General features: G+C 40.3%; 3 protein-coding genes and 1 long non-coding RNA gene across 7 annotated transcripts; 1 reads left to right on the top strand and 3 right to left on the bottom strand.

Moving 5' to 3' along the window:
• The first annotated feature begins 19,713 nt into the window (after positions 1–19,713).
• LOC102967493 lies at positions 19,714–32,482 on the top strand. The gene is made up of 4 exons (XR_006208609.1): positions 19,714–19,806; positions 23,542–23,662; positions 30,169–30,295; positions 30,903–32,482. It is a non-coding gene; the product is annotated as an uncharacterized LOC102967493 (long non-coding RNA).
• Positions 32,483–63,761: 31,279 nt separating this feature from the next.
• TMEM174 (transmembrane protein 174) lies at positions 63,762–64,683 on the bottom strand. Its single transcript, XM_007079852.3, has 2 exons — positions 64,058–64,683; positions 63,762–63,867 (listed from the first exon to the last, which is right to left on the bottom strand). Exons 1-2 carry the CDS (start codon positions 64,681–64,683, stop codon positions 63,762–63,764), a joined length of 732 nt encoding a protein of 243 aa, XP_007079914.2.
• A 31,519-nt stretch (positions 64,684–96,202) lies between these two features.
• TMEM171 (transmembrane protein 171) lies at positions 96,203–105,910 on the bottom strand. 3 transcript variants are annotated; one of them, XM_007079993.3, is made up of 4 exons: positions 105,833–105,910; positions 102,181–102,898; positions 98,223–98,364; positions 96,203–96,486 (listed from the first exon to the last, which is right to left on the bottom strand). In XM_007079993.3, the coding sequence occupies exons 2-4, from the start codon at positions 102,818–102,820 to the stop codon at positions 96,288–96,290; spliced, it is 981 nt and encodes a 326-aa protein (XP_007080055.2). In that variant the 5' UTR covers positions 102,821–102,898; positions 105,833–105,910; the 3' UTR covers positions 96,203–96,287. The 3 variants fall into 3 exon arrangements, with proteins under 3 accessions (XP_007080055.2, XP_015392036.2, XP_015392035.2); XM_015536550.2 differs by having other exon boundaries at positions 96,203–96,483; XM_015536549.2 differs by lacking the exon at positions 105,833–105,910 and adding an exon at positions 104,994–105,135.
• Positions 105,911–134,100: 28,190 nt separating this feature from the next.
• On the bottom strand, positions 134,101–254,316 carry FCHO2 (FCH and mu domain containing endocytic adaptor 2). 2 transcript variants are annotated; one of them, XM_042988199.1, is made up of 26 exons: positions 254,154–254,316; positions 237,689–237,780; positions 220,389–220,463; positions 216,879–217,020; positions 216,635–216,787; positions 206,604–206,708; positions 202,789–202,887; positions 201,639–201,735; positions 188,582–188,626; positions 186,836–186,908; positions 183,480–183,504; positions 172,751–172,808; positions 172,296–172,471; positions 170,799–170,810; positions 170,304–170,328; positions 168,589–168,631; positions 165,366–165,460; positions 160,528–160,631; positions 156,051–156,180; positions 151,789–151,900; positions 147,918–148,073; positions 147,453–147,585; positions 139,753–139,952; positions 138,989–139,053; positions 135,032–135,196; positions 134,101–134,710 (listed from the first exon to the last, which is right to left on the bottom strand). In XM_042988199.1, exons 1-26 carry the CDS (start codon positions 254,184–254,186, stop codon positions 134,688–134,690), a joined length of 2,436 nt encoding a protein of 811 aa, XP_042844133.1. In that variant the 5' UTR covers positions 254,187–254,316; the 3' UTR covers positions 134,101–134,687. The 2 variants fall into 2 exon arrangements, with proteins under 2 accessions (XP_042844133.1, XP_042844123.1); XM_042988189.1 differs by lacking the exon at positions 254,154–254,316 and adding an exon at positions 245,222–245,310.
• Positions 254,317–288,358: the final 34,042 nt, after the last annotated feature.

Genomic DNA, 288,358 nt, shown 5'->3' with positions numbered 1-288,358 from the left:
ATGCCTGGCACCTTGATGAGGACAGTAGAGGGTGGGCCCTGCTGGGCCCCTAATTAGACTTCTTCTGTGGCAGCTGATAGTTCCAAAAGGCCTCCAGGAGGAAACGGCTGGCTCTCTTCAAGGTTCAGCTGAGAACTTGCATTGCATCACTGTGCTACATTCTGTTGGTCCAAGTGTCATAGGACGGTCCAGACACAAAAGGAGGGGAAGTGAGAAGATTATCAAAGAATGTGCAGCCATTTTTAATCCAACCCATCGGTTAAAACTGGTTGTCTCTTTGCCTTTAAAAGCTGGGATTGGGGCGCCTGGGTGGTTCAGTCTGTTAAGCGTCTGTCTGACTTCGGCTCAGGTCATGATCTCGTGGTTCGTGGGTTCGAGCTCCGCATCAGACTCTGTGCTGACAGCGTGGAGCCTGGAGCCTGTTTGGGATTCTGTGTCTGCCTCTCTCTCTCTGCCCCTCCTCTGCTCATGCTCTCTCTCTCTCTTTCTCTCTTTTTCTCTCTCTTAAAAGTAAACTTACAAAAGTTACAAAAGCTGGGAATATACTGTCCTAAATTTTAATTGAAGCTAGATACCGTAAGTTATATAAGCATAAGACAGTATCAGCAGTAATGTCTGACTGATTCAGATGGACAAAAACATCAAAACGTGAGGTCCTTGGAATTATAATTCCCCACCATGGCTTACCAGCCCCTGCCTATCTCCCCACAACTTGTGCTACCTGTCTCTCACTGTGGCCCAACCAACATACCTTCTTTTAGTTCCTTGATCTCTCCAAGCTTTGTCCCACAATGGGGCCTTTGTGCATGCCTTCTTTTCTTGACCAGCCCATCTAGGTAGTCTCCTCATACAATCCTATGATCTCAAGTCATTCTCTAAGACTTCCCTGTGTATGCCCCTCTTAGTGTTTATCACACCTGCTCCTTCCCACCCACTCCCCCCCCCAGGAAATAATTCCACACAGGTAAGAGATTTGCCATTCAGCTCCTGGCTGTATCCCCAGAACCTGGCACAGGGCCTCGCCAGAGCAGGCAGTCAATAAATATTTCTTGAATAAATGATCCTCTGTCTCAAGCATCCCTATAAGGTTCTGCCATCACCTGTCAGGAGCAGAGGAGGAGACTGCCGTGTTGGAATGATGTCACTCATGGTTTAGCAGTGACCATGCTGAGGGTGCTGAGCCCTGATCATTGGCCCACAGAGGTTGGAAGTGAAAAAGACTAATGGGAAACGCTATCGGAAATGTCAAACTGGAAGTTGGGCACTTATAAGCCATAACACATGGCAAAGCTCCTCATATATCCATTTCCTATGTCCTGCCTACCTCCCGTCATGATCCCTGTGTTGTCCCCTGGACTTTTGAAGCCTGGGTGATTTGGTGTGATGCTGAAGGGGTGGGAACTGTTTTGTAGCCTGGACTTGACGTTTGGAATATGGAGTTACCTTCACCTGAATCAGTTGGGCTGTGAGAGGAACCTACCTAAAGAGCTTAATAAAATGAACAAGCAATCTCACAGGCATTCAAAACTAGCAAAACCAATGTCATCCGGCACTGGGGTCTGACCCAGGAAATAAAATACTGGGGGTCCTCCCTCCTCTCATGCCTTGTCTGCTGTCCCCCTTCTCTGCACAGGGCAACTTCTGTTTCCTGTGGTTGACCGCCTCATGACTTCAACTGGCATATGGACTGACTCCAACTCTGACTCCATATGACCTTTGGTCCATCACCATCCATCAACAGGCTGACTCAGTCTCTGCCTCGCAATGCAAATGCTCTTGGGAGGAGATTGGCTCAGCTGGTTTATAAATTGACTCCCCATTGGGTCAGGTGTCTGTCCTGGGTCCAATCATCTGAGGCCAGACCTCTGAGAAAAAGAGGCAGCTGGGGCTAGGAGTGCAGGCAAGGGGTGCGGGGGTGGGGGAGAGGCAATGGACCAAATAAAACAAAGTTTTCTTGAATGTAACTCTTGTACCGCCTCACCTCCAGTTGTACAGTTAAAAACAGCCTCAATGATGTGAGAAGAAAGTAAAAATAGCATTACCATCATTTGAGAACAGTTCCCAAATATCACCCAGATTTAATAAATCCAATGAGGTCTTAGCTTAAAATAGTAACTGAAATTTATGATTCAACTGCCTCTAATGCAAGCAAGTCCCATTTTAACCTTCTAAAACGTCTTTAAGACTATTTATCCTAAAATATCTTTAAACTCCCTGAATCACTCAAATGGAAACAGGCCAAGTAACATTTCATTTGCCTTAAATATTACATTAACTCTAAGTGATTTTTATGTTTGAATTTTAAAATGAAATATATTGCATTTTTACATGTATTTGTTCAGTATGCGTATAGATAGATCATGCGGTTTTGTAGAGTTAACTAAAACCCTAACGATTGAGTCTGGCAATGAGTTTGTATGAATCTGTTTCTTAAAAACCACCTTCAAAAAGAATGAAGTTATACATTGAGTTAAACCAGAAAGATGTCACAGTCACAGAATCCAGCGGAGATACAAAGCTGAAGGGTGTCCTAGTTTCTGCCTCCTTAATGATACATCCACAGGAAAAATAAAGAAAGTTATTAAGAAGGAGGACTTTGGTCTGGAAGACGACATGGGAAAATGTCAGCGTACTTTACCTGACTCGAAATGAAACCTCCAGAGTCTATAGTGGGGTGCCTGTCTCAGCTCTCGCACACTTCCTGGGGCATGAACTGTGACAGAATGCCCTGAACGGCAAATGGCAGCACACTCTCGCCACTAATCAACTCCTGGGAAACTCACCATCAATCACCATTCCACAGCCTTGACGTGGGTCTGATGAGTAAACCAATACTCAGGAAAGGAGGCAGTAACCAAAACAGGATAGCGCGGCTGGTGGAAACACACTTTGGAGTTACACAGGAAGTGTAAATCTCAGTTTTGCCGCTTGCTGGTTGTGTTTCTGGAAAACACCTTGTACATAGGAGGTATTCACCAAGTGGTAGTCATTACTACTATGAAAAGGCAAACACAGAGGTAGTTCCACCAGGGTCCCAGTGTTGTTTATATTAAAACCCTTTGGGGGCGCCTGGGTGGCTCAGTCGGTTGGGCGGCCGACTTCGGCTCAGGCCATGATCTTGCGGTCCGTGAGTTCTAGCCCCGCATCGGGCTCTGTGCTGACAGCTCAGAGCCTGGAGCCTGCTTCATATTCTGTGTCTCCCTCTCTCTGCCCCTCCCCTGTTCATGCTCTGTCTCTCCCTGTCTCAAAAATAAATAAACGTTAAAAAAAAAATTTTAAAAAATAAAAACTAAAAAAAAACCCTTTGGATAATGGTTTCTGTCAGGTTGTCAGGTGGCTGAATGCCTGTGCCAAACTTCTTTCATCCCAACCCATGTCTTACAAGCACAGAACCACCACCCCAACCCCCCCCCCCCGCCGCCTCTGAGTCGTCTTCACTGCCACCCCGTGATCCCCTTTATCCAAATACTTTCCCACCCGCCCATCCACCATCTTGTAAGACTCAGCCCAAGCCACATAACCAATGGTCTGCTGGTACCCAGCTCTCCAAAAAGAACCCCAATTAAAGAGTTCTGCTGATTTCCATGGTGTACTCTCATCTGGGCTGATTTCAAGCTACTGAAGATTTAACAACTGGCTAATACAATTCTTGAATATTCTCTTTAACTGTGAACTGTGCATAATGACCTCCTTTCAAAGAAGAAAGGGTGGAAAGAGAGGAGAAAGAGTAACTCTACAGTGGGGAAATCTGACAAACGCTGTCTCAGCGAGGTGGTCAAGGTGAACACCAACAATGGTAACCCATTTTGATTGTATATACCTTTGATGTGATGTGGTGAAAATGGCACTTTAACTCCGTGGCCTTCTTCCAAAAAAATGTAAAACCCCACATTAATCATGAGAAGAATATCATATGAATCTCAGCTGAGGGACATTCTGCAAAATAGCTGATCGGAACTCTTCAAAATTGTCAAGGTCATCAAAACCAAGTAAACTGTCACAATCGAGAGATGCCTAAAGAGAAATGACAAAAGGTAATGTGGTATCCTGGATGGGCACCTGGAATAGAAAAAGGACGTTAAGTAAAGACTAAGGAAATCTGAATATAGACTTTAGTTGTTAATAACCTATCAATATTGGCTCATTCATTTTAACAAACGTATCCTGTTATGTGAGGCCTCAGGGACAGGGACAACCGGGTGCAAAGTAGATGGGAACTCTGCGTTATCTTTGCCTTTTTTTAAAAATCTAAAAGTTTTCTAAAATAAAAAGTTGATTTTAAAAATATTCCTAAATATCTTAACAGTTGGGTCTCAGAGCTTAGAACTGCACTAGATCCCCTGACTTCAACTGAGCCTTGCATCTAGCCAGGCCGTGAGACCCTGGAGAGCAGAGCACAAACTTTACTCAGCTGTGTGGCCCTAGGGCTCCTTACAGTCGAGGGCACAGAGTAAGTGCCCTAACTGTTGAGTCCTTTCTCTAAACTGAAAGGCACCTGGGAGTATCTAACCAAGAACGTTCAACTTCAGTCTCCTTTTTCCTCTTCCATCTGGTTTCTTCTGACCAAGTATTTGGTGTGTAGTAACATAGGAGCTAATAACATGGTTTCTAACTACCATGTCCTGTGAAAGCCCAGCTCTCTGGCTTCCTAGCTGTGTGGTCTTGAGCCAGTTATGTAATCTGTGAGCCTCAGTCTCTTTGTGCCTACAACCGGAGCGGTAATATCTTCATCGTAGGTTTTTACGATGACCGAATGGATCCATGTACAGTGCTTAGAATAGTATTGGCTGCTCTTATTCCATTGCCGCTCTCCACTCCCTTACCTGAGCTGAAAAGGTTTTGCCCCAAGTGAATAACCTGCTTTGGGCTCTTGCCTCAGCTTCGTTCGACTTTGCTCGAGCTAACTCTTGTGTTGCTAACACTGGTATCCTGACTTGTCCCCCTGTTCAATCAATATATAGGTTCTGGGCATTCTCTTTTAGGCATCTTTGAACCTGCAGACTGCCAACTTCCCTTCTATTTTAATTTTTTTAATTTTTTTTAACATTTATTTATTTTTGAGAGACAGAGAGAGGCAGAGCATGAGCGGGAGGGGGAGAGAGAGAGAGATACAGAATCCGAAACAAGCTCCAGGCTCTGAGCTCTTTGTTAGCACAGAGCCCGACACGGGGCTCGAACTCACAAACTGCAAGACCATGACCTGAGCTGAAGTCGGAAGCTCAATCGACTGAGCCACCCAGGCACCCCAACTTCTCTTCTATTTTAGTTTGAAATCACTATGAGGGATTAATTGACGAGAATTGTCACACAAACCTGTCTCCGTTTACTCACGAACTCTAGTATTTAGATTCTAAAGGAAGTGTGACTTTCTCTTGCTGTCTCTCTTTTTAACCACCTTGGAGGACTGGCGGAATGAAGAACCTCACAGAAGACAGTAATCCCAAAGAAACAACTTTAAGAACTGCGATGAACCAGAAATTCAATATATTTAGGGCTCCCTTGTGAAAACACAAAAACAAAAATAAAAATGCCTCCCACTGCTTCAACATCTCTATTCCTCCGATGCCCCCCACCATTCTCTTTAAAAACAAATGGAAAAAGCCAAGTGTTGATGACAGTCGCTGGGGGGTTCGAATATGTCCCAGTAAAGGAGAGGAATGCTCTTTCACAAAAGATGAGCTGCGTCTTGACTGACAAGTCCTTGAAAACAAAAACCACAAGTCAGCTCTGGTGTGTGTGTGTGTGTGTGTGTATGTGTGTGTACACACAGATAGGTGGGAGGAGGGCTCCCCAAGAGTCTGGATTTGATTTGCAGGACTATAAATTATCTTAAATGTTTTAAGAAAAATTTGAGGATTTGGTGGATATTTGAGAATTAAAAGTTTTATTTGAGAGACATTTAAGTATTAAGAGTTGTTTTTTTGTGAAACATTTAGGGCAGACTCTGTCCCTACCTACTTTCGTGAGTCTTCTTTGTTTCTAGGAAAGTTTGAAGTTCTTTAAAGGAGAAATTTGCTCCTGAGATTCAGGAGTGGTGAGGAGTACGGTCTTAACCGTAAAGAAAAGAAAAAGACAAATGAAAAATCTCAAATGCTGCTTGAAATTCTTGCTCTAGATGACCACTATCTTCCACTCTGAAATTTGAAGATTTTGTATGTTGTATACATATTTTTTTAAATTTTTTTTTTAACGTTTATTTATTTTTGAGACAGAGAGAGACAGAGCATGAACGGGGGAGGGGCAGAGAGAGAGGGAGACACAGAATCGGAAGCAGGCTCCAGGCTCTGAGCCATCAGCCCAGAGCCCCGACGCGGGGATCGAACTACGGACCGTGAGATTGTGACCTGAGCTGAAGTTGGACGCTTAACCGACTGAGCCACCCAGGCGCCCCTGTTGTATACATATTTTAAAACATCTGGGGCGCCTGGGTGGCGCAGTCGGTTAAGCGTCCGACTTCAGCCAGGTCACGATCTCACGGTCCGTGAGTTCGAGCCCCGCGTCAGGCTCTGGGCTGATGGCTCAGAGCCTGGAGCCTGTTTCTGATTCTGTGTCTCCCTCTCTCTCTGTCCCTCCCCCGTTCATGCTCTGTCTCTCTCTGTCCCAAAAATAAATAAACGTTGAAAAAAAAAAATTTTTTTAAAAAAAACATCATACTAACTTTTGGACTATGTGGGACAGTGTTTCTTTTCAAAATTGTTTTAATTTAATAAATGTGATTGGTGGGGCGCCTGGGTGGCTCAGTCGGTTAAGCGTCCGACTTCGGCTCAGGTCATGATCTCACGGTCCATGAGTTCGAGCCCCACGTCGGGCTCCGTGCTGACAGCTCAGAGCCTGGAGCCTGTTTCCGATTCTGTGTCTCCCTCTCTCTCTGCCCCTCCCCTGTTCATGCTCTGTGTCTCTCTGTCTCAAAAATAAATAAACGTTAAAAAAAAATTAAAAAAAATAAATGTGATTGGTATCTCATTTTAGTCTTAACTTCTTTGCTTACAAAGGGGCTATACATCTTTGTGTGTGTGTGTTTCCTGTCCTACAAATTGTTTGTTCCTGTTGTTTTTCATATATGTATTTTGGAGTTTTATGGAGTTTTTTCTTAGCAACTCCCCCTTTTTTATTATGGAATATTTCAGACATAAGGAAAATTACATATATTTAGAGCTCCTTTATAAACTTCCCAGATGCTACTTCCCACCCCCTCTGCCAGAGATAATCACTTACACTTGCTGTATATCTTTCCTTTCCACATTTTAATATTTTTGGTCTTTCGTTATCTCACACACACACGCACACACACACACACACACAAAGTGTTGATATTGTAAGTTTTTATATTTTATCTGAGTGATAATATACTAAACTTAGCATTCTGAAAATGGCTCCTTTTAAGCTCAATGTTGTATTGCTAGGTTTATCCATTTTGATTAACTATGAGATCCAGTTCGTTCATTTAAATGGCCAAATTTAATTCCAAATTTTGGTATGACTATAGCAAACTGTGTTTTCCATCTGAGGAACTCTTTATATGATTATATATATTAACCCTATTGCTGGTTGGGGTGGGTAGGTGTGTGTGCCCCCCACAAATGTGTTTCTCCATGTCTGCTTATTTAAATATTTTTATTCACACAGAGGTATAAAGTGTTTATGGAGTTAAATCTGTTGATTTGTTTTGTCTCTAATTTCTTCTGTTGCTTCAAAGCATACAATGTGTTCACTCTTTCAAAGACCTAAGAAGTATTCATATTTTCTTGAACTTTTTCTGTGATTTTTTTTCTTTTTTCAGTTAATTTTTTGGTTACACTTCAAACTAGGGGGAGAGGTTTGGTACATAAAATACATGTACATAAATTCCCCTCTAATATAGTAATCTCTTGTCCCCACAAGGCTTATTAAATGTTACAGATCTTTGGTTATAACTTTTTTATATCACATATTACATTTTTATGTATGATAAGATTTATTTGGAGGCATTCTATTCGGCTTAACTGATACCTGTGTTTAGTGTTACTTCAGTATCTGGATCTTTTTTTATTATTGTTTTAAAATATATTTTCAGAGCTGACAGCCCCCATTGCTTCTGTTCCTCAAGATATTTTTGATATTCCTACCCAGTTATATTTCTTATCAATTTTATTAAAATTTCATAGGGTTTCCAGGAAAATTGTGTTGGATTTTTTTTCTCTCCAGGATTGGGTTAAAACTAACCATTAATTTTGGGGGATTGACATTTCCTCTGTTTTACTCTTGACTCCAAGGCAGTTTCCAGTTAATTCCTTTGTCTTTTCTTTTTAGACAGTCTACCAAAACTGACACTTTGACTGATGAAATATTTATTCGTCCTATTTTTAATCATCTTGTATTATCCAAAATTTCCAAAATGATATTAATGTTATTGAGGACAACTTTGTTCTGAATTTTCATGTGAACATGTCAGATGCATCTTTGCATAAATTGGAATACCGGCCTAAGAATGTATCCTTCTCTTCTGTTGTCCTTCAATACTTTTATGTGAACCTGTCTTAAAAATCATCATGTTTTCTCTTAGTGACTCTTATTAACATACATTTATATAACTATATTCAATATATTTCTCTAAATTGTAACGTCCTTGAATTTTTGAATAAATACATTTTATGCATTATTTTTGTATTCAACATATAATGCTCAATTCTTTCCCCCAGATTTTTGCATTTTCAAAATATCTATAGTTTTTGGTTTGTGTATATGTATTGGGTTTGGTATCAGAATTGTGTTTGCTTCATCAAATAATCTGGGTAGCTTTGCATGCATGTGATAGTGTGGCTTCTGCCAGAGTGACCTATCTTATTGGTGAGTTTGGGGTAGAGCAGGACCCTGCCTCCTGCCCTCCTCTTGGGAGCCAGCCTGCCCACAGAGAACATGCCTTCTGATCTATAAGTCTTGAACACACATTTTATGGGGCAAGTTCCATGTGGGGAGCATTTGGTAATCCAGTGCTGCCTGTGGCAAAGGATGTGGATCATTCTAACTCCAAGGTTTAGTTCTGAAAGATCTAAGCCATCTCCTTCAATACAGCATTTATTAGCAATAGTGCTGTCATTTTTGTTTCCATGTGTTTAGTTTCCTTGCCTATCTCTCAGTTCTGACTTTTGGTGTGAAAGGAGTATTATAGATTGGGCCTGTTCAAACCCCAATAGCCCATCATACATTTAAAAGAATTTCTTCTCTTTTTTTATTTAGAGAGAGAGAGAGAGAGAGAGAGAGAGAGAGAACACAAGTGTGCATGCAGGCAGGGGAGGGGCAAAGAGAGAGAGGGAGTCTCAGGCAGGCCCTACACCCAGTGTGGAACTCGAAGAAAGGATTGATCTCATGACTGTGAGATCATGACCTGAGCCAAAGTTAAGAGTTGGAAACTTACCCAACTGAGCCACCCAGGCACCCCTAAAAGAAATTCTAAAATGAGAATAAAATGGTTGGAGGAAAAATAATATCAAAAGATAATGGATAGTGATGGTTGCACACTTCTGTGAATATACTAAAACCATTGAAATATATATTTTAAATGTGTGAATTTTACAGTATGCGAATTATATCTCAATGCAGATGGTTTTTAAAAATGGTTTTTAAAAATATAATGGCTGATAATGTTTCACAAGTAATAGAAGTCACTAATTATTTCAGAAATTACAGTATAAATCAACATGAAGACATCCCCAGGCAAATCATAATGAAAGAGAAAAACCGTTAAGACATAGAAAAGATCTTAAAAGCTACCAGAAAAAGAACAATGGATAATCTAAAAAAAAAAAAAAAAAAAAAAGTATGGCAATTAATGTACTTCTCAACACAAGCCAGAAGACAGTAGAATAATACCTGCAAAGCGCCGACAACTAGAATTCTATACCCAGCTAAACTGTTGGGTCAAAAGTCAAGGTGAACAAACAACTTCTTATCCCCTCTTATCTTTCTCATTCACTGCAGCACTCTGAATTCAGTAAACCCTTTGACCTAGCAGGACCTCCGTTGTATTCATTCTGGCACCTTTTCCCCTACCTCTCATACTCTCATATTCTCCTCTCTTTCCACCTTACCCACCTGAAATTCCTCCATGTCATCATCTCTTTCTCCTTAGTCCTACTCAGGTGGCAAAACCATGATCCTAGTTAAATCCAACTTTTCACCTACTCTGAGCCTACAGAAGGGAGACACAACCAATCTGACTGGCCTGTTTTAAATTCAGGACCACCAACCCCAAATGAACCCTTGATGCTCCCTGGAAGATACTATATTTCTTAATTCATGTATCTCATATTATCATTTTGACTATTGTATATCTTTCCCTTTGTTCTCAAATTCCCAACACCTCTTCCCACACCCTCACTCACTGAAAACTTTGCTTTCCACTTCACTGAGAAAATTGAAGCAATCAGAGGAGAATTTCCAAACTCCCAACACTACTTTTGGCCTTCTCACAACCTATGAGTCCACGTATTCTTTCTTCTTATCTGTTACTATTCATGACCCAGCCCTGCTTCCATCCATAGTCAATATCTCAACTTCAGAACTAGGTATTATTTCTTCTTGCTTACCTAAGGCTAGTAAAAGACATCTCTCCAGCAACTCTCTCTCTCTCTCTCCCTCTCTCTCACTACTGGATCATTTCCATTATCACATAAACATGTGGTTATTTCTTCCATCTTGAAAGAAACTTTCTTTTCACCTCACTTCCCCCACCAGCTCCCGTTAGTTACTCTGCTCGTCTTTATGGCAAAATTCTTTGAAAGCGTTGTCTACATTCACTTCAGTTCCTTTCCATCCATTCTCTTCGTTGCCCACCCCCCATGATTATTTCCATTCAACTCTCTCTCTCTCTTTCTCTCTTTTTAAATATAATTTATTGTCAAATTGGCTAACATACAGTGTGTAAAATGTGCTCTTGGTTTTGTGGGGTAGATTCCCATGGTTCATCGCAACACCCAGTGCTCATCCCAACAAATGCCCTCCTCAATGCCCACCACCCATTTTCTCCTCCCCCCTACCTCCCCCAGCCACCCTCAGTCTGTTCTCTGTATTTAAGAGTCACTTATGGTTTGTAACTATTTTTTTCCCTTTCTTTTTGTAACTATTTTTTTCCCTTTCCCTTCCCCCATGGCCTTCTGTTAAGTTTCTCAAGATCCACATATGAGTGAAAACATGTGATATCTGTCTTTCTCTGACTGACTTATTTCACTCAGCATAATACCTTCCAGGTCCATCCACATTGCTGCAAATGGCATGATTTCATTCTTTCTCACTGCCAGGTAGTATTGCATTGTATGTATAAACCACATCTTCTTTATCCATTCATCAGTTGATGGACATTTAGGCTCTTTCCATAATTTGGCTATTGTTGAAAGCACTGCTATGAACATTGGGGTACACATGCCTCTATGAATCAGCACTCCTGTATCCCTTGGATAAATTCCTAGTAGTGCTATTGCTGGTTTGTAGGGTAGTTCTATTTTTAATTTTTTGAGGAACCTCCACACTGTTTTCCAGAGCGGCTGCACCAGTTTGCATTCCCACCAACAGTGCAAGAGGATTCCCTTTTCTCCACATCCTCGCCAGCATCTGTAGTCTCCTGATTTGTTCATTTTAGCACTCTGACCAGTGTGAAGTGGTATCTTAGTGTGGTTTTAATTTCTATTTCTCTGATGATGAGTGACGTTGAGCATCTTTTCATGTGTCTGTTGGCCATCTGGATGTCTTCTTTGGAAATGTGTCTATTCATGTCTTCTCATTTCTTCACTGGATTATTTGTTTTTTGGGTGTTGAGTTTGGTAAGTTCTCTATCGATTTTGTATACTAACCCTTTATCTGGTATGTCATTTGCAAATATCTTTTCCCACTCCATCGGTTGCCTTTTAGTTTTGTTGATAGTTTCCTTTGCAGTGCAGAAGCTTTTTATTTTGATGAGGTCTCAATAGTTCATTTTTGCTTTTAACTCCCTTGCCTTTGGAGATGTGTCGAGCAAGAAATTGCTGCAGCTGAGGTCAAAGAGATTGTTGCCTGCTTTCTTCTATAGGGCTTTGATGGTTTCCTGTCTCACATTTAGGTCTTTCATCCATTTTGAGTTTATTTTTGTGTAAGGTGTAAGAACATGGTCTAGTTTCATTCTTCTGCATGTTGCTGTCCAGTTCTCCCAACACCATTTGCTAAAGAGACTGTCTTTTTTCCATTGGATACTCTTTCCTCTGTCCATTCTCTCTGAAATACAGATTTTCATCAGGTTTTCATCCACACCACTCCACTGAAACTGTCCTCTTCAAATCCTCTCAGTTACTAATTTCAGCATACTTGTCCTCGATCTCTCCACAGTATTTAAACATAGTCGGTCACTCCCTCTTGTTTGATACCCTTTCTTTACTTGGCTTCCAGAATGCCTCACTCTCTTGGTTACCTCCTACATAACTATTCATTCCTCAGTCTCCTTAGCTGGTTCTTCCTATTTTCCCTAACTTCTCCATATTGGAGCGCCACCATTGCTCAGCTTTGCATCCCCTTCTCTTTCTCTGTCTATACTTATTCCTTCATTGTTCTCACTTAGTCACGTGGCTTTACATGCTGTCAATATTGAACAATTGACAAACTTCTATTATCAGACTATACGTACCCCGTGTGTCCCAGACTCCCAAATCGAACTGCCTAATAGACATCTCCACTTGGCTATTCAATAGAAACCTCAAATTTAACATGACCCAAACTGAAATTCTGACCTTCTCCCACTGACCTATTCTGTCCTGGTCTTCTTCATCTCAATTGTAGGCAATATCATCTTTTGGTAGCGCAACCCTAAAATTTTACAGTCTGAAACTCTTTTCTCCCGTGTTCCACATCTAATCCATCAGGAAGCTCCTGTGACTGTATCTCAAAATGTATCTAAAATCTGACCATTTATCACTACCTGCACTGCCACTACCCTGCTCTGAGTTTCTGTCTCCCACTTCGATGCCTATAATAGCCTCCTGCCTGTTCTCCCTGCATTATCCTTATCCTTTTGCAGCCCAGACATTCTTTAAAAAGTAAGTCAGGCCATGTATTTCCACCACTGAAACCTCCCCAGGCCCACAAGCAGAAGGCTTACACCATTCACACACTCTCCCCCACACCTCGCCTCCACTTCGTCTCTGACCTCATCTTTGAGCCCCTTCCTCCTCCATCACTCTACTCCAGCCACGGCGGCCCACCCACTGGTCTTCAAATAGCCAGCCTCCCACCTTGGAGCCTTTGCTGTCTCTGTTTCCTCTACCTATAATGCTCTTCTCCAGATATCTGCATGGGTAATGTCCTCATTTCACAGTTGTGCCCAAATGTCACTTCTTAAACATGTCTTCTCTATTAAAAATTGCGAGCAACCCCCCCCACCAATACACCCCAAATCTGCTTTTTTAATGAGCTTTTTGAGCTAAAATTCACATGCCATATGATTCACTCATTTAAAGTACATCATTCAGTGGTTTTCCTCAGACTTGTACAACCATCATCAGAATCAGTTTTAGAACATTTTCATCACCCCAGAAGAAACACTGTACCCATTACCTGCATAGCCTATATCCCCCAATTTCCCTCCTCCTCCAGCCCTTGGCTATTTTTTGTGTCTAGGGATTTGCCTATTCTGGACATTTCATAGAAATGGAGTCATATAATATGTGGTCCTTTGTGACTGGCTTTTTTTTCACTTAACATTAAATTTTCAAGATTCACCCATGCTGTAGCATGTATTAGTACTGCATTTCTTTTTATGGCTGAATAATATACCATTGTGTGGATACACTACATTTCGTTTATCCACTCTTAAGCTGATGGAAGTTTGGGTTGTTTCTGATTTGGGGCTATTATGAATAATGTTGCTATGAACATTTGTGTATAAGTTTTTGTGTGAACATGTTTTCATTTGGAAGGGGTATATACCTAAGAGTTGAGTTGCTGGGTCATATGGTAGGTCCATGTTTAACCTTTTGAGTAACTGCCAGACTATTTTCCAAAGTGGCTATACCACTTTATGTTCCCACCTACAATGTATGAAAGCTCCAATTCTTCCGTATCTCCTCCAACACTTGTTTTTGTCTTTTTGGTACTGGCTTTATTTTGACAACAGCACTTACACTTTCCAACATACTATCTCATTTATTTCTTTCTTACAGTTTTTAAACTGTCTCTCCATTACAATGTGACCTCCATGAAGGCAGGGATTTTTGCCATTTTTCATCTGTTTTGTTTACCGTTGAGAGTGCCTGAGTGCCTATGTAGGAAGCACTCAATAAATCTATAAGAGTTTATTTTTTGTAAGTAACCTCTACACTCAACATGGGACTCAAACTCATAACCCCAAGTGCTCTACCAATTGAGCCAGCCAGGCACTCCTACTACTCAATAAATATTTGTGGATTGGAATGGAATGCATTTAGTATAACAGAGTGAAAGGGGGAAGTATAAGTGAGTCTCGGCAGAATCAAAAATTTAAATAAAATTTTAACAATGAAGTAGATTGATATTATAAAAACCATGCATGGGGCGCCTGGGTGGCTCAGTCGGTTGAGCGTGCGACTTCGGCTCAGGTCATGATCTCACGGTCTGTGAGTTTGAGCTCGGCGTCGGGCTCTGTACTGACAGTTCAGAGCCTGGAGCCTATTTCAGATTCTGTGTCTCCTTCTCTCTCTGCCCCTCCCCCACTCATGCTCTGTCTGTCTCTCTTTCTCTCTGTCAAAAATAGGTAAACATAAAAAAAACTTTAAAAAAAACCATGCAGGGGCGCCTGGGTGGCTCAGTCAGTTGAGCGGCTGACCTCGGCTCAGGTCACGATCTCACAGTCGGTGAGTTCGAGCCCGCATCGGGCTCTGTGCTGACAGTTCGGAGCCTGGAGCCTGTTTCGGATTCTGTGTCTCCCTCTCTCTGACCCTCCCCTGTTCATGCTGTCTCTCTCTGTCTCAAAAATAAACGTTAAAAAAAAATTAAAAAAAAAACCATGCCTACCTTAGACAATATAAACTAAAAAAAAAAATAAAGACAAAGCTAGCTACAGATTAAGCAGCCACTGGACACATAGGGCCAAAGATTTCATGGCAGTGTAATCAAAAAGTCCTAACTGAATTTTGCATCCTACAGGGCCCATAGCTCATTAACTATGAAAGAAGCAGAAAAACAAATCAAGGGTCATTTTATCCTTCAGGAAGCCAGCAGACCAAATAGGTGCCAACTTGGCACCAAGTTTTGTTATAACTTGGGCAGACTCGTGTGCAGGCTTCTGCACAGGCGCAGTGGGTCTTAGCAAAGCTAGAGTGGGAAGGAAAAGTAAACAGGAAGGAGAGGCAAGGGTGGGGAACTATTTGCCTAGAGGCTCAGTGCAATGCAGAATTCTTGTGAACTTTAGGTAGCAGCTTACGTATGCCATGGGGTCCAATCCATTGTGGAGCGTGGAGATTGAGTCAGGCAGTCAGCTCTCCCAGTAACCAGTTCATTCCAGGGCCCCAGCCACTGGAGAGAATACAAAGAACATGATCCTGTTCCTAGGGTTCCTGGCAGGAACCAGGCAGGGGTCCAGAGCAACCAAATGGATGGGAAGCAGGGTTCCAGTCCAGGGGTTGGGGGAGAGGGGTGTAGATGAGGGGGGGGGAGGGGAGGGGGCGGGTAAAGGTCAGGATGGCCAAGAAGTATAGTTGTGGAAATTGACCAATATAGTGTGGTATATGGAATATATTGGAGGTGGGAAGGAGATGACAGGGGCCACAGCTTTACATATCTGGCACTTGTTTTGTTTTTTAGTATCTTAGTCCCCCCCACCCCACCCCCGCGCCGCTTAAGGGGAAAAGTCTATCTAGTTCCGATAGGACTTTTACAGTCCCCATCTAAGTTTTGCATTCCCCACTGCTTCCTAGCAGGGCCCCTCAGAATACCCAATAAGCCTTTGTAATTTATAATTGAGTCCTGAATAAAGAGACTTTCCACAGTGCAGAATTTACATCCACACAGCCCTCCCAACACTCGCTTTCTTCCTTTGGGCAGCCCCAGATCGCCCCCAGGGCAGGATCGTGAGATTCACGGGACATCTGAACTCTGCCCACAACACTGTTTAACCCCACGGCTACCCTTCTGACTGCGCTGACCTTTGGAATGGGGGGAGGCTAGAAAACCACCCTTCCTTTACTCCTCGTTATCCCACCCTGTCACCTCCGTTTTCTACAAAACACATGTACGTTTAGGAGGGGGGAAAAAAAAGTCTTTCATCTGGGATGTGTTTTCTTTACCAGAACAAGTGTATGGGGGAGGGGAGAAGGGGGTACCAATGTGCCCAGCAGCCGGAGCACCTACAAAAACAATCCTCACATGGTGAGGCACGGAGGGAAAATCTTACTAAGGAAAGTATCTTGGAAACTCCGGGATGGCTGGGCCGCTCACCGTGGGCAGTCCCGGGCGGCGAAGGAGGGCGGAGGGATGAAGGGAAAAGAGATGGAGAGGGGGAAGGGCAGGGGGAGGGGGCGGGGGCGGTCCCGAGCAATTCAATGGCGCTTTGATTTAACAACTCCAAGCCCTTTGAAAACATTTTGCCAAGAAAAGCTTGCCATCAACACGTATAATCTCTTATCAGAGGCCCCTGAAAGCCCGGGCCCCGGGGTTAATTCCCCCATCGCAATGAGTTTGAATCAGCTCTAAACCCGCAGTGACATGAAAGCGCCCGAGCTTCGGGCCGCACAGAACCCACTGCGATCCGCCGACCGGGGAGGATTACGGGGCCCGTTCCGCGGCGAGCTCGCCGGCGGGACGGGCAGGCTCAAAAGAAAAAGAATAATTAGGGATAATTGCTTGTGTCCAAACACAAGCATTAAGGCCCCCTGTTCCCCTTTGGGACTTTGTGAGCCAGAATGAAAGAGACACCCCCTGTTTTGACAGCTGGACCGGCGGCCTGGATCCGTGACCGAGCGAGGAAGCGCTCCCGGCTGCTGGGAACGCGGCCGAGCCGGGCCGCGGGTGGGCAGGCGGCCGGCCGGGCGGAGTCCACGCGCGGGGCCCAGCTATCGCGCTCAGACCTCCCCGTGCTGGGGGGGAGGGGGAAGTGGGTTGTCCCCCCTCCCCCCTCCCTTCTCCCCCCCCCCCCAACCCCCCCGCCTCCAGCCTCCGAGCCCCCGCGGCCTCGGAAGCCTGCTGCACCCCGGGGGCCTGCGGCGGGGTTGGGGTAGCCGAGGCCCGCGCCCAGCGCCCCGCGGCGGGCTGGACACGAACTTGGCGCCCCAGCCGCCTGAGGCATCGATGCAGCAGCACCCCGATCGTTTCTCTACTAAAGTTTGCACACCGAGCCCCACGTGGTCTCTTGGGAGCCACCACCGCTCACAAACGGGAATATCTGATCCCTCCCCGCTCGGCGTGTGGCGCCAGGAGCAACATTTGGAGACCCACGAGTCCCAGGGTGGTCCCTGCTCCAACCGGCTGCGCCCTTAAAGCTGATGCCCGCTTAGGAGGCCTCCCTTTGTGGCTTGGAAGTAACAGAACGAAACGCAACGAGGGAAAAGGGATGAATGGACACCGGCTGCATCATCAGGGCCCACAGTCCTGAGACTACCCTGGTGTTAGGGTTTAGGGCCAAGGCTTTCCGGAGAGGAGACTGCAGAGGCCTCGGCCAACATCATCCAGGTGCTGAACTTTCTGGAAGCTTGGCCAGTGTGCCCTGCGAAGTCCAGTAAACCACAGTATTCGGGAAGGCCACGTCAGGCCTGGAGGAACCATCCTTGAGGGAGTGGGTGGGAATGGGGGGCAAAAGGTGGCTCTTGCCAGCAGGATGCCAGCTCCTAAGGCGGCGAGGGGAGGGGAGGGAAGGAGGTGGAGAAGGGAGAGAACCTGACAGAAACATGGTCTTCTAGACCACCCGGAACACCTGGACCACCCAGGCCGAGGCTTGGAACTGCGTGGCCAACTGGCTAGAAAGTCCGGGAGGAGGGAGTGGATCTTCCAGAAAGCCTATCTTAGAAAGTACCACGAACTGGGGTCTCTCAGGACAGCCGGCAGCCCTGTGGCCGGCGGAGTCCACACCCACGCCGCCCCCACTTGCTCGGCCTGTGCTCTCGCTTCCAAAAAACGGATCATATGCGGGGCTGGAGGAAGAGTGGGGAAGCTGCGCGGCGGACACGCGGGCATGAGTGATTAATTAAAGGGAAACCACATCCGACAAGAAAAGAGTTTTCTGAAAGGAGCCGAGTCTGAGAGGAGCTCCCGATCCTGCAGCTGTGAGCCAGACGGATCCACCAGCTGCCAGGCTCTCCCCACGCAGCAGAGGACACGCGCTGGGGCCGCTGGTCTAGAGAAGAGGACCTGGCTTGTGAAAACTGTGTGCTTAAAAAAAAAAAAAAAAAAAAAAAAGCTCAAGGTTAAATGTTTTCGGGTTAGGCCTGGGACTGGGGGAAGTGGCTGGGGTGATCTCTAGGCTTTCCCCTGGCTGCGGTCCTCCACAGGGGCGTTAGGTATAGCACCTGCCCAGCAGGGATCAGCTAAGCTCACTTGTGGTTCTCAGTTTATACAGCAGAAACCCAGGTTAGTAAGCCAAGCACAGCCAGCTTTGAGTCTAGACATGATTGTGATAGAGACAAAGATTTAAGATCAGGAAGTTTCAGATCCAAGCAAAACGCACACTTGCCCACATTTTTCTCTTTCCTTCCACCCCTATGGTTTTGGAAAAATCCTATGAGAGCAACATTGCCAACAAATAAAGAAAGAATGCTACTTGCTTGATATCATTTTTTATTAAAATACCCTCAGCCTGTTTAGGATTAAGTACAAAATGCAGTTTATAATTGTAGGTAGTTTTTAAAATTCTTGTAATTGTAGGCTTCTGATAATTTCCTTGGCCAGAATATAGTTGGGAAGATTCTAACCAGGAATGATTTGTGTTTCTTTGCCGTATAAGAACAACCTATCCCACCTCCCCTCACAGTGAGTCAGGAAATTTAAAAGCCTAGATTTCAAAGTACGGAGCTGTTTTCCTTGCATAGAAATGGGCAAAGTCATCTGAATTTGCAGACTGCTGCGACATTTTTTTTGTTCAGGCTAGGCCTCAGGTTTAGAGGCAATCAATGCTTTATTTATTTTTTCTAGAAGTGGGTGTGTATAATATTCTGATGACAAGCAAGGGAGACCTTCCTGCTCCTTCGTGGTGATTCCGAAATCCTCCCTCTTCTCTCTCCAGCTGCTTATTGAGGCAGCCCTAAAGAGGAGGCTTTGGTTTAGGGTACTGTTTTGTTTTTGAGATTTAATACTGCCTATATTTCATCTCACCACACTGGTTTCAATAACATATAAAAGATATGATATTTAATAATCAAATTCATTCCCTTGACCTAAAGATGAGATTATTATACGAAGAAAATAAAAATGATGCTTAGGAGAATGAGAAGTTCCATCGAATCTACACATCCCTCGGAATCGTAACACTTTGGCTTAAGCTGCTGTGTGGGCCTGTTCCCTAGGTGGGCTCAACAGACGCGAGACAATCCGAGAAAGGAGGTGTGAAAATGACGTCATAAGTCTGAATTTCTGCCCCGCGTGAGTCAGCTTGGCGTTTCGGACTTACTCCTTGGCTACGCCTTCCGGGCGCTCCCCTGTAACCCGCGAGCGCGGTGCCCGGGGCGGGCGGTTCCGGCCCCGCGGGCGGCGGCGAGGCGGGTGGGCCGCGCAGGGAGTGCGGCCTGGGCTTGGAAGGCGGGGGAGGGGAACTTTAACCGGCACAGTTCGGAATCCGGAATTGCTAGCGCCCCTCTCTGGGTTTTAGGAGGGTCGGGCCGCGAAGGACCCCGGAGCTTAACCTTCGTGAGTTTTCCGATAAATTCACTTTGCGGTTTTCGGCGTTGTCTGTTTTGCTGCACAGGTCCCTGCTAGGGCGGCCACCAAACCGCTCCGGCCTGCGTGGAAGCCAGCTAGCTCTACGAGGCGCGGGGTCCGCGTGGACGCGCCCCTTGGGCAGGGACGACACTCCGCGTAATCACGAATAGCCTGCAGTTTAGGACTTTGTTTTTAGGAAGATTTCCTCGAAGGTCTGCGTGGCGAGACCCGGGCGTGAGCGCCTCCAACCCGGAGCCAGGGGCTTCGACCGGCTCCCCCCGCTTCTCGCCCCGCGGCCCGGGAGCGCTGCTCGGACCAGGGCCCGGAGGGCTGTGAGGACTGCGCGGCAGGCCGCGCCCCGCAGTCCCAGTCTCCCGGCGCGGGTCGGGACCCGCTGCAGTTGCTCTTGTGCCCCACGAGTCTTGGCAACAAGGGCGCAATGTCAAGATCGCACTTACAGCCCAGCCCTCGAGCCGGGGCCTGCTCCCGCCTCCCGCTGGGGAGGCGCCGGGCGCTGCGGACTCAGGGCCCCCGCCGAGGGCGCGCTTCTCCGGATTCGCGCCGCACGGTTAGCCTGGGGGTTGGGAGAGAGGGTAGTAAACAAGATCTTTCCCCGGACGGGAAGCCCCCCCTGCGCGCCGAACCAGGCCGGGTAAACAGGGCACGCAAACGCTCTAGGGAACAGGCAGCCCAGGGACTTTGCTGGCAGCCGCCTACGCCGGCCAAATGGAGTGAGTTCCAGGTTTAAACCAGATCTCAAGCTTGGCTGTTTAGCTGATGGACTCAGCTTCCACTTTTACGAAGCAAATCAAAATTCGGGTGGAAAAGGCTAAAGGAGTCTCCCTCTTTCTCCAAAGAGGGGGCTGTACACCCCCCAGACTTCACACTGCCTGCACTATCAATGAAACGTTTATTTTGTGGAATATGTTAGAATAAATCACAACAAAAGCTGTAATTGAAAAAAAAATCGAGATATTTTTGTCACTGTCCATATACACATTATGTGCTTGCGGGTTGTATCAGTCTGTGAACAGATAGATACATAGATATAGATATAGATATATAGATATAGATAGATATAGATATAGATATAGATATAGATATAGATATAGATATAGATATAGATATAGATATAGATATAGATATATTTGCTGGAGTGTATGCTGTGGACTTAAGTTTGCATTCTAAAACTCAGAGAAAATAGTCATAGATCCCATCATATATGCCCTGTTTGAGCATGCTGGCCTTCCCAAAGGCCCATTAAAATGCTATTTTCTTTTATTTAGAACCTCCAAAACAGGAGCAAAGTGTGCTTTTAGAATGAATCTACTCTACATGTAAAAAAAAAAAAAATGACGTGTGTAAATTGTATTTACAATGGAGTGTTTACAATTCACTTCTTTCTCTAATGTGACCTGACTTTGGGGCTTGGAGGTCTCTCTTTGTGCAGGGGCCTTTAGGCAGAGTCGTTCTTGGCTCTTAGAGTAGTACCTGATACTGTAAAATGCTAAATCTGGACAGATTTACACAAAACAGAAGCTGTAATCTCACCCTTAAAATTCCAGCTGAACAGCTTTAGGGATTTTTCTATGTTGCAGACCCCATGAATGTTTTTCCAGGTTGAGTGGTTGAGCCTTAGACTATGATGGTTCAACCAAAAATCGTGACGTTAGACACAGAAACGAGATGTGTCATCAGGTTGTTGGTGTTTTGTTTTGGTTTGGTTTTTATAGTATCCACATTGTGGCACAAAGGTATTTTATTTTGAAAGATACAGCTACTATCACTTTGATGAAACAGTGCATAGATACATGATGGAAACTCAGAAATGAATTTTGCATGTAAGAAAGGTGGGTTGTTTTATGTCTGGTCCTTGACTTGAAATTGTCTTTATGGGGTTTTCTTTTCCCTAAACAATATTTTTATGAAGACAAGAAATAAAGAAGGTATTCAAGACCATTTTTCCAGACAGCATCTGAATGAAACTTATTTCTTCCCGTTGAGATAGGCATGGATTTTCCTCTAACTTGAAAATACATGACTGCTATTTACTGTGGTAGAAAAACCACTCAGAAAACTGCTTTCCTCTACTGCTAGTGAAAAGTATGTTGCATTCCCCACCGCCCCCCCTCATCCCCAATGAAACCCAGAATTCTTTAACTGTATTGCCAGGTATATCACCATTAATACATAGCCTGTAAGTGCCTTTTGGGGATATGGGAAACTCCTCGGGTAGGTCCTGGCTGCACAGAGTTATTCTTTAAGCAGCACAAATATGCTTCAGGACATAAAGTGTGAGAAAAGACTCAAGTCAGATACGTATGTACATTATCACAGTTAGGGCAGAGAATACACTAAAAATAATGCTCCCTGTTGCTAAATCCATTCATAGCTGGTAAGATAATTAAGGACCTTCCGTTCTATGTAAACGGAGTCACATTTATGTATAAAACTTGGTGCAACAATGGCACGTACCTCCAAAGCACCCAAGAAGCCTGAAATAGTTACGGTATGCCCTATATCTCCCTTCCCCTACAGGTCTTGCTTATGGAGAATAGTGGAAAGTACAATGTACTGAGTTAAACAAATATTTAATTTGCTCCACATCCAAAGCAAATCAGGTTTCAGGCCAACATATGGGCTCCAGCTTAGAGCTGGAGACATAGCCTCAGGTTGGGTCTGGGGGTGAGTGATGTCTATGGTCATTGTCGGAGGTTCTGGCTGCTCTGAAAAGACTCTGGGTCACCACCTTCCCAAGGAGTGTGGAGAGACTGCGTTCTGCTTCATTCTAGAACCCATCACAGGTTAGAGCTCTCTGAGGTAGGCCCAAGATGGTTGATCTAGATTTAGCATTTAACTTCTTATTTGTCTGGCTGAGTTCCTTTAGGGCAGGCATGGCAATTTACTGATTTGGGGTTCCCCACATTTAGCACCACGTCTGGAACACGGTAATCACTTGATACAGATCTGATCAATCACTTACATTGTAAATGAAGAAGATCCCCTAAGTTAGGGTCTTTGGGTCTTTAGGTGACTGCAGAGCATCTAGAGATGTGCCGTGCTAAAGTAGCCACTAGCCATATGTGCCCAGTGGTGTTCGGAATGTGGCTAGACCAATTGGTTGGAACTGTAAGTATGAAATACATACCGGATCCTGAAGACTTAGTGTGAAGAAAAGAATGTAAGATATCTCATTAACAATTTTTATGTTCATTATATAATAATACCATAAATAATACCCCAATATATTGGGATAATTAAAATAGACTTGCGGTAGGCTACTTTTAAGATGACCCCCAAGGAGCGCCTGGGTGGCTCAGTCGGTTGAGTGTCCAACTTCGGCTCAGGTCATGATCTCGCGGTCCGTGAGTTCGAGCCCCGCGTCAGGCTCTGTGCTGACAGCTCAGAGCCTGGAGCCTGTTTCAGATTCTGTGTCTCCCTCTCTCTCTGATCCTCCCCCGTACATGCTTTGTCTCTCTCTGTCTCAAAAATAAATAAATGTTAAAAAAAAAAAAGATGACCCCCAATAACCCATAAGTGTAATTCCTTCCCCTAGAATGTAGGCTGGACTTAATGGGTCAATTCTAACAGAAAAAAAGGCAAGAGTGATAGAATGTAACTTCCAAGATGAGGTTACAAATCTACAAAATGCAAAATGCAGCTTTTATCTTGGGTGCTCCTTCCTCCCTACGTTAGCTTGTGCCCTCTCTACTTCTATCTCAGAGCACAGTCACCAGTAAAGAACAGACTCTCATGCAGAAGATGCCAAATGAAGACAAGAGTCCCTGGAGGATGAGAAGTCGCGTGGAGGAGAGGTGAGGCACGTCAGCCAACAACCAGCCATGTGAGTGATATTTCTTGGAAGCAGACCCTCCTGCCCCAGTCAATGTAGCCCAGCTGATAGCCTGACTACAAACTGAGGAGGAACCCTGAGCCAGAACTCTCCAGCTAAACCACTCGTGCAGAGCAACTGTAAAATAATAAATGTTTGTTTCAAGCTAGGTTTGGGGGGTAATTTGTTACACAGCAATAAATAACCAATGCACAATTATGAAAATTAATTTCCCTTTTTAATTTTTACAATGTGGCTACTAGAGAATTCTAAATGGCACGTGTGGCTCACATTGCATTTCTGTTGGACAACACTGGTCTCTGTGACTCACATGGGACACAGGTGCTCCAGATTTAATTTAGGATTCTAGGGAGCTGGGCTCTAATTTACGATATAGAAAACCATGAAATAATTAGGTGTAAATCCTTTTTTTTGTTTTGCTTTTTGAGAGAGAGAGAGAGTTGGTGGTGGGGGTTGGGATGGGGCAAAGGGAGAGAGAGAGAGAGAGAGAGAGAGAAAATCTTAAGCAGGCTCCTCCCTGAGTGTGGAGCTTGGTCTCACGACCCTGAGATCATGACCTGAGCCAAAATCAAGAGTCAGACACTTAACCGATTTAGGTATAAATCTTACAAAATATGTTAAAATCTATAATCCGTTGGCTACACCAATTTGTGATCTTTCCTTATTAAACAACTATGGATTGAGAGTTAAGAGTTAATCTATGCTTGATTTAGCCTCTACATAGTTAGAAACTGTACCCAGAGAGACTGCTTTAATGTCCCTTCCAGCTCTAACATTTTAGGATTCAACAACTGCTCATTTCAGCATTCTCTTGTTACAAGGAGCAATGGTGATGCTGGTGATAGGAGGTTCAGTATTTCTTATGGTATTGAACCAACATTAACAGCTCCACTTTTCCAAAATAGGAAAGAATGTGGCCAGTGGATCAAGGTGAGGAGTAGACAGTCTGAGACAAAGGGGCGCTCGCCAGCACCCCTCTGGTTGCTCCCACAGGCCTCTGCACCCCTCCACAGCCTTTCCTGGAGTACTTGAACCTCTATTCTTCACCACTCCTAACTTCTATAACACCAGAAAAATTGTGTTTTCATTTAGGAGTTTTGTAGCTAAACTGAGAGTTGGGAAGAAATGAACTTAGCTTTCTATTTATTTGTATTTGCAGAACCACAGAGAAGCAAGGTGATAATTAGAAAAACATTTTAGAAAACCCTATTTTCTACTGGATTTTATTTTCCCAGTACAGTGACAAGTTCTCCTAAGTTTTCAATGGCTAAACATATCAGTTTCCATCTTTTGACCAGAAGGCCACTCATTTGAGTCTCTTTTTGCTCTGGCTATTTATAGATAATCACAGAATAAGAGCATGTTACAAAATGAACATCATCTTCTGTGCTTCTCTTCTACATTTAACTAAGAAAGGCTTTTCATAGGTCTTCTTTGCATTTTATTCTGACACCGTGATTGCAGATGTAATTAATACATAGCACTTCAAAGAGAGATGATTTTCTATAGCAACATTTTGACCAAAAGTAGATGGTCTTTTAAAAGGCTATCATTGATAGTTTATATCACTTAAAAGTGACCTTTGATGGGGGCACCTCGGTGGCATAGCTGGTTAAACGACCAACTCTTGATCTTGACTCAGGGCATGATCTCATAGTTTGTGAGTTTGAGCCCCACATCAGTCTTGTTCTGGTGGCGTGGGGCCTGCTTGGGATTCTGTCTCTCTACTGTTTGTGCTCTATCTCTCAAAATACATAAACTTAAAAAAAAAAAAAAAAAGCGACCGTTGATAAATGTTGCTGAAAATATTCCAGGTTTGGATTTATTGGGTGATTAAGTGACGGTCAGCGACTACTACACAGGCCATCATTCCATAAATATCCGTGATAGTGGCTGCTCTGAAGTTTTGTATAATAAAGTCAAACAGGCTGCTAGTATATAAATTAGCAATACTTTGGCAGATGGCATTTATTGTTTTGTTATATTTATTTCTAGCAGGTCTTTAATTTCCAAATTTTTGTAACGATTGTAGTGGATTTTAGACTTTCCTTTAGAGGTGAGTTTTGATCCTATGAAGGACAAATTGTATTCAGACAATTACAAATCAGAGCTCTATCTTAAGTGACAATTTCAATTCTAGATTATGATTTTCAATTTTCTAAATCTACATAACTTTTTCCTAAAATTATTATTAGTGTTTGTCTAAGTATACAAAATAAGAAAATCAGCCATTTCAGATGACACCAAAGCTTTACCAAGTTTTCAAAATAATAGGATTAAAATCGTGTGTGTGCTATTCTGTTTTCCATAGACGCTAACTCAGACATTGTGTCACAGAACTAAGCAAGTTGGCTTTCCAAACATACTGAACAGATGCTTTTGATAACTTTCTGAAATCAGTAATGAACATCACAGCGTGTTAGACTATGCTTATTTAAGTGAAGGTCTTAGAAGTGATGGTTCTTAGTTTTGTGTTTTTATTCTCATTTTAAAACCAATCTTCTGTGCTTTGGCATTTCATATTAAGCAACATTCACCCAAATCTTGGAGAGCTTTCCCCACCCCCCACATTTGCAGGCACAGTGTAAAAAAAAATTTTTTTTAACATCAAATTTGCCATTGTTTTATTTATTTATTTTATTTTATTATTTTTTAATTGTATTTTTTTATTTTTTTAAATTTACACCCAAATTAGTTAGCATATAGTGCAACAATGATTTCAGGAGTAGATTCCTTAGTGCCCCTTACCCATTTAGCCCATCTCCCCTCCCACAACCCCTCCCGTAACCCCCAGTTTGTTCTCCATATTTATGGGTCTCTTCTGTTTTGTCCGCTTCCCTGTTTTTTTATTATTTTTGTGTTCCTTCCCTTATGTTCATCTGTTTTGTCTCTTAAAGTCCTCATATGAGTGAAGTCATATGATTTTTGTCTCTCTGACTAATTTCACTTAGCATCATACCCTCCAGTTCCAAACATGTAGTTGCAAATGCCAAGATTTCATTCTTTTTGATTGCTGAGTAATAGTCCATTGTATATATATACCACATCTTCTTTATCCATGCATCCATCGATGGACATTTGGGCTCTTTCCATACTTAGACTATTGTTGCTAGTGCTGCTATAAACATGGGGGTGCATGTGTCCCTTCGAAACAGCATACCTATAAAAAAAAAAAAAAAGAAACAGCATACCTATATCCCGTGGATAAATACCTAGTAGTGCAATTGCTGGGTTTTAGGGTAGTTTTATTTTTAGTGTTTTGAGGAATCTCCATACTGCTTTCCAGAGTGGCTGCACCAGCTTGCATTCCCCCCTGCAAAAAAAAAAAAAAAAAATTTTTTTTTTTTTTTTTTTTTTTTTTTTTTTTTAAGTAAAGAAGGCCATTACTTTACCAGTGAGATTCTATTACTTTCTTCAGGGAATGATGATTTATATTATAAAGGTTTAGAACCTGGAATTTTATATCTTTGGCTCTTGGAAACCAATCAAACCATTCTCAGGCCTTTGCCTCCTCTTTAATCCTCCTCCTTCTCCCCCGCTTCCTTCTCCTCATCCACCTCCTAGACCATCTCCCATCCTTCCCCAGCCACATACGATCTCATTATTCTTCATGCTCTGTAGCTCTCCCTCCAAGGCAGACCCTCTATCTTTGGTGCTTCTGCAACATCAGCAGACCTGTTCCAGTTGCTGAGCTTTAGATTAATCCAGCCTCTGGTGAATAATCCTGTGGCTTTCTCCTTGCCCCCTCCTCCTTCTCCCACCCATGCCATGCTCAGCTGCTTGATAGGATGCTCTCTCTTCCTCTCTTCTTTGCTGATGCCAAAGAGGACTCACAAGGGGCTTGCCAGAGAGACCCAGCTTCGGCCAAGGAAAGCGCTTACAGCGCAAGGAGAGGAAGAGGAAGCTCTTCTTAGGACTTATATTAATGTTAGAAAGAAGGAAAAGAGTTGACACGCAGTTTTCAATGTGTGCGGGATGCTTCCAGTTGTCTTTCCTAAGCCCTGCCTGCTACTGCCCCAATGTCCCCAAGGCACTCCCACGTAATTTGCTGTTACCAGCCATGCAAATATTTTTCTAATTCCCAATTCAAACTCAGCTTCACAAACAGGTGCCTTTTAGTCCAATCAGGATAAAATACACATGCGGCTATTATTCTCTTGCTTTGAAAAGGTGACAAAGGGCATAAGGGGCTATTAGGCCAGGCTGTCACTGGGTAATTTGCCACGAGCCTCTGTGTGGATCCAGACCCTCCCTTTGTTTGGGATCCAGCACGTGATTCCTGCAGATGACTGACAAGGGCAGACTTGTAACAACGTTATTTCAGGAGGATAATAACCAGCCCTCATAAATTCCCTTTTTAATAGTTAATTGCAGGTTGTAGGCTATTAACAATGACTTTATTTTACATCACAAAAGAAAATAGTTTCTTGTTACTGCTAGTCTCTAAAACCACTTTGAGACATTATAGTACCCTTGGAGAAAACCTAGCCTTTCATGAAATGAATCATAAATAGTTGAGTTAAGAAAACCACTGTGAAATAGGAAAAGAGAAGAAGGGAGGAGAAAAAAGAAATATCTGTCTGAGATACAGAAGAGATGTTCTAGAAGGAGCTGCTTCCATGCAAATAAAATTTTAACCCAACTTTCTTTCTTTTTTTTTTTAATTATTTTTTTATTTTCTATTAACCCAACTTTCATAGCCACCCTTCTAAGTCTTACTTCCCTGGGTGATAAGTGAAATTAAGCACAGAAATATCTAACAGCTTTAAGCCTTAACTATGTAGAGAAAATGAAAACGAGTCAGGAAGGAGCTCATTCTGAGCTTTGTATAAGGAGCCCTGGGTTTCGTTTCATTTCTTGTTCTGTTGGGGGTACATCACTTTGTTACTGATTCCTGGCAGTAAAAGAGAGACATTACAATTTTCATTAAAACTCTCATACTCTCTTAGGATTTTTACATCTTGACTTCAAGTTATGCCACAAGAGATCTTCACCATTGTGAGCTCTTTTAAGTTTCAGACCATGCAGCAATACCTATGCTGTAAATGGCCATCAAGAAATAGAAAATAATCTTATAGACATTTAATTAGAGGAGACAGTTTATAGGAGCATGTATGTCTATTTCTCTTTTCCTTTAAAAATACGTTGGCTTTAATAGGAAAAATGCATAAGCCCAGAAATATCTTTTTGAAAAGCAATTCTTGTAAAACACACATAGAGTTAAAACCATGCAAGTCAGGTACATATGTGACTAATCATATTTTTGATATATCTCTCTGCCTAATCATTAACTTTAAATGCCATATAAGAATTTGTAATCCACAGTAAATTATTTCATAGAAATAATTTAAGAGGGCTGCTAATGTGAAACATTCTAGTTTCCACCAGCAGTTTGCTGCCAAACGTTGTAGAAAAAAAAAAAAAGAATCCCAGATATAAGTTGACATAAATTATATTGAATATAAATCTCTGATGATCAAGTGGTGGTTAGAGATTATTGCATTTAGAAGATAGGGAAAAAACATATTAAACACCATGAAGTCTTTCCAGGGTCCATTTTGCTTATTAGGAAACTGGATCTTTAAAAATCCCCTCAAAGCCTTTTAACTTTTTTGTTTAATACCCTAGACTCCATGTTGTACATTTCAAAATATATTGTAACAGTTAAGTTTATTGAGCAGAGAAAATAGAGGGGAAATTATATTTTAATTACCAGGGAGACTGCCTAAGCTCTATTTTTAAAATGTGAGTTAGAAAATTTAGCTTTCAAAGTAAAACCTTTAACTTTTTTCAAATGTTCTTCTCATAGTATCCGTTTTGCAGAAAAAAAAAATCAGAATAACTGAAAGTGATAATTATCCAAATAGTAGTTATGAGAGGTTTCCCCCCGCCTTTCAGATTCCTAGGTTTTTTGCAAAGCTGGAAACATTTGAGTGGAAATAATGTTCAGATTATAAAAAGCAGCAGCACATGAGTGAAATCAGGCAGAATTGGCCTGACAGGGGGTCAGAAACCAGAAACAGTGACACGTAGCCACTCAAATGGCAACATTAGTCAGGTAGAAATCCATAATTAGCTGAAGTTTTTTTGAGTTTAAAGGATTACTATAAAGTACAGAAGGAAAATAGTAAGTCTGGTTTTGAGAAAATTAATTCTCTTTCCAAATCTTCATCCTTTCCTTCAAGATGTGACTCCAAAGAAAGACAATTACGTCAAAGAAGGTTAGAGGCCTAATTCTGAACACTGCCTTTTAAGCACATTCTAGAAACCTATTAGACATCATGTAAACTGTAGACAGCGGCGTTTCTACGACCCCAATACTAAACATCTGTACACCAGCTTCTTGGGAGCAGAAATGGAGACATATGCATTTAACATATTCCAAGAATATAGTCACAAGGGAAAATCTACCTTTCACCATATATGGCCATTGTGCAACTCTATCCAAGAACTCAATGCAGATATTTATGTAATATCTCTACTCCTTCTCCCCGCAGGTTGGCAGAGATTTAAGGAAATTCTTTGGGGAGGCCCCTGCAAAGTCCGTCTTCTAAAATATGAATGGTGTTGATGGAAAAAGCTGAAAAGCTTTTTTTGAGCATGAATCGGACTACCACCATGTGGGTATGTCAGAGAGTTTTTTATCAATCTTTCTAAAAATACCTATGGATATAAAATGTGTAGTTATTACGCATACATTAAAAACCTTTGGTTTGTGCTGGAGTTGTTTGTTTTCGGTAACCTGTGATCTTGATCCGTTCCTTTGGGGAGTAGCTCAGTATGCACTCAGATTCTAGTAATGGAAAAGAGGAGCCATGGGATAAAGTGAATAGTGGGTGATATTTTATAAGTCAGTTTAAGTGACTTTGGGAAATTGTCCAACGTGGCTAGATTAACACCTTGCTGATTATTAAGGGGGAGAAATACAACAAAAGGACAGAGTTATTGCAGTAATAGTATTCCAAAGGAGACAGACTATTAAAAAAGAGACCATTTTTTCATGAGTATAATTTGCACAATTAAATCAATATAAAATTATCATGCTTGAGTGCAATGTAGTTAATGAACATATAGCAGGCATGATAATGCAGTCACATAAGAAACTGTGATGTTTTATTATAGAACTTTAATGGTATAGAACCTTAATGGAAGGGTGTGTCAGAAGGCTGGATTCTAATTCTACTCTGCTCTTCCTACCTTTCTGACCATGGCTAAATTCCTCGTCGGAAAGAAATGGAGGTGATAATATCCATCCTACCTCGCAGTTATTATGAAGATCAAATAAGAGAACAAATACAAAATTGCCTTGAAAACTGTCAAACGCTACAGAAGCACGAGATACTATGATTACCATGTTCTCAGCCATCTGCAATAATAGGATGTCATTTTCATGTCAGTGCTAATGTAGGACTCCCACTGGGAAAAGAAAAATCAAAAGAATGCTATTGCCTCCACTCACAGTCTCTGGAAGGAGCCCTCTGAGCTTGGAGGAAGGGCCATGCTCCCTCTGTAAGCATCACCCACTGCTCTGGACAGACACTGTGTGTCCAAGGTGTTCTCCAGGAGGAGGGGTGGCACGCTCATGCTTACAGAGAGGGCATGGCTCTACAAATCGTCCTCCACCTGCCGGTCTCTCATATATGTTAATAATCAAAATCTTCTCAACTTTGCAAACTGCCCGGATCGGAATATACTTTCGGATGATAGAGAAGTTTCAAATCGCCAATGCTGCCTGGCCTCTTCTCTCTGAATACAACGGTAGTGTATTTACTGCGTTTCTACTCTGCTCACCCTCCCTGCAAAATATATTATATTTAAAATGTTTTCAGTGACTTGTTACCCAGTAGTGACGTTAACCACAGGGTGCAGGGAGCAGGAGCAGGGAAAGGCCTTAAAAATGTTAATTATCTGGAGCATAGAGCTTAACATTCTGGACTCCAAGATGGTATTTAAGCCTATTTAGATTTTCTCCAAATTCTTTAAGGCTAATGCAACTTCTCAATGTATCTAGTAATCTCTAATTACTTGTGGAAATGGTAGATGTGAGAAGACCAGATTAAATCCATGGATAATCCCAAAATCTCATTTTAGCCAACAGCGTGGCTCTTTTCCCACCAAACCCAGTACCAGAAGGACCATTAAGAAGAGCTGAGTGGACTTTCAAGCTCCCTGCCCATCCCTCTGATGGAGATGTTAATGAATCAACCAAACTGCCAGAAAAGACGACAGCAGGAAGGAAAGTGAAAACTCAGGAGCCTGGGCCACTGCCAAGCTAGAAACGCAGACGCTGAGGAAATGGAAGGTACTGGAGGACTAACGTAAAGGAGCAACCCACAGGCCCACTCCTTGGGAGCACTACAGTTTCCAGAAGGTGGAGGGCCGTCTTATTTGGCAGTGCTGCCCCACCCAGATCACGTACTGTCTCCAGTGTGACCAGCTGGGTGTTCACCTGAGCTGAGCAAGAGTGAGCTGGAACCAGGAGCCTGGCTTTCTGGCTCACAGTACCAAGGTGCAGGCAATGGACTCGTCCAAGCACTCTCCTTACTTGAGCACGATTTGCTAACAGGATGAGGAAAGGGAGAAGAAAGACAAAGACTTTGTTTTTTAGGACAACTTTGTAAATCCCACTGGCCTACATTTTATTGGTTTCCTCCTCATGCTGCTTTCTATTTGATCTTTATCTATTTTGTTGGTTTATTAACATCATAACAGCAAGGTCTCACAATCCTTTTGAACCCCGGTGTAGTTTTAATGAACATAAAAACTGTCCATGGTCTCTAAGGGTTATTTGAAATTCCAAAATAAATAGCATCGGTGAAACAAATGTGCAAGTCATTTTAGAATAAAGTTTCCGAACAGATGAAATATTTTACGCAGCAATTTAATGTCCATCAGGTTAAAAAGAAAAAAACACCACAAAAATGCAGTTTGGTTTTTTGATAGCCCCGTTCCCTGACCCCACCGCCGCCTTTTTTCCTGGGCCCTTTCTGTTTATGTTGGGCTCTCTAGTCTAGAACTTTTGGGGAGTTTTGGTCCAGATGGGTCAGGAGTTAAATGTGGAAGCAGAAAGTAGAGAAATGGAGCCGATTTGATAAGGGGAAGAGAACCTGTTTACTGTAACGTCTTGGGGTGGAATGATCGAAGTATACGGAAGTCTGTACTAGGAGATAAAATAGTTGGAATGGCCTCGGTTGGAGAAAACAGAAAAAAGAACGGTGTCCAGCCAATTAGATGTAAAAAGGTGGCTCCCGGATTTAAAGTATCTGAACCACAGAGATCAGGATTAGCATAACTGATTTATGTCTGTGTCCCTGAGGCTCACAACACGTCCAGGCCTCGGTATCTGCAAAATGAGAGTTATGCTCAGTCGCCAGAGGCTGGAGGGCGGGTTTGGATCTTGGGAAAGAGGGGACGCAGGGAGCAGCTCGCATCTTTTCTTCCCAGCGCGGCTTTCCTCCCGGAGGCTGCAGTGATTGTCCCTGGCTCTTAGGGACGGCGGGGCCCCTCGGACCCCCGGCTCCCTCGCGTCCCTCGGACAGGCACCCGCAGCGGCGGGAGGGTGCGGCGCTTCCAGGGCTCCCGTCCCCGAGTCGCTGCGGACGTCAGAGCCGGGTGTCGAGGCGGCTGGCGGCGGGTGTCTCGGGCCGAGCTCCTTCAGTCGGGGCGGTTCCTACGCCCTCCGCCCGTCGGTGTCCCAGCCACCCGCACCGCCCGGGCTCCGCGCCCCACGCCCCGCTCCCCGTGCTCCCCCAACCCCTGCCCCCCAACCTCGCACCCTTCGCACGGCCGGCTCCTCCGCTGGCCTCTATCTTTAGTCCTTCTTTCCTGCCCCCCTGCGGCCATCAGGGGGAAAGCAGAACGACCTCTGGGCCCTGGCTGCCAGGGCCGCCGGCGCTGCCACCTCCACGGTGGGCACCTGGGTCGCGCGCGGGTGCGCTGCGCTTGGGCGGGCGGGAAAGGCTGCGCCCCGAGAGGGGGGACAGGGGTGATTCCTGCGGACCGAGACCCCCTGGGATCTTCGAGAGGGTTCAGGCCGTCCCTACCCGCCCATCTAAGCGCAGTGAGGACCCGCGGGGGGGACACCCTTTCCCAGAGCCAGGACTGGCCGCCTCATTGACAAAAACTTGATGATCTGTTGGCGGGCAGTGGATGTGCAGTGTGGAGGAAGGAGATGGGGTGTGCGGGAGGGGATCGCAGCCGGGGGTTCAAGGCAACAAGAGTAACTTCCGTAGCACCACCTGTGCTTAGGGGACTTATAGGTGTTTACTTCGCTGGAAGTTTCCCTTTCACTGTCAGCTAGCCCAGAGGGAGTTCTCAATGTTGTCCACATCCTCGAAGTACGTGGGTGCGTGGCCTTTCTCTTAGCCAACCCAGCCAGCGAGCTTTTGGCTGCCAGAAAATGTGTTTCCTATCCAACATCTCTCGCACAAGGACAAAAAATAATGCGTCTAAAAATGGTGAATTTCCTGTCTAGGCTTCCCTTGCCCAACCTGGTTCCCCGCTTACGAATAAGACTGGAGTAACAAAGATGAGTTGGAAACCCGTTTTCCTTTGTACATCCCAGATTTCTGCTGGTTCAGTGTCCTGTGTCAGGTGAAATTATTCATGAGGCTCTGAGCAGAGCTGGTAAGTCTCACTCCTTCCTCCTAGAAATTCCAAGTGGATTTAAATCACTCCCTGGTTGCTGCAGAGAGTCTATGTTTTATTGGAGTTCTCTAGTGAGCTTTGAAGTATGTGCTTACCAAATCTGTTTCTCAGCTCCCAGCTCCTGAATTAATTCTCTCCCCCCCCCCCGCCCTTCTCTTTGCTGCCACTCCGGCCACCCCCCTCAAGTGTGAACAGTGGAAGTTTTCTCTGGACAACAGCTTGGAATCAGACCTCAGGGGTTTATCAGTCAGCCTCCAGTCCTGGACACCCATTTGCTCCATGCTTGACTGAGAGATTTCAAATGTCTAATGGAACATGCAGGGAATGGGGGCCCTCGGACCTTATTCTGTGCACGGATTTATCCCTTTCTCGCAGGATCACTTAACTAGCGTCACCATTTAGTATCTTGAGCCTGGTTGCCTTGTCAGGAAAGTGGCCATTAGTATACTCATACTTTACTCATACTTTAGAGAACACAGGAAAATCCTCGCGCTGAAAACATCTTGGAGCTTTGTGAGGATTGCCACTTGCCAGAGGTTAGTGTTAATTGATGTCAGGCAGGTCTGTTGCAAAGACTGTAGACTTCTATTTATTTTTTTGTTTGTTTAAGGGCTAGAGAGGGTAAAGAGAAAACGGGCAGCTAAGGCCCTTTGGGGAGTCAGGAGGCATTTTGCATTATCTGCCATGCTACTTAAAGAAGCACTGTCGGGGCGCCTGGGTGGCGCAGTCGGTTAAGCGTCCGACTTCAGCCAGGTCACGATCTCGCGGTCGGTGAGTTCGAGCCCCGCGTCAGGCTCTGGGCTGATGGCTCGGAGCCTGGAGCCTGTTTCCGATTCTGTGTCTCCCTCTCTCTCTGCCCCTCCCCCGTTCATGCTCTGTCTCTCTCTGTCCCAAAAATAAATAAAAAACGTTGAAAAAAAAAATTAAAAAAAAAAAAAATAAAGAAGCACTGTCATCCAGCCTTCTGGGTGATCTGGATGGGACGTGGCTAAGTTGTCCGTTTCAATGCCTGCTCTTATTGTCCCCATGACTACCATGCCACTAAAATCACCATTTCGCTCACTCACACAATGTGTTCAAGAGGTAATTAAAGACTTCCCAGGAGATTCACAAGCAGCCACTTCTGGAGTTGAGATTGGTCACATTCCTATGAGTCACCTCACCAGGGGCCTCAGCTGCACAAGGACTCCTTGATTCTCCAGCTGGGCCTTTCCAGGAAAGGACAAGGACTCTGTTACCCTCTTCTTATTTCGAGTTTTACTAAAACAACATCATCGACAACAACCAAAAGTAAAACAAACAAGAAATCAAAATATACAAAAGCATGGACATCTGGCGTGTTTACAAAGCACAGATTTCTTACCCTAAAATAATTAAAGCCTGTCAGACTTGGCTGATGGTGCCTCTGGCTGGACTCATGGCTTCAGATTCCCTGTCGCCCACATCACTGCTGATTCATCAGAGGAAGGAGCTCCTGCCACTCTGCTCCCCAGTCTTCTCCTTCAGGGGGCCTTCAGCTTGGCTGGACTCCCACTGTTGAGCATGTCTCGGTCCAGAGTCGACGCGCCTCCCCACGCCTGTTGGCAGTCCCAGGATTTTCCTGAGCGGCAAGCAGGGAAGCTCAGAGCCCTCACCTGTCACTCTCCACTCTCAGGCAGCCAGCCCAGGCTGCAGGCCCAGCCCCACCCATCCAGAAGCCTGCCTACTTGGTATTCACCCCTCCCCTCCCCACCACTCCCCAGCCGGGCCTGCACTGCCGAAAACCACCTGTTTTGTGTTTTGAAAGCCTGGAAGCACCCCCCTCCCCTCCGTCCTCCACCCTCACAGACCTCCCACTGAGTTCCAGTTTCCTGTCTAAACTCCAGACTTAAGTTCTCGACTCATTTGAAGAACATAAGAGCTTGTTGCACACTCAGGCCTTTCCTTCCTGGAGCAGGAATAAAAAACCCATGGGAGGAGTTGCCAATGGTCCCCCTCCCAGGGGAAGGGCGGTCTTGTAAAGTTTTAAACCTGGCAGTCCCTACGGGCAGTCCTTAGACTTGTCAGGAGTCAGAGGTCCTCAGACTTGTCAAGGTCATCTCTGCAGGGCACTGTGTCACCGATCAGTCCCCTCAAATGTGCTAGTAACAACTTTACAAGTGAAGACTATGCCTCTGCTGTGGCATGTACTAGGAAATCACAACCATCGAGAAGATTCACATGCAGGCACAAAGGAAAACTGTTGAATTTCCTGACTGGCAATTTCTGAATGTTCTGGACATGCCAATGGGTTCAAACAAGTTTTTAGCCTTCCGCTAGCAGTTGCTACCAGGTGAGTGGGAGCAGGTGTCAAAGACTGGAGGAAGACTTTTAGAAGATAAAAAGCTTAAAGGTGACAAAGCTGTCCCCATGGAGTAGGCAGAACAGTGGCCATCCAAAAATGTCCACTTCCTCATCCACACACCCTGTGAATGTGTTGCCTTGCGTAGCAGAAGAGACTTGGCAGATGTGATCCTTGATGGGGAGATTATCCTGGATTATCTGGCTGGGCCCAGGGAGATCACAAGTGTCTTTATAAGTGAAAGGGGGAGGCAGGAGAGTCAGTCAGAGAAAGATGCTGAATTGCTGGGTTTTTGTTTTTTGTTTTGAGAGAGAGGGAGAGAGAGACAGAGAGAGCAGGGAAGAGGAGCAGAGGGAGAGGAAGAGGGAGGATCTCAAGCAGAGCTCAATGTGGGGCTCAACGCCGGGCTTGATCCCACACCCTGGGATCATGACCTGAGCCAAAATCAAGGATCGGACACTCAACTGACTGAGCCACCCAGGAGCCCCAAGAACTGCTGGCTTTGAAGAAGGAGAAAGAGGCCAAGAGCCAGAGAATGCTGGAAGCCTCTAGAAGATGGAAAAGGAAAGGGAATAGATCCTCCTCCAGAGCCTCCAGAAGAAATGCAACCTGCCTACGTGTTGATGTTAGTCCAGTGAACCCCATTTCAGACTTCTGACTTCCAGAACTAGAAGATAATAAATTTGCGTCATTCTAAGTCACTAAGTTTGTGGTAATTTGTTACAATGACAAGAGGAACTCAGTACTCTCCATCCAGTAACTTAATTGTTTACGTGACTTGTGCATAGAATACTTTTTTGGGGGGATTTGATGGGAACACTGGTACAACACAAAGAATAAAACAGCATCCGCGTTCCTTTTTTTTTCAATAGCTGTCATTTGTCATTAACTTACCACCAACGCTAAACCAGGTCCAGTGCTTGGTCACTGATGTACTCGCAAGAACATTTTGTGCCGGGTATTGTTACGCACTTTGTAAAACTGAGGCTCAGCATAGTCAAAAAATAACTTCCCCAAGGCCACACGTCAGTGCTGACAGGAGGAGAGAAAGAATACATGTTCTACGTTAGCTAATTCCAAAACCCTTGCTATTTCCTCCAACCCCTTTTTTGCCGCTTCTCAAGGAGGAACTTACAAGCCAGGGTGTTCTTCATCCCCATCCTGTTCCATCTATGGGAATACTCACTCTCATACAGTAGGACAACTGCCTTTTTCTGCCATTGTAGATGGCATTGCTGTTTGGAAAGCTCCTTTCATTTGCAAATAAGGTTCAGGTTGAGCCTCCAGCTAGGGGCATAGTGGGACACTCCTTGTGTGCAAACTCAATTTGGGTCTATCGGTTTACAAGATAACGTGTCCATTTCAAAGTCCAAGAGTGGGGAGATTCAGTGCTCCTCTCTCTTGACGTGACCTCCGCCATGTTGCCAGCTATGTAAGCCCCACACACACTTGCAAAGGGTCAGGAAGCCACCAGGGAATGACCTGGCTGATGTACACTTTGCCTGGATTCAGTGACTCTCAATCCTGGCTGCAGTCAAATCCCGTCAGAAGCTAGAGAAATCTGTCAGGGCCAGGCCCCATCCCAGGGAGTTAAACCACATGGTATCTGGTGGGACCTGGGCATCAAGGTACAGTTCAAAGTCTCCCAGATAATTCTAATGCACAGTAGAACCACTGTAGGATCCCTATCCCATCAGATTATATAATTTTTTTAAAATTTAACTTGTTTTATTTTTTTATTTTTTTAAAATTTACATCCAAATTAGTTAGCATATAGTGCAACAATGATTTCAGGAGTAGACTCCTTAGTGCCCCTGACCCATTTAGCCCATCCCCCCTCCCACAACCCCTCCAGTAACCCTCAGTTTGTTCTCCGTATTTATGGGTCTCTTCTGTTTTGTCCCCCTCCCTGTTTTTACATTATTTTTGTTTCCCTTCCCTTATGTTCATCTGTTTTGCCTCTTAAAGTCCGCGTATGAGTGAAGTCATATGGTTTTTGTCTTTCTCTGACTAATTCCACTTAGCATAATACCCTCCAGTTCCATCCATGTAATTGCAAATGGCAAGATTTCATTCTTTTTGATGGCTGAGTAATACTCCATTGTATATATATACCACCTCTTCTTTATCCATTAATCCATCGATGGACATTTGGGCTCTTTCCATACCTTGGCTATTGTGGATAGTGCTGCTATGAACATGGGGGTGCATGTATCCCTTCGAAACAGCATACCTATATCCCGTGGATAAATACCTAGTAGTGCAATTGCTGGGTTTTAGGGTAGTTCTATTTTTAGTGTTTTGAGGAACCTCCATACTATTTTCCAGAGTGGCTGCACCAGCTTGCATTCCCAAGATTATATACTTTTTTTTTTAAGTTGTATTTATTTTGAGAGAGAGAGAGAACATGCATGTGTGTAAGCAGGGGAGAGGCAGAGAGAGGGAGAGCGAAAAAGAGAGAGAGAGAAAGAGAGAGAGAATCCGAAGCAGGCTCCTCGCTGTCAGTGCAGAGTAGGACACAGGGCTCGATCCCATGAACCATGAGATTATGACCTGCGCTGAAATCAAGAGTCTATGCTTAACCAACTGAGCTACCCAGGTTTCCCCAAAATTATATCCTTTACCTGATCTATGGAGACACCTGCTGTCACTGTGAGGACTTGTCTAGACGAGTCAGCTCTGCCAAGTCAATAACTGTGGGGCTGTCAGAGCAAGTGTTCCTGTCAGGAGAGCGGGCAGAACCTTATTCACAGGACACTGCATGGCTGGGAAAGCGCATTGGGTCTCTTCCCGGGCAGATGCTTTCTATGGTGACTAGCCATCTCAGTTTGCCCAGGACCTTGGGGGACAGGGTGTTCCCAGACATGAGACTTTAATGGCTAAAAACAGGAACGTTTCGGCCATTTTGACAGGGAACTCGAGGTCTGAAGCCCACAGGATCAGACTGTCATGGTTGGGTGGTCCATTCTGGCATCAGAAGAGGGGTGTGTGTGTCTCTGCGTGTGACAGAGCGTGTGCATGAGCGTGAGTGTGTGTGAAAGCTTGTGTGAATGTCACTTGAGTGTGTGTAAGAACATTGCACGTTTGTGTACAGGAACGCGTGCAAGTGTACGAGAGGATGTGTGTGTGTGGATAGGAGTGTGTGACTGAGTGTGTGTGTGTGGGGGGGGGGCAGTGTTCAAGTGACAGTGTTAGGCATTCTGGGGACGGGAGGCCTCACCAATCCAGAATCACCCACGGCAGTCGCTTCTGAAACATCTGAGCCTGGGCCAAGCCAGCTGGCCCTGGGTCCTGCCAGAGAGCAGCCCAGAAAAAAAAAGTTTGCCCTGAGTGGTTCAGTGAGCTCAGGGGTAGAAATTGTACATTTATTTTGCTCTATGACAGTATAATTAGCTTTTCCTCTTGTGAGGAATGAAAGGGCAGTGCTTTCTGACAGCTGTGGGAGCTGCCTTCCTGCCTGGATAAGTCTAGTATCCCCCAATATTGTTACACCTGTTTAAACAAGGAACAAAATAGGTATTTATTTGAAGTTCAAGAGGCCATATGAGCCATGGCCTAAATATAGGCCTGGATATAATTATAAAGATACTTAATTCTTTGTTCTGAGGGATTTTTTGCAGCCCGCTGTTCCCTCAGAGGCTCTGGCCATTTCCTTAAACACATGTACTTCTCAGAATGAGTAAAGGCAGGGGTGACAAAGCCTCGTGGAGTGTAGGGTACAAGCCTGGGGGGCAAGGGAGAGCAATGACTCCCAGACCTTGTTGATCATCAGAACCGTTAGGGAGGAAACTTGATAAAGATGTAGATCTCTGGAGATTCTTCCCTTTGGGTTTGGAACAGAGGGCAGGAACATGTATTTTTAAAGCTCCCCAGGTGATTCTGATGATTACCCAAGTTTGGGAACCTCTGACTTAAGTCATTGGGGTGGGGGACTCCTTCCTATGAGTACTTTCTGGGAGTAGGTCAGAAATGCTAATAATTGCCATTTCCTGACCACCCGTCACATGCAGGCACTCATCATTATTCCCATTTTGCAGATGAGGTGACTGAGTCCTTTCCTTCCTTTCTGTGCTGTATGCCAGAGCACCTCCGGGCAGGAGTTCATCACGAGTTTTAGGTCATAGGCCCTTTGTGACTTTGATGAAAGTATAAACCTCACACCATAAAACAAAACTGCACATGCACAGAAGATTTTGCCCAATTTTGGAGCGTTCATGGAGCCCCCTGAAGCCTATCCAAGGACCTGTGGTTAAGAATGTCCATCCTGGGGGCACCTGGGTGGCTCAGTCAGGTAAGCGTCCAACTCTTGATGTCGGCTCAGGTCATGACCTCATGGTCATGAGATCAAGCCCTGGTTGGGCTCTGTGCTGACAGCTCAGAGCCTGCTTGGGATTCTCTCTCTCTCTCTCTCTCTCTCTCTCTCTCTCGCTCTCTCTCTCTCTCTCTTTTTGACCCTCCTCTGCCTGCTCTCTCTCTCACAATAAATAAGTAAACATTTTTTTAAAAAGAGAATATCCACCCTAAAGGACATTCCCTATGGGGAGTCCACAAACAGGCATGATGAGCTGGGTCCTCAAAAGCCTGAGTAAAGGCTTACAGGCCACTGTGGGATTTATAGGACTTCAGGGCACAAGAAAGCTGGGGATACAAGAAGTGAGGATGGAAACAGGTCCCACTTCCAGTTTAGTTGGAAAGACATGACTGCATAGGAAGAAAGATATGAGTTCAAGGTAGTTTATGGCAGGCCCAAAGAAAGGTCCAGGCCGTGCTGCAGTTCAGTGAGGTGAGGCTGTGGACTGTGGGAGCGCCAAGGGTGGGGAGGCGAGGGCTGAGCCTTGGAGGAGCCTGGCCTGAGCTCAGCAGGGAGGAGAGAATTCTAGGCAGGGGGAGCTTAGTGATGCTTTGGGTGGGGGAGGAGGGGAGAAAGACACACCCAAGGCAGAGACCAGGAAAACCAGGCCTTTAAAAAAAAAAAAAGAGGGGCGCCTGGGTGGCTCAGTCTGTTAAGCGTCCGACTTCAGCTCAGGTCACGATCTCACAGTCTGTGAGTTCGAGCCCGCGTCAGGCTCTGGGCTGATGGCTCAGAGCCTGGAGCCTGCTTCCAATTCTGTGTCTCCCTCTCTCTCTGCCCCTCCCCCGTTCATGCTCTGTCTCCCTCTGTCTCAAAAATAAATTAAAAAGGTTAAAAAAAAAAAAAGATTCTGCTTTCTAAAAGATGAATTTCCCTCCCCACCCCTAAACAGGAAGGAAGAAAGAAAAGGATAAGAGAAAGAAGTGCTTAACAGAGCGATAGCCCTTGTAATCATTTTAAAATATGTTACACTGAACAATTAAACCCTTTTAACACAAAACGTAATGCTAGATTATTATGCTTTACAGTTACAGAAAAAATATAATTACAGAATAATTACATACTTTACTTAAACTATGTTAACTTACAGTTCCCCACAGATAATGTGGCCCAGGAACAGGACCTCAGATAAACTTGCATGGGAACCTCTGTCCGTTTATCTCTGAGACTCTGTGCATAGCACCATTTGCAGATTATGTCAGAAGTCTAAATTTGAGGCTCTTTGTAAAGGTGAAGTTTGAGCCAAAGGCATTCCTGCCCAGTGACAGACCCTTTCACAGTGTGCTTGAAAATCTGCAGGGAAAAGTGAGGCAAATAAGTATGTCTGGATCCCATTGGAGCAGCCCCGCTGAGTTTCCTCCTTTGTCCTGTAGGGGGCGCCGCCGCAGTTTTAAGGGAAGTAAGGTGGAGTCCCAGTAGGGCAGAGGGCAGAGGACTCTGGGTGTGGGAGAAACTGGAGGCTGGGAGACTAGCCAAGAAACAGGTGCAGAGAGGCAGCTGCAAGGAGAAGAGCCTGGACAAGGGCCAGGGAAGGGCAGATTCCAAGAAGGCAGGATCATCTTCCCCAGCGGCCTGGAGGACAAAGAGGAGGCAGAGAGGAGCTCTGGTTTTGCCTGCGAGTGACTGGGCAGTGGTGGCTCCACAGACAGAACCAGGATTCACAGGGTCTGCAGTGTGAAGTTCTGGCAGGAGGCAGGGAGGCTCACCCCATAGATGATCTCACGTGTGCTTCCTCCCAGTAGGAATGTCCTGATAGTTCCTTAAAAGACAAATTCTGCAAGCGGGGTTCCCTGCTGGCCTGACACTGTGCTCCCTGAGGGGTGTGCAGATTCTGGGGAGCACTGCTTTCCGGCTTGGGAGGTCCCTCTGTTTGCTCTGCCCAGAACCTGACACCATAACGTGAGATTCGGGTTCTTTAAATAGACAAGGGATTTCAGCAACTCCAGGGCAAGATGCCTTGCAGGTATCTGCAGAACGTTTTAATGACAAGTGAACATAGGAAAATTAATAATAAAAAACAAAGTCAAGAGTGAATCTGTAAGGTTAGGTGGAGGCAGAAATAGGGGAACGTGCAGGTTGAGATGGACATTTACTCTTGGGTAGTATCAGGAATTAACAGTGAACTAAAGCTTACAAGAAAGTAGAAGGAAGTGTGGAATCAGATAGCTATTTCCCACAGTGGTTCAGTTCTGTACAAAGAACCATGGGTTTCAGAAATGCACGTTGCCACTGTCTGGGATAGTGAAATGATTTCTTAGACAAATAAAGTAGCTTCCTGCTTCTGAATGCAATGTCTTTGCATAACAACGAGCTTACTAAACACACCCAGAAATCGTTACAAGATTCTTTAACTTATTAAAAAAAAAAAATGATTGAAAACATGTTGGGAATCTGATTTCCCATGTTTAGACAAAGCCACACATGACTACTTTTAAAGAACAATTGCAACATAAAGATACATTTAGCTGTATTCTAATTTAAAAGCACCCGTTGCAGGCACATGTGACCAGTTATAACCAACAAAATGTGAAATGTCTTCTCTCACCAGATACTGAATCTGCTGGTGCCATGATCTCGGACTTCCTGGCCTCCAGACTGGGGGAAACAAATGTTTGTTGTTTATAAGCCACCAAGTCTAAGGTAATTTCGGTATAGCAGCCAAAAGGGAGTAAGACAATGGATGTTTGCATTGTTTCTACTTCTTCCCTGTTGTTTACAATGCTGTGGTTGACATCCCTTTACACATAATGTCTTTGTGCTCATGCCTCCGAGTTTCTTCCAAGAATATAGCAAGAAGTGGAGTTAGTGAGTCATAGTGAATATCCATTTTCAGTGTTGCTGGATATTTGCCAAATGAATCTGGAAGAGGGTGGACCGGTTTGTGATGAGAGCAGCTATTTTTAGAGCTTACATTTTTTAAAATTCTATTTTTTTAATTAAAAAAAAATGAAGTTTATTTCTTTATTTTGAGAGAGAGAGAGAGGGAGCACACATGAATGGGGAAGAGCCAGAGAGAGAGGGAGAGAGAGAAGCCCAGGCAGGCTCCGTGCTGTCAGTGAGGGGCCCTACACGGGGTTCCATCTCACAAACCATGAGATCGTGAGCTGAGCAGAAATCAGCTGAGCAGAAATCAAGAGTCGAACGTTTACCTGACTGAGCCACCCAGGCGCCTGGAGAGCTCGCGTTGTATGCTCGTATCTTTGCCCTGTGTCCTCAAACAGTGTCATGCATTCACCTTTAGAAATTTTCTAAACTAACCACTGTCATCCTAGATAATTGCGTTTTACAACATTTTCAAGGGTTTTTTTTTTGTATTTTTTTTTGTTGTTTTTTAAGACATATTCTTTCAGCGCCTGGGTAGCTCAGTTGGTTTAAGCCTCCGACTCTTGATTTTCACTCAGGTCGTGATCTCATGGTTGTGACACTGAGCCCCGCGTCAGGCTCTGTGCTGACAGTGTGGAACCTGATGAAGATTCTCTCTTTCCCTCCCTCTTACCTTCCCTGGCGAGCACACGTGCACGCCCTCTCTCAAAAAAACTAAATAAACAAAATAAAAAAGACATATTCATTGCAAAAAATTAAGACGATTTGTAAAGGTATAAAGGACAAGGTAATGATCACCTGAAATCCAAGCCCCCAAAGAGGACCACTATTAACATTTTGGTGAATATGCTTCCAAATATTTCTGGTTCAAATGGATATGTGCACAACATTACAGAAATGAAATCAGGCGGGATGTTGATTGCCTGCCTTTTCACTCAACGGTCTGTTATGAACATCTTGAGACAGTTTTCCAAATCTGTAAAACTCCTTGATCTCCTCTGGCTTGGAGTTGCTTTGGGGTTAGCAGATGAGAGAAAGGGAAGAGAGGAGAGAGAGCTAAACATGGCCAAGGGCTGGGTACGTGCTGTGTCTGATTTCCCCGTCCCTACCATCCCGGGCAGTGACAGGCCTGTCACCCATTCCACGGATGGGGAAATTAAGGTCATAGCAACGGAAGCAGTGGAGTTGGAATTCACTAAGGTCTCCCCCTTAGTCAACTGCATTTACTCCACCCACCTACCCCTCTCCATCTCCCACGGGGCTCCGCAGTTCTCCAGAGGTGCAAAAGGTGAAAGGCACTTGAAGACCCAGAAGATGGGAGGCCGTCATCTCACCACAACCTTGGTGAAGCCAACAGGGGTGAGAATATTCGAAACTTGCCTCAATGCGGTAAGCATCTGTTTTCCCCTTTCCCACCTCAGGTGGAGGGGCAGCAGGCCTTCGGAGGGGCATTAATCTGGAAACATCTCAGAAGGGAGGGTGAAGAGCCATGCCTTGACTAGATGGAAGCAGCCAGATCTGGAGAAAGGGTTCTAACTTCTCCCAGGCTTGCAAGGGGTGGGAGGGTCGAGGAACATGGGGAGGCAGAGATTGGGTGGCTAGTGGATGCCAGGTCTGTGGTAAGGGAGGAGGAGAGCTCTGAGGTCTTCTCTGAGTTGCCGGGAGGGCCCAGAAGACAGATGGTGAGGGACTGGGATCAGCTGTAGCTTCATGTAGCCAGAGGAGCAGTGGTAAAGAGGGATACCACCAGGGCCCAAGGACACAGCCTCCCTTCCTACCCCTACCATTGGGTAGTGCCATATAAGCCCACGTTTCTTGTAGGCTCCCAGGATAGGGGAAGGGAGCACCCTAATTTTTTTGGCTGCTAAATTTCATTTTGGAGAAATAAGGGAATGTGACATTCCTTGAATTCGATACTGTGGCCTGAAATGCAAGGCTAATGATATGGCTCTGTGACCTGTCCAGTCACCCAGGACCTCACACTTAGAAGAACCCCCCGCACTTCAATGCCCTGCCGTCACCATCTTGAAACTCTTAATACGTTTTGGACGAGGAGCCCCAGTTTCATTTTGCACTCACGTGCCGATTGTATAGCTGGTCCTGTGAAAATGCATGGCTGCTGCATCCCCACATGGCAGATGCTTCAAAATTCTTGCATCTTTAGGAGCACTCCTCACCGAGGGCTGGGGAACTTACTGAGAATGCTCACCACCAGGCAAACCCACCGTACGTCCACATGCATCATGACCCCCTCATGCCTATTCATGCTGTTGTGTTTCTATAATGCTCATTCACCAAAGGAGTTGGTTACATTCGTCTCTCCGGTGAAAGTAGGGCTAAATATAAACTTAATATGTATTATTATGACGCTATATATGAAAGCCATGGTGGTGCATAGAAGGGGTAGCCAAGATGAGAGCAAAGCTGCTGGGGGTGCGGGGTTGGGGGGGTGCATTTTGTCAGCGGGTTCCAGTGGAGCAGGCTCGAAAGTCACATGTGTGTGTCAAGAATCCCAGCCTGGTCCCAGGAATGAGCGCTTGCCTAGTGCTGACAGTTTGGAGTATTTGTCCCTGCACAGCCCCCTCTTGTTTTTCGGCCTGAAATTTGCACAGATCTTCAGAAGCTGTACATCAATCTGGACTCTTTGTATATATTTGGAGCTGAATAATGTGCTTTTGAAGCCATCAGATCCTGACGTTTATGATGTCTTCCAGTTGGTCCCCAGGTTCTTGGGACTTAAATGGCTGCTTTATGGAGTGAGGACACTTTTTTTCCAAGGTTCTGAAATTTGCACAGCTCTAGCCTGAGGTTTCCAGAAGGACCTGGCCAGTACCTGGGTGTTTGTGGATTCTGGGCGGAAATGTCCCCCAGAGATGAGGGGTATGACCAGGGGCTAGGAGACTGGGGTGCAGCGCCCCTCTGACATAGACTCCTCCGTGCCCTTACTCACTCTCTCTCATTGCAGTCCGCTTTCTCTGTAATTAGCACAGGACAGCTGCCTCCATTTCCTTACAGGTAGCTTTAATCACCCACCACGGGGGTATCAGGCACAGACCAAAGTGCTAAGGGGAAGGAGATGTTGTCAGGGGCTTCATGCCAGGTTTTATTACGGGCTTGCGGTGTTCTGGGCATTGCTCTAAGCCTCTCTCATGGGTGATTCTATTTAACTCTCAAAACTACTCAGTGAACCAGGCACTCTTATTATCTCCTTTTAGCAGCCAAGAAAAATGAGACATTGAGCGGCCAAAGAAACTAAGGCAAGCTAGCAAGTGTTAGAGCTGGAACTCAAAGCCTGGCTGAGCCTGCCAGTGGGATCCCATGCATGCTCACCCAGCAGACTGGTAGAGAGAGGAGACTAATTACAACAAGGGCCCCAGAGCAAAGGTGCAAGCTGACACCCCTGAGAAATGTGGGGTGTTTGAGCATGAGAGAGGCCAGGAGGCAGCATTTTCATGGGGGAGATGGTGCTACCAAGCAGTGGAGAAGCAGGGCACCCTTCGCTTACCAGACAGTGACCGGCTACGGGGGGGGGGGCCTGAGGACCCAGGACACACTGGGTCACAGAAGAGGACAGATGGGACACATGTGTGAGGCATCCAAGAGCACCCTGGAACCTGGATACAGAAACTTGATGTGGCTGCCGAATTTCCATGAGCAGAAGCTGGAGGTGGGGGCCAATGTCCTGTGAATATCATTCAAACCCTGTTCTGAGCTGGTGTGGCCCAGGAATGAGGGTCACAGGCATACAGGCAGAGGTGGCCAGGCTGGCAGTGTCAGCTAAGCATCACTGCCACCCATGGTCTGGGTGATCAAAGGAGGCTTCTTGGAGGAGGTGAACCCTGAGCTAATCCTTCAAGGGTGGGTGGGAATTAAAAACACGTGCGGAGAAGAGGAGACGGTGAAAAGTGGAGAGATCTAAACTTCAAAAGATATTTTAAAATAGGGAAAGTCACAAAATAGCATGGATACTGTGATTCCTTTTTTTGTTAAAAACGTGAGGGAATATATACATATATGCATATAGACACTCGTAAATATTCAACAAATGATATATGGAAGAGTATTTATTAAAATAATAACTATGCTACCATTATTGGGTGGTTTTTACTTCTTTTTGTTCACCTGTATTTTCAAATTGTTCTACGATAAGCATGTAGTACTCATGTAACATATAGAATATAGGCTGCCTTAAGTCCTATCAGTATGCAAATGCCTCATGAAGGAAGCTCCACCTGACTGTAAGTTGCAATGCACTTACGGGCATGTACTCTGTAGGTTTGATTCTATCTCCACAACTTACTAGCTAGTGAAATGGAATAATGATAGTACCTACCTCCTAGGCTCTTCTTCTTCTTTTTTTTTTTTTTTAATATAATGTATTGTCAAGTTGGCTAACATACAGTGTATACAGAGTGCTCTTGGTTTTGGGTGTAGATGCCCGTGATTCATCGCGGCAATACCCGGTGCTCATCCCAACAAGTGCCCTCCTCAATGCCCAGCACCTATCTTCCCCCCTCCCCCGCACCCCCTGTCCTAGGCTCTGTTTGAACTCAGTAAATGTTATCATTGGCTTTTCTCTCTCTCTCCTGAATACCACTTTGAACCATGCATGTGAAGGTGGTATAGACTGGAGGTGTAAGCCTAAGATTCTGCATTTCTAACAACCTCTAGGATGTCACATTGCTGACTCATGGACCACACTTCAAGGCATGAAGGTAAGGATGTGTTAATGTCTTTCTACAATGTCCAGGAACAAAATGCCCTTACGTGTGTTCAGATACTACCTGTCATATGGATTCTCTTTTCTCTTGGGCAGTGTTATGCTTTCTGTCCATCAGTAAACATAAACAACTACCTCTGTGTGTAAGACTCTGTGCTCAGTTCTGAGAAATCATGGTATCTGTTATAGGACAGGGCCGCTACCCTTAAAGAGCTTATATTTAACACCTAAACATCAAAATGTAGGCAGCCATGAAAAGAAGCTATCCTGGGTGCTAAGTGAGGGCTACAAACAACGAATGAGAGCAAGGTTCCAAAGTCTATTTTAAATTCTGTAAAGAACTAAAGTCCAAATACTTACTTTGAAACGTTGAGGATTAACACATGTTCCAGATGCAGGATTGCGTGAATACGTCTTAAGAGTTAATGTGAGTCGTGTCTCTCTATATAAATATGTGCTCCCATAGGATATGTGAGGTTGTGGTGTATTATTTGCATAGTTGCAAATCCTCCCCATTCCTTGTTGAATGGAAGAACCAGGGGTTGAGATATGGAAGTCATCTGGAACATAAATGCATAGGCTTGCGGCCACACCACACTATTGTATCCATTGTTTAAGGAACATGTTTGTCTCATTTGGCTGCATTTTGTGGGGCTTTCAGTTCCTGCTGTATTCCATTTGAAGATTATTACTTACTATGGAAACAGTGATGTCAAGTTGAATGTGGGTGGGGCTCAGGCCGTGAATAAACACAAAATAGTTCATTGCACAGGGTGCAAGTTATTCTTAGGTTTAGGAATAGCCAGTTTGTGCATGCACCCCTCCCAAGCCCCGTGTCGGCATGCAGCAGCCTGGCAGGCCGTGGGGTGGCGCGCTTGGGAGAAAGTGTCCATTTTAAATGGCACAAGTGTCTTGGAGTAAATATGTCGGCTCTGCTGAAACAGGACACAGTCCACCTACAGGAGCAATGGGAAAGAAGAGAGGTGACTTAATGGGGCACATCGAGGTACGTGATCCAATGTGGGAAGCGTTTCTTGAGTAATGATTGCCCTAGGAAGCAAGAACTCTATTTTTGACATAAGGAAGTTCTATCAGGGGGGACACTTTGGAGTGGGAACTCCTGGAAAATGGGGCTCTCTGGGAGTACTTGGAGTTAAGCAGGACCGAGGTTGGCAGAAACTGCTGTGGAAATCCATGGGGCCAGAGAGCCATCAGCCTAGCTCATGGAGACGAGAGGTGCAAATAAGACTGCTGGAAAATATCAGCTGCTTTTATCAGGTGCTAGTTATGTTCCAGACATCATATCCTTTGGTTCTCTCCATAAACCATATGTATGAATATGGTTGCTTCCATCTCATAGATGTGGAAACTGAGAGAGAGAGGGCAAGCACTTGTCACGGGTCAGAACAGAAGGATGGAATGAGATGAGTCCATTCTGACTCCGGAACGTACTTTTTTAAAACACCATTCCAGATCCTTAAAGAAAAAGACCAAACCAGGGGCGCCTGGGTGGCTCAGGCAGTTGAGCGTCCGACCTCGGCTCGGGTCATGATCTCACAGTTTGTGAGTTCGAGCCCCGCATCGGGCTCTGCGCTGACAGCTCAGAGCCTGGAGCCTGCTTCACATTCTGTGCCTCCCTCTCCCTCTGCCCCTCCCCTGCTCATGCTGACCCTTTCTGTCTTTCAATAATAAATAAATGTTAAAAAAAGGAAAAAGACCACACCACAACCTTAGAGTTTACTGTCTTCTGCTGGAAGTGTTTTGTTATCAGTGGATCCATGAAACACACACCACGGCCTGGTGACAGAGCACCTTCAGATCAGGGGTAGGGTAGGGTAGCTGGAGGGTGACTGGCTCCTTCTGCTGACTTTCCGTGGTGAAGGCAATGAAATCTTAGACCCTAAGCCTGGGCAGGAATACCATTGCCTTCATTTACAAAGCTCCTACCGGGGCTCTGGGCACATGATAAGCACTGAGCTGGGCCTCACGGCCACACTAAGAGGCATAGACTATTCCACTCAACAGATAAAGGGGGCAGAGGTATGGCAATTTTCTCAGACATTCCCAAAGTTACTCGGCCAGTAAGGGGCCAAATCCTGTGACTCCAGGAGTCGGCCCTTGGCTGCTGTGCTCCACTGCATGTGGTCCAGAGACCTGGTGACTGCAGGTGAGTGCAAGGGCCCCCTGAGGTCCTGGACTCCCTGCTGGCTCACCAGGACAGTGTAGCAGGCCCCTTCGACTCACTGCCTTTGACAAGGCTGATGGGAGGCCCTCAGCCAGATGTATAGCTATTTAGCACTCCCTTCTGCTGGTCATTGTCTCCCTCTCAGCACCCAGAACTTTCTTCTCCTAGCATGGTTTGCCCCTGCATTATTCACCTATGCCCATGTTCTACTAAGGACCACTGACTGTTTCCCATGTGCGAAACATGGGGCCTTTTGGTGGCGGGGAGGGGTCAGCGGGGCCACCTGATTTGAGGCCCCAGCTCGAGGGAGAAGTTTGGCGAGGATGAGGCTTCATCACAAGCGCTGATCTCACTTGCAAAGTCCATCTTCTAAATCTTTCTGTAGGAATCATAAACTCGAAGGAGAAAACAAGAAGGGAAAAAAATTCCCAGCAGACAACGTAAGTGAAAAGCTTCTTTGTAGAGGCTGTCACACCCCTGCCCAGGGCTGTGATGTGAGTCTGTGCAAACTGTCCCCAGTATAGCTGCAGGGGACACCATTCGCATCAAAGTCTACGTGAGTCAGACCATTGGTTCTTAAACGTGGTTGCACATTGGAGTCACCTGGGAGGCTTTAAACGTTATTGGCCTCTTGGTCCCTCCTCTAGTGTCTGATTTAGTTGGTCTGAGATGCAGCCTGGGCTTTGGAATTTTTCAAACTGTTCAGGTGGCTCTAATATGCAGCCACGTTTGAGAACCACTGATTTAGACTATGCTGTGAATGGTGTCCACCGGGGGGTGTGCGGTATACAATTGGCTAGCCCTTCAAATCGGCCCTGCCCACACACATATGCCATCTTCAATGACCTTAACTTGCTAGTAGGGGAGATCACAGACGAAATACATACTTTTCTGCCTTTTGAGTCCCAGTTTCCCTTGGGTTGTGATTGAGGCTGAGGAGAGCATAAGTACTGACCTCTGAGTCTTTGAAGGCTCTTATACTTCTTGCATCCTTCTGAGGGATGAGGGAGAGGCAGGGGTCTAATCCTGCTGAAAACAGGGAGTTTGTCAAGCCCAGTTTTGCAGGCTGCACGACTCTGGTGCTCTGCCCAGGGTAAGCATGCTGTTTTGATCGCCTGGCTGAGTGATTTAGGCCCTCGGAAGAATCTGGCTTATTTCCCCCGGTGCCTAGGTTATAAATCAGCCACCGTTAGCAGCTGCATTTTATTCTCTGGGGCCACAAGGAAACTAGTCATTTTTACTGAATTAGCAACTTAATTGCACTAAATATAGCTCTAATGCCCCAAAGAAGTTATGGCAGCTCCCAAAGGTGTCTGGCTTCCTACACTCTCCCCTCTCCCTCCCCACCACAAACTCAGGGAGCAAGTTAAACTCTGAAGAACTCAAGTCCTTAAATCCTAGCTTCTGGAATGAACGCACTTTGTTTTGATTATGTCAATACCATTAAATCCTGCCATGTGAATTTAATGTCCCTGTTTCCATAACAACTAATGCCCTTCAAATGTGAGGATGGGTTACACTGAAAATCCCACAAAAACTGAGAGAAATGAGACAAATATGTGACACAGCAAGTCCTTGGTGTTGCGGTTCAAAGCTTGCCTGTTGTACAACTTAGATGCTCTGTAACTCATTGATGCTTCCCTGCTGATGAGTGCATCTGTCGTTCTGAAATTATAAGTCAAGCTTCTTTGGCCGAAACCTTGCTTCTGGCATGTGTATTTATACTTGGCATTTCAAAGTTAATATTTTGGGTTCAGCAGAGGGATTCAAAACAAACATTTTCTGAAACGTTCCAAATTCTTGAGCAGATAGTTGAATCTAAACCGAAGCGAGTGAGCGAGAGAGAGAGAGAACCAAGTATGGAAGAGGCTGCAGTTGCTTGCCCAGTATCCATTCTACAGTTTCCCCCCTTGTAATAGAACAACAGTAACAGCAAACAGCTGTGTTTCCCAGAATTCCTTTACAGCTTGGTAAAGCCACAGGACCACATTCCGGTCAATGAGGTGAAGGCTTTAAGAGAATCAAATCAGGTGTGAGGTATGCCCTTTTTTCTTTTCTTTTAATTTTTTTTTTTTTATGTTTTGTTTTATATCTGAGAGAGAGAGAGAGAGAGAGACAGAGCGCAAGCAGGGGAGGGGCAGAGAGAGAGGGAGAGACAGAATCTGAAGCAGGCTCCAGGCTGTGAGCCGTCAGCACAGAGCCCAACGCGGAGCTCGGACTCACTAGCAGTGAGATCATGACCTGAGCTGAAGTCAGACACGCAACTGACTCAGTCCCCCAGGCGCCGCCCCCCCCTCCTTTCTTGTCTTTTTCTACTTCCTTTTACCTTCTAGGATGTAGACATAATGCCATGCTTCAGCAGCCATCTTGGACTATGGGATGACTGAAGAGGAAAGCTGGGTGGTGACTAAAGATGACAGAAAGATAGGAGTCTGGGACACTGATGATAGGGATCTGCCCTATACTACCTACCTTTGGGCTTTTCACATGGAGGAGAGAAATAAACTTACCTTGTTTAAAGTAATGTCATTTGGGGGATTTAGTTATATGAAAACACATCTAATTCTAAAGTGATAGATTATGGCAGGAAAAAATTAATAGAAAAGTCATTTCTCCAGCTATGTTAGCACATTTTGGTCTGTGTTTGTCCACCTCCTCGAATGAACAGCATTGTCTGAGAACACGTGCCTAAGTATTTCTCACGCTCAGCGAGGTTAAGCAACTTGCCTAAAGTAGCTAGTAAGTGGCAGAGCTAGCGTTCTAGTTCAACCTAGGCTTTTACTCCTCCCTGTTTTCCCCATCAGGGTAGCATGACTTACTAATTACAAGTCTGCGGACTTTGTTGTTTTAATCAATAGTATCATCGTGTTTAATACTCAGCAGGCTGTGCAATGGTCAGGTCTGGGCTGAATCCACCCCAAACCCAAGGAGCCTGGAAGAATTTTGGTAACCATGAAGATGCTGTCTCCTCTGGAATCTTCCAGCCTTCATGAGTAAGGCTTTTGTATATCTCTTTTTTACCCAGTCCCCATCTATAATGCTCCCAGTAAATGGTAATAGACTTTGTACAACTGGAGGGAAGAGACTGCTTTGAGGTTCCACAAAAAGTTACCTTTGCTTAGAAGAGTTTAGTAACAGGTGGTTCCTTGACCAACTTTGTTGACCTTCTACAACGGTATTTCAAATCAAGCCACTTATATATCGACCGTGTAGCATGAGGGAGCACTCAATAACGGACATGGCTAATCTTGGAAATGAGATTTGTCAACCCATCAAAATTAAGGACAGGGGAGAAGGAAGCCTCTTTGTTTATTTGGGCCATTCTGGTTCAATGAGTGTGGGTGGCAATGAAATTTACTCATGAGAATTTTAAGTCCTGCCCCAGAAACACCAATTAAGTGACAAGCTGTCTGCTTCTCTCTTCATACTGAGAATAGTCTTAACTTATCTTAACATGGGACCCACAGCAGAGCTGTGAGGGCAGCACCAGTTCCTGGAGGGTGGCGGCTCCCTCCCTGGACCACAAGAGCTCTGAGGGCATGTACACCCAGTGCCTGGCTCACTGCATGCCAATACGATGAGCCTCCAAATGTTTGTTGCTTAAAGGGTTGAATGAATTTCTGAGAGCCTACAATGCTAACCGTGACTAATGTTACCTTAATACAATGGTTGTCATGCGGATGAAACCCAATCTTAAAAATAGATGAGAAATAGTTATAAAATCCATGTAAAGCTGGGTCCTTTGTGGCTAATCTTAGCACATTGTCACACTGAAAGGAACCAATTAGGTTTCCCTACATGTAACTGTAAAGTCAAAATAATAGTGGCTTAAACAAGTTTAAAACTTTATTACTCTTTCATTTTAAAGAAGTCTAGACTAGACAATCAGGCAGCATCATAATAGTCACTAAAGACCCAACTTTTTTTTCTATCTTTCTCCTCTTTTTTTTTTTTTTTAACATTTATTTATTATCAAGAGACAGAGAGAGACAGCATGAGCAGGAGAGGGGCAGTGGGAGGGGGAGACACAGAACCCAAAGCAGGCTCCAGGCTCTGAGCTGTCAGCACAGAGCCCAACGCAGGGCTCGAACTCACAAACCGTGAGATCGTTGGCCTGAGCCAAAGTCGGACGCTCAACCATCTGAGCCACCCAGGCGCCCCTCTCCTCCATCTTTATAATAAGTGGCTTCTTTTCTCAGGGTCACCTCATGGTCCAAGCTGGCTGCTACATCTTCTGTGATCACATGTAAGTTGTAGTCTTTCAGAATGAGTAAAAAGCAGGAAGTCAGAAAAGGAATTCCCCTAGCTGTGTATTTTCCACATAGTCTTTCTGGAAGTCCTATCCCAAAACTTCTGCTTACATCCAGTTAGCCAGAACTTAATCATATGCTCATACTTAGCTGCAAAAGAGGCTGGGAAATGTAGTGTTTTAGGAAGACACATTAACAGTCCTTCTTTTCTACCCCTGTAGTTTAGGCCAGCTGTTCTCAACACTTAGGCTCTTGAAAACCTTTTATACCCTTAAAGTATACAGAGGAACCCAAAGAATTTTTGATTATGTGATATATATTAGTATTTACCATATTAGAAATTAAAATAAAATTAAATATTGTTTATTCATTATAAAATTAGTATATTTTATATCAAATATATTAATATATTAGTATATTGTATATCAAATCATCACATTGTACACTTTAAAATCTTATCATTTTACTTGTGAATTATACCTCAATAAAGCTAGAAAAAAATTAAAAGCGCTCCAGGATCTTCAAAAAACTTAAAACATAAAGATAAAAATTATAGGGGCACCTGCCTGGCTCAGTTAGAAGAGTGTGTGACTCAATCTTGGGACCATGAGTTCAAGCCCCACGTTGGGTGTAGAGATTACTTAAATAAATAAATAAACAAATAAATAAACTTCTTAAAAAATTAAAAATAAATTAAAAATTAGTTTAATTTTTAATTTAATTTTAAAATTAAAATAAATAAAAATTATAATTATATACCCTTTATGTGTTAACTAACATATTTTTTCCAAAGTGGAAAAGAAAGGTGAGAAGAATGGTATTTCTTTTCAATTTTGCAAATTTTTATAAAAGTATCCAACTGAACAGAGGACAGCCAGATTCTTGTATCTATTTCTGCATTGAATCTGTTGCAATGTGCTGTTTGGGTTGAATTATATGAAGAGAATGTGGTTTCACACAGATGTGTAAGTTGGAAATATAGAAATATTTCTAAAGCTTTTCAGATAATTGTAGATATTATTCTTTGACATGACACTAAAACTCACATGGCAGTTTCTTAAAGGCTAATTGCAATATGGAATCTGAAATCATATCCATGATTATTTTGTGGTCTATTCCATGAAAAGCCATTGGTCTATCTAGCATGTTGAATGTATTTTTTACACGCACATGATTTTGTAATATCATGTAGTGCTCATGTGGAAAATATTCATTCACTGAGTTATGCCGACCTTTCGAATGTTAACATTTCATTATATAATAGTGTTTAAAATCACACTTTTAAATCTTCTTTATGTTTATTTTTTGAGAGAGAGAGAGAGAGAGAGAGAGAGAGAACAGCCAGGGAGGGGCAGAGGGAGAGAGAGGGAGAGAGAGAGAATCCCAAGCAGGCTCCACCCTGTCAGTGCAGAGCCCAACATGGGGCTTGAACTCAGGAACTGTGAGATCATGACCTGAGCTGAAACCAAGAGTTGGACGCTTAACAGACTGAGCCACCCAGGTGCCCTTAAAATGACATTTTTAAATACCACTTTGATCTCAAAAATAAAGTCCAGTTTTAGGGAAGTTGTCAAACTCGTGATGACAAATAAAATTTTCAGAAATACTAATTTTCGCTTGAAAGGTTCAATATTATCATTAGCACTAAATGCTGTCAGTTATTTCCCTTGAAGTGACAAACTGACTTTGTTCAGTTTTGAAAGAATATCTGCCAGGTACACAAGTCTAAGTAGCCATGGTGCCTCCTGCCACGGGCCTTTGAGAACCACAGAGTAAGCTGGGAGGTCAGCCAGGGTGTCACTTAAGCACAGGGACCAGAAAGGTGACCCCTGAAGGTGAGCCCCCAGTGACCTCTGAGGGGCCAAATGAGGCAGAGACACGCTCTAGTCTAAACCTGTTCTCTTTGGAGCTTTATAGACAGAGATTTTTGTTTTCCCTTTGCAGTCTCTTTGCCTTCTGAAAAATTCCAAGCATGTTTTCGTGGCTCCTGTTCAGACTGTTGAGGGATCAGGGAGTCCTTCCTGGCTGACGGGGCGATCAGACCAGCCCCAGAGGCCCAGAAGGAAAAGCCTCAGCTGGAATGCAGGAGGGACCAGGAGGGAAAGGGCCCGTGGCTGCTGCAGGCGCTGATGTCCTTGCACGGACCCATCCAGAGTGGGAAAGAGTAGGAAGGGGGGCACAGTTAATCCTACAGCTCCTTCTGATGAGGAAATCGGGTAGCTAGAGTTACTCTCAGTTTCATCCCCAAAGGTCCCAAGGTACGTGAATTGCTGCTGTGGTGAGCAGTTTTTCAAGGTGTGGAGGCAGAGGCTGGGTTGAGAAAATTATCAAAGAAAGAACCTGTGGAATCTGACTCATGGCTCTCTGTGTGCTGTTGTTCCATTGACATTGGTCACTGTTTACCTAACATTGAACATTAGCCAGCAGAGGACTTTAGCAACAACATATATGTGTGAAAAATCTTTCCCACACAGGGTGAATGACGGACAATGGAACACTCTGTTCTCTCTCCCGAGACCTTATGTGTATACGTCCATGTAAAAGTGTTATTCATATCACAGTATAAACATACCACGTTTGCATCTATGTGCCTTGTGTGTATGTCTGTTGCATATATAAGCAGCAGTGGCAATGAAAATTATTTACTCTAGGACTCAAGAAGATGCTGTTAACAGTACAAGTACATGGGGAAAGATCATTTCCTTCTCTTCTTCCTCTTTCTAAAAATAATTTTGTGAACAGATAGTAAATGAGCATGGTAAAAAAAAAAAAATCCATCAGGGGCACCTGGGTGGCTTTGTCAATTGAGCGTCCAACTTTGGCTCAGGTCATGATCTCTCGGCTCGTGGGTTCTGTGCTGACAGCTCAGAGTCTGGAACCTGCTTCAGATTCTGTGTCTCCCTCTCTCTCTCTACCCCTCCCCTGCTCGTGCTCTGTCTCTCTCTCTCTCTCTCAAAATAAATAAACATTTTTAAAAAATCCATTGATTAGCATGGACTAAAGTGAAAAATGACCTTCCCATCCTCTGCACCAGAAACGATTATTACCAGTCCTTATGTATTCATTAAGACATATTAAATCTATTTTAAAAAGTGTACACATACACACATTCCATCTTTTAAAAATTTATTTTTTTAAACTAATAGATTGGAAGATTCAAAGAGGAAAATCTCTGACTTCTTACACAAGCTTCACTTTCAGCCCGTTGTGTGTAGACATATTTGTGTCTATGATTTACACACGTGTAGGTTTTGTGCTGGAGGACAAATTCTTTGTTCCAGAAGAAAACTTCTGGAACCCAGAAAACTGATTTCCTTCCCAGTTCATCTGGTTATTAATCTTCTTAAAAGCTCAAGGCAAATAAAATTCCCCTATCTGAGACCTTTGTGGTATCCCAAAGGCAGGTGAGAATCATTCCCATGGAGTTGTCTTCACTTTCTGATTTGTCATCAGTTCTTAAGAGCAATCCAGTAATGGTTTATTTAGTACGGCTCGCTGTTGATTTTATAACCAACTGCTGACTGCCTGGGACATAAAACTCTTGATGATTTACTAGTAGTAAATGGGCAAGAAATCCATAAATCACATTCTATAAGAGGGTATAGGTGAACACACACACACACACACACACACACACACACACACACTTATCCACCTTCAAAGGAAGAGTTGTAGGCATGTCCAGAAAATATATTCATCTTTAACTTGAGGAGAATTGGGAACTCATTGGTGAGAGGTCCACAATCAATGACCTCTGCGAGTTAAATTGTACCAGGTAATATTTTAATGTTCAGCAAGAGGTTTTGCCAATTATTTCTTAAAGAGAGACTCTGGTTTCCACTTCTGAAATGTTCCAAGGAGTTTTTATGATTTCTGAAGGGAAGAACTTTTTTTTCCTAAAAAATTTTGCCTAGCAAGTCAAAACTGCTAAAGGTTGCCAGAATTTTCAGATACTCTTGAAAATATTCAGCAACTCATAATTATCAACTAAACATTCACTTAAAGATCGCTTTGTGTTTTCGTGTATGTATTTTTTCTAGGCCTATGTTTAGAAAAAATCTCTAATAATGTGCAAAAATTAGAAGAAATAAGTTTCTTTTTCCAGGGAAGTCTTAGAGTTTCAGGGAAGTGACAAAGGAGGAGATATAAAGTGAAAAATCTTGAAAAACATTTTTGGTTGGGAAGTGAGATTTAATAAATATGAATCTGCTACTATGAACAATTTTCTGGTTGTCTGCCTCCCAAAATACAGTATAAGGTAACTAGAAACTTAGGATGCATTTAGCAAAAAGCTAATCTCATTTGGTTTTTGAATGAAGCAAAATGAAGAGGTAAAAATAAAATAGAGAAAATTGGGGGTAAGTTGAACAGTGATTTAGATATTTGATGACCTTAAGGAAGTGTACATTTTTTAGGTGTAATCATGGCATGACTCTTTTTTTGAGTCTTTACCTTTTAAAGGTACACAATGAAATATTTTTAAGATGACGTGATTTACTTTTTAAAAATCCAGTTGGGGATGCCTGGGTGGCTCAGTCAGTTAAGCATCGGACTCTTGATTTTGGCTCAGGTCATGGTCCCAGGATCATGGGATCGAGCCCCGCACTGAACATGGAGCCGATTTAAGATTTTCTTTCTCTCTCTCTCCCTCTCCCTCTACCCCTCCACACCTCACACTCTTCCTCTGTCAATCAATCAATCAATCAATCAATAAAATATCCAGTTGGGTTATACAACTGCCAAATCATTATATTGTACACCTGAAACTAACATAATGTTAGATGTCAGTTATACCTCAATTAAAAAAAAATCTTTACAAAATAAAATAAAAAGATGAAAAACCCTGAAAAAAAATAATAAAAATCCAGGTGGGGGATCGTGAGGGGGGGGTGTCAATGAAACAAGCTCGGCCATGAGTTTTGAGGTTGGGTAATGGATGACCCCGCAGGGTTTCATGTACTATTCTCTCTACCCTTGTAGTTGTTTGACATTTTTCACAATGTAGAAAACAGCAGAACAGCTAAGTTGAAGTGGTCATGTATTAGCCATTTGGAAAGCTCTTCATTTATTTATTTCATATTTGTTACTCAACAGGAGCCGGGTGTTGGTTGTGCAGAGGGCTCTGCATGAGGCCTTTGGTGAATGCCAAGTGGTGTGAGTTGCATTCTGCAGACAGCACCCTGGTTATCTCGATGGGCAGGGACACTACTGAGAACTAGGTGGGAAGCTTTCTTTGTTGATAAAAGGAGTCTACCTGACAACGGTTACTACCAGGAGCTTCTGTTTGGGGGAGAAACACCAGCCGCCTGGGGTGCAGGGTTTCAGCCAGCCCTGCTCCAGGGATCCAACAGTAAACAAGGCCCATGAGGCGCTCCAGAGGTCAGAAGCTGAAAACAGACACCCACAGCCAGCTCTTCACAAACAAGAGTCTTTACTTTTATGATGTACCCCGCCCTCTGTCAAAAAAAAAAAAAAAAAAAAAGTGGGGAGAGCATTATTTAAATGGCTGGTTTTGTAGCAAAGAGCTTGAAACTCAGATCGGTGCCCGGCACAGTGGAGCCAAAGGGAAAGGATTGATTGATCGCAGGCTCTGGGAAGCCCTCCACCTCTGCAGGACCCCTCCCTCTGGAGTTCTATAGAAGGGAGGAAACACACACCCAGATTGCACAAGAGATCCAGTCCTTGGTTGGCCCAAATGGATCAAGAAGAAGTCCCAGGAGCTCTGTGAAAGCTTCTTCCCCTTGGTGGCTGGGCCTCACTTCACAGGCCTAGATAATCCCTCTCCTGCCCTGTCAAGATCCTGAGGTGTTATCAGTCTCTCCAGCCAAAAGGCCCAGCCCAAGTCGGCTCCCAGGAGAAGTTTCCACACAACATTACATTCTTCAGAAACCTGTCTCCTTTGATTAACAAGACCTTTTAGCTTTCTTTTGAATTCTATATAGATGGCCAGAATGCACCCATACACGGTGTCCCGCTAAAGGCTGAGGGTGGAGAAGTGTCTCCTGGTGTTGTGGTAACCTAGATCTGAGCTTTGCCAGCAAAGTCATTGTTACACCCTATGTGACACTGGGTTTACCTTAACCAGTAAGTGTTCAGAATCATATCACAGCTCCCTCCTCATTAAGAGCATTCAATGGCTTTCCAATTGCTCTGCCGACACAGACTAAAATGGCTGACAAGGCTGACAAGGCCCTAAAGGTTCTGGCCTGGGCACTGAAACTTTGAGCACGTTCCCAAAGCCAGGGCCACTTTGCACACTGATAATCTCAGGGTGGATAGCATAGCAGGGGCCGGACAGACTCTGATTCACTAGCCCCACATCACAGTCCTCCATTCATCCCTCATAAGATACTGACAGAAAGAATGATAAAAGGCAAATACCCGGATGACAAACTAAAAATTCTTCCAGTCAAAGAGACCGAGCAAAGACTCAGTGTTGGAATCCAAAAGCCATTCACTGGGCTTTCTATAATGCTGGCACCTGCAACCCCCGAGTGAAGACAGAGACCATGGTGTCATGAAGCAAGAGAGCAGGTGGATGTAATTCTCGGGTAGCAGAAGGCCCCTCTATTTGGTGCCCTGCAGTAGTAGAGGAATACTGTTTACACAGCCTGTAAGGTGCCCCCTTAATACTGCCTCCCGCTTAAGGGAGATTGCCAGGCATCTCCCTCCTTCTCTTTGACTGGGTATCAGCTACTGTTCCCTCAGCTACCAGGACAGTCCTCAGAGGTCAAGAGACATCAGTCACAAAGCTTTCCTGTGTGAACAGTGCTCCCTGGGGTTCTGCAAGGCAGGGGCCTTGACTTCACTTCCTCAAGCAAGCCCTCATGATCCTCCTGACCGGTCCAGAGCTATGAGACCCCTCCTGGATGTCAGAGAGTAGTTGATCAGATCTGTCTCCCCTCCTAGGCTGGAAGCTCTGCTCTTCTGTTGGTGGGCTTTCTCACTGTTCTATCCCCACTTGGCCCATGTCCTACCAGGGAGTACAAGTTGAATGAACAAGTTCTCATTTTCCCACCCCCTGACTATTCCAGGCCTGCCACCCACCTCGAGCTCCTGACACTCTGATGCACAGTCTTTGGAGGCATCGATGACCTCTGTGTTGGCACTTTTTCTCTTTCTTGGAACAGGGATGGTGCTGAGTAATTTTGTTGCCTGGAGCTAAAAACTCCCCAAGGCCACTTCCCTGCGTGTGGGACTCGTGGCATCACTGAGATAAATCGGCTTTCCTGCCTGGCCTGCTTCTACACATGGACACCCTTTCCAAACATCTTTTTGTGATTTGACCTTCCCTTGATGCTCATTATAACTGAAATCCAGGAATATAGAGTTGTGGGATGGGGGAGGATGAGCAGAGCAAGGGGTGAGGGAAGCAGGCACGCAGGGCTCCAAGTGTCATTGCCAATAGGCATGCCACAGGTGATGCTCAGCTGTGTCCCTGTCCCCAGACTTCCTCCCCAGAACCAGTGGCTCTCAGTCAGGAATCCAATATTTCATGACTATTTCTGTAAACAGAATCACATTTTTCCATTACTTTCTATCATCACACATCAAAACGAATTCTCATATAAAAAGGTTTTGTTCCTAAGATATAATACAAATCACAATAATAATAAACTAAGCATATTTTAATCATATCCTTGGAAAATGAGATGTTTTTGATAAAAATTAGTAAAAATCATGAACATGGTACCAAAATGTGAATATGAACATGGTACCAAAACTTTAAGGAATTGTTGAATCCTGTCTTCCTCTGGGATGAGCTTCCCTTATCTCGAGTGACAGGAAAATATTTTCTTTTAACACTCAATGGTCGTAACTGTCTCTTCTAAAGTCTTCGATCCGTGGTGGTGGTTTATTACACAGTTCAGATTCAAGGAGATTAAGGCCACCAACTTCTTTTATATAGAAGATGAGCTTCTGTTGACCATAAAGATTGTTTCCATGATCCATGATTTTCCGGGTATGGACACGAGGCTCTATTTTGCCTAACTGAGCAGAACTCATCAACAGGTGCTTATAGAAGCACCCATGTTCTGTTGGTCCCTGGGCCCAGGTGGCTTGTGTCCAGCAGAGATCCTAGCCTGGGTGGACACATCAAGCTTTAGCCTTGCCAGTAGTCCTTGTGACCCAGTGATAACTTAAGGATTTATTGACATCATTATCCTATTATTATTTATTTTGTATGGTTATTATTTTATTTTGTAGCCAGCTACCTAATACTTTTTGAACAGGAGACGTTATTTTACTTTATTCAGCTGTTAAAATGTTTTGCAGCCGTTAAGATACCCAGAGCCCTCAGGGGACACCGGATGGCAACCGAGTTGTTTGGGGATCTGCAAACCCCCTTTGAGGGGCTCAGAACCGGCACTGGGAAATCTCCAGGTGAGCCTATTTTCTCTTGCCCACCTGCTGCCCACCCCCCACTCTCACTTCCATGGAAACTTCCAGAGTCCCAGCAGCCATGATGTTTCCCTTGGCTGCTGGAGCTAAAATTGAGACACCAGTGCCTTCCTGGCAAGGGGTGGGTTGTGGACAAAGAAAAAAAATTTCTGCCCATCAACCATATGCGGGGATGTCCAGCTGTACCAGAAGGAAATATCCCCCCACCCCGGGCCTAATTTTTACCAATCTGAGACATGTTGGTTCCCATTTCCCCTCCCACCACACCCCCTTGAACAGTCTCCATCAGGCTGCCTAGGCTGTCCTACTGTCTAGACTCTGAAAGTCACGGCATCCGACACCTCATTCGTCAGCAACAATGACTTAAATGCTGTTCCCTCAGCCTCATGGTCTAGCGAGGAAGGGAGTATATTTCCTCATAGGGAGGAGGAGAGAAGCAGGTGGAGTCCTCTTCTCCCAGCTCTGTCTCTTCCAGCTGGTCAGCATCAGGGCCGGACCTGGCAGTGGGAGCAGAAAACACAGACCCGTTACAGCCCACGATGCGTGTCTCAGAGCCGACGCCACCACCCTGGGAAGAGGCCACACAGACCTTCACTTTCTCCCAACACCTTCCTTCTAGACCGGACAAAGCCACGGGCTGTGACTGTGACACCCGCAAGGGGAGCGTCCCCCCTCCACACCACGTACCTGTCGTTTCCACCAGCCACGATTGAAGAGTAGTCTTGCCCTCCAATAAATGTGGCGTTGTCTGGAGGGTAGATGGTGTAGTACTGAGGAGGACTTGGCGTGGCCGTCACCACCCCTCCAGGTGGTATGAGACCACAGGGGTTCACCACTGGCTGCAGGTAGGCGGCGTTGATCCCAAGGGGCTCTTGAGAGCCATAGGGAGGAGGGATATATTGCACCACAGTGGCCCCATGGAAGGTGATGGGCTGGTTGATACCAGTGAAAACAAATGATTGTCCTCCCGCCGTCTGCTCCAAATCCAGAGCCCTTTCCTCACTTTCTTTGCACACCTGGCAGGAGAGCATTTTGAACTTGCACACAGCAATCAGGATGAATGTCACTCCAACCGATAGCAGGATGGGCCCAAGGAGCTGGGTCCATTCAAAGTGAGAGACACCTTGGTATTTGATCCAGCCCATGATGGTGAACGTGATCCCCACTAGTCCCAGGAAGATGCCTGAGAAGAGCAAGGTGGCCCCTGCCTTGTCATCATCGGACACCTGGATGTCAGCGGTACTGGGTGTGTAAGGAGTGACCGAAAACACGTTGAGAGGGAAGTCGTCCAAGCGGCTGCCGCCCTGCTCCATCGTCCGCATGCAATCACCCCGCTTCCCAGAGCGGAAAGGGATTATGAGAGCTCCTCAGAGCACAGCAAAGCAATCACAGGCTCCGATTAGTTATGGAAGAACTTTGGGCCTCTGTGGTTAACAGAGTATAACAGGCAGAGGCCTGAACTTTGTTTGGAAGAGTAAAGGTCTGAGAAATGAAGCTTGAAGTTTTCTTATACATTGTCCACGATTGGCGGCCTCTGTTTTACAATTCAATGACAAGCCCTTTCTCATTCACATTCATTCATTCATGAATTCAAAAAGTGTTTGAGCCTGTCCTTTTGTGCCATGAGGTGCTTTTCTAGATGCTAAAGGAACCGCTCCCAGGCCCTGTTTGCATCCTGCCAAAACCAGGATTCTAGAAATGGCAGAGGGACCTCTGGGGCCTCTGGCAGAGCAGGGGCCCTTGATGTACCCATCGCATGCTCAGACACCTAACCCGCTTTTCCTGCTGGGTCAACTCACTGGAAGGGAACAGACACACATTTCTTGACTGTGTCATCCTTCCCACATCAGGGGGCTCGACCTGTGATGACCCTTAACCACCCACAGCCCTCACCGAGCTCTTAGGCGCAGCTGTCTTCTGGTCAGCCCATATGCCTTTTGCTTTCGGCCTTGGGGAACAGTTCCAACCAGGGGTGAGGAAGGACCCCCCTAGGAAACCTTCCTATGTACCACATCAGTGGCAAAAGTTGAATGAGCGTCAGGTATGACCTGGCATCTAGGGGACACCTACTGCAGACCCTCCCTCTGTGGTGGCAGCACGGTCCCTGGTCTCCAAGGTGACGTCAACACCGGCTCTTTTTTTAAAGGGAACATTTTTTTTTTTATTAATTTTTTTTGAGGGGAGGGGTAGAAGGAGAGAGAGAATCTCAAGCAGGCTCCATGTTCGGTGGCTTTTTAAGCCTGCTGTGTTTGCAACCAAACTCAAGCTAATTCAGAGAAGAAAGCTTGACCTTTAATGACATTATCAGTCATTCATGATTGCAGAACTCGAAAGCGGCCCCATAAATTTGTTCCTCCACAGAATAGTAACTGTAATCCCCTTCCTTTCCTGGACAGGCCTTACCCAAACAGATGTGTCTCTTCAGTGGTTAAATATTATATTAGCTCCCTTTCCCATTAATAAGCAGAGGTCTGGGAAAAGAGTTGCCCTCTTGCCCTAGACAAGGCTTCCAAACTTTCCTAATGATACAAATCACCAGGGCCACTTTCTTTAAAGGCAAAATCTAAGTTCCTAACTCAGACCAACAGAATCAAAACTTCCAAGGAAGTGTGAATGCCCCGAGTGGCTTTTATCATCAGAATCTTTGTTAACCTACTCCAAGTTAATCCCAAGTGCTGCTGGAAGACCAGTGGACTTTGTTTCCCACCAAAAATGCCTCCCCTCTGCTACAGGACAAGGCCTGTAATCTCTAACTTCATTTCCAGCTGGGAAAGCAAGCAGGTGACCCCCCTCGGATATCGTCCCAGATGTGTCCTTAAGCAGCCAGATGGGCTGGTGGTGCATTTGAAGCGGTCTGCCGCTTTTCCCACTGAGCTAGATCAAAGACCCAGAGAAGCCAGCTTTTCTCTCTAATCATAAAAATTCTGATCAGCTAGCCTGACATTCTTTTCATGCTCTTAATCCCTGAGTTAACAGTTGAAACAGTCCTTGGCATTTAGAAAAAGCTAGGCTTTCAAAATTCTTCTTCTAAACCACTCAGTTTATATTTTTCATTTGTCTGTAGCTATGTCCACTTGCAGCTAAGAGAGTAACTGGAAACACTGAAGGAGCAGGGCGGAGGGATCGCCTTTATGAAAATATCCCATGACAGCAAAACTGGAATGACTTTCACAGCAGACAGTCCAGGAAATTCTCTTGTTACACTTTCAAGGTCACCTTGATTTAGCTTCTCCCTCCAAAAGCTCAAACTCTGTGTATATGGTAAATAACAATTAAAAAACAAAACAAAACAAACCCCTAACAAACTGAATTCAACAGCATATTAAAATGATTATGTGCTATGACAACCAAGTGGGATTTATTCTTGGAATGCAAGGATAGTTCAACATTCAAAAGCGAATCAGTGTAATACATGAACAGAATGAAGGGGGAGGCAGGGAACCCAGTGCTTATATCCGAAAAAAAGTGTTAGGGTTCATTGAACATATTATGGACCAGGCATGATTCTGGATATTTAATATGCATGGTATCATTTCATCTTTTTAACAACCAGGTTATAGTCAATCAAGAAAATGATGCTGAGCTCCAGGGCCTGGGGTCACTTGTATATTTGACCACTGCAGCTTCATGGCAGCGGGGCCCTGGACACCCACGACCACAAAATAACATCTGACTCTGCTTTTCCCTCTAAAGTCATTTTGACTTTAGTCATTTCTTAGTTTAGATCCTACTTAATTAATGATGTGCTCAATTTAATTCTTATGTATACATGATTTGCATATGTAGATAACGTCTAGAATTACGTACGGTGTTACGTTTACATTTGAGTAGATTGCCTGTTATTTCAGCCATTAATGTATTTCAGCATGGAAAGAGACATTTAAAACAATAAGATTATTTTAGGAGGAGAAAAGAAAAGAAAAGAACCCTATGCTGGTAATTAAGCTCCAAACCATCCTTAGGTACTCTGCTTTAGCGAAGACTCTACCAAGGAGATTTTTCCTTTGCCAGGTGGCTCCATGTTAGGATCTGCCCATAGGGCGCACTGGAGGGAGACTGCAAGAGAAAGAAATTACTATTTCCCGTTTTGCTTGCTGTTACTGTCAGTAGATTTCATCATTCTGGCTGTGACAGTTCCAATTTCTAGGCGTCCCCCTGCAACACACCCAGACCAGCCTCACGGTGCCCCTTCAAAGATACCAGCAATGTATTGTGTATTTGCAAGGTGCCAAGAGAGTACATCTTAAAAGTTCTCATCACAGGAAAAATTATGTAACTATCCATGGTGATGGATAGTAACTATGTGGTATACGTGAAACTAATACAATGCATGTTGATTTAAAAAAGAATGACCAGCACCAGCCAGACGGTGCTTCCTCCCCAGAGGTTTTTGATTGTTGGTTTCGTTTACTAGATCACTGGTTTATTATGAAAGGATATAACACAGGAACAGGCAGATGGTATGGGGAAAGGGCGGAGCTTCCATGCTCTCTCCCTCCAAATCTCCATGTGCTCACAATCCTGGATATGTGAACCTCTCCAGAGGTTCTTGGCCCAAGATCCTCAGATGCCAGCACTAGCTAAGCGCCATTTTCTACTCAGAAAGCTGGGTCCCGATTCCATGGGGTCTCTTCTCCAAGCTTCTACGTTGTAATATAATTCCAGCCTCTTCCCTTTGCCCCCCAACCTGCTACTACCTGAGTTACCTCAGTGCTCACTTTTTGCTTTTTCAGTCCCCCAATATCTGTTTAATTTCCTATATTAAATCTTTCTATTAAAATAGCTCGTAAAGTTTCTGTTCCCCTAACTGGATCCTGACTGATACATAATATTAACAGTGGGGTTAGGAAACAGACCTACAAAAATGGGATTATGGGGTTGGTTTGGTCATTTCTTGGCCTCAAAGATAGTGCTGAGCTCCTTGTCAATGAAGAATGGGATGTTAGTAACCTATGGCATGCAGTAATATCAAAACTAATCAAAGCATCACTTGTAGTAGGCTGTGAGGAAGTTCCTGGTGAAGGAAGTGATGTAAGGACCAAGTGGCTGCTACATTTAACCAAGTGGTAGCAACAATGGACTATGAGGTCTGTGGGAGTAGGGTGGCTGCATTGGAGTGCCCTAGAATAGTTAAAAAGAACATTAACGAGCTCAAGGCTTTAAACTCTCAGCTCAAGTAATGGTCAGGAAACCAAAGAGCTTCTACGGTGGCCCTAAAAGAATGTCTTTTTTTTTTTCTAGTACCTGCAGGGCTGACCTCCCTAAAAATCAAACACACAACTCAAATATGCAGGTTACATAATTACGACAAAAGTTTAATTTGAAGCCTCATCAAGTATGTCATATGAAAGTTTGGGGGCTTGTGAAGGATTGGGCTCCTGAGATTTAGAAGGAGAACACCCATGGAAACTCAGATGAAGTTGATAAGCTTGAGCCCCCAAGTCATTCTGAGCCATCCTTGTTAGCAGAAGCAACTGTGTCCTCTTACTCTTTTTGGAGACACTATGGTAACCTCAACTGAAATAGCAAACGATGCCTCGTTTCCTCAAAATTCCTGCTAACCACCCCTTGTTGCCTCTGAACATAATGGATCGGTTTTCAGCACACTCTAGGGAAGTGGTACAAGGTTCTGACACAGGAGAAAAGATCTTACAGTCTCTGTGATCGAGGAAGTCTCTCCCTTCAATTTTAAAATTTGATTTTCATTGCAGTGACATTATGTGCAATGAAAACATCCAACTTCCACCTTGCAGCTGCTCAAGAATATGTAGCATTGAAACTTGACAAACACTTGGTGACTAAGCCAACTTTGTGAGCCTTTTGTCATTAAGGTGAGCAATTCATTCATTCATTTTGTACAAAATTCGACCCTTTTTAGGATATTTCTTATTCAATGACTAAAAATAAGAATAATTCATAAAGCAGTGGTTCTCAAAGCATGATCTCCAGATCACCAGCATCTAGCAGCTTGTTAGAAATGTGAATTCTTGAGGGTGCCTGGGTGGCTCAGTTGGTTAGGCAACTGACTCTTGATCTCAGCTCAGGTCTTTTTTTTTTTTTTTTTAATTTTTTTTTTCAACGTTTTTTATTTATTTTTGGGACAGAGAGAGACAGAGCATGAACGGGGGAGGGGCAGAGAGAGAGGGAGACACAGAATCGGAAACAGGCTCCAGGCTCCGAGCCATCAGCCCAGAGCCTGACGCGGGGCTCGAACTCACGGACCGCGAGATCGTGACCTGGCTGAAGTCGGACGCTTAACCGACTGTGCCACCCAGGCGCCCCAGCTCAGGTCTTTTTTTAAAATTTTTATTTTAGTTATTATTTTTTTTTTTTGACAGAGAGAGAGAAAGAGAGATGGAGAGAATGCACAGGCAGTGGAGAGGAGCAGAGGGAGAGGGAGAGAATCTTGAGCGGGCTCCATGCTTAGTGCAGAGCCTGACTTGGGGCTCTGTCCCACAAGCATGAGATCATGACCTGAGCCGAAATCAGGAGTCGGATGCTTAACCGATTGAGTCACCCAGGTGCCCCCCCACCCAGGATCCCATCTTATGGAAAATTTCTGTGTCAGTTATTATCCGAGTACCTGGGACATGTCCTCACAGACAACATTATAAACCCAAGCTGTCCCCCTATGGGTTACCCTCACTCTTCCCCTTGCTCTCCACTTGCAGCAGCTGTGGGATTAAACGAACCAGAGGCAAAATGACTTTCCTTAAGACGCAGTTACAATTAAAAAAACAAAAAAAAAGTAAAAAGGGGTACCTGGGTGGCTCAGTCGGTTGAGTGTCCAACTTCCGCTCAGGTCATGATCTTGCAGTTCGTGAGTTCAAGTCCCACATCAGGCTCCGTGCTGACAGCTCGGAGCCTGGAGCCTGCTTCGGATTCTATGTCTCCCTCTCTCTCTCTCTACCCCCACCCCGCACATGCTTTGTCTCTCTCTGTCTCAAAAAGAAATAAACATTAAAAAAAAATTTTTTTTGAAGATGCAGTTACAATGACAAAGGAAAGCTAATCAACTAAAACTACATACTTCCAAGAAACAACTCAGGTTAGTGAATCTGCCATTTAGCAAATTAGTTGTTTGGGAGATCAACCCAGATCCATGACTCTATGTAGAATAAAGACTCGGTACATCATCGACATCTATACTTGCGTCAAAACACTAAAAGTTGATCTCAGTCTTTCACTAATGTTCAAATATGGCTTTTTAGCACATTAAAATGTATCTTTTGCGGCCCCTGAGTGGCTCAGTTGGTTAAGCTTCCAACTCTTGATCTCAGCTCAGGTCTTGATCTCAGGGTTGTGAGTGCCAGCCCCAAACTGGGCTTCATGCTGGGTATGAAGCCTACTTCAAAAAAAAGAAGTATCTTTTGATAAAAGCACTCTTTTTGGTTTGGCTCTTTCGACCTAAACTTTTTTCAGCCACATCTATAGAGCAGACCCACCTTCTTCTGAGGCAGTCATGACACTGACCTTGCAGGAAATTTCAGGTAGTGTTTTATTTGCTCGTTTGGTTGTGGTTTATGATTTTATAGAAATGGAATCACGTTAATCTTTGGCTCTTTTTTTTACCTAGCAGCTCATACCGTCTTTCGCAAATCCATACAATTTATTTTTAATATTCTGATGAAAAGGACTGCTTGATACAGTTACAGCTGAGCATTTCTCCAACAAGATATATCAAGATATGAAATTGCAATCAAGGATTAAGCTCATTTTTTGCCACAGTAATAAAATCCATAACCTGAATAAGAATCCAGGGTAAAAAAACATTTAAACTTTGGTATAGGCACTGTTGTGGCAAGAGTGTGGGAAAACAGACAACTTTAAATTGTGAGAACCTAACTCGGCACAACGTCTTTTTTTTGGAACAGAGTGATTTGGCAATATCTATTACAATTGAAAATGCACATACAGTTGAATTCAAGAAGATGCAAGTATTTGCTTCTAGGAATGTAACCTCCATATATATTTTACATGAAAGAGTGTCTTAGCAGAATGGACAATGAATGTCTGCACTGTCAGTGCACAGCCTGCTTGGGATTCTCTCTCTCCCCTCTCTCTCTGCCCCTCCCCGCCTGTCCCCCTCCCCACAAAAGAGCAAGCAGGTCTATAAGAACAGGTATGAGATGATCTTTAAGATGTGTTGTATACTGTTGTATAGTATATTTACTATGCTACCATTTGCAAGGGGAAAGTGGTATATGCTTGTCACTGAATGTATGTGCTTAAAATATCACTGAAAGGATACACAATAAATTGGGAAAGAGAAGTGGCTGGGTGTTCCAGTTATCTATGTATAACAAACAGTGCTCTATATAACAAGCCACCCCCAAACTTTGTGGCTTGAAACACAATTCCGTAGGCTGACTTGAGTTTTGCTGGGCAGTCTGCTAGGAATGCAGCCATCTGTCAGCCCAAGACTTACAGACTGAGCTCAACATCCAAGATGGTTCACTCACACGGCTGGGAGTTCTGCTGGCTGTTGTTAGAAGCTCAGCAAGGTTGTTCACCAGAGCTCCTACCTGTGGTCTTTCCATGTGATTTTTTCCCAGCACGGTGCCTGGCTCTCAAGAGGGAGTGTCCTAAGAGTGAGCATTCCATGGGTCCCAGGTGGAAGCTGCAAGGATCTTATGACCTAGCTTGGAAGTCTCAGAATATCACTTCCGTTTCATTCTGTTGCTCAAGCAGACCACTAAGCCAAGCCAGATTCAAAAGGAATGAAATTAGATTCTTCCTCTCTGTGGGAAGAGTGTCAAGGACACAGTGCATGTGGACTAGGAGATAATATTGCCATCCTCTGGAAATACAATCTTCCATAGAGAGATACTGACTTTTTTACCGTTTAGTCTGTGATACTTCTTGAACTTCTGTCCACATGGACATCCAAGTGTGTTTCAAGATTTTAGATCAACCGCATTTGTAGTTGTTTATGGTCGGTTAGTAACCTCATCCTTCTTTACAGACACGTTCTCTGGGGGACTCATGGGGGTTACACTGTCACAGCCCTCAGTAACATCAAGTTCTGAATTGTCCTGAGTTTCTTGCACATTTTCACTGCTTGTCAGGCTTACCCATCAAACTTCCTGTTTTTAACCACCAACCCACAGTCTTAGTTAAAAATTGTAATTTTGAAATGATTACAGTTCAAAGAGATCAATGAAAAGTGACACTGAAACCACAAAAACAGAGTTATCAGAGAACTCTTGTGGGAAGTGAAACTAAGCATGGTCATGCATTTGTTACCAAAACATTTGATTTCAGCACATTGTGGTGGGAAGGAAACTGCTTTGTGGAAGCCTCTGTGTGTGTGTGTGTGTGTGTGTGTGTGTGTGTGTGTGTGTGTGCCCGCGCGCGTGAGATATCAAATGCCTGGAACCTCACCCTCGAGAGAGAGGACTCTGCACTTAAGTAAATGTCAGGTGTCTATAAATCAGTTGGAGGTGGATATTTGAAGGAAATCTCAATATTAAGAATTATCTACTAGCCAGCTTGTTTCATTTACTTGAATTATGTCTGTGACCGCAGTTTATATTCCTCTTTTACAATAAAAAAAAAAAAAACATGGTGGTTGAATCATAGCTATATAGTAGTCATGCAGAAAATCAAAATTGTCCCTGTGTATTTTACTTTAAGAATCACCAAATATTTGGGCGGGGGGGGCGGTGAGGATCGGTGTCGTATGGACTCTGAGCATTCATCCCAGCCTCTTGCTTGAGTTTCCTAATACCCATGTGAGGGGCACTGCCTCAGTTTTACAGGTGATTAATCTCAGCCACAGGAAAGGGTGTTATCTGACCAACCAGCAGGGCAGGAGGGCAATCTGTTTTCCTAAACTGTTTTTAAACCGCTCTTCCATGAAGGGCACGCGCCTGCTGACGAGCGATCCCTCTGTGTTCCTGAGTCAGGCTGCGTCTGCTGAGGGTCACTGGGACAGGCGGTTCTTAGGATGTTCTCTCCGACAACCTTTACATTTCTTTTTTCGACTGAACTGAATGTTACCTTGGTGGTGCTAGAATGTAAGTCACAGCCACTGACATTTCCAGCAGGCAATAATAAGGGGCGGAGCTCGAGGCCTGAGGATCTTCTGAATGGGGTAGGTCTGCATCAGGCAGTAGCTCCCTTCCAAATTTGGAAATTTAGGTACTTGTGTTAACAGCCATAAGAAGTTCTGGGCTCTTAAGGGAGCCGTGTAATTAGATTACACTCACCTGGATAATCCCTTTTTGCATCAACTGTGTCATATAACATAATGTAGTCACAGGAATGATATCCCATTCACAGGTTCAGGGAGATAAAGGGTATGGAATCTCTTGTGGGAGCAGGTAGGGCATTTTTAGAATCCTGCCTACCACATTCTGATTCTGCTGCTGGGAGTCAAGACAGCATTTAAGAACAAGTGATCAGATGAGAATGACTCTCCTGGGGATATGTTTTCCCAGGCTTCGTTGGCATTAATTGCTAAGTAGGTTTAGGTAACATTTGCAGTGGGTCTTATGGTCCTTAACATGTACAATTTACCCTCATGCCATGGTTCTCACAGTGTGGGCGCAGGACCAGCCTCATCAGCATCATCTGGAACCTTGTCAGAAATGCAAATTGGGGGGGCGCCTGGGTGGCTCAGTTGGTTAAGCGGCCGACTTCGGCTCAGGTCATGATCTCGCGGTCTGTGAGTTCGAGCCCCGCGTCGGGCTCTGTGCTGACAGCTCAGAGCCTGGAGCCTGTTTCAATTCTGTGTCTCCCTCTCTCTGACCCTCCCTGGTTCATGCTCTGTCTCTCTCTGTGTCAAAAATAAATAAACGTTAAAAAAAAAAAAAAGAAATGCAAATTGGGGGTCGCGTCCCAAACCTACTCAATTAGACGCTCTGGGTTTGTGGTCCTGAGATGTGTGTCATTAACAGGTGATTCTGATGCTACTCAATTGAGAACCATTTTTCTAAAGTAAGTCCCCAGTTTCTTTCTTTCCTTCCTTCCTTCCTCCCTTCCTGCCTGCCTTCCTTCCTTCCTTCTTCCTTCCTTCTTCTTTCCTCCTTCCTTTCTTCCTTCCTTCCTTCTTCCTTCTTCCTTCCTTCCTTCTTTCCTCCTTCCTTCCTTCATCCTTCCTTTGTTCCTTCATTCCTTCCCTCTCATTTCTCTGCATGTGTATGTGTGCATGTGCATAAATCAGGCCATCTCTAAAGTGACTTCTGTTTTCAACAATCTATGATTCTGTGAATATTATTAAAATGATTACAGTGTATAAACCAAAAGGCACATGTGTGCATCATCTGTGTGTGTGTGTGTGTGTGTGTGTGTGTGTGAGCTTACATACGCACAGTGGCTGAGAGCAGTCAAATCCTGGCTTCACTAATTACTAGCTGTGTAGCTGGGGCGGCTGCTTAGATTCTCTGAGGCTCAGTTTCCTCATTTATAAAAGAGGCTGTTAATAGTACCTACTTCGGAAGGGCACAAGGATCGAGTGAGAGGACATGGAATGAATCCGTAGCCTAGTAGCTCAGTGACTGTCAGCTGTAGTTATTTTATCTTGCTACATTTAAGTGTCCCCCTTGGGTTCTTGAGGAGCTGCGTCCCTAGTAGGGCTGGAGTACCAGGCCCAAGTCAGGAGGCCCTGAAACCACTGCCCGGATACTAAGGATTAGCTGAAGGTCAAGATGAAACTTCTCTGATTCTCAGGGTCAGTTTAAGTCATCCCACTACAAAGGGAGTCATTTAGGTAGAGTGTGTACGTAATCCTGTGGCTGCCTCAGTGTCCTCCCCTGGGAAGCTTGAGGAGATCACAACATAGAATCAGCTGAAATGTGGAGAAAAGAAGCTGCAAACAGTGGGCCTTTGTTATCTGTGTGTGTCTGTTTATGTTTGTTTATTTTTGTTTTTTAACTTTCTTGTTGCTTTTCTTTGTTTTGCATCTTGAAAGGAGCAGAAATAATTAAGGCCTGGAAGAGGGTCAGGATGTGCCTCTGTGAGGAAGCGTGTCAGGTGGGACACCCCTCATCCCCCCCCCCACCCGACTTCACGGGACCCTCATCCCACCCCGACTTCACGGGCCTCACCAGTCAGGCTTCGAGGGATCTCCCCAGAGCTCGCTAAGAGGCCTGAATAAAGATGAAGACCTCGTTGAGCCAGACACAGGGAGAGAGAAGAGGCCCCTCAGCAGGGTCTGCTTCCTCCAAGGGGAGCTCCACACTCCTCAACCTTCTGGGTCATCCTCCGTGCGCTGATGTGGGAGGGAACGCAGAGGCCACCCAGTGTGAATTGCTGCTGTCTGAAATGGAAGCCATTCTCCCACGCGTAGGCAGGCAGTGACATGAGGGGCTGAGCCCCACAGCTGCTCCCCACCCGCAGCCTGTTCCCAGGCACCACATGGCTCCTTTAAGCTTCTATGCCACCAAGAGAGTGGCCCAGCCTGGGAGACACTGCTCTGCTAACAACCGCTAATAACCACAGGAACTCTCCCGGTGGGATGCGGATGCTGGCCTGGTCCTCTTCAGCCCCAGGAAGAGGAGTTAGAGCTTGCCGATATGTGTGCTACTCCCGGTGGGTCTCTGGCTGAGGTCTTAAGCGGCTGCCATATGTCCACCAGTCTTATGCAGGAGGTGAGCTCCCCCAGTGAGAGCTCTTAGGACTGCAGACCGGCCAGGTTCCTGGAAGGCCTCACCGTTCACAGTTAGAGGCCCAAAGGTGCACTCATAACCGTTCTTGCCATCCAACACTTCTCGTATTCCCCGTTAATGTGTCTGCATATTAATCCACTTGGTCCCCTTCATGCAGACCAACGTTGACCAGTGTGGGGAGTGATTACAGATACTGCCTTCTCCCCTCTGTTGCTCCAGAAAGCCCGTCAATAATTTGATTCCAGTTAGCTGGAACCCTGGGTAACAGAACATTCTGCAACGCTAAACAATGTTTATAAAATGTTTATAAAAAAAATTTGGAAACCAACACCCAGCATCCTGAGGATATATTTTTTTAACTGGTGCTGAGTAAAAAAGTGTTAGAAAAAAAAAATGAAGTCCGTAGCACAATATCACATATGAAAATAAAAGATCCATACACAAAACAATACTCCTAAAACTACAATGATATTTTTCACATTGATGTGGTTGCCTGTTTGGAGTAAAGAGATTAGCGCTAGGAATGGAGAAAGCAGGGAGAAGGGAGGAGAGGGGGTGGAGCGGGGAGGAGGGGAGTGGGGGAGGAGGGTGCAAGGGAGGGAAGAGGAAAAGGGAGGGGGAAAGGGGGGAGAGAGGAGGAAGGGGCGGGGGAGGGGAGGGGAAAAACTTGTAATGATGATAGCCAACTATGTCTCAAGGAGTATAAGTAACTCTATCCTCTAGAATGAAGTTACAAAACAAAAGGAAAGAGAAGAAGCAAGCCCTCGACTTGTCATTTCACTTTACAGATGGAGAAAAACAAGGCTCAGAAGCATGAATTCTTTGGCTCTGAGGTTTCACGGCCATCGGGGCAGAAACCAGGTATTTTGACTCCCCCTTCACTGCTCTTTCTACTATGTCACACTGCTGCACAAGTATTTACAATACCTTGATTCTTGCCCTTCTAATGAGTAATTAATTCGGTTATAGTTTTAACAAGAGAGGTTGATCATCACCGGTCCAACTCATACCTTCTCCTCCTGGAAGCTACCCCACGCTGCGCCAAGACAGTAGCCCTGCTGGCCACCAGACCACCTAGCCCTCCTCCTCTTGAGGTGGGCATCTGATGCAAGGGCAGCCTTTCCACAGATAGGGGGAAGGCTGGCCAACCATCCTGGTTTGTGTTGGACTGGGGGGTTCCCAGAAGGCAGGACTTTCAGTGCTAATTCCAGAAAAGTCCTGAGCCAACTAGGACAGGTTGTTCACTCAGGCAGGAAGGGACTTATGACCTGTGAGCTCGGGTTCCAAACCACAGAATAGGCAATCAGGTTCTCAGAAACGGGCAAACTAAAAGACTGGGCCTGTCACCTGAAATAGAAGGGCCATGATATGGAAAAAGGGCAAGGAGAGTTGAAGAGCTGCCGTGTTGATCACATGGAAACAAAACTTACGAGCAGAAACTGTGAACAAGTAGAGGACACTGACTGTATTTTAGGAAAACTGACTTTCAGTAGCTTCTTCCTTAAAAACCACCGTGGCCAATTGCAGATCCTTGTGGAGACTCTTTCCAGATGCTTCTGTTTGCTGCTGCTGCTGCTTCTGCTTTCATTGCCAAGGAAAGGGCTACAGCAGACTCTTCCGTATTAAAGCAAGTTCTCTCCAAATCATGCTGCTTATCTTCTGAATTGAAACGAAATGAGCAAAATCCAGCACACTTAGCAATTTCAAGTTGGGAAACCCCAGAGTGACTCTTCCTGACTCCCACCTCACATTTTTGGAGCTCAGGAAGCTCCTTAATCAACCAAAGCTGAGGTAGCAGACTGTTTTTCCCAAAGATAGCCGTGACAACATTTCCCATCTCTCATCCTCTTCTTAACACCGTCTTATTTGACACCCTGTGGCTACTGTGAATGTTGGCTGCTGATGGCTCACAGCTGATCCCAGTCCAGAGACTTGCCCTTGGCCCATGGGAGCCTTGTCTCCCAGAGGAATATGCCGACCCCCCCCCCCCCCCAAGGGAACACCCAGCCCAAGCCAAGCTGACACAGGGGTACAAAAGGCCAGCCTCACTGCGTCACAGAGGACCAATCCAGTGGCACGATTCTTGCTTCACTACTTGGTGGGATCAGGCTGTCTCTTGTCTCCAGCTGAGGCCACATCCTTGCTGAGCGTCCCCCCCACCTTGCACCCCTTTTTTCTTTCCTCGCTCCTTTCCCCGTGTAAGTACTTCCTTAACTAAGAATCCCCCACTCAAGGGTATTTCTGGAGATCCCAACCCAGGACACGCTTCCGGGGAAAGTAACAATTGTGCACTTTCGACTGAAATCTATGTGTGATTTTTTTGTGATTGCTATTAGCTTCATTTAACAGCATTTATTGGCGACCCATGATACACAGAAAGTGTGGAATAAGGCCTGGCTTTTACAGTCAAGGAATTTATATTGTAGTAGGGAGGACTTACAAGTAACCACAAACTCTACTCGAAGATAGAATTCAATATGAACGACAACAAAGTTAAAAACCTAATTCTGGAATGTACAGAAAGGGGTGCTTGATTTTGACTTGGAGAATCAGGAAAGAAATATACACGGGGAGGTGGCATTTCAACGGAGACTCCAAACGCGGTAGCATTTTGGTAGCCAGAAGACACAAGGAAGGACATTCCAAAGGTGGGAACAGTGTGTAAAAGGCACATATTCCCGGGATGCATGCTGTATTCTCTACACACCGGAGAAGCAGTCTGTCTGCTACAGTAAATTTGCTTATCTCTGTTCTGTCCAATAAGTGTTGAGCCGATTTTTTTTTTTTTTTTTTTTTTTTTTTTTTAGGTTTAACTCTCAGAGGGCAATATTATTTCTCTTATTTGTGTGTTTCTGGAAGGAAGCCCTATTACAGCCCCAAATATTGATAACCGAACCATGAGGTGTTACTTTCGGCAGCCACCAGAGGGACCTCCTAATGGTAAAAATGGCTCTACAGGAATGACAAGAGCCTTCTGCTGGCCTCATTACCCTTCAGTTAGCATCAGCCATAGACAGGAGAAGCCCAGTCTGATGTCTACTCTAAAGCGCCTCCCTCCAGGCAATCACTACCTCTGAGCCCCAAACCGAATCTATTTGGACATCTGCCTTTGAGCCTGTCGGCCATACCCCACGGGAGCAAGACCCTGCTACAGCCTGCATCCAAGTACCATTTTGTCCCAGAGCCTTTCTTATTCATTTTCACATATGCACAAGTTGGGGCTTTGCGCAAAGGAAGTCAAGCTGTAAAATAAACTTTTATCTTCCTGCTCTGCCAGTCTCTTCCCAACGAGAATGGATCCCAGTCAAGTTAGAAACTTTTCAAGCAGGTGTTCAGGACCAAAATACATGAGTTGGCTCCAATGGCTACAGGCCTGTGACTTTTTCACAGCCCTGCAAGGAGACCACAGCAAGAAACTGAAAAGACCCTAAAGGAGGGTATTATCTAGGAAAGTCGGCGATTCACCCAGAGGCACACTCCCAGTCTGCTTTGCCACAGAAGGGTCGGTGTGCGTGGACGACCTAACTGTCCATCTCTCCGGGAGATTTCATGTGATCTTCCTTGGTATCTTTCTCTGCTTTGCTACTTTTTCTATGCCTTTCAGTCATTTCGCGGCTTAACTTTATTCGCCATCTCAGACTCCTCATATGTTTTTCTTTATTCCCTCCTCTTCCTTCAGACTTTCTTCCTGAATTAACTGACTAGAAGGAGGCCAAGATCCACATCTACGCAAAAATGAGGTTTAGGTTTTTTGCTTGTTTTATTGACGTATAACTGATCCACTACATTATATTCGTTTCAGGCATGCCACATAATGATATGACATTTGTGTACATTGCAAAACGGTCACCACAATAAGTGTCCTTAATATCCATCACCATCCATCGTTACAATTTTTTTTCTTGTGATGGATTTACTCCTAGCAACTTTCAAATATGCAGTACGATGTTACCAAAGAAGTCACTCAACTCCAAAGCTGGGCAAGTACAATGTGTGGTGGGCAACTGGCTGAGTGATGCTGGTATCTTACTCACTATTTCAAAACACCCCATATCTTTGTGGCAGCTCCCCCACCCCCCACCGTTGCCTTCCCTCTATCTCAGAGAAGTCTCTTCTTGCTAAGCCCCTTTCCACCTGGGTTATAATCTTATCTCTTCCCTTAACTAGCCTGTCTCCCCCTACCTAGCCTCTCCCCACCGATCTCCAGACACTAAAACCCTCTCCTTTCTTCCCTACCTCATGCTGTCTTCCACAGCCATCCAACTATTGCCCCAAACTTCGCGAAAAATCGTTGGCACAGTGTGCCTCCATATCCTCCCTCCTGAATAATCCCTACACTTCCCTCCCCCACCCCCACCCCCACCATTCCAGGGGAAATTTCTCTGGCCCCGACAGTCTGATCCAGGGAACTTTCTACAGCCCTTAACTTCCGGCGCGGGGCGGGGGAGGGGCGGGGGCGGTTCTGTAACATCTCACACCATCTATGGCACCTCAGCACCTGAGAAGGCACAGACTCCTCCCCTTGAGACTCTGCTCTCCTCTCTTCGCTGGCTCCTCTCCCTACTTGTGAAAGGCACGCTTTCTCCAGGACCTCACTTGCCAAAGCCCTGGGCAGTGTGTCAGGGTAGGTCCTAGGGAGGCATTTTTATGCCGAAATGTAGCCTTTTGTAAGACGTGTGTAGCCTTATATAAGGTGCCGGTGTAAAACAGGTTTTCGCTGTTTAACAAACAGGGTCACCTGGGCCTTGTTCCCCTCGCCATGCATTTGCATTTGCTGTAAGACTTGCAGGGAGAGCCCCGTGCAGGCTCAGAGAAGGTTCAACAATGCAGGGTGGGTTAACCATTCACCTCCCTCCTGCCAAGGCCAGCAGAGAGGTGGCCACAGCCCTGGTGCTCCTGACACACGTTTTGAGACTCTCCCTGCACCAGCGAGCAGCCAAAGAAGCCAGAAGGCAAACAGGTATTCATAATGCTCTTTGTTGCTGGGATTCTGTTCAAAAACAAGCAGAAGAATTCAGAGAAAATCACGAGTCTCGCCCTGTCCTCATAAGTATCTATCTGGGTCTAAGAAAAACTTGTAGACTTAAGAGGAAACCATAACACCTCAACATTAGCTTCCCCACCCCCCCCCCCAACCCCCAGTGGTGGTTGTTATTGTTGTTATGATTATTGTTATGTAATGCTGAAAAGTCAGAAACGTGGAAACTGCAGTGAAAATCTATATACCACCCCCCCACCTTCTTCAGCAATTATTAATATCTGCCAGGTCTGTTTCATCTCGCTGTTTTTGTGTGCATTTTTAAAAACAATTCTGTGCATTACTCAGCACTCACCACGGTAAGTGTAGTCACCAGCTGTCACCATACAGCCTTATTACACTATTGTTGACTCCCATATTCCCTATGTGGCACTTTTCATCTCTGTGCCTCATTTATTTTAGAGTGGAAGTTATAATCTCCTTCACCTGTTTCACCCACCCTCTCACCCCACCTCCCCTCTGGCAACCACCAGGTTGGTCTCTGTATTTATTAGTCTGTTCCTATGTTTTGTCTGGTTTTGTTTTGTTTTTTAGAGTCCACATAGAAGTCATATGATATTTGTCTTTGTCTGACTGCTTTCACTTAGCATTATAGCCTCAAGTTCCATCCCTGTTGCAAATGGCAAGATTTCATTCTTTCTAATGGCTGAATAATATTCCATTGTGTGTGTATACCACGTTTATCCACTCCTCTGTCAATGGACACTGGGCTGCTTCCATATCTTGGCTATTGTAATTAATGCTACAGTAAGCATCTGGGTGTATATATCTTTTCAAATTAGCGTTTCTGTTTTCTTTGGGCACATAGCCACTGGTGGAATTACTGGATCCTATGGCATTTCTATGTTGAATCTTTTGAGGAACCTCCATACAGTTTTTCAGAGTGGCTGTATCAATTTACATTCCCACCAGCAGTGCTCCGGTTTCCTTTTTCTCTACATCTTCACCAGTGCTTGTTATTTCTTGACTTTGTTATACTGGCTATTCTGACAGATGGAAGCCAGTATCTCATTGTGGGTTTGGTTTGTATTTCCCTGATGATGAGTGATGTTGAGCATCTTTTCATATGTATGTTGGCCGTTTGGATATCTTCTTTGAAAAGATGCCTGTTCAGATCCTCTGCTCATTTCTTCATTGGATTGTTTGGGGGTTTTTGGTATTGAGTTGTGTAAGTTCTGTATATATTTTAGATGTTAACACCCCAGATATGTCATCTGCAAATATCTTCTCCCCTTTAGTAGATTGCCTTTTCTTTTTGGTGATGGCTCCCTTCATCGTACAGAAGTTTTTTATTTTGATGTAGTCCCAATACCTTGCTTTTGTTTCCCTTGACTGAGGAGCTGGTGTTGCTCAGCAGATACCTGAGAGATTACTGCCTGTTTCCTTTTAGGGGTTTTATGGTTTCAGGTCTTACATTTGGGTTTTTAATCCATTTTGAGTTTATTTTTGTGTATTATGTAAGAAAGGGGTACGTGTTTTTGTTGTTACTGAACCATTGGAAAGTAAGTGGTAGACGTCATGATATTTCGAACGTAAATACTTCAGCTAAGAATATACCTAAGAATAAGGACATGCTTCTCTCCAACCACAAAAACATGATCATACCTAAGAAGATTAACAATCATTCTGTAATATTATCTAAGAGCCATGCCCTATTAAAATTTTCCCAATCATCCTAAGAATCTTTTATAGCTTTGTTTTCACTAAATTAGAATTCAGCTGAGATTGACACATTACAGTTTGTCATTATTTCTTTTTAGTCTACTTTTTATAAGTTTTTACTGATGTAAAATTAACGTAATTTTAACATATCCATTTTAAGTGTGCAGTTTGATGAGTTTTGGAATAAATATATATATATATTTTTGAAATATATATGGGGCACCTGGGTGGCTCAGTCAGTTAAGCATCCAACTCTTGGTTTCGGCTCAGGTCATGATCTCACAGTTCATGAGATCCAGCCATGCATTGGGCTCTGTGCTGTTAGCACAGAGCCCGCTTGAAATTCTTTCTCTCCCTCCCTCTCTGCTCCTCCCCTGTTCATGAGCATGCACGTGCATTCTCTCTCTCTCCCTCTCTCAAAATAAATAAACATTTTTTAAAAAGAAATACATACACACACACACACACACACACACACACACACACACACACACACACACACACACCTTTACAACATCCACTCCAAACAAAATATAGAAAATGTTCCCTGGGGCACCTGGGTGGCTCAGTCAGTTGAGCGACCGACTTCAGCTCGGGTCATGATCTCATGTTTCCTGAGTTCAAGCCTATGTTGGGCTCTGTGCTGACAGCTCAGAGCCTGGAGCCTGCTTCAGACTCTGTGTCTCCCTCTCTCTCTGTCCTTCCCCTGCTCATGCTCTGTCTCTCTCTGTCTCTCAAAAATAAATAAAGATTAAAAAAAATTTTTTAATAAAAAAAAAAGAAAATGTTCCCTCATGCCACCTTTGCAACCAATCACCCATTCCCACCCTGGCCCAGGCAACCACTGATCTGAATTTTATTACTGTAGATAGCTCTGCCTGATAAAGAACTTCAGAAGTCCACTAATACAGCTTATATTCTTGTGTATCTGACTTCTTTTGCTCAGCATAATATTTTTGAAATCCACCATATTGTTGGGTATAGGAGTAGTTTGTACCTTTTTGTTGCAGAGTAATATTCCATTATATGAATATTACCCCTTTGTTTATCCATCCACCCATTGATGAACATCTGGATTATTTTCAGTTTTAAGCTATTATGATTAGCTACTATGAACATCCATGTAGGAGTCTTTTTGTCGACCTATGTCTTCATTTCTCTTGGGTAAAAATCTAGAGGTAGGATTGCTGGATCATGTAGTTAATGAACGTTTAACTTTATAAGAAACTGCTGAAGTGTTTCCCAAAGTGTTTCAACATTTTACGCTCTTACTGGGAACATATGAGACTTGTAGTTTCTCTACATCCTCACCAGTGCTTAATACTATCTTTTGCTTTTTGGCATTTTATGGGGTGTGTAGTGATCTCAGGGTGGTTTAAAACATTTTTTTAACATTTATTCATTTGTGAGAGTGAGAGAGACAGAGCATGAGTGGGGAAGGGGCAGAGAGAGAGAGGGAGACACAGAATCCGAAGCAGGCTCCAGGCTCTGAGCTGTCAGCCCAGAGCCTGACACAGGGCTCAAACTCACGGACTGCAAGATCATGACCTGAGCCGAAGTCGGACGCTGAACTGACTGAGCCACCCAGGCGCCCCCTTTTTTTTCTTCTTTAATTTTTTTTTTTAAACATCAGCATGGTTTAATTTGTATGTCTCAGATCTCTAGGGAAGCTGGACATCTTCTCATGTGTCTATCGCTTATATATATAGTACAGCTGACCCTTGAACAACATGGGCTTGAAGTGGCAGGTCCACGTTTATGCAGATTTCTTACAACATAGTAAATGCATTTTTTCTTCCGTGTGATTTTCCTAACATTTTCTTTTCTCTAGCTTACTGTATTATAAGAATAGAGTACATAATACATATAACATACAAAATATGTGTTAATTGGCTGTTGATGTTATGGGTTAAAGCTTCGGGTCAACAACAATAAGCTATCGTAGTTAAGTTTTGGGGGAGTCAAATGCTATACACAGATTTTTGACCACACAGGGGATGGCGTCTCAGCCCCCATGTTGTTCAAAGGTCAACCGTCTGTTAAAATATTTGCCCTTTAAAACTTGGGTTATTCGTTACTGATGTGTGCCTATGCATTTTTGCCAGGTTTATTCATTATTATTTGTTTGTTTGTTTGAGAGAGAGAGAGTGGGAGTGCAAGCTAGGGAGAGGGGCAGAGACTAAGACAGAATCTCAAGCTGGCTCCATACTCAGCATGGAGCCCACTGCAGGGCTTGATCTCACAACTGTGGGATCATAACCTGAGGCATAATCGAGAATCAGACACTCAACAGACTGAGCCACCCAGGCTCAGTTTTATGCATTATTGCCCCATAAATGCCCCAGTTTTATGTGTGATTAATATTTTCCTCCAATGACTTGGGCTTTTCATTTTCTTAATGGTGTGTTTTGAGGAGAAGTTTTTATTTTTGATAAAGTCCAATTTATCAATATTTTCTTTTAAGATTGGTACTTTGTTTATATCCTGTCTATGAAATCCTTGCCTACCCCAAGATTAGAACGATTTTCTTTGTTTTTTCTAGAAATATTTAGTTTTAGCTTTTACATGTAGCCCTATAATCCATTTAATTTTTATATATAGTGTAAGACAGGAGTTAGGAATTTTTTCATACATATATCCATATCTTCTAGCACCATTTGTTGAAAAGACTATATTTTTCCCATTGGATTACCTTAAAAAAATAAATTGGGGACACCTGGGTGGCGTAGTCTGTTGAGCATCCTACTCTTGGCTTCAGCTCTGGTCATACTCCAAGGGTCATGGGATTGAGTCCCACATCAGGATCCATGCTAAGCATGGAGCCTGCTTGGGATTCTCTCTGTCTCTCTCTCTCTCTCTGTCTCTCTCTCTCTGTCTCTCTCTCTCTGTCTCTCTCTCTCCCCCCATCCCTCCTTCTGCTCCTCTCCCCCACTCATGTTATCTCTCTCTCTCTCTCTCAAAAAGAAGAAAAATAACATGTAAAATAAGTTGATCATAGATATATGGCTCTACTTCTGGACTCTAACCCATTGTCTATCCCATGCCAATATCACAACAATCACCAAGGTGTTATAGTAGCTCTTGAAATCAACGTGTAAGCCTTCCACATTTGTTCTTTTCCAGAATTATTTTAAATCTTCTGGTCCTTTACATTTTCATATAAATTTTATAATAAGCTTCCTGGTTTTTATTTTTTTAAATGCCTGTTGAGATTGTAAGTGGGTTTACTTTGAATCTATAAATCACTGGAGAAAATGGACATTTTGCCAACATTGATTCTTTGAATCTCTGAACATGGAAAATCTGTCCATTCATTTAGAGCTTGTTCAATTTCAACAGTGTTTTGTTGTTTTCAGTACACTATGTGTGTGTACACATATATACATTTATATATAAATTTATCTGAAACATTTTTTGACATTGTAAATAATACTTCATTTCCCACTTGTTTGTGCTGAAATACAGACATACAGTTGCTTACTGTATATTGACCTTGTGTTTTCCGTACTTACTAGATTCACTTTTTGGTTTCCGTAGCTTTTCTGTGAAATTCTGAGGGTTTTCTATGTTCACAACCATGTTTTACTTCTTCCTTTCCAATGTGTGGGCTCTTTCTTCCCTTGCCTGTTTGCACTGGCTAGGACCACAGCAGAACATTCACTAGAAATGGTGAAAGAAAACTTCCTTCCTTGTTTCTGATCTTAGGTGGGAAATATTTGGTCATTTACCAAAAAGTTTATTACAGAAAAAGAAAAGGATTCAGAAAAAATCATTTTACAAAACTCAAAAAATCCATTCATGATTAATGTTCTTGGTAAACTTGGAATAAAGAGTCAAAGGTATCTATCCTTGTTGTCCTCTTTAAATATGGTTAAGTTTTGTTTTCACGGATAGTTAATTTATACATGGATTAACTTGATTCTTTGAAGACCTACTTTTTTTTTTTTTTTTAATGTTTTACTTTAGTTTTTGAGAGACAGACAGAGACAGACCGCAAGCAGGGGAGGGGTAGAGATAGAGGGAGATACAGAATCCAAAGCAGGTTCCAGGCTCTGAGCTGTCAGCACAGAGCCCAACGCGGGGCTTAAACACTGTGAGATCACGACCTGGGCTCAAGTCAGACGCTCAACCGACTGAGCCACCCAGGCGCCCAGAAGACTTACTTTTAAGCTTCGTTGAGATAGATCTAGAGTAGCTAGTTAGTCCTAATCCTGAGGTGTGGCCTTTTTGATAGTCTACTCAAAGTCCTTGGTGTTCCGTGAGGCCTTTCCCCTCTGGCTGGTCAAAACTCAATCATCTCCCAACTCTGTGTGAGCTCCAGGAGTTGTTATGGGCTCCACGGTACCCTTTCTTTCCTGGATGGTGGTTTTTTGGCCAGGCTGGTGCTGTCTCCCCCAGACACATGCACAACCTGGTATTTAGCCAAAGACTCAGAGAGGATCCCGTGGCCCGAAACCCCTTCTTTGGTTAGTTTCTTCCTCAAAAAATATTCACCGGTGGAAATTCCAGCTGCCTCAGCCTCCCCACTCTCCAATGATCTGTCTCGTCAGCTCTGTGAGAACTCTGTATTCTGTTTGTGTCCCCCTCCCTGGGTTGGGAAATGCAAATGCCTCTGGTAGAAAGCCTGGATGACTGTAGACTCACTTTGTTTGTTTCCTTTCTCTCAGAAAGCCCAGCCCTGTGCTGCCAATCATTTCACGTCTGAGAACAATTATTTAATATGTCTCATCTGCTGCTCTAATTGTGTGTGACAGAGTGGCCAGCCAGGACTACTTACTCTGTCATTGGTTGGAGTACAAGAGTCACTGGTCTCTTAATTTAGAACAGGGGTCAGCTAACTTTTTCTGAAAGGGCAGGAGAGTAAACACTGCAGGTTTGTAGGCCACACTGTTTCTGTTGCAATCACTCAACTGTGTCACTAGCACAAAAGCAGCCACACACACTATGTAAGCGAATAAGCATGACAGCGTTCCAATAAAATTTTATTTACAAAAATAGACTGCTGACCCGTGGGTCATAGTTTGGCAGCCTTTGATCTAGAACAGGACCTTGGCCTGTTTTTCCCTGCATGACATAGACTCTTTCAAGTGTCCAAGCCAGTCATCTTATTGAATTCCCCCAATTCCGGGTGCATGTAGTTATTTTCTCAAGGTATTGTGTGACACGTTCCTTCATCCCCTGTGTGTGTGTGTGTGTGTGTGTGTGTGTGTGTGTGTGTGTGTGTGTTTTAAATAAATTGTTAATAATTAGGTCAAGAAGCTTCATGAAAGGGTAAATGTGTTTTGGCAAGAATTTGTCTTAGGTAATATTGGGAAGATTCACTTCTAAAAAAGCATCGTCAAAATCAGTACAACGGTGCTTCGATGACTGATGAATTCCTCCGCTCACCCATTCCTCCTCCATCCATTGGGGATCCGTCGTGGGCTCACCCTTTGCCATGTGCATCTCTGAGTGCCCTGAAAGGCCCAGTGAGGTGGTCCAGCCTGCCCTCAGTGGGGTGGGGCAGGACAGGACTGTTGGGTGACAGAAACCACAGTGCTGAAAAGCCAATGCCTCACTCTGTCTTTCTGGGCCAGGGCCAAAGGGCTTGCTTGATCGGAAGTAGCTGTAAAAATTCACCAGCCCCTCAGACTCAGTGAAATAGCAAGAATCTCTTGGTGAGGTCCAACCTGCATTTTTAACCAGTTCCATTGTTAAAAATAGGTCAAAGGAAAGTAGATGTGATGAAAGTCCCTTCCTAAGGGGTGGGGAGCCATCCACCTGGGAGGTGGCTGCATTTCCCAGGACTTACCAGAAAGGCAGACACGCCTTACAGCCCAGGGGTCAGGCAGCCCTTTAGGTATGGGAGAAGAAGCCTCTTGGCCTCAGGGACAGTGGTGATTTAAAAATATGTCCACAAATTCTCTGAGACACCTCCCTGGAAAAGGTGGAGTTAATTCCTCTCTCCTTGAGTGTGGGCCGGCCCCAGTGACTTGCTTCTCACAGACAGAATGGGGCAGACATGATGACGTTTGGAGTCAAGACGAGATCCTGAAAAGCACTGAAGCTTCCTCCTGGCTTTCTCTGAAATCTCTTGCTCTGAGGGAAGGCAGGCATCACATTGCAAAGACACTCCAGCAGCCCTGTGGCTGTCCCCGTGGAGAGGAACTGAGGCCTCTTGACAACAGCCAGCATCAGCCCTATGAGAGACCATCTCAGAATTGGGCTCGTCAGCCCCTGTCAAGTCATGCCAGGGGCCTGTGACCCCAGCTGACATCTTGACTGCAACCTCAGGAGAGGCCATAGGCACAAACAACTCAGCTGAACTGCTCCTCAATTTCTGACCCACCGAAACACGAGAGACAATATATTTTTATTGTCATGGTAAGCTTGTAGTCCTGGGGTAATTTGTTATGTGGCAACAGGTAACTATTACAGGGGCTTTGCACACAGTTCTGGACTGCTACTGAGTGAGCCCCCTGTGCCACTCCAGTTGAGGCAGCCAGCTTGAAAACAACACCATGCAGGGTGGTGCGTGCTGTCCCATTTGACGCATGTGTCTTCTCAACTGGCTGCTGACCTCACAGTGAAATTCCCAGGCAGAAACCTACACCGAGCTTCCAAAGAATCAGGAATTGGGGCATCCACTCCCCCGGGGGGACTATGTTTGGAGATGACGCCATTGCCCCTTCCTTACCCACAGAGTGTTCTTTTGAGACTTCTGTCTGAATGGAAGGCAGCTGGGCAGCCCCACTCCTGGCAGGGGAACAGCTTTTCTAAATGTAGAGCCAACGGCACATATGGGTATCAGAACCAGCACCTTTATTTCATTAACACCATGTTCCAACAGAATCAACTGACTGGCCATGATTTTGAAAAATAATGAAACGATGCTTTGGTGCCAAATTACCCCAGTCAACTCAACAGGAACTACGAGAGCAGGTTAAAATGTAAGTGATCACGAGTACTTTTTGGATTAGAGTGAGTTTGGGAATGAGGGAGCAGAGTACAGTCCTAATGATGACTCCTTGTTGATGGAGTTCGTATCTGACATCTCTGTGGAAGGTAAGAATGAAAAGTGACTTTGCTCGAATCAACAAAGATTTGAGTTAAAAATTTTTTTTTCAGTTAGGCTAGAACCCAGGAAACAATGGGCAACGTACGGAAATAGTTCACAGAAAAGAAGATTCAAAAAGCTCTTGATATTTGAAAAAATTCCCAATTCCACTCACAAGGAAATGTAAATTAGAACTGCCCTGAAATAGGATCTCTCACCTTTCAGATGGGCCAAAATCCAAAAGTTGGATTTGGGTAACACATTCTGGTGTTGAAGTGGTAACGAAATAGGCGCCTGTGTATGTTGCCGATCAGAGTATAGAAGGGCACACACCTCGTGGAGGAAAATGTGGCAGCATCTAACACAATGACCTATGCATTGACTGTTGAGAATGGCACCATTCCTCGAGGCTGGCACTGAAGACATACCTTCTCTGGTCACAAGCACTGTAAGCACAAGGTCATTCACTGTGATATTATCTCTAACATTAGAAGATTAGAAACGATCTAAATGTCCATAATTAGAGGAATGGTTGAATAAACTACAGTGTATTCACACACGAGGGGGCCATGTAGCTGTACCAAAAAAGGAGAAAGATCCCTATGTATGGAGTCATTGTCACGAGACCTTGTTAGATGAAAAAAGCAAGATGCAGAGCAGTGTATGTTTGTGTGTGTGTGTTGTGTGTACATATATATATATACACGTCTATAAAATTAGCATATCGTAAACTACATGCTATAGTATTTTATACCGTATATATTGGTACATATTTTGCAATATGTATTCGTATTCATATATAAAACATATATATAAATATGTATTGCAAAATATATATCAACAAAAAAAAAACACTGGAGGGGTGCCTGGGTGGCTCAGTCAGTTAAGCATCCAACTTCGGCTCAGGTCATGATCTCGCGGTCCGTGAGTTCGAGCCCCGCGTCGGGCTCTGTGCTGACAGCTCAGAGCCTGGAGCCTGTTTGAGATTCTGTGTCTCCCTCTCTCTCTGACCCTCCCCCGTTCATGCTGTCTCTCCCTGTCTCAAAAACAAATAAACGTTAAAAAATAAAAATAAAAAAAACACTGGAAGGAGACAGCTGAAACTAATGGAAGGAATAATGACCTAGATGGGGTTGATGGAAAAGGGTAGGTGAGAAAAAGGATACAACCAAGACTTTTCGATGCACACCTCTTAATATAGTATATGCTTTATGTGTTCAAAAACTGAATTAAAAAACAAAACTGGGCGCACCTGGGTGGCTCGGTTGGTTAAGGTGTCCGACTCTGGCTCAGGTCATGATCTCATGGTTTGTGAGTTTGAGCCCTGCATAGGGCTCTGTGCTGACAGCTCACAGCTTGGAGCCTGCTTCAGATTTTGTGTGTCCCTCTCTCTCTGCCCCTCCCCTGCTCATGCACCGTCTCTGTCTCTCAAATATAATAAAGTTAAAAAAAAAAAAAAAACTAACCCTAAATGTCAATGGAGATTAGTGACCAAAATTGTATATCAAATTAGTGATACAAAGAAAAATGATTATTTAAGTGACTTCCAATGTACTGCTCTAAATTTACATTTGTGCTTAGCGAAATCAATTTTAAGGATTTAAAAAACTTCAAAAATCTTTCAGTTTATTCGTTAGATTCATTAGTAGTAATACCGAATGACAATTCAAATGGAGAAAGAATCCCAAAGCCAGGAATCTACTATGGAAAGAGGAGACACTTCTAGGAGCTGGACTGTGTTTCTAGTTCCCTTCTGGGGCTGAAGGGCACCCCCTGAAATGGGCCAGGGCGGGAACGGAGCAGTGACCAGCCGATGGCCACATATAACTGGGCATCAAGGTCCCTTTAGCAAAGGTGCACAGCCATAAAGGGCACAGGCATCTTGAAGGACATCAGGCTCTGCCAGCCTGCACCAGCGGGACCTGAGATAACCTGTTACTGCTCCCAGGGCAGCAGGGAGCAGACACAGGAGGGAAGCAGCTTGGCCTGGCCTAGCACCTGTCAGACCCGGGCTTCTGCCCCAACCCTGCAGGTCCCCAGGAGAGAGCCGCCGGTGGGGAGGCTCCTTCCTAGCAACTTTACTGCCTGAGCACCAGGAGGGAGGAGGAAAGTTCCAGAGCCTGAGAAGAGAATCTTGGAGGCACGTAAGTGCCTCATGGCTTTTAAATAAGTGTCGTCTGAGTGGTTTGGCACACAACAGCAGTGGTGGCTCATCTACCCACCCCGCTCACCCTGCCGAACTTCTGGCCCCTTCAGGCCCAAGCAGCCTCCAGAAAGCAGCCAGAGTGGTTAAATCACTGACCCCATCTCAGCCCTGGCAGGGCAGGGGCACTCCCCTGAGTGAGGTGGGGGACAGATATCCTTTCCAAGCAGTCACATGCTTCACCCAGCTGGAATCTCCCCCATCCCCGCAAAGCATTTCCTACTAGGGAAAGCTGCAGGCAAGCCTTCCGCTCTGTTCTTGTTGTGGCCCTCAGGCTGGTGGCAGCATGCATGATGCTCCAGGAATCCAAGCTATGCAAGATCCCAGGAGTGCGCGTGGCATGAAGCAGACTGACCATGCATGGTTCCCCACCAACAGTCAGAGGACATTTCACCCCTCTGGCCCGCCCACCACCCCCACAGCATGCTTCCCAGCTCGTCTCTTCTTTGGAGAAGTTCCTACAGCAGAGGCTGGAGGATCAGGGTGTCCCATGTCCAGCGTGGCAGCAGGGCAGAGCCCAGCCTACCACACTGCCCGGGGAGCTCTCGTAACTGACCCATCAGAGGCTGGGGGGCCCCTGGAGGAAGCAAGACTCCTACTGTTCTCCTACTATTTCCCACTTGGACATTGTCGAGCATTTTCCATTTCAACCTGGCTACCTTTTACCTCCACTCTGCCTCATCTTGACAGACATCGTTGATGCTTCCAGTTGTAGGCACCCAGCAGTCCTGACTTCATCCAACACGAAGAAGCAAAGATAAACCCATGCCTTCCCTAATAAATGAGTCCAAGGCCCCCCAGTCTGGAACTACCGGAAGTCTCCCTACATGAAAGGAGCGAGGGCCTCTGACGTCGTCTCCCCACACCCTCGGGGTTGTCTCCCGGATCACTGGCAGGGCTGCCTAGAAGGCTGGGCTAGGGAGACCATGTGCAGCCCCCGTCGACACTGGGGGCTGATGGTAAACCCACATCCTTCCCTTTTAGGACCCTCAGCACGGGGACGGGCTCTGTAAACAGGCCTCTCTGGAAGGCATAGAAGTCACAGGGGCTCATAATCCCAGATAATCCGGCCCACTAGGTATTGCGTCTGCAGTTTCTGTGGTCCCCATGGACAGTGTTTTGCAGATCCCGAGATGATAGATGTTACTCCCCGTGAGATTTGGATTTATTGGCCCAGTCTGGAATGGAACCCGGCCATTAACCTTTTCAATATTTATAGGGGTTCTTATCCATGTGGACCCTCATAGATCCCGCCAGACTACCGTGTCTCTTCTGCCTGCCTAAGGCCACCTTCCAAGGTTCCCTTCCTATCTCTAGATCCATCCCTTTACTATGACCTGCCCTGGAATGATATCCCCCTTCAGGGGATATCTACCACCCACATGGCGATAGTCCTCTGCCCAGCACCCAAATCAGAAGGCCAACAGTCACATGACACAGTCACAGGACACCTGTCCCAGGGGCCTCGCCCCACCCCACTGCCACCTCTCGGGTATAAATTGGATGAGCACATCCTTGCTCCCCCCTCAGCTCTCATCCTCTGAAAAGCTGCTTCCCATGGCCTGTCTGCTGCGTTCCTCCTTAGTTTGTAAAGTGAAGAAATAGCAAAGGGACCTTACCTGGTCCAAAATTTGCTTTAGTTTTAGTAGGGGTTAGTCCACTTAACTGACCCCGGGAGAAGATGAAGAATCCACAAGAAGAGGTTTTCATGGCATGGAGGCAGCGTGGAAACAGTGTACCTTGTGTGGATCGTCCCACCTGAACTTGCAGAGCCCGTCACTGTTTGCCAGAAGGTGGCTTTCACACCTCCCGACACCACAGGAGGGAGATCAGGAGTGAGATTTTCTATGCCACTGATGATGACGTTTTGGTATTCCAAAACAAGTGACACCCTTGGAAGGATGTTCCATGTTATCGGTCACTGGAGAAATTCAAACGAAAACCGGAATGAGGTACCATTTCATACTAACCGGGGTGGCGATGATGATGATGGTGATAATAATAATAACAAGAAATAACAAGCGTGGGTGAGGACATGGAAGAATTGGAACTCGCACACCTTGCTGGCGGGAACAGAAAAGGTCCAGCCTCTGTGCGAAAAGGTTTTCATTTAAGTCAGCATGGTCCAGCAATTCCGTTCCTAGGTATATGACCAAAAGAATTCACACAGGCTCTCCAAAAGATGCTCGTACTGATACGGATGATGATGTGGATGAATCTGAAAAATATCATGAAATACCTAGAAAAGGTAACTCTACCAAGACAGAAGCAGATTGGTGGTTGCCGGGGGCTGGGGAGGAGGGAGGCAACGAGGAGTGACTGTTGCGTGGGGTTCCTTTTGGGGTAATAAAAATATTTTGGAGTGAGATAGAGGAGGTGACTATGCAACAGGTAAATGTACTAAATGCCACCGAACTGTTCACCTGAAAAATGGTTCGTTTCGTGTTATGTGAATTTTACCTCGATTTAAAACAATGTTGATACGTACGCAGGAAAAAAAACAAGTAACAGTCCACTACGTGGCTTTTCAGAAGCTGTCACCCTTTGCCAGAACCTGGATAGGCAAAGGATGTATCTTCCGTGACTCAATGATTAGCCCCAGCTCCACTGTGACGTCAGTCCTTCAATAAACATCTTCACCCCGGGGACCTGTCTCAATGCTCTGTCTTCTTCATTCTCCACCTTCCTCAATGCTGTCGAGAACAACAGAGGTAGAAGAGACTTCCTAACTAGAAGGTCAGACTTACACCCAAGAATTTCTAACTGCATTTCAATTATATTAGCGTAGAAAGGGAAAATACCCAGTTACAAACCCCAGCTTTGAGCCACTAAAAGGTCTTGGATATAAGGAGAACTCATACATGTTCAGTATGAAGTCTACCTAGAAATTTCAGCTTAATCGTTTTAAACAAATAACAGCAGAAGGAAGTGGTCATAATCTACCCTTGGCTCTAATTTTAAAATGTGAATAATTAACCTTCCAGGAAAAAAAAAAACACGGAATTTTACGAGTAGTTCAATAAACGTCCAATTCAAAAATAGATCATTGCTGGTACCCATGATTTATGGTGGTGGTAATTCCCATGGAATCAGTCATGACTTCGGTTGAACTACTGGAGCATTAACGCCCTTAAATTCTGCTTTCAGGCACCTAACTGCTGGGTAATATGGATTTTTTTTTATGGTTTTTTTTTTTAACTTTTATTTATTTTTGAGACAGAGGGAGACAGAGCATGAACAGGGGAGGGGCAGAGAGAGAGGGAGACACAGAATCTGAAACAGGTTCCAGGCTCTGAGCTGTCAGCACAGAGCCTGACGCAGGGCTCGAACTCACGGACTGTGAGATCATGACCTGAGCCGAAGTCGGACGCTTAACCGACTGAGCCACCCAGGCGCCCCATGGGTAATATGGATTTTTTATGGGGGTTAGGCTTGTGTAAAGGCATAAAAAGTTCATGTTTTTGTGTGATTTCATTATCACAACAGTGCTGTTACCACAGATTTTTATGTTCCAAAAGTCACTTTCTCCCGGGTAGAACTGCTAATACTTAGTGGTGATTTCTGGTTTATACCTAGAATGAAATACTTACCTTCGCCCCCAACAGTACAAAAGCTGTTGTTCGTCAGTAGCCTTATAAGAATAAAAGTCGGTGGTCCAGGCAGCCTAGCACCAATACGTTGTAACAGAAAGGCACACCCTTCCACGGGAATCTAGCTACCACAGTAGCCCAAGAAATCTCTTTTCTGACGGTGTCATTCCACAATGAGGAGGCTTCGGGATATCAACGTGCTGGTCACTGTCCCGGTGTAAACGACCTAATTACTTTCTTGCAAAATGGAAGAAAGAAAAGAGGAATAGGAGGAGGAGGAAGAAGGACGACAGGGAGAGGGAAGGCAAGAAGAGGAAGAAATAATAAAGAACTTAGGAGAGTCGTCTAGTTTCTCTGCTTCAGAAGCAGTTAACATTGGAAATAGAATGGGCCAGGCTAAACATTAACAGCTGCCTCCGGTCAGCCTTTGACAGAAACAGGGTAGCCACAGGCTGGCTTTCAGAACCCAGCTAGATGGGTTCAAAACCCAACCTCACCACTGAGAAGCAGTGTGACCTGGGGTAACTTAATTAGCCTCTCGGAACCTTTGTTTCTTCGTCTACCAGGTTGAATGTAGTAGGTCTAAATGAGAGAATCAGCTTATGGGCACTTTGCCTCGCCCGTGGTCCAGAGCGCTTAGTGCAGAACGTTCGCTACGGATGTTGATACTGAAAGGCCAGGGAAATCAGAACAGAGCCGATGCCACTGTATTTTTTTTTTTATTACAAAACAAATTATATAAAATAGTGATTGATTTTATGTACAATTGAACTGGAGTCACGGTCGGGAAGGCTCAGAAGATGGGGATAAGGATGTGGTTGCCGCGATTTCTTTTTCTTCGTATCTGGGAGGCAGTTCAGAAGAGAGATGCGGAGTGTATGAGATCCCAGCGGATGAAGGAGACCCAGAAATGGTGTATATAGATTCACAATCTCTCTCAGAGCCCACACCTTGGCCCCCAGGAGTTGGGGTCCTACTAAAAAGAAGGAAGGAGAACAGAAAGGAAGGAGAGAATAGTGACACACATTAAATATGAGGTTCTTTTCAAACGTTTAATTATATGCTTTTAGGAGCATTTGCAAGGGTCTCAGGAGTAATTTCTTCCATGTTGTATTTCTTATAGATATATCTTGATTCCTTACTCCCTACTTTTCTTACAGCTGATTGTAACATTAAGAGAATTTTACCCTGTTTTGTTTTCCTTGACATTGAGAAGACGCGAGGTAGGAACATATAGGTGCCATCCAAAATGAGTATACACACACACACACACACACACACACACACACACACACACAGAGTTATTACTCTTCTCTGCCTGACTCTTCTCTGTTTCTGTCTTCCGGGACAGCTAGCATAAGGCAGACAGACTGAGGCAAATAGAAAATTAAATCAAACCAAAAACTTGAAGGGAGGCAGTAAAGCACAGTGGTTACTGGAGTGAGTTCTACCAGGCAGACCTGCCTCTGAATTTCCACTCCGCCGCTTTCTAGCCATGTGATCATGAGCAAGTTACTTAACCTCACTAAGCCTCGGCATCCTCATCTGTAAAATGGGGATGATCAGAGTGCCTACTCTCCTACCCATGAGAATTACATGAGATAATGCAAGTAAAGCCAGACTGTGGCACACAGAAATCATGGTAGTAGCAAGTAGGAGTTGTTGTCGTTTTTTAAGTTAATAGACATTTATTTAGGGCTTGGGGAGGTTCATCATTGGAGTAAAGAATATAAAAATTCACTAACAGAATTCTACAAATGCCCAGAACGTAACCTCCCCTTCATCCCTGCAGGACGGTTCCTATATCCATCTCTGGTTGGATCTCCAGCTCACCACCCAGTTTGAAGCACAACAAGAACATGGGCCTTAAAACACGAAGGACCAGGTAAGGCAGCACCCATCCCCAGCAGTGGGGGTTTCCAGACATCCCGGTGGCCGTGAAAGTCAGCCTCCCAGCCAGTCTGGCTGCCTCCAGCCTTTCCCCATTATGAACTGCACCAACCACCGCTTGCATCCCATGGCCATGTCTCTAAAACCTTCAGCTGCGTCCCTCTGCAGGAAGGAAAAACACCTAGATTTATGTTGTTTAATCTAACCCCAGGTATGCGTCCTAATTTGTGGCATATGGGGAGCGTGGCGGAGGGGAGTGTGAATCTTATCTATCTCTTCATTCAGTCTGAGAAGGTTCCGAAGCCCAGGGAACAACTGAATATTGAGAAGAGAAGCCAAACTTGGTCAGGTCAGGGTGCAAGCTGATTTTAGCCAGTCACCCAAGTACCTCCATGAGGTACTGAAAACCTGTGTACCTGTTGGAGGTCGCTAGGGGACCCCCATATCTCCCCATGATCTAAAGCGGCAAAGCCTAACATAGGGGGCCTCGCAAGCCCTGTCCCAGTGCTCAGTCTGGCTGATGAAGTGTTAAACATTTGGAGGCTCACCCATGCTAGGAACTCATAAAGATAGCTGGAGAAGGCTTCATATTAACCCGGCATAACCACCTTTACAATTTTTCACGTATGTGCTGCCTACAGTTTCCTGAAAGGTACCGTTACTATTAAGGCAATAATTCTGATATCATGTCAGCAAAAAAGATCCTCCCCCTCTAACGTTGATTCCTGTACCGCAGCCTTAAAACTAATTTGGCCTGAGCTTAGCCACAGACCCGAGAAGGTTAAACATGCTTACTCTTGAAGTGCAAACGCAAAGTCTTACCCATAGTTAAAAATACTGTAATACGAAGGTGGATTTTCATTCGGAAGCAAACCGTTAGCCCCAGGACTTCGGGTTACTGCAGAGGCTGAAGATTCAGGAAAGTAAGGTGGTGGAGGAGGTGGGAATATTATCACGGCATCACCTGGGGAAAGACAGTATTTCGTTGAAAACAGGTGAGAAAGAAATACAAGCACATCAGCAAGAGCAAAATAAATTAATGTTACGTTTGGCCCATGTATGTAAAAGGTCAAAACACCTATGCCAACTCCAGAATTGAAAAGTGGGACTATCAAATTCACAGAGACATAGGGTGGATGTAGCCAGGGGCTGGGACAAGGGGGAATTGGAATGAATGTTTAACGGGGGACGGTTTCTTCTTGATGATGAAAAACTTCTAGAACTTGGTAGTGGTTATGGTTCCAAACACCGCGGATGTACGTAATGCCTCTGTGCATTTAGAAACGCTTAAAATGGTACATTTCATGTGATCTATATTTTACCACAGTTTTTTTCAAACAGTGGGCCACTATTTGCTAGCAAGTCTGAGCTAAAGCGTTTCTGTGAAGCATTCGCTTCCTGGGGTTGTCTCCTGCTGCAAAGCTTACTCCTTCTCAATTTGAAATTGTGAGTCATCGACACTGAGCTGTTGGATGAGGCGCCTTGTTCCTTACATGCGGTGTTAGCCTCTGAGCAAATGACAACAGGCTAGGCCACAGCCGCTCTTTCAACTGCCAAAGCTGTGCTGCGCGCCCTTCTACAAGCTTTTATTCACCCTTTCACCCAAGCTTTCCAAGAGAAAGTCACACTCCAGTTAAGCTTGTTTTTCTGTTTTCGGTTTTGGTTTTTGTGTCTGCCTTTCTGTTGCTGCTGTTCATTCCAGAACACATCCCGTGTTGTGGGGAGGAGACAGTGGAAACCAGATGCAAACTCTACCTTGTACTCCAATTCCAATACAGAACGTCCCACATGGGTTGCCCAGATCATTCTGGCCCTGCGGCAGCACCAGAGGTCTGCTGAAATCGAGGTCCGAGGGCAGCCTCTGGAAAGCCGGCAGCACCAAATGACAGCTTAGGCAACGTGAAGGAGAGAGGACTTTGATTCACCACAGGGAGGCAACCAGTTTGTACGGGCAGCAGACCCGAGGCCCGTCTAGGTCAGGACAAGGTTCGTTACCACTACCAGGGTGCCATTTGCCAGTTACCAGCCTCGAGGGGCCTGGGCTGTCACATCTGTGACCGGCAGGCCATCCCTAACTGCACCTGCCTCAGAGAACGGGCAGGAGGGCTGGGTTCTTGTGTGCTGGTCACACAGCAGACTGACTCAGCTCTAACACACCCGCGAAGGTGCTTAAAGCCCAGGCCACCGGCAAGTGGCACCGATCCACGTGTCGGACGAAACACTCTCGGCTGGCCACTCTCCGCCGTATTACCTCGACTGCTTCCCCAAAGCGGACTTAGCCCTGCCAAAAATGTGTTAAGTCTTTCTCTCCCTCCGTGAGCACATGGTGCCTAGAGCTTAAAATGTACGTCGCTAACCTAAACTTGATAACATATAATGGTTATCTTGGGATCCTCATGTAGTTTTTTTCACAGGTCTTGGTAGGTCAGAGGAAGTAAGGCTGACTGTGCACTTTAATTACACAGCGTGGAACAAAGGCCCCGGGAATAAGCCTCTAGAGCAGGCCAGTCACCTGTCCAATGCAAACAAGGAAGTGCTCAAAGCCACCAGCTGTCTCTGGGGCTTGTCCAAGCCTCTGCTTGTCCTCCCTCTGCAAGGGAGGCTCCCCGCCCTCCCCACCCTTGCAACCTGCTCTCCCTGAAAGCAGCCCCGTCCCCCCTGGATTTCCCTTTCACTGTGTCCCCCAGGACCTGATGTCTTCTGGGAGGTGACAGCAGACATCCCTCAAGGGAGGCCTAGCTCATAGCCCTGCTTGTATATCCTGGACGCGGCACTGAGTGTGCCCACAACGGGGATATCTCGTGTGTCTGGGGAGGAGGGGCTTCCATTCCAGGAACAGCTGAATTCTGGGACTTGGCCAAGGACTGCCTCTTATCACCCCAATCCTTCATAAGGCAGAACTGAGCATCAACAGACAACGTCTATCTGGACTCTTAGCAATTACACCAAAAGGCATGGCTGCGGAAAACCTAAACCCTATCCCATAATATCAAAGGAGAGAAAAACAAGGAGTTAGGCTGCCAGACTTTCACAGGGGTGATGGTACTGAAAGGGTTAAGCGGAAAAGCCAGCCTCAGGATGAGACCACCCAGGAGTCACTGTGCCCCAGCACCAGCAGCCCTGCTTTCTGCTGCCCCTCAACTCCAGCCACGAGGAGAGAGGCTGAGCCCCAAAGATCCCCCGATAGTAAACCCCAAGGGCATACCTCGAAATGCTCCCGAGTAAGTGGAAGACTGTAAGCATCAAACGCGTGTGTTTACTTAGACCCACCGTGTTCCCCAAAAGGACTGAGAACATCTACAACATAGGGTAAGCCCTTTAGCCAAGTAACGGCTGCCCAGGACCCTAGGCGAAACCAGTGCTACGCGGGGCCACGGTGTGTGCGTGGCCGCCTGCCTGGGTTGGGATCCTGGCTCTGCCACGTGCTGGTCTGTGCCCTCGACAAGTTATTTGAGATCCCTGTGCCTCAGTTTCTTCATCTCTAATGTGGAGATACTAAGAGTAGGCTGCCTCATTGGGTGGTTGTAGGTGTGAAAGAATTTGACATAGTAGGTCCTTGAAGAACACTTGGATGGGTATTTGGTCCCAGGATGAACCCTGCATCTGTGTTAGCTATTATTAATGTATAATTGATATTGGTGTGGCCCCCATAAATACATAAATACGCAAATAAGTAAGCCGGGAACTTCAACCATGGCTCAAGGATGCCTCTGTAAACCCATGTGCCCTGCTCTCCAAGGCTGGTGCCATGTGAGGCTGGCAGTCCAGGGAACCCCCTGCCGTGAATACTGCTGCTTCCACCAGACCCCCCTCCCCCCGCTCCGAACATGAGAAACGTGCACCACACTCCTTCTCTGCTCCTGTCCCATCATGCTCTTTGCCGAGCCTTGCAGATGTCAAGGCTACGGCTTCAGAGCTTTTCCCTTTCCAAAGCAGGAGACTGAAAAAAGAAAAGAGCGATTGGTGAAACTGAACAGCAGTGGGGTTTTTCATTGGTGGTGTGAAACTGAGGCAAAAGCTACTGATGTTCTGTAGGGGGCCGACTCTGGGAGCTATTCCTCCATCTGTTCTGCAGAACCCAGAGAACTCATAAGTCCTGGCTGGGCATTCCATGGGGGAAAGAAGTGACAGGTGCGATCACAGTTCAGTTTCATCTGTGCCACTATTTCCAAACTTCGCCTCCATCCTGAAGCCACGGATAAAGTGACAGCAAACGAAGAACGACGTGGGAAACCTTGCAGAAAGCCACCTCAAAACATAGAAGATGGCTGGCCTTGGGACAGACAGGATCCTAGAATGTTAGTGCTGCAAGGAATCTCAGCAATGCAAGGCTCATTTCATAGATATGTAAACTAAGGCCGGAAGAGGTTAAGGACTTCCCAAGGACAACCAGCCAGTGATAGCCAGGGATGAGAGTCTGCATGGCCAGCACAAAGTGCCATGTCACTTGGCAGGTCTCTAACATGACAGAAGGTTCCCAAGCTCTCCTTAGCAGTTTCTGTCACCTTCCTCTTAATTTGCTCTGTGACCTCAGTCAAGGTCACAACTTAATGTCCCAGTGCTTTTGCTAAATAATAAGGAATTGCTGGGAGGAGATGAGGTGTACAAGGATTCTTCCAGGGCTTAACACAGCAGCAGGACTGTGCACATGTGCGTATGCGTGCACATGTGTGTAAGAGAGAGACACAAAAAAGAGAGACTCTGGACCAGACCCGAGGGCAGCCCAGTTGATGCTACAGCCACTGTGCTACGAGCATGCGTAGGAATGACAGCCACCTACCTACAGTGACCTGGACGGGCTCCGTGTTCTGGATCTGTCTGTCTTCAGCTTCAGAGGCCTCCTGGCCCACATTCAAGTTGTTTCTTTTCTTAACATGGGCAACCACAAAGAAACACAATCCCATGAGTACAATCAAGGGTCCCATGATCTGCAGGGATAGGAATCCACAGATCTGGGGCTCCACGTCGGCAGTGTCTGTCTCATTCAGGGGTTCCTGTGCCCAGTCGGAGCCACATCCAGGGACCCAGATGCCAAGTATGCTGATGAGCATGCCGCTTGTCAAGAACAGAAACCCAAAGATGAGGCACTGGGCAAACTGGCAGCTCTCTCCACAGAGGAAGGCTCGGTCGGGGTCCGCCTGACTGCCTTGCAGGTGCCCCTCCCGGAGCTGAAGCCGTGCCCGGGAGCGGGCCAGGATCACAGCCCCGAGCCCAACGGCGGCACAGGCAGGCCCAGCGACCTTCAGCACCATGCTGCAGTCTGGGAAGGTTTTGTATTGGCATGTCTGGAACCCAAAGATGGAGAGCAGGACTCCCACGCACAACAGGATGGCACCAAAGACAAAAAGGAAGAAAATGACCTTGCTGACACTCCTGTCTGGCTGGACCCCATCTGGCTCAGCAGCAGCTACAGGAGACATGGCCAGAAGAGGCCCCTTCCCCAGAGCCAGGCAGAATGGATTTCCTTCCCTCCGGTGGGGTGGTTGGTCTCAACAGCTCTGAAAATGTAACCAAACACCAAATTAAAGTGGGCACAGGTGTTCCTGACCCGCCCTGGCCATTTCAGAAATCACACTAGGATGAAATCATAGGAACAGAACTTTATGCAAGGGATACACTGGGGAACAATGAGCTGGTTTATGAGTCAGAAGCACCGGCATTCAGAAACTTTTGAATATGTAATTTTATGTAGATACTCAAGAAGAGGAAATGCAATGACCATGCACCTAAGAGTATCTTTAAAAAAACAAAACCCATACAATAAACGTAACTGGGCGTGGCTTTTCCTGTTATGAGTCTTACAAACTCACTTCCCCAGGCAAAAACAAAAACAAAAAAACAAAAAAACAATGGCGAGTGAGGGAAGAACTACTGGGATTATTTCTGATTTACAGGCATCCCACGTTTCATCACAGCTGCTCCGAACATTTCTAAGTCGGTAAATTTTCGTTCAGTAACTAACTTTCCATTTCCTGTTTTAGACTGTGGCAACTTTCCATTCCCAGCCCTTTTCTAAGGCTGTCACATCTCCAGGAGGCCCAAGGTCAGCAGTTTCAATTGAATGGGAAGGCAGTTCAGGAACAGAGTGGATTTGGTGGATTTTAAGCGAACTGTGTCAAACTTCGCCCCTTGAGTTCTCAAACAGGCACTGGGGCTGCGCCGGCCTGGCTGACCGGGCTGGGATGACCCAGGGGTGTGTGGCACAGTGGGTCAGGCGAGGCCTTGCCTCCCAGGCGTGCAGATGGCCTCTCACTCACCCTCCTCCAAAGTGCCTCTCACTTCCACAAAAAAGGTGTAGGCTCAGTTAAAAATAAGCAGCCAATAAAACCACCAGTTACAGAGCACTAAACAGCAAGAGAACTTGACTTTGGAAGAAGCGGGTCAGTGAAACCGAGTGGGAGAGTACCTTCCACAAGATTACCAAGCCTCGCGCTTACATTATCCTATATGAAGGGTGCCCTATGCCGTTGTGAAAAAGTTGCCTAGTTTACTACGTTGACTAGTTATCTCTTCTTACTCTAATGAGTGGAATATTTTACCAGGACCCTTCAAGTTGAGGCACTGGAAAAGGCAACCTAAACGTGAACACCATTTTTACCTGCTCAAGGAAAGAAAACTTAAAATGCTTTGTGCCATTTGTATCCATGATCATATGAAGGAGATTGAGATTGAGGCTCTAAAGCCAAGGCCATCTTGATAGATCCAAATGAGGCCCAAGGAGGGTCAGCTAATTTAGGTAACGAAAGCAAATAGCTAGTCTTACACTAGGAAGTACTTTTCCAGGAAAATGTGCACTGAAATCAGAAGGAAGTTGGGGCGAGAAGGAAATATTGGAGGGAAATAAGTTTCCATTTTAGACCTAGACAAACTATATTTATGAAGATGCAATAAGCTGAGACAAACACTTAAAGACAAGGTTGCACTAATTGAAGAAAAAGAAATCTAGATCATGTAATCTCTTTTGCTGGTTCCAGTGATAAGGGTGATTCTCTGTTACAAAGTCCTATCAGGAATTTCTGGTGCCTTCAACTCTGAAGCGAGTCACAAGGCTTCAAATGACTTCAGGCAAATTCCCAAATACTAGCAAATAGAAGCCTAAAACTGGACTTGTAGCTCTTTTCCATGGACTAGTGGACTAAACACCTGCCATATGTATTAATCCCTCATCCAAAATAGCGTGTGGGTAGTCTGTCTGTCTCGTATACATGCACTCACAAACGGACACAAAGACATCTACACTAACAGAAGAGTAAACCTTTTTTAAATACCAACCTACGTTTAATGTCCCCAAAGCCGAATCCACCTCCCCAACACAATTTTTCAAAGGACATTTCCAAATCATCGGCATCTCCCCCAGCCTAAAACTCGGGTGCATCTGGGGATCCAGGCAAGGGCAGCCAAAAGTCTTTTACAGGGAGTAGTTTCGTGGGTTTTAAGGAGCCGGAGCGCAACAACAGCCCCGAGCGGTTCCGCTTGTGGCTCCCACCCTTGCAGGTTTAGCTCAGGATCTCCGGCGCTGGCGCCGCATCGCTCCCCAAGACTTGGTCCCAAAAGCGCAGCGCCAGACCCCGCGCGGGGACCCAAGCCGCTTACCTGAAGCTTCGTCAGGCGTGCGCGCTGCCTGCGCCGGGGCGCGTCCCGGGAGCCTGGCCCGGGCCTGGGGGAACGCGCTCTGGGAGGCGGCGCTGGCCGTGGGCACCCGGCTGGGCGCGGCCTCCCTGTGGCAGCCGGCACCGCACGCTCCCACCTGCGCGTCCGGGCGCGGAGGGCGGGCCGCCACTGTATTTACAGGAGGAGGCGGTGCCAGAGGGGGCGCGGCGGGGCAGGGCCGACTGGCGGGAGCTGGCCGCCACCGGGTGCTGCCCTTCGGGGCCGGAGACGCGCCCGGCGCGGCAGTGGAGGACGGGGGACGGCCTTGGAGCCCGGGGCGGGCAGATCTGGCCGCTTCTACGCCCGTGACCGTGCGCGCAAGGAATCCAGGAAAAATGGGCACCCCCGCCACTTCGCTGGCCCACAGCCGTGGGAGGTAGGGGGCGGCGAGTTGAGGTTCTCCTCCTGGCTGTCCGAACTGCGCGCTGCGAGATCCAGGCAGCAGGAAGGGAGCCGGTTCCCTTCAGGATCCCGGGCCCAGAGTTGGGGCAGGGGGAGACGCGGGGAAGGGGACTCGCCCGCTGCCCTCTCCGATGTGCTGGTGGCCCAGGCAGGACTGGGCCCTGCGTTCCTGAGGCCGCGCTTTCGGCCACGACGCCGTCTAGGGCTAGTCTACCCAGCAGCGTGTGCCACTCCTGCCCCTCCGGAGACCTTGAAGGGGGGGGGGGGGGTCCCTGGAGCAAGTCCCTCGCTGCGAGCTCCCCGACCAGGAAAGGGTTATGGAGACACCAGGTCCCTGAAACTTGCTCTCTATTAGAATGTGAGACAAGGGTCCTCCATACCTGAGCCATCCAGGCAGGAGCTCCTAGCTCCAGTACTGAAGCAGGCCTTGGGCAGGTCAGCTCTGTCCCTTCCGCGCTCACACTTAGGCTCGGTCCGCCTTACCACAGAACCCCCTTTCGGGTTCTCGATTGTTAATAGTCTACCGGAATTAAACTGGTAACTTTCCCTGCCCTTGAACCAGTCCTTTCCTTTCGGGATGGGTTTGCTAATCCCCATGCTATTTGTAACCTGCCTCACGACACGTGACAGGGACCCAACCGTGCCAGTTTCCACACCAGAGGTCAGGGCGCTGTGGAAGGTGAATCAAAGGCTCAGCCCAAGTACAGCGGGGGAGCCCTGGGGACTTTCCCCAGCTCCATTGCTTCTCCCCACTTCCTGTCCCCTTTGCCTGAAACCCAGTCTGGAGTTAATGCCAATTGCTTTAAGCTTTTTAAAGTGTGAGCACTCTGCATATCTAATACAGCAAGTTGTTCTCTAGGTCTCACTCTGCTTAGCTGATTTCAAGGCATGAGAAGGAGGGGACAGAGGGAGGCAGAGGGAAGGGCGCTTCCCTGGGCTTTGAATGCGGGACCCCCGGGTCAGAGACACGAGGCTTGGGGAGGGAGGCATACTGGACACGTTCCTGCTTTGGGAGTTGCTGGGCACAGTTGTCCCGGTGGCCAGATGTCGCCTTTCTCCCAGCCGGAGTGCCTTGGCCTCTGAGAATCTCTGCCCTGACTGAACATCACTGATTGTCACGGTAATGCATAATACTGATGACACCACCACCCCTTGTTCTGTGCCAGGCCCTGCGTTACCCACTCTACCTACAGCCTCCACTTGTTTAGTATGTCTCCAGCGCCGCAGAGAAGGCTGGAGCCAAAGAGGATGGGGGGCTAAAAACGGGTCCGTTTTCAGTTGTGGAAACCAAGGCCCAAGGGCAAAAATTGACCTCCCCAGCTGACTCGTACGGAGCAGGGGCCTGAACCAGATGTTCTGGCTGTTCCTCCTAGGTACACCCGTCACCCAGAGGACGCACAGTGCCATGAACTCAGAATGTGGCTTTTTATTACGTGGCTTTTTAATCAGTGTAATAATATAGACACCGTATCCCAAGGACATTGCAGCAATCCGTGTCCCGGGTGGGGATCCTGGTCAAAGTGTCAGGATATTTCCAAGGTAGAGAGGCCTCAAAGTACACCTAGCTAACAAGCAGAGAGCCAGCAGAGGTGATTTCACAACAGCAGTGGACACGGAGCTTTCTAAGAACACAGGCCCTGAATACAGAAAGTGCTCTCCCTACGCAGGCCTGCTAACAGCTCTTTTTTGTACAAGGGGGTTTCCATCTGCTTTCCCCGCTCATGCTTTCCTTCTCCTGTATTTGAAACTCAGTCTCTGGTCACATCGTGTGCGGACCTGCGAGGGCCCTGTTGACACAGCTGCCCCCCCCCCCCCCCGGTGCCACATGACTGCGGGCTGGCCACACATGACGGACTTGAATGTGCTGGCACCAAGGACGATCAGATTAGCCTCCACTTGGGATATATCTGCCGCTTGTACTATTTGTCTTTTGGAGCCTGTTTGACTAAATTAAAATCCTTAGAAACCGATCAGCACTCAAGTATGAAAGACATGACCACCAGCCTCCAAGGTGCTCGTTTTCATAGCAGACCTACTTTCAGGAAAGAGGCTGGGTCACCTCCTGCCTGTGTAAAACCAAGTGGCCTTTTCCAGCTTGTGTGGTAGTGAAAAAAGACAAGACCAGACAGACTCCTTAGAAAAAGAGCTGCAGAATGAACTATTAAAAACGGATGAATCTTGCATTCAGGAAGTGAATCTGGACAGCAAAGACGTGGCATGCGTTCATTCATTCATGCGGCAAATATTTAGTGAGTACTGAACACATAACAAGGCCAATAGACAAGACACAAAATCCTTTGCCCTCCTGGAATTTCTATTTTAATAAGGAGGAGAAAGACAATTAAAAAAAAAAAAAAAGACATGTACGCTATCCGGAGTATTAGGTGGCAGTAAGTGCTGTGGGGAGTAAGAAATCCCAGGAGGAGGCAGGGGACATTTCGCTTTCAGCAGGGTGGCTGAGGAAGGCGTCTCTGAGAAGGTGACACTGGCAGAAATTTGAAGGGAATGGGGAAGCGAGCATAGTGATGATCTATTATTGCCTAACAAATTACCCCAAAACTTAGAAGCTTAAAACAACAAAGATTTATTATCTCTCACTGTTTCTGAGGGGCTGGAATCTCAGAACAGATGGGGGAGGGTGGTTCTGGCTGGGGATCTCCCATCAGGTTGCTGTCAAGCCATCTGCAGGTGACTGGGGCTGGTGGGTCTGCCTCCAGGGTGGCTCACCCATGGCTCTGGGCAGGAGGCTTCAGTTTCCAACCACGTAGACCTCTGCAGAGAGCCGCCTGATTGTCTTCATGACACGGAAGCTGACTTCCCCTAGACTGTGTGATCCAAGAGAGAGCGAAGGAGGGGGAAGACGCAGTGCATTTCGTGATGTGGTCTCTAACGTCCTACACCATCACCTGGCTTTGCGTTGTTCCTTCGAGTTGGGTCAAAGGGAGGGAAATTAGTCTCTACCTCTTGAACATATTATAAAACATATTATAAACATTATAAACATATTATAGTATTTATAATTATAACATATTATAAAACTATCACAGGGAACAATAGTGATATTTATCACTATCACTATTTATAATAGTGATATTATAAAACTATCACAGGGAACAATAGTGATATTTTGGCAAAGGTGGGAAGAGCACTTCAGACAAAGGAAAGAGCGGATGCAAAGGCCCTGAGGCAGAAGCAGGGATGGCATATTCGAGGAAGAACAAGAGGGAGGCGAAGGTGATGAGGTAAGCAAGGGGATGAGGAATAGGAGAGGAAGTCAGAGAGGAAAGGTGTGAGGTGAAGGGGGGGGAGGGGCACATGCACCAGATTGCGAAAAGCTTTGTGGTGCTCTGAGTGACATGAGAAGTCTTGGGAAGCTTCTTTAGCGGAGTGTGTCGTAGTCTGACTTTTTTTTTTTTTTAAAGGAAACAGTGGCTTCCAGGTGAGAGTCACATGAGGTCCTCCTCAGACTCAGGAAGGGTAGAAGGGAGACATTTAGGAGGCTAATAAAATAACCCAGGAGATAAATGACTGTAGCTTGTGTTTGGAGGTGATAAGGCAATTGGACTCTCTACATGCCAGGAAGAGAGAGTCAACAGGGTTTTCCTTGGACTGGATGTGGGTTTTGACTTTAAGCTTTTGGGCCTGGGGAACCAGAAGGATGGTTCTGGCATTGCCCCAAGATGGGGAAGAATGGGGGCACCTGGGTCGTTCAGTCGGTTGAGTGCCCGACTTCCATTCAGGTCATGATCTCATGGTTCCTGGGCTCGAGCCCCACGTCGGGCTCTGTGCTGACAGCTCAGAGCCTGGAGCCTTTTCAGATTCCGTGTCTCCCTCTCTCTCTGCCCCCACCCTGCCGGTGCTCTGTCTCTCTCAACACTAAATAGACATAACAAAAAAAGAAAAGAAAAGAAAAGATGGGAAGAATGAAGGCAGGACCAGTTTGAGAGGGAAGCTTTGGGGCCTGTTAACTTTAAGGTGCCCAGGAGACATCTGAGTGGAGACGTTGAGTAGGCAACTTTCCTGTGCTCTGTCGGGTCTGTTGGTTAAATCAAGAGGGCTGGGGTCCCTCTCACACATGCATACATGGCTACACCCGCCGGGTAGCAATCAGTGCGACTGAGGGCTCCGAGCAGGCACGGAGCCGTGGGCAGTCTGGGGCTGACCTGTTGGGGGGTTCCAGTGTCTCCAGGGGCCGCCGGCAGCCAGCGTGGCCAGGAGGGAGCGCTTTCCGCCAGTGCGGCCACGTCCGCTGCTCTGTTCCCAGAGCAGTGCCCTGCGGAACCCGTGTCCTCCACTCCCCCCCCCCCCACCCCGGGACAGGCCACGTGACACTCCCGGGAGCACTGCCCCGCTGAGAAGCAGCTTGGGGTGGGGCCGGCGGTGCAGATTGGCTTCTGGCACTCAGTATCTCGGTTTCCGGATTTACAAGACTGCAGAAGGACAGGGAAGCAGCCAAGTGTGCCACATTCTTGTTTCTGTCTTCTGCCCCAAATTAACCTCAGCAGCCGGAAGCATGCTTTTCTCTTTCCCATATCTGACGTTTCTCGGGACTCTGATGGAATTTGCTCTCGAGCGCTTGTCTCGAGTCCGTATTTCAGGGAGTGCTCCCAGGACACCTGGTGACACCTCTGAACCTAGGCGGGTGTCCTACAGCTGCCGGCCCCTGCCAAGCTGCCGCGGTCGGGGGAGGCCGAGGCTCCCGGGGCATCTCCTTCCTCTGTGCCCCTGTGTGGGACTTAGAATAGGCCTGACAGGTATACCTGGGTAGGATGGACTGACTTGGCGGGCTTGAGCCGAGGGCTTTTATTTGGCCCCTTAGCTGACCCCCAGTGCAGACTGATCTTTTGCAGAGTCATTTTATTGCCTGGAATGGTTCTGTTGACTTTCACTGGCGATAACAGCTTGGCAGGAGTGCGGCAAGCTGAAGCCAGGGCTCCGGAACTCGAGGGGTTGTTTCAGAGAGAGTGAGTGAGGATTTGCAATGGTCTCGGCCTCCGACTGGCCAGACAGAGAGGGCACTTCGACAGTGGTGGCAGCCTGCGGGCAGCGGGCTGGAGGACAGACCAACACACTGACAGCAAGAAGTTTCTGGAAATGTGACCGTTTCCTGGCGCCTTGCCTTGCCTCCATCTAACACTTCTTGCTGACTGGGTGGCAAAGAACAAGTTTCTCCCCAGCATGTAAAAGGACGTGAGTGGACCACAGTTTAGATCCCGGCTTTGCCACCTCGTAGCTGTGTGACCTTGGGCAGGCAAACAACTTTTCCGTGCCTCAGTGTCCTCATTTGTAACACGGGAATAAGCAGACCTACCTCAGAGGATGTCTTGAAGAATAAATTTCTGGCACGTGACCGGCCACCAACAATGTATTTCTGGCTAGTCACCTCATCTTCTATCTGTGCCTCTTTCCTGGCCCATAATTTTCACAAGGCTGATCTGACCAATCCATGGAGAAGGTTAAGGGATGGATGAGGACAGAGATCAGGAGCTCTCTCTCAGAGCAAAATGAATCGTGTCGACTTCTCTCGCGCAATTGCAATGGTCTGAGCCGCTGCTAACTCAACCATAGCACATTTCCCAGTTATTTCTAGGGGTCCTCAAAGGTATTTATGACATGATTTCAAAAACGACCTGTCCAGATGGCCACTCTGTGTTGTCTGCCCTGTTGTTCTGCCTCTGCTCCACCACCATCCCCAGCCACCAAAGCTTCTGGAAGGGGCCTTGCCGCTGTTGGTGTCCCCGGAGGGATATGTGGGGACCCATGCAGGCTGCTCCCCCAGCCAGTCGGTGGCCAGGGTCCGGGGTTCTACCTGCCGTCCTCTCCTGGATCCACCTGTGCATCTCGGGCCCATCACTACACCCTCGGTTCTGGCCCTCCACTTCCTGCTTGCCCCCGATGATTCCAAAGAGGAGTCAGTTCAGCTTACAGTGCTCCAAAAGTACGGCCAGGTGAAGTAGATATGACAATAAATGAGAAAAGGAAAGGAAAACGAAACGTTGGGTATATTTCCAACCTGATTCACACAGCTCGTGGTGATGGATGGTATGGTCTGGTGTGGATGCCAGGATCAGGTGTGGACGCTTGTCTGAGACACGTAGAGATGGCTCTCCGAATGGCTCCGCCCAGACTGGGAATGGGCCACCCGATGGCGGAAGTGGCATCTGTGGGGACCCCAGCCCCCAGCTGGAGCCCCGAGGCAGGGTGCAGCGTCCCCGGTGCTCCCTCACAGTCACACACTCGAACCCTTGGCTTCTCCCATAGCGACCGTGGCCTAAAAACTGAAGCGGTAAGAAGCTGAACACCTGAGAGCCGGGCATCTGAGAGATTAAAAGGCAGTTTGGCAGGAAGCCACCTCCTAAGTGCCCCAGATTTTAACAAAAGGCCCCTTGTCACAGCAGCAGAATGCAGGTAAGGCCAGGGCTTGAGGCGGTGTTGATCCAGAAAGAAGGAACAGAAAACTGCTCTTTGGGGTTTTTTTCTTGTTAACCTATCTCACAGGCTTATTGAAAGGATGAAATGAATACAGAGAGAAAGACCTGCTGTAATTTAGGCTTGGATGCCATCCCCGAAGAAATAATTTCTCCTAAATAATAATAATCGCTAACTCCCACATAAAACAGACTCTTGTTTGTGGTGACGCACACACCTGACTCATTCGCACTTCCTGACAAGCCAATGACATAAGTATTGTTGTTCCCCATTTTACGTGTGCACAGAGGGGGTGAGCAGCTCCGACCTGAGCTTGCAGGGAAGCGGCAAGGCTGGATTCGAGGCCCCGTGCTTCTTCCCTCTCCTAAGTGAGCCTGAAGCTTGGCCCACGGCATCCTTTTTCATCACCCACCAGAGGTAGCCGTGGCTCTTTTTCCGTGTCAGTTTTGAGTCACTCAAGGGCAAGCTCACAAACTCCCTTTCATCTTTTAATTCGCCAATGAAATGCCATTTCCCCAGATAGACCTTCCAATCTAGATCAGCCCCGACTCCCCACACCCCCCTTGTTATTTTCAGAGCACCTGGTATTTTTTCATTCAGGGCACTTGTCACAAGCATAGTTTATTATCCCTTTGACACCACCCATCCCCTACCCTTGACTGTTTAAACCACTGTGTCCCCCTCTCCCTTCTTGTCGCTGTCATCTGGGACCTCCCAGACCTCCCACCATCCAGCTCAGGTTTTGGCCCCTGCTGCTCAGGCCCCTCCCATTTCAAATCCTGCCTCAATCCTGGGCACCTTAAACCTCACGTGAATGACCCCGGGGATGTCCAGGCCTCCACGCCCATCCACCTCAGCCCACACCTCCCGCCAGCACCTTTCTAAGCCAGGACCTCTGTGGCCACATGCTGCCGGTGAGAGACACAGCCCCAGAAGCAACCACCGTCTGCATAAATCAGTGTCCCCAAACGGAAGGGTCCTCGGCAACCCAACCCCATTTTGCTCCTAGACTCACTTCACTTTCCGCAAGACTGTGTCAGCAGGTGGCCCACAGTCCAGGGAGCCCTGTCCTCTGCTGTGGCAGTGCCGCTGATGGTCATGATCCCTGCCTGGCCATCGTGGAAGGTGTAACATTTTGTGACAAAGCCTGGGTGTGGTATCAGCTTCTGTGTCACCTTCCAGCCTGCTTTCCTGTGGCAAGAGTTAACCTTTCCTGGTTGATGAGACCCCCAGGGAGGAGATTTGTGACAATGGGGTTCCTTTTGGAGAACTTGTCTTCAGGCAGACAAGGGGGGTGGTCAGAGGAAGGCTCTCTGCATTTGCTCTTTTTCAAGTGCCTACAGCTCAAACGGTTTGCCAACGTGCCACATTTTGGGGTGTCATATTCTGCTACACTTCAAAGGCTTAAAATACAGTCGGTAAAAGAGCCAGAGAGTACGTAGTTTAGGCTTGTAGGACATTTGGTCTCGACTGCACCTGCTCATCTCCACTGTCATAGCGGGAAGGCAGCCTTGGACACAGATAATATGTAAACAAATGAGTGTCACTATGTTCCCATAAAACTTTACTTATGGACACTGAAACTTGAATGTCATACAGTTTTCATGTGTCACAAAGTATTCTTTAAAATTTTTTTCAACAGTTTAAAGCATAAAAATCAGGGGTGCCTGGGTGGCTCAGTCAGTTGAGCATCTGACTTTTGATTTTGGCTCAGGTCATGATCCCAAAGTCGTGGAATTGAGCCCTGAGTCAGGCTCCACCCTGAACATGGAGTCTGCTTAAGATTCTCTCTCTCTCTCTCTCTCTCTCTCTCTCTCTCTCTCTCTCTGTCCCTCCCAACCCCCCATCCCTCTCTGCTGCTCACGCTCTCTCTCAGTCTAAAAAAAAAAAAAAGGTTAAAAAACCATGCTTAGTTCATGAGCCACACAAAAATAAGAGGCAGCCATATTTGTCCTGCGGGCTGTAGTTGGCTTATTCTGTGCCAAGGTGTTGACCCTGTCCTACTTTCTCTGAGCATGCCCAGTTAACCTGGAAAAGGATAATGCTGAGATGGATCTAAGCAGGAGGCTTCCTGATGGCTCTGAGTTCAGGCCATCTTACCCCAGGTGCCGTGACTGGATGTTGTCACCTTTCTCAGTCGATGGTCCATTGGGGTCACAAGGGGCCTTTTTATATGTAGTTGAAATTCTTTTCCTCTGAACCACCCTCTCAACACTTTTTTACAGCACAACTCCCTCCCCCAAACTCTGTCAGATTCATGTTAGAGCTATTATTTCTAGTAATAGTTTGCTTGTGTACTTAATGATTACCCGTATTTCTAATATATTCATATCTGATCAATTAGTGCTAATAATAATTGTGCTGATAGTCCAATCCAAAATCATTTTAATTCTTACAGTTATAGGAAATGAAAAACAGTTACATATGTGTGCATTTTCTTGCAAAGCAAAATATATGTATCTCAGAGAAATAATATGGTTAATAAATGCTCTTGCATAAAAATATTACACTAGGGATAAAATTCTCTGGGGGGAGGTATACAGATTTAAAATTTTAACATAAAATTATGTAAAATGTATTAACATTTTTAAAAAGCTGGCTAATTTTGGGGTGCCTGGGTGGCTCATTCGGTTAAGTGTCTGAATTTGGCTCAGGCCATGATCCCACGGCTGTGAGTTCCAGCCCTGCATTGGGCTCCGTGCTGACAGCTCAGAGCCTGGAGCCTGCTTCGGATTCTGTGTCTCCCTCTCTCTCCGCCCCTCCCCCACTTATGCTCTGTCTCTCTCTCTCTCAAAAATAAAGAAACATTAAAAAGAATTTTTTTTTAAAGCTGGAATTTTAAAAAATAGATTATGGTTGGGGTGCCCGGGGCAGCTCAGTCAGTTGAGCATCTGATTCTTGGTTTTGGCTCGGGTCATGATCTAGAGGTTCATGAGTTCAATCCCTGCGTCGGGTTCTGTGCTGACACTGGAGATCCTGCTTGGGACTCTCTCTCTCTGTCTCTCTCTCTCTCTCTCTCTCTCTCTGTCTCTCTCTGTCTCTCCCTGCCCCTCTCTCTCTCTCTCATAGTAAATAAACTTAAAAAATAGATTATGGTTATGTCATGAACTAAGCTAAACCAGCTTAATCATATAACACTGCCCATACTGTTTTCAGTAGCCTCCTAAAGATGTCTGAATTACCTGAAGGCTCGCTACTCCCACACAACCTCACCAATGTCTCAAACCCCTCACATCAGGTCTACTGGACATACAGACCTTTATTAAACATTTATTAACAAACTGGCACAAGGCAGTTAATATGGCTGTTCTGTTCCTTGAGCTTGATGACCTTGACTTGACTGGAGTCAGTCCCGTGACATTCCAGAGCCAGGTCTCTGTGGTACTCAGGATGCACCAGGCCACTGGACATCTTTGTCACATCAGTGGCCGCTGACTGGCCTGTGAGGGGATGAGATGAGCCTCAGATGCCCTCCCAATGGATGAATTAACCTTGCCCTGAGTTCATATGAGGGTAAGGGATAGTACCTTTAAAATCTTTAGCCAACCCACATGTCTTAGATACCTCCAATACCTGCCAGAAAAAGCCTGCCGCTGCATTCGTTGTGCCACTTTGACTGCAGACCTTTATGCTAATTAGCAGAGGTCCAGGTATGGATTGTAGCACCCGTGGAAGCCCCTGGCCCGTGGCCTTTCTGACCTTAGCTCACTTCCCAGGCTCTGTGGTCTTGGAATCCTAGCTGACCTGGTTTTAGTTTAACCTCAATAGCACAATATCACACTTTGGCTGCAGAATTTAAAAAAAAAATTTTTTTTAACATTTATTTATTTTTGAGAGAAACAGAGCATGAGCAGGGGAGGGGCAGAGAGAGAGGGAGACACAGAATCCAAAACAGGCTCCAGGCTCTGAACTGTCAGCACAGAGTCTAACGTGGGGTTTGAACCTATGAACCATGAGATCATGACCTGAGCCAAAGTCAGACCAAACCGCCCCTTGGCTACAGAAGTTTAAAGTATGGCCATTTAGCAGTGAGTGTCAAACCACTGATGTATTTTATTCCATTAGGCATCTTTAAAAATGACATATGTTTTGTTTTTAAATGTCAGTACTTATAACATGCCACAAATACCGGTTCTTTCTATTTAAACTTACGATGGAAATTTTGAATGTCAACTTAATTTTTTTAGTTTATTTTTTATTTGTCTTACATGTCAACTTGCAAATGAACAAGAGGGTAAATCATTTTTACAAGTCATTTCAGAGGTTACTCTCAGCAGAGCTATCCTTGGTGGTGGGAGAGAATGTCTACTTGGTTCTTCGTGCACATTTGCTCACCCTCTTCCCAGAGCCCTCAGGGTTCTGCATTCCAAAGGATTAGGTGGAAGCCTTTACAACACAGCCAAGTTTCTGTGACACCTTCACCCAGCCAGAGGGTGCCTTCTGGCCTTTTGGTTTATAGCTGAGTGAGGTCTTGAGAGATTCTTCCAGAATGAAGAAGATCTGCCCCTAGGTGATTTGCTTATTCCACTTAAACTGAGAAACACTAGTAACTTAACATCTTCTTTCTTTAAAATAAAATTTTACTTTATCAGCACCCTCTTCACAGCACAATTCTGTATTTATTTGTTTTAAGGATTTGTGTGCCTTATTAGACTATAAGCACCATGAAAGCAGGGATATGCCTGAATTGCTTACTGCCATGACTCCTATGCCTGGCAGAGTCCCTGGCTGGCCCATGGTAGGTGCTCAGTAAAATTTGCTGAATGATGAGGTGAGATGAGATGAGATGAGACGAGACAAGACAAGACAAGATGCTGAGAGATGGAAACAAAACAGAACCAGAAGATGCCCTGTGTCAAAATCGAAGATGGAACAGGAGCTAGGCCATCAGTCAACCAAGAGGATACAGCAGTCCTAGTGAAACTGGAAAAAAGCTTCTAAGGATAAAAGACAGAAGACATAGACCAGCCAGGTCTGGATCCAAGTAAAGCAAGCCAAGAGTCCTGGGCTTCATAAGGCTGACCCTAGGTATGAATTTACATGACTGACCTATAACATAAATAATAATTTCATTTTATTTGTCCCTAGTTGCTCATGCGGGACCTTAACATTCCCTTCAATGCCTCGTTCCAATTCTTTCTTTAGCTCTGTCAGTTCATCTTTCATTTCCTACTTTCTTACTAGTCTTATCATGAGCTCTTGTTTGTCTTCATTATGCTCTTGTTTCATGGAAGTAATTACTTCATGACATTTTTAAATTCATGATTTTATATTTGGTCTCATTTTTCATCTCTTTCATGGAAAGATATTTCTCGTGAGTATATTTCATCTGCCATTTGTTTTTTCCTGTCATGTTTCTCAATCTTTTGTTCTTTCTCCTTTTTGCTTAACTGTTACTATACAGACATTTTAATTTTTTTTAACGTTTATTTATTATTGAGAAACAGAGACAGAGCATGAGCATGGGAGGGGCCAAGAGACGGGAGACAAAGAACATGAAGCAGGCTCCAGGCTCTGAGCTGTCAGCACAGAGCCCGACGCAGGGCTTGAACTCAACGAGCTGTGAGATCATGACCTGAGCCGAAGTTGGACACTTAACCGACTGAGCCACCCAGGTACTTTAAAATGACCCTTTTATACTGACATTTTAAAATGACCCTTCTTTGGATAAGATGAGTACTTCATGGGCAAGACACTTTTAGGAGTTGTGTGTGGGGAGAGGTCAGGCCTGTGTTCCAGACCATAACAGGAATTCTCCTATGACACGAGGTTAGGTGCATGAGTAAGTTCTTTTAGACTTTATTTCTCCCAAGCCAACCAAGATTGCAACTGTAGGGTTCTTCAGATGGACCATGTAAATATGGCTTAAACATGTGATTCCACATTTGGTCCTTCTTCCCTTGCATTATCTTGGACACAAATGGGGTCCAGAGTAACTCCTGCTGCCAGGCACTTGCTTGTTCTCGTTGCTAAAGAGGTTTTTATTTTTACCCCTCAGAATGGTCACCAACTTTTGGAGAACCATGTATTATTGGTTTCGGTTTCGGTTTCATTTAGGACTCTCACCAGCGTTCCAAAAGGCACCCTTCTTACTTGAGATATTTGCTTTCACCTGTTAATGAGGTGGGGGAGGGGGGAGGGAGTAGCTAGCCTACTCTCACTACAACCTTCAGTACTCTCAGGATCTTCTCATATTCTGTTTGCCGTTGTGCGGACAGCTCTACATCATGTTTTGTGATTTTGCGACATAAAAATCCTCTAGTTGTGTCAAATAGGGAATTTGCATTTCTCTTTCTCGTTGTCATGGTAGATCTTCGTGGGCAAAGATCAGAGATTTGAAGAGTGCTTTGGAAATAATTAACAGACTGATACAGGCTAAAATATTGAACGAGGTCAAGGGAAGTAGGAGGGAAATTTACCTGGAAAACCCAGAAGGATGATAATTTTGAAATCCTTCAGTACCAGATTGGGAGGGTTTTACTCAGTTCTACAGACAAAGGAGAACCAATGAAAGTTCTCCAGTAGAGAATTAGCAAAGTCACAGATTACGGGATAGGTGGCAAGTGGAGGGACCCTCGGGCAGCAAAGAGAGCAGTGCTGACATTCAGAAGGGAGGTGTTGAGGAATCAAACTTAGGAACTTATAGTTTCCTTTATTTATTCACACACTGTATAGTTAAATTAAACTGGTGTACAAAGTACATAGAATCTAACCATATAAAGTGAAATAACAAATATCGTGCTAGAGTAGAACCCTGCTGACCTCCTCTACCTGATTCGAGTTCCTCAAAGGCCAGAGCAGTGTATTTTGTTGTCTTTCTCCTCCCTATAGAAGGAGGATGCATAAGAGTGAATAGAAGAAAGGAAGGACAGGTCTAAGGGGTGCTGCCAGCCATGTCTTTCCTGCACAGTCCGGGGACAGTAAGGTACGAGTTCTGCTACAAGCCATCAAGTAATCGGTTGCTTAGCAGCTGAGAGCTTGGCCGGGGTGGAGCTGTCTGGAAGCCTGCATGTTTCTACAGTCCAGGAAATTTAGGGAAAGTACCAGCCACAGCTTGTACAGCCTCCTAGGCAGTCAGCTCGACCATCGTCTCTGTACAGAGTCTCCCAACGCTGGTCGACTGTGGCGATGAGCTCTCCGTGGCCCTCGGGGGTCTAGTGCTCCTGATCCACTTCTGCTGGCTCAGCGAAGAGACTAGACCAGGTAGAAAACAGAATGGCCTCAGCTAGGAACATGCTCTGCTGATAGGCCGGGTGTGTGTCTATCAGATGCCGCATCTCACTGGTCTGGAGACAGAATAATACAGTCAGTTCATACTTCTGATAGTCCTGCCTAGTCAGCTGTGCAGTTTATGACTCCAACCAGGAGGACTGCAAGAGGGAAAAAAAGCATCTTGGAAATAATTGTACAGCTTCACAGATCATTAGCAAACCTGACTTCCCATTACCAACTCGAGAGTTGTAGTGTGAGTTTTATTTTCATCCAACCTTTGGCTATTATTCAAAATGAAAAAATTTACCCTCAGATCTTTATGCTCTTTGTAATCAAACCCATTTCTCTTAACGCCGAGAACTGGAAGATGTCAGAGAAAAGTACCCATTTAAAACATAAAGCATAAGTGAATTAAATATCCATATAGCCATCGTAAAAGAGAATATGTATGTATATGAAGGGGCATTCCCCATCAGGTACATTCTTAGAGATACAGTAGCTGGCCATTAGGTCATGTTTTCAACTCTCCAATATTCCTAGGGATTCTAATGAATATTAAATCACAGTCCTCAGAATAGGCCATACCTATTTGTAATCTCAGCGTTATAAATAAAAGCTCACTAATTGGAGAAAAGAAAATTTATTCCTGGGAAGCCTGAATTAAAGGTTACATTAAACACACACACACACACACACACACACACACACACACACGCACGCACCTGGATGGCTCAGTCGGTTAAGTGTTCGATTCTTGGTTTCAGCTCAGGTCATGCATGAACTCACGGTTCATGAGTTCAAGCCTTGCGTTGGGCTCTGTGCTGCAGCATGGAGGCTGCTTGAGATTTTTTTCTCTCTCCTTCTCTGCCCTTCTCCTGTTTGCTCTCTCTCTCTCACTCAAAATAAATAAGCTTAAAAAAAAGTTTTCTTTTCCTCAACCAAGCAGTATTTATCAATTCAATCACTTGTTGACAAATATGTTTAATCCCTACATGCCAGGGCATGTTCTAGGTGCTTAGGGTGCAAAGGTGGCAGAGACAGATAGGTCCTGCCCTTGGGTAGCTCACCTTCTAGATGAGGAGGCAGAGCACAAACAGGCAAATCCACAAGTCTGTAATTTCCAGCGGAGATGAACACTACGAAGAAAACAATTGAGCCGTGTAATGGTGGCAGGGGCACTATTTCAGAAAGAGTGGTCCGGAACAGATTCGCCGAGGAGGCGACATTTGGACAGACATCCAAGTTAAGTGAGAGAGTGAGGTGTGCAGAGACCTGGAGGAGACGTCCAGGCAGAAGACACTGTGCCTGCAAAGGGACATGCACAGTGGGAATGCGCGTGGAGGGTGGCATATGCCCGGGGAACACCGAGAAGGCAAGTGCAGCAGGGGCAGAGCAAGGGAGGAGTGACAAGAAAGTAGGCACGAAACAGTCATCCCAAGAGAGCAAAAGAGGGGCTCCACTCTATAGGATGGTGCCCACGTGGATGGGGCTACCGATGGCTGGTGGTCATGAATGAAAAGCAGGGCTGGGCAATATGTGTCTCTTCTGTGGCGATCAGAGCAGATCAGAGCAGTGGGAAAGTAAGCTCCAACCAAGACTAGTGTTTTTTCATCCCAATAAGAGGGGTAACGGGGTTGAGAATATTGTAAGGAGTGGTCGTGATGGGCAACAGCATCCGAGGTGGGTAACAAGGGAGTGGGGACCACAAGGAGTGGGGATCAGTAAATAGCGATAAGATCAATGGGGTTGAAGAATGTTGTGAGGTACCATATGGAATGATCTGGAAAGACAGAAAGTGGTGGTTAGAGAGTGGGATGCCTAAGATTAAGATTATGGAGGGGTTGGAGTTGTCATGACAAAGTCTGGAGTATGATCATGGCGGTGAGTAGCTGACTGATGCGAGGTCAAGGAATGGAGAGGCCAGTATGCCGGCCAGACGGCTGACATGGCTGTTGAAATCAGCATGGCTGATGAGGAAACGCAGGCGGGAGAGAGAGAGGCAACGATGAAGGGGCCAAAACCGCCAATGAGCAGAGTCATTGGGAGGGTAGTGAACAGTGGCAACAGGGGAGACTGTGTGTGTACATTCCAGGAGGTGGGTTTGCAAGGGCAGGAGGAGAGAAGGTCCGACAGTGGCTCTGGGGAGCATGGTCCTCTGGGAGGATGTGGGGAAAAGCAGCTGTATCATTCATCACATCCAAGTGAGCCCTTTCCAAGATGGCAAGATCTGACCGGGTAGCTCTTTTCCCAGCATGTCTCTCTACAGTAAGTGCTCCCCTTGTTCCCTCAGGCAGAGCGAGCTGACTCTTCCTGTCCATCTTTCCTGTGCTAGTCCCATGATCATCTTCGGGATGTGCTGGGAAGCTGACCAGATACCTGAGAGCCAGGTCTGCCGGATGGGAGAGTCCGTCCTCTGAGGCTGCGGGGTGGTTTCCTGAGCCTCTCCTGACAGGCGGGCCCACAGCACCAGGTGGGATGCTGGCTCCACCTGCAGACCTTGGGGAGGAAGTGGCTAAAGCCACATCGGAGAGATTGGGCTTCATCTCCGGGAACATCTGTGCAAAGGGTAGGCCAAAGAAGGCCCACAGAAGGAATCGCTGAGGAAGGCAGTGGACTTTCCAAGAAGGGACTTTAGGATGGGGCAGTGGAGTCCCCATGACATCTCCAGGCCTGATGTCATAAGGACACTGCCCAGACTCATGAAAGCTGCTCTAGGAGTTGAGGGGAGGAGAGGCTTTGGACACTGAAATGCACGCTCAGCAAAGGGCAGCACACCTGATGATCACGGGGTAGGGATCCATCTCTGCACTGGGCCCTGGCCAGCAGAAGGCATCCTCCCTCCCTTCTCTCTCTCTCTCTCTCTCTCTCTCTCTCTCTCATATAAGCAGATGAGTTTCATTTCAGACAGTATCTCTCTACCCCACCTGGTGAGTGTTTATCCCAATGGGGGTCGTCTCTCCTCAGCTGTGTCTTAACCTGCTTAGATCTTTCTGACATCTTCAATTTGGGAGACCTTTTCTTTGCCCATGTGGCAAAGAACCCTTATGTGGGATGCCAGCTGGAGAACACCAGTGATACCTGGGGGAGTTCCCTTTGCAGCCAATAAAAGGAACACGGACAGGAACCACGAGACTGCGTCCTGTCTGACTTCGTGTCTCAGTTTCCCCTCCGGCTAGAGCCGGGACAGACAATAGTGCTAGGAAGGCGGAAATTAGGACGTCTCTGACAAATAGTGGTGTTTGGTACTGAGATCTAACTGGAGGTTTTATAGCAATAATTGGGGTTAAAAAAAAAGTTAATAGCACCTAACACTGCATATCCGCTTGATAAATGTAGGAGAAAAAATAGGTCAACAGAAGCGGCCACACGTGCTTGATTGCCAACTAAAAGTGGATCTCCTGCTGAGCCTGTCCCTGCCCTTGCTTCACATCCTCATGACACAAGTAGCGGTAGAAATGATGGTGGAAGACATCACGCACTTACATTATTTATTCGGGGGAGCGCTGCTACATCAGGCGCTCCAGTTACCGGTGGAACCAGCCAGTTTTCAAGCTTTCCAATGATAATAGGTCTAACTGTGAAAAAAAGGACTACGAATGTGCAGGTGGTTACAGTTCCGTACCCTGTGCATTTGATCATCTCCTGGTGAAGCTCCAGGCTGACCTCGCTGGGTTTGGATGGAAAGGCTTAAGACAGTACCTATTCCAGCTCAGGTGCCCCAAACAGGTGTAGGGTGGCAAGATGTTTATGGTTTGCTGAGAATAATTGGTGGTTTATGAACATAGGTGAGATGGCTGAGCAAGCCCTAGATGGTAAATCTAAAGACAGAGGTTGAGTCTTCTTTTTACCAAGCCCTATAATGAATAACATTACAAATGGCAAATCCAAAGAAGCAGCTTCAATTCTGCTGGGGCTCCTCCCCACTTCAAAGCATATTGTGAATTTGAGGTTCAGTCTAACCAGAGAATTGAATATATGGCTGGGCTTGATACGGCTAATGTATACAGTCCATCCAAGTTTGTGTGGATTTTTGGATATGGTATGGGTAATGGAATTCGTATTGTTGGGGCCAAAGTGAGGGCTGGGATTGGTGCTGTAACAGATATTAATGATAATGGGTGTAATGGTTCTTTAACAAACAGCATGATGGCTTCAACAAGGGGATAGAGCAAACCCTGAGGTTTCACTTTGGTCCCGTAGGGAGTTGTATATACCCTTGTACTTCTCATTCAGTTAGTGTAATGAATGCTATGGTGAGTAGAAGTGGCATAATTAATACAAGAAGGTTGATGATAAACATAGTTAAGGAAACGAGTCGAACTCTGGAAAACTGTGGAGGTTCCTCAAAAAATTAAAAATAGATTGACCCTACAACCCAGCAATAGCACTGCTAGGAATTTATCCAAAGGATACAGGAGTGCTGATCCATAGGGGCACATGTACCCCAATGTTCATAGTGCTATCAACAATAGCCAAATTACGGAAAAGAACCCAAATGTCCAGCAACTGATGAATGGGTAAAGAAGATGTGGTTTATATATACAATGGAATATTCCTTGGCAATGAGAAAGAATGAAATCCTGCCATTTTCAGCAAGGTAGATGGAACTGGAGGGTATTAAGTGAAATAAGTCAAGCAGAGAAAGATATCATATGTTCTCATTCATCTGTGGAACTTGAGAAACTTAACAGATGACCATAGTGGAAGGGAAGGGGAAAAAACGGTTTCAAAGAGAGAGGGAGGCAAACCATAAGAGACTCTTAAATATAGAAAACAAACTGAGGGTTAATGCAGGGTGGGCGACAGCGGAAAATGGGTGATGGGCATTGAGAAGGGCACTTGGGATGAGCCCTGGGTATTGTATGTAAGTGATGAATCATGGGAATCTACTCCTGAAGCCAAGAGCACACTGTATACACGGTATGTTAGCTAACTTGACAATGAATTATGTTTAAAAAAGAAATAGAAAGTTTTGAGTATAGATGTATCTACTGAGAAGTAAAAAAAAAAAAAAAAAGAAAAGAAATTTAGGTGTGCTTGGGTGGCTCAGTCGGTTAAGCATCAACTCTTGATTTTGGCTCAGGTCATGATCTCCCGGTTCATGGGCTTGAGCCCTATGTAGGGCTCTGCACCGACCATGGGAAGATTGCTTGAGATGTATGCACTTTTTTTTTAATGTTTTATTTATTTTTGAGATAGAGAAAGAGGATGAGCAGGAGAGGGGCAGAAAGAGAGGGAGACACAGAATCTGAAGCAGGCTCCAGGCTCTGAGCTGTCAGCACAGAGCCCGACACGGGGCTCAAACTCACCACAAGATCATGACCTGAGCCGAAGTCGGTCGCTTAACTGAGCCACCCAGGCAACCCGAGATATATGCACTTTTTAAAAAAGAGTGTGTCTTACATTTTACTTTCTAATATCATAGCATTATTTCTATCTCCATAACTACAAATCTTCAAGATTATTTTTAATACCAACATAGTATCTCACCAAGTGCAAGTAATCCATTTAACCAGTCCTCCCAATTTTTCATATTATAAATAATGTTGCAACAAACATCTTTGTGTATACGCCGTTGGTTACTTCTCTGATTATTTTCTTAGGACAAATTATCCAAAGTGATGAATTACTAATTTAAACAACAGATTAAAAATTTTTTTTTTACTTTATTTTTATTTTTTTAAATTTACATCCAAATTAGTTAGCATATAGTGCAGCATTGATTTCAGGAGTAGATTCCTTAATGCCCCTTCCCCATTTAGCCCATCCCCCCTCTCACAACCCCTTCAGTAACCCTCTGTTTGTTCTCCATATTTAAGACTCTTTTATGTTTTTGTCCCCCTCCCAGTTTTTATATTATTTTTGTTTCCTTTTCCTCATGTTCATCTGTTTTAACTCTTAAAGTCCTTATATGAGTGAAGTCATATGATATTTGTCTTTCTCTGACCGACTACTTTCACTTAGTATAACAGCCTCTAGTTCCATCCGCATAGTTGCAAATGGCAAGATTTCATTCTTTTTGATTGCCGAGTAGTACTCCATTGTATATATATATACACCACCTCTTCTTTAACCATTCATCCACCGATGGACATTTGGGCTCTTTCCACACTTTGGCTATTGTTGATAGTGCTGCTATGAACATTGGGGGTGCACGTGCCCCTTCAAAACAGCACACCTGTATCCCTTGGATAAATGCCTAGTAGTGCAATTGCTGGGTCATAGGGTAGTTCTATTTTTAGTTTTTTGAGGAACCTCCATACTGTTTTCCAGAGTGGCTGCACCAGCTTGCATTCCCACCAGGAATGCAAAGAGATGCTCTTTCTCTGCCTCCTCGCCAACATCTGTTGTTGCCTGAGTTGTTAATATTAGCCATTCTGACAGGTGTGAGGTGGTATCTTATTGTGGTTTTGATTTGTATTTCCCTGATGATGAGTGATGTGGAGCATTTTCTCATGTGTCGACCATCTGGATGTCTTCTTTGGAGAAGTGTCTATTCATGTCTTTTGCCTGTTTCTTCCCTGGATTATTTGTTTTTTGAGTGTTGAGTTTGATAAGTTCTTTAAAGATTTTGGATACTAACCCTTTATCTGATATGTCATTTGCAAATATCTTCTCCAATTCTGTCAGTTGCCTTTTAGTTTTGCTGATTGTTTCCTTCGCTGTGCAGAAGCTTTTTATTTCGATGAGGTCCCAATAGTTCGTTTTTGCTTTTGTTTCCCTTGTGTCCGGAGACGTGTTGAGTAAGAAGTTGCTGCAGCCAAGATCAAAGAGGTTTTTGCCTGCTTTCTCCTCAAGGCTTTTGATGGCTTCCTGTCTTACATTTAGGTCTTTCATCCATTTTGAGTTTATTTTTGTGTATGGTGTAAGAAAGTGGTCCAGGTAAATTCTTCTGTATGTCGCTGTCCAGTTTTCCCAGCACCACTTGCTGAAGAGACTGTCTTTATTCCATTGGACATTCTTTCCTGCTTTGTCAAAGATTAATTGGCCATACGTTTGTGGGTCCATTTCTGGGTTATCTATTCTGTTCCATTGATCTGAGTGTCTGTTCTTGTGCCAGTACCATACTGACTTGATGATTACAGCTTTGTAGTATAGCTTAAAGTCTGGGATTATGATGCTTCCTACTTTGGTTTTCTTTTTCAAGATCGCTTTGGCTATTTGGGGTCTTTTCTGGTTCCATACAAATTTTAGGATTATTTGTTCTAGCTCTGTGAAGAATGCTGGTGTTACTTTGATAGGGATTGCGTTGAATATGTAGACTGATTTGGGTAGTATCGACATTTTAACAATATTTGTTCTTCCTATCCAGGAGCATGTAATCTTTGTCCATTTTTCTGTGTCTTCTTCAATTTCTTTCATAAGCTTTCTATAGTTTTCAGTGTATAGATTTTTCACCTCTTTGGTTAGATTTATTCCTAGGTATTTTATGGGTTTTGATGCAATTATAAATGGGATCAATTGCTTGATTTCTCTTTCTGTTGCTTCATTGTTGGTGAATAGGAATGCAACTGATTTGTGTGCATTGATTTTATATGCTGCAACTTTGCTGAATTCATGAATCTGTTCTAGCAGTTTTTTGGTGGACTCTTTAGGGTTTTCCATATAGATTATCATGTCATCTGCGAAGAGTGAAAGTTTGACCTCCTCCTGGCCTATTTGGATGCCTTTTATTTCTTTGTGTTGTCTGATTGCAGAGGCTAAGACTTCCAATACTATGTTGAATAACAGTGGCGAGAGTGGACATCCCTGTCTTGTTCCTGACCTTAGGGGAAAAGGTCTCAGTTTTCCCTCATTGAGGATGATATTTGCGTTGGGTCTTTCATATATGGCTTTTATGATTTCCAGGTATGCTCCATCCCTACTTTCTTGAGGGTTTTTATCAAGAAAGGATGCTGTATTTTGTCAAATGCTTTCTCTGCATCTATTGAGAGGATCATATGGTTCTTGTCCTTTCTTTTATTGATGTGATAAATCACGTTAATTGTTTTGCGGATATTGAACCAGCCCTGCATCCCAGTTATAAATCCCACTTGGTTGTGGTAATTTTTTTAACGTATTGTTGGATCCGATTGGCTAATATCTTTTTGAGGATTTTTGCATCCATGTTCATCAGGGAAATTGGTCTATAGTTCTCCTTTTTAGTGGGGTCTCTGTCTGGTTTTGGAATCAAGGTAATGCTGGTTTCATAGAAACAGTTTGGAAGTTTTCCTCCCATTTCTATTTTTTGAAACAGCTTCGAGCAAATAGGTGTTAACTCTTCCTTAAATGTTTGGTAGAATTCCCCTGGAAAGCTATCTGGCCCTGGACTCTTGTTTTTTGGCAGATTTTTGATTACTGATTCGATTTCCTTACTGGTTATGGGTCTGTTCAAATTTTCTTCCTTCCTGTTTCAGTTTTGGTGGTGTATATGTTTCTAGGAATTTATCCATTTCTTTCAAATTGCCCATTTTATTGGCATATAATTGTTCATAATATTCTCTTATTATTTTTATTTCTGCTGTGTTGGTTGTGATATCTCCTCTTTCATTCTTGATTTCATTTATTTGGGTCCTTTCCTTTTTCTTTTTGATTAAACTGGCTAATGGTTTATCAATTTTGTTAATTCTTTCAAAGAACCAGCTTCTGGTTTCATTGATCTGTTCTGTTTTTTCGGCTTCAATAGCATTGATTTCTGCTCTAATCTTTCTTATTTCCTGTCTTCTACTGGCTTTGGGTTTTATTTGCTGTTCTTTTTCCAGCTCCTTAAGGTGTAAGGTTAGATTGTGTATCTGAGATCTTTCTTCCTTCTTTAGGAAGACCTGGATTGCTATGTACTTTCCTCTTATGACTGCCTTTCTGCGTCCCAGAGGTTTTGGGTTGTGGTGTTATCATTTTCATTGGCTTCCATGTGCTTTTTAATTTCCTCTTTACCTTCTTGGTTAGCCCATTCATTCTTTAGTAGGATGTTCTTCAGTCTCCAAGTATTTGTTATCTTTCCAAATTTTTTCTTGTGGTTGATTTCAAGTTTCATAGTATTGTGGTCTGAAAATATGCACAGTATGATCTCGATCTTTTTGTACTTGCTGAGGGCTGATTTGTATCCCAGTATGTGGTCTATTCTGGAGAACATTCCACGTGCGCTGGAGAAGAATATATATTCCGCTGCTTTAGGATGAAATGTTCTGAATATATCTGTTAAGTCCATGTGGTCAGTGTGTTATTCAAAGCCATTGTTTCCTTGTTGATTTTTTTTATTAGATGATCTGTCCAATGTGAGTGGGGTGTAGAAGTCTCCTACTATTATGGTATTACTATCAATGAGTTTCTTTATGTTTGTGATTAACTGATTTATGTATTTGGGTGCTTCCACATTTGGCACATAAATGTTTACAATTATTAGGTCTTCTTGGTGGATAGACCCCTTAATTATGATATAATACCCTTCTGTATCTCTTGATACAGTCTTTATTTTAAAGTCTAGATTGTCTGATATCAGTATGGCTACTCCAGCTTTCTTTTGTTGACCATTAGCAAGATAGATGGTTCTCCATCCCCTTATTTTCAATCTGAAGGTGTCTTTAGGTCTAAAGTGGGTATCTTGTAAACAGCATATAAATGGATCTTGTTTTCTTATCTATTCTGTTACCTTATGTCTTTTGATTGGAGCATTGAGTCCATTGACATTTAGAGTGAGTACTGACAGATATGAATTTATTGCCATTCTGCTGCTTGTAGAGTTGGAGTTTCTGGTAGTGTTCTCTGGTCCTTTATAATTTTTGTTGCTTTTGGTATTTGTTTATTTATTTATTTATATTTTCATCTTTTCTCCCCTCAGTTCCCCTTAAAATTTCTTGCAGGGCTGGTTTAGTGGTCACAAACTCCTTTAATTTGGGGAAAACTTTTTATCTCTCCTTCTATTTTGAATGACAGCCTTGCTGGATAAAGAATTCTTGGCTGTATATTTTTCTGATTCAGCACATTGAATATACCCTGCCACTCCTTTCTGGCCTGCCACGTTTCTGTGGATAGGTCTGCTGCAAACCTGATCTGTCTTCCCTTGTAGGTTAAGGACTTTTTTTCCCTTGCTGCTTTCATGATTCTCTCCTTGCCTGAGTGTTTTGTGAATTTGATTATGATAGGCCTTGTTGATGGTAGGTTTTTGTTGAATCTAATGGGAGTCCTCTCTGCTTCCTGGATTTTGATGTCTGTGTCTTTCCCCAGGTTAAGAAAGTTTTCCGCTATGATTTGCTCACATAACCCTTCTACCCCTATTTCTCTCTCTTCCTCTTCTGGGACGCTTATGATTCTGACGTTCCTTTTTAATGAGTCACTGATTTCTCTCATTCTTAAATCGTACTCTTTTGCCTTAATCTCCCTCTTTTTTTCTGCTTCATTATTCTCTGTTGGTCCTCTATATCGCTGATTATCTGTTCTGCCTCATCCATCCTTGCCATCGCAGCATCCATCCATGATTGCAGCTCAGTTATAGCATTTTTTATTTCACCCAGGCTAGCTTTTGCTTCCACAGAAAGGGATTCTAATCTATTTTCAACTCCAGCTAGTATTCTTATCGTGATTCTAAATTCTGGTTCAGGTATCTCGCTTGTATCTGTGTTGGTTAAGTCCCTGGCTGTCGTTTCTTCCTGCTCTTTCTTTTGGGGTGAATTCCTTCATTTTATCATTTTGAAGGGAGAGAAGGAATTAATGAGGTAGAAAAATTAAAATACATAAAAATTAAAAATATTAAAATTAAAAAATTACACACACACACACACATACACACACACACACACACAAAATGAATGATGCTAGATCCTAGGTGTGTTTTGGTCTGGATGTTGAAAGTGGCTTGATAGATTAGAGAAAAAAAGGGGAGAAAAAGAAAAAAAGGAAATCGTTTGAAAATTTGAAAAAATGAATACACTGAAGTAGACTAAAATGAAATGATGGAAGTAAAATAGAATTTTAAAAGATTTACACAAAAGTAAAAAGTATAGTAGAAAAAAATATTTTTAATAAAAATTGAAAATAAAAATGAATTTTTTCTCTTTCTGTAAGAAAAAGAGAGGAGAAAAAAAAGAAATTGAATAGTTGGGCCGGTTAACAGACTGAAATACGACTGAAATTACTTCGTTTTCCCCTGGAAGTCAAACTATGAAGTGCTTTATAGTTCATAAATTAAGGCGGTGAGACTTCTGTTCTTGAAGAGTGAGGTTGGCCCGTTGGATGGGGTTTAGTGTAATTGTTCCGTTCTCCACTAGATGGCACTGCTAAGCCTACTGGGGGGGATTGTTGGTGCCTTCATAGGTGCATGAGCACATGCGCGGGAGCGGTGAAAATGGAGTCACCCAGCTACCCAGTCTCTAGTATCGGAACTCTGTTCTCCCTGATCAGCAATCACGCACCCATTCTTCGTCTTCAGCTTCTGTCCACTGCCTGCTTCCACACTGTCCATGACCAAGCCCCAGGCAGTACCTCTCTCCTGAGTTTTGTCTCAGATGTGACTGTTTTCCCCGCCCCCCCTCCTCCCCCCACTTCTGAGGGACTGTGGCTTTGACCCGTTCTGCCCCTCTGCTGAGGGTCTCATGGAGCAACGGCTGAAAGCCGGCTGCACCCAGGAACGTTTGTGGGACCGTGCTGCTGCCAATGCCTGGAGACTGCAGCCAGGTACCAGCCTGCCCCAGAAAAAGTTCACAAGCAGCATTTCAGGGATTATGGAAAATCACAACACATCTGGCGCTAAGCTTCACCCCCAACGATCTCGATCCAGCACCAGCGAATGTGGCCGTTCTCTGGGGTGTGCTGGGCACAGGTGGCCTCACAGCCTCTACCAAATGTCCTCCCAGCAATGGAACTGCTTCTCCCCGTGTGCCCCAGGAACCTTCCGGACCCCGCTCTGCTCCTGGAGATTTGCCCATCTCACCAGGGCACCGCCAGGTATCAAGCTGCAGAGTTTCCGACTCTGCGCTCCCCATTTATGGTCGTAATGGAATTTAAACCCTCTCCTTTCTCCCTTTTTAGTTTAGTCCCTGCGGCTGTTTCCAACTTTCCACTGTCTCTCCAGCTGCTTTTGGGGAGGGGTGCTTTTCCTATAATCTCCCCCCCATCTCCATCCTCTCTCCTGACGCAAAAGCGGCAGCCTGTCCTCCGCTGCTTCTCTCTCCCCAAGTTCACCTCTCCGCCGTGTACCTGCTGACTTCTGTGGTTCACGTTGTGCAGATTGTTGTGTTAATCCTCAGATCAGTTTTCTAGGTGTGCAGGATGGTTTAGTGTTGGGCTGGCTGTATTTCATGGGTGCAAGATGCACAAAAAACTTCCATGCTGTTCCGCCATCTTGGGTCCTCTCCAGATTTTTTTTTTTTTTTTTTTTTTTAAGGCTTTGGTTTCTTTTAATTCCAGTTTAGTGAACATAGTGTTAAAGGCTTTGGTTTCAAAGTACTCAATACAAAGGTTATACTGATACACTCTTACTAAAGATAAAAACAAAAGATTTTCAAGTTTTCCCTGCTCACTGCTGAATTTATCTTTAAAAAGGGGTGGGCGGGGGGGGTGGGGTTGGGGTCTGTATCAGTCAGAAAAATCTGTGGCTGACTTACTGGCCAGCTCACCTTCAGCCATTGCCAGCCTCTTCTCCTTTGACCACTTCTATTATAAAGGCTACTTGCTTTCTTTGCTTCTCACACACAATTCTGAAGACAGGATAGAAGCACAAATGTGGTGAAAGCTTCTGGAAAAGCTTTTACTCTCCTGACAAAAAGGACAGATAAACCAGGAACTGCCCCTTCCCCAGCTTTGGATGTAAACATACGTTCTGGACCTGTAGCAGCCATACTGTAGCGTAAGGAAAAGGCCAAAAAACCCACTTGTTCTGACCAATACCAGCAACAGATGAAGAGTAGGGTTGCTAAGCAGCTATCTGGAGGAAAGTCTTTGGTAGAGCTTGACATCAATTTAAATATATTTGGAAACTATACGTGAGAAAATGTATTTAAATATGTTTAAAAATCACTTTCAAAAAATTTCTGCATCTTGGGGTTATAATGCAAATGAAGTTTTCCTATATAACCAGTTGAACTAAATTAACAGAGCAATCTGTATGCCTGTCAAAATGGTGATACCATGTTCAAAACCAATTACTCCTCACCTGCCCCGCATTGTCCTAACCATAGCTATTACTATCAATAGGGGTACAAAGACACATAAACCAACTGATAAATTATATATTACATGTTTATTAAGGGCACAACTTTTATGTAAAATTTACATTTTATGAAAAAATCAAAAATATTTACAAAATTGTGTAAGATAGATTTGCATTGTTCTAATTACAACTCAAAGTAGTAAATAACATTTCTTAAAAACTCACATTTGTTAGAGTTCTTTGTTTACAAATTCTTGGTTAAAGAGGCAGCTACAAAGTTTATCACTATACACCAGCAAGAACCAGCTTGCTAAATACATTTCCCATTGAAAATCTACTGGTCTTTTTTACACCATTAGTGGATTTTTAAATGAAAAAAAAAAATCAATATAAACTCATATGGCTTCAAAATTATAGCCTGCGCCTAATACAAATGTAGGTATCGACACTTGGCATGAAGACTGTGGTAATCAGAAAGTGCAGAAGTTTAACCATTTTACTAATCTGTACACGTTTTAGGTAATACTTGATTCGAAACAAACCTGGTGAGTGTAACTGTGTCTGAAGTCCAGTAATAAAGTATTAACTGCCCACAGAAAGCAGTGTGATTGCAAAGCAGTTACATTTAAGATTCCAGTAAGGGATTGTAATTGGCATTTAAAAGAGCACAACGTAAGAGTTAGAAATTCCCATTTTGCTATTTAGTGAAGATGAACATTTCAGCAAATTGTCTTAATATGCTGCTTTAGTCAAATCTAAATGTGAAATTGGGCTAATACTGAATATACTTAAAAAGCACATACTGTGTTCTATGTATTGCTAATAAGTAGATTTTCTGCCGTATTTAGTAGAACAAGGTGTTACATAAATGTCTAGTAGTAGGGGTTTTAATGTTCTGTAAAGCTTAACAGAATAATTAGTGGTTTTATATAAATTATCATATATAACAATTTATCACTTCTACGTAAAAGGCAGGACATTGGTATTTATAAATAAAATTCCCACTTGTAAATTATGAAACTGTCCAAAACATTTTAAGTCCTTCAATTAGGATTCGCTATAAAGTTAGGTTTTTTTTACTATTTAATATTAGTAGTTCAAGAAATGCTTAACCCAATCCATCACTTCAAATCCTCTCCCAATTTCTAGCAGTTGGCAATTAACCAATAACATACAAATTGGTAACTGTCCCAATTGTTGAAAAGAAAACAAACGGCAGTACTTCTCCAATGCCAAAACTAATCTTCTCTAAAATGAGTTCCTCACAAAATACAAAACTCATGCCCCCAACACATTCATTAAATGTATAAATTTCCAATGATAAACAGAATGAAAGGAAGTGTCAAATTGAGGATTAAAATAGCAGTTACCAAGTTACCTTTAGTTTTTCATATTGGTTTTATGATTTACCTACTTAGGTGGAATATCTGAAGGTAACTTTTCTTCCCCTGTAAACATAGGCGATTAGGTGTATTTCTCTATCAGCTACAGTGTATCACTAAAGAAGTGAGCCAGGATTTTTAGGTACAAATTAACCTTTAGTTACTCTGAATTCTCTTCCCAATTGAGGTCAAGATATTTACAAAATGGCAATTATCTTGTAAAAATGCTTGACCACTCTAACACTGAATAGAAGAGCCAGACTGTGAAGGGAAAAAAAGTGAGGCACATTAACGAACACAAACCTGGATAGGCACATTTCTGGCTTTTGTTATTGTTTTAAAAGGCACACATTATGCAATCCATATAAAAATAAATTAAATCTACAGCATTAATTCTTAAAAACAATCACAAATTCTATAAAGTTAACTAACTGCAGAAGTAAATTTCTCTGCTGTCTTTTGCAAGCTTATTTTAAAACACATTGCACTTGAGAATTAAAAAAATCATATAAAACACCATTTACACTTTATTAATGTTTCTATGAGATTCAAATTATACATTTTTTGCGTACACCTTGGACTCTGGTCTGATTACTTTATGGCACATAACTCAATTTGATTGAGTGTTCAGAATTCACGTTATCCAAAACTTAGAATTCACGTTCTGTCTCCATTCAATATCAAGCTTAGGAAATTTCAAACCTATCTCTGACTCTAAAAATTTATGGAAAGCTGAATTATTTGGTGCTTGCTCTCCTGAAATTTTAGGTCTGATAGTACACTATATAACTCAACATAGACACTGAAGACAATATGAAATTTCAGCCTAGGAAAACTTCATTTTACTGAGAATCTCTACAGATGTGCTTCTGGAATATTGCAGTTGATCATTAACAGCATTGAAAATCATTTCAGTGCTATTGCTTTTGATGACTCACTTCAAAAGTGCAATTTAATGTTTGTAATCAGTTCTCAAATGTGTGTACGTTCAAAGGACCTAATAGAAGCTAGAATCGTGTTGGAAAGAACAGACAATGCAGGATGTCAGACTTGTGCTTCTGTCTCGAGCCAACCCGTTTCCCAGGTCCATCAGCAATCTGCCAGGTATCGTCCTGAAAAACACCAAGCAGAACCATGCAATTACAATTACAAATGAACTCAAAGGACGACATTTTCACTGTGGTTACAGACACAGAACCCTAGTTCCCATCTGCTGTTTATGATACATGAGAATCCGATCACAGGTGTCCATGTATACTGACCACAGTTATTCCCTCCCAGGTGTGTCTCTACCTGGCACTTTGTACCAAAGGTCGAAGAAGAAATTTTCCATGACTAGATGATAAACTGCTTGACAGTTTATAAAATAGTTGCTTAGTAGCACACTGTTAGAATGTTCCCATGTACACTAAAAACAAAGTCTCTTAACTTACCAGTGGCAAACCGCTTCTTTACTAAGGAAAGCCTATAGCCAGTGCCTACAAGTTCGATATCTACTCCCGAGAGGGTACTTCCCTCGCTGAGGAACTGCACTGCAAGTGTTGTGGGTTTACTAGGTCCTTCTGAAAGATCAAATTTTGCTCTGAGGGACCCAGAACCTACAAGGAAAAGAATAAAGAACTTACCCAGGGCAACATAAAATTAACAGAAAAAACAAATAAGATAAACTATGTTCTATGCCAAATGCATAAAATGTATATAGTAAACACATCAATGTCCTGTGTCCAAATCAGACTTGATTCAAAGAATCTGAATTAAGTCATCTTTTTTTAATTGATTTTTTTATTTTTAATGTTTATTTTTTAATTTTTTTTTTAACGTTTATTTATTTTTGAGACAGAGACAGAGCATGAACAGCGGAGGGGCAGAGAGAGAGGGAGACACAGAATCTGAAGCAGGCTCCAGGCTCTGAGCCATCAGCCCAGAGCCCGACGCGGGGCTCGAACTCACGGACTGTGAGATCGTGACCTGAGCTGAAGTCGGACGCTTAACCGACTGAGCCACCCAGGCGCCCCAATGTTTATTTATTTTTGAGAGAGACAGAGGATGAGTGGGGAGGGGCAGGGAGACGGAATCCAAAGCAGGCTCCAGGTTCTGAGTTGTCAGCACAGAGCCCAATGTAGGACTCAATCTCAAAAACTGTAAGATCATGACCTGAGCCAAAGTGGGATGCTTAACTGAGCTACCTAGGCACCAGTGAATTAAAAGTACTCTTAATCCTTGCTTTTCTTTGACTTAAGAGTAAACACCCCTGTAGATCTGTATTGAGATTCAACATGATACAGACACATGTTGAAGTAAAAAAAAAAAAAAAAAAAGTCAATGTGGGCAGTTCAGAGGAAAGCACTTAGAGGAGTAGTACGAGTAGGAATAAAGTCCAAAAACAATGATGACAGTCAACTACCATATTACAGGGATGGGAGAAGTAAAGAAGGAAAGACAGCTAAGATTAGGAAAGCTGTATCAATATTATTATTTTCTATTCCCCTTCTTAAAATTTAACTTGCCTATCATGCCAAATACAGCTGACTTTTGAGCAACATGGGTTTGAACTCTGTGGGTTCACTTAAACAGAGATTTTTTTTCATTTGGTGCAGTGCTCTTAAGTGTATTTTTTGTCTTTCCTGATTTTATTTCCTTTTATCTAGCTTATTTTAACAGTACAGTATATAACACATAAAACCTACAAAATACCTGTTCACTGACTGTTTATGTTACCGGTAGAGCTTCTGGGTAACAGTAGGCTGTTAGTAATTAAGTTTGGGGGGGGAGGAAAGTTATACATGGATTTTTGACTATGCAGGTCCACCAGGGTGAGTGGTGTGCGGGGGCTTGGCACTTCTAACCCCTGCATTGTTCAAGGGTCAACTAGATATTTGAGATGTCTTTTCAGTCTAACCATTTATTCTACATACCTCAGTCTAACAGTATGCCAGAAACTGTAAAGCAAAAAATTGTGATGAATATGATAAATGCTACAAAAGTGCTCTGAATTGCTATGGGCACAAAAGCACATAAAATGATGGTGGAGAGGACAGTGTGAATTGCAGGCAGGGGTAACTACAGGTAGAGAGGGGAGAGAATACAATGCCTTTAAGGGAACTGCATGCATATCAGAAGACCTAGAGGATAGGATACAAGAGGGGCAGAAGACTAGAATGGTAGGAAGGAACAAGCTCCAAATATCTTTACATGCCACGATAAAAAATAATCATAGGAAGTCACTAAAGATAAAGAAGACAAAAACAATTCAGATTAGGGTCTTAAAAGGGGACAGAGGTACAAGGTGCCAGGTAGGGAAACCGACTGAAAGTCAATAAAATAGTGTAGGATTCTAGGTGACAGTTGAAGTGGATCTCAATCAGGCTAAGGGAAAGGAAAGAAGAAAATGCATTTGAAAAATATTTCAGAGTTGGAATCGAGAGGGGGAAAGGAGGAGGAGTCTAAGAGTGTGCCCAGGTTTCCAGTCAAGGAAAACAGACAGAACCGCTAGGTAGCAGGAGCAATATTCTAGGATACACAGAAGTAGAACAACACAGCATAACCCTGATCCATCCTGCACTACTGTGCCTCATGGCACAGATCGGCTGGGAGGATGAAATGCTGCCTAATTTTTAACCACCGTCCAAGCCCAAGTCCTCCTTAGACTTGCACAATTCTCTTGATAGGCAATTCAATTCTGTGAAAGTTTACAGTCCAAGAGCAGCCACCTTGGCAAATCTTAAACTTGAAAATTATTTCCTGTCCCTCTTCTGGGCATAAAGCCAGGGCAGAAACAATTTCTATTGTACAGTATCCTAATTTGCATATTTCTTTTTAAAGGTTAACCAAATCAGAACATTTATAGTATTTTTCCATTTCCTCACATAGATATCCTGATTCCTGAACAGCAGAGGAAAAGTATTCATCTATCTGATTAGAAAATTTGTACCCTGTTTTTGAGGAAACAATTTCCCTTGTTAGTACTTACAAAAGTATAGTTTCATTAAGTAGGGGGAAATATGTATTCTCATTTTCCTGCTAGCTGGTTACGTAAGCCCTCAATTCAAACAGGATTTCTGGTTTACTTCCAGATTTAACTAGGAATTTCAGTTTTGTGCCCCCAGAAGCGATACAGCTCCAGCAGAAGTCAGCACCTTTGGCACATGAAAATAGGCAACAAAGGAACTGAGTATCAGCTTGGTTATTTCACCAAATAGGTGGTTCTCTAGTAAAAGTATGATTTAGCATGACATGTATAAATAGCCACTATAGATATATTCCTGCTTTTTGATACAGAAATACATAGGAGAAAAACCAGGGATATGATTTATGCTTTGATCACATTATGCTTAAAGTGTTCAAAGAGAAAAAGCTAAGCAAAATTTGAAAAGCTAAAAAAAAAAAAAAAGTCCTACTTAGTAACAGGAAAAGTTATTGGAGGTTAAGTAGGCATCCAAAAAAGAGCAAGAGAATTCTTATTTTTTTTTAAATTTTTTTAATGTTTATTTATTTTTGACAGAGAGAGAGAGAAAAAGCATGAGCGGGGGAGGGGCAGAGAGTGAGGGAGACACAGAATCCGAAGCAGGCTCCAGGCTCTGAGCTGTCAGCACAGAGTCCGATGTGGGGCTCGAACTCAGACTGCGAGATCATAACCTGAGCTGAAGTCAGACGCTCAACCGACTGAGCACCCCAGGTGCCCCAGGAGAATTCTCTTAAGAGAAAATAGGAATAATTAATGTTAAAGACTTGATTGTCCTGGAAATTACATTCTAAACTGAGTTAGGGAAGACAAGACAGAGACCAGCCAGCAGAGATTTTTCCTTTGCCTTGTGAGCACAAACAGATACAGACTTGGTGGGAGTAAGCAATTAACTTGTTTCTCCTTAAAATAATTAGCAGAGAAGTAAAGGCTGTTGATGGTTAGTTTTACTAAGGAGAAATGACCAGGAAAAGTTCTCTTGGAAAGTGAAGTAGGCAAACAAAGGGGCTTGTGAAAGCCTGCAAGCTTCTACATGATTTCTGGGAGGACAGGAGGACCCCAGGAACAGAATGAGCTAAATGGTACATAAAATCAGTTTCAGTTATCAGGTTACCCAGATGGACAGACAGTTCTACTTGAAAATACCTAATAATAGTCTCATGTGAATGTATGCATTTAGATAGTATTTATAAAATTAGAGCAAAACAAATCATTTTTCTTACAGAGAAAGCATATTCAATCTAGAGGGGAAAAATGGGTTCTGAATGTCAACTGGTCCACTCTTATTTAAGGTATTAACTTCCATCTAGTGGTCAATTCTAGAACTGAAGGCATGAAAATCTAGGAGAAAACTGTCCATAAAAATGCCTCAAAAATCAATTTTCATGGACACTGAATTACAAACAAAAAGGCATACACACACACTTACCTCCATTTTCTGATTTTTCTGAAATACCAGACAGTTTCCAAAAGGCTTTCATTTGTTCTGCATTCCTATAATAACAAATATCTTCTGATTAAGTGTCTAGTATAGGGGCTTAAAAATGGATGGGCTGTCAATAAATAAATACATTTTAAGTATTTCACCAAAACAACTATAGGGCTAAATTTACTTTCAGTAGTATCACCAGGTGATAATGTGTTTACGATGTAAGTAAATATAATGCTATATCTTAATGGAAGTTTACTAAATTACATAATTCTTCTAGTCAGAAAAAGGAACACTGAAAATATATGTGGTTCAGTACCTTCATTACTGAAGGACAACAAACTTTTATTAAACAGTGAAGAATCGAGAGTGTTAGTCTATACTAATTCAGGGAACAAGAGAGGTAGTTAAGAGATGAGAATTCCTAAACTATTAAGACAGGTGTTCTTACAGAGATGATAGATGCTATATTTACCCCTCTAAAATAATAAGTATTATTTTTTAGAAAAATAAAGTTGATGGAGGTTAAGTGATTTACCTAAAGGTAAAGTTGTACTGAGTCATTCAAGCCTGGGTGGTGAACGCAAACTTACTTTTGGATTGAGGCTATTGTGATTTGACTAGTAAGATGAACAGCATCTTTTACACCACAGTTTTTATGGTAAAATGCACGAATACTTTTCAAGCTTACAACTTTGAAAATGGGTTCTACGAGTTGAAGCTTGCAGCAAAATTTAGCAGGAATTCAGAAAAGTCAAATTTACCATATTGCAGGGGGAAGGGACTGCATATTTGTGACTCCTCCATCCACTGGTACCACCACCTGTATGTTTGAAAGCACGCTCGGTGCCACCATAGCTTCTGGGTTGTACTTATAATCCACTCTAAGATCTGTGGTGCCAGCACTACACTTCCAATATGTTGCAAGATTTAGAGGAGTGGACTGAATACCATTTGATGATACCTTTAAAGAGAAAAAGAAAAAAGTTAGTTTTTGCCCAAAAAGTAAACAAGTCATGCTGAAGACATGTATGCTTGAACACAAGAGTTCTCAGAATCAAAAATAATGACGGAAATATCGTTAGGCAGAAGAAAGCAGGCTTATCTCCGAGGAGTAAGAGCCAGTCTCACAGTGTGGATCTAGGACTACCTACATCAAAATGTCCATGACAGTTGTGTAAAATACACATTCCTATAGGTCCAAATGCAGAAAATCTGACTCAACTGCTTAGGTGCTAGGTCCAGAAAGAAGTATGTCATCAGGTGATTCTTCTTTATGCATGTTAACTTAAGAATCCCTTTCAACATCCAACACAGAATTCAATTCTAAGATTCCTTACAAATTAAAAGAATTTAAATTAAAAAAAAAAAAAAAAAAAAGGATAAGTCACCAGGCAATACTGCAAGTCTGGAATTAGAATACTTCCGTACTTCAAGTGTTTAATTTTAATCACATGACCCCTAGTAAATGGTGTAATTCCTTTGCATTCTTTAGATCCTTGCTCAAGTTAACTCCTTTTTAATGAGACCTACCCTGATCACCCTGTTTGTACACTAACATTGCATTTCCAGTTTTCCTTATTGTTTAACCAACTGAGCCACCCAGGAACCCTCAGTTTTCCTTATTGTGAACACTATGCTTTTTTTCGAGATAACAAAACATACATACATACTACCTCTCATGCTATTCCTGGCAATTAGCAAGCACTGAATAATAAATGTTTACTGAATTAAGAATAGTGAATACCCGGAATAAACTCTAAGCCTACTTAAGTCACACCACTTTCTATTCCTTATTTATTTCCCAAAAACGTAAGCCATATTAATACAATTACTCTATTAAAATTTCAGATAATACATTAAGTATATGAAGTAGGAAATTTATCCCTTAGCATTCTTACTCCCCACTGTTAACACTGTAGGCACGCATGCACAGATCTCATTATTTCTAATGGCTGTAGTAATTCATTTAATCATTGGCTTCTATAGATGTGTGCTCACATGGTTTCCATACAGTGCTGCAGTGAAAATCCTTTGCACCTTATCTTCTTTTTTTCCTCCCATGTGTGCTATTTTTGACAAACTGATTTCTTGAAGTGGAATTAAAGGTTTGACTATTCAGCAGTTTCATCCAACAGCTATTCAACAATCTAACAGAACTGCTTTCTAAGAAGTTCGATTAATTTGTATGCCTACTAACAAGTGGTCACAGCTCTCTTAGTACAGTCTTTCCCATTTTTGTTAATCTGATGGGCTAAAACTGCTATCTCATTGTCACCTTAGTATCCACTGCTCTGATTACTATAGACATGAAACATCTTTCATAAGTTACCTATCTCTTGAGTTAACCATCTTTTATTTAAAAGAGCTCTTCAGAGTAAGCCTTTTGGTCTATCTTATTATATTATGAAAACTTTTCCCTCAGATTAGATACTAATTCTGTTTAAGACTTTGTTTTAACAAAGAGTTTATACACATTTATTTATTGTCAAATATCCCTCTCATATCATGGCTTCTGGGTTCTGTATTACACTTAAAAAGGTCTTGACACTTCAAGATCAAAATATGTAAAAACATATACATATTAAAAATATACATATATACACACACACTTGCACACTTTATATTCATCCATGACTTTACCCCATTAAAACTAAAACATTACTCCACATTACCATTTAAAACATTTTTATTCCAAGCTTTATTCTTCCAGAAAACTTGAAAATGACTGTCAAGTTCCCAAACACCAATATATACACACTTCCACTGGATTTCTGATCAGGATCGCATTAAATTTCTAAGTTAATTTAGAAACACCTAAGCTTTTTACAACATGACTCTTCATCTGAATAAAGTATACCTTTAGAACTATATTCAACTCATTAGAAATAGTGTTAGGTTTCTTCCTAATTAGTTTTTATTATGTGTTCATTGTGATTACAGGAAAGGATAGTTTAACATGTTTTTTTAATTTTATTGCGGTATAATTGACATGAGTTTCAGGTGGACTACATAAAGGTTCAATATTTTATGTACTGCAAAATAATCACAACTACTTTTTCTCGTGATGAGGATTGAGATTTACTCTTTTAGCACCTCTGAAATATGCAATATGGTTTTACTAACCTTAGTCATGATGCTGTATCTTCCATCCTCATGACTTATTACTGGAAGTTTATACTTTTGAATCCTTTCACCCACTTTGTCTACCTCCCTCCAAACCCTATATCTGGAAACAGTATGTTCTCTGTTGCCTCTGAGCTTGGCATTTTGTTTTTTAGATTCCACATAGAAGTGGAATTATATGGTATTTCTCTTTCATTGTCTTAGTTCACTTAGCATAATGGAATTGCTGCCTCCTCTTCTATTTTTTTTTGAAAAGTTTGAGAAGGATTGGTAATAATTCTTCGCTGAAAATTGGGTAGAATTCACCAGTGGGACAGTGTAGTCCTGGACTTCTGTTCCTGGAAGGTTTTTGATTACTGATACAGTCTCTTTACTAGTAACTGGTCTATTGAGATTTTCTACTTTATCAGGATTCAGTCTTAGAAGGCTGTCTGTTTCTAAAAATTTATTTCTTCTAGGCTGTTCAATCTGTTGGCATAAAATTGTTTGTGGTGGTTTCTCATGACCCTTTGTATTTGCATAGTATCAGTTGTAAGGTCTCCTCTCTTATTTCTGTATTTATTTGCACCCTATCTGTTGTTTTCTTGGTGAATCTGATTAAAAGTTTATCAATTTTATTTATCTTTTCAAAGAACCAGCTTAGTTTTTTCTATTGTATTTTTAATTTGTATTTGATTTCTGCTCTTGGTTACTTCGTCCATTCCACTAATTGTGGCTTTATTCTTCATTTTCTTAGTTCTCCGAGGTGTAAAGGAAGTTTGAGACTTTTGTTTGCTGGGTAGGCATTTACTGACAGAAACATCCTTCTTAGCACTGTTTTTGCTACATCCAGTAATTTTGGCATGTCCATTTTCATTGGTCTTGAGATAATTTTTCATTTCTCTTTTGATTTATTCATTGACCGAATGGTTGAGTAGCATATTGTTTAATTTACACAAATTTTTTAATTTTCCAGTCTTCTTCCCATAATTGATTTCTAGTTTCGTATCATTTTGGTCAGAAAAGATGCTTAACAGGATTTCTGTCTTTTCAAATTTATTAATACTTGTTTTGTGGCCTAACCTATGATCTTCTCTAGAGAATGTCCCATGTGCACTTGAAAAGAAGGTATATACTGCTTTGGGATGGAATGTTCTGTATATATCTTTTAAGTCCATCTGGTCTATCATGTCATTTAAGAAAAACGTTTTCTTATTGATGTCTGTCTAGATGATGTAAGTAGGGTATTGCCCTTTTGTATTGCTCTCAATTTCTCCCTTTAAGGTCTGTTAAAAGATAGATTTAGGTGCTCCACTGTTGGGTGCATAAATATTTACAAATATAACATCATCTTGGTGGAGTGACACCTTTATCACTATATAATGCCCTTTTCTCTTAATTCCTCTAATTTTAAAGTCTATTTTGTCTATTAACCTACCCCAGATTTTTTTTTTTTAATGTTTATTTATTTTTGAGACAATGTGAGAGACAGAGTGCAATCAATGGAGGGGCAGACAGAGGCAGACACAGAATCTGAAGTGGGCTCCAGGCACTGAGCTGTCAGCCCAGACACCTAACCTACCCCAGCTTTTGATTTCTATTTGTAAGGAGTACCTTTTCCATCCTTCACTTTAACTCTGTCCTTTTTAAATTTTTTTTTTTAATGTTTTGTTTATTTTTGAGAGAGAGAGCATGAACAGGGGAGGGGCAGAAAGACGGGGAGACACAGAAACCGAAGCAGGCTCCAGGCTCTGAGCTGTCAGCACAGAGCCCGATACGGGGCTCGAACTCACGAAATGTGAGATCATGACCTGAGCCGAAGTCGGACGCTTAACCGACTGAGCCACCCAGGCACCCCATTAACTCTGTCCTTCTGTATGAAGTGAGTCTCTTATGCATAGCATTATATATGGGTGATACTTTTAACCCACTCATCCATTCTCTTTTGACTGGATAATTTAGTCCATTCATAGTTAATTACTGATAGGTATGTACTTACTGGCATCTTCTTAACTGTTTTCTGGCTGTTTTTGTAGTTTGTTTTTTTTTTTGTTTTTTTTTTTCCCCACCTGTGCTCTTCCTTTGTGGTTTGATGACATTATTACTGATTTCCTTAAATTCCTTTTCATTTTTTATGTATCTACTATACGTTTTTATAGTTACCATGAAGCTTACATATAACAACCTATATTTATAAGTATTTTAAGTTGAGAACTGAAAATTGAACATATTCTAAAGCTCTACAGTTTTAGTCTCCCTCCACTGCACATTTTATGTTTTTAATGTTACATTAAAACAATTATTTTAATGTTTATTTTTGAGAGCATGAGCTAGGGGGAAGAGGGAGGGAGGGGGGGGAGGGAGAGAGAGAGAGAGAGAGAGAGAGAATCCAAAGCAGGTTCCAGTCTCCAAGCTGTCAGCACAGAGCCTGACACAGGGCTCGAACCCACAAACCAGAGATCATGACCTGAAGCCAAAGTCAGATGCTCAACCGAGCCACCCAGGTGCCCCTGAGATCACATTTTATATCTTTTTATCTAGCGTATCCCTTAACTGATTATTGTAGTTAATTTTACTATTCTTGTCTTTTAACCTTCATCCTACCTTTTATAAGTAATTAATCCATTCCACCTTTACCATATGTTTACCTTTACCAGTGAGATTTATACTTTTTTAATTAGTGCCCTTTACAGCTTAAAAAAGTCCCTTTAACATTTCTTGTGAGGCTGGTTTAGTTGTAATAAACTTGTTTAGCTTTTGCTTCTCCAGAAAACTCTTTCTCTCTCCTTCAATTCTAAATGAAAACTTTCCAGGGTAGAGTATTCTTGGTTGGATATTGTTTTCTTTGAGCACTTTGAATGTATCCTGATCTCCCCTTTCTGGCCTACAAGGTTTGTGCCAAAAAAATCTGATAGCCTCAGCAGATATATAACAAGTGGTTTTCCTCTTGCTACTTTTAAGACCTCTTTACCTTTGACTTTTGACATTTTAATTATGTCTTGCAGAAGTCTCATTAAGATCATCTGATTTGGAACTGTCTGGGCTTCCTGGATCTGGATGTCTGTTTCCTTCCCCAGGTTAGGGAAGTTTTCAGCTATTAGGTCTTCAAGTTGTCTGTGCTTTTCTCTATCCTCTCCTTCTGGAACACCTGATGCAAAAGTTAGTCTGCTTGAGGTTGCCCCTTTAAGTCCCTTGAGCTTTCCTCACTTATTTCATTCTTTTTGCAGCTCTGATTGGGTGAGTTACACTGTTCTGTCATCAAGTTCACCAATCTCTTCTGCTTCATCTAATCTGTTGAACATCACTAGTTTTTCAGTCAGATATTATATTCTTTGGCACTGTAACTTCTATTTGATACTTTCTTATATTTTCTGTTTCTTTGTTAAAGTTCTCACTGGGTTCATCCATTGTTATCCTGAGTTCAATGAGCATCTTTATGACCATTACTTTGAATGTTCTATCAGGTAAATTACTTACCTCCACTTCATTAAGGCTTTTTTGTGAGGTTTTATCTTGTTCTTTGATTAGGAACATATTCTTTTGTTCCTTTATTTTGTTTGACCCTGTTTGCTTCTATGTATTAGATGAAACAGCCACGTCTCCCACTCTTGAAAGAGTGGCCTCATGCACATGACCCTTTATCATTCAACCTTGCCTTAGCTGTTGCTTGTCTTTTGAAACTTTGTGATTACCAAAGAAGCCTATTCTTTAATAGCTCCCAACTGTTGAGGGTGTGCCAAGACCTGTCAGCACCTAGACTGAGACTGACTGGAAGCCAAACCATCAGGCAGCAGCTTTTAAAGAATGCAAATATAACTGGTCTTGCAAGACCACAAGCATGAGCCCTGCTGGCCACCAGACCAGGCAATCTAGAGGTGTCCCGCTGGGCAACAGTTGAAAAAATCAGGGCTTCAGACAAGCGTATAAGCTCCCTTCTGGGAGATACCACAAGCTGCAGCAAGGCAGGAGAGCACAAAAAATGACATCACTCAGCCTATGTTCCCTGGATCATAAAAATGGTACCCTTTTAAAGAAAAAAAAAATCTGGAGTTAATATATAATATATATTAATATATGTGTTATATATAATACATAATATATAATATATATTATTATATTATATAATTATAATTATATAATTATATAATATAAATTATTTTAATATACATATTAAAAATCTGGGGTATGTGTGCGTGTGTGTGTATGGCACCTGCCAGCTTTGGGCACTAAAGTGCTGCCTACTAGCTCCTCTATCCCTGGAGAGTATCTCAGTAGGCCTCTGCCTCACTGGCTCACACTTTATGATAAGCCAAATGACTCTCTTTTCTCATATAATGTGGTCACCTTTTGATTGGCTGCTTCTGCATTGGTCCCTAGGCTGAGTGAGTCTGTGTGAGAATCCTCTAGAAGGTGTTTTTCAGATCACCATAGCCCTTGGGTATCATGGGCATGGGCTCTGGTGCTTTTCAAAGCCAGAAGTTTTGGGGGCTCTTCTCTCAGGTACAGATCTTAAAAGCTGGGATGCCTGATAGGGGGTATGAACTTCTCACTTGGGAATTAGCTCCAGGTTTGTGAGTTCCCTTCTGATTGTGGGTCACAGTGCTGGCGGTGGAGTTTGTGGGGAGAATGGGTCTCACCCCTCCTGCATGCTTCCATGTGACCCTCTGCTTGTTTGCTAATGTGATGGAGCTGTCTTTTCAGGTCTTTTTCAGAGGAAACTGTTCCAGAGTAGCTGTAGCTTTGGTGTGTCCACAGGAGGAGGGGAGTTCCAGATCTTCCTATATTGCCATCTTCTAGCACCTCTCCAAGTCTGATAAGTTTGTCAAAAATTTTTCTGCATTAATATTCCTAACTGGATATTTAGAAAGCTACTAATCTTTGCATTAACTTTTAAACTCACCTCTTTATTAAAAACCCCTACAGCAAATAGTTTTTCAGTTCATTCTGAGGTTTCCAGGAATAGAACATCACCTGTAAGTAACAGTAATTTGGGTTCCTCCTTCCACTATTACTGCTTTATTCTCTTGTGTAACTGTACTAACACATCCAGAAAAATCTCTTACAGTTAATGAGAATAATAGATGTCTTTGCTACTCCAGACTTTAACTGCTTTGTGTGTTTCATTATTAAGACTGATGTTGCTGGTCTTTTCAGGTTAAGGACATATTCATGTATATTTACTCAGTATTTGAATCAGGAATAGATAGTGAATTTGATCATCAATTTCCTTTGGCTTCAATCAGTTTCCTTGAATTCCTGGAATAAAACTCATGAGGCCATAACACATTACTCATTTAATCTATGAGAGTCTATTTATTAATATTTTAATTTATGATTTTTACAAGGATAGAACACTTACCTGATACTTTAATACATCTACATTATAGTAAGAAGCAGCTGGATTTTGCTCTGATAGCTTCTTGAGGTAGACAGTAACAGCTTGCATGTTCATCCAAAAATCTTTTGTGTTAGAATCACACTGTGATGGATCACTGTATGCATAAGAAATATTTTTGTTATTTTATTTAACTTAGCTTCATCCTTTGCCTCTGTATTGTCATTTGGTGACCTGGGAAAGACTAGTAGAAATAAACCAAAAGGTGGGATGAGGGAAAACTAAGGGGGATAAAGAATAAAACATAGCAGAAACTTGTTTGAAAAATGAGGTAACAGAAGAGAAGGACTTAACAAATACCATCACCAGCAAAAGCACAGAGCACAGAAGGCTGTTTAATCATAACTTTTGTATTGTCATCCAACTGAATTATTGCTTCAATGAAGCAGGAAAAATTTAACTTCACCTTCAAAACAAGAGTACACGAACCTGAACACAAGTTGAGCATTCGGAAGAATTTGCTCTAGTCTGCTGATGTGTTTCACCCTGAAACACAGCACAGCTGGAGATGGATTGCTAGTGAAGACTTTAATAATTCCACTCGGAAACGATACTGTCATGTCACCAGTGATCTTCACAATACACCTGAAATTAGGGATTTGGAAAATTTTAAGTGGTTTAAATAAGGCGCTTTAATAATTAAACTCCAAACACAAATGTAAGAGTAAAGATCATATCTCTTCACTTGTTTAGAAAAACCATCCCCTGGCTGTCCCTTAAGGAGACTGCTTCCTGGTAACACCATCCTCAGTTGGAGCTATTTTTCACTGAAACCCCACTAAATACAAGGCCTGAGCGGCAGTGGGAGATGTCCTCCTAGCTCCTCATTGCCTCTTTCAACTCTATATTCCTACATCCTTCCTAAAAACCTCCAGCCTCCTATCTAACTCAATATACTACTTGCTACTCCATCCCTTTCAACACTGTTTGATTTTTCTGAAAATGTTAGCTCTTTGCCTGCTGTCAGTCTGTCTCTGTATCATTACTCCTATCACAATCTGTAGTGATTTCAATATCCACACAGATAATGCTCTTGATATTTTGGGCACCTAGTTCTCAGCCCCTTGTCTCCAAACAATCCTGTCTTCCAGCCTACCTCGGTCACACAGCAGCCCCTCCATAATCTTGATTTCAGCCTCCCCATTCCTCTATTGGCCACTTCCTCTTTTCCCAACTTATTCTGTCTAGTACCACATCTCCAACAATTCTCATCAAAGCCTCCACAATCCATTGTTCCTACTACCTTTTCACTTCACTCATTCCTTCAAACCCTCCTTTCCTCCTAGGATTTCCTGGTCTATCATGCAATTCTACCTCTTCTCATACCTTCCTTCTTCTCCAATCTGAAATATTCCTTCCCTCTACTCGCAGCCATCGACTTTAAATTTTACTGAGGAAATAAAATCAGTAAAGAACTTCCTTACAGTCTCACAGGTGAACTCCTACTTGACTCTGTATCCATACCTTTCCTCCTGTTTCAAGAGATCAGTCTATGCACGTAAGGCCGATCTCACTGCTTATGCACTGAAGCTCATCTGTTACATACCAGAGACTTCTCTAATGCAACTACCCTCTTTCCTGAAATTTCCTACCCAATTTTTTCCAAAAATATTGGATCTTCTCCATTAGCGTATAGACATGCTGAAATGTGTATCTTTAAAAAACTCACACTAAAATTAATAAAAACTTCCTCTGACTCTATCATTTCTCTATCACTACACCTCTCTGCTTTCACTTAGAGCAAAACATCCTAAAATTTTTCTATACTTGCTCCTTCCAAATTCAGTTGTATCTGCATCATCTCCTACTCTTGTTTTAGTTTTTATGTTTTATATTTGAGGGAGAGAGACAGAGCACAAGCAGGGGAGGGGCAGAGAGAGAGGGACACACAGAATCTGAAGCAGGCTCTGAGCTGTCAGCACAGAGTCTGATGAGGGGCTCAAACTCAAGAGCAGGGAGATCATGACCTGAGCAGAAGTCAGATGCTTAACTGACTGAGCCACCCACACGCACCCTCTTCTCCCACTCTTGAAAGCATGCTTAGAGGGAGTTCATCTCTACCACTTGACAAACTGCTCTTGTGAAGGTCACCAATGACCTCCATAATGTCAAAATTCAATTTTTCTTGACGAATCAGAAGCATCCGATACAGCTTCACACCATCCTTCACAAAAGGGTTTTATTCACCTAGTTTTGGTACACTCCTCTTCTGATTCTCTTCTCACCTCTCTTGTTGCCTGCAGTTTCAAACTCCTTTACCCAATCATTTTGTCTTTCTGTTTTCTAACTACTGAAGGGAGCCACAATTCTCATCAGATCTCTTCCGAGGCCTTGTGGTTTTAAGTATTGTATACAAGTTAATGACTACTAAGTATTTCATCTCTAGCCTATGACCTAGGCCCTGAAATCCAGTATCATGTATTCAGTTGTCTTTTCTTTTCTTTAGAGCGAGAAGGCACAAGTGAGCGAGAGGTAGAGGGAGAGAGAAGTGGGGCTTGAGCTCACCTGAAGCAGGGCTCAAGTCCCCCCAGTATGGGAGTTAAACTCATGAACCAGGAGATCCGGACGTGAGCCGAAGTCAAATGCTTAATGAGTGGGCCACCCAGGCACCCTGTATTCATTTGTTACCAACCGACTCCCTTAGCAAATCTTGACAACTTTGTTTTCAAAATGAATTCAATATCTCATTATTACTCATGACTTCCTCAGTTAATAACCTTATATAGGCCACCATCATCTCTCACCTGGACTGCTGCAGTTAACCTTCTCTCTCTCTGCTTGTACTCTGGCTCATTCTAGTTTATTCTCCATATGGCAGCCAGAGTACTCCTTCAAAACACTTATAAGTAACTTTCTCTGCTCACAGACCTTCACTGGTTCCCACCCTGCTCAGAATAAACTCCACACTCTTTACCATGGTCTCTAATTCCCAACCTGATCTGGCCCCTCAAAGGATTCCTCTGTGACCACTCCCCTCCTTGCTAACTCCAACTTAGTGACATAGTTCTCTTTCCTTTGAATATGTCAAGCACGCTTCTACCTCAGTCTTTTACACTCACTGGAATGCTCTTCCCTCAGACATCTGCATGGTTGGCTCCTCAATGTCTTTGAAATATCTGCTTAAACTTAACATCAGAAACGCTTTCTCAGAGCACCTGTGTGGCTCAGTGGGTTAAGAGCCTGACTTTAGCTCAGGTCACAATTTCTCAGTTCATGAATTCGAGCCCCACATCAGGCTCACTACTGTCAGTGCAGAGCCTGCTTCGGATCCTCTGTACCCTGTCTCTCTCTGTCCATCCCCTGCTCGTGCTCTCTCAAAAATATTTTTTTTCTAGGGGCACCTGGGTGGCTCAATAAGTTGAGCATCCGACTTCCACTCAGGTCATGATCTCACATTTCCTGAGTTCGAGCCCGCGTCGGGCTCTGTGCTGACAGCTCAGGACCTGGTTCCTGCTTCAGATTCTGTGACTCCCTCTCTCTCTGCCCCTCCCCCCCCATACTCTGTCTCTCTCTCAAAAATAAAAAAACATTAACAAAAATTTAAAAATGTATTTTTTCAAAAAGAAAGGCTTTCTCTGATCATAAAAAGAAAAAAAAATTGGTTTGGTGCCTGGGTGGCTCAGTCCATTAAGCTTGACTCTTGATTTTGGCTCAGGACATGATCTCACAGTTTGTAGGTTCAAGTCCTGTGTCGGGTTCTGCACTGACAATGTGGAGACTGCTTGGGATTCTCTCTCCCTCTCTCTCTCTGCTCCTCCCCTGCTCATGCACACTCTATCTAAATAAACTGGGGGGGGGGGGGAACCCCACCAAAACACTTTCTTAAAAGAAGGAGGTTAAACCAATTCTACAAGAGTCTCATAAATGAAACATACATTTTAGGTCTCTCCTGCAAACATTACACTTTCCCCAAAGATACACATTAAGCCAATATTCAAAGTTCTATCCCACTTCTAGGTCAGCTGCCCTCATCCTGATCTTACAGATATATCACACAGCAGATGGCACACAAAGCTTGGGCAAGAATGTAAATAAATTGGGGAGAAAAGCCATCACCACTGCTGATTATAGTGATTTGTTTTGTTTTGTTTTGTTTGGAAAGACAATTGCTAAATGACTATATTTGATAGCAAAAAACCCAAAAAACCAGGTAAATAAATAATAGAAAACTCTAACCTATAGAGAATCAAAATGTAACTCTGCAAATATATTACCAAGCCCCCTCCCCACCAAACACACACACACACACACACACACACACACACACACACACACACACACACACTTTTTAAAAACTAACTTGGTAGGGTCTGCTCCTTTAAAGTAGGCATTAACAGATTCTGTAAGGGCAACTGCCACAGGTAAGGTGTCCTGATTTCCAAGGCTGACCGGGCTGGGACCTCGTGACACACCTAGAATACATATGCAATTTATTTGTTAAATCCTATAGAAAGAGCTTTATAAAATGTCAGGACAGGTAAAGTCACAAGGTTAGCTTGTCACAAATGACTCTATTATTGGTTCCATTGATGGCCCAGGTATAAATCTGGAGGTTAAAAAATAGGGCAGAAAACAAACTGGAACATAATACAGAGGACAAAAAAAATCACAACAACATGTTATACTGACTTTTCTTTTAAATGAAATGACACTAAACGCTTGGGTTAAGGAGTGTCAGAAGGAAAAAGCCCTTCACCTGAAGAACAAAACTACTAAAATATTTTTCACAACCATTCAGATGCTAAATTGTTTCAAGTTCTACCACTCAAATACTTCAGGGCATTAAGCTGGATTTTTGTGTTTCAGCTATTTCCATCCATCAGCTATTTCTAACTGAATAACATAATGTTTCGGACACTACTCACTAGAATTCTTTTACCTCTTTGTCTAATGCATACATTATATTCCCATATATTCCCATTATCTTGATAAACAGGACAAATAATGTTAATTTTAAACATTCCTGACATGAAGTTCACTTAGATAACACACCTTTAGAGTTAAATAATATAAAGATCAGTTATTTTAAAGCATAATAAAATGTAAACAAATTTAATCTATGCATGTGTTCAGGTTTTTTTAACCTAAGCAAACTTTCTAGTTTATTTCATTATAGAAAAATCCCTCAAAGCAGTTCATTGTCTTTCTTGACAAATGCACTCTTCCCACTCTTCTTATGTGGTAAGGTTACCACAATGGCTACTGACTGGAAAGTGGAGCATTTTATTTAATATACAATAAATGATGCAATTTTATATTTTAAAAAAGGCCAATAGCATAGATTATTCAGATTTTCTCATAAGAATAAATAATCTAGGTCAACATAGCTCTGAAATTTGAATGTATGCTTTTGTTCTATAAATATTACATAATGCTCATAGCCACCAGATAGTTCTATTTCAGCTAAGATTACCTATAGTGAAAGGGTGAGTTACTTTTGAAATACCTAAGATACTAAGCCTGACAAAAATCAGTACTAGTTCTCTCTGCCTCACAAGTAAGCCCGAGATTCTACACACAGTGAGAAAAAGCTTTTGTTAGCTGTAAAGGCCAGGAAGATTTTGTGGTATTTAATATTTTGAAGAATTCTGACTTGGAAGGTTCTTCACAGTTAGAAAAATAGCTCAGGGATTAAAAGTACATGGAAACAAGAACTGCTGCGAGGCCAAAGGGAAAAGTAAGTGCTCCCTCTGACTGCAAAGAAACTTAAAATTTCATACGAAAATTTAAAACTCAATAAATATAAAAATTTACTCAGAAAATCACAACAGCTACTATTTACTAATTCCAACAAATGTCTAGTACTGAGCTAAGGAGGCATGAAAAAAATGCTGCCTTTTGGAGCCACAAGTAGTTTTGCAAAGCGGGAACATACTTAGTGGGTAAGGGATGGCTGGAAAGATGAGAGGACATGAAAATCTGTCTAGAGAAATGTTTAAGGCCCAGATCATAGCACAGGGGACATTTAATTTTATCTCTGTGGCACTAAAAACTACTAAAAATGTTCAAGAGAAACATGGTTACATTTTTCATTTCGTGAGATCACTCTGAACACAGTGGATCCTAGAATGAAGAGAAAAATGTCTGTTGTCAGGGATTCAAATTTGGATCAGGGGACAGATGATGAAGTGAAAGATAAGGGGCTGACCAAGAGGCAGAAGACTCATGTATATGCATAAGAAAATGTTAAGTGAAAAAAGCAGACTAAGTAGAGATTAACTGAATATATCTATGCTGACACATGTTTGCACAATGGGAAAATTTCACTGTATGTGTGAATTAGTTCAGTGAATTTTTTAAAAAAATATATTGTTCTATATAGCAACTCACTAGAAAATCATAAAAGCATATGTTTTCTAGGGGAAGATGAAAGCTATAATACTCTTTATTAAAGAAAACTATATTCTCAATTATGAAATTAATCTTTCCCCTTAAACCACCTACGATAAATGGATATTTACACACAGTCATGGGTAACACTAATATCTGCTTCTACTGTGACATTAAAAATCAAAAGAAGCCTACATGTTACTGTTTTCACTTATCCAACTGGGCATATAAAATGAGAATTCTTGAAATAATCCGTATGAATTGTTAAGCCCATTACCGAAATACTGGCAAGAAGGAAAAAAGTACTGAATAGGAGGGGGGGATAAAACTCAAAATCCACTTAATATTTTGGCATACGTCCTTGCGTATTTTCTATTCTTGTTTTCAAGATTATATTGCACATACATAGTTCAAAAAAAGTTTGCATATTTCCTGTATCAATCGAGTCCTTTAAGTATAAAAGTCTAAATTTATAATGTATTATTCCAAATACATAATTTCTTAGAAATAAAAAATCACCTGTATTTATAAGGATATTATGTGTTCTAATTTTGGTTTAATTGTTCTACATTTAAACAACTGTATGTTCTGAAAATGCAGAGCTTATAAAGTTGAAGAAAGAGGTACCTTCCTGTAATAATCAATGGATATTTTTGCAGAATTATTTACAGCCAGGAGTAAAAAACACTCCCAACTATTTGATACCTTTTTGCCTCTAACTTCACCTCACTATATGGATGGCTTTCCTAGGAGAGCCTTTGCTCTGGTAAGTTAGGTATTTAAACTAACATAGTCTTTCTGCTGCTTTTCTAACCACTTTTTCTCTGATTCTGACAACTTTAGGGGTAAGATTTATGGACATTTCTTAATGTTGAGAAGGAAAAAAAAAGCAAGGAGATGAAGAAAATGCAAAAATACTCTGTTTTTATAATTGGGGATTTGATATCAATAAATCCTATACAGCAACTGGACATAATTAGTACAAACTGAGAAAGTTAAACCTTAGAGTTATTCTTGACTTCTGAGACACCATACATTGCTGAAAAAGGAAAAAAATGAGGTAACAAAGTATTTTAGATACACTTTAGGATCATTAGTCAACACACATATATTGCTTTTGATACAATACCTTGTGAAGTCTCACAGTGCTTTTCAATTTCAGAGAGTGTCCCAATCAAATTATCATCTTCTATCATATTTAAATAAAACAAAATATTGTAGGAAAAGAAAATATTTGCAAGAAATAAGAAGGATCAAAAACTTAAAGAGAGCTGAATAAGCATCATAATTTTAAAAAAGGGAACTCTTATGGTAGATTTAAAGTATCTTTGTTGCACAAGATCCACATTATATCCAGCCTGCCTGTTTCCTCCCTCACCTGTGGTTCTACTACTGCCTGCCCTGGCCCAGACTAAAAACAAGTATGTACCTACTCAATCAAAAATATATTCTATTAAATTCAAATCCCTTTAAATAATCTAGAGAAAATGGAGACCTAAAGCTAATTCTGTTTACTCAGACCACATGTCTGACTTCTAAAAAGATTCATCTATGTTTTTTATGACTAAAATACAGAGTTTGCAAAAACCAAAATTAACAAAATCACATATACAAACAAAACACAAGAATAAAGTGCTCATTACAGCTTTTTTGTTATACTAACAGTGGGTGAGAAAAGTAATAAGAATTTGTAGAAATTAGATAAAAGTGAAGATAAAAAATGTCTTGAGCAAAATCTAGATGTAATAAAATATTGGACTTACTTGCTAGGGTTTAGGTTTATATACCTATGTCCTAATATCTACTACTTTTAAATCTTTAGGTTTAGGTTTATATACCTATGTCCTGATATCTACTACTTTTAAATCTTGAGGATTTAAATTCTTATAGAAATATATAATTGCAAGCACAAAACTCCTTCCTTAAATTGAATCGTTATTAAAAGCTCTTAGGAGTGTAAGCATCACTTCACATTAGAAAGGCCTGCATTATATACTGCCTTCAATTATTTATACTGGTCAGTAGTTTATAAATTTGATGCATTCTTAACAGTGTTAGAAAATTCTCCTATTCAGATAGGGAAAATGTGGCTAGTTTGACAATGCCAGGTGTGTCTACAGAAAACTGAAGTTTCTTAATGTTAAATTTTTCACGAGCTCATTAAAAAACAAAATTCAGCCTGATCATACTTTGGATGCTAACTTTCACATATAATCTATGATAATCACTTACCTACTGTTGGAGTATTGGCAGCACTTAATGAAGCCGAAGAGGAGATAGAGGAAGAACTTTCCGCCCGGGCTAAAGGAGCTGCAGGAGGTGGGCTGGTATTGGAAGTTACAGGTGGGCTGAATGGCCTGGGCTTAAAAACAAAAAGTTATTTACCAGAATGGTAAAACAATTCCTCTAAGAAAAGATATTTAGGTATGTTAAGATTAATTTTAATATAATCAACCAAATTTATTTTCTTTTAACTAAAAAGTTAAAAGAGTTAAAAGTGTTTCTTTTAACTAAAAATAGAGATGGCAGAAGTCAAATCATTTTCAAGAATATGTTAAAGGTGGAGAAGGCTATTTTAAAATAATGCTGTCAAGAGAACCTTTATACATTAAGCATTTTCTCTATTTCAATAAGTATACTTAAGACAGAGTTTCAGAGGTTAAATTATAAGCTTAAACACCATGAAGGCTTTTCTTTCATACATACTGCCAAACTGCTTCCCAAAAGGATTATTCACTTTACTCCCTATAAATAGAATATTTCTCTGCACCTTTTTCAGCAATGAATGGATGAGCCTTAGATGGAAAAATAATTTTAAAATAGATAAAAATAAGACGGGCATTTTACCTTTTATGAGTTGTCTTTGTTGGCTTTGTCTAATTTAGTTTCGGGGGAGCTTAATATTACCTGAGCTTTCACTAACCCTTTGCTTTATCTGCTGCAAACACTTTGTCCCTAAATCTTGCTTGCCCTTTATTTTTGGTGTTTACAAATCTGTCCACATTTCCCTTTATAATTCCTTGTAACGCTTTCTCATTGAGACAGTTCACTCAAAAAAGACATTTGAGGAAATCTTAATTCTACTGCCTTCCCACTTTTCTAAACATAAAAATACATATGAAAATTTGAACTTCCGTTCATTTCTTTTACTTGGATGAATGGATTTTTTCCTTCCACATTCCTACGTGTTCCAATAATACATGAGCAACACTTCCTAAAGGGTTTCATTTTTTAAAATAAGGCATATTTAACTTAGTTAAAAATAACATTTTCCTGCTTGTGAAAGTATTCTGTAAATGAATATAATACTTATTCAATGCCTACTGTGTGTCACTATGGGTCAAGCCATGGGTTAGATACACTAGATACAAAGCAGTGAACAAGAAAGATCCTGTTCCTGTCTTCAATTATTTGAGGAACATGAAAAACTAAAGACAAAAAAACAAAAACAAAACACCCTATAAGCACTCCTACACTAAAATTAGTCAACTCTCTATTGTATGAATATAAATTTACAGATAGACACATAAAAATTAGGTACCATCCAAAGTGTTTCATACTAAGTAACCTCCCACTCCCTCAATTAACTATTTTTGAACTATTAGTTCCAGAGAATAGCTTTTTGATGACCGATTATAATAACTACTAGATTTCAAAAATATAGCAAGGCATAAAAATGCAGCTCTGTATACAGATGGAAGTGGTGCAAGGCATGAAGTCAAACACATATTAAACTCAACAGCCATGTGAAATCTATAAGCTTAGAAAAAATCTTGACCATGTACTGTGGGAGAAATTTCTCCTGTAGCAACATGGCCTCATGACCATACCATGTGGCTACATTTTTACAATTTACAGTTTAGAATGCACATTTTATAACTTTCTATGAAAAGACAAAAACAGCTCTTAAGTGGTTTTCTGATTTTGGAATGGCACTGTCCAGTACAGTAGCCACTAGCACTTGAAATGTAGCTAGTTCAAATTTGAGATGAGTTCTAAGTATAAAACAGACAGATTTTGAAGACTTAGCACAAACAGAAAAGAAACTCTCCATATTTATAGTGATTACACTGTAAATTTTTTTTTTAATATACTGAGTAAAATAAGTTAATTTTACTGTTTTTAATGTGGCTACTAGAAAAACTTCAGTATCTGCTGCGTTATATTTCTGTTGAACAGCACTACTTAAAAACAGCAGTTCTTAAACATGCATCAGAATCACTTGGAGGGCCACTTCCCAGAATTTCTGATTTGTCTGGGATGGAGACAGAGAAGCTACATTTCTTCCAATCCTAGGTGATGGTAATGCTGCTAGTCTGGGGACCAAACTTTGAAAAACACTGCTCTAAACAGTGAGGCAATCCCAACAGGAATGTGAAAAGGGTGTGTGATTATAGACCCTTTGAGCATCTAGTGAAAGGTAGGTGCCCTCTCCCCAAAAAAATGCACATCCAAGCAGGCAAGGAAAAGGGCACTTCGAGGTACAGCTGGAGAGAATTAAAATCAGCATAAACTTTCTGGTGGGCAATACAGTAATAATCATCAAGAGTCTTAAAAAAGGTGCATACCCTTTAGTTCATGAATTTCACTTTAAAATTTACTAAACAAAGTCTGTGAAGAACAAAAGGATATTAAGACATTGTTTATAATGAAATCATTAAGAGTGCTGACTAATGAAAACTTGGAAATAAACTAAATGTCAAATCACGTCTCTAAAAACCTTTGGAAATGCTGACAGTGGTGTTACAAGATAGAGCATTTATGCTCTGCAGCTGTTTCAAATGGTGCTCCCTGAAGCCCTCAAAGGGTGGTTTCTAGAAGGCTCTCAAGGCTGTGGTGGGAGTAAAGGATGAAAGATTCAAGTATAAAAGTCCCAATTTTACTTATTTAATACACTTGCAACTTAAGATTATTTGACAAAAGATTCTACCACTTGAAATAAGTTTGAAATCTAAAGAGTAATTCATGAAACTGAAAGGTGTTCCCAAAATATTTTCAAGTGAAGAATAAAAAGTATGTATGACATTAAAAATGTACACATATCATTCATAGTAACTTTTCTGAGCAATTACTTCCACTCCACAATGTTCTAAGTATCTAACACACAGTAACTCACTGAAGTCTCATACCACCTGTTATCTTTATACTTCACCTATAAGGAAATAAGAGACTCCAAGTACACAACTTGACTAATGTCACTCAGGTAACTATTGACTAATAAGCTTGTGCTTTTAACAACTATATTTTACTGAGTCTGAATATTTAAGCACTCAAAACTTAATGAAAGGATATATATAAACGTGTTAACTGCATATCTTTGAGTCATGAAATATGGAAGGGATTTTAATTTTGTTTTCTCTATTTCCCAAATTTCACATGATCATGTACTGCTTTTGTAATCAGGAAAAAATCCCATGTTATTAAGAGGTAGTCATTTTTATATTCTATGAAAAATAATTATCTTCTTACCAGCTTGTATCTAGTCTTTGATCTCATTTCCTTAAGTCTGTTCGTTAGGGTAACAAAAGAAAGAGGTCACTATTTCAGCACTTGGTGCTCAAGCCTTTTAGATTTTTCATGAAACATCTCCTATGTGACAGGCATTATGCAAAGTACTAACATGGCAAAGGCATAGTCCAGTGAGGGGAACACACACAAAGAAAGTATATACAATGTAATTTGTGCACTAAGAGAAATATGAGCAAAGTACATGGGTGGGTATAAGGAAGAGAGTGATTAAATCCACTTGGGGAGAAGTAATGATCAAAGAGGGATTTAGCTAGATGGTATTTAGCTGGATCTTAAAAAAAAAAAAAAAAAAAAGAGGGCAGTTTCCTATATAAACATCTGAGGGGCATTTCCGTAAAGGCTGCAAAGTAAGACGTGGATACATAAAAGAGCATGATGTGTTTGGGGAACAGTGGAAAGTTTCAAATGGCTAGAACGTTAAGTTGCAAAGAGGAGAAAGTTGGACAGTTAGTCTGGTAATAATGCAGGTTGTTGAGGCACCTTTTTAAAGAGCCTTGTACATTCAGCTAAAACATTCAACCACATGGACTACAGGCAACCAATGGAGAGGTCTATCTAGAGAAAAAGAAGATTAAGCTTGACTTTCAGAAATTTAATACTGGCAATTAGTGTAAAACATGACACACAGTAGATAAGAAGCAAGAAGACTGGTTTGGGAAAGTCTCTCTCTGAATATAACTCATACATTTTCTTTAATTATCTGACAACTTTTGTAGACCAGTGTTTTTTTCTTTAAGCAACATGTACTTTCACAAGCCAGTTAAGTAACATCACCTCCAGTCTCTTTATACATAAAATAAAAGCTGGACTAGATTCCCTCCAGGATTCTCCTGGCAGTACACTTCTAAACCCTAGGAAAAGGTCACCATCTCTTCCATAATATTTGACTTACAGCAGAATTATATGAAAATTGCTTCTTAATTGTGAAAGAATGGGTACTAAATGGTTATTCTTATAATGTGCTAACTTTCTCAGGAAATCTCCTTTCTTCCCGAACAATGTCTTGCTCCATGTAACATGAGGAAGTAAAGGAAGTGTTGGCTAGAAAAATTTTCCTATAATTTGAAGACTCAAATAGATAATTCCAAGCATTTAATGGTAAAGGGGTATATAGAAAAATATTTGCATCTTAAATCAAACAGTTATAATTAAAAAAAAAAAAAAAAACCTGAGTACATACTATTTCATTAATCCCACTGAGTTTGCCTGAAGTAAGCTTTGGTCTGGAAGCGGGCCTTGGAGGTGGGACAATGGTGCCTACAGAAAGAGGAGTTGTGGGCCTGGCTGGTAGGGGGAAAAAGAGAATTTGAAGAAAACCATTAGTATGTAACAAACCTTACATAAATACATTCTATTATAGAGGAATTCTTAGGACTCAAAGCTAATTTTTCAGGAGTTTTGTAATATACATATTATATATCTATAATATAATTATAGATACTTGTTGAAATACTGGAAGTCTATCAAATATGCTTTTCTTGAAGCTAACAATATTCCTAAAAACCAAAAACATTGACTTTTCAGTAGAATTGACACACGATATAAAGTGTATGTATTCCTGTTTCAATTCTTTACACCTATAAAAAGATAAAATGATAAATTAGCTAGTAAAAATACACCAATTTCAGGCCTAAGGTCTTTAGTTTATTGCCAATACATCTACTTACAGAAATGTAAGACCAAGCCTTTGAAGCAACACCTTCACATGAACTCTAAATAAAACACTTACCTTAATTAAACTTAAAGGTCAAATTACAAGTTGAACTACACTGTAAAGTTTCTGGTGATAATTAAAAGTATTAAAAATACCTTATTTATGAAAAAATTCCTGTTCCTAAATCCTACATAAATTTAATGTTCACTGTTTTTCAATGCCATTTACAAACTTTGCCATTTTATAAATCAGATACTAACCAGAGTATTTCTAATTAAAAATAACTCCATCGTAGTAGAAATTAATGAAATTCAAGTGTACACCATCACAATTCACAAATGTATTAGCATAATCAAAACGAAAGTGAAGAATGGAAGCTGATATGTTTAAATCATAGTATTTTAAATGATTTTCAAATCCCTTTGCTTCAATCTAAAACATGGGACTGTAATTCAAACTGAAGAAGAGAATATGGATGGGAAGAATATAATTCATTAAGTTAAGTTTGCAGATGTGCAAAGTTAAAAATATATGAATGGGCCTAAGTATATCCATGGAGAAACAAAAGGCTGAGGATCCATGGTCACTGTCAGAGGAATGCAGGTGTGAAAGGAATGAGAATAGAGGTGACAGGAAAAGACCTAAAGAAAAAGGTAGTCACACAGGAGTGAAAGTAAAGGCATGAGGGGTATGGAATCATTCAGAAAGCACATACAATGAAGGGATAATAGACACAAGCACAGTTCAAGCTGCTTGAAGAAAACAATAAAAAGCTGCTAAGAACCCCTATGTAGATTCTAAGGCTGTTGCCTTCTTCCATTGAACACTACTTTTTTTTAATTTTTTTTAAAATTTATTTTTTAATTTATTTTTGAGACAGAGAGAGACAGAGCATGAGCAGGGGAGGAGCAGAGAAAGAGGGAGACAATCTGAAACAGGCTGCAGGCTCTGAGCTGTCAGCGCAGAGCCTGACGTGGGGCTTGAACTCACGGACTGTGAGATCATGACCTTAGCTGAAGTCGGAGGCTCAACCGACTGAGCCACCCAGGTGCCCCATGACATACTTACTTTAAAGACAGGTTCGTTATCAATGAAACCAGCACTCATCACTATTCAAGGCATTTCAAGCTTATGAGAATTTAACATAGTAGAGATAGGTATGTATACCTGAGCTTCATCACTGACAAATGGATTGTCAATGTATTAAGACTGACTCAAACCAAGCCTGGTAGAACTGTTAACATTCAGCTCTTTTAAATAACCACAATTTGCTTTTTCAAAGTCCAAAAACATGCTGGTTTCAAGGAAAGATTCAATTACCATACACTCAAATCAGTGGGAGACAAAGAGTTTGTGTTGCATTCTAAGTTCAGTGGAAGAAGGAGAAAGCAGATGAAAACCAAAAGCAACAGGAAAATTCTAGAACAAAAATATGAATCTACATAGCCAAATAGTTTTCTCATTTCAGGTTAATGTTATTTTAGTCCCTCAAAACTAGAAAAATATAGTAATACAGGAACAAAAGCAGGAGCTCAAACTTTCTATTAACTGAGGAAATTAAGTATGAGCATAAGAAACTTAAAGAATGTAAGAGTAAAACTCAAGGTCAAAAATATATAAAGCCACAATTATTCCTGTTTGCCCAGAGAAGTAAAAGGTAACTCTTAACAGCTGGTAAAAGTATAAATATTTATATATAAACAAACCCCTCCTCTGATAAACCTTACTATAGACTATGTCTTCTCTGCCTGTAGATTAATTGAGCTCTGGTGCTCAGCAAAAATCCCTGAAAATAACGTTTTGAAAAATATTATGCTTTTTTTTTTTTTTTTAAGGCTGGTTTTTTGTATTAACTCCAAAACTGATTTAGTCTATCTTACCTCCTAACATGTTGGGAGTTTTACTACTAGCCAGTTAGGCACTTGTTGAGTAACACAGCACTATCACCTTTACACTTTTTTAGACTTGTATCATCATCTCTTTTCAACACGACTAACATTCCCTGAAAGGCAAAGTAATTTGACATCATTTTTCAGACTATATAGAAAGGTTTAAAAATGCATAGGAAAGTGAACTTAAAAAGTAGCAAACGGTTAATAAATGTTTTATTTCCTAGCTACTGCACATCAAATGGCCACTAAATGAAAATGAATCCTTTTTGTCTGAAATTAAAAGTGATAGGGGTGAAACATTCTTCAGACAGTTAGCAAGAGGAAGAGAGAACTTTTTTGAAAAGTAAGAAACTGTGTTAAAGAAAAAGAGAGGGGTGCCTGGGTGGCTCAGTCGCTTGAGCGTCCGACTTTGGCTCAGGTCATGATCTCGCCGTCTGTGAGTTCGAGCCTTGCATCGGGCTCTGTGCCGACAGTTCAGAGCCTGGAGCCTGCTTCGGATTCTGTGTCTCCTCTCTCTCTGCCCCTCCCCCACTCATGCTCTGTCACTCTGTCTCAGAAATAAACATTAAAAAAAAATTTTTTTTAAAAAAGAGAAACTGAGGGCACAGTTAGGAAGAAATTTCTGTATCACTAAAGCCTCTGATTTTCAATGTGAAAATTTTCATTAAGGATTCTGAAAAATAATTCATAAAAGTATATTAACAAAATTAAAATACACTACTTATGACCTTCTTCATTCTAAATACAAAACACCATTCTGACATTTTTACTAAACAAAAACAAGACCTAGGGGTGACTGGGTGGCTCAGTCGGTTAAGCGTCCGACTGGCTCCAGTCATGATCTCACGGTTCATGAGTTCGAGCCCCGTGTCAGGCTCTGTGCTAACAGCTCAGAGCCTGGAGCCTGTTTCAGATTCTGTGTCTCCCTCTCTCTCTGACCCTCCCCCGTTCATGCTCTGTCTCTGTCTCAAAAATAAATAAACATTAATAAATAAACAAACAAAAAAGAGACCTTCATGACAACTTCAGTTTTGCCTGTACAAATAACCTTCCTTATATAATCTATTAAGTTTAGTTTTATAAAACTACTAACAAGCCCACTGAGGAAGGCTGTAATGCCACTTCAGAATATGTTCAACTGTCTTTTGTTGTTTCTTGCTATTTTACAAAGTATTAGATACAGAGCACTTTCCCTTCAAAATTCCAAATTGGAGTTAAGGTTGCCTAAAATCCACAATTTATTTTAAAAATTGGTTTATAAATAATCTAATTTTAAATACTAGTGTTTATTTCATTAGTAGTAAAATGGTTCAGCATGGATTATTGTTTAGTTAATATGTCAGAGTGCAATGAACAAAGAGTTTCTAATTATAAGATCCAGATTTGATCAGATGCCAATTTATATGCTCTTACAGAAGTTCCTGATCGTCTTCGAGCTTTACGTTTTTTCATCTACAAAATAGGGACAATAAAATGGACTTCATGGAGCAGTTAATGAACTTAAATAGACGATATGCAGCTCCTAGCAGAGCAACATGATAGGAACTCAGTCAATTCAAGTTCTCTCCAACCATTCTACCACTCTCCTAACCTCAAATACTGAATGGCATTTCTGAAATCCCAGAGAAGGCAGAAGATCAACTTAAAGTGGATTTTGTTTTATTTTTTTGCTTTGAACAAAGAGTGGTTTTATTCAACAAGCATTTGGATGCTTGCTTTGATTGTTGGCTAATCGGATTTTATATTTTGAAGAAAAGAGAAACAACACATTCTTGTCAAGACACCAACTAAAAAGCATTCATCAAGTTCTTTTATATATTGCTTGGGAAGCACTAACACCTTTCTGGAAAGCAGTTTGGCAATAAATATCAATGGGTATATCTTGGGATTCAAACGTTGTACTGATAAATTATAAGGATATTATGAAACATGTACACAAAATGTGTTCTATTCATGGATTTTCACAACACTAGAAAATTGGATGCAATTCAAATGTCCAATAAAAAAGGACTGGTTACATTAATGCACATTCATGCAGTGGAATTATCTATAAACATGTTGTGGGGTGCCTGAATGGCTCCGTGGTTGGAACATGCAAGTCTTAATCTTGGGGTTGTGGGTTTGAGCCCCATGCTGGAAGCAGAGATTACTTAAGAAAATAAAATATTGGGAAAAAAAATTACTTGGGCACAGATAAGGGAATGATGCATAGAAATAAATACATGAATAAAAAAAAAAAAACTGGTTTGATGTATTTTTGTTTAAGCCATAGGGTCTTTCAGCTAAGTTAAGAGAACCAGTACAAAATCACTTTTACCTGACAATATGCGAGGACAAGTTAAAAATATTTTTGATTGTTAAGAACAACACACAAGTAATGAACAAATCAATTAGGAAAAAAGAAACTAATGCATTCCTCACTTTAAATATATATATATATATATATACACATATATATTTATATACATTTACCTGATGATGACGACGAAGTTAGTGAAGTAGAAGAAGATGAATCAAGAGATGGTCCAAACAGGGGATCCCAAGCAAGTAAATCGCTGGTCCCCTTCCTACCATAACATTTAAAAAACAGATTTAATTAAGGAATATTTTATTAGTATAAAATCTAGTCACTTATTTTTATATCACAGAATTGGAATAGCTAAATATATATGATTTAAAAGTTGGGCATTCTACCAATGGAATATGTGAGGAAAGTTTAAATTAAAATTTTATATTAATAAATAATTCGTTAACTGCTATAAGCAGACCCTCCAATAACATTATGTGAAATCGCTAGGGTGGAATAGAGAAGATTAATTCCCATCAATCACACCTTGTTATACTCTAGCAATCTTTGGGGTTCTAAGAACAGAAATCATTTCAGCTTTACAAGAAAAGCAATAAAAGGGTCTAAAACAGCTGCCTAAGGACAGAAAGGTACTTAATTAATCCTACAATAGTGTCCTAGCCCCAAGTCATGGATAGAAAATTTCTTTAAGTGATAGGAAATCAGGTACAAATTTTATAAGGTCATATTTAAGTACTTTTTAAAAAATCTTTAGGGGAGCCTGGGTGGCTCAGTCGCTTAAGCATCCAACTCTTGATTTTGGTTCAGGTCATGACCTCATGGTTTGGTTCCTGAGTTCAAGTCCTGCATTGAGCTCTGAGATGACAGCGCAGATTTCTTTCTCTCCCTTCCATCCCCAAAAATAATTTAAAAAAATATCTGTTTATCCTTTTCTTTCATCTTTGAAATTGTCAAGTACAGAAATAAGCCCAACAGCTTACTTGATATAACCCTGATATAACCTTCAAAGGCCTGATTATTATAGTAGATCATGCAAGGGCAGGACTTCTCCCTGGGCAATCCACAACCTGGGTCACTGAGGCAGTCTAGTGAAATGTTTGGGTCACTCAGGTCTTTTTATGAAAGGTAACCAAGACTATGGACAAAAGCATCAAGAACACCAAAATTCAAGTTTCAAAAAAGTCAATATGCTGCATAACCAAAGATTTCCCTCTACTGACCCCTTGGAATCCACTGGACTAGTTACTCTCAAGATTGAACTTGCAGCTCTTTACTTTATTTTTTTTTTTAATTTTTTAAATTTTTTTTTAAATTTTTTTTTTTAACGTTTATTTATTTTTGAGACAGAGAGAGACAGAGCATGAACGGGGGAGGGGCAGAGAGAGGGAGACACAGAATCTCAAACAGGCTCCAGGCTCTGAGCCATCAGCCCAGAGCCCGACGCGGGGCTCGAACCCACGGACCGTGAGATCGTGACCTGAGCTGAAGTCGGACGCTTAACCGACTGAGCCACCCAGGCGCCCCGCAGCTCTTTAATAAAAACTTTTAAATCAATGTTTCTTTTTTTTCATTTTAGTCATACACCTTTTAAGATGTCTCATCTCTAAGATCCTATAGTACCTGAACTTTGCCACTACCTCTTTTTTAAAATTTTTCTTTCCAGCTTTACAGAGATATGACTGACAAGTAAAAATTATATATAAGATGTAAAAAAAAAAAAATTAATCCCATTAAAACAGTATTTTAACGTATCAAACAGCCATTAATTTTTAACATTATGTTCTCACATCTTAGAAAACAGGCTCATTACAATAAAAATGGTACAGTTATCTATAAGCACATATCTAGTACCTCAACACGCACTTACATGGAAGCATACTACACATTGTATTTAAAACCTAGGATCACAACTGCATAAATTACTGAAAACAACATTTTAAAACACTTAACTTTACCTTTTAAAATGATAAATGAATACCAGCACTGTGCTCAATTAATGCCTAACTTTAAAAGTATTAAATAATTTTAAATTCTCCATTTAATGAAGACTACTTTCACTTACACAAAAGAAAAAAAACATTAAAAGAATATATTCTTACTGACAGATAAAGAAATGAAAAAAAAAAAAAAAACACATGAAAGAAACACCGGCTTAAAGTATTTTTTCCTTTTTAAAAAGAGCTAGTGGGGCGCCTGGGTGGCTCAGTCGGTTAAGCGGCCAACTTCGGCTCAGGTCATGATCTCACGGTCCGTGAGTTTGAGCCCGGCGTCGGGCTCTGTGCTGACAGCTCAGAGCCTGGAGCCTGTTTCAGATTCTGTGTCTCCCTCTCTCTGACCCTCCCCGTTCATGCTCTGTCTCTGTCTCAAAAATAAATAAACGTTAAAAAAAAAAAAAAAATTTAAAAAGAGCTAGCAACATGGTTTCTAGCCCTCTCCTTTTTTAACTTGAGACATCTTCTTGTTGAAGTTCATTAAAAGTGCAGTATATTTTACAGGGTTACAGCCAATAATTGAAGGAAAAAAACGAGAAAATTTCCATGAGAATAACTAGTTAAAATACAGACATATATGAACTTGGGACACTACCATTTATTTATTTATTTTTTTAATGTTTGTTTATTTTTGAGACAGAGACAGAGCATAAACGGGGGAGGGTCAGAGAGAGAGGGAGACACAGAATCTGTAGCAGGCTCCAGGCTCCGAGCTGTCAGCACAGAGCCCGATGCGGGGCTCGAACTCACGGACCGTGAGATCATGACCCAAGCCAAAGTCAGCCGCTTAACCAACTGAGCCACCCAGGCGCCCCACTACCATTTATTTAGAAGTAGTAAAGCCACCAAGGCCAAATACAGTTAAATGGATTTTTTTAAAAATTATAAAAATAGTATCAAGTGAGAAATAATTTAAAACAACCAGTAACCCCAAAGAACAATTCACAGCTTAGAGGATGATAAACAACACCGTACTCTAATTGAAACTGCAAAGATAGTAAAATTTTCTAGGGAAAAAGTATAAAAGAATGATATCTAAACACATTAAAGAGGGAAGGATGAATAGGTGGAGGGCACAGTTAAACTATTCTGTATGACACTATAATGTATGGAGACACACGTCCTTGCCCATTTGTCAAAACTCATAGGACATACAAGACCAAGAGTGAATCCTAATGTAAACCACAGACTTTGGGTGACAATGATGTGTCAGGGTAGGCTCAAAAATTTTAACAAATGTTTCATTCTAATGGGGGATTATGATAGTGAAGGAGGCTGGGTATATGTGGGAGCAGAGAATATACATGCAAAAACTGTATCCTCGCCTGAATTTTGCTATGAACCTAGAATTGCTCTAAATATAGTCTATTTAAAAATAAAAAAATGTGAAACTTACTCATTAGATCCAGCACATGGCTTCGATTTTGTTAGCTCTTCACCTAATTAAAATCAAAATATGAAACAATTCATAATCTGAGTAATAAAATACTTAAATGGAAAGAGACACTAATATATCTCATTACTATGAACAATTTAAAAATTATGGAATTGATAACATAAATCGAATTTTTTTAATTATGAAGAAAAGGAAAATAAGCCTTTAGCAAGTTTTCTAACAGACTTAAGAATATCAAAATAATAACTGAACTTCTGCTATATCTTCATTTCTTTTAACACCTCTGGTAAGAAATTACTTAAGTCAACTAAACTGTCATATTCATGAAAATAAAATTGGTGTTCAGATGAAAAAAATATGGGCTAGAACTTTAAAAATTAGAACATATGTTCAAATACTTAAGTATTACTCAAAAATGATAAGTGATGAATCATGAAAGCATTTTTTCAAGCTGTAAGAATATTATTAATGATTATATTGACCAAAAGTAGTTAATTCTTGAAGGATGTCGTATCTCGAAAAATTAAAATTTTTATAGCACTCTAAAGCAACAGTCTTTATAAAATAGTCTGTTTTGCTCCCTTTTGCATTAGTAATGTGAACCATTTCATTAGCAACTATTATACAAAGGGAAAAGCATCCGTAATATGCAAAAGTCATGTTAGTTCATAAGCAAATTTCCCTGTACTTTGATGTCTTGAATCACCAACATGTAGTTGATGAATGCAAAATATATCAACATAGGTAACTGCAGCAAACTACAAGGAATACCACACTGTATATGATGCCATCATATCACATATCATGTCACATTGTCCCATCTGGCTCAATGTGGCCCTTTTTTGGCCTCAAAGTACTTACTGTGCTGTTCTCCTCCATGTTTCTACAATTTGCCCTTATCTCCATAACTCCATAAAAGGAGCCCACTTTTATCCTCATTTTCCCCACATCCCCTATCATCAAGCTACTCACCATTTTTTTTTTAAAGTAAAATCCTACTTTTAGTTTGATATAATGCATTTAATAGATCTTTTTCATTGTGCTAGAATTTTTAATAGGATTGATGTTATGGTTTTTATTAACCATTGTGTTTACAAATTGCATAACTTTTGAGTAGGATGCCTTAACTCCATTTTTCTCACCTTTGTTATTTTAATGCATGACTCTGCAGAAGATGTTAACAACCCCCTAAATTTTTTTAGTATAATTAAGTTACTATACTAAAAACCATGGAAGTAGGGTGGCTCCATAGCTCAGAGGTTAGAGCAATGGTCTTGTAAAAACCATGGAAGAGAAACTGCAATTGTGATAGGACAAATAAGTAAAGCTAAAGCTTACTCATTCTCATAGTCCCTTCTGGCTCATGAGGCTGAGTTATGTAGGTTACATTCTCAAACAGAAGCTACTATTTGGCTTTGTTGATTTCTGAAAAATGTTGTAGCCAAGTATTAAATTTAAAGGCATGTCTAAATGCTAAAATAAATAGTATACTTAAGTTGTCTCCTGTTTAAAGTAAGTATCCATCTAGTCTGTTGCTAACAGTCATGATGAGAACAAAGCATTTATTTCTATAACTGAAACTATAACTATAACTATAACTATAGCTATAGCTATATATATATATATATATATATATATATGGCTACAATAAGCTCAGCAAATTGCCTGATAAATTTTAATAGATATAAAATAATCAATTTAAATGTCAAACTTACTAGATGAATTCCTATTCATCTGCACCTAAAAGAGAAAAGCAAAAACTAAAAGTTGTTAAACAAATAATTTAATTTGGTAATGAAATACTTCATAAAAATTTTTCTTAATATATTTTTTATTTTTTAAGTAGGCTCCACACCCAACACAGGGCTTGAACTCACAATGCAGAGCAAGAGTTGCATGCTCTGGCTGAGCCAGCCAGGAGCCTACTTCATAAAATATTACTGGGAACCTAACTTTAAGTTGTTTTCGGTATATCTGCTCAACTGTAAACTACATAAAAATTGTTAAAAATGCAGTATTTTTTATAGTAAAAGATAATACATGTATCTTTAATACTCAAAAGTCTTAAAATATGAAAATGTTAGTGCCTACAGCAAGATACTTTGATCTGCAAATTTAAAAAACTTAACACAAGTATTCTGAAAATCAATGTTCGAACATTAAAATGATTTTTTAAGACCATAGGTAATAATATAAAATCTTGCACTTACTGGGCTGTGTCTCTAGTAGTACATGGAAAGAAAAAGAAAGACATAGTGTACATTTTAGAATTTAAAACAGCTTATTTTCTTGGTTTCATAATTTGTCTATTACCTTCTAAACCATACCTAAAAATCTATACACCTTAAAACACATGCAGAGCATTGTTTGGGGTAGGGGACATGAGCTAGATGAGCACACTGCTCAATAAAATATACTCAAAATATCCTCTTTTCAAACCCAACATTAACTATTAAACTGTTCTCATTATTATTTATTTTCTCAGTATGAAACTAGAATGTTCAGTTTTTTAAAAAATAGAAGAGAGAGAAAAGTACAAAGGAGAAAATTTAAAACCACTAATGCTTTCACTAACAAGAGCAAGGTGCTTAACATTCTGGTATATATATTCCTCTAGGCTTTTGTTTTATTTATACATATTTTTAAAATTAGTTGTATTCTTATATAATAAAAATTTTTAGTCATTTCATAGCTTCCTACTTCATATATATATGTGTGTAGATATATATGTATGTGTATACATATATGTATATATGTGTAGATATATGTATACATATATATGTATATATGTGTACATATATATATCATAATTTAATTTGGGTGTTAATCTTAAGGTTAAATAGCAATGGGAGAATAAAACCTCACTTCAGAAATCAGTCTTTTTTATACAAAAAAATAAATTCTAAAAGTGCATGACTGAGAGAAAAAAACTTTTTCCCAAATACAGACTTCTTAAAATGTATAACAATATATAATAAAAAAATATGAAATGGGTAATACTTATTCTGTATTATCAAGGACAACAGGTTTAGTATCAGTTATGATGAGCATGTACAGATAGACTAAACTGTCATCCTAAGACACGCTTTTTTCTCATTGTTTAACATTCCTGAATTTAGACTATGACATCAATGGAAAGATTAGTTATGGTGATTTTTTTCTCCTCCAAAAGCTGTTAAATATGGATCTTAGAATTGAGGAACTAACCATTATCACTAAGAATTCTTATATTTGCCTTTTTTTATAAAAAGTATGAAAAAACAAATATTGCAGTTGCAAAAGCATGCAGACACATAATTTTTTACTGAATTCCTGTTCATATAAAGTTCATAAAATATGGATGAAAAACTTTAAAATTAGATGAGGAAAAGATTAATACTGCCAGTTCAAATTTCTGAAACATACAGACTGGAAAATAAAATAAATGGCAGAAACAGATTTTCTACATTTTTGTTTCCCAGTAAAACTTTCAAAAGGAAACAAAACTAAGCCAAACTCAAATTCATTTGCCTATATAAAAATCAGACACTGGAGACCTCAATAAAACTGATGACAAATTATAAAATATCTCCTTATCCAATATGCTTAATTAACTATTCCTAATGATATTTTATTATTCCTAAAATTAAGCAGATGCAAGTAGATAAGGTTAAAAAAAAATAAGGCTTCTACATGAAGAGTATGAACTTGCTCTTATTCTTACTTACAGATATTGCTGGGGACAGTGTGATATTTCCTATAGATACTTTTAATTCATCCAAGGAAGCCATTGTGTGATGTGAGTTATTTGGATGCACAGGTTTGATTTCTATCCGATACTTCTTTGGTTCTTCATCTTCAGAATCAGAATCACTAGATGAGTAGAAATGGTTCTCTTTGGTATGTGAGTATCAGTTAAAGAATTCGGTTCTTAAGTGATCTTAATGCATAACCAGTTTTCATACATTTACAAAAAGGAATATAAAACCTTTAAGAGATAAGGTAGACTTTCACAGAAACAGAACTACTAACTCATTAGTAAAAACATGTCAAACTATTATGGAGTCACATTTTATTATAATTAAAAATTTGAAGTTTTTATTAAACAACAGATCATTTTGTTATAACTGTCTACTTATATGCCAACACAATCCATAGGAATATCCAAATGATGAAAGGATATCATTCTGATTTGCTTCTGGTTTTATACTATAGCCTTCTTCATCTACATCAGGAATGTTCTATGGGAAGAAAAATAAAAACTGTAATCATGGATCCTACTACAGAAATACAAAAGATTAGCAAAATAGCTTCAACTATTATAGGGGCTATGTCATTTATCAAATACCAACAGGCTCATACAATAATTAAATGGAAAAGTTACATCTTTTTGGTTAAGTTAGCTTCAGATCACACTTTATGCTTCAGATATCTGAAAGAGAAAAGCACTATAAAATTAAGTAGGAGAAGCACTAAAAGGAAGAGAATAGGTGTTTGAGCAGCAACACCAACAGTTCTGTAGATAACCAAATTTTCATCCCAGTCTTCAAAGTGGAAATGAGAGATGATGAAATCAGAGGGCTGACAGTCTCAATAAATGGAAATATTTACCAAAAATACAGAAAAAACAGAAATTAAAGATGACCAAGAAAATTAAAACTATACTAAAATAATCATCTTACCCATGAGCCAGGCAAAATTTCAAAAGCTTGAAAATACATTCTGTTGCCATAACTGTGGGAAAATGTACTCTTAGGCTTTGCTGGTATAAATAAAAAATAGTACAATCTCTAGAGAAAGAAATTTAGCATTATCTAACAAAAGTAGACACATATTTACTCTCCCACCCAGGAATTCAATTTCTAAGAATTTACCCTGAAGATACACCTCCAACAATTTAAAAATATGTATATAACAGATCAAAGATGATCTGTAACTCAGAACTGCTGGAGAGCATCTAATGTCCAAGCATAGTTGAATAAACTACAGTACACACAGAAAACAGAGTACTATATATCTATTAAAAAAATCAGAAGTTTCAGGGCGCCTGGGTGGCTCAGTCGGTTAAGCATCCGACTTCGGCTCAGGTCATGATCTCACAGTTCGTGAGTTCAAGCCCCACGTCGGGCTCTGTGCTCACAGCTCGGAGCCTGGAGCCTGCTTCACATTCTGTGTCTCCCTCTCTCTCTGCCCCTTCCCTGCTCATGCTGTGTCTCTCTCTGTCTCAAAAATAAATTAACATTAAAAAAAATTTTTTTTTTTTTAAATAAAAATCAGAAGTTTCTATGAACTCATAGCGAATGACTTCCAGGAAAAACTGCTAACTGAAAAAAGCATATAAAGGAACATATATCTTTTAAGTAAGAAAGAAGGGAAATTTTAAGAACACAGATCTCTTCTTTATGGGGGAATAAAAGCCACTGGAAGGATCAATCAGAATATAATAAAGTTGGTTACCTACAAGGGAGGGTGATGAAGTAGAAGAGATAAAGGATGGAGGAACACTTCTCTAAGTATGCTATGTTAAGAGAATCCCATTTTTAAGAAATACATATTTAGGAAGTTAGGGATGAAGGACTATAATGTACAGAATTTATACTAAAATGATCAGAAAAAGAATTATATACACATACATAAACACATGTGTGTAGGGAGAATGCAAATAACTTCTAACTTACAAAAAATATACAAGAATAAAATAGTTCCAAAATAATTTTTATATGAAAAAAAAAAAAGATCGCCAAGAAATGACAGTTGGAACTGGACAGCCAATATTCTTGTACTGGTAAAGTTTACTATTCTTCGTCCATTCACTTGTTAAGGCTCAGCAAGAACAGTATGAAAGATGATCTCAGTCACAGCATAAGGTCAAGGAGAACAAAGAGCAGAATTAACATGGCTATAGCTTCCAAACTGAATAAAAAGCCTACTGTAGCCAGCAGTGAGTTAACAGACTGGATAAAATCTAGAAATGAAAAATCTAATACAGAGTGAAGAGTAGATTCTATACATTAAAAGATGAAAAGGGGTATGTGGGTGGCTCAGTATGTTAAGCATTGGACTCTCAATTTTTTTTTTTAAATTTTTTTTTCAACGTTTTTTATTTATTTTTGGGACAGAGAGACAGAGCATGAACGGGGGAGGGGCAGAGAGAGAGAGGGAGACACAGAATCGGAAACAGGCTCCAGGCTCCGAGCCATCAGCCCAGAGCCTGACGCGGGGCTCGAACTCACGGACCGCGAGATCGTGACCTGGCTGAAGTCGGACGCTTAACCGACTGCGCCACCCAGGCGCCCCCAGGACTCTCAATTTTGACCCGGGTCAAGATCTCACGGTTTGAGAGGGGGAGGCTCCAAGCTATCAACATGGAGATTATCTCACTCCCTCTCTACCCCAACCCTGCTTGTGTGCTAGGGCCCTCTCTCTCTCCAATAAACATTAAAAGAAAATGATGACAAGTGATACACTTATAACCCCTAGAAATAGAGCACTTTCAGTTCTGCATATTGTTTGCTAATATGTAAATAATACTTTAAAATACTTTAAGCTTTACCAAATTGGATCCATTAGAAATCAGAAAGTTTTTATAAAATACTTTATTCTTATTCCCAGTACCCTAAAAACATACAGTTATGTAATCTCCTAGAAGTTGTAAGAATTTGTTGATACCACTTTTAAATTTGTTTACAATACACTATACAGTATGATGTAATAATTTAAAATAATACTGAGCTGTTTTCTACAGGACTGAGTAAGCTGCTTCTGGACTGACCTCTTAAAGATTACAACTATAAATTCTGGCTAGAGAAACTACCGGGGGGGCACCTGGGTGGCTCAGTTGAACATTCAACTCTTAGTTTTGGCTCAGATCGTGATCCCAGGGTTGTGGGATAGAGCCCCGCATCGGGTTTTGTGCTAAGCATGAAGCCTGCTTAAGATTCTCTCTCTCTCCTTCTGCCCCTCTCCCCAGTTTGTGCTCTCTAAAAAATTAATTAAAATTTAATTTAAAATTAATTTAAAAATTAAAAAAAAACTATCTGAAGGTAGTGAAGAGTGAAAACAGAGCCATATGTTCAAAAACTTTATAAATAAATCATAATGCAGTTCTAAAAAAGGTTCAAATAACCCTCAGGGAAGGCAGGAAAAAGAAAACAAAATGAAAACCAAAGATAAAATGACACACATAAGACCTGTTATGTCAATAATTATGGTAAGCAGTCTCTATCAAAATAATACCAGCATTCTTCACAGAGCTAGAACAATACCAATATTTGTATGGAACCAGAAAAGACCCCATATAGCCAAAGCAATTCTGAAAAAGAATACCGAAGCTGGAGGCATCACAATCCCAGACATCAAGATGTATTACAAAGCTGTAATCATGAAGACGGTATGGTACTGGCACAAAAACACTCAGATCAGTGTAACAGAATAGACAACACAGAAATGGACCCACAAACGTATGGCCAACTAATCTCTGACAAAGCAGAAAAGAATAGCCAGTGGAATAAAGACAGTCTCTTCAGCAAATGGTGCTCGAAAAACTGGACAACAACATGCAGAAGAATGAACCTGGACCACTTTCTTACACCAAACACAAAAATAAACTCAAAATGGATTAAAGACCTAAATGTTAGATGGGAAGCCATCAAAATCCTAGAGGAGAAAGCAGGCAAAAACCTATTTGACCTTGGCCACAGCAACTTGTTACTCAACACCTCTCCGGAGGCAAGGGAAACAAAAGCAAAAATAAACTACTGGGACCTCATCAAAATAAAAAGCTTCTGCACAGCGAAGGAAACAATCAGCAAAACTAAAAGGCAACCTGCGGAATGGGAGAAGATATTTGCAAACGACATATCAGATAAAGGGTTAGTATCCAAAGAACTTATCAAACTCAACACCCAAAAAAACAAACAGTCCAGTGAAGAAATCGGCAAAAGACATTAACAGGCACTTCTCCAAAGAAGACATCCAGATGGCGAACAGACACATGAAAAAATGCTCAAATCACTCATCATCAGAGAAATACAAATGAAAACCACAATGAAATACCACCTTACTCCAGTCAGAACAGCTAAAATTACCGACTCAGGCAATGACAGATGTTGGTGAGGATGCAGAGAAAGAGGATCTCTTTTGCACTGCTGGTAGGAATGCAAACTGGTGCAGCCACTCTGGAAAACGGTATGGAGGTTCCTCAAAAAACTGAAAATAACCCTAGGACCCAGCAAATGCACTACTAGGTATTTACCCAAGGGATACAAGTGTGCTGTTTTGAAGGGGCACATGCACCCCAATGTTTACAGCAGCACTATCAACAATAGCCAAAGTATGGAAAGAGCCCAAATGTCCATCGACGGATGAATGGATAAAGAAGATGTGGTGTGTATGTATGTATGTATCTATGTACACACACACACACACACACACACAATGGAGTATTACTCAGCAATCAAAAAGAATGCAATCAAAAAGAATGAAATCTTGCTACTGGCAACTATGTGGATGGAACTAAAGGTATTATGCTAAGCAAAATTAGAGAAAGACAAATATCATATGACTGCACTCATATGAGGAATTTAAGATACAAACAGATAAACATAAGAGAAGGTAAGCAGAAATAATATAAAAACAGGGAGGGGAACAAAACATAAGAGAGTCTTAAATATAGAGAAGAGAGGGCTGCTGGAGGGGTTGTAGGAGGGGGGATGGGCTAAATAGGTAAGAGGCATTAAGGAATCTACTCCTGAAATCATTGTTGCAGTATATGCTAACTAACTTGGATGTGAATTTAAAAAATAAGTAAATAAATAAATAAATATAAACTGTCCAAAGATAACAAAAGACAGATTGGTAGAATGGATTAAAAAACATGACCTAACTAACTATATGCTGTCTATAAGAAATTCACTTCATATATATAACACCATAGATGGGGGAAAGTAAAAAAAATAGAAAAAATATACCATATAAAAGTTAATTAAAAAAAAAAAAAGATGGGCAACTGAGTGGCTCAGTGGATTAAGCATCCAACTCTTGGTTTCGGCTCAGGTCATGATCTCACAGTTCATGAGTTCAAGCCCACGTTGGGCTCTAAACTGAAAGTGTGGAGTCAGCTTGGAATTCTCTCTCACCTCTCTGCCCCTTCCCTAGCTCATGCACACTCTCTCTTAAAATAAATAAACTTTAAAATAAAAAAATTAGGGCAGAATGACTGTCTTCTTGTTAGATAAAACCAGACTTCAGAAAGAAAATTACCAAGGTCAGAGGGGACATTGTGTCCATAGAAAAACCTGTACATGATTGTTCAAAGCACTTTTCTCTAATAGCCAAAAACTGGAAACAACTAAAGGTCCTATGATAGGTGAATGGTTAAAACAAATTTTAGTGCATCTATACCATGGAATACTACTATTTAACAACAAAAAGGAATAAACTATTCATATATGCAAGAACCTGGGTGGAACTCAAGAGAATTGTGCTGAATAAAAAAAAAAAAAAATCTGAAAAGGTTATGGTAGGATTCCAACTTAAATAACATTCTTGAATTGACAGAATTATAGAAATGGAGAAAAGATTATTGGTTGCCAGAGGCTAAGGAGGGTGGTGATAGAAGAAAAGTGGCTGTAAAAGGGCAATCTGCACAAAAGACCAAAAGATCCTTGTGGTCATGGAAATGCTCAGACTGCATTAATGTCATCATCCCAGTCATGATACTGTATTTCTGCAAGAAGTTACGAGGAGAAAACAGGTGAAAGGCACACGGGACTGCTCTGTACTATCTTTGCAACTTGCTGTAAATTAATTCTTTCAAAATAAATTAGGATTCTCAGTATATTAGATATTCAATGTTGAAACTATTCATAGAAACTTGGGATTGAGAAAAATTTAGACATTACCTGTTTACAATCTTTGTTCATTCAATCCATGATTTCTATATAATGGCCCCACACTGTTGGAGCAAAGCATTAGGCCAAAGCAATATGAAAAAAAGAGCAGATAACTTAACCCACTAATCTTAAAAGACAGGTTTGGATAGTGGTGGTAGTGATTTAAAAAAAATATATTGGAATAATTAATTAATTAATTGGAGGGGCACCTGGGTGGCTCAGTCAGATAAGCATCCAACTCTTGATTTCTGCTCAGGTCATGATCTCATAGGTTGGAGCCACACATTCCAGCTCCCAGCTGGCAGTGTGGAGCCTGCTTGGGATTCTTTCTCTCCTATCTCTCTGCCCCTGCCCCCACACGCTCACTCTCTCTCAAAATAAAGAAACGTTAAAAAAGGTTAAAAAAAAGAAAAACTAAAGATGTAGTCCCTCAAAATAATTTAATTACACAGACCATTTAGAAACGGAACAGAAATTAAATGGTAATTTCCCTACCAAGACGTCTAGACCATGGATGTTTTTTAAAGAAATCATTAAGAGTACCATAGGGCACCTGGCTGGCTCAGTCAGTAGGGCATGCAACTTTCGATCTCAGGGTCATGAGTTCAAGGCCCATGATGGGCATAGAGCCTACTTAAAAAACAAAACACAACAACAAAAAAAGACTAGCCATAAAAAAGTCATAAATAGGCCATAAATAAATAATAATAGGCTATAAATAAAACAACAAAAGAAAGCCTCTTCTCCCTGCTGACCACCACTGTAACGCTGCTCTCCAAAAGTAACCACAATTAAGTGTCCAGTAATACATTCTTTAAAAAACAAAACAAAAAACACCCAAAGATATCTGCTCATTTATATTTTTAAAACAGCAGTTACTTAAAAATCATACTTGCTGCTTCTCTTTCCATATCAGCAGGCACAACAACCTAATTCTGTAACGTGTGACTATTAGAGTGAATGTTTAATAATTTATTTAACCAATCTCCATTTTGATGGATGTTTCCAGTTTTTTGTTAATATAAACAATGTTGGAATAAACATGTCTCTACTTCTCTCTCCCTCCCGCTCTACATACAGCAGTCCCCCTTATCCATGGAGGATACATTCCTACACCCCAGTGGATGCCTGAAACCAAGGACAGTAATGAACCCTATGTATACTAGGTTTTTCCCTATACATACATACCTATGATAAAGTTTAATTTATAAATTAGATACAATAAGAGATTTTTTTAGACACCATAACATTAACAACAATAACAAGAATTACAACATACTATAATAAAAGTTACGTGGATGTGCTCTCTCTCTCTCTCTAAACATCTTACTTTACTGTACTCAACCGTCTTCTTGTGATGATGTGACATAATAAAATACCTATATGATAAGATGAGATGAGGTGAATGATGTAAGCACTGTGACGTAGTGTCAGGCTACTAATGACCTTCTAATGATATATCAGAAAGAGGATCATCTGCTTCTGAACCACAATCAACCGTAAGTAACTTAAATCATGGAAAGCGAAACAGCAGATGGTGGGAAGGGCTACTATATGCATATATCTTGACCAAGTACATATAAAACCCTAACAGTAAATGGCAAGCAGTAGGAATGGGGAGTCAAAAAGAACATGCATTTCTTATTTGAGAAGATAGTGCCAAACTATCCGCAAGAAAGACTGTACCAATTTCCATTCCTGTTAATAACAAGTAAACCAAAACTTTTGCCAATATGATAGATAAATAATTTTATTTTAATTTGCATCAGAATGAGACTACCATTCTGAGCAACATTTCTTATGGTTATTTACCACTTTTACTTCTTTTTATGGAAACAGCCTGTTTTTATCATAATGCCCCTTTCCTACTGAGATGCTTGCTCACCTTTAAAAATGATCTGTATAAGAATTGATGGTACAGGATTACATGATTCTTACTATGATGAAGTTAAAGCTCTGTTGCTGAATTCTGAATTCTAATAGGGAATTCAAACTCCAGGTGTCCTCAGCTGGAATTCTAATGTTACTATATACATGCTTATGTCTCCCTCTTCCTCAGCACATGAGGCTTTTCTAATCACATAGTGAATGTCATGAATGGTTTTAATTTGTGAGTTAGATATTTTCTAATTACCACAGTAAATGTTAAACTGGTTCCTTATTGATGAAATTAAAAATATTCAAGATACATGGATTGGTGTGCTTCTTATACTTGTTCATCCTTTTGAGAACGGTATGTAAGAATTCAGCAAGGTGTAGACTCTTTATTCTTAGAGATGATGACCGAGCTCAGTAGTATATAATCACCTTAGTCTCAGAATCCATGAACATTTATTGAAAATTCCCTGAGTATATATTATGAAATTGAAAGTAAAGTTAAAATATTTATTAATTTAAAAATAGTGATAAAAGTATTGTGTTAAACATAAATATTTGTGAAAAATAAATTTATTTTTAAAATAAAAAAATGGGAAGAGTAGCATTGTTTAACATTTTTGAAAATCTTTTTAGTGTCGAGTTTAGAAGAGGACATGATTCTCACATTATTTCTGCTATCAATCTGTGAGATATTTTGTTTTGGTGGAAACATAAAGAAAACATGACTTCATAACTCATCTCACTTATTATAAAACTGAAAAAAAAAGTAGTTTAAAATTTCTGCAGATACAGTAAAACCTTGGTTTGTGAGCGTAATTCATTCCAGAAACACATTTGTAATCCAAAGCACTTGTATATCAAAGCAAATTTCCCCATAAGAAATAATGGAAACTCAGATGATTCATTCCACAACCCAAAAATATTCATATAAAAATGATTGTAATATAATATAATAAATAAAATGCAAAATATAAAGAAAAAGAAACTAATCTGTATTTACCTTTAAAAACCTTCATGGCTGGTTTGAGGGAGACAAGAGAGAGGAGGGTGATTGTGTAGGACGACTTTCAATATCACTAACGGAATCACTGTTATCTATTGGTTCAATGGAATCTTTTTCTGCATGGGGGCCATTATATATGCATATTAATAAACTCTTGTCATATACTGTACTTAATGTAACTGACAATAAGACAGCGGAGGGGAGGATCTGTATCTGCAGGCAGCCTAATCTAGAGTGAAGCAAAGCATCCCTAAGCTTACTCTTGTATGGAAAAGCAAAGGACCGTCCGTTGGTGCCTTGAAGTGACAAAAAATACACTAGGGCCAGTTGTGAGCACCTTCCAATGTTCTGAAAAATCACTGATTTGTGCCAAACACCACAGCCTGAGACCAAGCATCTGAGAATGGGAGATGATCACCCACAATCCCGTAGTGAGAGAGACAGAGACAGAGACAGAGAGAGAGAGAGAAAGAGAAAAACGATTGGCTCAGTTGTGATCATGTGACATTCAGCATCATGTACTACTCCTATTACAAGACATTGCTTGTTTATCAAGTTAAAATTTATTAGAAATCTTTGCTTGTCTTGCAGAACACTTGCAGAACAAGTTACTCACAGTCCAAGGCTTTACTGTAATTTGGATATATATTTTTGGTACTAAATCACAGCATAAGAAGTGACGGTTTATTGAAATTCATTGCAGTGTGGAATCTGAAATAAAATCCGTTAACATTAAAAAAAAATGATCTGTATAGAAATTTTACAAAGGAAATTAATTAGCCCCTTGTTATATGTCTTACAAACATACTCTGCCAATTTATCTTTACTGGTTCATATTCTTCTAAAATTTTTTTGGTAATTAAAATTACAAAACATACTGTTTTGTTTTCTTTCAACACAAATTTATGAATCATTTCTTATATGACATTAGACTTATGCATCCTTTTTATAAGTGCTTTTCTAATTCCAGACAAGTACTGACAACAGTTCAAAATTGGTTAACACTGATCATTACAGAACAGTATCAATTAGCTGAGATTTTAACCCTGGATGACACTAGAAATCTATTTCTTTCTTTTCACTCTACATTTATCAACAAATCATAATCTTCTTATTTTAAAGTTGAAATAGACAGCAAAAATACTAATTTTATTTAAGTTACATAAAACACAATGTTTCACAAAATATCTTTATCTTGGTATATACACCATTATGCTGTAAAAGATCAAAAGGTTTTTGGGCCAAAAAAAAGAGTAATTATGCAAGCAAGAACAATAAGCAAAGGAGACAGGAAGCTTGATCCTACTGCACTTAGTAACATGACCACTGTCTAATGAACAACCTGAAAAGTGTGTCTGTCTATACAATACTTATACCATTTGGTAAATCTACTCTCCTACTGTAAACACAAGGAGCTCCATTTAATGTCTTCTTTAATTACATATAAAGAAATATATTTAAATACGAAATATAAACAAACTTTCTTCAGAACAAAAAGCACAGAGAAGTACTAACCATGATTATTACTGCTATGTTTTCTAAAATGATAACCTCTAAACAAAACTCTAATACTTGAATAAAATTTTAATAATCAGGAACACACTTCTATTTTTAATGCTTATTTATTTTTGAGAGAGCATAAGCAAGAGGAGAATGGACACAGAGAGGGTGAGGGAGAGAGAGCAACTAAAGCAGGCTCTGCACTGACAGCAGAGAGCCCCATGTGGGGCTCGAACTCAAGAACCATGAGATCATGACCTGAGCCAAAGTCAGACACTTAACCAACTGAGCTAGCCAGGTGCCCCAGGAATACACAATTAAGAGCATCATGTTTTAAAGTATGCAGATTTGAGATCTGGCATATTTCTCAAGAAAAAGCAATATGGTATGGTACCATTCAAATTTTTAAACTAAAATGTCCACTTTTCAAAGGTAGGTAGAACTACCTTTTATTTAATATAAAAGCATCTAGTAATGTAAGGCCAAAATTTTATCTGTAATTTTAATAGTGAATTTACAATAAACTGGTTAGTATTTTTCTTAGAAAAATTTGTGAACAACTCAACCCAAATATGCTGGGTATTTCCTAATCAAAATAGCTAATTTACATGGTTTATATCAAAGTAAAATCTACTTACAAGTGAATCTGCATCAGGGCATTCCCTATTAAAATAAACAAAATATTATAAATAATTATTACAACTATCCAATAATAACTGTGTACTGAAAGTGATCATCTTGGTATTTAAATGTAACTTTTATTTAAACTTAACAAATATATTTAGAAAAAATCAAATCATGAAGATTAAAATATACTAAATGATTTTAAAATTCAAAAGAAAGCATTCCTATATCCATAATACATGACAAAATGAAACTCACACAGCTTACAATTATTTTAAAAACTTGTACTTCACAAGTACTTCTTTTCCATTAACACACACACAAATCTTATAAAGGAAGCTATCAGTCCTACAAGGATTTCTTAGTGGCTTTTAATTCTTTAGGCAGAGAAAGCTAAAAAAATTTCTAAGAGGAAAGCTCGACTTTTTTTTTTTTTAAGTCTGTACTTGTATTAATTGGTAAATACTAGTAAATAACATTTTACAATATATTTTTGTTAAAACTTCAGTTTCATTTGAAGTACCTTCCATAGCTAGCATATAAACAAAAGCCAAAAAAGCTATTTTTCTCCATATATGTTAAATGAGTAGCCAGACTTCCACTTGAAAAAGCTTTCTAGTCTACTAAGTTGTTGAAAATTGTTAATTTTATCATTTATTTAACTGATAAATATTAATTTGGACGTAAACTAGCAAAAATATATTTTATTTATTTTTTTAAGTGAGCAGGAAGCAAGAACTTTATCAGAGTATAAAATTAGAAAGTAAGAATAGTAAGAAAGCTCTCTTTACAGAGAGGGGCATTCGAAAGTGAATGCCCCCCACCAAAAAAGTATTTTATATGCAAAACCAAAACATAAAGAAGATCAACCTTCTCAAATAATCAAATAAAGACTTAAACATATAAAATTAAAGACATTGAGGCCATGAAGAATATGGTTAGAAGAATTTCTGTGTACATATTCTAGATCAAATTCACAAAAATCAGAGTGCATACTGACAATGTATCTAGATTAGTTGCATAATTCTTTGACTTTAGACAGTTAATGCACGCAGTATCAGAATCTGCCACTTTAATAACAGACTAAAAACATAAACATTAGGTATACCTTGAGAGCCCAATGGACAATAAAAAGTACTAAATTAATATACAGGATAAGCAGGTCATCTCTATCTACCCAAAGACTAAGCACAAATCGGAAAAATCTACAGAGTGAAGAATTCTGTTAGGGGAAGACAAAATGGAACAGACTGAAATAACGGAAAAAGAGGGAGATGACTACACTGCTCTTAATCCAAACTCCAGCACCAAAGCAGGTAAATGCAAACCTCTTGTGTCTTTACAGCCATTTAAATGTCACTTAAGATTGCCAATTTTGAAAAAAGAGCTCCCTTATTACTGATATATGAGGGGTATTTATCAAAAATCCTACTGCATACTCTGAGGAAATGTTCCAGAAAAGACAATATAATAATAAATTCAATTCCTCTACAGAATCATTTAAAATGTTAGAGCACTTCTACTTTCTTCTTTTTTAAAAGATAAAGTTTAAATATCAAAGTGTCAAAGTTCCAAACAGTTTATTCTCTGGCTTTAAGCCAGAACTGTTCAGTCTTTGTGGGAAAGCACTCATCTGTTTGCTTTCACAGTGGGCTGTAATGAGACCTGCAGATGAAGCCCCAGGAAGAGCAAGCTCTGAGCAGGACCCCTCTTCCACAATCACTGGCATTTCAAAAGCCTTCGGGCTGTTTAAGAAGCAGCATGCCAAGAGCCTTGGGCATTTCAAACAAAGAGGTTTCTAATATTTTTCCTGCCTGGAAGTGTTGAAAGAAGACAATCATGATGCAGTTGTTTAAAGCACTGATTTTCTGCCCTAGTATTCTCAGTGGTGAAAAATATTCCAATATCCAAGTAGCCTAACGATGGTACTGGGAAATTACTGATCATGCAAAACAATTCTAAAAACACAGAATACACAAAAATATTATAAGCTCCCTGAATTAACAGCTGTGAAAACCACATATTATAAAAATAATTGAATTTAAGGCTTTTACTGTCTATAATATACTAACAAAGTGGCTACATTTCTAATTTCATGTACGAATCAACTGTTTAGACTTCCTTAAGTATTTCCAATGTTACAAAAATAGTTTTGATTCCATCTCCTTAGCAATATACTCCCTTCATAAAGCTGAAAAGACATCTGCAGATGAGATGGTAACCACAGATATAAATCACTTCCCAATCAGTCTTAATTTGTTAACCAAGTGAAACTAAACTTGGGAGGGGGTAAGAAACAGACATTTAGAATGGTAGAAACTCAGATAAAATGAATTTAACTAGATAGGAGGTAAGAACACCCAAAGCACAAATTGTTCTCTTACATTGAAAACATGAGTGGCCATGAAAACTCTGCTAATTACGCTGGAGAAGCAGGGATTTTAAACAAATTTCAAGCCAGTGTTACTGGCTTCACAAATCATTTAAGACTTGATTAGCGTCTTGTCAATCTATATAGGTTGAATAATTACAGAAACAAAGATTCCTTTAATTCCAGTTTGTGTCTGGTAAATCATAGCTCTTAAGAGCTTCTCAACCCCAGGTGTATATTAGGAATGACAGAGGCTGCTTAAAAGCAAACCAAACTAAACAAAACAAAAATTATGCTGTGTCTCACACCCTGCAAATCTGTAATAATTGGTCTGAGGTGGGGCCTGGCATAGATATATTTATGTTAATTTTCCACGTAGTTCTAATGTGTATAGCCAAGACATAAAATTTCACTTACCCAATATCTGTTGAATTTACTATATGCTAATTATATATTCTTTGTATCCTAACTTAATTTTTTTTAAAGGTAAATCAGATTTATATTCCATCCTCTATATCAAAAGCTGATGACCTAGCATAAATGTTTAAAACATGTTAGGGCTTTTGTTCTTCCCCATTTTCTGTTTACGTGTGCATATATCGCTATGAGCCTATATGTTTAGAGTTGTCTAGAAGGATTTTCATCACATTGTTGACCATGGGTTTTTTCTTAGGCATTAAGATTTAGAAGAATTTTTAGTTTCCTTTGCACTTTTTTTTTTAAATATGCATGTATCATTTTGTAAAAAGAGTGTCTTTAAAGTTTAAATTTCAAAACATAGAAGCCTTTATCTTAATATTTTAAAATAGTAGGAAATCTAATACTTTTAACTTAACCCAGAGGAGCTGGCAAATGTATTCAGAAAAGTGTATTTTTTACACCTCAGACATACATACATTGAGTTATTTCTGAAGAAATTTTTCTTCTCACATTCAAAACAACAGTCTTATTCTTAGTTACTTAATAACAAAGAATTGTGACAATATTTAATATACTTACACAGACTCTGCATCCTTTTCCTTTTTAATTATTCCTGGCAAACCAAAAGTCTTTCTTTTCCGTGGTTTTATACCTTAAAATAAATGTATATTGTCACAGAAACATAACTGCTGCTGATAAATATATTACACTTGTATCCTGATACATAATTTGCTTATGTCAATACTAAATCTGGATGAAAGAAATAAAAGTATCAATTGGTAAACTCTAATGTTTAAATCATAGTCATAGTCTGTTTAGATTTTTCTTATGTTAATTTAATAAAGATTTATCACTTGATTAACAAAATTCTCTTTTCCTCTAAGTCTCCCCTAAATTACCTCAGACAACATAAACATTTGGAGAATCTTAAAACTTCAAAGAAGGGACATTATTCACTATATTAGATTTTGTTATAAATCCAAGTCAAATCATGTTTCCTGTCTGGAAGATCAAAAAATACGAATGTGGTGTTTTAAATAAAAAGATGACACAAAAGATCCATTAACAGTAAACACAGAAAACTTATGGCATTCTTTTGCACACATATTATCTTTAATATAATGAATGTTGTAAGTTGATTCTACCATAAATGAGTATCATCTATATTCTGCCTAATATGGCAGTTCTTCCTCCTCTTCCTTCATGACAAATTATTTCTTAGAAATCAGCCATACTATTAACTGTTGCTGGAATTCAGCACAAAGCTTAGCTGCTTACTCGGACAACTACAGAGCATACCTAAGATAACCTTTCACCATATAGATGAGGAAACTCAAGGGTATTTTTTGTTTTTTGTTTTTTTTATCTCAGTATTATCCAGCTACTAAATACTATAGCCAGGATTAGAAACCAGCTGTTTTAAAACAAGGTACTTGCTTCCATGCAAAACTAAACCATACATTTGTACAGCATGTTATATCAAATACATTTTTTTCTCACAGAGTATTATTACTTACTATCCACATTTTACAATAAAGAAAGCTAAAGAACAGAGAACTTGCATAGTTACTGCTCTCAAACAGCTAGTAACTGTAAGAAATCTAGGCACGAGAACCTGACTCCTCCAATGATAGCTTTACATACAACAGTAAACCTTTTCTCTGAATTCTCACATAAATGTTGAGAGAAAAATAAATAGAAAAGATTGCTTCCCAAATTATTTCTAGTAGCTCACAAAGTACTTAAACAGGAAGGTAGGTGCCTGGCTGGTTCAGTCTGTGGAACATGTGACTCTAATCCTGGGGTTGTGAATTTGAGTCCCACATTGGGTGCAGAGATTACTTAAAAATAGAATATTTAAATAAACAAACATGAAGGGTTGTAGACCCTTTCTCCAAGTCACATCATCACTCCTCCTGAATAAGGGGAATATTAACATCAATATATAACCTTCATTAATTACTGAAATGTTTCTCACTTTAAAATAAATCTTATACATTAATGTGTAGCAATGATTTTCATATTTATGAGAATGTTTAAAGATGGATGTCAATAAAGAAAACAATCTCGATGTGTATTTGAAAATAAATACATGTTATATTTAATCTTTTAAGATATATATTCTAACACACTAATATTCCTTTGGGCAAACCTACTGTTTACTTATTAAGTGAAGATTAAAAATCTATAGGCCTTCAAACTACATTCAGATTTTTTATATCACTCCACAAACATGCTGACATCAATGGATAATAGCCACTCTTTATTTGTTCAATAAACAGAAGATATTAGCTAGTTACCACACATTACAACTAGTCAACTTACCTTCAACTGCACTAGCAGGGTCACATTCTTCAAATTCAATAAGGCCTAAAACAAAACAAAACAGATGAATAGCTCTTAGTAAAAAAAAAAAAGAAAAGAAAAAAATTTAAAGCTGATGGAAAACAATCAGATCAAATCACATTACATCTTTTTAATCGACCTGACATGTGTTCTAGTGTTATCTGATAGTGTTATTTAAAATATCAATAATTTTAAAAACCAAATAACCCTAACACTGACAAAAACTGACACTAGTCTATTATTATGATCATAGTTAACTGAAAACCCTTTATATATGATACTGTAGAACTGGAGACACCTACTGTGTACTTTCTGTTTTCAAGGAGCTTGCAGGATACTAAAGAAAAAAGTAAGCACACTAAAAGGCAGGTGCTGAATCCCTGGTTGTGTTCATGGGGAGGATGGGGGACCAACATAGTAAATACTAATAGAATGTCAGCTTGGGAACTTGTCCCTCTCGTAGACCACTGTGAACTGGCAAATAATAGGTCTTTAACAAATATTTGCTGAACAAATAAATGCATTAATTACATCATAGCTAAGTGGTGATCCTCTAACTATAAAGCAGGTCAAGGAATCTGAACTTTTAGTTTGCAGGTAATGGGAAGAGTTTTCATGAGAGGTAATACATACATGCCCCTATAAAGTGGTCTTAAAAGAAAATTAGCACTGGTATGAGGGATAGACTACAGAAAGAGAAGAAGATAAAATAGAAATCAGCTGAAAAACATTTTAAGTAGCTCTAAAATGACAGATCTGCTAAGACTAGCCTTAAATGTCATATAATAGATTTCATGTACATGGGATACTAAACTATTTAGGTAGTAAAGAAAGTAACAAAAGCATGAATCACTGTTCTGCTAAAATGTCCCCAAAAGTAAATATCAGACTAAAAAATATCTTCTATTTAAACAGTCATTTTACCCCTGTTTTATAATACTTAAATTTATACAAGTTCAGCATTTTTGTGAAATAAATTTTTATTAATAGTAAGAGTTTCAACATGCTATTTCAAAAAATTTAAAAATCAGCCTTGGGGGCACCTGGGTGACTCAGCTAAGTGTCCAACTCTTGATTTCAGCTCAGGTCATGATCTCATGGTTTGTGAGATGGACCCCCACGTCGGGCTCTGTGCTGACAGCTTGGGGCCTGCTTGGGATTCTCTCTCCTTCTCTCTCTGCCTCTCCCCTACTTGTTCTCACTCTCTCTCTTTTAAAACAAATAAACATAAAAAAATTAAAAAAAATAAAAACAAAGCTTGAAGAGTAGAAAACAGAAGATTTCATTACTGGTTCTTCTGAGACATTAAGCTAAACTAAAACTATGAATAAGTTCATCATCAGAGTTCTCACTGATCATCTAATTATAAAAGAAAGCCACTAATTAGTAAGAAATATTTCTCTACAAGAAAGAACATCTAAAAATATTGGTGGATCAGTCAGTTGAACGTCTGACCCTTAATTTCAGTTCAGGTCATGATTCTAGGGTTGTGGGATCAAGCCCCACGTCAGGCTCCATGCTGAGCAGAGAGCCTACTTAGGGCTTGCTTGCGCTCTCTCTCTCTCTCTCTCTCTCTCTCTCTCTGCCCCTCTCCGACACTCATGTGCTCTCTCTCTAAAAAAAAAACAAAAACAAAAAAAACAAACAATTGGCTAAAATGTCCTTCTTAACCCCAAATCTAAGATCTACTTCTTCAGTTGTGGTTTCTATTCATTAGAGTACATTAACATTTAGTGATAAGCAAAATAACAACAACTAAAAAAAAAACTCATAAAAGTGAGTTGATAAACAAGGTCATAATTAATTACTGATACCTTTCTAAGTATTCTTATAATACACATGTGACTAAAAAAAATAAAATACATTTACTACTTCCACCCCAAAAAGCCTTGAAATCAGAAAATGACCCAATTAAAAATTTAAAAGACTTCAAGTTCAGTTTGCAAATCTGGAAGCTAAAAATTCATTAAATGAAAGGGTAATGAACTCATTGTTAGAATTCTTTAGAGGCATGCATTAACAGTTTACAAAGAGATTAGAAATGAAAGATCAAGAAAGGTAAAGAATTTTAGTATGTGCATCTAATAATTAACAACTACTTGGTGTAAAAGAATGAAAAATTTCCACGGAAATTACCAATAGTTTATTATGTATCATTAGCTTTATAACTTACTAATAAACCTTAAGAGACTATGACCACCTGTCAAATAAGTCTGAGAGTTCCTACAGCTATACATCGCATAATCTGTGCTCAGTAACTTTTCACATAATCTCAAATAATCAAGCTACGGGCTTAGAGAGGAAAAACAAAACATCAATGCCAAACAAACTGAAAGATTTTAAAATACATAAAAATAGAGTACCTAAGAAGACTTCTGTAACATCACCTTAGCAAATAAATTATTCTTTTAAGATCTTTGGATGCCTTCATATATGTGAAAATACCAAAGGCATCCCTTAACTCTACAAAAATTCCCTCAAAGTTCTACATTTTTTTCTCTCAAAATCTTTTTCCTATACCAGACATACCTCGATTGCTTTTCCCTTTCCCTTTTCTAAACATCCTCTTACAATCTATTTAAAACAGGAAAATGTCCAATAAAAACAAACTATTCAAAATCACACTTTTGAAACCGAAGATGCCAGATCCTTTCAAACTGTAAAATATATATAAAAATTTTAAACTGAATACCTTCAGCACATAAGCTTTTCTATTAAAGACAGAAATATTAACAGTTTCTGGTATAATAAAACTAAATATGCCCTTTAAAAAGAAACATTAACTCATGCATGAAAAAGATTTCCAAATGGCATATGCTCCACACGCCACTTCCCATGGCAAAGCTTTGCGTGCCTGGCTCTGTGCCAGTTGACAGCTCAGCTGGATATCAGTGCACACGGTGACCCCCTTGCATCACGTCACTTCTGAAATGTTTCACAAGTAGAAAGTTTATTCAGCATCTTCCTCAAATGCAGTCCACTGCCCATCATTCTGCTATTTAATCCTAAGACAAGTTACTTTTTTTGACAGACCCAAAGCCAGGGTAAGAGTCAGAAAGAATAGTTTGCTACAACTGGAATTTCAACTGTTTTAGGCTCAATTAATTCTGTTGTCAAAATAAATAACTGCTCTTAGCGCTTAGATTTTATACTGGGCCACAAGGGCAATTTAATTTGTATAAAAGCAAGAAAGACCATTTTGGCTCTGTCTCCTGATGCTCTTTTACACATTATATAAAAATGCCATCATGAGTTCAAAAAGCAGAAGAAATTAAAGGCAGACCTCCAAGAGGTCAACAATAAAGTAAAACAATTCTTACAGAGGATGCTTTCTTTAATCATCAGGTAGGAATAAATTATTGCTGAAAGAAAAGAAAAGAAAGAAAGAGAAAGAGAGAAAAAGAAAGAAAAAGAAAGAGAAAGAGTCAACAACGTAAAGAATTCTAATTTGAATCAAAACTTTTAGGAAATGCTACAGGAAGAAAGACAATTTAATAGCAATATTTAATCAACACATTCTGTGGTTGAAGTACAGTATTAAAAAATATAAAACATTTAATAGTTGCCATCATTGTGAATCAATTCTAAATCTCAGGCCACCAACAGGGCAAATCTGCAACTTAGTCTAGTTAAGAAGTGGCCTCAAAACTGATATAGTAAGTCTGGGCCACGCAAATCAAGCCTATCTCTGTATTTACCCAACTCAAAGAACAGAACACTTGGTTCTAATTAAAAGCCAAAATAAAACATATGAACATGCCCAGATCCCAAAGTCTAACAAAAAGAATGGTGATAACTGGGGAGAGTGGAGGGGTGGGGGTAATGACACAGGAAAGAGGGAGGGAAGGAGCGGAGGAGAAGGGGGTAATGACTCATAACAATGGAAGTCAATGACTACATTTTCAAGCTTGCTCCTGGGCAACACAGCCACATTCCTGGGTGTCTGGGATGGTGAACCAGGCAAGCTAACATGAAAAAGAACATCAACCTGCAGCCTGTAGTAATGAGCAAAGGGCATGCAGGCTCAAGTTCTGGTTTTGCCATTTGCTTCCTGGCTAATTACTTTAATCTAGTTACCTTCTCTACTTGAACCTAAGTCATATCATTTTTATAAATACGCTATGGCAGAAGAAAACCTTTTGCCATACCTGCTTTCTCTTTCTCTACAAATACCCATACACACATACAATTCTTTCTTTTTTAGTTTACTAAATCATTTGAAAGTAAGTTGCAACGTCAATGCTACTTCACTTCAGGGGTACTTATTTTAATAAAGGGCTTTAAGATAGAATTCTCTCAATCCAATGGTTCCAAATCCCAGTGCCTAGCTGAATCTCCTAGTGCAATGCTTCCTGCTTAAGAATCATCTGGAGAGGGGCACCTGTGTGGCTCAGTGCGTTAAGCATCAGACTTGAGCTCAGGTCATGATCTCACAGTTCATGAGTTCAAGCCCTGCATTGGGCTCTGTGCTGACAGCTCAGAGCCTAGAGCCTGTTTTGGATTCTGTCTCTCTCTCTCTCTCTCTCTCTCTCTCTCTCTCTCTCTCTCTCTCTCTGCCCTCTCCCACTCATACTCTGTCTCTCAAGAATGAATAAACGTTAAAAAAAATTTTTTTTGAAGAATCATCTGGAGAGCTCATTAAACCACAAATCACTGGGCCCCAGCCCCAGAGTGTCCTATACAGAAGGTCTAGGTTGGTGCTCAGGAATGTGCATTTTTCACAAACTCTCAGGTGACTGCAGATGGTCCTGGGATCACACTTGGAAAACTACACTCAGGGAACTCCTGGGTCCACTGCCAGATACTCACTAATTCTAGATGGTACTTCTCCAATTTTACTCTACATACAAACTGCCTAGGTGTGAGAAGTGAGATGATTCATTTTCAGGAGAACCAAACAAAAGCTGTGCTAATTAACAATGGGTTTACAACCTATTGGAAATATGTACGAAGCCCCTTTACCATGATGGAATACCAAACCCTAAGACACATCACTTCCTGGTTCTTCCTCCCCTCTCCATTTCGCAGGCTTATTTTTTGCAGGCTTTGCAATAAGCATGCGCCAAAGAACTGAAGTCTCTGTGTCACCTCAAAGAATGTACATTTGTTCCAGTCAGACTACTTTTTCCCTTACATGAGCAAAGGCAACCTCCTGGTAAGGCTGTAACCTCTTAGTACTCAGTCAATGAGCAATCAGGGGAAGGACTTGCATACTATGAGATAAACTGCCTGCTGTAACTGCCCATCAGACACCCGCTCTTGCAAGAACGTTGAGTAAAGCCTAGTTTCACTGTGCTCCAAGTCTCCATCACTCCTTTGACCCGGTCAGTGGGTTTATTTCTCACACTAGAATCTTATTAAAATGCAGATTCTTAAAGGGGTGCCTGGCTGGCTCTGTAAGAAGAGCATGCTACTCTTGATCTCAGTTCAAGCCTCACATTGGGTGGTAGAGATTACTTAAATAATTTTTTAAATGCAGATTCTTAAAGCTAAATAAATACAAAAAATGCAGATTCTATTTCGGTAGGCCTAGGGTAGAGTTTCAGATCCTGCATTTATAACAAGCATCCAGTGATAAAATGCTCTAGTTACTGAACAATGGCTGTACCTAAGACTCAGATGAGGAGTTTTAAAATATAGTGGTACTGAGGAACCACCCTAGACCACTGCAGTGAGAATTTCTGGGACAGGGAACTGTCTGTACATTTTTAAAAAAAGAGATAGAGAGGCAGGGAGGGGGAAGAAGGGAAGAGAGAGTAAAAGAGAGGGAGAAAGAAAGAGAAAGGGAGGGAGAGAGAGAGGAAGGAAGGAATGGAGGAAGAAGAGAAGGGAAGAGAAATGAAGAGAAATGAAAGGGAAAGAGAATAAAATTGCTACTGCTGATTCTTATATATATCCAAGGCTTGAGAATCAGTGATGAGGCAAACTTAGGAACGATGCTCTTAAATGAAAAAAGCAGGTTTTTCACTATGAAATTTCAGTCACTGTAAAACTTCAAAGTCCAAAATTTCATCTAGTTCTCCAAACAAAGAATCTTAAACATTGAAGTATAATCACCTACATCCAAAATCTGACACTACCTCTATACTTCCAGATTGAGTCATTTTTTCACCCTCTGTGATACTGATAAAACCTTACGTGATTATACCCAATTCACTAAATCTCTTTTCCCTGGGAACTTCCCTCTTCACCACCAGTGGTGAAGAAGCCTGTTTATACTACGTGATCTAGTCAGAAATGACTAGATTAGAAAGATTACCTGGACCAGATTCTTTCTCTGAGAAATTTGTAAAGAGAACAAAACCTGGGTTAATTCTGAGCTGTGGCTTCAATTAAAGAACCAGTAAAAATACCTAGAAATTGCAGAGATGTCACCTTATGTCCTATGCCTGGAAAAGCAAAGAAACCATTGTGCAATAATAATAATAAAGCAGTAAAAATAGATCAAATGAAGGAAAAATTATTCCTAGTATTACTACAGGTTTGAGTTTCCTTCTGCAGCCTGGCTACACTCCTGATTTTGGATCCTTGGGATATCTGTTTCTTTCTAATAAATCTCCTTTTAGTTCAAACCGGTTTAAGTTAGCTTCTTTAACATACTGCAGAAAAAGCTAAAACTCTGTTCTTGTTATTATGCACATGTAAAAATTATAATCAGCTTACTTTACTTTTTTACCTCTATTTTGTTGCCTGTGTTATTATACATTTAACATTTTTAACGGCTACTTCAAATTAATGAAATAAGTTGTCCTTAGACAAAGCCTGCTCAAAACAGCTTAATTTTTACTTTGTAATTTAGGATTATTATTATGAGAATCGGTTACTATGCTGTGATATGACTGCAGATGTAGTTAGGGCAGGGTGTCAGAATAAATTTTTTCTGAACCGAAGAAGAGCAGAATCAGCTTTTGAAGAAAGATTATATACTATCGTGGGACACACAATTCTCATGAACTATATGACATACCCGCTACTATACTACACAGGAAGTATATTTTCTAACAATTCTGTAAAGAGTAAAACAGTAAATATATTAGATTTTGTGGGCCCTAAGTCCTGTCACAACTACTGACCTCTGCTCCTGTGGTACAAAAAGTACTATACACAATACTTAAGTAAACATGACTGTTCAAAACAACTTGCATCAACAATGACATCTGAATTTTCTAATTTTTGTGTATCATAAAATACTACTTTTCTTTTGATTTTTTTTCCCCAATAGTTAAAAAATGTAAACCCAGGGGCGCCTGGGTGGCTTAGTCAGTTAAGCATCAACTTCAGTTCAGGTCATAATTTCACAGTTCATGGATTCGAGCCCACGTCGGGTTCTGCGGTGCCAGTTCAGCCTGCTTCAGATTCCCCCCTCTCTCTGCCCCTCCCCCACTCATGCTCTGTCTCTCTCTCAAAAATAAATAAACATTAATTAATTAAAATTGTAAACCCAGTCTTTGCTTGTAGGCTTCTACAAGCTGCTATAACCCAACTTAAAAATAAGCAGAGCTAAACTTGACTCAATAGCCATAGTTTGCTGATTCTTGCTCTAAAAAATATAGAAGAGGATCAGTATCAGGTTCCATGTACATCCCATAGGGCTGAGTTTTGTGTCACTGCACTGAGTGACTAGGATACAACAGGTAAAGCTGTACTTCTTCACATATAACCTTTTCTGTGTTACTTTTTTGGAGAGCTCTCCTCTTTTACTTTCTATTTGTGCTAATCTACATTATCCTCTTCCCTAATCATCATCCTGAAAGGTCAGCTGCTTTTGCTATCAAATAGAAAAACCAAGAAATCACAGCTGGTGTAATTTATGAGTCTATGTCTCTTCTCGGCTTTTTAAATTTTGCTTTTGACACTAGGGTTTCTTCTCTGATTCAAAAAAAAAAAAAAGCAAACTTTGGTAGGGAGGAGTGGTAGGAAGCTCTATTTGTGCATTTGACATTATTCCAAATCCTTGAAAGCTCTAGAAACATGATTTTAGATTTTTTAAAAATTATTTGTTTTACCCTACACTTCAAAATAATACACATAGGGGCGCCTGGGTGGCTCAGTCAGTTAAGTGTCTGACTTCAGCTCAGGTCATGATCTCACAGCTCGTGAGTTTGAGCCCCGCATCAGGGTCTGTGCTGACAGCTTAGAGCCTGGACCTGCTTCAAATTCTATGTCTCCCTCTCTCTCTCTGCTCCTCCCCTGCTCATGCTCTGTCTCTCCTTCAAAAATAAATAAAAACATTAAAAAATTTAAAAAATAAAAATAAAAATAAAATAACACACATAATGTAGAAGCTAAAAATTTCCAAATATCCAATCAATTTCATTTAGGCAGTATGACCATAGGAATCTTAGTTTTCCTTTTTCCTTTGTGGCTGATTGTTTTTCATGTGTACCTTTCTCAAGATTTTCATATTTTTATCTTTAAACACAGTATAATCCCTGGAAGTCCTCAAATGAAAGCTATAAACCTATCTTATCATATAATGAAAATACAGATAAGTTTTATTTAAACATATTATATACTGGTCTATCAACTTTTTAGGTTATTTATCCTTTTGTTTCTTATAAAAAGAAACTTGTTTAACTTTTATGAATTATAAAAAGTATATAGCAAAATCAGCAGAATGACTGTAAAACAGGGAACTCCAAATATGGTTATAATCTCCTTTGGCAATTAAAATACATGAGAATTGACAGGAATACTAGGATGTTATTTGAACACAGAAAGATATTCACAATTAGAAAACACCTGTTTATTCATAACCCTTTCAGATCATAGGTGCTTTGATATTCAAAGCATCTGCTTACAGTGGTGACTCCAATTCCAGAAAAGTCAAGCAGTATTACACTCAAAAAGTAACGATAGTAAGAGTATAGAGGTTCCTCAAAAATTTTAAAATACAACTACCATATGACCCAGCAATTCCACTTCTGGATATTTATCTGAACAAAACAAAATTACTATCTCAAAAAGATATCTACATGCCCAAGTTCACTGCAGCCTTATTTACAATAACCAAGATGGGGTAACAACCTAAGTGTCCAGTGATAAATGAATGGATAAAGAAAATGTGTTGTATATATACAATGGAATATTATTCAGCCATTAAAAGAAAGAAAGAAACCCTGCCATCTGCAACAACATGAATGGACCTTGAGGATATTATGCTGAATGAAATAAGTCAGAAAAAGACAAATACTACATGACCTCACTTATATGTGGAATCTAAAGAAAACCAAACTCATAAATACAAATAAAAGATTGGTGGTTGCCAAAGGCAGGGGTTGGGAGTGAAGGGTAGGTAAAATGGTTAAAGATGGCAAAAGGTACAAACTTCTACTTATAAGATAAGTAAGTCCTGGAGATGTAATACACAGCATGATGACTATAGTTAACAACACTATACCGTATATTTGAAAGCCGCTAAGAAAGAGTTCTTAAAAGTTCTCATCGCAAGGGGTGGATGCTAACTAAACTTATTTGGTAATCGTTTCTTATATACATATATCAAATCATTATGTTGCACATCTAAAAATAATACTATATGTCGATCATATCTTAATTTTTAAAAAGGTAATGACAAAAAAAGCCACTTCATATAATAAGTAGTATAAAATAGTCTCAATGAATAGTGAAAAAGTTGTAATGCTCTCAGTGCTGATTTACACAGGATAACTGGACACAAAGTTAGAGGTTGTATCTTTGAACAGGTAACTGCTAAAGGAAAAAAAGGTCATTTTTCAGCACAAGAATAACAAGTTAATTTTTAGATATACAAAATTTTTACAAAACTGGGCCTCTTGTTTTCTTTTTAAAATAATATATCCCATAGGACAAAAACTAGTTTAAGAAGGAATTCATCCACCAGAGGGGGCCCTTACAAAACAGGAAAAATAAAATGTTAACAACAATCAGCAGTATATACAATTCAAGGTTAGAATACATCTCACAGAAGTCTATGAATTCCATACAATCACATGCAAATTTTTTGAGTACACTATTTTTCTGAGAAACACAAAATTTTTATCACTGCAATGGGCCCCCAGGCTCATTTGTTCAGGTGCCCGTAAGCTGAACAAATACACAGAAAGAGCTGTGACCAGTCACCCATAGCAAGCCAACTAGAGAAGTAATATTTATCTCGTCCACTCCACTCCGACACCATTCTTTTTTTTTTTTTTTTTTTTTTTTATAGTTAGCTCTAGGACCACTTTTTTGAAAGTTAGTCATTTATAGTCACTGTCAACCCTAGAACTGTCACCTAACTCTGGACTTAGTGATTATTCTTAGGAAAGCCCATATCATCACCATGATGTGGCTGCTGTTTTACCTCCTACACTTTAACTACATAGGAATTTTCTACATGTCATAGTATATCTTAAGACCAGAAAATTTAAATTTAAAAGGAAACAATATCCATTAGTAGCCACACAGTAATCAGAAATGTATTAATTTTTTAACGTAACATTTATTAAGTACTCAACAAATGTTACATTATCTTATGTAACCCTCACTCACAACAACCTCATGAACCAAATACTATTATAATCCCTGCTTTACAGATGACGGCAATAAGGCTTAAAAATCTCGCTGCTAGTAAAAGAACCAACACAAACTACAGGGCTAAGTACTGTGCTATATCACAGATAAGAAAATAACTGAAATTTTTACTGAGATAATTGCAGATTCACATACAGTTGTTAAAAAACAAAACAAAACAAAAACAGTTAAAGGGAGACTCCTGGTATACTTTGCCCAATTTCCTGCCATGATAACATTTTGCAAAACTACAATGTAACATCACAAACAGGATACTGATAATAGTACAATTTACCAATCTTGTTTAGTGTTCTAAGGCACTTTTAACCAGCCAATACATCTTTGCTTTTATCTATCAATACTTCTAAATGCTCTATATAAAAACTGTATTTGTTCTCCAATTGTTTTTAACCTCTCTTAACTGATCTTCCCTCTAATTTAATCTCTTTATAAAGAATTTTATAGTTTCATACTTTTCTGTAGTTATATGTCTCAACATCCTCATTCTCTTTATATTTGTAAACCTGCTCAGTTCTAGTCTAATTTCTCCAAAGCATGGGCCCTGGGGTCAAGAATCCTGGTATTTTAGTATCAGCTCTACCATGTACTAGCTTAGACAAATCATTTAACCTCTCAACATTTCCCTCATCTTTAAAATGAGAATAATAGTACCCACTTCAACAGTTGCTAAAGATCAAAGTTTTCCTGCAAAGTGTTTGGCTCGGTACATGGCAGAGAGTAAGGCACTACATTTTAACCATAATTATTTACTATTCCTCACCAAGACTTTTCTAACAGCAAATTCATCCACTGCAACCTCCTTAACATCCTTTAGTAGTATATGTCCATTTGTTCATTCACTCAACAAAAATGTACTATTACACATAAACAAGATAAACAGATGAATCAAATATAGAGCTTTTCTTCACATTTGCACAATTACTAAAATTTAAGGTAGACAGCAACAATGCCAAAAAAAGGAGGAAAAAAAGTACAGTTAAAGTTCTATGGCACTTTCGATGGAGGAAGTAGCAAATATCCTGGGTCTTTAAGAGTTCATTCATTCGACAAATAAATGGAAAGATATGGGGAAAGACAGGAAAGAAGTAGGATATAGCATTTCCTAGAATAAGAACATAAGGGCAACTAAAGCACCAAGAGGAAAAGGGACATGTATAGGAAACAGAAAGCAGTTCCAGCTGACAGCAGTGGAGGGTAATAAAGGTAAAAAAGACTAAAGACTAGTCAGGGCCAGATCCTGAAAAGCTCTGAATCTAAATCCGGAGTCTAAATTTCATTCTGTCTATAATGAAAAGTCAAAGATTTATGAGTAATGCATGTAAAAAGGATTTGAGCAGAAATGTCTACTGTGCCAGTATTTAGAAATCTGCTGCAATTGATCAGGTAGGTAGAGAAGCATGAAAAGGTATGAAGGGAAAAATACTAACATATGTGGACCAATGATTTCAAAGTTAGTAAAATGTAAAAGAAAAAGTGAAGAAGATTTAGGTTACAAGCCTTAGTTCTGGTAAATGCACTAAAGAATACCAGCTCCCAGACTTCCCTACAAATCACTTATCCATTCTCCTGAATTCCAAGCCACATTTTCTTTAGTAGATTGAATTATTTTTACCTATAGAGTAAAACAAATATCTTACAAGAACATGGTATAGTAACTAATAAACAAAATCAAGAAATCTGGAAGACTCTATGCTGAGCAGGGCAAGAGAATGGGCTACTGACTACATTTGACATATCATAACATGCTTATTAAAAGTAAGATTCAGGATACTATAATTATTCATTCATAAGACAGAAACCAGAATTCCTGTATTCATTTGTTCAGGGATATAACCTCAATGTCTAAAACACTGTCTGAAATACTTTTAGCAGCAACAAATATATTTGTTGAACATGTATGTCAATAAGAAAATTTTTAAAGCTATTACATTTTACAAAAGGTTTTCTGTTGGTCTCAATGCTCTAAGGGCTCAATATTCTCTCCTATTCATCCTCTTACTAAGATGGCCTTCTGTTCATAGAGAAAATAGACAATGATATTGTAACAGCATTGTATGGCAATAGATGGTAGTTATTCTTGTGGTGAGCACAGCAAAAACCATAAAGAAGGTGAATCACCATGCTGCATGCCTGAAACTAACATTATGTGTCAATGACCATGATACTCAAAAAACTTTTTTAATTAAAAATAAAAAATAAAAATAAGCTGTTACTCTTTGAAAAATGTAAATAAACTGCAGCATATTAATTTACTAAAGGTTATAATAACCATTTTAACATTAAATTATTAACCACTAAAGGCCAGAGTAAAAATATTAACTTAATATATTATCAGACACAAAATAAATGATATCTAATATTCTACACATATTTTTAGATACCTTGCAAGCTACATTTTGCAGGCTGGGAATTCAAAAGCAAATATATTTGTTCCTAGATGGGAAATTTGAATACATTTCCTTACAGAGTTTTATCATCTTACCAGGTCTTTCCTTCCCAGTGCCTTTTGACTCAGCAAATTTTTGTATCAAGCTTTCAACTGTAGTGTTAGCCATGTTATTTATAAATTCTTCATGGACCTATTGAAATGAAATAAAGAAATTTTTTTTCCACTAAAAATTCTTACTATACTTCAGACAAAACTTCCACAAAGAAATTAATATTCATTACACCAAAATACGTGGTTTTTTCGATCCAAAGCCATTGAGAACTTTCATTTACCTAGCATGCTCTTTTACCTCACAGTGTTAGTAAACCCATGGGTACCAACCACTGTTTACATGAATCCCTCAAGATATAGCCTCCCAACCTTAGAAGTCCAGGGAGTTTCCTGTTCTCATCTTTGAATGTTTTAGACACATAATTCCTAAGACTAAAACTTATACAGATCTCTAATAATTTTCAGATCTTTAATAAAAAATAACAGACTTCATCCTTCTCTATTTCAATGCACTCCAAACTGTCATCATTAAACTGCTTTCATATTTTTGGAAAAAAAAAATTTTTCTTAAAGATTTTCTTAAGTAATCTCTACACCCAATTTGGGCCTTAAAATCACAACTCTGAGATTAAGAACCGAATGCTCCCCCAACTGAGCCAGACAGGCATCCCTATTTTTAGAAAATTTCTAAGCACAAGTTCTATAATTTATTGCTGCTCTAAATTATAAAACAGCAAAACTTAAAAAAAAATTTTTTTAAACTGGTAACTTCAGAGTTTTAATGTAAAAGACTGAGCCACAGTTAATCTTTTTTAATGTTTATATATTTTTGAAAGAGAGAGCGCGAGCAGGGAAGGGGCAAACAGAGAGAGACAGGATCTTAAGCAGGCTTTGTGAGAGCCCGATGCAGGGCTCAAATTCATGAATCATGAGATCATGACCTAAGCCAAAGTAGGACACTCAACCAACTGAGCTGCCCAGGTGCCCCAGAGCTATAATTAATTTTAACAATTAATTTGAATTATCATCCTTGATAGCCAATCAAAAATCCATTTTATTTTATATTTAACACATGTAAGTACATATTCTTTACATGCAATAAGTCAGTATCATATTGAGTTTTGCATTTTTTAAAGAGTCATATATGAACATAAAATTTTCATGAATCTGTTCAACAAAAGGAAAAACTTACCTGGCCTATTTGCAAATGAATTTCCTTTATAGCATTTGACAAGGATTCTATAATTTCCTTTATGTGAATGACATGAGCTTCTTCAATATCTTGAAATTTCTGGGTAACAAATATGAAAAGTTATATACACACACACACACACACACACACACACACACACACATATATACACACACATAAAAGAAATATACACTCTCTCTCTCTGAAATCAAAGAACTTTTTTTATATAATTTATTTTTTTAAGTACTCTCTATACCCAATGTGGGGCTTGATTGAACTCATGACCCCACAACCCCAAGATCAAGAGTCACATGCTCTACCAACTGACCCTGAAATCAAAACACCTTTTAAGTCATCTTAATAGAGCTAACCAAATTTAGTGAGTTACCATTATTACGTAATGTTTAACAATACTTCTAGACAAATGGGTCTAGTAAACACAATGAAATGTTTAACTTTTTATTATGTTAATTTTTTGTTATGCCATTTCTGAGGCACATATGAACTTGATTTTGAAGATACCACAAATTAAAATCTAAAATCATGGTCAGAAAATTAGAAGGAGACCTAAATGAGAAGTGTCACAACAGCCAAGCCAAGGTAGAAGTGTTTCAAACCAAAGAGCAATTAGGTGACAGAGCAAAAACTACCGTTTACTTCTGAAGACTTTACAATCTAACCCAAAGACTCTAACAGTATGTTTTTAATCCTTGAAATGTTAACACATAGCCTTCAAAAGAAGTAATTTATGGTCAAAGAAATGTGGAAAAGCCTGTATACTCGATCTCAGCAGTTCTAAACTGAAGGTGGGGATATATCCAATCACCTGGAAAATGTTTTTAAACTACAGAACACATAGATTTTCTACAACTACCCAGAGAATGGAAGTGGAAAAAGATGAAAATGTTGTTTGGAAAAATTCCCCGGGTCATTCTGATTATTTATTCCCCAGGAAGAAAACTTGGCTAGATTTGGCTTCCAACACACAGATTAAAAACCCCGAGAAATACTGAAATAAAACATGTTTTCATTTTGCTTAACCCAGTGTTTTCTAAATTTCTTTGACCACACAACCCTTTTTGTTTTTCTTCTTCTCTTAATATCTATTAATATCTCAAAGAACAATAATAATCCTCAAAACAGGATTTGGGAAATGCTGAACTAGCTTTCTTCAAACAAAATATATTTGTCATTTCTACTGCACAAACCTGATTACCCTTGTTTTTTTGTGGGTTTGTGTGTGTGTGTGTGTGTGTGTGTGTGTGTGTTCTGTTTTTTGTTTTTTTTTTTTTTTTGCCAAATGAAATCAGTTCTAAGAAATAGGCCTAAATGCCATGTCACTTTTCTCTGGTTAGTTTAGCAAATTAAATTCCCTTACCCTATATATAATATAAAATTTTCTTCAGCAGTGAGTCATAGGACCAGAAAATCACTAAGCCAAATGATCATACATATAAAGGGTCTGAACTTCTCTAAAAAGAATCAATAATGGCGAAATTACAGTTTTGGCAATAAGGCAACCCAAATTCACATACTTAAATCAAGTTTATTCATAAAAATGGCAGAGTTAAAATGTCTTATCTTGACTAATTCTGACCAAATCAATGAGAATATATTTCAAAACTGTGAATTACTCTCTTAGGAAGTAAGGAATATTCAGCAGAAGCATGATTCTTGTTTATGTTCATATTCTAAGAATTTGTCCTCAGCTTAATATTCTGCAATTAATCAGAAATTTTCTCCTTAAGACAGACCCAAATCCAGAAAACCTACGTCAAACATCCACAAGTTTCATATGGATAATCTCTAATTGCAAGAAAAATATGCCACCTTCTCATTCTCTTTTAAAACAGCTACACTGAATAAGACATATCCTTAATGACTTAAAAATATCTTGAAGTCACACAAAAACTCAAAAGTATGATTCACATTTAGATATTGTGCTGGGTTTTTTTTTTTTTTTTTTTTTTAGGGGGTGGGGAATGTGCTAAATATCGCACCTGCTCAGAATTAGTGACTACTAAACTCAGAGTAATGCAGCAATGGGACTCCTTTTTAGAAGGAAACGTAAACCCTACTAGAGCCTGCTCCTTGCCTATCTCTTTAACCTCACTTCTTACCACTATCTCTCTTCACTTAGTTTTATTAAGCACTACAATGTGACAGTTCTTTCATACTTCTGGGTCTTATACCCATGGGTCCCCAATGCCTGGAACACTCATGCCCTGGAATGCATCCCTTTACTCATTCAAGTCTCAGTTTTAAATCCCACTTCTCCAAAAAGGCCTTTCCTAACTCCCAAATCCAAATTAGGTTGCTCCTATTATTCTATCTCATAGAATCCTTCTTTTCCTTGTAATAGGTATAATAGCTCGTAACTTTATATTTAACCATGTATTTAATGTTTGCCTCCCTCCTCTATATTGTACACTCCACCTAGAGCAGGGAGTTACTCGTTTCGTTTACCGTATACACCAGCAATTAGCACAGTGCCTACAATATCGCAAGACAGATGCACATATGCCTGCACACAAGCATGAAAGTCTTTTGATTTCTGAGATGTCTATCAATCATCTCTCCAAGCAGGAAGACTCCCTAGAATCCAAAAAGGCAAATTAATATAAAGTCCTTCTTCACACTTACTGAAGGCCTACCAAGCGCTAGGAAGTATTCTAAATGCTAAGGAAATAATAAATCAATCCCTTTTACCATAGAACTTATCCTTTAGTGGAGGGAGATGAACAATAAAAAAAAAATATAGGTAGAAGAACTAGTGTGCTTCACTACATTCAAATATGATGACTAAGAATAATGTTCTAAGAAGAGGTTCCTTGGGGCGCCCGGGTGGTTCAGTCAATTAAGCATCTGACTTTGGATTTCGGCTCAGGTCATGATTTCATGGTTCATGGGTTCAAGCCCCACATCTGGCTCTATGCTGACAGCATGAAGTCTGCTTCAGATTCCATCTCCCTCTCTCTCTCTGCCCCTCCCCCACTTGTTTGCTCACTCTCAAAATAATAAACAAAAATAAAAAATAAAAACTACATTTAAAAAAAAAAGCTCACCAGCTTCAATACCAGAGTGAAGAAGACACAGAATAGCTACCACCAGCCCATGATGAGTAAGAACATAACAAATAAACCCTTGCCACTGTAAGCACTGAGATGTGGGTTTTTGTCATCTCAGCATACCCAGCCTATCCTGACAAAGTGCTTAGGAGCAAAACAAAACAAGAAAAGAGTACGAGAGAGTGGGAATAGAAGTTTTAGGTATGATTCATAAAAGGCGCCCATCTTAAACCTAGGCTTTTAATTAAGGTTCTAAGAACATCGAATAGGGTATAAATTATCACAAGTTTATGGGAGACTTTTTTTTAATGGTCTGTTTTCCTCAACTAAAATGGAAGTTCTATGAGAGCAGGGATTCTTGATTCTTTTGTTAACGGCTATATTCTCAGCAGTGAATCATTTCCAGTTCTCTTAAGCAGAAGTCAACTTTAAAATTCATACATGAGGCTAACAATCAGCACTGTCTTCATCATCTACCAATTTCCTCACTTTCCCCAGTTCTCTGTAAACAGCCTTTTCTGCTGTATCTGAATAACCCCTTATCATGTCATAATTATTGCATAATTGCCATAATCATTGGTCCTCGATCTCCAAAATAAGATGTGTATCTTTAAAACAGCATTAAAAAACATACAGATTGTGTATTTTAACATTTCTAATACTATAAAATTATATGGCACAAAAATCATTTATTTATATCAGTAAATGAAATATCCTGTTTTAGATTTAAAGCTTAAAAATACCAACCTGAGCTGTTTCTGTCATTTTCTGTTCAAAATCAGCTTTTGCTAATGCATATTTTTCCACATAAAGTTTATAGGTATCTGTAGCTTTCTTAGATTTAACAGCTGCCTGTAATAAAACAAAAACATTTTTAACTATACAACGATCTGTTTTCTTTCCTGATGTAAGTTCATATGAAATAACTATTTAAATGCATTTTAAGGGGTGAGGCCTATGGTGAGTTCAATAGGACATAAACTAACTTTAATACCTTTTTTCAAGTCCTCATTGGCAATATTTTTTGTTTAGTCACAGAATAACACAGAAATTAAACACTGATTCTCCTTTCTGTCTGACAGAATGGGCTTTGAAAAGTTAAAATACTCTTATTACATAACTTAGGGTAAGATCATATAACCACATTCTAATGTGTTAATAAGAATTCAATGAACAAAATGTGACAATACCATCAGAATATGCTTGACTCTTCCACACCTGTGAGTCTTCCTTCCTCCCACAATACACACATATCCCATTTAATGTCTAATTAACAACTAAAAACATAGCTCAAAAGTTGAGAAAATCAATTTTGTTTCTCAGTTTCCATTATGCTCTAACAAATCTACAAATTTGTTTTTAATCATTGCCCATTTTTTCAAGATTTCTATTTTTTTGAGGGGGGGTGGGGGGGCAGAGGGAGAGAGAGAATCTTAAGCAGGCTCCAGGCCCAGCATGGAGCCTGACGTGAGGCTCAATCTCACAAACTGTGAGATCATGACCTGAGCCAAAATCAAGAGATGGATGCTTAACGGACTGAGCCACCCAGACACCCCTTAAGATTTCTATTTCTAAAAAGTTGTTATTACATTATTATAGCTCTAGTTTTATCAAAATTACTTACTCAATAAAAACTTGATATATTAAATATTAGGCAGTGAAGAATACGAAAATAAATTACACAGGGATCTTTTCCTCAAGGACTTCATAAAAGTAGTAGAACCTATTTTTACCTAGAAATCAGTAGAAAGCAACAAAGCCACAGAAGTAAAGATAAATGCTATAGAAGACAGACATTCAGGAAAAAGAAAGATTATGTATAACTTGTAGGGTGGAGAAGACATATGGCTATCAAGAAACAACCATTCTCAAAGGACTGATCAATTTGGACATGGGAAGTTTGGGAGAAGATCAAAAAAGGAGAAGATAAGGATTTCAAGATACAAATATCTTGATGAATTTTCTTGATGAATTAAGAGATTGTCTGCTAAGAGGAGGAACCGAAGCACCTGGTTGGCTCATTCTGTTGAGCGTCTGACTCTTGATTTCAGCTCAGGTCATGATCCCAGGGTTATAGGATCAAGCCCTGCATTGGGCTCTGCACTGAGTATGGAGCCTGCTTAAGACTCTCTCTCTCCCGCTGTTCCTCTCCCCCATTGGCACGCTCTCTCTAAATAAAATTTTTAAAAATTTTTTCAAAAAAAAAAAAAGAGTGGGGAAAAGTAGAGTAGGATACGGCTGAGAGCTTCAAGAAAACAAACAAACAAAAAAAATTCAAACCAGGGTTGTGGAAGATACAACAGGTAATAACTAGATGAATACAAGTATTACTAAGAGCCACTGAGGGCTAAGCAAAGCTGGAAAACATGGAATTTGTGTGAAGCTAATCTGAATCAACATGAAATTATCTCCTACTATGTTCAAGAATAAGGATTAGAAATAGAAAGGTGGGTTTACTTGGAGGTTTGGGACTGCCAAGAGATGTAGACAGTCCTACTCTCTAAAAAGGGCCCAATGTATGCTCCTTAAATTATGACATCATACATTATATTAAAGACAGATGCTCCATGCTTTCCTGCATTCTTAAATAAATAATATAGGATGCCACTTTATCTTGTAGCATACAGAAAACTGGTTTTGGAGCCAGAAGACTCTGTCTTGGAGCTTTATATAGTTCTCTCATTCCTAAAATGGGAAGAATACCACCTAGTTTTTAAAGCTTTGGCAGTGATGAAATGTAACTTATGTAAAATGAGTGGGACAGGGTCTGGCATATAGTTAAATCTACAAAATAAATAGTATTTGCTATTATTATGATTTCTAAAAGTAATACCAGTAGGAAGATATATCATTGTAAACTTTATGGTTATTGTATCTAATAGTTGTACTTAGTTCTCCACCCCTAGAGTAAGTAGTTAAAGCCTATAATGATTTTCTAGTTTGCTTTATGAGTGGTGTTGTGGTTTTTTTTTGTTTTTTTTTGTTTGTTTGTTTTGTTTTGTTTTGCCCTTTTCCCATTGTCTCAGGCCATTTGACATTAATTATACTATGGTCAGTATAGTTGCTGTAACATCCTGGCCTTGCTCAAACACGTAACAATTAAATGACATAGATATTTAAAATTTACTATGTATGTTTACAGGAAGCCCAGATTTAAGAAAACATTTTAATGGTGTGATTATCCGAGTTTCCTTTGGATCTTTTTAATACCAACAGACTTCTGTCTCTTCTTCCAGCTACGTAAAGTTTCAGTCTGTGCAAGAATGATGAGCAACTTACAGTCCGTGGAGTGATTTTCAATGACAGAGTTTAGCAAAATAATGTAGTCTCATTGGCAGCCCCTTCTTCTTTGCTTGTTCCTTATCCTAACACCTATTCCTATTTTCTGTTGCCTATTCAGTTACTGCCTAACAATTTATGTGCTAGCTACACAGAAAGACCTGAGTTGTGATCACTCCTAGAGATATTTGCAATTTGAAAAAAAAAAATCATAAAAATGGAAAATTTCCCCAAATATGACTACAATGATTGTGTCTATACTTTTAAAAAGTAATTTATTTCATAAGATCTTCCTGTTTTCTTTTTTACAGGTTCTGTACAAAATAGGTCACTCTGCCCTTTCTAAACTTACCATTAAAACCTCTAACCTCTTGCTCTGCACTATTCAATATGTTTTGGCTCCCCCAAAAGAAGGAAGTTTCTTGAATACAGAAGGAGGGAATATGTATTTTAGCCTTTAATAAACTTCATAACATCTAGCATAATGACAGGCACATGGTAGGAACTAAAACATTTACCTAAAACATCACCTACCTACTGCATGCAAATTATCACTTTATAATGCAACAATCAGAAAAATTTGAGGGGCGCCTGTGTGGCTCAATGGGTTAAGTGTCTGACTTTGGCTCAGGTCATAAACTCAAAGTTCCTGAGTTCAAGGCCAGCATCAGGCTCCCTGCTGCCAGTGCAGAGCTCACTTTGGATCCTCTGTCTCCCTCTCTCTCTGCCCCTCCCCAGCATGCATGCTGTCTCTCTCCCAAAAATAAATGAACATTAAAAATATATACATGTATTTGAATAAGCCACTTAAAAAGCCAAGAACCTAATCTTTAGCCTGTATTTAAAATAAAATAAACTTTATTGTATTAAGAACAGGAAAAATTCAAGTAATATTTTGCTATAATGATTATTTTTCCAAGTAAACATATATGCTGTGTTGCAAAAATATAATGATAGTGTCTCACACACAAGAAATTTATAATCTAACAGAAATAAAAGATCACTGCATGGGGGTCAATTCCTGCTTATAGAAGATCTATCATATTTCTACAATGTAAACAAAGCAATTATTTTACATTATTCATTACACTTATAGGACTTTAAGAGATGGAAAGAAGTTCCTGAAGCATCATTTCCTCTTCCTAAACTCAGTCTCTAGAATTCAAACTAGTTTTGGTACTCAAATTTTTACTGAGTCGACAGAGTTAGAAATAATTAATTTTAAAAGTTTAAACCATCATACTTAACTTTCTTTTTTCCTCCCAGAATATTCTCACTGTAAATCTTGGTCTAGCTATTCAACTCAGCATACTAACTTCTTTGTCCATTATTTCCAACCATAATATTATTATCTTCATCTCAAAAGTTCAGAGCAGGATCTAATTCAGGATGTAAACAGATAAGTCTTTTGGAGCCTACTTTCTGATACCAGGAAGCTGTGTAAAATTTCACTTCTCTTATTTGGAGGCATGAAGGAAGAGAGAAGATAGCCTTTGAAGTTCTAACTTTTTTTTACATCAGCCCTCACTCTTCAAAGGTAAAAATAATATACCACAATCTTAAGGAAATTATATACCAACTTAAAGAAGTATCCCGGAAAACTAACAAAAGCAGTAAAACTGCTTTTCATAAAAACTGTTGACTCATAAAGTATTTTAAGTAATGACAAAAACAAATTTAAAGAAAAATAAGGGTACTATATAAAAATATGTAGAAGCAATTTTAGAATGTAATTGTACTAGGAACACCTTATTGTTTTTAATTTTTTTTAAATGTTTATTCATTTTTGAGAGACAGACAGAGAGACAGAGCATGAATGGAGCAAGGGCAGAGACAGAGACACACACACACAGAATCTGAAGCAGGCTCCAGGCTGTGAGCTGTCAGCAAAGAGCCCAAAGCGGGGCTTGAACCCAGAAGCTGTGAGATCATGACCTGAACCGGAAGTCAACACCTAACAACTGAGCCACCCAGGATCCCCTTTACTTTTTTTTTTTTAAAGCAAGAAAGAGTACTCATAGGAAACAACTATGTAGCAGTATGTAGTTAAGTCAAAACAACTTTCTAAATAGTATATATATATATATATACTTAGAAATGCTGTAAATTCTAGGGTAGAATTATAAAAACTGAGTATCCTAGTAGTAATGAACTTGACAAGTTTCATAAAGTCATTATTAAAAAGGGAAGTTGGAACATTTATTCTTAAATGAGGAAATTATGCTTTAAAAAAAAACAGCTACATTTCTTCTCACAAATAAAAGATTGGCTTTAACACATTACCTATTGATAACAAAACAAATCCTACATTGTATTGATTTCCTTAGCATTAGAAATAAATTTACTGATATACTACAAGAAATATTTAAGTGCCTATAATTTTTATAGTAATATCCTAAGACGCAAATATACACATATGAATTAAGTCATATTTAGTCATAGTCCACAAATGAGTGCCTTCTAAATAGTGTTTTATAAAAAATTAAGAGCTTTTAAGTGAAAATCAGAAGCATACTATGTCATAATAGCCATAAGTATTTGTTTTCAAATTTATTAAAGGAAAATGGTTCAAAGATTTAGGTTTTTAAAAATCTATATTCATGTTAATAAAAAGCTTCTTATTACAGGTCAAAATTAATGATTTACTTAAACTTGGATTTGAACATATATAAATCAGACACCCACTAACACATTTAGTACCACAAGCAAAGATACCACCTCTGAGCAAAACAATGAGAAAAAGGCACCCCTTCTCTGTGGGTCCATGCCACAAGACAAGTGAAGCACAGACCACCAACTCACAACCCTTGGACACAACTGTATGCTACCATATGTTAATCAAAAAGAAATCTTTTAATTTAATCTAAATCATTACCTTATACGAAGCCTTTTTCGGTTTATATCAAAAGATTCAGACAATCATTTCTTTAAGCATAATCTCTAGTTACCATATATTTTTCAAGTGGTCAGTATACACTAGGTACTATGTTAAACCCACTGGGTTTCATAAAAAAAAAAAAAAAAAAAAAAAAAAGGAAAGAGCAGTAAGTATTTAGCCTAGGAGTACCTTAACCCTCTGGAAAATTTCAACTAACTGAGATAGTACACTTTTGCATTAATGATATGGAATCCATACCAATTTATTGACCTGTATGTTATAGTACATACTGTAAGGAACTATTCCTATAGCTCACATTTTAAAAAAATAATTATCTTAGGGGCACCTGGGTGGCTCAGTTGGTTGAGCGTCCATCTTTGGCTCAGGTCATGATCTCATGGGCTGTGAGTTCGAGCCCTGCGTTGGCTCTGTGCTGACAGCTCAGAGCCTGAAGCCTGCTTCTGATTCTGTCTCTTCACTCTCTACCCCTCCACCACTCATGCTCTGTCTCTCTCAAAATCTAAATAAACATAAAAAAAATAAAAATAAATAAAAAATAATTCTTTTAGTTTGAACTACAGTTGGCTTGGGGTACCTGGGTAGCTTAGTGGTTAAGCATCTGCCTCTGGATTTTGGCTCAGGTCATGATCTTATAGTCCTGAGATCAAGCCCCATGTCCAGCTCTATGCTAACAGTGCAGAACCTGCTTAGGATTCTCCCTCCCTCCCTCCCTCCCTCCCTCTCTCTCTCTCTGCTCCACCCCTCCTCACTCCCTCACTCAAAATAAACAAACTTAAAAAAAACAAAATGAAATGAAATATAATTGGCTTTATACTGTCTTTGTTCCTATCTTTTTTATTTTTTGGAAAAAAAATTAATTATTACATAGACAAAGGGAGCCCCCTGCCCTTACCAAGCCCATTCCCCACTTGCTCTGCAAAGGTAACTCTCAATATGTGGCACAGTGTTTACCGTCCCTATGTATGTCCCTAATATAGTTAATTATACTTCAAGGCTTGCTTCTTTTTTGTTTCAGGTTTGTGTTTTTTTGTTTTTTGTTTTGGTTTTTGGGGTTTTTTTTTTTTTTTTTTTGCAGAAAATTAAAGACTATGTAAAAGGCATCAAAATATACATATTCTTCTGGAACTTTGCTTTTCTTGCTCAATATTATACTTTTTAGATTCACCCAAGTCAATGTTAATTCATGTCATTCTAGCTCACTTTTTTTTTCTTTTTGGCTTTTATGATAAACATTTTAGAGCACACAAAAGAAGTGTAATGTACTCCATTAACCTATCACATAACTTCAAGATTCCATCCATTCTTCCCCCTCCAACATTTTTTTTTTTGCTAGAATATTTTAAATCCCAGATCTACTATTTTACCCTATATAATTTACTTGAACTGAATAGTCCCATTATATAAAAAAGTCTTCTGTTGCTAAACACTAACGGTGTTTTACATAATAATAATTTTTTTCAATTTGAAAACCAAACTATTATTAGAAGTCTAATTCATTTATACATATTATGGTTTAGATATATTTGACCTTCTTCCAACTTACGTTGATCTTTCTGCCTACCATTCTTTTTTTCCCCATATCCTCCTTCCTTTCCTTATCAATAAATTTTAATATCTTTTCTTTTTGTCATTTTTAAAAGATTTAAAATATACTTCAGTCCTTTTAGAAGTTATGTTTAATGTACACAGTCAATTACTACTAACTCTAATAGCCATTAACTTATAAAATACATCATCCTCTTGTGTACCATTAAAATAGAAAAATGCTATCAACTAAAGCATAAAATAATGCTTTCTTATCACTTAAAATTCTAATTTTATGTTTCCAGACAGAGTGCACCTGAGCAAGTAGGGGAGAAACAGAGGGAGAGAGAGAAAGAATCCCAAGCAGGCTCCACATGCAGCACAGAGCCTGATGGGGTGCTCAATCCCACAAATGTGATATCATGACCTGAGCCAAAATCAAGAGCTGAACGCTCAACTGACTGAGCCAACCAGGCACCCCTAATTTTATGCTTTTAAAAGAGCTCTTTTAGACTTACTTAGGGGTACATTTTTATTCTATTACCACTCCTATGTGATACAGAATAAAAAGGAAGGCAAAATGAATTAATTCTCTTGACATACTCCTAAATCTTCCTCATATTCAGATTTTGACCCTTCTCGCTTGCTTTCCACTTGGGAGATTGCTGAGGTCTGTTTTTTCCCCATACAACATTATCCTCAATATCATCAAGACATTATTGATATAGCACTTCTTAAAAATGCTCCATTGTTATCTCCCAGTTTCTTCTAAACACTGGTGCTCACATTTTCTTAATCTTACCAGGTCTCAACAAACGATTTTCAGTCAATACCAGAACAATTCCTTCCTCAAATGGTCTTAAGATATTCATCATCTTAAATTGTACTTAAGTTGTACATCAAAATATTGCAGTTGTCCAATCATGCCACCAGGTACTATAACCAAGTTCACATAGGCAATAAAACTACACACAAAAGCCACCTCACCAACAGCAATTATATGATATCATCAATTGAAGATGTATTCTGACTTCAAAGATGTGAGAAAACAAGAAATACCTGGTAGCTTTTTTTCTAGTGCCTAGGTCTGCACAGACCTTTATGTAACTTGCTTAATACCAAGAATGTACTTTCAATCTGGGGACTCTTTTTTTTTTTCTTTATATTTATATAGGCACATTTATTTTTTGTAAGTTTTTAATTCCAATTAACATGCAGTATTACATTAATCTGGGACTGCTGAATTTCTTCAGGTCTGAAAAACTCTGAGCTATTAACTCTTCAAATATTACTAGACCACCATTCTTTCCATTTTTCTTCTGGAATTCACATTAGATGAATGTTGGTAACCTTTACTTCTCTGTATTATGGTCAGTTCCCTCAGTACCATCTTCCAAATTCAGTCTCTGACTATATCAAGTTTAAAATCTGTCTTCTCTAGTACTTTTTTTCAATAACCATATTCATTTTCAAGTTTTGTAATTAGCTGTTTTCCTATCTAGTAAATCTTATTCCATTATGACTCTATATTTCTTAATCTTATTTAATATTTTATATTCACTTTTCTCACTGAACAGCCTCAACCACATAACATTTTTGTTCTTTTGTTTTATAAATTTAAATTATATCTGCAGAGAATTCTTTTTTCTAATTGTTAAATTTATTGCTGTCTTAGGGTCACATTTCTTAGACGGGCTTTAGAATTTTGGTTATTCGTTCATTTCCTCTTCTCTTTTTCTCCCTCCCTCCACAAGTGCTGTGTGACAGTTCCAGAGAATACAATGCATATGTTACCACCTAGAATTGTGTTATGTTCTATCCTTTGTGCCCACCCATCCCCACCAGCAGTTTTCAGATTACCTCATGCCAGCCCTCCAACGGCCCAATTTAGTCTTATCAAGTCTTACTTCCTTGGAAGAATACTGGGGATATGGCTAAATAGTCATTAAATGGTTCCTTAGCCTGATTCGCACTCAAAATTGTGTCCATAAGTTCCCATCTTCCAATAAAGCTTTAGCCCTAGCCAGCAGCCCAAGAGTCTTCTTTTTTCCTACCTATATAGCTTCACCCAGTGAGTGGGCTCCTTGTGCTTTACTGCAAATGGGGAACACACAGTCCCCTTTAGCACACAAGAGCTTGAAGTGCAACAAACCTGCAAAATCAATCTCTACAGGCCATTTTGGGTATCTGACCCGTTTCTGGTTCATAGAGATATTACTCTTCTTTTTTGGACCCTGTTATTTTGTTTTCCCTTCTTGTATTTTATTCGTAATTGCTGTTGTCTGGAATGGTCTTTTAAACTAGTAACTTACTCTTATTCTTATCGCCCTCCCAATGTTTATTTATTATACATACATTAAAGGAAATCAGTTATGCCAAATTCCATCAACTGTTTTGATTTTTCCATATTCTCTTCTAGTTTCTGCCCATGTATGTACACTTTTATAATTATTATAATTGCTATAATATAGTTACAATTTGGTTTTCTTTTTTTACTGGATATTTCAAATACTTTAAAAAGCTTTCAAAATTATCACTCCCTATGGCTCATTCCTAAATGAGATACAACACATCAAACAAGTGAATGGTTAAACTGTTTTGAAAGGGGGAAAAATCTACTTTCAATTAAAATGCGAGTGGGGGAAAGGGTTGTGGTTTACCGCACTACCTCATAAATGTCTTCAAAGTCAGCAATAAATCACCCACAACACATATTTTAAAGCTTATCTTCAAGTATCTATGCCTTTCTAAATATACCACTCTTGCCTCAAAAAAAATTTTACCTCACTGTTAAACCTGACACCAAGCAGTATCTTATCAATTATCTTATAAAAATATCTTACAAATGTCAATGACATAGATATCATTCCTTTTTAAGTATTTGCTAATCTATTTACTATACACAACATATTCTGCAAACCCAGTTCTATTTCACTTAGGTAAATCACTAACACTCAGTGTCACAGTGTCTTCATCTTTAATATGAGGTCATTCTTAAGTGTCTGAAGATCAAATGCAGTCTTATGTTTGAAAGTGCTTTGAAACCACAGAGATATTATTTTTTTATTACAATTACCTTTTCTATTTCTCTTTGTGTAGCTCCTTCCTTTTTCAAACGTTCTTGTTCTACACACTTGGCATTGTAATTTTCCTTGGATTTCTGAAGGGCCTGAGTTATGCTCTGAATGGCTTGAACAGCTTCCAGAGTTCCTGCAACCTCTTCTTTAGTCTGTATGGTATGAAATGATTCATCAAAATGATCAAACTGTAAAGCACTCAATATCTGATCCATCAATCCTTTAGCAGGAAAAAAGTGATACCTTTTTATGAGATTTTACTTGTTCTTCTCCATACTTCTGAACTTCCTTTATTAATTCTTGTAATTTTCTAACAAGATCCAAGTGACAGTTTGCTAATTTCTCTGTAGATGTTTTGAACACATCCCACACTGGTGCAAATGTTCTAAGGGAAAGAAAGTACAGGAATTATTTAATAAAAGAAAAAAAAAGTTTAAGGCTCCAAAACAGAACCAACAGAAACAATAATATTATGTTCAGCAATTTTAATTACGCAAAATAGGAAATTAAAATAAATCATAAATGAAATGACTGGCAGACTGATGCTGATTTTTTAATCCGTGGTTAATTAAAATATTTTTGGACCTCAGTCGGGTACACAGAAGTCAGTTAAATATTTATCAGAAGTCTGGCCATGGCTCTCTATTAACCATATCATACTATTTCTGAGTTGATTTGGTTAGACTTGTCTATTATAAAATTAACTTGTTTCCAAATTTTAATTTTTGACTACTTAGTGTTCATCTAAAATGTCTCATCAAAAATAAAAGTTCCTCTGGGACACCTAGGTGGCTCAGTTGGTTAAGCGTCCGACTTCAGCTCAGGTCATGATCTCACCTATTATGGATTCGGGCCCCATGTCAGGCTCTGTGCTGACAGCTCAGAGCCTGAAGCCTGCTTCGGATTCTGTGTCTCCCTCTCTCTCTGCCCCTTCCCCATTCGTGCTGTTTCTCTCTCACACACACAAATAAACATTAATAAAAAAATTTTAATAAACAAAAGTTCCTTTGATTTCAAACACGCAAAAGTCAAATTCATTTGATTTTTTAAGATTTTTTAAGTCAAATTCATTTGATTTTTTAAGATTAGTCACCCTTAATAATCATTTGAAAATATTTTAGAACTGTTAACCTGAAATCTTATTTCAGATAATTTTATCTGCATACTTTAAAAAACACTAACACAGTCCCTTTCTAGTACAGGATACGTGATGCAAGACATACTTTCCTGCCACTTTTTCTCAATACTGAGAATTTAGTATTTTCAGTACATTCAAGTATGTCCAAAAGTTACTACATTATTGCATCTTGGATAGTACAGTATTTAGGATGTCAATGGTTAGCTTAAACCAATTTAGTCAATAAGGAATGATCTACAGATAATTTTACCCTATGTTTTCTTCAAGTACTTCCTAAGATATTTTCAACAGCACCTGTTTTACTCTATGACAAAACTTCTAGAAAACAAATAGCAGCACACAGCAAGAGGGTAAAGAAATAAATTACTTATCCTATTATGTATATTTCCTACCAATTATTACATTTCAAATTATTACATTTCCTACCCAGTAGGAATGCTAACACATAATGATCATTTTAAGCAATAATAAAGAAGTTCAAACAGGAAAATTAACATGCTTAGAATAAGGCTGCTCCGATTAGATTTCAACTTAAACTTTAAAATCTAATCAGCTGGCAAGGAGTTAAAAGGAGGAGTTTGAGAATAAAAATAGACAACTGAAAATTATCCACTCACTACAGCACCAAAATACATATATATCACTTCATGTAAACCTGATACATGGTAGTCCGGACTGGACAAAGCAGAAAGATGGGAGTGTACCTTTACCAAAGGATTCTTTACACTGTAAAGGGGTTCAACATAAGATTTCTTTAAATACAGGTTTCCTTAAGGAATGTCAAATTTCTTTACATTTTAAAAGTTTGATATACAAACCTTTTTTTCTGGTCAAGTAATATATATTAATATATAGTAAGCAGTAAGAAAGAAAACTGACAAGTCCAAAGTATTTTTAAATGCAAAAAAAATAAAGAGAAAATTCAATTGCTTAAATATCCATCAGTAAAATATTAATATTTAAAATATTTATGATCTTAAGTAATGACACTAACACATAAAATATCATCTATTATTTATGAGAAGTACACATTCCAAAGACAGAAATGTTGTCAATATCTTATCCAGAAACACAGTTGAAGTTAATTCATGTTTTTTGTATCTCTCACCTGACAACTAAAAATAGGGTAGAATTTCCTACAATAAAACCACAACCAACTGTTTAAAGCCAGCTTCTGCTATTCCAGTTACCTTCTAGCCCTTCTACAATGGTAAATAAATAAATAATGTTTTAGAAGAAGCATGTCAACATAAAGGCTTTAGAAAAAGGAGGCTGCCAGAAAAGTGATGTATCAAGGGAGTGGGGGGGTGGGAGAAAGAATTGGAAGACAACTGGAGGAAAAACAACACTAGATGGTCATCAACTAACAGTCCCCACTCTCCTCTGGGTGAAAAAGGTAGCAGCTCCCCAGCCTTCCTAGCCATAGTGCAGGGCTACAGAAGGTCCTCTTAGCTGCAACTATCAACACTTAATATAATGGACAGTGTCACCATGATGAGGATGAACTGAGAGTACAACTCTCTACCTAGGCCACAATTTAGCAAGATTTTCATTTAAACTCATTCAACCACACAAAAGAATATTTTCATTCTTAACCAGTTTTTTGGTTCAGGGAACCGTTTGTGAATCTAATAGATGGTATAAACCCTCTTCATCAAGCATTGGGTGTTGTATGGAAACCAGTTTGACAATAAATTTCATATATTGAAAAAAAAAAAACCCTCTTCATCAAAAATATGAACTAATACCTATTAAAATTTCAGGGGATTCACAGGTGAATTACTTGCTAAATTATCTTAAAGTATACCTTTCCCCAATTCTTAGATAATTAAAAAAGATTAAATATTCCTCCCAGGGTTTTTGTGGTATAAATTATACAATATCTCCTCCCAGAACTACTAAAGCCATGTAGCGTATCTTATTTAAAATGAATTCTTTTATTTATTTTTTTAATTTATTTTTGAGAGAGAGAGAGAGCACAAGCAGGGGAAGGGCAGAAAGAGAGAGAGACACAGAATTTGAAGCAGGACCCAGGCTGCGAGCTGTCAGCAAAGAGCCTGACACAGCGCTTGAACTCACGAAATGTGAGATCATGACCTGAGCCATAGTTGGGACTTAACTGATTGAGCCACCTATACACCCCTAAAATGTATTCTTAATATTCATTTTTCAAAGAACATATTTTCTCACCACAAATTTTTAAGAGAAATATTTAATAGTCTATAAAATCATGAGACCTTTTTAATAAATTTTAATCATTTCAGTCAAGTTTAAGTGACTTTGTAAAGATCGCTATTCAACATAATTTAAGTGAACTTACAGAAAACTAGAATAACCATGCACAATAGATAACATTTATGATCTCAAAATTATACTACCAAATGACTAGGTAGTTAAATAAAGGGGAAAATGGGTTTCATTTACTTAGACTGCATTAACTGATTAGTTCAATTCTATTTTCTATTAAGTCAAGAATATATTCATATATAAAAACATTTTTCAGTACATTATATATTATTATATTTACCAACAATTAATCTTCAATAAGAACCTAACATTCTCAAGAACTGTGCCTAAATCAACATTGAAAAAGTTTTTCAAAGACATTAACTCACCCAAGCTGTGAATAGTTGCTTGCGGATTTTGCTAGTTTTGTCATTGACCTGGAGTATGCTTCTTCTATTGTAGCTCTGTTAAATCAAATTTCCGTATGATAAGAGCTCTCAAACACAGAAAAATTATCAAAATACAATTAAAACTGTATAAACAAAAAACTCAAATATATATTAAAAATAAGTAGGTACTGGAGCACCTGGGTGGCTCAGTCGGTAGAATATTCTATTCCTGATCTTGGGGTTGTGAGTTCAAGCCCCATGTTGGGCACAGAGCTTACTTAAAAATAAACAAATACGTGGTCATAAATTTCAGGCCTATCCTTAAATGCCCTTTGAGCACATATATTTAAAGAACTGGTCTGGTATAGAACTAAAAAAATTTGTATCCCAAAAATTAAATGAAATCATTACTCTTTTTATTTTAACGTATCAGTGGTTATTTGAACGACAAGTACAACAGCACTGCTTCTTGACTGTCTCTCTTTATTTCTCTGTAAACTAATTCAGTGTGAAAGTCATTTGTACTTAATACTTCTCTAGTATAGTTAACATAGATTTATTATTCTTTAATACTGTGATTTCACTATTATGCACATTTAATAGAACAAAAGATTGATGATTGTCATTTGGACAAGCCAAACATAAGTTATCAAGGCTTAATCTATTTTGTGATTAGATCTAAAACACTAATAAATAAGTATTTCACGCTAAAAAACTGTGTTTTATGGGGCACCTGGGTGGCTCAGACAGTTAAGCGTCTGACTTCGGCTCAGGTCATGATCTCCAGTTCATGAGTTCAAGCCCCACATCAGGCTCTGTGCTGACAGCTGGATCCTGGGGCCTGCTTCAGATTTTGTGTCTCCCCCTCTCTCTGCCCCTCTCACGTTCTGTCTCTGCCTCTCAATAATAAATAAACATTAAAAAAAATGTTTTGAAAACTGTGTTTTATATAACCACTAATTTAGCATATAGGATTTTAGGCTTTAAAAAAAAATCAACCAAACCATTAAATATGGAAGAAAACAATTTTTCCCTTAAACACATAATCTCAAATACAAAATATGAGACTGTACTGGCCTTCTTAACACTAGAAAAGTTAAGTTTTGTCTTATCTCTCCCACAATTACCCTGTCCCTTCTCTATCTGTGCAACCTGTAACAGTGAAATATAATCTACAAAACACCAAAGACCTTCCATCTACTTTGACAGGTTCAACTAACTTTTTTTTTTTAAATGTTTATTTACTTTGAGAGAGAGAGTGAAAGCAGGGAAGGGACAGAGAGAGGAGAGAGAATCTCAAGCAAGTTCTGCCCCATCAGTGCAGAGCTTGACATGCAGCTTGAACTCACAAACTGTGAGATCTTGACCTGAGCTGAAACTAAAAGTCAGTCACTTAACCGAATGAGCTGCCCAGGTGCCCTGAAACTTTCTGCTTTTAATGTCCAAATCCAGATCTCCACACTGTTCTTACATCAAACCATCAATTTAATATCTAAATGTCTCAAGCATAACCCTACTTAGGTACCTTAATCCCCTCAAACTCAGAATATTCAAACTAAGCTTATCTTCAAACTCTTCCCCAGCGCCCTGCTCACAAAAACCAGCTAACAAAAAGGAACTATTATTAGTAATTGCCTCTCACTGATGGGACTGTGACTTTTTTTTTTTCTCCTTTAAACTTCTGTGTGTCTTTTTAATATACTATATCACAGGGGCGGTACTCTGATCATCTAAAAAGAGTTAATACAGAAAAAAAATATTACTATCTCAATGGATAAGTTCAACAGCACAAAAAAATGATTCAATCTCCAGCAATAGTAAACTGGTACAAAAAAACATCCTGATGAGGAAAGCCAGAAAAATATGGAGAAAGGGGGCTAAAAGGCAACAGAAGCTAAGGAGGCAGTTAAGACTGAGTAAGCCAATAGGACCCCTGGGTGGCTCAGTCAGTTAAGTGTCCAACTTTGGCTCGGGTCATGATCTCATGGTTTGTCGAGTTCGAGCCCCCTGCGTCGGGCTCTGTGCTGACAGCTCAGAGCCTGAACCCTGCTTCAGATTCTGTGTCCCCCTCTCTCTCTGCCCCTCCCTGCACACACTTTCTCTCTCTCTCCCTAAAATAAAAAAAATAAAAAAAAAAAAAAAAAAAAAAAGAGCAATGAGTAAGCCAAGATTTAAGAGAAGGCTATCCAGAAAAGTAAGTCAGATATGTCGGCCAGCTTTTCCCTGGGGGGCATCTAGAAGCAGCAGCTGAGACTGAGAAGTGGAGCAGAGTTGAAAAACTCTCACAGAGCAAGGGAGACAAAACTAGATTGAGACTCGCCAAAGATGTTAAGCATGGGAAATCCCATACCCTTTGAGACTCAAAGAGTAAGGATGAATGTTTAGTATGCAAGTTCTCAAAGGGACTGCAAACCATACCTTTTTAAACCTTGATATTGGATCCTGTATGGATGTCTTAACATACATTCATAAAACCATCAGGCAAATATGACAAATGAACAAAAACCAGGAGGAACAAATGAGCAATGTTTCAAATGCTGAGATTACAAAGCTTGGACTTTATGAGTTTATGTATTATGTTCAAGGAGACAGTACATTAAATCAAAAATTTCAATAGGGAAATGGAAATCATTTTTAAAAAGTAAAGGAAATCATAGCAAATTTGAAAAAAGATACAAATTCTGTATCTGAAAAATGTAATATCAAAAATTAGTATCTCAATGGATGGGGTTAAATAGCAGATTCAATACACTATAATGAGTATAAATAAACCAGAAGAGGGATGAGAAGACTATCTTGGTATAAAGCTCAGAGAGACAAAAGAATGGAAAACAGAAGAGAAATGGAAGAATGGAAAACAGAAGGACAAAGGACAAAGTAAAAAACTCTAACATAGGTGTAAAGGGGGAAAAATGGGTCAGAAGAAATTATTTTCAGAGATAATAATGGACAATTTTCCAAAACTGACAAAAGGTTTCAAACCACAGATCCAAGTAGCCCAACAAACCCTAAGAGGATAAATAAAAAGATATATACATCTCATCACATAGTAAAACTACATCTACACCTAGTCATAGTAAAACTGCTGAAAATTAAAGACTAAAAGATTTTAAAAGCAGCTAAACACTTCCAACCACTGAATGTTACCTCTAAAGAAGCAATAATTACTGATAGCTGACATCTCAACAGTAGATACTAGAATGATCTTCAATTTTTTTTAAAATCCAGTGAAACACAAAACTGAAACTCCTAGGAAAAGCATAAGAAAACCTAAGAAGACCTTGGGTATGATGTCTTAGGTGCTGTCTTTTTAGATAAACAAAGATAAAATCTATGACAGAAATCAATGATAAGGTGGACTTCATTAAAATTAAAAACTTTTGCTCTGTGAAAGACAATGTCAAGAGAAAGAAGTCATAGGCTGGGAGAAACTATTGGCAAAAGACACCATGTGAAAAAGGACTGTTATCTCAAATACACAAAGAACTCTTAGAATAACATGATTAAAAAATGGGCCACAGACCTTAACAGACATCTCCCTAAAAAAAGATATACAGTTGGCAAATAAGCATATGAAAATATGCTAGAGATCATGTCATCAGGAAAATATAAATTAAAACAAGATATGACTACACACCTATTAGAAGGACTGAAGTCTGAACCACTGAGAAAACCAAATACTGGCAAGGATGTGGAGCAAAGGAATTCTCATTCATTGCTGACAGAAATGCAAAATGATACAGCCACTTTGGAAGACAGTTTGAGGGTTACTTATGAAACTTAACATACTCTTACTATATAATCCAGCAATGGAGTTCCTTAGTATCCACCGAAAGGAGTTGGAAACTTAAGTTTACACAAAAAACCCACACACAGATGCTTACAGCAGCTTTATTCATTACTGCCAAAACTTGGAAGCAAACAAGATATCCTTTAGTGGGTAAATGGATAAACTATGATACATCCAAACAATGGAATATTATGCAGTACTAAAGAGAAATGAGCTACTAAGCCATGAAAAGACAGAGGCACTTTAAATGCATATTCCTAAGTGAAAGAAGCCAATCTGAAAAGTCTATTACACACTGTCTGATTTCAACTATATAACATCTGGAAAAGGCCAAACTATGAAAACAATACAAAAGAATGCAAAGAATTCTTAGGACAGTCATAAATTCACAAATTCTACATAATACTGTAATGATGGATCTATGCCATTATCATGTGTCCAACCCATATAATGTACAATACCAAGAGTGAACCCCAAGGTAAAACAATGGACTTTGGGTGATTATGATGTGTCAATGCAGGTTCATCCTTGGTAAAAAATGTACCATTCTAGGGGATGGTGGGGAAATGGAGAAAACAGGTGAAGGGGAGTAAGAGGTACAAACTTCCAGTTATAAAATAAAAAGGTTATGGGTATGAGAAGTACAGCATAGGGAACAAGAGTCAACAATACTGGAAAAACTCTGTATGGTGATAGACTGTAACCACGCTTACAGTGGTGAGCTTTTTGTAGTGTATGTAATTGTCAATTCACTATATTGTATGCCTGAAAGTAATATAAATCGTAGGTCAACTATATTTCAATTAAAAATTTTAGAAGTCTTTTAAGGGGCATCTGTGTGGCTCAGTCAGTTAAGCGCTCAACTCTTCATTTCAGCTCAGGTCATGATCTCACGGTTCATGGGTTCAAGCCCTGCAATGAGCTCTGTGATGACAATGCAGAGCCTGTTTGGGATTCTCTCTCTCTGTTCCTCCCCTGCTCACTCTCTCTCTCAAAAATAAATAATTTTTTTTTAAATCTTTTAAATAGACCATTCTGGTAAATGATGTTGATGACAGGGGAGGCTATTTATGCATAAGTTAGGGCAGGGAACAAATGGGAAATCTCTGTATTTTCCTCTCAATTTTGTTGTAATCCTAAAGCTGCTCTAAGAAAAAAAAAAACCTTACCAAAAAAAACCCTGCCAACTAGAATCCAATATCTAGCAAAAACATGACTGGAAATAAAAAACATTAATGAAATCATGGATCTAGGTGACAATCAATACTTACTAACATAATAAAACAGATATAACCAGATAATTATATGACTCCAGTGAAGTACACAACTCCACCTATGAAGTATTCTTGTCAAAATACTGAACTCAGTCTGATCAAGCTGCTAGGTTTAAATGACAATTTATAGGAAATGAGCAAAGAAAAATACTGAATAAAACTATGGATATGCAATTAGCATATTCCAGGATAGTGGACACTCTAGAGAACAAAAAAATAAATCTGGTTTCTAAAATGAAATTAAAAATTATGAAGGTGGTGGAGAGATAGACCTACAGATTAGCATTTGAAAAATCTCAAAAATACTATCAACCAAACAAAATGTGTAAATCTTCATGGGATCCTAACTGGAGGAAATCAACCACATGTACTGTGTATATAAGACAACTGAGGAAAACAAAGCACTGACTGGATATTTGCTGATATTAAGAAGTTAATATATAATTTTAGATAACATATTGTGGTTATATTTTTTAAAAAGCTCTTTTTATTTTTTCTAAATACTAATGGATGAAATGTAATGTTTCTGAATCTGAGATTTACTTCATATTTCTACAGATTTTTTCTAAAGATACATATGAAATACTAATGGATGTAATGTAAGGTTTCTGAATCTGAGATTTGCTTCACAACAACTCAGTGGTATAAAACAGATGAAACAAGACTGGTTGTGTTTTGCTAAGTATTCATGCTCAGTGATTACAACATGGAAGTTCATTACATTAAGTTCATGACTTCTGAGTAAAGTTTTATATGTGTTTGAAGTTGTCGATAATAAAAAGTTTTTAAAATGAAGATAAAGATATGATCAGACTAATAAAAACTGAGAATTCATTAACAGAAAATACTCATTAAAAGAAATATTTAAGGGGCGCCTGGGTGGCTCAGTCGGTTGAGCGTCCGACTTCGGCTCAGGTCATGACCTCACAGTTTGTGGGTTCGAACCCTGCATCAGTCTCTGTGCTGACCGCTTGCTCAGAGCCTGCGGTCTGCTTCAGATTCTGTGTCTCCTTCTCTCTTTGCCCCTGCCCCACTCACGCTTTGTCTCACTTTGTTTCTCAAAAATAAATAAATGTAAAAAAAATTTTTTTAAAGAAATATTTAAAACGTTTAAAAAAAATTTTTTTTTTTTACTATTTTTTATTTTTGAGACAGAGACAGAGCATGAACAGGGGAGGGGCAGAGAGAGAGAGGAGACACAGAATCTGAAACAGGCTCCAGGTTCCGAGCTGTCAGAACAGAGCCCGACATGGGGCTCGAACCCATGAACTGTGAGATCATGACCTGAGCTGAAGTCGGACGCCCAACCAACGGAGCCACCCAGGCGCCCCTAAGATGTTTTTAAAACAGAAGTGAAGGGGCGGCTGGGTGGCTCCGTCGGATGGGCGGCCGACTTCGGCTCAGGCCATGATCTCGCAGTCCGTGAGTTCGAGCCCCGCGTCGGGCTCTGTGTTGACAGCTCAGAGCCTGGAGCCTGTTTCAGATTCTGTGTCTCCCTCTCTCTGACCCTCCCCCATTCATGCTCTGTCTCTCCCTGTCTCAAAAATAAATAAAACGTTAAAAAAAAAAATTTAAACAGAAATGAAAAAAGAGAAAAAGACAAATTATCAGAGAAAAAGTAAATAATTGTAATAAATCTAAATAATGACCATCCAAAATACTAAGAATATAGAAGAATAAAATATGTAACAATCTGATTTGAATAAATCAGCTGGATTAGATATTAGAAAATATTTTCTAAGTTACAGCTAATTTTATTAGATGACTAATAATATCATTCTTCTTTAAGTCCTTAGGTATTAGAGATACATATAAAAAAAGTATCCATGAACATAACAATTTGATGCTAGGGAAATGCTTTAAGCAAGACTAGCAAAATAGCAAAAATTGCTGACACTATATTAGAGTTCATTATTTAGTGGTTTATATATTTAATGCATTTTGTACTAAGTTTGAATTTTTCCATAATAAAAAGTTAAAGAAATGTATTTCCACATTAAAAAAAAAGTTTTTAATGGAAAATTTTCAATGTTCATAGGACAAAGTTAAACACATACACACAAATGTCCTATGAGGCATTAAGTCAGGACGTGATAGTATTCTAAGGTTCCGACATTTTCAGAAAGAGGGTAAAAGGATCAATTATTATTGTAAGTTAACAGCTCAACTAAGTATATTATAATCTCTAGGATAACTAATAAAAGAACAGTAGAAGAGGGTTTTTACTTCTAAGCTAATAAAAAAAAAAACAAGAATTAAAAAAAAAAAAAAAAACCAGGCCAAAAGGCAAGAAAGAGGAGGAAAAAATACCAAACAAGTAAGACAAATAGCAAATACTAAAATAACACAGAGTTTGGCAATCTACAAGACCATCAACCAAATATGGCCCATTTTTGTCCCCATAAAGTTTATTAGCACAGCCAAGAACATTTATTTACATGTTGGCTATGACTACTTTTGTACTAAAATGGCAGAGCCGAATACCTGCAACAGAGATCAGATGATACACAAAGCCTGAAATAGTGACTTTCTGGACCTCTACATAAAAAGTATGACAACTTCTGGGACAACAGATTTGAACCCAACTATATCTGCAATTCTACTGTACGTTACAGACTAACTGCTCCAATTAAAATAAAGACTGTCAAAGTGCCTTTAAAAATAAGAAACACAACTACACCACAAGAAAACAGCAAAGAAAAGACATATATCATGCAAACACTCACCAAAAGCAAACCGATGACCCTACAAAAACAAAGTAAACTTCAAGGCAATAAACAATGTCACAGATATAAAGGACACTTCATAATGATAAAAAGTGCAGTTCATCCTGAAGATGTAATAGTTTTAAATTTGTACCAACCCAGAAGATCTAAAGACATTTTTTCAAAGAAGACATACAGATGACCCACAGACACATGAAAAGATGCTCAATACTACAAATCATGAGAGAAATGCAAATCAAAATCACAGTAAGACACTACCTCAAATCAGTCAGAATAGGTAATATCAAAAACAAAAAATAAAAAAACAAGAAACACGTGTTAGCGAAGATGTGGAGAAAAAGAAACCCTAATGCACTGTTGGTAGGAATGTAAATTCATGCAGTCCCTGTGGAAAATATTATAGAGGTTCCTCAAAAAATAAAATACCATACAACCCAGTAATTCTACTACTGGGTATCTACCCAAAGAAAATGAAAACACTAACTTGAAACACTAACTTGAAAAGATATATGTACCCTTATGTTTACTGCAGCATTATTTACAATAGCCAATATATGGAAGCAACCTAAATGTCCACTGATAGATAAAATGGATAAAGAAAATGTGGGAAGGAAGGAAGGAAGGAAGGAAGGAAGGAAGGAAGGAAGGAAGGAAGGAAAAGATAATTACTCAGAATGAGTAATCTTGCCATCTGCAACAACATGCATGGACCTAGAGGGTATTACATTAAGTGAAGTAGGTCAGACAAATACCATATGGTTTCACTTATATGTAGAATCTAAAGAACAAAACAAAGGAACAAGCAAACAAAAACAAAAACGGACCTATAAATACAAAGAACAAACTGATAGCTGCTGGAGGGAAGGAATGGGGAGGAATATGGGTGAAGGGGAGCGGGAGGTACAGGCTTCCAGTTATGGAATGAATAAGTCATGGGGATGAAAGGTACAGCATAGGAAATATAATCAATAGTACAGTAATAGCACTGTATAATGATAGATGGTAGCTAAACTTGTAGGCATAGCATAAAGTATACAGTTGTGAAATACCTATGCTATACACCTGAGGCTAATGTTAACATTGTGTGTCAACTATACTTCAATAAAAAAAAAAGAATTTGGAGGCGCCTGGGTGGCTCTGTCAGTTAAGCATCTGACTTTGGTTCTGGTCATGATTTCAAGGTTCCGTGAGTTCAAGCTCTACATCGGCTCTCTGCTGTCAGTGCAGAGCCCACTTTGGATCCTATCTTCCTCTCTCTGCTCCTCCCCAGCTCACATGAACATGCTATCTCCCAAAAATAAACATTAAAAAAAAAAATTAAAAAAAAAAAAAGAATGGGGCGCCTGGGTGGCTCAGTAGGTTAAGCGTCCAACTTCAGCTCAGGTCATGATCTCAGTCCATTGAGTTCAAGCCCCACGTCAGGCTCTGTGCTGACAGCTCAGAGCCTGGAGCCTGCTTCAGATTCTGTGACTCCTTCTCTCTCTCTGCCTCTCCACCTCTCACACTCTGTCTCGCTCTCTCAAAAATAAACATTTAAAAAAATAAAAGATAAAAAAAAGATTTTGTAGCCCCCTACTAACATGCCTCAAATACATTAAGCAAAAATTGACACAACTATATGGATTCACAGAAATATCACAATCAGAATGAGATTTTCAATATAACTCTCTCAGAAATTGATAAAACAAGCAGGATAAAAAAATAAAAACCAGTAGGGATGTATTACAGTTGAACAGAATGCACAAACTTACCCTAAAAATACATATAGACAACAAATGCAAAATACAGTCTTTTCAGGTATATGCAGATATTTACCAATACCGACTCTATCCTGGTCCATAACCCAAGTGTGAACAAATTTCCAAACGCTGAAATCATACAAAGTATGTTCTCTAACCACATGCAATTAAGCATGAGCTAGACTATACCTTTAAAATCATCACATATTTGGAAATTTAAAAACATACTTCTAGTGGTGCCTGGGTGGCTCAGTTAGTTAAGAATCTGACTCTTGATTTCAGCAGAGGTCATGATTTCATGATCATGAGATTGAGACCCATGTTGGGCTCCATGCTGGGTGTGGAGCCTGCTTAAGAATTTCTTTCCCTTTCCCTCTCCAGTGCTCAAGCTGTCTCTCAAAAACAAAAACAGTAACAAAAACAAACAATATAAATATATATATCACATACATATTTATTTATGTATTTACTTCTAAATAACCCAGGGAGGCAACGAAGAAAGCACATTATCTTTAAATTCTTTAATCCTTAAAATATCTTTAAATTAAATATAATGAAAATCCTATTACTCAAAACTCGTGAAGCATAACAAAGCAATGCTTCAGGGAAATTTACAGATTTAAATGACTATATCAGAAATGAAAAAAGGTTGGGGCACCTGGCTGGCTCAGTCAGTGGAGCATGGGAGTCTTGATCTCGGGGTTTGGAGTCTAAGCCCCACATTAAGTGAAGAGATTATCTAAAAAAATTAAATCTTGGGGCACCTGGGTGGCTCACTCAGTTAAGTGTCCAAATTCGGCTCAGGTCATGAACTCGCGGTTCGTGAGTTTGAGCCCCACGACGGGCTCTGTGCTGACAGCTGAGAGCCTGGAGCCTGCTTCAGATTCTGTATCTCCCTCTCTCTCTCTGCCCCTCCCTGGCTCATGCTCTGTCTGTCTGTCTCTCTCTCTCTCTCTCTCTCTCTCTCTCTCAGGAATAGACATTTAAAAAATAATCTTAAAAAAAGTAAAAATGGTTGAAAATCATTAAGTCACACATCTATGTCAAAGTCAGAAAAAGAACAGCAAACTGAATACAAAGTCAAAAGAGATAAGGAACACAAAGTTAATGAAATAAAAAACAAATATTCAAAAAGGATCAACAAAACTAATAGTTGCTTCTTTATAAAAACTTTTAAAACCAACAAGTGACAAAGGAGACTGATAAAATCCAGAGAAGGTACAAATAACTGATGTCAGGAATGAAAAGGGAACATCTAGTACAGATCCATCAGATATTTAAAAGGTTTACAAAACAGGGGGCCTGGCTGGCTCAGTTAGTTAAGTGGCCAACTCTTGATTTCTGCTCAAGTCATGATCTCGCAGTTCATGAGATCAAGCCTCACAGCAGGCTCTGTGATGAAAGCATGGAACCTGTTTGGGATTCTCCCTCTCCCTCTCTCTCTGTCCATCCCTTGCTCATGCTCTTTCTCAAAATAAATAAGCATTTTTTTAAAAAACAAAAATAAAACAGTTCATAAAAGGATATTAAGAATAAGGTTTTGGGGCACCTGGGTGGCTCAGTCAGTTAAGTGTCCAACATCAACTCAGGTCATGATCTTGCAGTTTATGAGTTCCAGCCCCACATCAGGCTCTGTGCTGACAGCTCAGAGCCTAGAGCCTGCTTTGGATTCTGTGTCTCCCTCTCTCTCTGCCCCTCCCCTGCTCATACCTCTGTCTCTCTCTCTTTCTCTCAAAAGTAAATAAACATTAAAAAAAAAAAAAGAATAAGTTTTTGCCTATAAATTTCAAAGCATAAATGAAAAAAATTCCTTAAAAATATAACTTATCAAACTCACAGAAGAACTAGAATATCCAAAGAGTCCTGTAACTATTCAAGAAATTACATATGTAATTGAAACCTTCCTATAAAGGTGATTTCAAGTCCCAGTGGGTCTACCAGCAAAGTTAATGAAACACATAAAGAAGAAACCATAATCTGCCACATATTTTTTTCAGAAAAAAAAAAAAAGATGTATACTCCCCAACTCATTTTATAAGGCCAACAAATCTTGATACCAAAACCTAAGAAAGATAGTTAGATAAAGGGAATTTTTCAGGCCAAATTCAATCACAAATACAGATGATAAAATCCTAAATAAAATAGCAAACTGAACCACCAATATATAAAAATGATAATACAACTCCACCTAGTTGAGTTTATATGAGGAATGAAAAGTTAGTCTAACATTCAAAATTCAATGTGGGGCGCCTGGGTGGCTCGGTCAGGAGAGCATGCAACTCTTGATGTTGGGGTTGTGAGTTCGAGTGCCATGCTGGGTGTAGAGATTACTTTAAAAAAATAAAATAGGGATGTCTGGGTAGTTCAATTGGTTGAACGTCTGACTCTTGGTTTTGGCTCAGGTCACAATCTCACAATTTTGTGAATTCAAGACCTGTGCAAAGCTCTACACTGGCAGCACAGAGCCTGCTTAGGATTCTCTGTCTCCCTCTCTCTCTGCACCTCCCCTACTCGCCCTATCTCTGTCTCTCTAGAAAATAAATAAATAAAAATTTACAAATAAAATAAAATCTTAAAAAAAAATTCAATGTAATTCAGATTTTAACAAGTGAGGGAAAGAAAGAAAGAAAGAAAGAAAGAAAGAAAGAAAGAAAGAAAGAAAGAAAAACATACCGCATCAATGGATACAGGAAAAGTATCTGACCAAATTCAACATCCATGCAGAATTAAAAAAAAAAAAAAAAAGAAAGAAAAACCTTACAAAACAATATAAACAAGGAAATTCCTATAATCTGATTAACAGTAGAGAAAAAAACAGAATAAATATATCATATTTAAGAGTGAAATGTGAGACTGGGAATAATAAGACAAGGACACCTGACATTTCCATTTCTATTCAGCATTATACCTAAAGTATTAGCCAGTATGAGAAGTCAAGAAAAATAAAAAAAAGTATAAGGATTGGAAAGAGAGATGTAAAACTGTCATTTGTACAAGATGACTGTACACATAGAAAATCCAAAACAATCTACAGATAAATTATCAGAATAAGCAAGAACAACCAGGTTACTAGACACAAAATCAATATATAAAAATCAAGGGCATTTATAAATAAATTTGTAACACCTTACCAACAAACTGCATCCCCCCAAAATATATAAAAATTCCTTCAATTTATTTTTTAAAAGGGGGAAAAAACTAAAAAAATATACAAGTCATGAACAGGGACTTCATAAAAGAAAATGCAAATGACCAATGAACATATGAGAGGATGTCAAGCTTATTATTCATCAGGGAAATGCATTTTAAAACCACAGTAAGATACAGGTATCCCTCACTATCCAAAAGTAAAGCCTTCTGAGGAAACGTTTCATAAGCCAAAAGGCATAAAGCAAAGAAACAATTACCATTAATTTATATGGAAATTATTTTGAGCTTTCCCAGACCCCCAAAATAACCTCTCTTAGGCTTTTCTGATACTGTAGGACACATCTTGCTAACAGATGCACAAAATAAATTGAAATAAAGTACAGATGCTCAAAGACACAGTTCAACACTATGGCAGCTTGATGCTGAGATGCTGAGTAAAGGTCCTGGGAAAGGAGCTTGGCAGTGCCACCCTCACTGTGCACACTGCTTCCTTATGGAAGGAAGGACTCACTGCAAAACAAACACCGGACGCTATGTTCGCATATTGCCATTTTTTGTAACAGCAAAAATCCTCTTCGAATTTCTCTTGGGTTAGCAAAAACAGGTACTAACGTACGTCTTTCATAAAAGCCAATTGGCATAACACAAGCTTCTGAAAAGTGGGAGATACCTGTACCACTACTTATCCAATGATTCAAATTAAAAGACTGGCAATACCAGGTGGTGATGAGGACATGGAAGGACTAGAACTCTGAAACAAGGCTGCTGTTGTTGTAAACTAGTACAACCACCTGGGAAAATTCTTTGGCATTACCTATTACAGTTAAACATACACATTACTCTATCACCTGGCAATTCTATTCCAGAGTATATACTTAATATAAATACATGTATATGTATACCAAGACACATGTGCCAGAATATTCAAAGCAATATCACTTGTAATAGCAAAAAGAACTGGAAACATCCCAAATTTCTGTCAATGGTAGTAGATACATCTTGGCATATTTAATACTACATGGCATTGCAAATGAATTAAACTAAATACAAATTAATCTCATAAACATGCTGACTGACAGAAGACAAAATAACTACTATATGATTAAACTGATATAATTAATACAAAGTTCAAAAGATAGGTACAACTTCCTTTGACAGATGAATGGATAAATTGTGATATCTATAAATGGAGTACTACTCAACAGTAGCAAGGTATGAATGCAACTACATGGATCAATCTCAACATAATTATACTGAGTGAAAGTACTGGATAACAGACTATACCCTGTATGATTACATTCATATAAAATTCTAGAAATGGCAAACTAACCTAAATGTCAGAAGCAAATGAGTGGGTGTTTAGCAATGAGGGGGAGAGACAGGGGCAAGGAATTACAAAGGAGATGATGAATATGTTCACTACCTTGGTTGTGGTGATGGGTTTCATGAGTATGTGTATATGTCAAAATTTATCAAACTATACACTTCAAATATGCAGCATACTGTATGTCAATTATACTCCAATAAAGCTGTTGGAAAGAAGAGAGGAAGGACGAGGGTAGTAAGGGAGGAAGACAGGAAAGGAAGAAAGGAGCAAAGAGGAATACAAGAGGGAAGAAGGGAGCAAACCAGTAGGGAGGAGGGACTGAGGGGAGGAGAGAAACTGAATGATTGACTTAGGAAATCAAACTTTCTGGGCCCCGATTTTCTTATCTCTAAAATGGAAGTGAAACTTTTGATAGTGAAAGGAGGTAACTAATGTATGCAAAATCCATAGTGCACAGTTTATGTTTATGTGTCTATCTTTTCTTCCTTCCTTTCTCGTTCACTCCTTCAAGAAATATGAGTATCTAATTATGCCAGGCTCTGTACAAGGCACCAGGGTAAAGAAGAATACTACATACTTTTCCCTTTACAGGGAAACAGAGACAAATTAAAAAATGAATCATTATAAAATGTTATAGATACTGCAAAGAGATATATGATGTTGAGAAATACTATAATTGGTATTTCTGACCTAGTCAGGGAAATGAGGAAAAGCATCTCTGGAGAAGTGACCACACTGCTCAGCTCTAAAGAACAGGTGTTAATTAGGCAAAAACAGGAATAAGCATGTACAAAGCCTGGACTGGAAGATGTCTTTCAATAAATGGCCAATGTCTCTGGAAAGGAAAGAATAAGGATTCTGGCATGAACTAAAGCTTGAAAGGTAGCTTGGGATCAGACCAAGATGTTGGCAGACTTACCTTAAGAGTAATGGGAAGATTTCTAAATGACTCAAACCAGAAAGGTAACAAACCTCATTGCAGTTTAGAAAAAGCACTCCAATTACAGTACAAAGAATAAGTTGCAGGGGAATAAGAACGAATGTAGACAGATCAAAGAGGAGCTGTTGTTGGGGCGCCTGGGTGGCTCAGTCAGTTAAGCGCCCAAGTCTTGATTTCGGCTCAGGTCATGGTCTCAACAGTTTGTGAGATTGAGCCCTGCGTTGGGCTCTGTACTGACGGCATAAGCCTGCTTGGGATTCTCTGTCTCTGCTCTTCCCCTGCTCATGCTCCCTCTCAAAATAAATAAATAAACTTAAAGAAGAGGAAAAAAAAAAAAAAAAAGAGGAGCTACTGTTGCAGTTCAGGCAACAATGACAGCTTGGATCAGGGCAGTAAAGTCAGAGATTTATTCTGTCAAAAAATCCTTACTTAGGGCCTACTAAGACCCAAGCACTCTCCCAAGCTCAAGAGATGGAGTAATAAGCAAAAACAAAAAACAAAACAAAACCAAACCCCTGCCCTTGTGCCTTGTGGGATTTATATTCCAGAGGGGAGAGACAAATAAATAAGTAAAATATCACACACCTCATGGTTTTAAGTGCTATGAAGAAAACATTAAAGTAGGGAACTAGTGGAAAGAAGGGTTGGTTGTCTCACTGCCCAAAGAATCATAAAGGGATTAGATTCTGGACAAGAAATGGTAGATTCTGGACATCTTACGGTAACTGACATAAATAGGCTAAAAGGCCTGATGACAACTGCCCTGAATGTCTCAAAGTAGTTATAGTAGTGATGCAAATGTTGGGGGAAAAGGAAGGCCAGAGGACATGCCAGGAGATGCAGTATTCTGAGGCCTCTTCTTTACTCCTGCCAGTGATGTTGCAGAAGCTAGTGAAGGACAGTTTTATCCATAGCACTTAGAGCTTCTAGATTCTCTCTTACCTCCAAAAGAGAAGTGAAAGCCAGAAGAGGACTGGTCTTACATAAAATAGTTTGTTCCCCAATTCCTATCAGTTGGTAAACTCTATGACAGCAAAAGCTATGTCTTTACCCCTATATTCTCAGAATCCAGACAAGTGCCTGGCACACAGCAAACATGGAATATGTATTACTGAAAGAAGAAATGAATGGAGTATTGTTTGTTTATTTTTTTAAGTAACCTCTATACCCAATGTGGGGGTTGAATGCACAACCCCGAGACTGAGAGTCACATGCTCCATCCACTGAGCCAGCCAGAAACCCCAATGAATGGAGTATTATATCAAAAGGCAAAATATTGGGGCACCTGGCTGGCTCAGTGGGTGGAGCATGTGACTCTTGATCTCAGGGTTGTGTGGTCAAGCTCCATGTTGGGTGTAGAGATTACTTAAAAAATAAAAGCTTTAAAAACAAACAAACAAATGAATAAATAATGGCAAAATAGCCCCATATTACTAAGATAAAGATTTTAAATGTGCTCATATAGGGGCGCTGGAGTCGCTCTGTCACTTGAGCGTCGGACTATTGATTTCGGCGCAGGTCACGATCCCAGGCCCATGGGATTGAGACCCATGTCAGACTCTATACTAAGCACGGAGCCTGCTTAAGATTCTCTCTCTCCCTCTGACCCTCTCCCTGCTTGCACTCTCTCTCTCTCAAATAAAAAAATAAAAAACAAAAACACGTGCTCGTATAAAAATCACAAACTGGGCCTAGCCACAAAATAGCTTTATTCAAACCAAAATACATTGATTGTAACAGTTTTTAAACTATTATATTCTAAGAGTCTTAAAGAAAATCACATTTTACAAATTTACAGAATGGAAAAATATATACTTATATTTTTTTAAAATAAAATTACAGGAGCACCTGGCTGGCTCAGTAAGTAGAGCATGGGACTGTTGATCTCTCAGTGTTATGAGTTCAAGTCCCATGTCGGTCATGGAGCCTACTTAAAATCTAAATAAACAAACGAATGTTTTAAAAGTTATAATAATACATAATTAAACTACAAATTCAGAAAATTTTTCAATTTATTTTAGTATGTTTAATGACATATTTGTTTAAAGAAATGATAATATTTTATCCCACAAAATTTCTCAATTTTTCTATTGTACCACCTTGCTACTAGCTCTTTCAACGAAAAACAGGTATATATATTCAAGCAGTGATTTGCAAACCAGGAGTGTAGCAATATTATTTGGAGCCACTATTTAGCCCTCAGCATGTAGATGCCAGGTAACTACTACTTTAGAATATAACTATAAAAGTGTACTTGATTATTTTAATGCAAATCTAACTAAAATTTTCCCATCTCTATTCTAAAATTTAATTTGATGATGAATTGTTAAATGACTTACTAAAAAAATACATACCTTTCTCTCACAAAATCTGCTAGTTCTTTCGTTGATATCTGTCCATGTTTCATATTATGGTAAAGGACATCAAAGCCACTATTTTTTTCCCCCTGAAATCAAAAAAGATTTTTAGTTTAACAAACAAAAAAGATCAAAATGACCAAAACGACTTACGAATAACCCTCCATTAACTAATATGCAATGCTAATGGTCAGGTGAACTATTTCTCCTTAAATGAACCATTGCCGCTCCTTGTATGACTTCAAATTATATCAAAGGAAAACTCTACACTTTAATAAAGTTTACAATTTATTATACATATACACACATTAAACACACATGCACACATTGTATAATCACTCAAAAAAGTATATTAAAGGAAATTAAGTCTGAAATTTTAAGAAATAACATGCAGCCTAATTTAGAAAAGATAACCATGTATCTTTTTAAATACATCACCAAATCCCATTTCAATTCCCTTAATATGCACTAAGGGATTCCTGATTATGTAACAAAGAGTCCCTGTTTTAAAACAACTAAATCCTGGGACACCTTGGTGGCCTAGTTGGTTGAGTGCCTGACTCGATGTCAGCTCAGGTGGGATGGAGCGCCGGGTTAGGCTCCGTGCTGAGTGCAGAGATTCTCTCTCCCTCTCTCTATCCCTCTGCCCCTGTCCCCTGCTCACAATCTCTCTCTCTCCCTAAAATGAATAAATTTTAAAAATTAAAAATTAAAAAATAAATAACTAAACTTGACTTCTGGGTCAAGATAGCCTATTACTAACCACATAACCATTCAATACCACAAAATACTTTATAATCACTAACATAAATCTTTCAGTAAACTTAAACAACTTGAGAGGCGAGAAATTTTAAAATTTTAATAAAAGAGTAGTAACACTCATTGGCTAGTCCTCTACTAATGGGGAATTAGCAGAACCAGACCACTACACAATCCTAGAAAACCTTTACTGCCATTTAATCCAATAAATGCTAAATTAGCAAGTCACAGCAAAGAAAACATTAGAAATACCAATTTTATAGATGAAACAAAAGACTCAATAAACTTAGCTCAACAACTCTCTTTACAATTAGTTTTTATTTTGCTCCAGTGAAAATAAAATAATAAAGAACTGACTATATTTGTTGGAAATAGAAAGCAATACAGTAAGCAAGAATTACACAATATGAAACCTAATTTTTTTACAGCTCACTGAAAACAGGAAACTGGAATTCCTGTTATACTGAAATGATCCCTACCAAACTTGTAAACTAATACAGAAAGTAATTATTTTGCCACATATACAATAAAATGTCCTATTTATAATGAGATAATATAAACAATACACTCAGGACGCCTGGGTGGCTCAGTCGGTTAGGCGTCCAACTTTGGCTCAAGTCATGATATGGTTTGTGAGTTCGAGCCCCAGGTCGGGCTCTGTGCTGACAGCTTGAAGCCTGGAACCCGCTTCAGATACTGTCTCCCTCTCTTTCTGCCCTTCTCCCACTTGCACTCTGTCTCTCTCTCTCAAAAACAAACATTAAAAAAATTAATTATAAAAAAATAAAAAACAATATACTCAACATTTTGAACATCAATTTCTTTACACAAGTAAGAATATAACATAAAACCATCGTCTTTAATGAATCCAAAGATACCCATTTGGTTTCTATAATTTTTTATGTTTAACATAAAGAAAAAAAGTTATTATCTAACTTTGGCTTTTTACTTTCCATGGGTTTTTCATGCAAATTTATTCTAACCAAAAGAAGAATATTCTCTGACATAACCATTATCCCTAGTTTATGGCAAGCAAAAATAACATCATCATGCAGATTAGTAAGTACAATTACAGACAAAATAATGAAGGACCTGAATCCTCAAAGGGATTCATTTGATTACTTGAATGCATAAATTACATATAATTACCTATCCACCAACTTCCAAAATATAGTCATGAACTCTAAAAACAAATGAAACTTAAATTCTAAAACCATAAAATCAAAAGTCTGAAGCTCTCATGCCCCAAAGTTCTCAATAGACATCTACTACTTCTCATTTGCATATAAATCTAACAAGTCAGGTTACCTGGGTTCCCAGTATGTGTTACGCATATTCATTATCATATTCAAATTGGAAGTGAATTAGGAGTAAAAGGCTATTCAAACAGACACACAGACTATTAGAAATACTCTACCAGTTGGGAGAGAGCCAAAGCATAAGAGACTCTTAAAAACTGAGAACAAACTGAGGGTTGGGAGGTGGGAGGGAGGAGAGGGTAGCTGATGGGTATTGAAGAGGGCATCTTTTGGGATGAGCACCGCGTGTTGTATGGAAACCAATTTGACAATAAACTTCATATATTAAAAATAAATAAATAAACAAAGAAATACTCTACCAGGATTACAAGTGAAAAAAAAAAAAAAACAACTTTTTTTTAAAAGAGATAAGAAACTGGACACCATCTAGTAACTGGGGCAACAAGATCCTGAGCGTTTTGCCTCACTGTGACAGTATTTTTTTATGTTTATTTATTTATTTTTGAGAGAGAGAAAGGTAAGAGAGTGGCAGAGAGAAAGCGAGACAGAATCCCAGCGCACAGCCTGACACAGGGCTCAAACCCACGAACTGTGAGACCACGACCTGAGCCAAAACCAAGAGTCACTTAACTAGAAGTCACTTCACCAAGGATGTTTAACTGACTACGCCACCCAGGCACCCCTCACTGTTATAGTATTATAAACATTTAGGAATCAAGTAAAGGTTAAATTACATTTGGAAATTTGGGTTTGAATCAAAAAGTCCTTTAAAGAGTAAGCTCTTTTTTGGGAACTTCAGATATCCAAATAGCCTACTAGTTAAAAATCCTAATAGAGGAAATTATGAATATTAATCTATTTAATATACAATACAATATAAATACAGTATCAATAATATACCTTAAGAAACAGTACTAACTACTCCATCCCTCAGGTCTTCACTTGGAAAGACAAGGAAAATTCATTCTAATAAGGATGTGATACAGAAGAACCCTGCCTCAAAATGCACTAACAACTAAATATAAACATATATTCACATATAATGAATATGCATAAACACATGATTACAAATCCATTTGTCATTTCTTCTTATTTTCAGATTTTTCATTTACTGAGGTCAGAAAACATGAGTCTAACTCCAGGCACTATTCATTAACAATTTCACAAACCTATTAACACAAATATTTATTACTCATGAACTTTAGCACAAACTAAGCAAAAATTTTACTACTTCAAATGGCGCTAGTGTGTAGGGTGATCTCTCTCACTCCACACACACACTTAAATACAAATACACCTTTTTTCTAAAAAAAAAAAAAAAAAAAAATTTCAAAGTGTCTGACAAAGAACCCAAATTGTATTGTCCCTTGCCAAAAACTTACTTTACAGCTTTGATAACAGATGACTAAATAAATACTAAATACATAGACATTTATATGTCAAAAAATACAGCAGAAGACAAGAACCCTGGAGCTGAGGTCTAGGCCCATTTGGCTTCAGTGTCTTCACCTGCACAAAACACTGAAAATTCTGGTGAAACGGGGAGAGACCACTCTTGAAAAAGATAATTGTAACTCATTGTAATTCTGCCACCATTTAAGATCACCCCAATTTTTTTTAACCAGAAGTACCTCCACACAGGTTCTGTAATTTTATATTAGTCACCAACGTTTTTAGTAGATGGCTCTAATTCAAAGAAAAGTAAAATAAGAAGTATTTTTGAACTGCATATCCATTTTATCACCTTAGACCTTGAAGTGGATATGTTCTTCTCATTTTCAACACAAAATTTTTTTTCTTAACAAAATCTGTTAACTCAAGCAAGCAGAACTGGCTTTTCCTTGACTACAAATACATGAATGTACAAATAATTTGACAAAAGACTTTTATTATCAAATAGAATTATGTCTAAAGATGTCTTCTTATCTTCAATATTTTACTAAAACTGTAAATATTCATGCCCTTTGATTCAGCAATCCCACTTTTAGAAATCTATACTACAGAAACACACACACACAAAGATACATGTGGAAGAATATTTACTGAAGTACTATTTATAATAGTGAAAAATGGAAAAAACTCAAAGACATCCATTAATATTACTGGTTACGTAGGGGCACCTGGGTGGCCCAGTCAGCTAAGAGTCCGACTCTCGACTTTGGCTCAGGTCATGATCTCACAGTTCACAAGATCAAGCCCCGCATCAGGCTCTGTGCTGACAGCATAGAGCCTGCTTGGGATTGTCTCTCTCCCTCTCTCTCTGCCTCTCCTCACTCGTGCATGCTCACTCTCTCTCTCTCTCTCTGGCAAAATGAATAAAACTTAAAAGATATAAAACTGGTTAAGTAGATGACAGTATATCCTACAATAAAATACAGTATTTTTTAAAAGACTACAGTAAAAAAAAAATTGCAGATTTTTAAAATTCTTAAAACGGACAGATACACTGTCAATGGAAAAAAGCAAGACACAATTACCATGACAGCCCAAAATAACCTAATGTAAGGAACAACTTAAATGCCCAGCAACCAGTGAATAAAAAGACAAAATAAGGTATATCCATACAACGGAATATAATTCAGCAATAAAAGAAACAAACAATGATGCATGTGACTTTATGAATACTATAATCATCTTAAAGAAATCAGACACGAGACCATAAATTGTATGACTCCATTTATATGAAATGTCTAGAATAAGCAAATCTGCTGAGATAGAAAGTAGATTTAGTGAGTTGTTGGGAAGGGGAGGTTGTGAAGTAGGAGGTGAAAAGAGGTACAGGTTTTCTTTGTGATGTAATGAAAACGGTTTAAAATTGACTGTGATGAGGACTACATGTCAAAAAGCACTGAACTGTACACTTTAAATAAGTGAACTATACAGTAAATAAAATATATCACAATAAAGCTATCAAAAAGCTTAGGCAAATATTTTTATCCATTTCAATCAAATTCTTGCAGAGAAATTTTCAGTATTAAGTGACAAAAGCAACTATTAACACTATTACTGGTACAAGGAAGACAATTCTTTTGAATATTTATGCTAAGATAGGATCTTTTTTAATCTGCTGGTCTCAATGCACTTTACAAAGAGGTGGCACATTCATAAAAGTCTAATGACTGTGCCCTGGGGCAAACAAAATCTTGTTATAATCTGGTATAAACAAGTGTTAAAAACCTTTGAATTAATTCTTAACATGAAGAAAAAGGAAAAAAGTTTTATTACCCTTTGAAGATGTTTAGTCCAGAGTCATACAAGTCCTTTAAGAAACCACAAACTTCTGGGGAACCTAGGTGGCTCAATCGGTTTAGCTTCAGACTCTTAACTTCGGCTCACGGCATGATATCACAGTTCCTGGGTTTGAGCCCCACGTCAGGCTCTGTACTGACAGCTGGGGCCTGGAGCCTGCCTGAGATTGTGTCTCCCTCTTTGTCTGCCCCTCCCCTGCTCATGCTCTGTCTTCCTCTCTCTCTCTCTCTCTCTCTCTCTCAAAAATAAATAAATAAACATTAAAAAAAAAAAAAAGAAAGAAAGAAAGAAAAGAGAAAGAAAACACAAACTTCTGGGGTGCCTGGGTGGCTCAGTGGGTTGAGTGACCAACTCTTGATTTTGGCTCAGGTCATGATCTCACAGTGGGTTTGAGCCGCATACTGGGATCTGCACTTACAGTGTGGAGCCTGTTTGGATTCTCTCTCTTCCTCTCTCTCTCTGCCCCTCCCCAACTCATGCTCTCTTTCTTTCTTTCTCTCTCAAAATAAGTTAACTTAAAAAAACAAAAAAGAAAACAAAAACCACAAATTTCTCAGAACCTATTGTCTCTTCTTACCACTCTGACTACAGTTAACAGTTTATCAGTCCAGATTCCTTTTCCCATACATATAGTAACATGTTACTTTTTTTTTAAGTTTATTTATTTTGAGAGAAAGAGAGAAAGAGTATGGGGGGGGGGGGGGAGAGAGAAAGACAGACAGAATCCCTAGCAGACCCTGACATGGGGCTTGATCTCATGAACCATGAAATCACAACCTGAGCAGAAATCAAGAATCAGATGCTTAACTGACTGAGCCACCCAGGGGCCCCATGTTACTTTTTAACATGAAAATGAGATCACATTATGCATAGTTTTGCACTTAAGGTCACCAAGTCACTGGAAATATTTAGGTTTTTTTCTAGTCTATTTTAGAATCTACAAGTGAGACATACTTGAAATTTCAAGTTAGAAAGTCTGAATACGTCATCAAACCTACTTTGGAAACTCAAAGACATCTTTTTCTGGTTGACTTTATAACATCACTTTATACTTTAAAATTTTTTTAAGGAGATATGAAATACAATCTAACATCTTTCCACTTGAAGAAAAAATAGAACTGTTAATGTACCTGGGTTTTTAAGATCCATGAACAGCAATAGTGGAAAAGTACAAAGCTATATAAGTCCTATAGATTTTAGCTAATGGTTTGAAACTTCTCCTTCAAAGACCTTTTAAGAGCAACAGTAAATTAAAAACTAAAAACAAAAAAACTGGATTATCTCTCACTTTTGATGACTCCAAGATCTGGAAAACAGGCAGAAGATGGGGTGCCTGAGTGGCTCAGTCAGTTGAGCATCCGACTTCAGCTCAGGTCATGGTCTCGAAGTTCTTGAGTTTGAGCCTCGCATCGGGCTCTGTGCTAACAAACAGCTCAGAGCCTGGAGCCTGCTTCGGATTCTGTATCTCTCTCTCTCTCCCTCTCCCCTGCTCATGCTCTGCCTCTCTCTATCTCTCAAAAATAAATAAATGTTAAAAAAAATTTTTTTGAAAAAAAAAAACAGGTAGAAGATAGTGTATAGTGTATAATCAGGCTATTGATTAAAAAGCCGATTTTACCTAGTTCCTTTTTATTAAAAAAAAAAAAAAATTGGAAGGGGATGAAAGGGTCAGGAGGTGCTATCATGTGAATAGCAAATAACAGGCCTGACCTTCCTCTCAACCTCAAACCGCTTCAAAAGTAATAAATAAATATCATCACTTCCTACCACTCTACATTTTCCTTTTGCACTAGCTCTTATGTAAGCAGTTTTTCTATAAGTAAATAGCACATTTAACCACAAGTTACAAACTCTTTTAGTCAACCTTCTATTTATACATTGAAATTTTCACACATGATCATCAGAACTATTCTACAGAACTACTGGCAAGATGTTTTTAAAGCAGAAAACAGTGATTAAAGATGTAAAATGAGCACTGCTCAGCAGTCAGAGCAGGCAGGTACAAAAGTCACTCAAACACATCTGTTGGTTGGCTGAAGGAAATAAATCTTATTATATTAAAAAAAATTATTTTCTAACTCCTCAGATACTCCCTAAACTTTTCAATTATAATTCACCTTTTCCAGTTAGTTAAATCCTTAAAGCCATCTAATAGATATTATAGGGATTCAACAAAAATAACAAAAGCAAACAGTTGTGAGATAATTTTTTTAGAATTTTCAAATTCTCTGTAATATTCTTTAAAGAATGTAATTTTAATTACCCTCAACATGAAAAAATAAAACAATTTCAGGTTTCTCAAAAACTCTTCAATCTGTGCATTCGAAGGCATTCTTAAAATGACATCTCTCGCTCATGTTGTTAAATCTTCAGTCCTCATAATTCATAAATGAAAAAAAAACTGAAAAATAACTTAAATATTCAAAGTGGGAATAGTTTTAAAAATTACCTATGCATTCCATGAAAACCTATGAAAGTCACCGCAAAGTATTTTCAAAGAATACTTAATCGTATGAGAAAAATACTTGATACTTGTTTTCATTTGAAAACACCAAGCTACAGAACAATACAGCAGAACCTATTGTGAATGAATATATGTATATGTATATACATATATATGTGTGTATATATATATATATACACATATATATGTGTATATATATATATTTTTTAGATTTATTTTTGAGACAGTGCAAGCAAGGAAGGGGTGGGCGGCGGGGGGTGGGGAACAGAAGATCTGAAGTGGGCTCTGTGCTAACAGCAGTGAGCTCGATGTGAGGCTCAAACTCATGAGCTGGGAGATCATGACCTGAGCCAAATGAAGTCTGAAACTCAACCGACTGAGCCACCCAGGCACCCAATGAATGTTGTATTTGGAAAGAAAATCTTAAAGGGTACAGGGAACAGTGATACATAATTTTAATTTTCTTCTGTATTCTGTGTCCTACCTATCCCATAATAATGGTCATATAATTAAAAAGGAAAACTATCTTCACTGGTTCTTGTTTCAACCAAATAAAAATTAACACTTAGTAGTTTTAAGATCCAGCATCACCAATTTGCTTTACATATACTGTACCTTCCTATCTTTTCCCTGAAGTCAAGCAAATATGCTTGTCATATCTTTCATAACTTTTACTTCTGCAGTTCTATCAAGGAGCATGTGCCTGACAGAACTGATGGACTTGTATGCCTCAACTTCAACACACAGTTCACTAATCATTTCTCAATTTAATCCTCTCAATCTGGCTATCCCAGCAATATTCTTTAGCGACTTTACCAATAGATACCATTTTAGGCCTCAGTTGCTGTTGTACTGTTTTTGTATGCCCCCCCCCCCCCCATCTGACCAATTTATGCTTATCTGGTGACCAAACTGCTACTAACATTCTTCCAACTCTAGTATTCTTTCATTTTTCCACACTAAAGTGAAAACCAAACTTTTATTCCCTTTAAGTCTCCATGGCACCATATTCCTATACGGATTTTTTAGGGTGCTTCTGTTAAATGTTTTAGAATTGTGAAACTAGGATGGATAATCTCAAGAAAAAGAACTCAAAAACTACTTCCACGGGGTTTATGCTAACCAAATATGCATGATGATAAAAAAAACATACCTGTTCTCCCATGCTTTCACCTAAACAAGTAGTTCTGAAAGGATTAGAGCATTTAGGATTTAGTGTGCAGTGTTAGAAAAGAATCCAGACAGCAAAAGTTTATCCTTTCCATGTCAATGTTCTAAAATCTTTCCCCTGAATGGAACTTATACAGACTAAATCAGTAAATTTCTCACTTTCAAATTTCTCCAACAATTAAGGCAAAAATACAGACCACCAGTGCACCCCCTAAAATTCTAAGTGCCTCACAATAAAATTTAATGTCATCTATAATACTATGATTTTATAATGTCTACCTGTCAGGTCTACTTAAACCAAGTTAGATGAATCTGTATTTTACATTTTCATAGCTTGTTGCAGCTGAAAACAATTTGGGCATGGCTAACTGGCTAACAATTATACAATAACACATTTTAACTTAGTGTATGTAATTTGCTTGTGTATATACAGAGATCATCTCTGGAAAGCAACAGAAGAAATTGGTTAACAGTGACTGCCTTTGTGGAGATCTTGCTGGCTGGGAAAAAAGAAATTTTATACTGTATTCCTTTTGGTATCTTTTGAAAATTTACTGAACCATGTAAATTTTGCAAATCTGTTAACTAATCTATACATAAATATGCATACACATACACTTCTTAAATTTCAGTATATCACCAAATGGAATCATATCCCAAGGAGATATCACAAATTACAGTATGTGGAAATTTCAAGTAATAAAAACAAAGTCTTTATTCTGGGTTTCTACAATCACCTCAACTAATTTTCAAAAACATATATGCTTAAATTTGCATATGGATATAACCCACCAAAATACGTGTGTGGGCACATGTATAGTTGGTAGTCTCTCATCTAGGATACTAAATTTAAATAATCAAGCAAAAATATAACGTTTTGCATTCCAAAGTCCTATGAATAGCAATTCCAGGTTTTTAAAAAACATTTTAATCCTTCTAGTTTATCCATGTAATGACAGATCAAATTTTGGATGTATAATTAAGCACTCCAATTTTATTTAAAAGTAAAGCATGACAATACCAGGGAAATCAAGAGATAAACGGAATGAGACTTCTGTACTGGTTAAATAATGAAAGAAATAAGGACAAGAAATACTTCAAGATAAAAACACCCAAGATAATTATTTCATTCTTGATGTGCTGACTGGAAATAATCTTTGCAAAGGGTCACCTAACTAAAAACGTTAGTTCATTACAATGTGATATATGCTACAGGATACTTGACGTCTTTGGGAGAATGCTTCATATTTTACAGAAATTAGGAATGTTACGCAAAATGAGGTTTATAAAGATTTAAATCAGGTTTTGTTTAATTTTTCCCCTTAAATAATTATCACTAATGAAATCCATCCTTAAAAAAAAATTTCAGGGGGTTAGTACCCAAAATATACAAAAAACTTATACAACTCACTACCAAAAAACAAACAATCAATTAAAAAATGAGAAGACATGAACAGACATTTCTCCAGTAGACATACAGATGGCCACAGACACGTAAAAAAAAAAATGCTCAACATCACTCATCATTAGAGAAATGCAAATCAGAACCACAATGAGATATCTTATACCAGTCAGAATGCTAAAATCAAAAACATAAGAAACAAGAAGTGTTGACAAAGATGTGGAGAATGAGGAACACTCAGGCACTATTGATGGGAATGCAACCTGGTGGAGCCACTATGGAAAACACTATGGAGATTCCTCAAAAAGTTAAAATTAGGATTACCATATAATCCAGTAATTCCACTACTGGGTATTAACTCAAAGAATATAAAAAACCTAACTCAAAAAGACGCATGCACCCCTATGCTTATTACAGCATTATATTTTTAAGTTTACTTATTTTGAGAGAGAGAGCACATGTGCACGCATGCAGGAGCAGGACAGAGGCAGAGAGAGAGGGACAGAGACAATCCCAAGCAGGCTCCAAGCTGTCAACACAGAGCCTGAGGTGAGGCTCAAGCTCATGAACCATGAAACCATGACCTGAGCCTAAATCAAGAGTTGGACACTTAACCACCTGAGCCCCGCAGCAATATTTACAATAGCCAAAATATGGAAAGAACCCAAAGGTCCATCTATATAGATGAGTAGACAAAGAAGAGTAGCATACACACACACACACACACACACACACACACACACACACACACACACACACAGGAATATTACTCAGCCATAAAAAAGAATGAAATCTTGCCACTTGCAACAACATGGATAGAGCTAGGGAGTATAATGCTAAATGAAATAACTCAGAGAAAGACAAGTACCATATGATTTCACTCATACGTGGAATTCAAGAAACAAAACAAAAAAAGAGACAGGCCAAAAACAGACCCGTAATTACAGAAAACGAACTGATGGTTACCACAGGAGAGGCAGGTGGAAGGATGGGTGAAACAGGTGAAGGGGATTAAAGAGTACGGTTACCATGATGAGTACTGAGTAATGTATAGGACTCGTTTTTTAAAATTATTTTTTAATGTTTATTTATTTTTGAGAGAGAGAGAGACAAAGACAGAGCATGAGAGGGGTATGGACAGAGAGACGGAGACAGAGAATCTAAAGCAGGTTCTAGGCTCTAAGCTGTCAACCCAGAACCCAATTCAGGGCTCAAACTCACAACCTGTGAGATCATGACCTGAGCTGAAGTTGGATGTTTAATGGACTGAGCCACCCCGGAACCCCTGTAGAGAACTGTTGAATCACTACACTGTACACCTGAAACTAAAAAACACTGTATGCTAATTATACTGGAATTTAAAAAAAAAAAATAAAAATTTAAATCCTGAATTAAATAATCTGGGTTTATATAAAAATATAAAGCCATTTTAATTACTATAGAGCAATCAATGGTGACATAGACTATCTCGAAAGTATTATAAATTTTACTCTTACTCTGAAAAAGCAGTGTACATAAACACTTCCTCACTGTAATATTTGCAATAACTCTTTAAATTGACATTATCTTTTGAAGGGTTAACAACTGTTTTTATATATTAAGGCAATGGTGTGGATTTCTGCTATCAAAACTAATTTTGTTATCCAATTTTAATGGAAAAGAAAAACATTTTCAACTTGATTATCAAAGGCACTATACTTCGTGGCAAAAAATGACTAATCAGCAACAAAACACCTGTTCTGTAGGAACTTTTAAATACATTTTCTCTTCAAAGTAAAAAATTAAGTAATCCGTAATGTAGGATACAGTTTTAGTTAAGAAAAACTACACTTTAAAGAAAAAGGCAGGATGTGCTGCTTTCGAAAGGGCTTGAAAATAGTTTGAATGATTCAACCTTTCCTCTAACAAATGCCACAACAAAAAGGTTTGTCTTTTTCTTTGCAGGGAAAACAATAATTTATAGGTTGTTTGATTAGAAACTTAAAAATTCAGAGTTTCCCATTACCTCACTTTGACAAGTTTCATTTATTCTGACAGTGCCACTTTAAATACTAGGGGAGAAAAGTGAAATTAATATTACAATTTCTCTATTTTAAGAAATTATAAATGGTCCTAAAATATGTACATTTTTGAGTTGTCTTAGACAACTATCAAATTCTCAGAAGTGATTTAGTTCCTGTTCCTAGTCTTGCCCAGTTCATTTAGTCCTCCTTTGGAGCTTTTTAAAGTTCCAGTTTAGAGCTTTCAGCCCCAATTCCAGGCTTGAAAGTAAAATAAAATGCAATCGTTTTTTACTATTTGTATTCAACAGTGCAAGTGAAGGCAAAGACAAAACCATAAATTAAACTAGGAATTCTGTCTAAATTTCATATATCCAAATTTATTCCTGTCCCTTCCTTACGAGGGACAAACAGGGGCACCCAAAAACCAATACAAAGAATGTTCACAGAAAGCATTATTCTTAATAGCCAAAAACATCAGACAAGGCTATGTTCAAAGCTCAATTAACAGAAACAAAAAATAACTTTAAAATGTTAATGTACAATTTGCAGCAAACTATAATTTTTTTTTTAAATCTTAATGAACAATTTGGAATTAAGTCAGCAAGCTTCAAGAACACATTCACCTATCAAAAACCATGCAAAACATTCAAGAATGTCCAATTTTAAATGATCCTCACAACAGTTTTATAAATTGCCACTGTAAAACCTAAAGTCTAAAATTGACAGGTTATACATATCAACTAAAATTAAATAACTAATTAATTAAATTGATAGGCTAAACCTAAAATTCATGAAAAAACGCAAAGGACCCAGAATAGGCAGAAAAATCTTGATAAAGACCAAAGCTGGAAGACTCTCACTTCTTGATTCTAAACTTGCTGCAAAGCTATAATAATCAAAACAGTGTAGAACTAGTATAAGGATGGACAATGGAATACAAGTGAAAGTCAAGAAATAAACCCATACTCCTATGGTCAACTGATTTTTGACAAGGGAGCCACGACTATTTAACTAAAAGAGAAGAGCCTTTCAACAAATGGCACTGGGACTAGATATCCACAGGCAAAAGAATGAAGCTGAACCTCCTTCTGACACCACACACAAAAACTGACCTCAAATGGATCACAGGCCTAAATGTAAGAGCTAAAACTATAAAACTCATAGAAGAAAACATTCGTGTATACACTCTTTGTGACTGTGGGTTAGGAAAAACTTCTTAAATAAAACAATAAAAGCATAAATGATTACGAATAAATTAAGCTGGACTTCATCAAAATTAAAAACTTCAATGCTTCAAAGGGTAGTATCAAGCTACCTCACACCAGATGGAACGGCGATTATCAAAAACACAAGACACAAAAAGTGTTGGCAAGGACATGGAGAAAAAGGAACAGTCGCATACTGTTGGTGGGAATGTGTATTTGTGTGCAGCCACTGTGGAAACACTATTCGTCAAAAAATGAAAAAAACAAATACCATACAATCCAGTAATTCCACCTCTGGGTGCATACCTGAGAAAATGAAAACATGAATTCAAAAAGATATATGAACTCCTATGTGTACTCCAGCATGATTTATAATAGCCAAGATATGGAAGGAACCCAAGTGTCCATCCATAGATGAATAAAGAAAATGTGGTATGTATACACAATGGACTATTACTCAGCCATTAAAAAAGAATGAAATCTTGCCATTTGTGATATGGATGGATCTAAGGTACATTATGCTAAGTGAAACAAGTCAGACAAACACAAATACCATATGATTTCACTTATATGTGGAATCTAAAAACAACTGAACAAAAAGAAACAGAAAACACTGGTAAATCCAGAGGAAAAACTGGTGGTAGCCAGAAAAGAGGGGGGTGGGAGATAGGTGAAATAGATGATTAAGAGGTACAAACTTACAGTTAAAGAGTAAGTCACAGAGGATGAAAAATACACCTCAGGAAATCTATCAATAATACTGCAACACTGTAAGACAGTAAGAGCACTTACACTGGTGAGCATTTCATAATACATGTAATTATCAAATACTGTACACCTGAAACTAATATGTCAACTATACTTCAATTAAAAATAATTTTTAAAAACAAATAAATACATGTTTAAAACAGGCACCTTCAAGAAAATGAAGACAGCCCACAAAATAGAAAAGATTAACAAAATCATCTCTCTGATAAAAGACCACAATATAAAAAGAACTCTTACAACTCAATGATAAAAACACAAATAACCGAATCTAAAAACGGGCGGTGAGTCAACGAATACTCCTCCAAATAAAATATATAAATAAGCACATGAATAGATGTTCAACATTATTAGCCACCAGAGAATTGGAAATCAAAACCACAATGAGATACTACTTCACACCCATCCACTATAATAAAAAAAAGACAGCATTCCCCAGCATGTAGAAAAACTGGAACATCAGACACTGGGACTGTAAAACGTGCACCCACTTTGGAGAACAGGTTGGCAATTCCTCAAAATGTTAAAGAGTAACAATATGACCCAGCAATTCTATTCCCAAAAGAAATAAAGACCTATTTCCACACAAAAACTTGTACCAAAAAATAGCAGTATTATTCAAAATAGCAAAAAAAAAAAAGTGGAAACAACCAAACGTCCATCACTGATGAACAGATAAAATGTGGTATATACATACAATGGAACGTGTGGCCATAAAGTCGAATTAAGTGCTGATACATGCTATACCATGGATGAACTTTGGAAACATGCTTAGGAAAGAAGCCAGTCACACAGAACAACACATATGATCCCATTTATATAACATGTCCAAAAGAGACACATCTACAGAGGTAGAAATTTATAGATTAATAAGTTGCCTAGGGCTAAGTTAGGGGGGAAAGAGGTAATGACTGCTAATGGATACAGGGATTCTTTCTCAGGTGATGAAATTGTTCTAAACTGATGGTGATGTAACTGGACATATGAAAACCCCTGAATTGTACACTTAAATGAGTGCACTGTATATATAGTATGTGCATTGTAACTTAATGCTTTTTTTTTTAAAGAAAACCCTGTCTAGTGTTTACATCACTTGCAGAAAACAAGAAATATTCAAAACAAATAACTCTGAACTGATTTGATTACTAAGTCTATGTGAGACACTTAAAAATAAGAATTTAAGACACACCTCCTAGTCACTGAAAGATTATTCCTTTAGATACTCACAAATTTTAACTAAAATGGAACTGTAGTATTTGCAAACGTTAGGACATAAAATGAAATTCACCCAAGATACCTGAGTAAACATGTTACTTTCCTGTACACGGCCGAACTGCACTTCCCATTACAACAAACAATAACTGCAGAAAAACACTCCACACGGAGCCGGGGAAGTCATTCTCAAAGAACCACCTAATAACACTGAGTTAAGAGGAGGGGTGTGGAAAGAATGAGGAAGGGGAAAGAGCACAGGGCACAAGGGGAAGTCTTTCGTGCACTTAAGCCCAAGGAATTCAGTTACGTTAAATTCAACTTTTATACGCTTTGTGAACAGGCCCAGAGGCAAAGTCCTGGGCGCAGACCAAAGAGCCGAGCTGCGAGGCCGAGAGGAAGTGCTGATCCAGGCCAAGCCCGCAAAGGATTTCGCATGGAAATGGTGGGGGGCAAAAGGGCTAAGATGGGGGCTGCGGTGCGGGAAGGAAGCGAGCACCCCCCACCGCCTGGCTCGGGCTGGCGCTCGCCGGCAGCGCGCAGCGGGAGGCGGCCGCGCCACGGGCCCGGCGTCCGCGTCCGAGCGGCGGGGCGCGCCCGGCGCCCAGAGCCTCCGGCGGGGCTGGGTCCCGTCTCCCGCCCCATCCGGCGCTTTGTCCCAGAGCGGGCGGCGAGCGGCCCCTTGGCGCCCCCACCGTGGGTTGAGGGGCCGCGCTGACAGTCCTCGCCCCCGCAAGCGCTGGGAGCCTGTGAGACCCGGCGTCCGGCGGCCCGTCGCCCGCCTGGCTTCATCCAGGCGGGACCCAGCCGGCGGCGGTACGAGGACGCTAGCCCTTCCCGCGAAGCCTTAGCCGCCACCGCCGCCACCACCGCCGCCGCCGCAGCCGCCGCCCGGAGCGCACACAGGCCGACGTCAGGCGCAGAAAAAGCCTCACACCCCAAAACGCACACTATTTCCAACCTCCCTCTCTTACCCAAAAATTCTCGACGAAATGCGCCATGACCATCCTGCCGCCACCGCGCCGGGTTCCGCGTCCGCGTCCGCCCGCCGCTGTGTAAACACGGGCCCGGCCCCCACGGCGCCCCCGCCTTTCCCCGCCGCCGCCGCCGCCGCCGCCGCCTTCTTCCCGGAGACCGGCCCGCACCCTCCAGGGCGCATGCGCCACCTAGCGGCTGCCGTCGCGGGCGAGCTCTTGAATGCCACCGCCTTGGTTGCGCATGCGCCCCGCGTCCCATTCCTGGGATTTGGTCACCTTCCTTTTTATCCCGCGCGAGCGCGGGCTGGGCCAAATTGAGTATTCTCTTGGGAATGGTGGAGAACCGGGTTCTTGAGGAGTCACCTGGGAGACTGCCCGCACCCTTTGCGGTACAATAGGTACTGGCCCAGGAACGGAGCGAAGAAATGAGCTGGCCAATGGCATTGGGTACGACAGCCTGGCTGCCTGCTCTTTTCCTCTTCTCAAGACTTGCTTCCCCGGCCTTCGAGGATCTTGAAGGGACCCAAGTCTGGTCGAGCTGGGATGGGAGAAACTTGGCGTCTAGCCACCGGGAGGAGACAGGGAAACCTTTGGTCAACAGGGTGCCTTTCCTTAACAAGGAACTAAGAACCAAAACAAAACCTTCCGAGGCCGGAAAAGGAGGAGACGCCCAGTGTCGCCTGAGAGTCGCTGGAGCTGCGGGAGACCCAAGCACCAAGTCCCCTGCCCAAACCGCTGACCTCTAGCACGCCAGGAGCAAACCAGCCAGTCCGGGTGACAGCAGGAACGTGGCCCCGAAGGAAGGAATTTCCCTGATCCAGGCAGTTAAAGAAAAAAGTCTCTTCCAGGACTTGTTCATTTAAGCCCCTAGTTCTCTTAGCAACTTGTACATTTTGGAAAAAGAAACAAGTTTAAACACGTCCTGGCATAACATAAACTAAATCCCTTTCCCACACCTTGCTTTCCAGAGGTTAGGGGAAAAAATGAAATCCTCTGGAGAGGCCTCAAGTTCAATGTCACCAGGTCAGCTAGATGCAAAGTCTACAGTTCTTGAAGCCAAACCCCACTAATAGATTTAGTGTAGTTTTAACTATATACATATATTACACCTCCTCAGATCTTGCGATTGAAACATAATGAACACTACAACAGTGTTTTTTCAACCTCAAAAGCAAAAACCACGGTGCCAGGATGGCTCAGTTGCTTGAGTGTCAGACTGTTGAGTTCGGCTCAGGTCATGATCCCAGGCTGGTGGGACAGAGACCCACTTCAGGCTTAGTGCTGAGTGTGGACCCCGCTTGGAATTTTCCCTCTCCCTCCCCTCCTCTCCCGCCCCGCCTCGTGCTCGCGCTCTCTCTCTCTTTCTCTCTCTCTCTCCCTCTGCCCTATTCCCCGACTTGCACTCTCTCTCTCAAATAAAAAAAAAAATAACAAAAAAATAAAAAAGCAAAAATCACATAGCGCCTTGCACCTGGGTGAACCTGTAAAGTATTTGTTGAATTGGAAATAATTGGATAATGGTATTTTGATGGTATCTTTTTTAAGAATATCTTTTAGAAATATATAGGATGTAATGATAACACATCTAGGATTTGCTTTAAAATAACCATGAGGGGGATCCCTGTGGCTCAGTCGGTTGACCGTCTGATTTTGGCTCAGGTCATGATCTCACGGTTGTGAGTTTGAGCCCTGTGAGGGGCTCTGTGCTGACAGCTCGGAGCCTGGAGTCTGCTTCAAATTCTGGGTCTCCCTCTCTCTCTGTCCCTCCCCCCTTCATGCTTTCTCTCTCTCTCTCTCTCTCAAAAATAAATAAACATTAAAAAAATTTTTTTAAATAACCATGAAGAAGAAACAACGAATAGAAGTATCGATGAAACAGGATTGACCACGAGTTGATAATTGTTGAGAGCTAGGTAATGGAAATACGGTGGTTCACTATACAGTACTATACTCTTTTTGTATATGTTTGCTATTTCCTTTTCTTTAAAAAGTCTTCATGAAACTATCATTTGCATCTAACTTAAGTCTAACATAAGTCTAACTTAGAAATTTGCTACAATTCTCTAAACCATTAGTCTAGCACTGTCTTTCTTCATCCTGAAGAAATTCTAAAAATATATACAACCATCTAGATCACTCTACAAGTAAGCATGGCATTAAAATCCTAGGCACTACCCAGCTTAGACCTGGGGAGGAGAAGTCTTATCTTGGACCCATACTTTAAAAGACCTTACATATTACTAACATATTATTTACTAAAAAACTAATAGGTGCCTCTGACACTCTCGAGCTGAGGCTGAACTCTGGCCCATAACTACATATACCCTATGCCATGACCAACACTATTCAGGCCCGTGAGAAACACTTCTCCGTAGCCCTTGTGCTGTGTCTTCAAAACAAAAGGTAGAACTCCAAGATACTGTGAAAATCTGTGGGTGGGATAGCTGCGCATATCACAGAGAGACTGCTTTGGAGTTCAGACAGAATCTGAGCAACAGAAGTGCTTAAAAGACAAATTAGTTAACTTGTTGAATTATTCCTCCCAACAAGAATGCAATAGATTCTTGCATAACAAAGTACCGTTTTACATAACAAAGTGGTATCAAGCACAGATTTTCCTTTTTTTAGTGTTGCAACACTGACAATTTAGCACAGTACTCAAATAACTGCGCACGGTACGCTAGTCTCCGTTTGTACTCCTACCTCTGGTCCCATAAATATTAGAGGCAGGCTTACCACAAAGATAAATATTCTGTGTATTTTAGGTATTTACAAGGTTCATTGGGGCCAAAACACCATACCTAAAACACCAAAATGCCGTAATTGCCTGATATTTAAATTGTGGAAATTTATTGTAAACAGTGATTAAGGTGACTAAATTTCAGACAAGACAGTGAAGTAGAAGAAAAATGTGGGTGGTATTAGCTACATTCTGTTCTCTCGAGTGAAGCTTCCTGGGATGCACATACAATCTGGCAGAGCATAGATAAAGCCCTGAGAGGGTAGCTCACTTATATGTGCCATTAAGTATTTGTGACCCAAACGCTTAGTCCTTACTCATCCAAACACATTCCAAAACTATTAAAAACTGACACAGGAGCGCCTGGGTGGCTTAGTCAGTTGAGCATCTGACTCTTGATTTCAGCTCAGGTCATGATCTCACAGTTTCATGAGTTTGAGCCCACATCAAGCTCTGCACTGACAACATGGAGCCTGCTTGAGATCCTCTCTCTCTCTCTCTCTCTCTCTCTCTCTCTCTCTCTCTCCTCTTCCTCCTCCTCCTCCTCCCCCACTTGCACCCTCTCTGTCTCTCTCAAAATAAATAAACTTTAAAAAAAAAAAACTGACACAAATAACAGTGTTCCACTCCTTGCCTGGCACTTAAGAGTCACTCAATAAATGGCAAAACAATGGATGAATGATTGAACCTATCACAGAAATGTCAAGGTGGATAAGACTTTGAATATGCAGTAACCCCATTCATCTGTTACTCATACTCTTAATTGCATATGGTGCTAGATCTTAGAGCTTATAAAAATAGCATTATTGACGTTCTACTTGAGTTAATTTTCTCACATTATTTTAAATATTTTCGAAAGAATTCTTTGGGGCTTGAGTATACTTGAGTATACTTCTTAAAGGATAAGCTGCCTTTTGTAACAAAAATAAAATTAAATTGAGATAATAAAGTCAAGATTGGCTCCCAGAGGAGATCTCCTCTTGCGAAGGGCCTCTAAACAAGTTGGCCTTCAACTTTTGGGTGTCCCCACCACCAGATTCATCTTCCTCGTAAGATCTCTCTCTCATTATACCTCCTATCAACATGCTTCCAGGGGACGCTGTTGGTTGGCATTAAACTCTGCCCCAAACATATATGCTATAATCCAAAGCTATAACATAACAGCTATAATGTAATTTGACAAGTGGTAGCAAATAAGACAGGAGAAATTAACACAAAATAAATCTACATTCTCTGGTTTACAAAAATATGACTTTGTCTCCAACATTTGAGGACAAGATACTCAGAGAACATCCCCTTTTCATTCCTTAGTTTGATCTCTTATTTCCCATCTTGGTTTCACAGCTCATACCCCCTTAATCAACAGTTAGTTATAAAGGCCGCTTTCTCATTACTTCATTTAAACTAGTTCTGTTCTAGGGGTGCCTGGGTGCCTCTGTCAGTTAAGTGTCTGCCTTTGGCTCAGGTCATGACCTCATGGTTCACGAGTTAAGACCCACATCAGCCTCTGTGCTGACAGCTCAGAGCCTGGAGCCTGCTTCATATTCTGTGTATCTCTCTCTCCCGCTGGTGCTCTAGCTCGCTCTCTCTCAAAAATAAACATTAAAAAAATTTTTTTAATAAATAAGTAAAACTAGTTCTGTTTCAGAAGAGTTGCCTATAAAGTAAAACACATTTTTCCCATTTTGCAAATGAGAAGCTTTTATAAACCTCTCCTATTTCCTAACTTCTTGAAAGGGGAGCATCCTGTGTCAGATGCGGTAGTCCTCTGTACTTATCTTGTACTTGATGATAACAAGCCGCAAAAGGACTGAGGGTCATTAAAAGGCAGAAGAGAAAGAAGTAGATCCCTGAAGTCTGGTGTTCTCTTGGTTTTCCTTACTCAATAGCAGCATACTGAAAGCAAAAACTTTACGCAAAACAGAAAGAAACGCAAAAGCTTGGCAGATGGTATCCAGGCAGGCTGCTATACAAGGGCCAGGAGACAGAAACATGCTAATCAAAGTCCAGAATGGAGCTAAATATCACCCTGCACACACTCTTCTCATTTCAGAGCGGCTTGCTAGGCACACCCTTCTCCTCTCCTGAGTGTACCTGGAATTGACTGCCTGCTCTTTGATGTGGCATCATCTCTTCCTCCAGAATGAGATGTACTTTCCAGTGGACTCTTCTTATCATGCTGTCTGTGAAAGAAACATAAAACACCTGACAGGTTGTTCAGAGGTTTACAGTGCTAGTGATCACAGGGAACCCAAACAGTTTTCAAAAGAAGAGACAGGGGACGCATTTCTTGATCTCGAGGTCATGAGTTTGAGCCCCTCATTGGGTGTAGAGATTACTTAAAAAAATTTTTTTTAATGTTTATTTATTTCTGAGACAGAGAGAGAGACAGAGCATGAGTGGGGGAGGGGCAGAGAGAGAGAAGGAGACACAGAATCAGAAGCAGGCTCCAGGCTCTGAGCTGTCAGCACAGAGCCGGACGCGGGGCTCGAACTCACAAACCATGAGATCATGACCTGAGCCGAAGTCAGTCGCTCAACCGACTGACCCAACCAGGCGCCCCTTTAAATTTTTATAAAGTAAGAAAAGAGAAATTGGTAAATTACAGAAAGTCATAAATGTACAAAGTATGATAATGTAAAAACATATAAATATGTTTGTCCTTAATAAGTGGAAAGGCAGAAGATGACATGGGAAATACATTAAAGTTATGTGTATAAAAAACTATGAGTGCAAATGGACAAAAATCAAAAGCAAGCATGAAAAATGTGTGTGTTAGGGTGGTGAGATTATGACAATTACTAAACATCTAAATTTATTTTAACGTAATAACATAGTACAATTTAAAGAGCAATCACTGTTCTTTGTTTTCATTTGAATATAGATGTAATTGGGCCAAATCTGCCCTAAGTCTTTCACTAACTCTCTCCTCTCATTTATTCAGGCAATAGACAATTATCGGGCACTTAATACAATGAAAAGACTACCTCTGCTTTTAAGAAATTCACAATCTAATATAGACTCATAAGAAAGAAAACAATAGAGACAATGACAATTGCAAAATAATGCACCTAGAAGAGTGCCTGGCATATAGCTGAAAACCAATAAACATTTATTAAATGAATACGTGAACTGTTTGTTCTGAACCTCTCAAAGAAATTCAATTTTTTCCTTTTTCTTTTTCTTTTTCTCTCTCCCCCTACCCCCTCTTTGTCTCTGTCTCTTTCGGTCTTTTCAAGAAAAGTGACAAGACGGGTGCCTGGGTGGCTCAGGTCCATGGCTTAAGCGTCCAACTCTTGATTTCTGCTCAGGTCATGATCTCGTGGTTTGTGAGTTCAAAGTCCCACATCAGGATCTGTGCTGACGGCAGGGAGCCTGCTTGGGTTTCTGTCTCCCTCTCTCATGGCCCCTGCCCGCTTGTTCTCTCTCTCTCTCAAAATATATTAAAAAAAAAAAAGACACCCCTGTCTTTTCTTACTTTTGAAAACTGTGTTGGGTTCCCTGTGATCACTAGCACTGTAAACCCTTCAAAAACCTGTCAGGTGTTTTATGTTTCTTTCACAGACAGCATGATAAGAGAGTCCACTGGAAAGTACATCTCATTCTGGAGGAAGAGATGATGCCACGTCAAAGAACAGGCAGGAAACTGACCTCAATTCACAGGATGTTTCTTCCATTAGCACAGAGGTCTTTGGGTCCCTGGGGGAGTAGATTCCAGAGCCACTTATAAAACTCAGGGCTTCTGGGAGCAGCTAGCCCCCTAGGAGCTGGCTATGTATGGGAACTGGGAGAACAGAGCACTAGGGATTATAACCATAGGAGCCCAAGAGAAGAGGCACCTTTGGGTGAGCTAAGAATATAGGGGGGTGGGCTTGGTCTCCCTTGAAGATTTGCTGAGGCCTGAGCAGAGACCTCAGTGCACCTTGTGCAACTGTGTAGCACTAGATATCAGCAGTAACACAGTGTACTGGTAAGAAGGATAGTCCCTGAGGTTCTTGGACAAATGAGGGGAAGGAAGAGTAACAAACATTTACCGTACACATATAGGCCCTCTTCTAAATACTGGGCAGTCCCATAGTAAAAGAGACAAACAACTTCGTTATTCTCATGGCACTAAGTGTGGGGAGACAGGCCCTAAGGATAGTGATACATACTATGACATATAATTGGGATAGATTGAGGCAGGGAGCGGGGACTTCTTCTCCACCTGGAGTGGCATCCCTAAGGAAGCGACATTTAAGCAGCAAACTGAATGAACCAAAGGAAACAGCCATGCAAATGTCGGCAGAGAGGTCCACATGGAAGGATCAAATAATGCAAAGGCCCAGAGTTAGCAATGAGCTTGATGTGTTCAAGTAAGTGGAAAGGAGGCCAGCATAGTTGGAGTGGTGGTCAAATGGGAAATGATAAGAGATGAAAGCAGAGTCAAGGACGGAGAGACTGGTTCATAGTCTAAGTGGCATAGGAAGCCAATGGAGGGTTTTAAAGCTGCAGAGATACACGGTTTATGTTTTAAAAGATCACATTGACTGCTCTGGGTGAAAGGATGAGGGGGTGGTAACTGGGAGGCCACTCAAAACATAGATGCAATAGTCCTGACAAGAGAGGACACGCAGGAACTAGCTGACAGCAGTGGAAGTGAAAAGAAGAAGCAGTCAAGCTTAAGATCTATTTTGATTGTGAAGCTAACAGAATTTGCTAATGGATTGGGCATGGGGTATGAAGGGAAGAAAGAAATCAAGGATGATCTAGCAGTTATGCCTGAGAAGTAGGTGTAAAATGGTGCCACAGAGGTGGAAAAGATAGGAAGAGCTGCTGTTCTGGAGAAAGGAAGGAGGGGACCCAAGTGTTCTGATTGGCCAGGTTAGGCTGAGGTGCCTATTGGAAATCCAAGTGGAAATGTCCATCAGGCACCTGGATGTATGACTTGGGAGCTCAGGACAGAGGCTGCATTGAAGACAACATTGAGGATCATCAACAAATATAGAGGAGATCACAGAGAGAGAAGAGAGGAGGGGGGACCGAACAAAAAGCTCTGGGGCACTTCTACACTTTCAGGTCAGGGGAAGTAGCTGAGCCTGCAATAGAGATTAAGGAAGAGAAGCAAAGTAGAAGAGAGGTCAGGAAAAAAAGGGATGACGGGGCGCCTGGGTGGGTCAGTCGGTTAAGCGTCCAACTTTAGCTCAAGTCATGATCTCACGGTTCGTGAGTTCGCACCCCGTGTCCATTTCTCTGCCATCAGCACAGAGCCCACTTTGGGTCCTCTCTCTCCCTCTCTCTGTGCCCCTCCCCTGATAGCATTCTTTCTATCTCTAAAAAATAAATAAACATAAACAATTTATAACAATATACGAAAAAGAAAAAAGAAAAGAGAAAAAAGGGATGACGTTGAAGCCAGGAGAATGTTTTAAGAGCTGGTCAGAGGAGGACAAACACTGAGAAATGACCAATGGAGAGAGCCTTGGCAAGTGGTGGAGATATACATATGGTGAGAATGGGTTGAAGGAAGAAGGGGAAGTAAAGAGCACAAGTAGAGACAGCTCGTTCAAGAAGTTTTGCTGTGAAAGGGAACGGTGACGAAAGCGGGGCGTGTTAAGATGAGCAGTGCGAAGTCATGCTGGGATGCCACAAGGTTGAGCCAAAGTGATAGAAAGGGAAGATAATGGTAGAAATGTGGTCCTTAACTAGAGGAAAGGACATGAGATGGAAAGTACAACTGGAGCTACAGAAGAGTGCTTCTGGATTAGACCTGTCTAGGTCTAATAGGATCTTAATCACTTAGTTGGAAAAAACAACCTTAACTGCATGTGCAGTCATAGCTTTGCACCAGAAAGGCCCCTTTCATGAATCTCCCTCACTGAATCCTCACATTAAGCCTACGATGCCATTACTATTATTGTCCCAATTTTACAGATGAGAAAATATGCTCCAGAAAATTAAATCAATTGCCAAGGTCAAAAAATCTAGCAAGTGGTAAACTACTGTTAACTTGTGGAAAACTTATTCACAGTGGTAAACTACTGTTCATAGAAGCATGAAGAAAGTGTTAGGAAGGAAGGTAGGTGAGGCCACAAGAAACAGAAGAGGTCAAAAAAGGTGATTGGTCAAGGGTGGAAGTTAAATTCATCGAATCCGGGCTTTTATTTTTATTTATTTGTTTTTAATATTTATTTACTTTGGGGAGAGTGTGAGAGGGGGAGGCGCAGAGAGTGGGGGCACAGAGGATCCAAAGTAGGGTCTGTGCCGACAGGCCGACAGCAGCGGGGCCAACGTGGGTAGGGCTAGAACTCATGAATCTCAAGATCATGACCTGAGCTAAAGTCAACCACTCAACCAAATGAACCACCCAGGTAGCCCTATGGTTGTTTGTTTGTTTTTTTGTCTCATGATCTGGTGTTCATCAGACAGTTCCTTGGTTACTGTCTTTCTAACGCAGGTGCTCTGAATGAATATGAATGCTAACTAATAAGGATCCCATAAAAATTTCAAACAAATATATTTCCATCTTATTCTTTTTAAAAAACCTTTTCTGTCCTCACTGTCAGTTCTGAAACATGCAAAAAATGTAATTGTCCAAAAACTCAGATTCTAATCAAAACCTAAAGCTGTCCCACCCCAAACAGGATGTCTGACAAATGTATCAAAAACCAGCCACTTTTCAAAAGACATGAATAGACACTTCTCTAAAGAAGACATCCAGATGGCCAACCGACACATGAAAAAATGCTCAACATCACTCATCATCAGGGAAATACAAATCAAAACCACAATGAGATACCACCTCACACCTGTCAGAATGGCCAACATTAACAACTCAGGTGACAACAGATGTTGGCGAGGATGCGGAGAAAGAGGATCTCTTGCAGTGCTGGTGGGAATGCAAGCTGGTGCAGCCACTCTGGGAAACAGTATGGAGGTTCCTCAAAAAACTAAAAATAGAACTACCCTACAACCCAGCAACTGCACTACTAGGTGTTTACCCACGGGATACAGGTGTGCTGTTTCGAAGGGACACATGCACCCCCATGTTTATAGCAGCACTATCAACAATAGCCAAAGTATGGAAAGAGCCCAAATGTCCATCGGTGGATGAATGGATAAAGAAGAGGTGGTATATATATACAATGGAGTATTACTCAGCCATCAAAAAGAATGAAATCTTGCCATTTGCAACTACGTGGATGGAACTGGAGGGTATTATGCTAAGTGGAATTAGTCAGAGAAAGACAAAAATCATATGACTTCACTCATATGAGGACTTTGAGACAAAACAGATGAACATAAGGGAAGGGAAACAAAAAGAATATAAAAACAGGGAGGGGGACAAAACAGAAGAGACTCATAAATATGGAGAACAAACTGAGGGTTACTGGAGGGGCTGTGGGAGGGCGAATAGGTTAAATGGGTAAGAGACACTAAGGAATCTACTCCTGAAATCATTGTTTCCCCATATGCTAACTAATTTGGATGTAAATTTAAAAAAATAAAAATAAAATAAAACAAGTTAAAAAAAATAGCGACTTTTGCGCACCTTGGTGGCTCAGTGGTTTAAGTGTCCAACTTTGGCTCAGGTCATGATCTCTCCGTTCATGAGTTCGAGGACAGCATCGGGCTCTGTGCTGACAGCTTGGAGCCTGGAGCCTGCTTCAGATTCTGTGTCCCTCTCTCTTGGCCTCTCCCCCGCTTGTGCTCTCTTTATCAAAAATAAATAAATATATTTTTAAAAAGTCACTTTTGATGGGCAGAGGGAACAGCAACCAAAGGAGTCTGTAGATATGACTGCAATGTTCTCTAGCAAATCCTTAAGAAAAACCATTAAATCCTGATGAACTATTTGCAGGGAGGCAACTGGACTGGCCAAACTGGCCAGATCCAAAGGTGACAAAACAAAATTTCATTTCTAGCCTTACAACCCACCGGATGACATCTGCCTTAATAAGCTTTTTTAAAAATACTGTTTCAAGAACAAACTGTCACCAAGTAGGTTTTTTTTTTTCCATTTAAATCCAGAAAATGTATGTTTTTTTTTTCTTCCCACTTCCCATATGCTGGCTAAAATCACCCCTTTCTTCAAGCTGTCTTCAAGCACAACTCCTCCAAAAAAAGAAAACTGCTAAACCATTACCTTCTGGGTAATCTCACTTATATTGCATCTTTCCTCCATGTATTCACAGATCTATTCTTTAGATTAAGTAGTTTATATCTTGGGGGTGCCAGGGTGGCTCAGTTGGTTAAGCATCCAACTCTTGATTTCAGCTCAGGTCATGATCTCATGGTTCATGAGTTCAAGCCCTGAGTCGGGCTGTGCTGGCAGTGTGGATGGAGCCTGCTTGGGATTCTCTCTCTCTGTCTCACACTGTTCCTCCCTCTTTCTCTCTCTCAAACATAATAAACGTAAAGAGAGAGAGAGAGAGAGAGAGAGAGAGAGAGACACCTGGCTTTTACAACTTTTGAGTTTTGTTGCATGTGAATGTACTACTTATTTTAAAAAAGATGAGAACTCACAGGATGCCTGGCTAGCTTAGTTGGTAGTGCATGTGACTCTTAATCTCGGGGTTCTGATTTGGAGCCCCATGTGGGACATAGAAGAAATAAATAAAATAAAAATAGATTAAAAATTTAAACATTAAAAAGAAAGAAAGAAATCGAAATAATTTTCCCCAGATGTTAAAAAATGGTAGTGAAACTAGGTTTGGGGGTTAGGGCACAAGTCAAAGTTACAGAAACCAATTCGATGTTTGGGAGCAAAAAACACAGACATTTTACCACCGAAGGTACGAGTATGTAAAACAGAACAAAAGTAAAATGTTCTATTAATTTTTCACTTCAGTGACTATTTGACTGCTTCAGTTGCGTAAAATTATTGTGTCCGACTTGATTTTCTCAATTTTATGGGACTGTTCTACTGTCTCCTACAAGTAAATATCCCATAGAGAAGTCTGAAGTAAGCCTGAATTAGTTTTCCTTTTTTACATCATTTTTTCAATCTGTCTGTTCAAAAGGTTATCTGTTTTTGTTTGAAGTTAAAGAAATTTATTACAATATATCTTATTGGAGATGTTCCACATTCATTTTGTCTGTGACTCTGTTAGGATAGGCTAAATTACTATAATAGATCCCAAATAAAATGAAATGGCCATAACGAAATAAAGTTTATTTCTCCCTAGGGTAACTGTCTACACTAGGTGTTCCAGATCATAGAACAACTCTTCTCCACACAGTGATGCAGGGACTCCAGCCATGCCCCGCTCTTTGGAAGAAGGGAAAAACAAATTTTGGTATCTGGCAAGCAGATTTGGCCAATGATATGTGGTGTCTCTTTGATCAGTTGGTATAAGTCTTTTGTTACTGGAATATCCTTTTTTTTTAAACTTGTTTTTAATGTTTATTTATTTTTGAGAGAGAGAGAAAGAAAGAAAGAGAGACAGAGCATGAGAGGGGAGGGGCAAAGAGAGAGGGAGACACAGAATCTGAAGCAGGCTCCAGGCTGTGAGCTGTCAGAGCCCATCGCGAGGTTTGAACTCACGACTCTGAGATCATGACCTGAGCCAAAGTTGGACGCTCAACTGCTCAACGGACTGAGCCACCCGGATGCCTCTGGAATGTCCTTTTGAATTATATCTTAAATGCTTCTTAAATGTTCATTTAAATGTTATCTTAACTATCTTATTGCAGTGTTTAAGCCTGACAGACACCAATCATGCATACATAGATTTGTTATCCCCTGTTTTCCAAAATTCGTATTTTTCTCTCTGGTCCTTTTAAATTTTAAAAAATTTTCATTTTGTTTTGTTCTTTTTTTTAAAACCTGTCCTCTGTGTACCTACCTCACTGTGTTTTCAGCAATACCTATTTTCCTTTGTGCTGCTTCCTTTTCTTTTAATTTTTTAAAAGTTTATTTATTTATTATTTTGAAAGACAGAGAGCACAAGTGGTCGAGGGGCAGAGAGAGAGAGAGAGGGAGAGACAGAGAATCCCAAGCATGCTCCACACTATCAGCTGCTTTTTTTCCCCCAATTTTTAAAAAAAGTAATCACTACACCCAGCCTGGGGCTCCAACTCAGGACTCTGAGATCAGGAATCACATGCTCTACTGACTGAGCCAGCCAGGCCCCTCTTTGCAATTTTTCTTTTCTTTTCATTTCTCCATGAGCCCAACTGTCTTGTGTCATCAACATAAAGAAAGCTTATCTCCGTATTTTCATGTTATGTTCCCTTAAATCTTATATATCTGCTTTATGCTCGTTTTATACAGATTAATAAAGATAAAATTTTAGGGGCTCCTAGGTGGCTCAGTTGGTTAAGCATCTGACTTCAGCTCAGGTCATGATCTCGTGGTTCACAAGTTCGAGGCCCATGTCAGGTTCTGTGTGGACAGCTCAGAGCCTGGAACCTGCATCAGATTCCGTGTTTCCCTCTCTCTCTGCCCCTCCGCAGCTCACACTCTGTCTCTCTCTCAACAATAAATAAGCATTAAAAAAAAATGAGATAAAATTTTAAAACTTAATTTGTTTGGCCTCAGTTTTTATCTGCTCCGTGGTGAAAATTCTTCATCTGTCATTTGTTTTGCCTGTCCACCCCCCTCCCCTTCTTTCTTGTCTCTTTCTATAGCTCTATGCTAGCTCTTTTTTTTTTCTTAACTTATGCAGCTTTAAATGAACTATTAAGACAGCAATTTACTGGAATTTTGTGTGAGAGATGCCAGCACACATTCATAGTCAGAAGAAACTCTCCCCATAACACATGGTTGGTTTTGTGTGTGTATCAGTTCCTTTGGATTTTGCTTCTCTGTAGCCTATTTAAGGTCTGCACCAAAGGGATGACACAATGCAGTCTCCCCCTTTCCCTCCTCCCTCAACAACTTCCTGAAAAATATGATTAGTCTGTGATATTTCTTGCTTAAATCAACTTCCTTAGCTTTTTCTCAGTAACAAACTTATTCCAGAGAAGTTCTCACCACCTCCATTGTTACAAAAGAGGGACTATTAATTTTCACCCTAAGCAATGCACTTTACTTTAGAGTCATGGTTCAACTGGCTTTTTCTCAGATATGCAGCTCTGGGTTCCATGCTTCCCTGACTTTTGTTTGACCTTTGCCAGGTTGGCAGTATTTCTTCCTATTTTAGCTTTAGATGCCTTCTAGTTTCATCAGATATGGAGTTGGCAAAATTCTTCTGATTACTTGTGGGTGGTTTCTAAAAACAGAGGAAGGAAGAGCGCCTGGGTGGCTCAGTTGGTTGGTTGTCTGACTTGGGCTCGGGTCATGATCTCACAGTTTTTGTGTTTGAGCCACTCACTGATTGGGCTCTGAGCTGACAGCTCAGAACCTGGAGCTGGCTTCAGATTCTATATCTCCCTCTCTCTCTTTGCCCCTCCCCTGCTTGTGCTCTCTCTCTCTCTCTCTCTCTCAAAAATAAACATTAAAATTTTTTAAAAAAATAATAGAGGGGCACCTGGGTGGCTCGGTCCATTAAGCGTCCCACTTCGGCTCAGGTCATGATCTCACAGTCCGTGAGTTCGAGCCCCGCATCGGGCTCTGTGCTGATCACTCAAAGCCTGGAGCCTGTTTCAGATTCTGTGTCTCCCTCTCTCTCTGCCCCTCCCCTGTTCATGCTCTGTCTCTCTCTGTCTCAAAAATAAATAAACGTTAAAAAAAATTTTTTTTTAAATAATAGAAACAGAGGAAGGAAAGACTTTTCATTGTCATGTTAGTTAATACTTGGGTATCTTTAGAAGATAATTTTGCATTAATTCTGCTTGGCATATAATAAGCCTCTTCTGTCCAAGTCCCTCTTTAGTTTTGGGAAATGCTTTTTTCTTATTTCTTTAATAATTTCTTCCTTTGCATTCTCACAGTACTATACCTACAATTTTTGTTGTACCTCTCTTCCAAGTCTCTTAACATTACTTTTTTTCTTTTTTTCTTCTGTTCTGTTTCTTTCTTTCTTTCTTTTTTCTCTTTCTCTATCCCATCTTTCCTTCATTTTCTCTCTCCCTTTCTTTCTTTTTTCTTTTCATTTTTTGGCATACCATTTTGGAATAATTTTTGCAACTCAGTTTTCTAACTCATTTGTTGCATATTCACCCCAACTATTATGTTTAACAATCATATTTTTAATTTTTCATCAATTCGGGTTGTGTTTCATAGCAGCTCTTTCAGCTTACTCTGAGGATATTAACAATGTTTAATCTGTTTTCATTAACTCTGTATTTTTATTCCTAGGCTAGTTCTGTTTGTTGAATTTGCTACTCTCTTTCATGATCTTGGTTTTCCCAAAATGTTTGTTGAATCCAAAATTCCTATTTGTTGGTGCAGGTCTAAACTGAACTTCTTTCATAATTGGAATGCATTTGCTCACTTCAAATAAGAACTCCTGTTTACCTGGCAGTGAATGCATGTTTTGATTACAGGAATCTGCCTCATAGGATTGTGGAGGGATAGGCAGGCTATGTGGGTAACTTCTCTTCTTAGCATAGTTTCTCTGACCCTCCGGGCATTGTCCTTTTTCTCTAATCTTAGCTTACACTGGAGCAGTGGTATGCCGGTAAATGTTTAACAACCATCTCTAGAGTGAAGGGAGCACGCCTTGATTTGTAGCATTTGCTGATTTCCAGGTTATAAATCTTCCTTCCCCAGCCAATTTCAAGCTAGTGATATAATATCTGGGAGTTGGAAAAAGATGTGCATGTAGACTTCCAAGAGCCTTGGTCTGCTGTGATAAATAATTACTTCAGAAAACTATACCTATGGCCTTCAGGTGACCCATGCAAAGGACTTAGCTGCTGCAGGAGCAGCTCCAGGAGTTGGTGACTTGGCAGGGTTTTAGAAGAATGGCTCAACTCTTTATTTCATTAACTGCTCCAGGGCCCTGTTCTCTGTTTTAGGTTCTTCTGCTCTGCTAGATTTGTCTGTCAATCAATTCCCATTTCCTTTATTCTTTTTTTTTTTAAATGTTTATTATTTTTTTAATTTTATTTTTTAGTTTTTAAAATTTACATCCAAAGTAGTTAGCATATAGTGAAACAATGATTTCAGGAGTAGGTTCCTTAGTGCCCCTTCCCCATTTAGCCCATCCCCCCTCCCACAACCCCTCCTGTAACCCTCTGTTTGTTCTCCATATTTATGAGTCTCTTGTGTTCTGTCCCCCTCCCTGTTTTTGTATTATTTTTGCTTCCCTTCCCTTATGTTCATCTGTTCTGTTTCTTAAAGTCCTCACATGAGTGAAGTCATATGATATTTGTGCTTCTCTGACTAATTTCACTTAGCATAATACCCTCTAGTTCCATGCACAAAATGTTTGTTTATTTTTGAGGCGGGGGGGGAGAGGCACAGAGAGGGAAAGAGAGGATTGGAAGTGGGCTCCACACTGACAGCAGTGAGCCCAAGGTGAGGCTCAAACTCACAAGCCACAAGATCATGACCTGAGCTGAAGTTGGGCGCTCAGCCAACTGAGCCACCCTGGTGCCCCTCCTTTATTCTTTTCAAAAGTTCCTTACTATATTGGTCTGCTAGAAGCACCCTGATTTTTCTGTGTTGCTTTGAATTTCTTTCTTTTTTTCTTTTTTCTTGAATTTATTTTTCTATTTCTTTGCTACTTAATTAGGATTTGAAAAAGAGGTGACAAAGCAGAAGTCCCTCTCCTATTTCATGTCTTGTCTTGTTTTCATTAGAAGTCACGTCCTCTTATTTCAGGTTGATTCTGATCTGCTGTGATCACTGGTTTTCCTGTAAGCTCATTGCCCTGAATGATGGTTTGACTAACCAGGGCCACTGGCTGCTGGAAAGTTTTAAGGAACAGGGGTAATTGATTGAGGCTATCTGCCTCTCCGCGTGGGCTCCCAATGAGGAGCACAATGCTGTGCTCATAGAGGCCGTTCTCAATGGCCAGAGAGGAGAAGTTTAGCAGGTCTTACCTCCAGGGTGGAGGACAGCTAATGGCTTGGAGTGGCAGGTGGCTTCCAAAGGTGGCCAGAGCAGAAGGATCCAGGTGAACATTTTCCATGCTTACAGGCCAAATGAGATGGCTGCCCAGATTTACTCAGAAGGTAGTCAGTCCCAGATCTCCTCCATGGGACTCTTTGGTCGATGCACCTGGGACCCCAACACTTGGAAGGCCCGCTCTGGCCAGGAACAACTTTTACTTCACCTGGAAACATGGGCAGGTGGGCAGAGAACAGAGTGAGTCTGTCCCTGGGGTACAATCTCCTTCAGGTTAACTATATGGCAGTCACTGTTCTAAGCCTTTATATGAGTTAACTCATTTAATTGTCATGACAAACTTCTAAAGTAGGTATTATTATTATTCTGAGTTTACAGATGGAGCAACTGAGACACAGAAAGGTCACACAGTCAGTAAGTGGTTGAGGCATGATTCAACCCGGGAAGTCTTATGACAGCTGTGGTGAGTCAGTGGTGGTGGATTCCAGGTAGGTGTGGGTATGGGTAGGTATGTTGTGGTTTCCCCTCCGATGGAAAACTCCCAAAGCACTGAACCAAAGAGGTGGCAGCAGGTCCCAGCTCCTTCTCAGGTGTGCAGGCTCACCCAGGAGCTCAGCAGGCTAAATCCCAGGTCACATTAAAGAGGCAGGCTGGGGCACCTAGGTGGCTCAGTCAGTTGAGTGTCCAACTCTTGACTTGAACTCAGGTTGTGATCTCATGCCTCGTGAGATCCAGTTCTGTCCGGTTCTGTGCCGACAGTGGAGCTGGCTTGGGATTTTCTCCCCCTCCTTTTCTCTCTGGCCCTCCCTCTCTCACGCACTCTCTCTCTCAAAATAAATAAATAAAAATTTTTAAAAAATCTTAAAAAAAGAGGCAGGTTTACAACCAGTCTATCTCCTTGTGATTTATGATTTTAGACAAAAGATTTGAGATACAAAAAGAAATAAAAAAAAAAAAAAAAAAAAAGAGGGGAGCCTGGGTGGCTCAGTCAGTTAAGCGTCCAACTTCAGCTCAGGTCATGATCTCACAGTCCGTGAGTTCGAGCCCCGCATCAGGCTCTGTGCTGACAGCTCAGAACCTGGAGCCTGCTTTGGATTCTGTGTCTCTTTCTCTCTTTGCCCCGCCCCTGCTCATGCTCTGTCTCAAAAATAAATAAACATTAAAAAAAAAATGAACATAAGGGAAGGGAAACAAAAATAATACAAAAACAGGGAGGGGGACAAAACAGAAGAGACTCATAAATATGGAGAACAAAGAGAGGGTTGCTGGAGGGATTGTGGGAGGGGGATGGGCTGAATGGGTAAGGGGCACTAAGGAATCTACTCCTGAAATCACTGTTGCACTATATGCTAACTAATTTGGATGTAAATTTTTAAAAGTAAAAAATAAAATTAAATAAATAAAAACCAAGAAGAAAAAAACAAAGAGCAAGAACTAAAGTAATATTCAATAATGGCACCTAAATGGGAGAGAGTGATGACCAAAGTTACAATATCCTAATGTCTTGATGCTGTACCCCCCCACCAAAAAAAAAAAAAAAAAAAAAGATACTGGCTAACTGTAGACAGCACTGAGTGACATATCAGGAATGCATGTTAAAATAGCTGAGATCACCATAAAAGAATATAACTTTCAAACTAATAGGGAAAAAATGAGATTAAAGACAGAAGAAACAAGTTTAATCAATCCCTCCAAAAAAGATAAAAGTTGGGATATAGAGATAAATCCATACACAGTAGTAATCATCATATATGTAAAAGAACTAAACTTTTTTACTTATAAGACAAAAACTGTCAGACGATTTAAAAAGCAAATCCAATTATGCTTTCTAATTACCATTTTTAAGTAATGCCCATAAAGAAATGTAGGGGAAAAAAAGATGGAAAATATACATTAAGCAATACCAGCCAAAAGAAAGCTGGTGTCATTAACACATTTATTTATTTATTCATTTAACAATGTAATTTCTCTAAATTTATTAAAATGATAAAAATTTAATTCTCTGGGAAGTTATAATGACTTATAATTTATATGCAGGTAACAACCTTTCTTCGATGTGTGTCAAGCAAATATCGACAGAACTACAAAGGGCAATAGGCAAGTCTGCAATCACGAGGAGGGATTTTAGTAGTTCTCCCTCGGTACTTGATGGGTCAAACAGTAGGCCCAACGGATCCATATACCTACCAGAGTTACCTTTCCAGATTTTGAGTTCAAATCAACATACTTGAGCGCAGCGAAAGAAGCAACTGAACTGTCCAAATGATCCTCTGAATGATCTTCTGAATGGATCATCTGAACGATCCTCTGAATGGATCCTCTGAATCGCCAAATTACCCCTTCCGGCTCCAGCTGTTTAGCAGCAGTCCTACCTCCTGATGATTATCAGGGCCAATCACGCCTACCAGTGAGATAAGTCCCGCTTTTTGCCTGCCGGTCTGCTGGTATGAAAAACTCTAAGTGACAAGCAGCTTCTAAGTGTGGCAAGACTCTTCCTGTGATCCCTGCAGAAGCATCTTTCCTCCGGGAAACAGTGTCTCTAGACCCACAGAGCCTAAAATTGTGGAAACAGGAAGCACAAACTCCCCAGGTGGGTCACTGGGAGTGATGTGTGTGTGGCTGCTCCAATGGATTCTAGGCAGTGCCCAGCAGCCAAGGGCAATGTTCAGGAGGAGCATGCAGCTGTGGGCTGCTGTCAGCCTACCTTTCGCCAGCTAGGGGATGGTTGGCTCATGGACTTTGGAAAGAGAATCTGGATGGGCACGAACAGTGTCTACTATACTGAGCACTGAGTATAGCATCAGAAAAGGTTCTGTTCACCTCATCAGCTAAAGAGCACAAACACACTCAGGTACTGGCTGAGAGTAAGAAAACATGGAATGAGTAGAGGGGGGAAGGATGTTATAGGTCTCAACTAGTGCTCTGACTAGTTGAAGAAGAAAAAAAAGATTGTAGCAGCTATCATGGCCTCTTCCTTGCCTTGTTATTAATATATCATAAACAGTGACCGATTTTCTCCACCCTCCCCTTTTCACTGCTATTCAATACAAGATAAATCAGTAGTAGATACTTTCAACATTTTGTCCTTGGGATAACAACATATGAAGTTATGGTTGATAGCGTGGGTTAAAAAAAAAAATCTGTTCAGAAATCCAATTGGAGTTTTTTGTTCACTCTAGTTCTTTCAGCCCATCTCTGAAGTGAAAAAATTCCACACACACACGAATGCCCACTGAGGCTCTGAACTTTATGTGTGGGGAGAGGGGAAAGGAGAGAGAGAAGAGAGGAGAAAGGAAAAGCCTATGCTTAGTATTACCAAATTTTATACTGACACAAATATAAAGTCAAAGCTCTTTATTTTTTTTTGTTTATTTATTTATTTGAGAGAGAGACAGAAAGCACGAGTGGGGGAGGGGCAGAGGGAGAGGAGAGAGAGAGTCCCAAGCAGGCTCTGCACTGTCAGCACAGAGACTGATGCAGGGTTAGAACTCACAAACTATGAGATCATGACCTGAGCTAAAGTCAGCGGCTCAACCGAGCCACCCAGGTGCCCTTAAAGTCAAAGTTCTTTAAAATCCATTTAGTCATACTGATATAAATGAATAGTGACAAAGGAAAGCTGTCTCTTATAATTGAATGCCACCTAAAAAATGTGGAAAAACACAATAGTAACAATTGACTCAAACAAGAATAATCAATAAATGCTGAGATGAATGAATGAAAGTTTAAAGAGAAACAATATTTGTCTAATTTTACGGTATTAGCCTGCAAAATACTTACCAATTACAAAGAAGAAATTAGTGATTTTACATTTGAGAAATGTGGCAGACAGGGCCTTAATTAAGAGATCAAAGTTGCCATCACTAATAACAGCATAAATTGACATATGCCTCTTGCTCTAACAGTGTTTCTGTCAAAAAATGCATATTTCTGAATCCAGTAGTTAGAAAACAGTACATAAACCCAAATTGAAGGACATTTTACAAAATAATTGGCTTATCCTCTTCAAAAATGTCAGTATCATGAAAGACAGTGACTGAGGAATCTTCCCAGAATAAAGGATAAAAAGAGACACACACCTGCCTGAATAAAATGAGGATATGGACATTTCATTTTGTTATAAATGACATTATTGGGGCAATGAGTAAAATTTGAATAAGCATACAAATTAGATTCTAATTGTGATCTCTCTGTGTGGTCATACAAGAGAGTATTTTATGAAATACCTACTAAAGTATTTATGGACAAAGCCACATCTGCAACTAACTTACTCTCAAATGGTTCAGAGAAACAAGAGTTTTAGTTATCTATTTCTCTGGGACAAATTACCCCCAAACTTAAAGATTTAAGACAACAATGCTTACCCATTAATATTTACCCAAGGAACACCCCAAAGCTTGAATGTGCAGGTTTATAGCAGCATCATTCCTAATTTCCAAAGAAGGAAACAACCAAGATGTTCTTCAACAAATGAAAAAAGAAATAAACTAGGGTATTCATACAACGGAATACTACTTAGCAATGAAAAGAAACGAGTCACTGATTCATGCAGTATGGATGAATCTTAAAAGCATTTTGCTAAGTAAAAGAAGCCAGACTCAAGAGGCTATATACTGTATGATTCCGTTTATATGATATTACTGCAAAGGCAAAAACAAAAGAATGGAAAACAGATCAGTGGCTGCTACGGGTTGGACAAAGGGAGAGTAGTTGACTAGAAGGGAATTGCATGAGGAAATTATTTTAGGTATTGAGCTGTTCTGTGTTGGTTCTCAAGTGGTGGAGAAATGATTGGTTACATTTGTCAAAACCCAGAGAACTTTTACTGGAAGCTGATTTTAAGAAATCAACCAAAAAGATGGGGGAGGTAGAGGTTCAAAGTATGAAATGCAGACTGATACAAGTGACTCTAACTGTATATCTAAGTGTAGGGTTAAAAAAGCTGAGCTAAGCAAGGTGAAAGGGAGAACTGTACCTGAGCAGCGTGCCCTACGTGGCAAATTTGTTTCTTACCGTGGTTCTGGTCAATAATTCTGAAACTGCTTTACTTTTATTGGAGTCGAACAAACAAGTAAATAAATAACCATCGAAGATAAGTGGTGTCAGCTTATTATTTTCTGGGGAAGAAGTTCTAAATCAACAAGGAAGGGGCAGAAGGGAAGACTAGAATGGATTAGAGTTGGAAATACCGGTATAAATTGGTGTTCATTTTTACATACTGGCACAGAAATAAGTGCAGATGTGTGGGTGTACATGGGTTAGTCTATGTATACATTTATTTCCTTGCTCTGTCTAGTAAGAGGATGTAGGGACAGTTATACTCCAGCAGCAGTTAGTACCTCCAGCACCCAGATCTTGGTTTTTCAGTTCTGTTCTCCAATAAAAGGAAGCAGGGCTCAGAAAATAGCTGAGTCTAGGCCTGGAGCAGGGAATACACAAGATGAGCCTGGAGCATTACTTAGTGCCAGAAAGTAAGCAAGTGCTAAAAATAAAAATAAAGAAGGATGGGGACATGTCAAGAGTACACAGAAACCAACCTGGAAGTGTCGCCAGTAATCAAAGCAGGAACAATCTGAGCAAGAAATAGTGACGTTATTAGGCTATAACTCAAAGAATAAAACAAATATCGTTGAGTTCATACTCATATAAACAAACAAATAAATAAGGGAGAAGGGACACATCTTTAGAGAGGAATTCCAGATAATCTATGTACGTACTCCCCCTTCTAGGGGGTGAGGTTTAATTCCCTTCTGAGTATGGGCTGGTTTTAAAGATTTGCTTCCAAAAAGAAGGGCGTATGGAAATGGAAAATCAGTAACATCACTCCGGAGGGACCTGACTGATCATACCTTAACAAAGTGATCCATGTGAATGTCACCAGTGAAAGCTCGTATTGATGTTACGATGCAGTGAGAAAGGTGCTTCACTTCTGCCGTACTCTTCAAAAAAAAAACCAACCGCCACAAAAAAAAAAAAAAACAAAAAAAACCATAACCCCAGTTTAAAATGAAAATAGCAGACAATCCAGAATTTGAGAAATATAAAATAAGATTCTCTGAGACACCAAATACTCCTCAAAATTGTCGAGGTCAGGAAGAAGAAGGAAAGACTGAGAAACTCCAAGCTTGGAGGAGTTTCAAAGAGACATGAACTAAACCAGTGATGAAGAAAAATAAAACCGAGATATGACAGATAATGACTTGGGACTTGCAGGTTAGACTGCGTGATGAGGAAAGGTCCCCTGTGGGGAGGTGATATTCAATCTAAAATATGAATGACCAAAAGGAGCCAGCCATGTGAATCAAAAGGGAGGAGATGTAGGAAATAGAGGGTGTGAAGGCTGTAAGGTTTCCCTCACTTCACATGTCTGAGAACAATGAGGTAGGTGTGGCAGGAGCTTCAAGACAGACATGAATGTGAGCTGGGAAATGTAGCAAGAGCCAGAGGACACAGAAAATTGTGAAAATTTGATTTGGCCCCTAAGAACCACAGGAAGAAAACAATTTTAATAGAGTAAGTACTTCTTCAAAGTACTGAGTTAGGATAGTTATTCATTGTTGGAGAGAAGACTGGAGCAGTGATGGGACCTTTGGACCACAGGGAACAAAAACATCCAAAATAGGGAAAAGGTTTTATAGAAATTTGAATTTATACAGGCTCTGCCATTTATGTGTCCTAAGATAAGCGCTTTCTGATATGTTTCTGATATGTGGGTCTTTATAAACTGCTTAATAAATATGGTTTTACTGGGATATTAATTCAAGGTAAAATGCAAAGCTGCAGAAATTTTAAGTTTCAACTGGAAAGCACATAAAATAGAATTTGTTGTAGGAAATTTGTTCAAGTAATAGTGAATGAACTTAATTAGTACAACCCAGCCCACAACTACTTAAATAATGAGTGACTTCTGGTCGATCTGTCTCCTTTTTGCCAGGTTTGCAAACGAGATCAAAGATTAGAAGACTAGAAAATAAGAAAAAATAACAATATAAAGTAAAAGTTTCTTCTGATGACATGATGATATAATTGGATTAACAATTCCCAAAAGAAGCCAGAGATGACCCAACAAAGAATCCTGGCTCAGCAAGACACCTGCAAGATAGATGTTAAGTGACTCCCATGTGCCTGGATACCAATCAGCACTTAGGGAGTCCCTACTGGTCATCTGCAATTTGCGATCATTATTCATTCTTTTGGTCAATGAAACTAAAACTACAAGACTTAATCAAATTAGCTAATGGGTAAGGACTGGTGGCATTCTGTTCCTTTGCGAACCCAGAGCGGGTCTTAGTTGAATGTCTATTTCTTTCCCACCCCAATCTGTAAGCCAACTCAGAAAGTGGGGAAATGGTGTGCACACTGATAACATACAGTCTTGACTCCCATTGTTGGGATTCTATGTAGTAGCACGGCCCCCCAGTCTGGCAGGAACAAGTGACCATAAAGTGGTACATTACAAAACCTTTGGACAGTAAGTGCCTATATCACTTTGGGACTTTGTCTCTTTTTTGGTGATGGGTTACCTAAAAATGAGTGGCAACATGGTATTTTTGTCAAAAACACGGGCTCCAGAGCCAGACTGACAAGTTCAACCATGTATTGGAGTTCAAATCCTGGTTCCACTACATATGGCTTTAATTTCCTTGTCTGTGAACTGGAATAATAATGGTAATAATAAAAACTGACTTCATAGACTGTCAAGATTAAATGAGTCCTCGCACAAAAAAACACTTAAGACCTTGCCTTCATTCATTCAAGAAACATTTATTGGACAGCTAATTTTGTTTCAGGAATTACTCAAGCAATTGTGAACAAAATACTTAAAGTCCCTACCCTTCTGTAAAGTTTACATACATGTTAACTGTTTATTCTCTTATGTCATAAGGGAACTTCAGGTTCCCAAGAACTCTCTAGGTTCTTGGTACTCCAAAGTAAGGTCCATAAACAAGCACCATGGCAACATTTGGGGATCTATTAGAAATGTACATACAATCTTGGGGGCACCTCGGTGGCTCAGTCGGTTAAGTGTCTGACTGACTTTGGCTCAGGTCATGATCTCATGGTTCATGGGTTCAAGCTCATGGTTCATCGGGCTGTGCTGACAGCTCAGAGCCTGGAGCTTGTTTTGGATTCTGTGTCTCTCTCTGTCCCCCTCCACTCATGCTCTCAAAAAAGAAAAAAAAAAAAAAAAAAAAAAGAAAAGAAAAAGAAATGTAGAATCTTGGCCCCCACCCAGACTTACCAAATCAGGTTCTGCACCTCAACAAGACTGTCAAGTAACATGCATGCATGCTAAACTTTGAGATGTCCTGCCTAGACCATAAACTCTGTAGTTGAACTTAAGGAAACATCTTGAAGTTTCCCTGTGTTCTACGAGAGAGTAACATTGAAATTTAAAAATCGCAATCAGGAAAAAAAATTTTGAGATTATTTTAATGTAAAAATGACATTTTGGGGGTGAGCCTAAGGGGTGGAAATCTCTATGTATGTGCCTTATGCTCCTACAAAATATTGTACTTACAGTCCAGAGTTAATCTAGGTAAATGGCTCCATCTAGTGGAAATGTTTTGACTTAGACATATAGTACTTTGGTATAGTTTAAGCTAGTCTTAGATCTCAAGAAAATTAAAGTTTGTGTTAAGAACCTTAAAGAAAATGTGCATGCCCACAAATGACAAAAAGGATGAGGCTTACCACAAATTCTAGTAAAATTCCAAAGTTCGTGGAAGAAAGGCTTAGTAACCGTTAATTTCTTCCTTCCCTCATATAAAGAGTAGGCTTTTGAACAGGAGTTAAATTTTTGAAAGTCTAAGTTGTGATAAGGAAATTAGTGTTAAGAAGACATCTTTTTTTTTTTTTTTTTTTTTTTTTTTCTGCTTTTTTTAAGTAGGCTTCATGCCCAGCTCAGAGGCTAATGCGGGGCCTGAACTCACAACCTGGGTATCAAGAGTTGGACTTTTAACTGATGGAACCACCCAATTTCCTTAAGAAGACAACATTTTAAGTGAACTTTCTTATTTGGGAAAATGTGTCTTCAAAGTGAAAATGTAAAAATAAAATACTTAGAAAAAAATTATCAGTAAAGATGCCAGAAAGGTGAATAGAGAAGTGTATTACCTGGTCTTGTTAGAAAGTATTGAGTACCTCAGAAGTTTAACAAAATTCTCTTTAGTTCCTAAGTATACTAGATTGAAATGACTTTGAGCTAACCCACGAAGTGTTACCAGAAGAAACTTGCCTTCAGGTCTGATTATAAAAGATGACCTTGTTATTAAGTTTTGTGTGAAACATACATGAGTACATATTTATGTACCATTTAAAGCTTTAGCATAAAATGTAGCCACAACTCACTCATTGCACCTTCAGCTCTCCAAGATGTAAACATCTTAATTTTGTATTATACATGTATTTTGCACTATACACCTATGCATTCCTACTCATGTATTTTTCAGTTTCATGTTTTTGAATTTTACATAAATGGTTTTTCTACAGGTATTCTACCAAAACCCTAGCTTATTTTGCTCAGGACTCTTTAATTTTTTTTTAATGTTTGTTTATTTTTGAGACAGAGAGAGAGCATGAACAGGGATGGGTCAGAGAGGGAGACCCAGAATCCAAAGCAGGCTCCAGGCTCTGAGCTGTCAGCACAGAGCCCGACGTGGGGCTCAAACTCAAAGTACAAGATCATGACCTGAGCTGAAGTCAGACGCTTAACCAACTGAGCTGAAGTCAGACGCTTAACCACCCCTCAGCACTCTTTTTTAAATGTTTACTTGAGAGATAGCGAGTGAAGAGGGGCAGAGAGAGGAGAGAGAGAGAATCCTAAGTAGGCTCTGAGCTGTCAGCGCAGAGCTGGATGTGAGGCTTGAACCTACGAATCATGGGATCATGACTTGGGCAGACTGAGCCACCCAGTTGCCCCAGTACCACTTTAAAAAAAAAAAAGAGATTTTAAGTAATCTCTACATCCTATGTGGGGTTCGAACTTAAAATCCCAAGATCAAGAGCCACATGCTCTACAGACTGAACCACCCAGGCACCCCTGCTCAGTATGACTTTTAAAATTCGTCCATTGTGTGGAACATTTCGACTGTTCCTTTTTCAATTTTTACAATTACAAAGCTGATATGAACATCTTTGTAGGTTTCCTAGCACATACATGGAGTTATTCTAAGGGATAGTCGTAGAATTGTTGAGTCTTAGCATCTACAAATGTTCAACTTTACTAGGTAATGGCAAATTGTTTTGCTAATTAGTTGTATTAAATCAGTATTGTGAGAGTTCCTGTTCGTCTGTTGTGGTATTTTCAATTTTTGCTCATTCAGGAATGTGAAAAGACGTGTGGCATCTTGCCATTATGGGCTATCATATAAGTTAAATACTTAGGGGAGGATTTATAAGCCAAAGGATATACATATTTTAAATTTTGATATTTCTAAATTTCCCTTCATATCATATGAATTTCACTCCTGCTAGCAGTGCACAAATTCCTGTTTCCGTACTCCACAGGGAAGAGTGCACCGTCACCATGGCTTTCTAACTTTCGTCAATGTGAAAGCAACTCAAGTATGAATTTCAGTTGACGGAGTTGAATATATGTATTAAACTGTATTTAGCCTTCTGTGAACTATTAATATCCTACTGAGCTGCCTTACTGACTTGTCTTTGTAAGTTAAGGAAATTCACCATTTTCTGTGAAAGGAGCTGCAAAGTTTCCTCCAGGTTTTTACTCTGCCATGCAGAATTTTTAGGCTTGTTAAAGAATCTCCTCTTTCAAGACTTTTGAGGTATCATACCTAGAAATGCCTTCCCTGTGCTAAGGAAAAAAAAAAAAAAAAATATATATATATATATAATAAAATTTAAGGTTTCAACTTAGACCTAGCATTTTCTTAGTATGAGATAGGAATATTTTTTTTTTTTGCACCGATGTCTACCCAGATTTGCCAACACTTGTCAAATTCATCTTTTTTCACTTAAGTATCATATACTAGTTTCATGTATATTTAGATGTTTCTGGATTTAGTTCTTTTGAGCTACCTGTTCATGAAGCAGTTCTTAATTTCTGAAGCCATAATTTGAAAAGAAAATATCTGAATGAGATTGCCCCATACTTAACTACCTTTCTCTCATAATTTCTCTGGCATCCATCTCTTGCTTTTGCACATGAACTCTGGGCTAATCATATCTTAAATAAAAAACTGGCTGCTAATCTTGTGGGGAAGTTTTTAACTTTAGACACTACAAGCTGCTAATCATTTAGGGAAGTTCTCTATCTCTGGCCACTTTGGGCTGCTCACTCTTCACAAGCTTCCACATTTCTTGAACAATTTAGTTTCTAGAACATAAAACTACCTTGCCTTGAGGGAAAGGAAAACCTACAGGCTTTCAACCCTTGGAGGAAGAGAGCTCCTATTCTGAGTCTTCCAGAGCCCTAAGTTTGTCAAAATGACCTCCGTTGTGCTAAATGCAAAGTAAATTCTTGTTCTGTTCATAATACCATGCTCCCCTATAGTTTTATCAATTCTTAAGACTTGTGTTGGAGTGTCTCTTTCCTTTTTTTCTCCTAGTCCTCTAATGATGTTCATTCAGTTTCATGGTTTGAAGCACCATTTATACACTCTCAGTTTTTTTGCATTCGTTAGCCAGGTTATCTCCGCGGACCTCCAACTGCCTACTCTACTTCTCCCCCCGCCCCACCACCCATGGATGTCTCAACCCAAATACTGGATTATTTCTATTCTAATTACGGACACTTCCATTCTTCCAGCTGCTCAAGTCAGACCAAGCCCTAGGAGTTCTCTTGATTTCTTCCCTCACACAACCCATCCTCATGTTGGCAAATCTGGATTCCTCCTTTAAAATACAGCCAGGTAGGGGCGCCTGGGTGGTGCAGTCGGTTAAGCGTCCGACTTCAGCCAGGTCACGATCTCGCGGTCCGTGAGTTCGAGCCCCGCGTCAGGCTCTGGGCTGATGGCTCGGAGCCTGGAGCCTGTTTCCGATTCTGTGTCTCCCTCTCTCTCTGCCCCTCCCCCATTCATGCTCTGTCTCTCTCTGTCCCAAAAATAAATAAAAAAAACGTTGAAAAAAAAAAAAATAAAATACAGCCAGGTAATCCAACCATGGTTCCTTACTTCACAAGTGCAAAACTGACCTATACCATTGGGCCTTCAGTTACCTCTTGGATCATATCTAACTACTCTTCTCCCTTGCACCCAGTGCTGGAGCTACACCCTTCTCATTTGCATGCAAAACATACCAAACCTATTACTGTCTCAAGGTATTGGTCTTTCTTGCCCCCTTTACTTTTAAATACTCATTCCCAGACATCTATGGGCTGGCTCCTTCAAGTTTTTGCTCAAGTGACACCCTTTAGACTTTCCTCTATCTCCCCTCATCTCATTAAAAATAGCAAGCCTCATTCCGACCATCAATACCTTTCATCTGCTTTTTCTCCCTGGCACTTGCCACCATGTAACTCACTTATTTGCCTTCCTACAAGAGAATCTAAGTTCCATGAAACCAGGGAATGTGCCTGTGACAGAAGACTTAGACAAATGTTAAATATGTAACATGAAGATGAATTTTGTATATAAAATTTCCTAAAGTTAGAAAACCTTGCTATTAAATTGTAATTCACAGCATACAACATCATTCACTGAAATTGCTGCTGGGTATGAAAATTAGAACTTTATCTGAAAGGAAACTGGGCTGCAGTTGTCTCCTTTAGATACGGCAATTCCACTAAAAACAAAAAAATCACTGCAGGCATACGAACATTTCAGCACAGGGACATTCATCGCAACTTTTTTTTTTTTTTTTTAAAGGAGGCTCCACACCCAACATGGAGCCCAATGCAGGGCTTGAATTCACCATCCTGAGATCAAGACCTGAGCTGAGATCAAGAGTCAGACACTTTAACCAACAGCCATCTACCCAGGTGCCCCACAACTTTATTTCTAAGAGTGAAAAATGAGAACTTCTGAATGTCCAAAAGTAGTAAGATGGTTGTAAAACTGTTCATGGAAAGAGTGTAGCTATCATGTCAATGTGTATTAACAGGTAAATTTGGATACTAAAAGCAATGCACCAATTCACTATCTTCCTAGGTGCACAGAAATGGTCAATTATTAAATTGTTTAATGAAGTTCTTCAAAAGGCTTGAAAAAGAATACTTGGAACTGAAAACAGTGTCAGAGAAAGATCATTATAAGAGGCATAGAATGAATCACATTAACGGCTAGCAGAAAAACCTTAAGGTTCTTAGTATACCAATTTCCCCAGGAGCGCTACTGCCAATGGTTGAGAAATGGTGTTGAATTTCTGAACTGTAATTTGCAATTGTGTTGAACTGGAAATCAATGTGGATGTTTCAAGAGGTTGTCTTACATCCAGTTAACATGACTCTGAGATTAAGGATTACAAAATGACAGTCACAGCTTCAGTTTCTAGATTCAACTGTATGGTAAAGAACAAGTCCAAACTCAAGAGCTGTCTAGTTCAAAAGCTTCTTTTCCAATCACTCCTAAAGAATCATAGGTAACCTACTTAAAACAACATGTATTATGAAGTAATCACAAGATAAAAATGCCCATCAGTTAAAAAAAGAAGGATCAAGTGAAAACATCCTAACATTTGTATTTTAGTTTCACAAAAATATTAAAAGACTTACCAAAAAACCCAAAAGTTTTTACTTTCAGGCACAGTTTCTTTGAGATTATAGCAGCAAATCAGGATCTTGAATGACCAATAATTAGGCTGCCTTTGAGTATTTTCTCCCACAATCTAAGTCCTAAACCCTGGAATCTCGCCTTAATAGGACACACATCCATACACATTCATGCAATCTATCCTCACGATGTTTTATTCAGGACTTCATCTTTTCAATTCCTTTTGCAGAGCACTATTTTTCCCTCCTCGTCCACAAAAAGCTGAACCTAGAATCTGTTTAGAAAATACACCAACAATAGCAGTTAAATTAAAATGTAGGAAAATATTTTTACTGAACTATAAAAATAAAAAATACTTCAATTTAAAAATGGTTGCCAAACAAGAGTGCACTATATGTAAGCTAAGAAAAAAACCCGAAACAAACAAAAATCCCCAAACAACAAAAAACAACACAACAAGACTGATCTGGACCCAAAATGGGGGGTAGGGAGGGAAAGAAAGCTCATTTCCTTTCATTAAAAATCAGAGTGAAACATCTATAGTTAAACAACTTTATTAACATAGTCAAGCAGTGATTAACATTCACATCTATTATGTCACATCATACAAATGTAAATACAAAATTACTACAGTACAATATATATTCTCTGCATGATCCAAAATATTTGGTGGCCCCAAAAAACTCTCTTTAAAATTCAGCAGCTTATCAAAAATTAAAACCATATTCTATTTAAAATGAAGATCTGTTAGCACAGAGTTAGACTTCAAGAAATATCAATTTAGTACAGTTTGAGAAGTTGCAGGAGGATCTATTTGAAGGACACATTCTAACATAGTGTGGCAGGTACAGGAAACATCAGATTTAAAGCTTTTAAGCATAACTCATACAACCTAAGTTGTCAGCAGAAAGATCCAGTTATTTATAACTAACGCTAAAACTACTAAATTATTGCACCCAATGTTAACATGAATATTAATTGTAAAACTGCTTTATAATATGAAGTGAAGTCATTAACCACGTTTAAACATCTCCTCACAGATGATCATCTACTAAGTAAAATTAATTATACAGTATTGTCTAATTATTATCTCCATAGAAATCATCCAATCTTAATTTGGTTATATATCCACACAGGAAAACATCAGTAAGGTAATATGGGGAAAGTACAGCGAAACCCCTTTATGAGGCTGGTATTAGGAGGGGACAAACACTGCCTTACAGGCTAACCATGTTATAGTAGGCTTTGAGGAAGATAATTAGACTTGCAAAATAGCTAATTCTGCATAATACCAAGCCATAGTAAAAGAGGATTCTATGGTACACGAACAAAAATTTCAACAAAAGGGAAAATACTATTTTCCTAATTAGGGATACAGTGCTTGGCAAAAAGATTTGGTTTGGTTTTAAAATGTACAAGAGGTGAGAAAAAAAAAAAATCACCATTTTAACTTCCCTTAAAATCATGCATACAGTTTTTTTAAAAACACAATACATTCTGGGATACAAATCACAATAAACAGTTGCTATTAATTTAAATGTATACCTTAAAATTAACATGTGTAAGAATTAGGAATAAAGGTAAAGAATCCTCTACATATAAGTAATACCAATGGGGGAAAGGTCTAAATTAAGACTGAAAAAATTCGTCACAAGTCACCTGGAAAGTGTACAAGTGAATGAAAACTTTTATGCAAAATTTAATTTTAAGAGGCATTAGAAATATCTCCGTATTTAATACAGTATGAAGTCTACTAAGTAAGTATACAATGCTCTTGCATGGTATTATTACTAGATGATATTGTTACACAGCTCTTTATCGATCTGATTTTTCACCTAGATTATCCCTTAATCTGAAGACCCTAGTTTTTAAGATTTCAATGCCTACACTTCAGTAACAGTACTAGTAGCAACAGTTAGTGTTTTCCCCCTTGTAATATTTGCAAAAATAACTCAATAAGCAAAGCTGTATTTTAAAGTACTACTAAAGAAGGATTTAAATTGCAGTTACGCATGGTACACTCTTCTCTTGGGAAGAATGTCTTTTGCACCGTTATCTGTTAATACATTCAATATGAATAATATAGATTAATTATATGAAGCAAAAAAACCACTTTTTTCTTTATGGCAAAGGATTTAAAGTTAAATTTAGACTAAAGAGCTTAAGATATAATTAGTTTAATTCTGGCATCTCAGCTATGCAGGGTAATTCAGTACAGGACAGAAAAACCCCTTTTCCTATCTTGAGGGTTTGGAGAAAAGGAGGACCAAATTGAATTCACTTTCAAGGTAAACCTGCATGCAAAAGGCTTGCCAGGAGGGATCTATACCACCCTAGTCTGCTAGAGTAAGGATTGGAAAATCTGACTAAATGCGAAGATTCTTCATGAAATACACTAAAAAACAAACTAAGTACGATGAACCTTTATAGCATATGTCACCAAAGCAAAAAGGATACAAGAGTATTCACCTGAGATAAAACTTGTATCTGAATATTTCATAACTGAGTAGACAAAGCATTTCAAGAGAGGAAAAGTCAGTTCAAATTATTTTAAAATATACATCTGATCCTATTTTACAATATATGCAATTTAAGCAATTCAGATCAATGAAAAAGTCTTAACAAAAAAAATCACAGTGTTTATCAATATGTTAATTACAAAATGTATGCTACTTCTTTCGTTTTTAAGATGTAATGGCTTGGTTAAGTGTCTTAAAATCTATTCTTCTGAAACCTAACTTGCGTCACAAATCAAGTAGCAATAATGTAAAGCATCAGAACTGGCTCTTAAAGATTATTTACATGTTGATTATTTGGGAAATAACCAACTAAAAAATATAAAAAAGTGATTTTTTTTTACACAGTATGAAGTTATTAAAGAGATTAGACAATACAAAAAGCAAAATTCTTTCCTGAATAAATGAATTCTGTGGCACTAAGTTCACTTGCTAATGAACCGACTACAACACTGAACTGCCAAACATGCATTTAAATTATATTAAATACACTTTCTGTTTCCAACTTAGGTTGATCAGCAGCTTTTGTTCTGTTAGAATCCTTCAAAGAGAGAAGCTCGAACAGGAAAAAGAAGGCATATATAAAACAGTAAACACTGACCTCCTGAGGTTCCTACAACATAAAAATATTCAAGTAGAAAATCTACATCACTTAGCAGCGGCTATTTCTGTAGTTGAGCACACTAACAGCACTTTAGTGTGGAAGGAGCAGATGAAGTAAGCCGTGCTTTAAGCATGCCAAGAGGCAGAAACACTGGAATGTAACAAAGACAAACACGATTTCATAGACATTCAGTCAACATTCAAAACTATTAAGACTACACCACAAGAATTAAGTTGCTTTATATATATCCCATGATGTATTAAGTTTTAACAGAATAATAAATGCTAAATCAGAGCTTACCTCAAAGAGAACTTAAATGGCTTCTGCAAATTCCTAGGCTATACTACGTATCTGAAATATAAATTAGGGAGAAACAATAACCTCAAGGGCAGAAAAGCACAAAAAACCCAACCCAATCTCAGGTTGCCAATCGTATTTCCTTAATTTGACTATTTTTAAATTAAATTTCCTTTAAATTTAAAACAGGTTAAGTGACTACAAAAATGGGCACACTCCATCTTACATATCTGCTTAATTAAAAACCAATTTTTAATCAAAGAGGTAACAAATTGCTTTTCAGTCAGTGTGGAATTGTCAATCACAGGTCCAGATAATTTTACGGAGGGTTGTTTTTATAGGTTTGTTTTAAAGTGTTTAGGGAAGAATTTTGCCATTTCTTTCAATCTATATTTTACTTCTTCCAGAATACTAAAATATCTCCAACACTAAATTC

Source organism: Panthera tigris, chromosome A1 (assembly GCF_018350195.1).
Source record: "Panthera tigris isolate Pti1 chromosome A1, P.tigris_Pti1_mat1.1, whole genome shotgun sequence".
Lineage (NCBI taxonomy): Eukaryota > Metazoa > Chordata > Mammalia > Carnivora > Felidae > Panthera > Panthera tigris.
This window is presented reverse-complemented; position numbering and strand designations above follow the sequence as displayed.

Bases quoted from the DNA above. Each gene is read 5' to 3' on its own strand.
- TMEM174 (XM_007079852.3), bottom strand. From the start codon at position 64,683: ATGGAGCAGGGCGGCAGCCGCTTGGACGACTTCCCTCTCAACGTGTTT. The intron at 63,868-64,057 runs GTACGTGGTGTG...TCCCACTGCCAG, and splicing joins GTGGCTGGTGGAAACGACAG to GTCCGGCCCTGATGCTGACC.
- FCHO2 (XM_042988189.1), bottom strand. From the start codon at position 245,290: ATGCCTTCGAATGCACAGATTGAAGAGTTTTTGAGAAACCTGAAATTG. The intron at 206,709-216,634 runs GTAATTGTAATA...GTTTTATTACAG, and splicing joins CACAAAGAGAAATAGAAAAG to GCAGCTGTTAAATCTAAGAA. The intron at 202,888-206,603 runs GTTGGTATTTTT...TTTGTTACCCAG, and splicing joins AAATGACAGAAACAGCTCAG to AAATTTCAAGATATTGAAGA.
- TMEM171 (XM_007079993.3), bottom strand. From the start codon at position 102,820: ATGTCTCCTGTAGCTGCTGCTGAGCCAGATGGGGTCCAGCCAGACAGG. The intron at 98,365-102,180 runs GTAGGTGGCTGT...GTCTTTCCCCAG, and splicing joins GCCCGTCCAGGTCACTGTAG to GTGATGCCGTGATAATATTC. The intron at 96,487-98,222 runs GTAAGACTTTGC...CCTTCTTTTTAG, and splicing joins TACAGTATTTTTAACTATGG to TAGGACCCCAACTCCTGGGG.